The 288,358-nt window shown below is 38.1% G+C and overlaps 5 protein-coding genes and 2 long non-coding RNA genes across 59 annotated transcripts; 3 read left to right on the forward strand and 4 right to left on the reverse strand.

The window, feature by feature from the left end:
- Positions 1-9,628: 9,628 nt before the first annotated feature.
- Positions 9,629-59,430, reverse strand: ALG5 (ALG5 dolichyl-phosphate beta-glucosyltransferase). Its single transcript, XM_009248576.4, has 10 exons — positions 59,127-59,430; positions 55,288-55,459; positions 54,855-54,901; positions 53,483-53,551; positions 49,354-49,446; positions 45,493-45,606; positions 31,901-31,960; positions 25,495-25,646; positions 12,318-12,403; positions 9,629-9,838 (listed from the first exon to the last, which is right to left on the reverse strand). The coding sequence occupies exons 1-10, from the start codon at positions 59,376-59,378 to the stop codon at positions 9,723-9,725; spliced, it is 1,161 nt and encodes a 386-aa protein (XP_009246851.3). The 5' UTR covers positions 59,379-59,430; the 3' UTR covers positions 9,629-9,722.
- A 695-nt stretch (positions 59,431-60,125) lies between these two features.
- On the forward strand, positions 60,126-69,367 carry EXOSC8 (exosome component 8). 3 transcript variants are annotated; one of them, XM_002824171.5, is made up of 11 exons: positions 60,126-60,723; positions 62,176-62,212; positions 62,403-62,466; positions 62,849-62,922; positions 64,427-64,472; positions 65,812-65,917; positions 66,007-66,052; positions 66,865-66,961; positions 67,980-68,100; positions 68,695-68,801; positions 69,150-69,367. In XM_002824171.5, the coding sequence occupies exons 1-11, from the start codon at positions 60,707-60,709 to the stop codon at positions 69,263-69,265; spliced, it is 831 nt and encodes a 276-aa protein (XP_002824217.2). In that variant the 5' UTR covers positions 60,126-60,706; the 3' UTR covers positions 69,266-69,367. The 3 variants fall into 3 exon arrangements, with proteins under 3 accessions (XP_002824217.2, XP_054384905.1, XP_054384906.1); XM_054528930.2 differs by having other exon boundaries at positions 60,303-60,723; positions 65,743-65,917; XM_054528931.2 differs by having other exon boundaries at positions 60,305-60,723; positions 65,779-65,917.
- Positions 69,278-119,690, reverse strand: SUPT20H (SPT20 homolog, SAGA complex component). 51 transcript variants are annotated; one of them, XM_054528756.2, is made up of 26 exons: positions 119,553-119,690; positions 111,495-111,590; positions 108,575-108,610; positions 107,889-107,947; positions 107,546-107,612; positions 105,257-105,383; positions 104,081-104,184; positions 100,528-100,644; positions 100,357-100,410; positions 93,385-93,524; positions 91,673-91,829; positions 91,523-91,579; positions 89,706-89,777; positions 88,083-88,240; positions 86,724-86,750; positions 86,136-86,168; positions 85,253-85,370; positions 84,268-84,370; positions 83,963-84,121; positions 81,942-82,011; positions 81,378-81,532; positions 79,266-79,321; positions 77,171-77,254; positions 72,121-72,226; positions 70,513-70,616; positions 69,278-69,775 (listed from the first exon to the last, which is right to left on the reverse strand). In XM_054528756.2, the coding sequence occupies exons 2-26, from the start codon at positions 111,495-111,497 to the stop codon at positions 69,638-69,640; spliced, it is 2,304 nt and encodes a 767-aa protein (XP_054384731.1). In that variant the 5' UTR covers positions 111,498-111,590; positions 119,553-119,690; the 3' UTR covers positions 69,278-69,637.
- Positions 119,230-202,509, forward strand: LOC112136064 (uncharacterized). Its single transcript, XM_054529342.2, has 8 exons — positions 119,230-119,283; positions 119,386-119,803; positions 149,758-149,910; positions 150,959-151,119; positions 163,660-163,815; positions 164,572-164,727; positions 198,100-198,234; positions 198,384-202,509. The coding sequence occupies exons 1-5, from the start codon at positions 119,230-119,232 to the stop codon at positions 163,750-163,752; spliced, it is 879 nt and encodes a 292-aa protein (XP_054385317.1). The 3' UTR covers positions 163,753-163,815; positions 164,572-164,727; positions 198,100-198,234; positions 198,384-202,509.
- CSNK1A1L (casein kinase 1 alpha 1 like) lies at positions 161,833-166,736 on the reverse strand. Its single transcript, XM_002824178.5, has 2 exons — positions 164,017-166,736; positions 161,833-162,178 (listed from the first exon to the last, which is right to left on the reverse strand). Exon 1 carries the CDS (start codon positions 165,245-165,247, stop codon positions 164,234-164,236), a length of 1,014 nt encoding a protein of 337 aa, XP_002824224.1. The 5' UTR covers positions 165,248-166,736; the 3' UTR covers positions 161,833-162,178; positions 164,017-164,233.
- A 19,116-nt stretch (positions 202,510-221,625) lies between the features above and the next one.
- On the reverse strand, positions 221,626-235,593 carry LOC129049494 (uncharacterized). The gene is made up of 2 exons (XR_008512618.2): positions 235,394-235,593; positions 221,626-221,938 (listed from the first exon to the last, which is right to left on the reverse strand). It is a non-coding gene; the product is annotated as an uncharacterized LOC129049494 (long non-coding RNA).
- LOC129049493 (uncharacterized) lies at positions 224,618-227,915 on the forward strand. Its single transcript, XR_008512617.2, has 3 exons — positions 224,618-224,738; positions 226,002-226,125; positions 227,750-227,915. It is a non-coding gene; the product is annotated as an uncharacterized LOC129049493 (long non-coding RNA).
- Positions 235,594-288,358: the final 52,765 nt, after the last annotated feature.

Genomic DNA, 288,358 nt, shown 5'->3' on the forward strand with positions numbered 1-288,358 from the left:
TACCACATTTTCTTTATCCAGTCTTGTTCATGGGCATTTGGGTTGATTCCATGTCTTTTTTATTGGTTCACATATTATTTAATGAGTCTTAGGTCTACTTTTTAGCCCTCTGTTGACAATAGTTAGGGGCCAGGTGCAGTGGCTCATGCCTGCAATCCCAACACTTTAGGAGGCAGATCACTTGAGCACAGGAGTTTGAGACCAGCCTGAGCAACATGGTGAAACCCCGTCTCTACAAAAAAAATACAAAAATTATCTGGGCTTGGTGACACATGCTTGTAGTCCCAGCTACTCGGGAGGCTGAGGTGGAAGGATCAATTGAGCCCCAGAAGACGGACGTTGCAGAGAGCTGAGATCCCACCACTGTACTCCAGGCTGGGTGACAGAGCAAGGCCCAGTCTCAAAAAAAAAAAAAATAGGGATAGAAAATTTCATTTACAGGAGGAATATGATCAGGAAAACTATTATACAAAATGGTGACTGGTGACTATAGTTAATAACAATGCATTGTATACTTGAAAATTGCTAAGAGAGTAGATTTTAACTATATATATCACAAATAAATGATGCGTGTGAGGTGATGCATATGTTAATTAGCTTAATTTAGTCATTACACAATGCATGCATATTTCAAAACATCATGTTGTATACCATAAATATATACAATTTTTATCAATTAAAAATGAATAAATTGTTAAATAGACATAGAAGGAAACAAACCCTGATACTTATTTGTTCATTGTTTTTTTTTTGTTTTTTTTTTTTTGAGACAGAGTCTCGCTCTGTCACCCAGGCTGGAGTGCAGTGGCACGATCTCAGCTCACTGCAAGCTCCTCCTCCCAGGTTCATGCCATTTTCCTGCCTCAGCCTCCCGAGTAGCTGGGACTACAGGCACCCGCCACCACGCCCAGTTAATTTTTTTTTTTGTATTTTTAGTAGAGACAGGGTTTCACCATGTTAGCCAGGATGGTCTTGATCTCCTGACCTCGTGATCCGCCGGCCTCGGCCTCCCAAAGTACTGGGATTACAGGCGCGAGCCACCGTGCCCGGCCACCAGCGTGTCTTTTACATATTAGGTAATCAATGGGGGTAGCTATCATCATCATCATATTTTTTAGTTGTACTTAGTAGGAGGAATAGGGGAAATTACATCTACTACTCTGTCTTCCCAAAAGCGGAATTCCTTACTTTACTTTTTTTTTCCTCATTGTATAATTATCCTGATTCAACTGGCCCTTTCACTAAAATTCATAAGAAAACATTTCTATAGATCTCAAAAAACACAATGTAAAATATAAATGCATAGGATTGCTATCCTGTTTCAGAAGACTGACAAAGATCAGGCAGGGCATGGTGGCTCATGCCTGTAATCCCGGCACTTTGGGAGGCCAAGGTGGGCGGATCATCTGAGGTCAGGAGTTCGAGACCAGCCTGACTAACATGATGAAACCCTGTCTCTACTAAAAATACAAAAATTAGCCAGGCATGGTGGCACGTGTCTGTAGTTCCAGCTACTTGGGAGGCTGAGGCAGGAGAACCGCTTGAACCCAGGAGACTGCAGTGAGTTGAGATCACACCACTGCACTCTAGCAGGGGAGACAGAGCAAGACTCCATTTCAAAAAAAAAAAAAAAAAAAAAAAAGGCAAAAAACGAAAAAGAATGACAAAGATCAAAAGAAACTGACAGAATATAAACTATCTTCCCAGATGGAGGTGATTTTACTTTCATTGTAGTTGTGCATTGTGCATGCGGAGTCCCATAGAGATGCAACAATTTAGGGGAAATTTTCCTAATTTTAGACTGCAAAGATTCATCCTTCCTCAGAACATATCTGGCTTCTTGATCTCGTATTATTTGCATTGCAATTTAAATGTTTAACATATTCCTTTCTTTCTAAGTAGATCCCTCAAGAATAGACATTTTTTTAAATGTAGAACTGCTAGGCATTCAATCATTGAGTGGATGATGGAAGGAATTATACTTCATAGTGTATATAGTGCTATGTTAAGGACTTTTATTTTCCTTACAATTTTATTTCGAAAGATTTAAATAAATTCACACCACTGGAGAGTTGGGACATGTTTTGCAATTACTATGGCTTTGGGGCCCTAGGTTTTACTGTTTCTGCGATGATAGTAGAAAAAGCTGCAGTGACATTCATCTACCCTGCACAGAGGTACATGTTGTTACTGTAATATTAATGGGTCAGAGATACAGACCTTATGACTTCGTTTTCCCCAGTAGTATTTTTTGCTCTTTTTTTTTTTTCTTGAGATGGAGTTTCGCTCTTTCATCCAGGTTGGAGTGAAGTGGCATGATCTTGGCTCACTGCAACCTTCATCTCCCTGGGGTTCAAGTGATTCTCCTGCGTCAGCATTCCGAGTAGCTGAGATTACAGGTGCCTGCCACCAGGCCCGGCTAATTTTTGTATTTTTAGTAGAGACAGAGTTTTGCCATGTTGACCAGGCTGGTCTCAAACTCTTGACCTCAACTGATTTACCCTCCTCTGCCTCCCAAAATGCTGGGATTACAGGCGTGAGCCACCGCGCCTGGCCCCAGCAGTATTTTTGAGGTGCATTGTGATACTGCTCAGGTAAGGACCTCTGCTGTTCCCCTTCGTCCTTCCTCAGTACTATCAGAATTTAGACAGGATCAAATCTAGGTAAAGTATTATGTTTTGTGACCATCAAAATACTAACTGGAGTTTTACTTCAAAATCAATGAATCACAAAGATATCACTTCTTAGAGTTTCTTATTAAATTAACAAAATAAATTTATCAATTTGTGGATTTGGCACTTTTGAGACTGCACAAAAACAAACAAAAAACTGCACAAAAACACAAAGCATTTTTGAGACTGCACAAAAACAAAAACAAAACAGTCCTCTAGACTTCTTCAGGGGATTTAACTGTCAATAAAATGGATAACCTCATTCATAGAATTATTTTTTCGATGAGTGAATTGAAATGGTAGCATTATCTAACCATTTTCTTTATTGAACAATCACAATTTAGGATGCTGTGGAGACAAATAAAATAAAGGCAAAGTTTCTGCTCTTAAGGAAATTATAACTGATATGGTTTAGTTTTGTGTCCCCACCCAAATCTCATTTCAAATTGTAATCCCTAGTGTTGGAGGAGGGACCTGTTGGGAGGTGATTGGATCTTAGTGGTAGATTTTCACCTTGCTGTTCTCATGATAGTGAGTGAATTCTCAAGAGACATGGATGTTTAAAAGTGTGTGGCGCCTCTCCGTTTGCCCTTTTCCTCCTTCTCCAGACATGATTGTAAGTTTCCTGAGGCCCTTCACCTTCTGCCATGATTGTAAGTTTCCTGAGGCCTCCCCAGTTATGCTTCCTGTACACCTGTGGAACTATGAGTCAATTAAACCTTTTTTTTTTAAAATAAATTACTCAGTCTCAGGTAGCTCTTTATAGCAATCTGAGAAAGGACTAATAAAATAACTGAATAAAGCAGGTGGAACATAGAACTGGAGAATCAACTACGAGTAGAAGTACAGTGCACCCCTGAACAATGCAGGGGTTTGGAGTGCTAACCCCTGTGTAGTTGATAATCCATTAACTTTGACTCTCTCAAAACTTAACTACTAATAGCCTGCTATTGACTGGAAACTTTACCGATAACATAGTGTATTAACACATATTTCGTAAATTATATGTATTATATATTGCGTTCTTACAATAAAGTATGCTAGAGAAAAGAAAATGTTATTAAGAAAACCATAAGTAAAAGAAAATATATTTAACATTCATTAAGTGGACGTGAGTCATCATAAAGGCCTTCATTGTTGTCTTCACGTTGAATAGGCTGAGGAGGAGTAAGAGGAGGGGTTGGTCTTGCTGTCTCCCAGGTGACAGAGGCAGAAGAGGTGGAGGAGGTGGAAGGGGAGGCAGGAGAGGCAGGCACCCTTGGTGTAACTTCATGGAAATATTAATATATCATAATTCTGGTCTGATTTTTTTTCATTTCTCTAAAACTGTTTCTCTACAGTACCAATCCTTCTTCTACCATTTGCTTTAGTTTCACTGCCCATATTGTAGAAGGGTCCAAATTGTAAAAGAAGTCACAAGCAGTCTTGAATAATTGGAGTCCTGCTTCTTATATGTCTTCTTCTGCATCATCTGGCACTGGTTCAGAAGCACTCATCTCCATCAAGTCATCTTCTGTTAACTCCACTGGTGGTGTCTCTATTACCTGTTGAATTTCTCCAACATCCATATCTCAAAACTGTTCACCTGCCATCTTATTTATTTATTTTTTGCCCTACCCACAATCTCTTTCATGATTTCTTTGATTGGCTCTGTCATAAATCCTGTGAAGTCATGCACAACATCTGGACACAGTTTTCTGCAGGAATTATTGTTTCATGCTTGGTGACTTTCACAGCTTTTATTTGTCTATAATGATGGCTTGCATCTTCAATGGTATAATTCTTTCAGACTTTTTTTTTTTTTTTTGAGAGACAGGGTCTTGCTCTGTTGCCCAGGCTGGAGTGCAGTGGTGTGATGACAGCTCACCACAGCCCCAAACTCCTGGGCTCAGGCAGTCCTCCATCCTCAGCCTCCCGAGTAGCGAGGACTACTGGCATGCACCAACAACCACGCCCAGAATTTTTTAATTTTTTTGTAGAGATGGGATCTTGTTATGTTGCCCAGGCTGGTATTGAACTCCTGACCTCAAGTGATCCTCCCACCTTGGCCTCCCAAAGTGCTGGGATTACAGACGTGAGCCACCAGACCCAAACCCCTTCCAGACTTTCATGTTCTGTGGGGCTTTTGTTCTAGCATTGACAATCCTTTCTATAGAGAACTGTGTGTAATGAGCCTTAAAGGTCCTATGACTCCCTGATGTAAAGGCTGAATTAGAGATCATGTTTGGGGGCAAGTAGACAACTGCTAAGCCTTCCGTGTTGAACTCATGACGTTCTGGGTGATCAGGGGCATTGTCCAATGTCGAAAGAACCTTAAAAGGCAATTTCTCACTGGCAGGGTACTTTTTGACTTCAGGGACAGAACATCAATGGAGCCAATCCAGAAAAAGGGTTATCATTGTCCAGGCCTTCTTGTACAACCAGAAGACTGGCAGCTGATGTTTATCATTTCCTTTCAGGATTTAGCAGCTTTATAGATAAGGGCAGTCCTGATCATATACCCGATTGCATTTGTACAAAACAGCAGTTAGCCGGTTTCTTCCTGCCTTAAATCCTGGTGCTTGCTTGTCTTCCTTACTAATAAATGTCCTTTGTGGCATTCCACCCACCCACCCCCCTGATTAGGGCACTTTCGTCTGCATGAAAAACCCGTTTAGGCAGTTATCCTTTCTCCTCAATGATTTTCTTAATGGTGTTTGGGAACTCGTCTGTTGCCTCCTGGATCAGCAGAAGCTGCTTCTCCCTTATCTTGACTTTTTTAAAAAAGCCAAACCTCTAAAATGAACCATTCATTTCTGGCATTAAATTCCCCAGCTTTAGATCCTTCACCTTCCTTTAACTTGTCATATGATGACTTTGCCTTTTTGTGAATCATATTAGAGTCTGTAGGTATGTCTTTCTTATAGCAATCCTGTACCCACTTAAAAGCTGCATTTTCAATATGAGAGAAAAGGTATTTTGCAAAAATTGCAAGATTTTTGTACCTGCAGATGTAGTAGTGGCAATGGATTCACAAATTTTCTTTTTTTTTTTCCCAATAGTCCTTACACTGGATTTATTTTATTTTTTTTGAGACAGTCTCGCTTTGTCACCTAGGTTGGAGTGCAGTGGTGCAATCTCGGTTTGCTGTAACCTCCGTCTTCCGGGTTCAAGTGATTCTCGTGCCTCAGTCTCCCAAGTAGCTGGGATTACAGGAGCCCGCCACCACGCCCGGCGAATTTTTATATTTTTAGTAGAGATGGGGTTTCACAATGATGGCCAAGCTGGTCTTGAACTACCTCAGGTGATCCGCCTGCCTCGGCCTCCCAAAGTGCTGGGATTATAGGCATGAGCTACCATGCCTGGCTTGGATTCATTTATCTTGAAATGGTGAGCAACCTCAGCTGCAGCCCTCATCTATGGTACGTATCAAGCAATTCAACTTTTTCTTGTAACGTCATGACTTTTCTCTGCTTCTTGGGAGTATTTCCAGCATCACTAATGGTACTTCATATCGGTCCCATGGTGTTATTCAAGGTTTACAGTATTGCGCTAAACATGAAAAATACATGAGAACTCCAAGAGCTCAATTTCTACTGTTATATGCAATTTACTGGAGAGACGAACTGCTCATATGGAGATGGTCAGCGTCACACAGCATTTAAGTGGATACTCACAACACCTGAGCTCATGCAATAGCAACAGGAGGTGGCTACGAAATTATTAATTTTATGCAGTTATGATTTAATACTGCATCTTATTTTTTTTTTGGGACGGAGTCTCACTCATGTCACCCAGGGTGGAGTGCAGTGGCGTGATCTTGGCTCACTGCAACCTCCACCTCCCCAAGTGATTTTCCTGCCTCAGCCTCCCAAGTAGCTGGGATTACAGGCACCTGCCACCACACCCGGCTAATTTTTGTATTTTTAGTAGAGATGGGGTTTCACCATGTTGGCCAGGCTGGTCTCGAACTCCTGACCTCAGGTGATCCACCCACCTTGGCCTCTCAAAGTGATGGGATTACAGGTGTGAGCCACTGCGCACAGCCTAATATTGCATCTTTGTTTAAATTTCTCTCAACTGAATACGTATGGTCTATGTATGCATAAATTTTGATAAATCTCTGAATAGATTCATGTGTATTTTATATAGTAAATTATAGACTAATAGCGAAGTCTTTGATAGTATGAAAGATATTAAGAAAAGGTTATGTCATTAATGCATAAAATACATGTAGATATTAGTCTATCATTTACTACTATAATTTTATAGCAACCTCCTGTTGCTATTTCAAATTTTCACAGATCCCCAAAAACTTTTTCAATACACTTTTTGAAAACAATCCAGGTATAAGTGGATCTGTGCAGTTCAAACCTGTGTTATATTCAACGGTCAACCATACATAACTATATGGAGATAGAGGATTACAGATGTCAAGAGACATTATTGTCCATATGTGACCCTCAAGTCAAATAAGTTTCATATATATATATATTTATTCTGTAAGAACAAGTGAGAAGACTTGACATAGACAGGGCCAAGTTGTCTGAGGATCCTCAGGTTATACTGTTTTAATCATGCTCCATGTTCCTTTGTTTCCTATTTTTCATTTCAGTAGAAGCATAAATAATGGCTACTTGTGTAACCCTGGGCAAATTATTTGGCTACTTCGTTCTGTGAAATGCGGGTAATTATACCTGCATGATAGAGTTGTTTGATCAAACCACATAATGCATGCAAAATGTTCATTACTCTTCCTTGTACATACTATAAGGATAGTAGATGGTGGCCGGGTGCAGTGGCTCACCCCTGTAATCCCAACACTTTGGCAGGCCGAAGTGGGGGGATCATCTGAGGTCAGGAGTTCGAGACCAGCCTGGCCAACATGGTGAAACCCCAGCTCTACTAAAAATACAAAAAATTAGCCGGGCGTGGTGGCAGGCACCTGTAATCCCAGCTACTCAGGAGGCTGAAGCAGGAGAATCGCTTCAACCCGGGAGGCGGAGGTTGCAGTGAGCTGAGTTTGTTCCATTGCACTCCAGCCTGGGGGACAAGAGCAAGACTTCTTCTCCAAAAAAAAAAAAAAAAAAAAAAGATGGTAGCTGTTATTTTGCTATTTCACTCTGCTATTGTTGCATGTAGTTTTTGTTAGCAGATTCTGTAAGTTAACAGGTTAAACTACCTTTTCTCTCTGATTGCCTCAGATTCTGTCCCATATTCCTCTTAGGTAAATCTGTGCTTAGAAAGGTAAGCTGGCATCAATGACATCAGACTTTTCCCTATAGTGTTCACAGACAAAGTACATAAAAAGTATCGTGACTTCCCTTCAATATTCCTATTATACTTCAAATATGCATTTCTATCTCGTTTATAAAGAGCAATAACAAATTATTTCATTGCCTTTTTATAATTTCATTAAGGATCTTATTTTTGGCTCAAGGCTTATTCTTAAAAATTCTTATGAGCATGGTCTTTTCTTCTCTTTGCTATTATTCTTGATTTATCCATTTAAGTGACTTTAATGCTCACAAAATCTGGTAGTAAATAAAGTTTATTCATCTCATCATCATTAAGTGTTTACTATATGCTAAGCCCTGTGCTAGAGATACTAATTGTAGTAAGACATGCCTTCTGTTTTTTTTTTTTTTTTTTTTTTGAGACAGAGTTTCGCACTTATTGCCTAGGCTGGAGTGCAATGGTGCAATCTCGGCTCACTGCAACCTCTGCCTCGCAGGTTCAGGTGATTCTCCTGCCTCAGCCTCCCAAGTAGATGCGATTACAGGCATGCACCACCACCCCAGCTAATTTTGTATTTTTAGTAGAGACGGGGTTTCTCCATGTTGGTCAGGCTGGTCTTGAACTCCCGACCTCAGGTGATTTGCCTGCCTCGGCCTCCCAAAGTGCTGGAATTACAGGTGTGAGCCACCGCGCCTGGCAAGCCTTCTATTTTCAAGAAGCTTATTGTCTACTGCAGATATGATATTATCACTGTTGTTCAAACTACTGGAGTCATTTTAAGCTTACTTTTCTACTCAAAAATGTTTTATTCAATGTACTGCCAAAACTTTCTACTTATATAATCCCCAGTTTTCATACCTTCAGAAACTGAAGACTATAGCAGTCATTAACGAGTGTGGGCTTGGGATCCAGACTATGCAGGTTACAATCATGACTCCACTCTTTCCTAAATATGTGACCTTGGGCAGGTCACCCTTTTGTGCTTCAGTTTCCTCTTCTGTTGTGAGTCATTATATATCAAGTGCTTAGAACACTGGTTGGCATACAGTAAACACTTAATAAATGTCAAACTATTACTAGTTTGTTTCTCTAAGATGGCAGAAACAATCTGATTTTGGGGGTTCATTATTTTATAATTGCTATTAGTTCTCTTGCTATCTCAAAGAGGCTTCTGATGTTACTATGTAAATATATTAATATTACAAAATTGATTGACAGGAACTCCCTCCATCATCCAGGCTAGAGTGCAGTGGCACGATCATAGCTCACTGTAACCTTGAACTTCTGGGCTCAAGTGATCCTCTCATCTTGGCCTCCAGTGCTAGAGATGAGTAAGACTATAAGGAAATGAACACCTTTCTGACTAAGTCTGTATTCTTGCTTTTAACATATAATTTCCTAAAGTTTCGTAGGCTGAAATAGGTTTCTTTGATTTGGATAAATTTATATACATTTAAACTTATACCCTAGCTTTATTTTTAAACCTCTGAAAACTGTTACATGATTGTAGTTTATAGTTAAGTTCATGAGAGTTATGCAGGCACTTTAGGGTAAGAATCACTTCTGTCTACAAAAATTATGTTTCTCAGAATTATAATGATAATGAAGCTAAACAAACAAAAGAAAATCTGACTTTTTAAAGAAACATCTTTTAAAAATCATTTATATCCAAAGAGATATATATTTTTTTACTTATGGAAAGTTAATTCTTTAAAATTATCAAAAGGCAGACAATGACAAGAAGTTTATTCCAGCTTTACTTAAAATTTTAGTTTCAAATGAAATGAAATGTGACACTGACGCATAAGAACACAACTGAAGACTGCAAACAACCTAATTCATTTTCCAAGTTTGCTCAAACCTCCAGGCACCAGTCAAATATCGAAGTCGTATAAAAAGTAGGTCTTTGCCCATTTGTAGCCAGCTCCAAAATGGAACTAATTTAGAACCTGTGATTTAAAAATAATTAAAAACAAATTAGCTTAAATAAACTCAGCAGAAAATGTATCAGTTTAAAGTCAGTCTACATGATCGTTGTGAGCCTTTAGCACCTTAATTTTTTAAATCATGGACCATAAAGTGAAACAATTTCAAAGCTGAAGTGAGTGTAGTGGTTTTCTCTAAAAACAAAAACAGAACATCTTGAAGTGAAACGAAACTTGACAGGATCTAAATAGTGAAAATTTCATACGGCCGTACTATAGAAAGGAAGGACTACATATGGTGAGGGCTCTAGAAAAGTCTAATAAAAAGCTACTCACTGAGTGCTCATTACTGAAAATAATTACATATGAAACAACTAAAGATACAGCACAACAGATAAATATGATTATTTCTACATAAATCCAATCTTAATGATAAAAAATAAAGCCTATGATCAGACTTAAGATAATTTTGTCCAGACCTCTTTGTCTCGGGCTACACAAGAACACCAGCCTAATTAAATATCTGATCCACATATCACAGCAGATTCTTTTTTTGTTTTTTTGAGACAAGATCTTGCTCTGTCACCCAGGCTGTAGTGCAGTGACACGATTATGGCTCACTGTAACCTTGGCCTCCGGGGCTCAAATGATCCAGTCCTCCTACCTCAGCCTCCCCAGCAGCTGGGAGTACAGAGGCACGCACCACACCTGCCTAATTTTACAATTTTTTAATAGAGATGAGGTCTCACTATGTTGCCCAGGCTGATCTCAAACTCCTAGGCTCAAGTGATCCTCCCAACTTAGGCTCCCAAAGTGCTGGGATTACAGGCATGAGTGACCGTGCCCAGCCACAGCAGATTCTTATAACCATTACTTATAGTATATACCTGCAGATAAAGAAGTATCAGGAGGAAGGTTTAACATTTCATTATCATTTTAATTATACTTTATATTTAAAGAAGACCTTTTTCACTGCTCTGAATTTATATGACAGCTTTCTTCTGAAAACATTACCACCAAAGCACTGTAGAGACATTATCGTTTATCAGGGCCAAAAATTATCTTCATCCCACAAATGAGGAAGTTGAGGTACCTACAATTCATATTACAATACAACTATCTCTGTAATGCAAATAAGCAAATGACTAAACATAAAATGGACTTTTACTTTTCCCCACCTCATCTTCCCATAGAGTCTATGTTGGCCAAAGATCTACACAAATCAACAGAGTTGATCATGATACCCCTGAGTGATCCTTTGACCTGCTTCCCAATCCTCTTTGATTCTAGGCAGCTACTGTGGAGATGAGCTAAGATTTTGTAAACTCAGTTTGATTCAGCAAGACGTAAAGAGGTCTGAATTCATCCTAGACTATATAGTTTGTATAATCTTGAGACTGGTTCTTAACCTTTTTCTGTCCCTAAACATCTGAGGTTACAGAGCAATAATGGTTTACTGCAACAAGGACTCTCACCAGAAGAGCTGGATTTGAAAAAGTCTCCAGTTGATTATGTTAACTGCTCCCACACTGTGAATTAGTTTAGGTTCATTCTAAGGTAAGGAGAAAACTAGAGTATGTTTAAAATTCTATACAGCCAGAGCTGTCTAAGCCTTTTAAAATAGGAATTATTAAGATTTATGATAGATTTCAAGTTATGATAGAGTTGGGATCTTTATATTTTTGGATATATGTACAGATATAGTTTTAAAATGGCTCTGGATTGACTGTGGACATTTGGAGTAAAAACACTTTTATTTATTTATTTTTTCCGATGGCGTTTCACTCGTTGCCCAGGTGGGAGTGCAATGGTGCGATCTTGGCTCACCGCAACCTTTGCCTCCCGGGTTCAAGCAATTCTTCTGCTTCAGACTCCTGAGTAGCTGGGATTACAGGTGCCTGCCACCACGCCCGGCCATCTTTTTGTATTTTTTAGTAAAGACGGGGTTTCACCCTATTGGCCAGACTGGTCTCGAACCCCTGACCTTAGGTGATCCACCCGCCTTGGTCTCCCAAAGTGCTGGGATTACAGGCATGAGGCATGGTGCTTGGCCATAAAAAAATTTTTTATTTCTTATTTAGCTTTGCATAGTGGTTTGCAGGTACCTAATTAATATCCACCTAGTGATAAAAAATATATATATAGGAAATGGTGATGCAAAAAATAAATGTATCTATCTCAAAAGACTATCAACCTTCTAACTTCAGATCACCATGACTTTGTCTATTGTAGGAAGTTTTATTGAAGTTTCTTCGACAAGGTAGTAGGCCTACTGAAGGCCCCATGAACAGACAAAAAATATAAAAGGCAGCAAGCCAGATGGAAGGTATTAGTAGGTACTAGTCTCCTTGGAACTGGATCTTTGAGTCAAGACAGCTGAGAAGGGCTTGATGAGGGGAGCAAGGAGAACATTAAAGCCAGCTGACTTTACTAGACAACTGTATTATCTGATATCTCTCCCTTGTCTGACTCAAGACAATCATACAATAAACAATATACTCACCTTCAATTTCTGTCCAGTTGACAGCAATTTCTGCTACTGGAATTTTAAAGAACTGTGCTATGTACAGTAGTTCTACATCAAATGCCCTAAAATAGAAAATATATTGATATTTATTTTTAAAGACAAATAGAACACAACTGTATCTCTACCTTGGCATGTTTTAAAGAAGCTTACATGGCAGATATAAAGCTTATACCATAAACCTGAAGATCAGATTCACAGAAGTCAAATAATTCAAAGCTTAGTAGTTCAGAAGTTTCAAGTCAAATAATAATTTAGAATATCATTGCATAATATTGTATCTCTATTACAACTCAGAAACTCACAGAGGTAAAACTAGCCTCATGGGTTCCAAGAAAAGATTTAATCCTGGAAAATTTCAAGATTGATGGTTTTCAATCCTAACCTTAACTGGACTAGCTCAAGGTAAAGAACTGACATTTTCAACTGATTCAGAGAGCTGATAAAACAAAACTCCGAGATGCTCTAGTTGAGACTGTTTTACATTACTTTAGAGTTGGTTGCCTATTTTCTTCTATCATCAGAGGATCAAGATTACTTTTCTAATACAGTGTCCCCAGGGCCTTCCTTGTCTTTTCTGTTCCCCTTCCCTGTGGTGTCCTGCACAATATAATACTGGCAAGTATTGAAAGTAAAAAGCTACTTTGGACTAGTCTGAAATACTCTTTGGGTATAACTAATACATACACAGGAATCTGATATATTGTCTTACTTGTCCTAATATATACTGTTAAAACCATTTCCAGTCTAAATCTCCAGTGTATCCTTCCTTCCACTTACCACTTACAAAAGGTCTTTCTTAAAGCCTCTTTTCAGTCAGTGCCTTGGCTTAGGTCAAACCTGCTTTCCTTAAAGGTTCTGAATCCTGACTCATAAATTTTCCTGGATTCTGCTTACAAAATTTCTCTGAACTAGTTGCTTCTCTCACTGGTATTAAAGCTCAGGAAGAAAAGCACCACTACCTGTTAAATCTTCTTCATCGTCATTTAAACTGTCTAAAGTCCTTGACTGTTTTGCCTTCATCCATGAGTCAGTCCCCACTTTCTAGGCTGCACAGAGCACAGTTCAAACTTCTAGGGCTTGGTTGTAAAACATTATTAATACAGACAAGAAAATGCCTAAAGTCCACTTATATTTGATTTCTCCAATCCCAGACAACTTGAATTTGGGAGATTTTTGTTTTTTTTGCCACAATACCATAATCATCCATTAGGTAAATAGGTTAAATTCCAAGTATTTGGATAATTCAATATGAAAACTATTTTTTAAAACAATGCTTTTTCTTATGCAAATAAAATACTTAGTTAAGATGATAAAACCATTTACAAAAGTGGGTTGTATTTCAAAACTTTCATCCCCTAGAACTGTGATACTCATGAAAAAAGAAATAATTTCAATATTAAGCCTGGTGCTTAACCCTTAACTTTCCTTTTAACACAAAAACAAAATATTAGCTAGTGGGCTGAGTTAGTTCTAATGATACTTGATAACCTGAACAAGATTATTATATATTATTTCTAAGGATATCAGTATATAGCTAGTGACTTATCAAATACACAAAACAATTGAGTAAAAAAGAGTGGGGTGGTTAATTGAAATCACTTTATATTAAAAAAAAAAAAATCCTAGACCAAAAGAATTTTTCGGTTTTGTTTTAAACAGGGTCTTACTCTGTCACCCAGGCTGGAATGCAGTGGCGCAATCAGGGCTCACTGCAGCCTCGACCTCCCTGGACTCAGGTGATCCTCCCACCTTTGCCTCCCGAACATCTGGGAGCATAGGCCCAGATATTCCTTACTAGTCCTATAATTTTATCTTCTTATTTTCTAGTTTTGTTCTTTTGAGATTTCCTCAATTTTATTATCTAGCCCTCTTTTTGAATTTTCATCTCTGTGCCACCATGCCTGGTTAATTTTTGTATTTTTTGTAGAGAAGAGGTTTCATTATGTATCCCAGGTCTTGAACTCCTGGGCTCAAATGATCCGCCTGGCTTGACCTCCCAAAGTCCTGAGATTACAGGCTTGAGCCACTGTGCCTGACCCAAAATTAAATTACGTCTTTTTCCTCTTAAACATTTTAGAAGACATGAAGGTATTTTTTACACATACAAAAAAATGCAGCTCATATCATCATACTATAAGTGCCCAGTCTGTTACCTAAGCAAACATTTTAACTAAAATACCAAGTACTTCTATATAGAGCCTTACGTTATTAGGGGGAAACAGTATAAGGGTTATTCTCCAACTAAGATGCCTTCATTTGTTTATGCAAATATGGGTTGGGCTGAGCCACTGTGTTTTCTTTTCTTACTCAGTTCCTGGTACAGCTGTTATCTCACTAACAGATTCCTAAAGAACAAAGAATATGCTGAGACCCTGTTAAACCCACCAGATGGACATGAACCCCACTGCTGCCTCCTGTAGCCCTATCAAAATTAACACAACAATATGGAATAAACATATAAGAACAAAGATGGGAGGAGATGATAATAATAATAAAAAAAAAACCTTGGAAGTTGTAGGGAACATGGACTGGAGCAGTGGGAGAAGGGTGCCAAAGAGCACCCCAGAGGCTCAGGCATTGAAGGCCTCAAATGATGTCTTCAGGTGAAGACACAGGTGGGGCTGCAAGTAGCACTCACTGAACATCTAAGATTTTCCTTCCCTTCATGCCTTTTCTCTGTTGGTTCTGTGAATGCTAACAGCCAGGCTCACAGCTCCTAGGCAGGAGATTGAAGGACTCTACTTTCATGAAAATGACCTGTCCAAAAGACAATGCCAGTTGGGACTTTCTCACACGAAGCTCTGCTGGTTTAACCTGTAGCGAAATTTACCATTCAGAGGCTCTGCGCATGGACACAGCTTCTACTGAGTGTTTTAGTGCCATACTATAGACATGTGAAGAATGAGTGTTAAAAAGAAACATATAAAATCAGAGGCAACAGAAACAATGCAGGTAAAGAAAATGACAGTTTTAAATAAGATATTCAGAGGTAGTGGAAGATACTGTAGTCATGAAACAAGAATAGGTTTTTTAAAAAGTTAATACTGAAAAACAAAAAAAAGAGTTCTAGGAAATTACAATTTTGACAGCAGAGATAAAAATTCAAAAAGAAGACTGGATAATAAAATTGAGGAAATCTCAAAAGATCAAAACTAGAAAAGAAGAGAGAAGATAAAATTACAGGACTAGTAAGGGGGTTCCACATCTGTTTGTAAGAGAGCAGAGAAAATGAAGAGAGATTGTAAAAAAAAAAAAAAGATTAAGAAACATTTCTCAGAACTAAAGGACATGAGTTTTCAATAGATGGTGTTGGGAAAACTGGATATCCATATGCAGAAGGACGAAACTGGACCCTTATATCAAAAAACTAAAACAAAAACAAACCTCAACATGGATTAAAGACTTACACACTTACACATAAGACCTGAAACTGTAAAACTACTAGAAGAAAACATATGGAAAAAACTAAATGACACTGGTCTGGGCCATGTGTTTTTTATTAGATTGGATCCCAAAAGCATAGACAATAAAAGCAAAAACAGACAAATGGGATTACATCAAACTAAAAAGCTTCTGCACAACAAAAGAAATACTAACAGACTGTACAGATAACCTATGGATTGGGAGAAAATATCTGTAGGCCATATATCTGATAAGGAGCTAACATCACAAATATACAAGGAACTCAACTCCATAGAAAGAAAACAATTAATTTGATTAAAAAATGAGCAACGGACCTGAATAGACATTTCTCAAAAGATGACATACAGATGGCCAAGAGATATATGAAAAAATGCTCAGCATCACTAATCATTAAGGAAATGCAAATTAAAGCCCCTGTCAGAATGGCCATTATAAAAAAGATGACACAACACGCACTGGTGAGGAGGTGGAGAAGTGGGAACCCTTGTACACTGTTGGTGAGAATGTAGATTAGGATAGTGATTATGGGAAAGTGTATGGAGGTCCCTCAAAAAACTAAAAACGGAATTACCATATGGTCCAGAAATCTCACTTTTGAGTATTTATCCAAAAGATTTGAAATCAGTATGTTGAGGAGATAACTGCACTCTCATGTTCACTGCAGCGCTGTTCACAACAGCCAAGTTATCAAATCAACCTAAGGGTCTGTCAACAGAAAAACTGGGAAGGAAAATGTGGTATATGTACACAATGAAATATTATTCAGCCTTGGGCAACCTCCTTTGGGTCCCCTCCCATTGTATGGGAGCTCTGTTTTCACTCTATTACATCTTGCAACTGCACACTCCTCTGGTCCGTGTTCGTTACGGCTTGAGCTGAGCTTTAAGAGGTGGCAGTCTTACACTGCCAGGGTCATCAGAAAGGAAAGAAAAGAGAAATAGAAAGGAACCACCAAGCAGATATTGAAGCCAAAAAAGCCAAAAGAGCTGCAAGGCGGGACCCTCCATTAGAAATGCTTGTAGAAGGACCCCTAGTATGGGGTAATCTCCTCCAGGAAACCAAGCCCCAGTACTAAGCAGAAGAAATAGAATGAGGCACCTCATGAGGACACAGTTTCCTCCCCACAGGATGGCTAGCCACTGAAGAAGGAAAAATACTTTTGCCTGCAGCTAACCAATGGAAATTACTTAAAACCCTTCACCAGACCTTTCGCTTAGGCATTGATAGCACCCATCAGATGGCCAAATCATTATTTACTGGACCAGGCCTTTTCAAAACTATCAAGCAGATAGTCACGGCCTGTGCAGTGTGCCAAAGAAATAATCCCCTGCCTTATCGCCAAGCTCATTCAGGAGAACAAAGAACAGGCCATTACCAGGAGAACACTGGCAACTAGATTTTACCCACATGCCCAAATCTCAGGGATTTCAGTATCTACTAGTCTGGGTAGATACTCTCACTGGTTGGGCGGAGGCCTTCCCTTGTAGGACAGAAAAGGCCCAAGAGGTAATAAAGGCACTAATTCATGAAATAATTCCCAGATTCGGACTTCCCCGAGGCTTACAGAGTGACAATGGCCCCGCTTTCAAGGCTGCAGTAACCCAGGGGGTATCCCAGGCGTTAGGCATACAATATCACTTACACTGCGCCTGGAGGCCACAATCCTCAGGAAAAGTCGAGAAAATGAACGAAACACTCAAATGACATCTAAAAAAGCTAACCCAAGAAACCCACCTTGCATGGGCTGCTCTATTGCCTACAGCCTTACTAAGAATCCGAAACTCTCCCCCAAAAGCGGGACTTAGCCCATATGAAATGCTGTATGGACAGCCATTCCTATCCAACGACCTTGTGCTTGACCGAGAGATGGCCAACTTAGTTGCAGACATCACCTCCTTAGCCAAATATCAACAAGTTCTTAAAACATTACAGGAAGCCTGTCCCCGAGAAGAGGGAAAGGAACTATTCCACCCTGGAGACATGGTATTAGTCAAGTCCCTTCCCTCTAATTCCGCATCCCTAGACATATCCTGGGAAGGACTCTATCCAGTCCTTTTATCTACCCCAACCGCGTTTAAAGTGGCTGGTGTGGAGTCTTGGATACATCACACTCGAATCAAACCCTGGATACTGCCAAAGGAAACCGAAAATCCAGGAGACAACGCTAGCTATTCCTGTGAACCTCTAGAGGATCTGTGCCTGCTCTTTAAGCGACAACTGTGAGGAAAGTAACTAGCATCGCAGATCCCCAATCCCCATGGCCTTCCCTTGTCATATTTTTCTCTTTACTGTTCTCTTACTCCCTTTCACTCTCACTGCACCCCCTCCATGCCGCTGTACCACCAGTAGCTCTCCTTACCAAGAGCTTCTATGGAGAATGTGGCTTCCCGGAAATACTGATGCCCCAATGTATAGGAGTTTTTCTAAAGGAAACCCCACTTTCATTGCCCACACCCATATGCCCCTGCACTTCAGGCCATACATTTCAATCCCTGTATCTTTAACCTCCTTGTTAAGTTTGTCTCTTCCAGAATCAAAGCTGTAAAACTACAAATGGTTCTTCAAATGGAGCCCCAGATGCAGTGCATGACTAAGATCTACTGTGGACCCCTGGACTGGCCTGCTAGCCCATGCTCCGATGTTGATGGCATCGAAGGCACCCCCCAGAGGAAATCTCAACTGCATGACCCCTACTACGCCCCAATTCAGCAGGAAGCAGTTAGAGTGGTGGTCTCGCCAGCAGCACTTGGGTTTTCCTGTTGAGAGTGGGGACTGAGAGACGGGACTAGCTGGATTTCCTAGGCCGACTAAGAATTCCTTAGCCTAGCTGGGAAAGGTGACCGCACCTACCTTTAAACATGGGGCTTGTAACTCAGCTAACACCCAACCAATCAGGTCATAAAGAGGGCTCACTGAAATACAAATTAGGCTAAAGCAGGAGGTAAAGAAATAGTCAAATCATATATCGCCTGAGAGCACAGGCGGAAGGACAATGATCGGGATATAAACGCAGGCATTCAAGCAGGGAATGGCAATCCCCTTTGGGTCCCCTCCCATTGTATGGGAGCTCTGTTTTCACTCTATTAAATCTTGCAACTGCAAAAAAAAAAAAAAAAAAAAAAAAAAAAAATTATTCAGCCTTAAAAAAGAAATTCTGTCATTTGTGACATGGATGGAATTGGAGAATATTATGCTAAGTTATGCCAAGTGAAATAAGCATCAGACCCAGAAAGACAAATGTTGCATATCCTCTCACTTTTATGTGGAATCTAAAACCATCAAACTCATAGAGGCAGAGAGTAGAATGGTGGTTTCCTGAGGCTGGGTGGGGAGATGGGGAGACGATAGTCAAAGGGTACAAAATCTCAGATGGGGGAATAAGGTTTTTTTTGGAGATCTATTATACAATGTAGTGATTATAGTTAATAATAATGTGTTGTACACTTAAAAATTGCTAAGATAGTAAATTTCAAATGTTCCCACCACAAAAAAAGGATGTGCGTTAATTAGCTTGATTTAATTATGCCACGTTGTATTCATAAATCATATCACTTTGTATCCTAAACATATGCAACTATAATTTGTCAATTTACAAAAAATTAGAGGGACCTACTGAATACTCAACAAAATGCATGAAAAAGAACTACATTAAAGCCTAGAATTATAGTATTTCAAAACACTGCGGAGAAAAAGCTTCCAAAAGGGGGTGGAAACAATATGCGAAGAGTCAAGATTCAGAATTGGACTCCTTCACAGAAGCATGGAGTGCCAAAGACAATACAGGAATATTTCCAGAATTCTGAGGAAAAATTTCCATTTTGAATGATTATAATCCTTTCTCTACCTAACTATAAAACAAATGTGAGGGTAGAATCAATTTTTTTTTTCACATGCAAGGAATCAAAAAGTTTCTTTCTCATATTTTTAGAAAGTTAATAGAGGAATGTGCTCTACTAACATAGGGGTATAAATAAGGAAATGGAGATAGAGGATGGAGCAAGCTGTATCACAGGCCAGAGAGCAAGCAGAAAGACATGAGCTGACTGAGATGTCTCCAGTGAAAATGAAGAAATGCAGAATCTGTGTTTAAACACAGTGAGGGAAAATTATACTCTTGAGAGCCTGAACATGAGTAAGTAACAGATCCATAGTAAAGTCAAGCAAACAAAAACCCCAAACATTTATTACCTTCAGGAAAACAAAAAGTAGTACAAGAAAGGTAATATAATAATGCTGCACTCAAATGTGAATTATCTTCACACAGCTATGACTATCAATACTGACAAAAAATGATTATTTTAAAACTGTATTTGGAGTTTACATGTGGAGGGTATACAGAACTTTAAGAGAACTTTAGTTCTTAGCATCGATTTCCTATTTTGGAAATTAATATCTAAAACTGAACAACTGAGAAATAGCTATGCAGACCCATTTTGAACACAAATGCAAATACCACAAAGAAATAGCAAAAAACAGCTGAAAGTGGCCACAGCTACAGAGTGGAAATTGGGGCAAGGAATTACTATTCTAAGCCTATCAAGCTAACTATTTAATATATAAAATTATAACACTGATTAAAAATAAAAAGTATTCATTGAAGCAAAGTTCATTTCAAAGAAAAAACATATATATATATATTATTATTGAGACAGGGTCTCATTCTATCACCCAGGCTGGAGTGCAGTGGTGCAATGAAGTGCTTACTGCAGCCTTGACCTCAGGGCTCAAGCTATCCTCCTGCCTCAGCCTCCTGGGTAGCTGGGACTATGGGCATGTGCCACCACGCCTTGCTAATAATTTGCTTTTTTTTTTTGTTAGACGGAGTCTCGCCTGCAATCTCCACCTCCTGGGTTCAAGCGATTCTTCTGCCTCAGCGCCCTGAGTAGCTAGGATTACAGGTGCCCACCACCATGCCCAGTTAATTTTTGTATTTTTTTTTATAGTGATAGGGTTCTGCCATGTTGCCCAGGCTTGTCTTGAACTCCTGGGCCCAAATGATCTGCCCAACTCAGCCTCCCAAAGAGCTAGGATTACAGGTGTGAACCACTACACCTGGCCCAGGTATTTTAACTTCCATAAATGGAAAGAATTTAGGTGAAGTACAGCTCTGAAGATGAAGCTATACACATAGTTGGTTCTCCATATCCATGGGTTCCACATTCGCAAATTCAACCAATCATGGACTGAAAATATTAAAAAATAAACAGTAAAAAACCACAATAAAAAATAATACAAATAAAATATATAAGCTGAGTGCGGTGGCTCATGCCTATAATCTCAGCACTTTGGGAGGCTGAGGTGGGAGGATCACGTGAGCTCAGGATTTTGGGACCAGCCTGGCAATATGGCAAACTCTGTCTCTACAAAAAAATACACAAATTAGCTGGGCGTGATGGCATGCACCTGTAGTCCCAGCTACTCAGGAGGCTGAGGTGGGAGGATCGCCTAAGGCCAGAAGGCAGAGGCTGCAGTGAGCCATATTCACTCCAGCCTGAGTGACATGAGACCCTGTCTCCAAAACACTAACAACAAAAAACAAACACACAGTGCAACTATTTACATAGCACTTACCTTGTATGAGGTATAAGTAACCCAGAGATGATTTAAAGTATATGAGAGGATGTGCGTAGGTTATATGCAAAGACTACACCATTATAGCAAAGACTTGAGCATCTGGACAGATTTTGGTATCTGTGGGTGATGGTCCTAGAATTCATTTACTGTAGATACCAAGGGACAACTGTATATATATGTATCTGAATTTGAAGGCCAAATTTACATTACTTAAAACTTTTTAATCTTTGTATTTTTAACATACCCATTTAATTTATATTAATATTTGAATATATATACTTAACATACTTATACTCAACTCTGCAGTTCTGAATCCAAAGAGATACTGAGTCTTTTTTGAGACAGAGTCTCACTCTGTCGCCCAGACTGGAGTGCAGTGGCGTGATCTTGGCTCACTGCAACCTCTGCCTCCCGGGTTCAAGCAATTCTCCTGCCTCAGCCTCCCAAGTAGCTGGGATTACAGGCGCCTACCACCACGCTTGGCTAATTTTTAAAAATGTATTTTTAGTAAAGACGAGGTTTCACCATTTTGGCCAGGCTGGTCTTCAATTCCTGACCTCAAGTGATCCACCCGCCTCGGCCTCCCAAAGTGCTGGGATTACAGGCGTGAGCCACTGCGCCCAGCTGATACCAAAAGTCTTAATTTTAGGTATACTCCTTTACAGATTTCTAATACCTAGAAACTCTATTTGATTTCGATTTCTTGAAAGTTCTGAGAAAAATTTCAATGAATCCCTAAGAAAAAATAGTCAAATGTCAAAGGCGACATTTGGAAATAAGGCATAGATATACAACTTGGTTTCTGTAACTTATATTGTTCTTTAGTCTTGATTTAAAGTGCAGGAACAAAGATGTTTAAATAAAAACCACTGATGACGTATTATTGTGGTGAAGGGTATACTGCTCATTAAACTGATACATGTATACTTGGTGGTTCTCCTTTAGAGGCACCAAATAAACATAATGTACCCTAAAGAAAAATGTGAGCAGTTAAAATTTTAAGTGAGGTGAATCTTTTTTTTTCCCTAATAAAATTAAAACAAAAAACAAACCGAGACAGGTTTCACCATTGTTGCCCATGCTGGTTTCAAATTCCTGGACTCAAGCAATCCACCTGCCTTAGCCTCCCAAAGTGATAGGATTACCGCTGTGAGCCACCATCCCCAGCCATTAAGTGAGGTCCATTAAGTGAGGTCAATCTTATGTCAATTAACAACAAAATAAATAAAAGGCTTGCATGTAACATTAACATTAAAAAAAGAAAAAAAACCCAATAACGTTCTTTAACTTAACCCCACAAGAACTGCTGTCTAATACAACAGCCCCTCAGCACATGAGGATACTGAGCACTTGAAATGTGGCTAGTCTGAATTGAGATGTGCTGTAAATTTGAATATATAGTACAAAGAAAATAATGTAAAATATTTCAACTTTTTTCATATTGATTGTATGGTGATATGACAATATCTTGGAAATATATTGGATAACAAGTAAATCTTATCAGCTTCTTTTTACTTTTTTTAAGAGACAGGATTTCACCCTGTTGCCCAGGCTAAAGTACAGTGGTGCAATCATAGCTCACTGCAGCCTAAACTTCTGGGCTTATGAGATCCTCCTGCCTCAGTCTCCCAAGTGGCTGGGACTACAGGCGTGCACACCACCACACCCAGCTAATTAAAAAAAATTTTTTTTCTGGAGACAGGGTCTTGCTATGTTTTCCAGGGTGGTCTTTAACTCCCGGCCTCAAGTGATCCTCCCCACCTTGGCCTCCCAAAGAACTGGGATTACAGGCATGAGCCATCTTTTTACTTTTTAAATGTGGCTAATAGAAAATTTGAAATTACATATATGCCTTGCCTCTGTCTCATATTTCTATTAAACAATGCTGCCCTAGAACAATCCTGACAGGGAAGCTTCATGATTTTTAAGTTATCAATCCTAACCTTTTATATTTCAACAAAAATGACAGATCCTCAACAACGAAAAATAGTATTCTCAATTTCTAAATTCTTCCTTTCAAACCACAAAGAACCTGCATCTCTGACCCTGCATCTCTGACCCTAGTTCTGGAGCCAACAGCTGACTGAAAAATAGCTAATGCAGACAGAGGGCTTTACTTCTAGAGTCGTTTCTTAAATTAGATTTTCTGATTTCAAAGTCTATTAACTATCAGTTTATTTTTCAACACAATAAAAACACATATCTAAATTTGACAACTAATGTAGACTACTTAAAATGTTTTAATCTAGGAAAAAAGATTTTAAAAAGTCTGAATGATAATTCTGAAAATACATTTTTTAAAGTAGCATTTTGGGGGTTATATGGCATATATTTCTAGGAAGACAACAGGTCTTTGAAAACAGATGCACAAAAATTGTAGAGTATAAAAATGGACACATACTGGCATAATCATGCAGATACCCAACATGAACAGGATTCACACAGAACCCATGACTAAGTATTAGTTCTTTCAACAGTATTTACTGGGTACCTACCATGTGCCAGGCATGATATTAGATAGTGGGATATACTAATAAGTAAAATTAAATGTGACTCTTGCTCTCATGGAGAAAGATTATGCTTTAATCGAGAAAAAGAAACATTAAGCAATTACACAAATATAAGAAAAAACTACAAATGTCATAGGTGCTATGAATACAGCACATGGTACTGCAACAGGATATAATTAGGGGTACCCGAGCTAATTATATTATCTTTAGAGAGTGAGGGCAGGCTACCCTAAGGAAGATCTGAAGAAGAAGGTGAGAAGGGGCGTGGTTAGAAAAGAGAAGAGTCCGCATGTGGAGACACAGGTGGGGCCAGACTAAAGACCATGGGAAGCCCATGAAGGAATATAAGCAGAAGAGGTGCATATGATTGATCACATTTAAATTTGCAAAGACCTTGTGGGCTACAGCATGGTAGTCTGGAGAAGGATGGTGTTCTGGATGGCGGTGGTGGAGACGGAGAGAAATGGAGGAACATAAAAGCTAAAATCAACAGGCCCTGTCATGGATTGGATATATGCATGTGGAGAATGTCAGGGCTGATGTCAGGGTTTCAGCTTCTGTATGACAGTGCTAGCCACCTGTATCTCCAGTATATTTCAAAAGAGAGCTCAGGAGTATCAAATGCTGCTGATAGGTTAAGTGTGACAAGTGGTCATTTAACATGACCACTGGCTTCAATGACATAGAGGTGGCTAGATGTTAAGATGAAGTAGACTGGGTGTGGTGGCTCACGTCTGTAATCCCAGCACTTTGGGTGGATCACCTGAGGTCAGGAGTTCAAGACCAGCCTGGCCAACATGGTGAAACCCCATCTCTACTAAAAATAAAAAAACTAGCCGGGTGTGGTGGCGCCCACCTGTAATTCCAGCTACTTGGGAGGCTGAGGCAGGAGAATCGCTTGAACCTGGGAGGCGGAGGTTGCAGTGAGCTGAGATTGTGCCATTGTACTCCATCCTGGGCGACAAGAGCGAAAATCAAAAAAAAAAAAAAAAGATGAGGCATGGAAGAAAATCCACATGAAGAAGGTGGGGTGAGGAGTGAGTGGGAAGCAAGAAAACAAAGCCAGTGAATATAAAACACTTTTTCAAGAGAAGGTTGCTTGTGAAGGACGCAGGGCTAGAGCTGGAAGGGCACAGCAGGGTCAATGGAGAGGGTTCTGGGAAAGATGTGATGGAGGGGAAAAGGCTGAATACACAAGAGATGAAATACATGGACAGGATTAGGTTTTGACAAGGTGGAAGGAGATGTAGAGGTCAAAAGATCAGTCTTAGGAAAGACACCTTATCTCCCGTAGAAGGAAGAAAAGAGAAAATGGGTGCCCTATTCTGTTTTGATATTCTGAGCTTTTTCTTTTTTCTTCAAAGGAAAAAAAAGGAAGTCTAAGGAAAAAAAATGTTTTCAGGCCACTCAATTTCTACTGTCTACAATTAAGGTGAACACACATAACTTTATACCATACTGTTGGGTTTGTGTATTTTCAAAATAAGATCCAACTCAGGAAAAGTATAAAGACAAGATCAAGTTTACATACATTATTGTCAATTTTGTTTAAATCTACATGTTCATTATAAATACACAGGGCTGCTTCTCATTACCTAGAATGATGGCTGGGTCATAAGACAGATACATTCCAGTCAGAAACCTACCATCGTTCAACGTGTAGAGATGAAAACGTCCGCAAAGCTGCTTCTCGAGTAAATAATTTGAACCCACACTGTGTGTCCCTGATTCCTTTGACACAAAGGAACCACACCAGAAAGTGGAACCCATACATGAGAAGAGTACGGAAGTAAGAACGCTGAAAACAAAGACAAAATATAAATGACTTTTCCATTCATCTGTAAAGGAGACACTGAAAACACCTGGCTGTAGACAACTGTATTTTAATATTTAATTGACTAGTAGATCTTACATAAGAACACCACTGTTCCATGAGCTTCACCAACAAAGCATATTAAAGAAACAGCAAGAATGCCTACTGCTTGGAGCAGAGTAGAGGCACTAGGAAGCAGTTACTCATTTCCTGGAGGTTGAGTCAGACAAGCGGCCAGGGCTTTAGCCTACCAGGAGAAACAGGTTTGGAGCTGCTGCTGTGAGCAAGGAGAACATCTCGTTTACTTACATATTTTATGCTGTTTTGCCCCACATATATTTCAGTTTCAAAAAATATGTCAGTTTCCAGGATGTAGTGACAAAACAAAATACAGATGTAAGCCTGCAGTTGATACTTAACTAATGAGAATATTGACAGAAGACGTATAGTAGAGTATCATGAAACTTATGGACTAGAAAGGAGTTTGAAACTAACACCTGGTCTTTCTAAGTATGCCAGAGATCTAATTAAATACATTTAAAATACTGAGTTCTTTAATACTTTGGATATTAAGATTAAGTAGGTTTTAATCCCATCTGAAGTTTCACTACTGTTATTGATGATTAATTTTATTAGTAGTAACAGAATATTCCATTATTCATAAAACATAGCACATTTTAAAACATAAGAACATAAGATTATTATCACTGGATTCCAGACTTTCACATTTAAGATTAGTAAAAGATAGGATCTTTCTAAAAAATAAAATAACAAAATTTTTTTTTAGAGACAGAGACGCCTTCTGTTGTCCAGGCTAGAGTCCAGTGGTGTGGTCATGGCTCACTGCAGCCTCAAATTCCTGGGCTCAAGTGATCCTTCTGCCTCAACCTACAGAGCAGCTGGGATCACAGGCGTGTGCCACTACACCCAGCTTCTTTAAGACAGGATCTTTTAAAATGTTCCTTAGTTAAGGCAATAGACTCAACTAATGATGTGTTACTTACGTACATAAGCAACCTATTAAGAGTCTATTAGAACATTTAATATCTCATACTATAGGATAAAGGTCCTTTCCTCCTTTTGGCTTTTGCTTTTCAAAATTATAATTTTTAGTATCATTCTTCCTTTGCATGGCTTTTTCCATCATCACCAAACAGAACCACAGTGGAACAGAGTAACACAGAAAAAGCACCAAATCAGGCGAGGTGCGGTGGCTCACACCTGTAATCCCAGCACTATGGGAGGCCGAGGCAGGTGGACTGCTTGAGGTCAGGAATTTGAGACCAGCCTGGCCAACATGGCGAAATCCCGTCTCTACTAAAAATACAAAAATTAGCCAGGCATGGTGGCACACGCCTGTAGTCCCAGCTACTTAGGAGGCTGAGGCAGGAGAATCGCTTGAACTTGGGAGGCACAGGTTGCAATGAGCTGAGATGGCGCCACTGTACCCCAGCCTGGGTGACAGAGTGAGACTCTGACTCAAAAAAAAAAAAAAAAGAAAAGAAAAGAAAAGAAAAAGCACCAAACTAGCAGGCCTATATTTGAATCCTGGCTCCATTACTAATTAGCAGGGTGACCTTGAACAAGTTACTTCAACCCTCTAAGTCCATTTCCTCACCGATAAAATGAGAACAATGCCTACCTCAGAAAGTTATTAAAAGGATTAAATGAGATTATTTTAAAGAATATAGTGAAGTGTTTGGCACAGAAAATAACAGGAACTCAATAATGTTCTTCATAAAGGAAGAAAGCTTGAAAGCTTACTTTACTCTCCTGACCACAATTTTACTTATGTATTAAATAGGGCAGGAAGGAAAGGAAGAATAAAATACTTATCTATATGGTACGTAAAACAAACTTTTAAAAATGATCTAGCACTTCTCATTTATCATCTAGAATCACTAGTTATGGGTTGATGTAAATATGTCTTACCTCTCTAAGTAGATAGGGCAGAAACCTCATCTTAAAATACTTTAGGAATCTCACAACAGCTTGCTCAGTGCCTTCCATATAAAATACTTCCAATAAATACTGGTTGACTGATTAAACCTCCAAAAGAGCACTTATGCTTAGGAAAGGAACAAATAGAAATTGAAAGATAGAAAAATAAAAATTAAAGGTAGAATAACAATACCTATAAATTATTCTCCTTGAGTGATTTTTAATGTGATTTGAGTGAGCTTATTTGTTAGCAAATAAAACTATTCATGACTGCTCTGGCTTGGATGTTAATACAGGACTTTTGTTTGTTTTAGGATAATGGCTATTTTTTAAAAAGCAGAAAAATGTAGAGTTCACATGAAGACCTTAAGTTATTTGATTTCTAACATATTTAAAAGCTTAACAAGGTTAGTCACAAACAAGAAAATCCTGTTTTTGTTTTTAGAACTTTGCAAAATATCTTAAAATTTAGAAGATACCTAAAATATACGATAGACTTATTTAGTTAAGTGAAGCTACTAAAAGAGAGTAGGCTTATATGATCTTCTGAAATGGCCATTTAAAACATTAAGGAAAACAATTTTCACTGTTTCAGTGTTAACGCTAATATCTTCAATGTTTATAAAATGTAAACAAGAAATTAATTCAGGTGAAATTTAAAGGTGACTGCTAATTTCATTATCTTAAAATAAGAAGTTCAAAGAAGTCCCAAGACTTAAGCAAAGACTCTTTAAACAAAAACTAAAAACATGAAATAACCACTAATGGATTCTATTTTTGAATCCTTTTAAAATGATAAATTCAAGAATAGCCAGACCGTATATAAACATTACCGTTATACAGAACAGATGGGAATATGAGCACTTTTAAGGATGATACAAGACTCCATCAGGGCAGTGTCATGTTTGTCTTCCAAGGGAGCAGTAAAAAGAGGTGGTAGAATAATTGAGAAATGTAGAAAAAAATCAAGGAAAGACGTTTCTGAACATTAGGCAATAAGCTACTGAAGTTGTCATTTGCTATCTTGATTAATTCTTTTATAATTTGCTCATTGTCCATAGACTGATCACCATGCAGGGGTTAATTACTGACAGCACATGAAGGGAAATGGAAAGCCATGCTGCAGTTTTCTGGACATGAGGCAGATTCATGTCTTGTGCCTCTTGGAGACAACCTTTTGTGAGACAGGTATGGTTCTATAAGAATAAGCTGGACTTGAACAAGCCTACTGAGCAGTAGTTGTCATAGCATCTGCAGCAGACAACCAATGATCTCTAGTGAGTATCAAAGGTTATCCTTTCTTTTTATAGAATAGCAGCCAATTCTGTGGGAATTAAGAGCACTAAATCAAACACTAGGTTTTAGAGATGAAAGAATGAATGGATGGAGACAAGATGAATTATAAATAAGTGGTTCCTGCGATTGATGCCTTGATACCTGGCTAAGAGCAGTACTAGGTAAAAGATTTAGACCATAGCATAGTCTCATTTAAATACTAGTGTATTTCTAGGAAGAATTCAGAGTTTTCAACCAATGCAAGTTCTAAGTGAAAAGAATTTACACCATGAAAAACAAAACCAAAACACATGGCTCCTTTCTACAGCCACCACCAACAAATAACAAGAATTATCTCTTGCCTATATTACTCACTGGCTCCTAAGTCTGTCTTTGGCTATTTCTCCAAACTATCTTTTTTCCTTCACCAAGTAGATTATCCTTTTTCATCTCATTAACGTATTTTTTAAAAAAGAAAGAAAAAAAGTACTTAAAAAACCATTAAATTAGTATTGATCTATTTTCATTAGTTGTTTTAGTGTGCCGAAACAAATTTTTATTTATTTATTTTATTTTATTTATTTATTTATTTTTTGAAGAGGCGGCGTCTTACTCTGTCACCCAGGCTGGAGTGCAGTGGCGTGATCTCAGTTCACCTGCAACCTCTGCCTCCTAGGTTCAAGTGATTCTCCTGCCTCAGCCTCCCAAGTAGCTGGGATTACAGGTGCCTGCAACCACGCTTGGCTAATTTTTACATTATTAGTAGAGACAGGGTTTCACCATGTTGGCTAGGCTGGTTTCAAACTCCTGACCTCAGGTGATCCGCCCGCCTCAGCCTCCCAAAGTGCTGGGATTACAGGTGTCAGCCACTGCGTCTGGCCTATTTGTTATTTCAACACAGATAACTGTATTTATAATATCATACTATTTTTTACAAACAACCTAATATTTCAGGTTTTATCCCATGTTATTAAATAGTCTCCATTATCATCAGCTTTACTGGCTGCACATTTCATCTAGGGCTATAGCTGCATTTCCTATTGTGGGAATTTAGTATTTAATAGTTTCTACTACAATTATATATATATATATATGCTATTTTATAATTATACATATATATACTATTTTATAATTACACACATATATATATATATAAAATGTGCTGAACATCTTAGACACATACTTTTCCTTTTCTTATCCCCTATGCGTTGTTAAACTGATGAAGCTGGATTAATTCCAAGCTCTCTTCCCATTTTAAATACTAGGAGTGTGCTATTCTCTATGGTTAACAGATTAACCTTTTTCAAACATCAGTGAGAATCTCTAGGATACATAGAATACTAGACTAGGTGCTAGTAAAATAATTATTTCTAAAAAAAGGAGAAGAGGCCAGGCGTGGTGGCTCACACCTGTAATCCCAGCACTTCAGGAGGCCAAGGAGGGCAGATGACGAGGTCAGGAGTTTGAGACCAAATGGCAAAACCGCCTCTACGACAAATACAAAAATTAGCTGGGTGTGGTGGCGCATGCCTGTAATCCCAGCTACTCGGGAGGCTGAGGCAGGAGAATCGCTTGAATCAGGGAGGCAGAGGTTGCAGTAAGCCAAGATTGCGCTACTGCACTCCAGCTTGGGTGACAGAGTTAGGCTCTGTCTCATAAAAACAAAAACAAAACAAAACAAAAAAAAGAAGGCTGGGCATGGTGGCTCATGCCTGTAATCCCAGCACTTTGGGAGGCCAAGGCAAGTGGATCACCTAAGGTCAGGAGTTTGAGACCAGCTTGGCCAACATGGTGAAACCCCTTCTACTAAAAATACAAAAATTAGGCAGGCATGATGGCGCGTGCCTGTAATCTCAGCTTCTTGGGAGACTGAGGCAGAAGAATTGCTTGAACTCGGGAGGCAGAGGTTGCAGTGAGCCAAGACTGTGCCACTGCACTGCATCCTGGGTGACACAGCAAGACTCTGTCTCAAAAGTAAATAAACAAAAAATAAAAAGAGAGTGAGTTTCTGTACTTCAATATAATCCTTAAAAGGTTTTTGTCACTTAAACTTAAATTTAAACTTAAACTTAAAATTTCTACATATCTCTTTTCCGAATCATAGGGGGAAAGGTTCAACCTTTTATTCTACTGGTTCTCAAAGCCTTGTGTGCATAAGAGTGACCTGGGAAATTGTTACTCTAGTTTTTCTAGCATAATCTACAAAATGAAGAATTAAACATCTTTAGTGACATTTTTACACCCTAAAAGGGCAGTTGCAAACTTGTGAAATTTTAAGGTATAGTGTTTTTCTAAGAGGAATGAAGTTAAAAAATTTTTTTTAACTGAATAAAATTCAAAATAAAGCACTTTACTGTGCCAATGTTAGGAAAAAATAAAGGCAAGTTGATTGGTTAAAAAATGCATCATTTAGGCCGGGCACAGTGGCTCACACCTGTAATTCTAGTACTTTGGGAGGCTGAGGCAGGCAGATTACCTGAGCTCAGGAGTTCAAGACCAGGCTGGGCAACACAGTGAAACCCCGTCTCTACCAAAATACAAAATCATAGCCAGGTGTGGCGGTGTGCGCCTGTAGTCCCAGCTACTTACGAGGCTGAGGCAGGAGAACTGCTTGAACCCGGGAAGTGGAGGTTGCACAGTGAGCCGAGATTGCACCGCTGCACTCCAGCCTGGGCAACAGAGGGAGACTCTGTCTCCAAAAAGAAAAAAAAAAAAAAGCGTAATTTAGAAGTTTGTTTTATTACAGAACAGATTCTCTTTATCTTAAAAATATATTAAAAAGAACTGCTTGCATCCTAAGGCAAAGCGAAGTCCACATCTTCTTGTTTATGCTTAAAAAAAATCAATTCTAAAATGTGCCAATCCTTCACAACCTTTCCACAATTAAAACATTAATTTCTTTTGAAAGGAACCTCATGTTTAAGAGATTAGACATAAAAGCCAATTTCTTGCCAAATATATATGTAAAAAAAGAAATAAAAGCCAATTAATTGGCTGTCCCATGCCAATTAATGAAGTCTCACCTGAGCAATTGATTCTTTTTCTAAATGAGCTCGAGATCCACATGCTATAGCCATTTGATTCTGAGGAAAAAAGCAGAGATAGTTTTTCAGTATTTAAATATCACTAATAAAAATATTTATTTTCAATGAGAATATCTCATTTTTAGAAACTGATTTTTAAAAAAGTTGACGTTAAAAATCTTTGAAAGGTTTATTGAAAAGTTCAGAGTATGTACAACTTTGAGAAGCCTAATCATACTAAGAGAACACTAAATTTTGCTTAAATAGGGCTAAATATAAGGGGCATGTGTTATGTTAAAATTCATAACTTTAAATGATATTTTCTGTGTGAAAATATTATATTATTTGAGAGAAAATTTAGTGGTATGAGAAAGAAAAGGGTTATCTGTAGATGACATAATTATATACCTTGAAAATCAAAGAATAGCAACTGAAAAACTACATTAGAAACAATGAATTTTAAAAGATGGGTAGTCACAAAATGAATATATATACAAAACTTTAGATGTCACATGTACAAACAATAATCACAAGATATAATCGAAGACAGCATTTATAACACCAATAAAAAGGAAAAATCTAGAAATAACATTTATAAGAAAGGTAGAAAGTTTAGACAAGATCTAAATAAAGGAAACACGTAAATGCTAACAAGGAAAACAAAAGAATTAAACACACAGAAGGTCTTGTCATGATGGATGAGAGGATATAGTAACAGCATTAAAAAGTCAATGCTTCTGGCCGGGCGCGGTGGCTCACGCCTGTAATCCCAGCACTTTGGGAGGCCGAGGAGGGCAGATCACGAGGTCAGGAAATCGAGACCATCCTGGCTAACACAGCGAAACCCCGTCTCTACTAAAAATTCACAAAATTAGCCGGGCGTGGTGGCGGGTGTCTGTAGTCCTAGCTACTCTGGAGGCTGAGGCAGGAGAATGGCGTGAATCCGGGAGGCAGAGCTTGCAGTCAGCTGAGATCACACCACTGTGCTCCAGCCTGGGCAACAGAGCAAGACTCCGTCTCAAAAACAAAAATAAATAAATAAATAAATCAATGCTTCCTAACTTAATACCAATAAAAATACCAAAATGATTTTTCATTGAACCAGACAAGCTAATTTTAGAGTTTCCATTAAAAAAAAAAGCCCTTGTTAGTATAGTGGTGAGACAATAGAAAATTTTTTAAAAGAGAAGCAAAAATAATCAAGAAAAGAGCCAGGAAAATTCAAGAGTAAAGGATGACTCATCACAAAAATTTTAAAAATATATGATAAAGCTACAATAATTCAAACTAAGGTGCTGGAATGTGAATAGACAAATTCGTGGACAATTCCATAGACAGAATGAAAAGGTCAGGAAACACATAACACAAAGCCATATGAGTACTTAGAATATGATAAAGATGACCTTTTAAATCAGTGGGAAAAAGAGGAACTGACAAATGGTGTGGGACATCATGGTAGCCACTTAGAAACCAAATTAAGTTGGACTTGAGCTTCTTAACTGAATAATGGGACATAGTCCAGATACATCAAATATTTAAATGCAAAATATCAGAAATCATTTTGTAAATAATCTGAAGGAAGGCACAAGTACAAAAAACCAGAAGACTGATACATTTGTTAATAACATTTTAAAGAATTGTATGACAAAATAACAAAAAATCCAACCACATTCAAAACTAAAAGACAAAAAAACTGGGGAAAAATATTGGCAATTTATACTACAGAAAAAAGGTTAATTTCCAAAAAGCATAAAGTGCATTTGCTAATTATTTTAAAAAGTACCCAAAAACACAGTTGGAAAAGAAGCAGACTAGAAACAGAGTACACAAAAGAGGAAGTGAAAATAGCTCTTGAACAACTGAAAAGATTCTCAATTACACTTATTCCAAGAGTAATGCAAATAAGACCTATAATTTTTTACCGTACTGTGCCTGCACACTCTCTAGCAACAGCATTTGAAACATTATCAAAATTACAAATATACATATAACCTGACCCAGCAATTCCAACAATTCTTCCAATAAATATACTTGCATATGTGTAAAATGACTTTCATAGAGTTTACTCATTTCAGTATTTGAAGTAGCAAACCTGCATGTCCATCCGAAAGGACTGGCTATGAAGATGTGAAAGAATGAGGAAGGTCTTTATGCATAAATATAGTGCAATCTCCAAGATAAATTGTTAAGCAGAAACAAGAGAACAGTGTATAGTATCACACTTTGCAATTTTAAAACGAATACATAAACAGTATGCATCTTCCCAATAAAAGAAATGAGTAACACTAGTTATATCTGAGGGTAACTGAGAGATGAAAAGTAGAGCTAGTTTCACTGTATATCTTTCTTATACCATTTGAATTTTGAATGACTAACAAAAATAAATTTAAAAGTGTTCATTATAAAAAATTTGCAAGTATATAAATTTACATATATAAATGATAATTAAAGAGAAAACTCATGTATTATCTTACTACCTAAAAGCAGTCACTGTTTTAAACTGTGTATATTTCTTTGTATTCTTTTTTCTCTACATTACAAAAAACCATAGCTCAAATTTACTCATGTACGTCATGTTTTTTCAACAAAAATTTATTCATGTTAAAGTTTATTGTTTTTATACTTTTTATTATGGGTATTTTCAAACATACGCAAAACTAGAAAGAACAGGAAAATGAAGCACCACATACCTACTACCTAGCTTCAATAATTAGCAACACATTGCCAATCTTGTTCTATGTAAAGCCCCCCACCACCATCCCACCCAACCTGGGATTATTTTGAAACAAATTCTAGACATCATATGTTACAAATTCATATAATGTCAATCATAATACCACTATGATACCTAAAACATCAATAATTCCTTAATACCATCAGATATACATATTTCAAATTTGCCCAATTATCTCTTAAATGTTTTCAGTTTGTTTGAATGAACGGCCAAATAAAATCCATACAAGGCCGGGCGCAGTGGCTCACGCTTGTAATCCCAGCACTTTGGGTGGCCGAGGCAGGCAGATCACAAGATCAAGAGATCGAGACCATCCTGGCCAACATGGTGAAACCCCATCTCTACTAAAAATACAAAAATTAGCTGGGCGTGGTGGCACACGCCTATAGTCCCGGCCACTTGGGGGGTTGCAGCAGGAGAACTGCTTGAACTCAGGAGGCAGAGGGTGCAGTGAGCCAAGACTGCACCATTGCACCCCAGCCTGGGCAACAAGAGTGAAACTCTGTCTAAAAAAACAAATCACCACCACCAAAAAAATCCATACAAATCAGTTGGTATTTCTTTTATCTGTGGGTTCTCCCTACCTCTTTAAATTTTCTGCTTGTAACTTGTTGAAGAAACCACATTGTTTGCTCCACAGTTTCCTAGGTTTTAGATGTTGCTGACTGCACCCCCATGGTGACATTTAACATGTCCTCCTGTCCCCTGTACTTCCTCTAAACTGGTAGTTAGATTCAGAGGCTTGATAAGATTCAAGTTTGATTACCTTTCAAGAATTTGTCATAATAGTGCTGCATGGTAGTTTTTCTTTTTCGTGTCAATTGTAAGGGCTATACAATAGTTCAATGTACAGATTTACCATTACTTTGACTATTTGCCTATTTGTTGTCCTTTCTAATTTTATGTTATAGAAAAGCAACTGAAAGAACATCTTTGAATATAAAACTCTATCTGTATTTTAGATTTCCTTCTTTGGAGTCATAGATGTAGAATTCTAAGTTAAAAGTCTGAACGTTTTTTAATGCATATGGGCCAAATTCTCCTTTAAAAGGTTCTTTACCTGTAATCCAAGTACTTTGGGAGGCCGAAGTGGGCACATCCCTTGAGACCAGGTGTTTGAGACCAGCCTTGGCAACATAGTGAAACCCCATCTCTATTAAAAATTGGCCAGGCATGGTGGTGTGCCCCTGTAGTCCCAGCTACTTGGGAGGCCAAGGCAGGAACCACTGCACTCCAGCCTGGGCAACAGAGCAATAACTTGTCTCAAAAAAAAAAAAAAAAAAAAAATTGTTACTTACATTCCCATTAACTGGTATGATATTGACAATTAAATCAAATTCTTGTCAGTTCTAGTTATTCTAACTTTATTATTAATAAAAAAATAAACTTTTGGGGGATGTTTTAGCTATCCATATTTTCTTTAAAGAATTTTCTAGGCTGGGCACGGTGGCTTATGCCTGTAATCCTAGCACTTTGGGAGGCTGAGGTGGGCAGATCACCTGAGGTCAGGAGTTCAAGACCCATCTGGCCAACATGGTGAAACCATTTCTACTAAAAATACAAAAACTAGCCAGGAGTGGTGGTGCATGCCTGTAATCCCAGTTACTCAGGAGGCTGAGGCAGGAGAACTGCTTGAATCTGGGAGGTGGAGGTTGCAGAGAGACAAGATAGTGCCATCGCACTCCAGTTTCAGTGACAGAGCGAAACTCTGTCTCAAAAAAAAAAAAAAAGAATTCTTCTCAGCTGGGCATTGTGGTTCATGGCTATAATCCCAGCACTTTGGGAGGCCAAGGCAGGCAGATCTCCTGAGGTCAGGAGTTCAAGACTAGCCTGGCCAACATGGCGAAACCTCATTTCTACTAAAAATACATAAATTAGCCGGCTGTGGTGGCATGCGCCTGTAGTCCCAGCTACTTGGGAGGCTGAGGCAGAAGAATCGCTTGAACCTGGGAGGCAGAAGTTGCGGTGAGCCGAGATTGCACCACTGCACTCCAGCCTCGGCAAAAGAGCGAGACTCTGTCTCACGAAAAAAAAAATTGTGTTATATGCTTTGCCTACTATTTGATAGTAAAATAATTTCTTCCCTTGTTTTTCTGGTAGAGGTACTTTGTGCAGAAAGGGAGAGAATGATTTTCTTAGAGAGGAAGCATGTTAAAAGTTCAAATAGCATATGGCAAATCAGTTTTAACTTTAAACTTGAAAAGAGCAACAACACTATTGAGTAATACATAAAAAAGAACATACTTCTACATTTCAAAGATGCATGAGTAGAGTTAAAATGCCATGTAATTTAACTAAAAACAAATCAAAATCCAAACAACTTTCTTTTACAAATCTCATTTTTATCTCAGCATAAGTCCCCAAGAGCTTTTAAGAGTTTTGTGTATCTGAAGAATTCTGATGTAAGAGCTGAATCCCTGATACCAATCTCACTATCAGGTAGAATTAATCTAAACGTTTTTTTTCAAAAAGTTACCTATTCCTCAGAAATGAAAGGTATTCTTTGTTTTAAAAACTGCCCATATTAGAAAATGTCTGTAGACATGGAGTCTCTTTCTTTTAAACCTCTTTTGGAGTATAACTGAATTTCCCATGGTTTTTTAAAATGAATATTTAAGTTACTATGACAGTTGGCTTTTAATAAGTGAGGCAGGTGTGGTGGCATTTGCCTGTAGTCCTAGCCACTAGGGAGGCTGAGGTAAGAGGATTACGGCTGAGTCATGATGGCACCACTGCACCCCATCCTGGGCAATAGGACGAGATCCCAACTCACTTAAAAAAACAAAAAAAAAGGTACAGTGGCTCATGCCTGTACTCCCAGCACTTTGGGAGGCTGAGGCAGGTGGGATTGCTTGAGGCTAGGAGTTCAAGACCAGCCTGGCCAACATGGTGAAACCCCGTCTCTAGTAAAAATACAAAAATCAGCCAGGCATGGTGGCACACACCTGTATTCCTAGCTGCTTGGGGGGCTAAGGCATGAGAATTGCTTGAACTTGGGAAGCAGAGGTTGCAGTGAGCCGAGATCATGCTACTGCACTCTATGCACTCTAGCCTGGTGACAGAGACTGTCTCCAAAAAAAAAAAAAAAAAAAAAAGGTGATAAGGAGTATATTATCTTCTAGCAAGAAATGCTAAATCAATCAAAATCTTTCTCAGTACTTTTTTTTTTTTTTTAAACGGAGTCTCACTCTGTTGCCCAGGCTGGAGTACAGTGGTGAGACCTTGGCTCACTGCAACAACCACTTCCTGGGTTCAAGCAATTCTCTTGCCTCAGCCTCCCCAGTAGCTGTGATTACAGGCACGTGGCACCACGCCTGGCTAACTTTTTGTATTTTTAGTAGAGACAGGGTTTCACCATGTTAGCCAGGATGGTCTCCATCTCCTGACCTCATGATCCACCTGCCTCGGCCTCCCAAAGTGCTGGGATTATAGGCATGAACCACTGCGCCCCACCTTTTTTTTTTTTTTTTTTTTTTCAAGGCAGAATCTCGCTCTGTCACCCAGGCTGGAGTATAGTGGCGCAATCTCGGCTCACTGCAACCTCCGCCTTCTGGCTTCAAGAGATTCTCCTGTCTCAGCTCCCAAGTAGCTGGGATTATGGGCACGTGCCACCACACCCAACTAATTTTTATATTTTCAATAGAGATGGGGTTCTGCCATGTTGGCCAGGCTGGTCTCAAACTCCTGACCTCGGGTGACCCGCGTGCCTCAGTCTCCTGAAGTGCTGGGATTACAGGCGTGAGCCACTGTGCCCGGTCCTCAGTACTTTTTAAGTTAAATATTTTCACACAATTTACTGGAGAGAAGGAATAGATAGAAATATAGCTAATTTATATTAACAACCATAAACAGTAACAGAATTGGATCTGATGAAAAAATATCAAGCACAAAGATGAATGTTGGCCGGGCATGGTGGCTCACGCCTGTAATCCCAGCATTTTGGGAGGCCCAGGTGGGAGGATCACTTGAAGTCAGGAGTTCAAGACCAGCCTGGCCACCACGGTGAGACCCCGCCTCTACTAAAAATACAAAAAAAGTTAGCCGGGCCTGGTGGTGGATGCCTGTAATCCCAGCTCTTTGGGAAGCTGAGGCAGGAGAATCACTTGAACCCAGGAGGCACAGGCTGCAGTGAGCTGAGATTGTGCCACTGCACTCCAGCCTGGGTGACAGTGAGATTTGGTCTCAATTAAAAAAAAAAAGAAAAAAAAGAAAAAAGATGAATGTTAATAATTACAGGTACTGGTTGAGTGGTGAACACATGCTAAACACCTGACATACATTTCCTTATTTATTTATTTATTAATTATGGAGTATTGCTCTGTAGCTCAGGCTGGAGTACAGTGGCACGATCTTGGCTCACTGCAACCTCCACCTCTTGGGCTCAAGTTATTCTCCTGCTTCGGCCTCCTGAGTAGCTGGGACTACAGGTGTGTGCCACCATGCCCGGCTAAGTTTTTGTATTTTTAGTAGAGATGGGGTTTTACCATGTTCACCAGGCTGGTCTCAAACGCCTGTCCTCAGCTTCCCAAAGTGCTGGTATTACAGGGATGAGCCACTGTGCCCGGCCACATTTCCTCATTTTAATCACTACCTCAGAGTTATGGTGTCTAAAACAAATGACTTTGGAGGTTGAGTTCTCTTTTGGAAGCCTGGTTTTCTACCCACATATTGAGAGGGTGAAACAAACATACCAGCTTCTTAGACTTGCTCACATGGTCCACAAAAAAAGGGAGAAGGACTAACTGTCACGTTCTTTTAAGGAACCAAACCATGCACGCATATATGAATCGTTGGTATACAAAACTAGAACTGGCCAAGGATTACTATATTAGCAATAAAAGAGCATTCAGGGTCATTAGTAAGCAACCCAGCACTCCAGATTGAGTTGTGTGTGTGGTTAAGATCTGCTTCCTATGGTTCTTCTTAATGTAATTTTTCTCCGTATCTTTTTCATATCCATTAATTCTAGTCATCTGTGGGCTTAAAAAACTAACCACTCAGCTTGTTAGAGCTATGTCTAAATCAGAATTTAAGGGCCAGGCGTGGTGACTCAGCCTGCAATCCCAGCACTTTGGGGGGCCAAGAGGGCTGACTGCTTGAGGTCAGGAGTTCAAGACCAGCCTCGGCAACATGGTGAAACCTCATCTGCTAAAATTACCAAACAATTAATCAGGCATGGTGGTTTGCACATGCAGTCTCAGCTACTCGGGAGGCTGACGCATGAGATTTGCTTGAACCCTGGAAGCGGAGGTTGCAGTGAGCCAAGATCGCACCACTGCACTTCAGCCTGGGTGACAGAATGAGACCTTGTCTCGAAAAATAATAATAAAAAATTAACAAAATAATTTAAAACCTGAGTCACAGCCTGAGAAATTACTCTATGATCATGCAATACACACATTTTAGCATTTATTTTGCCTGTTAGGGATTTTTGATTCTATTTAGAAAAGTTAAGCAACTGAACAAGTGATCATCATATACTTCGGGATTTTTTTTGAAAAAATTTTATTTTTATTATTTTTTGAGACAGAGTCTCTCTCTGTTGACCAAGGTGGAGTGCAGTGGTGCAATCCTGACTCACTGCAACCTCTGCCTCCCAGGTTTCAGTGATTCTCATGCCTCAGCTTCCCGAGTAGCTGGGATTACAGGTGTGCACTACCACATCTGGCTAATTTTTAGTAGAGACGGAATTTCACTATGTTGGCCAGGCTGGTCTCATACTCCTGGCCTCAAGTGATCCTCCCAGCATGGCCTCTCAAAGTGCTGGGATTACAGATGTGAGCCACTGTGCCTGGCCAGCATATATTTTGCTTAGAAAAATTACTAAAAAACAAGCATATTTTTAAAAAGAGGTAGACTAACTACCAGTTAGGAAACTGAAAATCTGAGAGGAAAGCTTTGCATATTAAAAAGAAAGATGTGGGAAAAGAAAATATAAGTAAAATACAAATGAAAGTTTTGGCTGAGCATGGTGGCTCATGCCCCTAATCCCCACAGTCTGGGAGGCCGAGGCGGGCAGATCACTTGAGGCCAGGAGTTTGAGACCAGCCTGGCCAACACAATGAAACCCCATCTCTACCAAAAAACACAAAAAATAGCCTGGCGTGGTGATGCGTGCCTGTAATTCCAGCTACTCGGGAGGCTGAGGCACGAGAATCGCTTAAGCCCAAGAGGCAGAGGTTGCAGTGAGCTGACATTGAGCCACTGCACTCCAATCCAGGTGACAGAGGGAGACCCTGTCTCAAAAATAAAATAAAATAAAATTTTTAGTATGAAAATGTAAATGTCCTATTCTATTTGTATGTATTATACAAAGCTCTACTTAAATTATATACATGTAGTTTAAAACCTTACAAGAGCACTTATTATCAGAAAAGAAATTGTAGGCAACTTTTGTAAGATGACTTTGTATTAAGAATCATCAGACCAGAACATGTAACCTGGTTACTCTAAGAGGAAATACAAGCAAGTAGTAACAAATTTCTTTTTGTAGTCATTAAAAAAAAATCAGCTAAGAAAGAAGACATTAGAAACCACTGTAAAACATACTAAAAAAAATGACTTAAATGGTCAAAACAATATTGTAAAAGACATTTAAGCTAATGACTGCCATCCGGTGAGACAGTCATGTAATTACAGGACTTGACTACAAAACCCATGTTCCTGTTTCATTATTTTCTGAACTATTTCAGTCACTATTTTTATTAGGGCTTAGGGAAATACATGCAAGGCATGCTTATCAAATTTGTGGCTTAAATGAATTGAGAAAACAGCTATTGCCCTAAAGATAGAACAAGAACCTACACTTTTAGACACAGAAATCTAACAAGCTGAAGTTATTAAGAGATAACTAGCCACAATTCCATTCCTGAAAACAAAGCAAAAGAACACAGAAAGAAATCCACACCAGTATAGAGATGGAGAGACAAAGTTCAAAGGCAGTGAACAGGAAAAAGAGTTGGCAATACCTGTATGAAGTAACAATGTAATGTGGAAACCAAATCCACACAAACAGACACTTCTTCAGTGGAAAATTATAAGAAAAAAAATGCTATGTTTAAAAACTGAAAGAACTGGGCCGGGAGCAATGGTTCATGCCTGTAATCCCAGCACTTTTGGGAGGCCGTGGCGGGCGGATCACGAAGTCAGGAGATAGAGACCATCCTGGCTAACACGGTGAAACCCTGTCTCTACTAAAAATACAAAAAAAAAATTAGCCAGGCGTGGTGGCGGGCGCCTGTAGTCCCAGCTACTCGGGAGGCTGAGGCAGGAGAATGGCGTGAACCTGGGAGGCGGAGCTTGCAGTGAGCTGAGATTGTGCCACTGCACTCCAGCCTGGATGACAAAGCGAGACTCTGTCTCAAAAACAAACAAACAAACAAACAAACAACAACAAAAAAACCCGTAAGAACTGACAGCCTAAAATAGAGAATACACATGGAAAACAGCTTTGACTCTCTGAAGGGCTGTCACAAAGAAGTGGAGTAGATAATTTTGTGTAGCTACAGAAGACAGAAACAATGGAAGGGGGTGATTAAAAGGAGACGTATTTGCATTTTGGTGTCTGGAGGAACTTCACAGCTGAGCTGAGACAGAATGAGCTGCTTAGGCATCACTAGAGCTATGCAGTAGAGGCTGAAAGATCACTAGGTAGTTGTAAAAACTTTCCAATATTGGATAAATGATTGAATTAGATTTAAGAGTCAGCAAACTATAGCCTGTAGCCCAAATCTGATCTGCTGCTTATTTGTGTAAATAAAGGATGTATTTTATCTATGTCTACTTTCACGCTACAATAGAGAGTTGAGCAGCTGCCATAGACGCTGACTGGCTTTAAAGCTGAAATATTTACTATATGGTCCTTTATAGAAAAAGTTCTCCAACACCTGAATTACATAAGTAAGAAGACTTCTTCTAATTTCTCTATGCATGTCAACTTCAGAATGTAAGTTTTCTGAGAGCAATGACTGGCTGTTTATAAGCTTTGTCAGAACCATATTTTTCACTGGGTGGATCCAAAAACTATGAATTTTGTAACTTTAACCACCTATCATTTATTTGCATCCTTTCCACCTCCTCCAAAGAGTATTACATGATGCATATTAATAAAACTTACTAAATTTAATTCAAATTAATTCAATTGAGTTGGGACACTTAAAAAATTAGGGATACTTTAAGGTGCTATAAAACCAAGGCTATGAATTAACAGCTTAATGATAATCACATGCTTTAATTCTTTAAAACTTAACATTTCTAGTAACAATGTAGTAAATGGGATTATGATAAGGAAAAAATATGGCATCAGAACTCCTTTTCTTTACAGAGTAGTATAAAGGAACTAGATTTATAAGAATAAAGTTCAGATTTTTTCTCTGTTTTATTATTTGGTTCACTCCCTAACATCAGCAAAATCATTTAAATTCTCTTTGCCCTACTGCTGAATGACAAAATCAGCTGCTAAAAATCTGATGCCTTATGCCCTCCCTCCCACTCACAGCTCCCTCTAGAAAGATAATGCAAGGGAAATATTTATCAAGTTTCTCTCAGGGTCCTCTAGGGAAAACCAGGAAATCACACTAAGTAACTTTATGAATCAGATTTTCCTTTTAGCCTATCATGATTTACCAAGATGTTGGACATGAAATACTTTTTTAGTAAGAGTGAACTACAACATATCCAACAATAAATTCATATCATGTTATAAGCCAGAGAACTTTTTGTGATGATGGAAATGCTACACAACAAGCTGGGCATGGTGGCTCACTTCTGTAGTCCCAGCTACTCAGGAAGCTGAGGCAGGAGGATGGAGTTTGAGTCCAGCCTGGGCAACATAGTAAGACCTTATCTCCTTTAAAAAAAAAAAGGTAGCTTTTAGCCACAAGTAATTTAAATGTGGCCAATGAAACTGAGGAACTAAATTTTCATTTTATTTAAATTTAAATAGACACATGCAGCTAGTGCTACTCTTCTGAAGAGCAATGGTATGAATATCTTTACAGCTAATTCTCTTAAGAATTAGTTGATTCACTTAGAATCTTAAAAAAACAAAAAACACCTATAAAAAAACAAAAAACAGCTAGGAATACAAGGGATGGGGACAGATGATGGTGGGAGAGAAATATAATACTTCACAAAGTGTGGAATTAAATAAATATTTATTTCTAGAAAGATATGCAGTGAGTTTTTCTGTAGTTATTATTAAATTTTTTTGGGGGGCTTATATGTTTACCTTTTTGGTTTGGTTTTTGCTATAATAGGATATTAATAAATACGTAATAATATTCAGTTCTTAACTAGGTCTATTTCATTCATAGATAGTTTTACATATTCATCTTATTTTGGTCTCAATTTGTTTCCTTAGTTCTGTAAATTTTTTTTTTTGAGACAGGCTCTTGCTTTGTCACTGAGGCTGGAGTGCAGTGGGGCAATCACAGCTCACTATAACCTCAAACTGCTGGGCTCAAATGATCCTCCTGCTTCAGCCTCCTGAGTAGCTGGGACTAGAGGCATGCACCACCACACCCTGTTAATTTTTCTCTTATTTTTACAGAGATGGAGTCTCGTTATGTTGCCCAGGCTGGGCTCAAACTCCTGGCCTCAAGCGATCTTTCTGCCCTGGCCTCCCAAAGTGCTGGAATTACAGGCATGTAAACCTGGCCTGTAATTTTTCTTTTAATACCATTTTGTTGTTTTGTCATCTTACCTTTGAAGACCTGTGTTGCTAAATTCTTATTTTCATTGTTTTATTTCTTTAGCCAGAATACTTGCATGTAATTTTGTCCTTTTCCTTGGATTACATTATCTTAATCTTTTGTATGCAACTTTAATTGTTTTTGTGTAATTATATGTTGGTGTGATTGCCATTTCTTTCTTTTATTTTGTCATCATTAACATGGGCAGCTCTCCTATAGTAAATGAACATTCTCCTTGATGTACTTGTATCTCTTCCCCCTCTAAACTAGAATTTCAAGGCCTGAGTATTATATCTGGACTTGAGGGTAGGCGGTGGGAAGGCAGGGAGGAGGGCCCCTCCCCTGGAGCTCTACGTGGCTTTGTTGGTTACTTGGGTTCCCTGGTCTTGGGAGATTTTGTCAAGTGTCTTGAACAAGCTACACTCCATCCAGGAAAGGATCTAGTCACATGGATCTGTATCCCCAACTCAGCTTACAGTCCTGAAAAATGGCAGCCCTCAGCAAGTTTTCTTGCTTCTGCTGAAATTGTGACATATTGTGTGATGGTAGGTATATTGTTTGATGTTGTCCAAGGATGCTTTTTCATTCTCTTATTCATTTTTTCCAGATTGGGAAGTATTTGGATAAATCCTGAGCGTTTGCCAAATACATCTTCTTTCTCTAAATGGCTTTTAAAAGGTAGGAATGGCACTAGGATTTTATTTCTTTCCTCAACCTCCACTTTTTGAAGTTATGGTGTGAAGTTTCAAATAATCCTTTTTGAGTGATTGCTGCTTGTGATTTTGTTTGTTTCATCAAAAACTGGATTCTGTGATCCAGCTTCATTTCACATCTTTACCTGGAACTCAGGCTATACTTTTAAATAAAAGTATATTCAATTAAGATTGAATATGCACAATAAATATTAAAACTTGGGTAGAAGCAATCAGAAATCAAGAGAGAGAAATGGTCACAATATTAAATAAGTAATCGTCAAGTGAATCTCATAAAATCAGACAATATTTGTAACAAAATGATCAGTTCTCTATGGGGCTGTACCATTTGTATAACGATTTCATACCAAAAACACTCAGTTTTTAAACTGACAGGTAAATTCTCCTTTAACTTTACTTTAGCTCCCCTGCATTCTTGACTGAATGTTATTTGAACTACATTCTTATACTCACAGGCCAAGGCTGTAGATCATTTAGTCCCTTTTCTAATTTCTCAACATCTGGAAACTTTGTGGCTCCATCAGCATCTGCCATAAGGATCTTTTCTCCTCGAGAACTGGATATACCCTGTATTTTAAAATTTCAAGTCAAAGAAAATTGGTTAAAATTCAGGTTAAATTCAATGACATTTCAGTCTGTTCTACTTAAAATACCTAAGAGTGAAAGATGAGGTATGAGATGGCTGAAGGAGGCCAGAGTTCATTGAAAACAAATTACCTGTATATTAAGACGATCTTCTCAAATGTACCTATTGCCTATCTTCATTATTTTAAAAACTTTGTGAAGTCATACTACAAATATCTTGGAAAATACCAAGATAATAAAATAGGTTTGGACAAATTAAAGATATTCTGCATCACAAAGAATAAAAAGGGACAGTACGTATCATACATATTATATGCTTATCGTGTCATGATGCTTAAAATGAATTAGGGGCTACTTAGAACCACATATAAAGAACATGTTTATAGACAGATTAAACATTCTAATATATAGATATGCTGTGAAATGTATAGGTCTTTAGTATCATTTATTATAGGATCTAAAGTTTGCTAAATTAATTAAAGAAATAAAAAGTGTCAATAAAATTTAAGAATTATGCATAAATCCAAATGTTATTTTATGCCATTTGTGATATTTGAAACAGCAAAATTATGCCATTCAATTCTGAATTGGCTGGTCCTTTCTGCAAATTATGGCTCCATGAGTGCACATTTCATACAGAAATAAACTGCACATCAACTTTTAATTTCTCTGGTGTATTTGAGTGAATTCCTTATTTCTTAGGTGCAAATATATTTATGGTTTGATATAGTAAAATTGCTTTGATAACACAACATAGTGTGACTACAGATAAGACATATACAAATGTAGAGAGAAATCAGATCATTTATTCTATGGTATAATAAGCTAACTAGTTAGTATCTGTGATGTCTTTTTAATCACACCCATTAGAACAAATGCAAAAGGCTAGGTGAGATGACTCACGCCTATAATCCTAGCACTTTGGGAAGCTGAGGTGGAAGGATTGCTTGAGCTCAGGAGTTTGAGACCAGTCTGGGCAATACAGTTAGACTCCATCTCTACAAAAAAATTTAAAAAATTAGCCTGATATGGTGGCACATGCCTGCAGTCCCAGCTACTTGGGAGGCTGAGGTGGTAAAAAAAACTGGAGCTAGTAGTTTGAAATGGGGCAAAAAACCAGTAAGTGACTAATTTCAATGATGCATGATCAAACTTGTTTAAGCCTACTTTCCTGTTCTACCGTCTATGGCCTTCACTTTGCTGCAGCTCCTTGAAAAGGCAGTCTACCATAGCAACTCCCATTTGTGTTTCCTCAGTCATATTTTATGCCTATTATTTCTCATGTGCCTCATTGCCTTAAGATTTCCTGGTTCTCCTTTTCTCTGTAACCTCCTCTTTGCCAGTTTAATGGCTTCAGGTTCAACTATCACCCGATGTATGTGGATGACTCACTCTCATCCTCTCTCCTAGGCTATTCTGGATACCACTGCATGTTGTCTCAAACTTAATATGGCTCAAACTCAACATAACTGCCTCTTATACCAGCTCCTCCTCCAGTGTTTCATTCCTTCTATTAATGGCATCACCATCCTCCCTGTTACCCAAGGCCAGTGGTACTCATTTGACATAGTTTGGATCTGTGTCCCCTCCAAATTTCATATTGAAATGTGATCCCCAATGTTGGAGGTGGGGCCCAGTGGGAGGTGTTTGGGTCATGGGGGTGGATCCCTCATGAACAGCTTGGTGCTGTCCTTACAATAGTGAGCAAGTTCTCATGAGATCTGGTTGTCTAAAAGTGTGTGGCACCACCATGCCCGCTAACTTGCTCCTGTTCTCATCATACGATGCGCCTGCTTCCACTTCGCCTTCTATCATGAGTGGAAGCTTCCTGAGGCCCTCACTAGAGGCAAATGCTGGCACCACACTTCGTGTACAGCATGCAGAACCGCGAATCAATCATATCTCTTTTCTTTATACATTATCCAGTCTCAGGTATTTCTTTATAGCAATACAAGAATGGCTTAGCATGTCATTCTTGTCTCTGATCCCAGACCCAATTCTGTCATTTTAATAGCTCTCACATTTATCCCCTCATTTTCTTCTCTTCTGTCACTATCATAATCCAAATAAATATTCATCATACCTTGCCCAATATTGCTACACTTGCTGCTGGCTGATTAAAGTGTCACTCTGTCAATGGTAAAAAAATGTAAAAGCCCCTCGTCTACAGTTTGTGACCTTAAACCACCCACCCCTCCAGCCTTATCTCCACAGTCAAGACGTGGGTACCATGAGTGGGCCCTTTACTGTGGCATGTTCTTTCACATTGCTGTGCCTTTGTTCATGTTCCCCGTCTAGGCTCCCTGCCCTCCCAACTTGTAGGTGGTTAAGTCCTAATCCTCCTTAAAGATCCCGCCCAGAATTTGCCTCCTCTGGGACATCTGTGCTGCTCCCCGCAAAAGATGGTGGCACCAACATTTTGCATGTACTTCTATTATAGCATTTACAACACTGTATGGCAGTGGTCTGTCTCCCTACTAAACTGTGATATCCTTAAGGACAGAATAGGTGTCTTTCATCTCGGTGTCTCTAATGAAAGTAAAACGTTGGCTGAATAAAGAAACAAATGGATAGATTTAAAGCCCATCATGACATTGCATCAATCCTACTTTGTCTCTGTTTCATATGTCCTGTGACCCAGCCAAAGTGAATCACTGTTTCTAGTACATATCCAAAGAGTTTCTACTTCTATCTTTTCTGGCTTTACTAAATGGTGTGCTGTTTTCTCAAGTCTTTTCTCTCTAGAGTTATCAGAGGTTAAAAGCACGGCTTTTAGAATGAAACTAACTGCATCCAAATCTTGACTCTACCTCTTATCATCTGATAATGTTGGGTAATTTACTTTACCTTCTTTCCTCACTTTCCTCATCTATATAATAATCAAACTAATAGCACCCAACTCATAAGACACTGTGAGGAGGGCAACATGTGATGGTTTGTATCCTGACCATTTCCCTTCTCCTTCCTGTTGAATGTGGATGTGATGGCTAGTGCTCCAGGAGTCACCCTGTGTGCATGAGGAAGAAGGAGTGAAACGGCAGAAGCCTAGACTTCTGATGACTGTGGAGTTGAACAAGCCCTGGACTGCCCACCTCTAGACTTCTTTTTATGAAGGAAAAATAAATAAATGAACCTCAAAGTCAATTATTTAGGTTTTCTTTCACATATCTTGATTTTTAAACTTTCAGCTTGATTCATACCTGATATGCCTCAGTTGACAGTAACCTCTTTTTTGAAATTTCTTAGCACTTTATCTGCACGTCTCTCATAATTATAATCTTCTTTTTTACTTATGCAAATGCTTACCTTTCCTATGAGACTGCACATTTCATCAGGATAGACCCAAGTCAAATTCATCTTAGTTCACGCTACCATGCATAACAGCATACCTTCATCAACGTAAAACTTAATACAAAAAAGCATTTTTTAAACTGCAGAAAACCACATAAGCTTACTATCTGCTAACTGTATCAAAGATGCAGAGGTAGATGGTAACATTTTAAACTTTAAGATAAACATAAATACATAAATATATTTTTAAATCACCTACTACATTATAGATATGACACATCTTAAAATTTGACTAAAAACATGAAGTTATTATTAAAAATATGTTATCACTAACTTGAAATGCTGGTATTCAAGCAGCGAGCAAACACACAAGTCTGCAAAAGACATTATTCAAGATACCTTCATATTTTAGATAAAAATGTTGAAAATATGTATTACCATTCTAATCGCTCCACCTTTTCCACGATTCTTCACCAAGGTTATCACACGTACTTTGTCACTTCCATATTTCTGGCAGTATTTAAAAGCTACCTGTGAAATTATATAAAAATCAGAATAAAATTAATTTGGATTATAGAATTATATAAGCCGTGTTTCTTGCTTTGGCTCAAACACTGCTATTGCAGTTTATCCCTTCTTGTGACTAGATTATACCCATTGTACATTTTGATGACCTGGAGGAGCTGTAAAATTCTTGGTGCCATTTACCTACTAGGTTGAAATCATAGTTCAATTTCCCGCAGAGGAACCACCACAGTGGGCAATGACCTTCTTGACTCCTCTACCTAAGCTACTGAGCTGCTAAAAACAAAACAAAACAAACAAACAAACAAACAAAAAAAACCCACAAAAGCCATGTGCTATCTGACTGGTACAAACTTGTGATTGGGCCCTTAACACTGGTTAATGACTTTTGTATTTGTTCTGGTCTGCAATCGATCTTATTCCCCAGAGAGGCTATTTGTACCCTGACCATTTCTCCCAAATCTTTTCACTCAAATTCCTCTCTCTCAGCAGTAAATTCTCTTCTAAATCTTCAATCTCTTCCTCTCTGCTGGCTCCACAGCCTCAGACTTGCTCAAGCTGCCAGCATCCTAAAAACTTTCCTTTGATTTCACTATATTCTCAAGCTACGGCCATTATTCTGCTTTATAATCAAAGTCGTGAGATAGTGATCTATATTTGCCACCTGCATTTCATCACCCATTTATTTTTCAGTCCACTGTAGTATGGCTCATGCCCTTTGCTCTTCCACATCCCCTTTCCTTGTAAACTTAGCCCATCAGGTACCCTCTCCTTTGACAACCACCTCTACAGGCAGCTGTAAAGTTGCTCTCATCTGGCCTTTGCCCTCCTCTACTGTTCCTAAGTTTTCACCACTAACTCCTTTTGCTTGGCTTGCTCCTTAAATGCTGATAATCCGCACAAGGACCGACTCTACACTGTACACACAGCTAATGGGAAACCGCTGGCCATCTTCTCTTCTCAACATAAAAGCTCACTGGGAGTCATTGAATGGGCTTAATTACAGTTTATATTTATGAATCTCACATGCCTGTTTAGAGCCCAGACTCTTCTCTCCTGTGTCACCTACTTATATATCAGATAAATAAAAACTCCAGAATTTCATTCATCTCCTCCTCCCAACTCTTGCTCAGTCTATATTCCTTGCTGCAGCAAATGGCATCACCATCTACTAAGTTGCTCAAATTGAAAGCCTGAGAATCATCTTCCGTTTCTATCACCCATCACAATTCACTGGCTACTATAACTCACTGGCTGATTTGTAAAATCCCTCTCAAATCCATGCTATCCTCACATCTTCCTGACCTAGTTCAGGGCCTTATCCCCTAAAATCTCCACATCTCTACCCTGACTCCCTAATTCATTCCTAAAGTTATACGAGTAGCCTTTCTAATATGGAAATCAGTTCACATAAGCCCTGTTCAAACACCCTCAATGACGACCTACGGCTTCTAAGCATCACATATGAGTTCCTTATCATAGCATAGGAGATCCTCTGTGATTCAGCCTTCACCTTTTTAGCCAGCTTCTGAGGCTGCCCCATTAGTACCATGAACATTAGCAGTATTTGAGATTTCCAGACCATACCACGGTCTTACACTTGTATGCCTTTTCTCAGAACACTGTCTTCCAGCTTCCTCACCTGTCAGGCCAGCTTAAGACTCAGCCAAACACTATTTCTCTTTTCTAGCCTCCATGCCCATCCCCACCTTCCCCCGGGAAAAAGAAAAGTATAATTCTAATAGCAATATGTACTACTAAAGCATTTCCTCTTTCAACTATTACTTCACTCATTACATAATGCAACTGTAAATGTCAGCTACTTAAAGGCAAAGATTTTTATTTCTGGTACCTGACACATAAATGAAATCTATCAGTTTCAATGAGCAAATGCAGCCATGGTCCTATCTACACACTCCTGTTGTAGCACTGTTAACTAGCTGCCAAACCAGCAAACAGTGCCTCCTTCTTTGCTATTATGGCCCCAGTAATGCATAGTGACAACTGTGAAGCCCTAGGGGATGAACCATGATTGGTCTAACTCCTCTTTGCTGAGTACTTCTGCAGCCTCCCTGCAGGCTTTGGTGGTCATGTCACTAAGTTCTAGCTTGTGAACTTTGGGTGTGGGCTTTACTAGAGGGAGGGGTGAGGACTTCTGATAAAGATTTTCATTCCTAGTTAAAAAGGAGAGATGCACGCAGAGATGATTCTTTTTTTTTTTTGACACAGGGTCTTGCTCTGCTACCCAGGCTGGAGTGCAGTGGTGCGATCATAGCTCACTGCAACCTTGAACTCTTGGGCTCAAGCAATCCTCCCACCCTCCCACCCTGGCCTCCCAAAGTGTTGGGATTACAGGCATCAGCCACCATGCCCAGCCCAGAGATGATTCTTAAAGTCCTGGCTGTCCCTTACTACTCCAGGACATGTAATATTTGCAGCTGTGGCCATTTTGTGATGAAGGAGTACATGAGACTGAAAATGATGTCGATCCAGCAATCTGATCCTGTTTAAATGCTAAGCCAACTCTGGAATCAACTATTTCTAGACTTCCTGGCAGATGAGATAATTAAACATCTTTATTATCTAAGCCACTCTATGATATAGTTCCTAAGTGATAAAAATGTCTAACACATAGTGCATATTTGATGCCTATTTCCAGTATTATTAATAGATGTGAACTCCTTCAAGGCAGAAAGTGGTCTTTACATCTTTGTATTTTAGTACCAGTCAGAACTCTCAACTCCTGCTTAACAGCTGAAGAAATGTCTGTTCAAAGAACAGTTATTTGTGCTGTAGATGTTTACTCTGGAATGGCACAATACTTGAGACTCCAAAACCAAGAAAATAAAGTCACTGTATAAGTAGCTAAGTGAACTAACAAGACTTTACTATGTTAAAAGCTCCCTCTAGAGAGTATGGTTATCTAGCTTCAAGGAATATAACATTGTTGAAGCCACACTTGTTTGGAATGGATGCACACTGAAGCTTTACAGCATGGCCTTTAGTATACAGGGCAGCAGCTGTCACTCGGCCACCATTTGTGAACTGAGTTCCTACTGAGTGCCTGCTCGCCTTTTTGATATGTTGTTTGAGGATATAATAAACATCATTGTACAACTGCAGTATTCTCTTGTACTATACTTTGTGCTCCCTTAGTCTGAAACACCTCAAGAACAAGAGCCATATCTAAAATTTTCCTCATACCCCTCAGACTGTAAGACATTAACAGGGAATCTATAAATACTTAACTTAGCAAAAACTGGTTTGTTTTAAATAAAAACTTCTACTAAATATAATTTCAACTTTCTACTTCCTCCCAACCTTGGGAACAGTGGGACCAATTGCTAACCCCTCCGTTGCTTGTCCTCCCTGGGAGGGCATCCCTGATCCTCCCAGCAGAGCAGCTGGCCACTCACAGGTCAAGGGCCACCAAAAAAGTGCTTCTCAGGAGAAGACGCACAGCCTCAGCTGGGTCTCGGCTACCTCTCTAATCTCAACAGCAAGTGTCCAATATGGCTTTCCATGCCATTCCCTTCATGTATCACTAAACTGCTGAGATGGCTTGTGTTCATAACTTTCACATCATACTATTCAAAGTGCAGCACTTACCGTTCCTAAGCCAGATCCTGCCAATGCTCTCTGTGCATGTGAAAGGACACACCTGCTTCCCAGGGGCTGGTACGAAGGCAGCTTTCTATTGGCGTGACTGCTTTAGAAATTATAAGGCAAGATGGAGCATAAAGAAACTGTGCTTAGGGAAAAAGGAAGCACAAATTGGTAGGCAACGAAGGTTCCTACCCTAAAGGCCAGCAGGAACTGTGTGTGGGCATGTTTCTTCCCTATCTGGCGATCTTCAAAGCTTCCCTGGTCTTATGGAGAAGTTCCATAAATGAAATCTGTTTTTTCTGCTATCTACACTATAACAATGGAGAGTGTTAGGCACAGCTTTATGGTCCCCTGGTGAATGAAAGTGAGATTTCACATGTGCAAAATTATTCTCTATTTTCTATCTATTGTCAATTCTAAAAGCAAGTGTATTTACCTTCGAGGTCTGATCTTTACTGCCATCATCAACTACTATCACTTCATAATTGAACGCAGGATCTCGTTTCTGCAAGAAACAAAAATAAAATAATACAATTTGGCATAACTGCCATGAAGTATTCTAATGAAATCACCAATAATTTAAAAAACAACTGCTTTAGCGTTGATACATATAAATTTGAATATAAATATTAGTGCACAAACCGCAAAAAATAAAAAGGCTAAGTAAAAAAAGAGAGAGAGATCCTGGGTAGAGGTGGAGAGTGAATATTGACTCAATCTCTCCATGTCACCTTGCTGTTCCCTGGTCTGCCCTGTACCTTGGTGGTGGAACTTGCGGTACTACAGCACATTTGAGAGGGTACAGGTGTGTAAGAAAAAAGCTCCTGAGGTTTGAAGTCAGAGAGGGCAGATTCCAGCGTGGCTGCAGCATTTCTTAACCTGATGACCTTGGGCAATTTAACTTTTTGGGCCTATTTTCTGATTAAAAAAAGAGAACAAAAAAACCTACTCTATGTGGCTGGTGTGAAGATTACATGTAATTGAAGAGGTAGAAGCCTCATACATATTAAGGGCTCAATTCCTTTCTTCTTTAAGTTGAATGTTTGGAGTTGGTAATAAGGTAATAGAGCCCTTTCTCTTTCAGTGAACCTTCTATTTCCCCTTTATACAAAAAATCTAAAAGCAAAGTAAATCAAAACAATTTTTTTTTTTTTAAAAGAACTCACTTAATTCTTAATCCCTCCAGGGGGATTCCAATGGCAGCTAATGTTACAAAAGAAGGTTGTGTATTATTTCTGTTCTCCTTATGTAGGGAAAACAGGAAGAAAATGTGAGGGGAGACTCTTGAGAATATTGAAGAAATATAAAATAATTTCAATGTAAGTGTGTCTTTTAAAAATATCTTTTTTCTGTTCATTCAGACTTAGTTTTTCTGTTTATTCAAACTCAGTTAACCAAAAAATAAAAAAAGGGAGAAGAGAATAAAAGTTAACAGCAAAAACAACAACAATACACCTTTTCTTACAAGTCATAAAAGTAAAAACAGCATTGTGGCATCATACAAAGTCTGCAGACATACACTGTCACTCAATTTTAAATATATCATCAAGCAAGACAAGAGAAAAATGGGTAGGAGGGTACAGAAACAGAAATTTTCGCTTTCTGGTTTGTCCTGGGTCACCCACCTGCCTCTGGAGGTAGCATGCTACGTGCCGGGCTTATGGATAACAACAAGCAAGCAGCAGGTGGCCCAGCGATCAGGGTGCTGCCAGGACTGCCTCTCACAGTGCATCTAGCTTGGGGTCCACAATTGGTGACCTGGTCTAGTTTTAATTGGAGATATCATATTAAAAGAGAAAACATGATACCTGTCTCTTCTCTAGATAGCTCAGAGCTTCATCCATCATCACAGGCACTTAAAGAAAAAAATATATTAAAAATCGCTTTTGAAAATGATTTTCCAAGCCCGGCACATTCAGCTTACATACAGAAAAAAGTCCCAATAATCTAACAAGCCCCTCTGGTACTCTCCCAATGGTCATTCCCATCTGGAATCCTGCTTTCTGTCCACAACGTGCTTATTACCTCTCTAGAACATTCCAGTCCCGCTGCCTCATGATGCTGCTCCTACTCATGAGAGCAAATATTCACTTCCCTCTCTGCCGAACTACAATTATCAACTGTGTGCTCAACACAGCCCACATCTATTAATGTTTTGGCAAAGACAGTGAAGTCAAATACTTTCAATTTCCTTTTCTTTTCCAAACTACCCTTTACCAAAAAAATCAAAACAGGGCTTACACCGTTTTTCTTCATTGTATGAAGGCACAACGACAGAAAGTTGTTTGGTAGGTGAGTCCCATATGCTGGGTAAAGTTTCTTTCTGGCCTTTGGCATTTAAGAAGAACTTCTCTTCTTCATGTCGATGGAGCGCTGGCATTTTTGTAGCAGTTATAAATGCAATGATGGAAATCTAAAAGCAGACATACATGTCTTTTACAAAACGGAAATTATGTTTTGCTGACTTTTCTGTATTTATGTTAGAATACATCATCTACTTTTCTTTTAGTTGAATATTCACTCTCAGGTTTTAGTTCATTAACAATGGTCTAGAGGTGACTCCAAAATCAGACAATAGTGAGTCCCCTACTTATGAATGAATTACTGTCCTTTTTTTCCATCAGTAAGGTGCTGATGCCCTTAGGAGGCTCTGTCTCTTCCCAGTCTTCATTCCCCAGGCCTCCACCATCCCAGCTACAATAAAGGTCAGTCACTATAGGAAGACCAGTCTACTCTTAGGTGCCCTAAACCCCTGATCCTTAGCGTGTCTACATGCATAGAGACAAAACACAGAGACACACACACATATAGTAAGGTTCTGTCTCTACTTGGAATCTATATGTGACAGGACAAGTCCATTTTGCAGTTGGAACATGTGGGGTGAGGGCACACTTTCCATCCAGGACCAGACAGACCCAAGATATAAAAGGAAGATTCCCCAGACTACCAAGTAGGGACCAACAATGTTTAAGAATATGTTTTTGACACTTAACTCAAATTTGAATTCAGAATACAGCATTTACTGAAGTATCTAACTTACAGGCTCCTTTCCATATGCACTTGAGAGCTAAGCTTTGGAAATAATCATTGTTTTTACATTGTTTCTATTGGTACACTTTCTGCTTTCAAAACAGTCTATATATTTTTGGAATGCTACTCATTTGTAATTTGATGATCAATTTGAAGACATTATCAAATTGTCATTGTCATCAGCTCCTGAGGTTTGATCTTTGAGGTCTGATCTTTACTGCCATCATCAACTACTATCACTTCATAGATTATAAGATTATAATGAAAGATTATCAAAGATTGTAAGGTTTGTACTGAAAGGACAAAGTAGTCAACCTGAAGGGGCTCTCAGTGGCCTACGATGCAAGAATCTGATCATCCTTCCACCTCCCCCCGCCAAAAAAAAATTATTGCAATGGATCAAACCACGAAAAATACTGTAAATCGTAAATTCACAGTGATACTAAAAACAAAAACTGGGTAAGATGCAGGAACCATCTCATTTCAAAAATTTGCCTTTTGCGTTTTATATGTATGAAAGGTATTTTAGGGTAAATGAATAGCTGAGGATGAGATTTCTTTCATTACAAAACTCTAGGTAATAAATGAAGGATACAATGAGAATATTTCACTTTACAACCCACAATGAAATAAAGCATTTAGGTAATGATCCTCAATGACTACTAAAACCATTAGGCTGATGACAAACTTTATAAACTGGTGGGTCTGGCTGGCAACATTAGAAACCACAGATCCATCTTAACACCAGAGACAAATGGCCATTACATGACTCCTGATGAGACACGAGAGAAAGGAAGAAGCATCACTCACAATTTTTTCTTGATTAAAAAACACATCAAGTATGTATCTGATCAGGTCTCTCGATCCTAACTACTAGTTTATAGAAAATTTGAGATAGAAGATGTTAAAAGGCATTAAGGGGATGCAATCAAAGAAATCCAAATTGTGAGAAGTTCTACAGGACAAATGATCATATTAAAGACAAGGAAAAATGCCGGGCGCGGTGGCTCATGTCTGTAATCCCAGAAGTTTGGGAGGCCGAGGAGGGCGGATCACCTGAGGTCAGGAGTTCGAGACCAGCCTGGCCAACATGGCAAAACCACATCTCTACTAAAAGTACAAAAATTAACCGGGAGTGGTGGTAGGCGCCTGTAATCCCAGCTACTCAGGAGGCTGAGGCTGGAGAATTGCTTGAGGGCGGAGGTTGCAGTGAGCCAAGATCACGCCACTGCACTCCAGCCTGGGCAACAAGAGCCAAACTCCGTCTCAAAAAAAAAAAAAAAAAAAAAAAAAAAAGACAAGGAAAAGAAAAAAAGGGGAGGAGAAACTGTCAACCGATTAAGAGACTCAAGACATCAACGGAGTACAATGTGTGGCGCTTGTTTGGATCCTGATTGGAACAAACAGATATATACTGAGACATATATGAGATAAGTGAGGGCAAGTGAACTGAGGGGGCATTTGAAATCACAGAATAAACTTAAATCTGTTTATTGTGGTATTTTAAAAAGAAGGACCTTATCTGTTAGAAATAAATGCTGAGGATTTAAAGACAAAATGTCTTCGAGTTGTTTTAAAATAATTCAGAAAGGAGGTGAGACTGTGAGAAAGTAAGAATGGAGAGTGGATACATATGAAGACAGGATGAGGTTTTGAAAAACTATTTTTTTAACGATTTCTTGCTCTGGCATTTAAAAAACCTAAGTTTCACTAGTTGTGTAACATTTGAGTACACAAGCTCATTTCTCCAACATGTTTCCTCACCAGTAAAATAATGCTAATGATAACATATATGTCACAGTGTTATTTTAAAGATTTAATAACTCCTATTAAACCAAGTGCAACACAACATACAGTAAGTACTACAATCAATAAATGGTAGCTCTTATCACTTCAAGCTAGTGGGAACAAATACCGTCAGTACAATCCCATAAAATCCGTGCAAAAGACCCAAAGTAAGGCAGCTTCAATCTAAGAATGTGTGAATCCACTCCCCGCCCACACCCCTCCAAAAATAAATAAATAAATAAATAATTAAATAAATCCTGGTTTGCTCAAAAACTTGAAAAAACAAAAAAGCCCTAAACCCTGAAATCTCTACTAGTTAGGGCAAGAGAGGACTCCTCTCTCACCCAGATACTATCAACAAAGAAGGATGCATTACATTTTATCTAAACTAAATTTATACAACCTCTGGAAAGATGGCAGAGTGGCCTGCCTGGCAGTGCTGTCTAGGTGGCTAATCTGAATGTCAAGGAAGCTGAAATCCTCTCCACTTACAAACTAGAGGGCAGGCGCATTCCAAGGTGTGCGGGAGAGAGTTCACCAATTTTCTACCACTTAACAATCAGCAAGTGTTTACAATGTTTTTGTGTTTCGAGAGCAAGGGCAAAGACAATCAAGTTTGAATTCTATCATCTTGCCTTGTTCAGGTGCAGTATATTTAGGGTGCTTAATTCTGGGACACAGTGCGCCCCCGACAAGAGGCCTGAGGCCTGTCTCTCTCGCTCACCCTGCGTCCCTAGTGGGTCTCATCGATCCACGGATTTATTCCCATTTGTAACAGATGGCTGCCGTCAAGGCTCCGTCACCCCTATTTGCTTAACCCCATCAGCGAAGGGGGCAGGCAAGGGAGCACACCCCTTCTAGGGGCTCCAGACCTCCCTGGGTGGAGCAGAAATGCAGCGGCTGCAGGTCCCGGAGAGTATGGGAGAGGTCGAGGCTGACAGAGCAGGTGGGTAGGGGGCACGGGCGCCAGGGGCGATGGAAGCGGCGACGATGCCAGGCCGGGTGGGTGCGCCCCAGTGTGAATAAACTTACAAGTCTCTGAGCACACAAAGAGATAAGATTCCAAGGGAAAATTAAAGAACCGAAGAAAAGGAGAGTGAAACTCCAGGAAAGGAAACTCCGAGGTCAGGAATTTGGGGGAAGCTAGGGGAAAAGGGACTTCTCCGAGAACGGGTAGCGCGGAGGAGGGGACGCCTGAGGAGCCGCAGTCTCCAGGAGAGCGGTAAGCCCCGGCCTGCGCGGGTTCCCATCCCTGTTCTCACCAGTACGAGGGCTGCGGCCGCCAGCGCCGCGCCGAGCACCGTCAGCTGCAGCAGAAGCAGAGCCATTCTCCATGCCGGGGCAGCCCGCCCAATCCCGGACCTACACACAGGCGGAAGCGCGCCCGCGCGACCCGGCCCCGCCGCCAGAGAGGTCGCGCCCGCTGGCCGCAGCGCCCCCGCGTGGCGAGGCGGAGAAAACGCCGCTCTCGTGCCCTCGGCGCCCAGTCGGTGGAGAGGAGCGCTAGGTTCCATAGCAGGGCGCCAGGTTTATCAAGTATGCAAGACATCTACTTAATTTGAATTTCAGATAAAAAAAAAAAAACTAATCGTGTTTTTAACAGCCTTATTAAGATAGCCACATACCATACAACTCATCCAGTTAAACGTTTCTGGTTTATTACATTAGTTTTTATAAACTGTGGTAAAATAAAAAGTTGCCATTTTAATCATTTTAAGTTTACAATAGTGAGTGGCATTAATTACATACACAATACTGTGCAACCATCACCACTATCTATCTGTAAAGCCTTCCCAGCTCCCTCCAGGTTCTGGCAACAACTAATTGCATGCTCTATTTGGGGCATACTCATGCTAAACACACACAAACACACACAGACACACACACACAAACAAAAAACAAAAAAACCACGCTCTGTTTATGACATTCAAATTTAACGTGGTATCCTGTATTTTATCTGGTAACCCCACCTAGGAGGGAGATGGCAGCTTTGAGCACGACACAATCTACAACACAAGGTGGTGCTTAGGAGCTCTCAGCTCCGGGACCTGCAGAGCAGAACGTGGTGAGGACAATGAGCGCACAGAAAGTTCAGGTTTCTCGGCCGAGCGCGGTGGCTCACGCCTGTAATCCCAGCACTTTGGGAGGACGAGGCGGGCGGATCACAAGGTCAGGAAATCGAGACCATCCTGGCTAACACGGTGAAACCCCGTCTGTACTAAAAGCACAAAAATTAGCGGGGCGCGGTGGCGGGCGTATGTAGTCCCAGCTAACTCGGGAGGCTGAGGCAGGAGAATGGCGTGAACCCGGGAGGCGGAGCTTGCAGTGAGCCGAGATCGCGCCACTGCACTCCAGCCTGGAGGACAGAGCGAGACTCTGTCTCAAAAAAAAAAAAAAAAAAGTTCAGGTTTCTCATCTGTTGGAGCATGGAGCCCTTGACCAGTGAAGAGGCAAGGCCAGGGCTCAGCCTAAGTCCCAGGCGGAAAAAAGACGCAGAAACATTGGAATAACGCTCCACACGCGCTGCTTGATTCTTCGCTAGAAACCCTGTTATCTCCGAACTGTTGGCGTTATTCTGAGTTACAGCACCAGCTCTTTTATAAAGAGGGAGACCCTCTCCTTCTTTAACAGCAGATTCGTCAAAATATGTCCAAGGCAAGGAAACCTAGAAGGGCGTCGGGCAGGGGAAAGTCGATGCGAAGGCGGGCCAGGGACTTTTCGTCGCGTCCCCACCTTGGCATTTCCTGTGGCGTGAGCGGCCCGGGCATCCGTGTCGAAAGTGCGGCGGCGGAACAGGCGCGCAGGCGCGGAGCGGCGCAGGCGCAGACGCGCGGGCGGGAAGATGGCGGCTGGGTTCAAGTGAGTGTTGGCGGGTGGCGGGTAGAGTTCTGTACCCTGGCGGACGGCAGCTTCCTTTAACTCTTAGCTGGGATTCTCTCACCTGGAGGCCGACCCCGTTGGGGTGCCATTTCCTTCCTCGTCGAAGCAGGCGACGGGCGGGAGGACCTGGAGGTCGTCACAGTGAAAAAAAAGGGCTTCTTCCCCCTAGTGAGACAGGAGATGAAAGGACTCTGTAGAGTTCCACACCCGCTGCGAGCGCTCGTGAGCGTGGTGTGTAGTGAACGTGCAGTCCCAGGAGACATAGTTGTAGTCTTTTAAAGATTGTGGCCGGGCGCGGCGGTTCACGCCTGTAATCCCAGCACTTTGGGAGGCCGAGGCGGGCGGATCACCTGAGGTCAGGAGTTCGAGACCAGCCTGGTCTACATGGTGAAACACTGTCTCTAATAAAAATATAAAAATTAGCCGGGCGTGGTGGCGGGCGCCTGTAGTCCCAGCTACTCAGGAGGCTGAGGCAGGAGAATCGCTTGAACCCGGGAGGCAAAGGTTGTAGTGAGCCGAGATCGCGCCACTGCACTCCAGCCTGGGCGACAGAGTGAGACCGTCTGAATCAATCAATCAAGATTGTTGCATCAGAGCCACATACCGCCTGCTTCTCCCTCTCCCGTAATTTATTTCTAAAAGGATCATGCCTCGTTCGGAAGGTTTTTGTGTGTGTGAAGCCAATGGACTTTCTTAAAGTTTTTTAAAAATGGATAAAATAAATAGGATTCCAAAGGAAATCCATTATGTTGAAATAGTTATCTATGAGTATAAACTCCAAAGACATAATATAGTAGTATATATACTTGCTTTAAAATTAACCTTCGTAAACAAGATCTATTGGCGAGACTAGTAGTAACTCCTGGGATTTCAAAGTAACAGTGAGCCTGACCATACCTTACACAGCTAAAGGGTACAGACGAAAACATCTGTGGTCTCCGTGGTTGTTAAAGTTGCAGGTACTGCTAATGTTACTATGGTTTATTGCCTACAGTGATAATTGAAGAATATGCTAAATTTCACTTACAGTGAAAATAAAGATGTACCTTTTTGTTTCCTGAGTTATCTAGTAAGAGGTAACTATTCGTGATCACTAGATTATGAAAATAATCTTTTTTCATGATCTCTAGATCACTCTGAATCCTTGTTTCAGAGCAAGAACGACATGATTCTTTTGACACAGATTGAGCTTTTAAAGAGCTCACTCAGAGGGCTTTTAGACGCCAATCTTCTAATCGTTTATGGCAGAGTTAAGGACAGCAATTGAATGTGATTTCTACTGCAAGGATTTTTACTTTCTAGAATTACTTTTAGTTAAAAAGTTGTGGAGATTTATGCTGCATCACCACACCCTTAAGATCTTTGCCAATTTCTGGATTTATGTTAAGATTCATCAGTTTATCTCAGATATATTTTTAACACGTGTTTCAGAACCGTGGAACCTCTGGAGTATTACAGGAGATTTCTGGTGAGTAAAGGTTATGTACATGTTATGTGTTTTGATAACAATGAGCTGCTTTTAAAGATAAATTTCAAGTAATTTAAATTAATCCATTTGAAGTAACATTTAATGTTTCCCCGGTGTGTGTAAAACTTGTGATAGATGTGTAAAATATGTAATAGGTATAATCTATTTTTATATAAACATATTTATTTAGAAAGAGAACTGCCGTCCTGATGGAAGAGAACTTGGTGAATTCAGAACCACAACTGTCAACGTAGGTAAGGATGTATTTTCCACTTTCAACTGTATGATATTCCCAAGTTTTAGTCTATGAACCAGCTAAACAGTTTTTCAGCTAAATTCTTTGTCTAAAGGATTTGATGATTTTTTTTGTCAAGAGATTTTTATCTGTACAAAAGCCCTGTAACTGAATGAAAAATGATTAACACAAATTCAAGGACAGGTGAATAATTATTTAAACACTAATTTAAAATAGTTATGTAAAAATCAATTCTTCTAACTTGAAATATTCATAAGCAACTGAGAGGGGTAGCAAGATAATCATACACAGCAAACTAAAACACTTAATTTTAATTATTATGTGGATAATTTTGTAGCTGTTTTCCTTTTATGAACTTTTCATTTTGCTTATCTTTTCAGGTTCAATTAGTACCGCAGATGGTTCTGCTTTAGTGAAGTTGGGAAATACTACAGTAATCTGTGGAGTTAAAGCAGTAAGTCTAAATATGTCCTATTGAGATTTGAGTTACAAAGTTAGCTTTATTTATTAGATTGTAATATACACCTGTAATTCTACTCTTGATTTGGTAGTTGGGTGTCAATTTTTAATATTTAATTTCCCAAGAGCTTTCACTATGAGTGTTAGATAATATGACCCAAGTTTAATGGCTAAGTGAACAATTGTCAAATGTAGCAAAATGAAACAACTCTTAAAATCTTAGTCACCATTTTAAAAAAATTTAGTTACGTCATTTGAGAAATTAACAGATTTTTGGTTGACATCCTTTTAGCCATTGATGACATGTAATCTGTGTAAATGTGTAGAAAATTGAAATTGTTGAAAAGAAAAATTTGAGGGAATACTGGCTACCATTTACTGAGTACCTGCTATGTTCCAGACACCTTTTTAGGCGCTTTACAGAATTATCCACTTTAATCCCTACAACAATCATTTGTTACTTCTCTTCACCTCCTGTTTTACAGATGAGGTTCAGTAACTAGTCCAGGTGCATAAGACTCATAAGTAAAACTTAGACATAAATCTGACTCCAAAGCCTGTGCTTCTTTGACTACACTACACCCTGTGTTATTTAACCTCAGTTGAGATTCTTCTTTGGTAAACCTGGAGTGATGTATAACAATAAGATTTGAGAACTTGCTCCTTGTCAGGTTTTATGCTTGGGATTTAACAGGTCTATCTCATTTGGCCCTTATTAACAGTCCCTAGGAGCAGACACTTTTCTTCCCATTTGACAAGATGAGGAGTTTAAGGTAAAAGGTTAAATAACTTGCTTAAAGTCTCTCAGCCAGTAAGTGTGGCTCTGACATTTGAACTGGCTTAGTAATTGCAGAGCGTTTCCTTTTATTTTTTGAGACGGAGTCCTTCTCTGTCGCCCAGGCTGGAGTGCAGTGGCACGATGTCGGCTCATTCCAACTTCTGCCTCCTGGGTTCAAGTGATTCTCCTGCGTCAGCCTCCCAAGTAGCTGGGATTACAGGCACCCGCCACCACGCCTGGCTAATTTTTGTATTTTTAGTAGAGACGGGTTTTTGCCATCTTGGCCGGGCTGGTCTCAAACTCCTGACCTCAGGTGATCCGCCCGCCTCTGTGTCCCAAAGTGCTGGGATTACCGGTGTGAGCCACCGCGCCCAGCCGAGCTTTTGCTCTGTACCACTAAAGCAGCAGTTCCTAAATCTGGCTCTGTCATCTGGAGAATAAATTAAGATTCTTGGCTACTAGGTGGGGGCACAAACCCAGTTACTATTTTTTAAAAGATCTCCAGGTAATCTTGACGAGCAGCACTGTAGTGTAGTCCACTGTATTGTAGTGCCTTCTTATCTTGTAGAGCTATTGTGAGGATCAGCACCAATGTCTGTAGAGGCCCTGACACAATTCCCTAAGCTGATATTTGATAGAGCCTTCCATAACTGATTGCTAAATTGTCTTCATAATTTTTCAGTAGCTTCTTTCAATAAGAAACATTTCTTTGCTACTATAGGAATTTGCAGCACCACCAACAGATGCCCCTGATAAAGGATATGTTGGTAAGTTAAGTGGTTTTATAATTTTAATACAAATACTTTTAACACATTTAATAATTTTTAGTTAAGTCCTAGTTGAGTTGATGTAAAGAAAATTATTCCTAATATTCAGAAATATTTAGGAATAAAACAAATTCCTCAAAAGTTTTCCGTGTTAGTAAAAGATAGCATAATAGCAGGATATAGAATTTCATAAATTTAACCTTTATCAAACTTGCTTGCTCAATTTTTGTTTATACATTCATATGTTACTAACCAAGAAATAGAATTTTGGCTGGGTGTGATGACTCACACCTGTAATACCAGGATTTTGGGAGGCCAAGACAGCAGGATTGCTTCAGCCCAGGAGTTCAAGACCAGCCTGGGAAACAAAGGAGACCCCGTCTCTACAAAAAAAATCAAGTTAGCTGGGTGTGCCGATGCACACCTGTGTTCCAACTACTTGAGAGGCTGAAGCAGGAGGATTGCGTGAGCCTGGGAGGTTGAGGCTACAATGAACTATAATTGTGTCACTGCATTCAAGCCTGAGTGACAGAGTGAACCCTGTTTCAAAAGAAAAAAAAAATAGAATGGAATTTTTTTTAGTCAAAGAACTGTCATTGCACACCTTTTGTTTCCATAAAGATTCTTTGCTTTATACAACTGCTATTTTTTTCTTGCCTTGGAACCATCTGTTCTTTATGGTAGGAACCAACTTTTTTTAAAATGAGAAAAACAGTTGGATGTTAGCAGAGGGGCTATATCTTCAGTTACAGAGTGAGGTATTTTGAAAGATATCAGGAAAACTGGTAAAGGATTTAGGAGAATTGAGGTCTAAAATAGATTTTTTAAAAAGGCATATGGGGGGAAAAACGTCAGAAAAATAGAAATTTCATGGCTGGGAGTCTTAGAGAGACCAAACAGAATATAACTATAATGTTACAATATATTCTACTCAGAAGAGCCTGTCCATGGCCACAGTTGCCTTTACTGTGGATTGATAATCCCTCTAACACTTCAGTAATCCATAAATTGAAAAGTTTAGGCCGGGCATGGTGGCTCACACCTATAATCTCAGCACTTTGGGAGGCCGAGGCGGGCGGATCACGAGGTCAGGCAATCGAGACCATCTTGGCCAATATGGTAAAACCCTGTCTACTAAAATACAAAAAATTAGCCGGGCATGGTGGCGTGTGCCTGTAATCCCAGCTACTTGGGAGGCTGAGGCAAGGAAATCTCTTGAACCTGGGAGGCGGAGGTTGCAGTAAGCTGAGATCGCACCATTGCACTCCAGCCTGGCGACAGCAAGACTCCATCTCAAAAAAAAAAGGTTTAGTTCATCGCTGCAGAGTGTTTCTTTCAGTTCCTAATGTGGATCTACCACCCCTGTGTTCATCGAGATTCCGGTCTGGACCTCCTGGAGAAGAGGCCCAAGTGGCTAGCCAATTCATTGCAGATGTCATTGAAAAGTAAGAGCACCATGATAAAATTTTATTATAATTCATTTTCAGATAGTTTTTGACTTTTCATTTACTTTGCTCTTTGTCATCAAATCAAGTTCACAGATAATTCAGAAAGAGGACTTATGCATTTCTCCAGGAAAGGTAAGAGGAATAGAGAAGCTGTAAGTTCTTATTAATTCTGAAGGGATTTTTTTTGTGGGGGAAAGTGAACAAGGAAATTAAAACCACCAATCAAAGTAGCTTTAAACATGGCTGTCTTACACATTTTAGAGATTCAGTAATTTCTTACTCTATAATTCTCTAAATGAACCATATTGTTTATTAAAAAACCAAGTTTGACTAACTTACTGCCTGTCTGGGAGCTACCTTTTAAACCGAAGTAATTTTTTTCCCCCTTAACTTTTAAAGTTCAATCATCTTTTATTCCTTATAGCAGATTATAACATTAATCATGTTAACATATGTTTATGGTGAATCCACACAGTAGATTCCAAAGTCTATTTGAAAATGTAAAACTAGGTTGATTAGAACCTAGAGAGGCTTTCCTACTAGATCATATAAACTGATACGTTAGCACTGTAAAACTTAAACATTTCATGTATTTTGGGAAAGTGCATTTTGAATTTTAGCTAGGGCTTTCAAAACCATCTCCCTTATCTGTAACCTCCCAATGAGAATGGAAATTCCTTCTACATCTGTAGCTCCATTAAGGGAAATGGACATGTTTGTCATTTGTCAGCTTGGCAATCAAAAGCCAGCTTTCACCAAACCTGTGCACTTTCTTCTGGTTTTCTATAGAACTTTAAAAAGGTAAAGCATTTTCTTAAGGTTTTTGAGCCTTGAAGGTTATCTTGCTTGTTTAACCAAGGGTTCTGTGGTTCTTAAGTCTAAGCGAATAGCAGGTTCTACCCATTAGAAGACTTTAATTTCCTTTTGTGTTAATTCTATTTTAGCTTGTCTGGGTTCTATACTGTGATCTCATTTGCCTCGACTACGATGGAAACATTTTGGATGCCTGCACATTTGCTTTGTTAGCGGCTTTAAAAAATGGTAAGCAGCCTTACAAAAAAGGCAATATTCCCACTAATGTAGGAACATTCTTTCTATTTTGAAAAATAGAAAGAATAGAACATTCTTTCTATTTTGTGAAACTTTTAATGTACATTTGCTTTCATATGCTTCCAAATTAATGAATGTAATGGTGACATGACTTTCCAAATATAGTTGATAGTTGTATATTCTCTAACTGAATGCTCTTTAGAGTGCTGCTTTGACTGTACCCATCTACTTAAGTTAGGACTTCAGTCCTTTCCAAAATAGTGTTAATATTGGTGGGAGAGGGAGACAGGAGTTGTAACTTCTGGCTTGGTGATTGGTGAAGATCTGCCAGTATCCTCATAGTTCTTTATGTGATATTGCCAAAAGAAATAGAATGGATTCTGTTGTTTTTACTGTGAGGCCATAGTAATAGTGAAGTTTCTTAGCAAGGAGTCTAGGTTGACTGATTAGTTACAGATTTCAATAACTTGTGCATATTCCCTATCATTGATGAATGATGAATTGGTAGGAACAAATAGTTGGAGGTGGAAAATAATGTTAGCACAGCAGTATTATCGTAGAGTGGTTAAGTGAATTGGAAGTAGAAAATGAAGTTAGCAAAATATTATAATAGAGTGGTTAAAGTAGATTCCTGGCTCTATCACTCTGTGCTGAAGTTTCCTTATCTATAATAAAATAGGGATAATAGTACTTACTTTGTAAGAGTATTGATTAGGTGAATACAATGAAAATATGAAAATGCTTACAACAGTACGTGGCAGATATAAATTAAAAAAAAAATCATTGACTTCTTAAACTTAAAAAAAAATTAAGCAATAAGCACTAGGTAGGAATGTCAGATATTGTGAAAAGCAATGTATATCCTCTATATTTACCTTAGTGGCTGTAAGGTGCTTTTTAAAAAGAAATGTTCTGGGCAAGTTAAATAGAGGGAAAGGTGAATTAAAAAAAAAAAGCTTAGGAACCATTTGTTTCTTAGAGACTTACTTTACAAATTTGCCTTTCTTAGTACAGTTGCCTGAAGTTACTATAAATGAAGAAACTGCTTTAGCAGAAGTTAATTTAAAGAAGAAAAGTTATTTGAATGTTAGAACTCATCCAGTTGCAACTTCCTTTGCTGTGTTTGATGAGTAAGTTAAGTTAATCAAACTTACTTTAAAATTTTCTATATTTAAGATTAGGGTAATTGATGTTCAGCATTCTAACTCTTTAGGAAGTGCTATGGTGACCCTACATCCTAGTTTTCCCTGGACACTTGAGTTTATACTTGTCCCTGCACAATTATTTCTGGTCAGCCTGTCTGCTTTCATAAGCATCCTGATTTGGATGATCAATTGTGTTCACTTTACCTGTTCCTTGGTTTACTTATACCTGTGTAATGTTAATTTCCAATTCTTTCACTAAAGATTTATCTGAAGCTATCTTCAGTATTTTCCAAGGATTTTAGCACGTTCAGAAATAGAAGAGCAGGGCCGGGCATGGTGGCTCACGCCTGTAATCCCAGCACTTTGGGAGGCTGAGGCGGGGGATCACCTGAGGTCAGGAGTTCAAGACCAGCCTGGCCAACATGTTGAAACCCTGTCTCTACTAAAAATACAAAAATTAGCTGGGTGCGATGGCGTGTGTCTGTAATTCCAGCTACTTGGGAGGCTGATAGTATGTTTAGTATTTTAAAGTAAAATTTGTTCCATGGATTGATAACTTATATTTTTTTCTTTTTATAGCACTTTGCTTATAGTTGACCCTACTGGAGAGGAGGAACATCTGGCAACGGGAACTTTAACAATAGTAATGGATGAGGAAGGCAAGCTCTGTTGTCTTCACAAACCAGGCATGTTCCCGCCACTTCAGTCCTAAACATATGTAGATGAAAACCCAGTGTGAGCCTTAAATTAGGGAGGGCCAAATGGAATATGGGATGTTTTATTTACCTAATTTTAGTATAGTTTCTTAGCTACCTCAAATGTTCTTCCATCTTAATGGTATATGTCAGTGGTTCTTAAACTTAAGACATACATTAGAATCACTTGGAGGTCTTGTGAAACTAACTTGTAGATCTTGAGACTGTACCCTGATTTACATTATCCAATTTTTTTGTTTTATAATTTGACATGACATTAATGTTTTTTGAAAAGGAATGATAACAGATTAAAAAAGTATTGGCAAAATAATTTTTCAGGTGGAAGCGGGCTAACTGGAGCTAAACTTCAGGACTGTATGAGCCGAGCAGTTACAAGACACAAAGAAGTTAAAAAACTGATGGATGAAGTTATTAACAGTATGAAACCCAAATAAATAGCCACCACATTTTCAAAACAGATTTGTAAAAACTGTATTTGTTAACACTGTGCACAAACGTTTTATACTAAATAAATATCAAACTACATTCTTCTGAAAGATGTTTCTATTATTTCTTAGGTCACTTCCATATATATTATGTATAGTGAAACCATTTTTAAAAAGCAATGACTTAGGCAAACCAACCCTAGTTTGTTAAACCATTTCCCTGTTTTTATTTAAAAATGATAAGGTTGTGCTTCTGTATAAAGTTTGTACATCTAGCAATGTAAAATACTGACACATTAAAAAAAACAAAAAGTAGAAACTCAATCCTTTTGATTCAATGCTCTTGTGTTTTTAAAAAAGGAACAAAAAGTAATGCAAGACTCAGAATTTTGGAGTGGTTGGCGTGCCTCTCTTCATTTTACTTTTTGACTGGCTGCCTGTATGCCGATGATGATGTAGCTGAGCTGTTTGTGCTGCTGCTGCTGCCATAGCCATTTGATGCTGCAAGAATCGCAACTGCTGCAAAAGGGAGGGAAAAAAATCGAGTTATGTTAAATGCAGGCAGGTGTGGAAAGGTGCTTTTCCTGAGAGTGACGAAACAACACAACTGAAAAAGGGAGAAAGCACCAAGATAACAAAAAGGGACTATACCACATTGAGACAATGCACAGTCAAACAGCACCAGTGGCACAGAAGCCTGCTGAGGGCTTTAAAAATGATTCTTGGCAAACTTCAAAATTATTTGTTACTTTGCCCTGCCAGTCTATATTGTAGTAACTCAGCAACTTCAGTTACCATTTTGTTGTATAGCAATATAAAACAACCCTGAATATCAAGATAGTCAACTATAATATGCTGACTTTCCTTCCTAAAATTATGGTATAACATTTTTCTAAATAAACAGGTATGACATTTACTAATAGGAACACTTTTCTGCAGTAAAATATTAGAAAGTTAACAATTGGCACTTACAACTGTCTTTCAAAATATACTGCATACTAGAAAAATGTATGTTAATGTGCCACCAGCACTTCATGAAAAATTTTAAATTAGAGTATGGCTTAAATGTACAAAATATATTCAGTGCTCCAAGTTGACTGGCTAAAATATCAGACTTAAATAAAATTTGCTAAATTATTTACCAATTACTGTACAGTCTTAAAAGACAGTAAAATAAAACTAAAGCAAGTTATTTTGAGGTACTTTTGGAGCTGAGTATCTTTAAAAATGTAATCAGAGTGAAGTTGCTGGATTACTTGTATCTGTTGCTGCTGCTGTTGAAAGGCAGAGGAGAGCTGGAATCTCTGCTGAGGAAGGCTTTGCTCAGGTCTGTTCTCGGCAGAGCCAAGCTGAGACAACACTACAGAGAGGAGAAGGGGAAAGCAGGCCAGTCAAAAAGTTTGAAGGCTACCAGGGTTAGAAAAGGACAACATAGAAAATGAAATAATAGAAAAGTTAGCAGTATGATTAATCTTAAGTATCAAATCATAGACATTTCAGAATAAATTTAGTATATGGTCTCCTGTTAGTTGGGGGTACCACTGATTATGGAACTTTCTGGACACAAAAAGAGAAGGGAGTGCATTATGTATCAAAGCACTGAACCTCTCTTCTCTTGCATCTGTATAAAATTTGATATTGATGCTATTTTGTTTAGAAGAGTATATTTTTGAAATATAACCAACAAAGTAGGAGAAGGGAGATGGAAGAAATCCAAACTATCGTTAACAACAAAGCTGGTAGACAGACAATTGCTTTAAACAAAAGATGCTGCAATGAATATCAGACTACTCTACTAACAACAAAGGTGGTGAACTGAGACTAAGCATTGTTTGTTATTTTTTTAGCTGAATGGAACCACAGTAATCAGTTCAACACTCATTTTACATTGAGGAAGTTTGAAGGCCAACATGATTTAAGTGACTCAGACTCTAAGTATGGCAAGTCTGTGGCGAGGAACATTCATGATTTTTTCAGACTAGAGTTGTTTCCACTAAATTATACTACAGCTATTTTTGGAAATTCACAATTGGTCTGATAAAGGTATATAATTATATAAACTTCTATTTGGAAATTCACTACCTCTAAATTGGAACTTTATATGTAAGGATTACTGACTTCCAAAATAAAGATTATTATTCTAAAAGACTTCTAAAGGCATCATAGTAAGCCCACAGTGATAAGATGCTGACAACACAGTCACTCATTCAATCCTCAAACTCTTATAGTTTTCTTATACATATGGCTTACTCTTTTAATTAAGTGTGAAGTTAGAATTATCGTCTTCAACTGACAGGAAGTTAGAATATCGTCTTCAACTGACAGGATAATCATTAAGAGTAATCTTTAGTTCACCATTTACTGCTGGAAGTGTTGAGAAGTAATTTAATCTTTTTTTTTAAATGATAAAAGTGACTTACAGAAGTTGTGCTATTGACCATTAAGACTTAAGTCATTTATGCAACTACAAGTTATCAGAATGAGACAAAAGATTATGCAATCTAGAAAAATTCAGTCTTAACCCAGGAAAACAAAAAAGTTATTAATTAAGATAACTATTGGCAAACACTGAAAACAGCTCTGGTAACCTAGTAAAGTGGATAATTATTTTGCCAGTAAACTGTAACATAAGGAAACACAACTGTGGTAATTATGTTAAGTCAAAGCTCTTTTAATTAATCCACTATCAAATTAATCAAAAAAATCTCAGCCATTAATTGATTTAATAGTTCACACATTATAGCTTTACTTTTTCCTGTTTACTGGTTGCAAGGGAAGGAAAAGAAAATAATTTAAGTGGTGAGATCCCAAATAGATTAGGTATGTTTAGTAAATTCAGCATATAAAGTTATGAAGATACCTACCAGCTGCCTGTGACTGCATGAAACTTCCTACTCCAGTAAGGTTAATAACAGCAGCTTGCTGAGCAGATAAGGCCTGTTCTTGACTGGTTGAACCTTGTTCAGAACCCTGAATAAAAAAATAATAAGTGACTTGTACAAGAAAGAAAAACAAATTTGATCTGGTGAAAAGAAATCAGTATTTTTTCCTATATGAAAGAAAGCAGTATTAGACTAGTCTTGTAAAAAGAATAACAAGGAAAATGCTTCAAAGGTATTTAGAATAAGCAAGAATAAATTTATGGTATTTGAACAAAGAAAACTTCATTTTTCAGTGCATCTGTATTTATTGTTTGATGCTACCTAGACAACGCCTAAGGCTTTTATAAAGCTTCACTGAAACAATTTTTTAAAGCTTAAAACACCCTTTGTAACATAAACATAGTACTGGAACTTTTAGTCAGCAGACTAAGTCAAGAAAAGGAAATAAAAGGTATATAGATTTTATAGGAAAAAATAAAATTGTCCTTATTTGCAAATGGCACAACTGTCTATACAGTAGAAAACCCTAAGCAATCTCCAAAACAGCTCCTAGAAGTAGTTAAGTTCAGTAAGAGGGCACAAAACAAGACCAATATACAAAACTCAACACTATATATACTAGTAATGAACAGGTGAAAACTGAAATAAAAAAAATACCATTCACAATTACTCAAAAAAAGAGAAAAGCTTAGGTATTAATCTTAAGTCTAAGAAAACATATACAGGGCTTGTATACCAAAAACTACAAAACATTGACTTTGGTCTAGATAAGGACATACTATGTTCATGTACTGGAAGACTCACATCATAAAGATGGCAGTTCTTCCACCAAACTGATCAACAAGTTTAACTCAATTCTTTTAGAAATGCTGGCAAGGTTTTTGTAGATATAGACAAGATGACTTTAAAATGTATATGGAAAGGTAGAGAACCTACATTAGCTACAATAATTTTGAAAAATGGTATGGGAGAAAACACTGCCCAATTTTAAGACACTACAATGAACAAGACAGTGTGGTATTGGCTGAAGGAGAGACACACAGATTAATGAAACAGAACAGGGAACCTAGAAATAGACCCACCCAAATAGACCCAACTGACTTTTAACAAATGTGTAGAAGTAATTCAATTCAGAAAGGATAGCTGTTTTTTTCTTTGTTGTTGTTGTTGTTTTTTTTTTCATCAAATGGTATTGAAACAATTGGATACTGATAGGAAAACAAAAACAAACAAAAACAAAACATGGACCTAAGTTGCACATCTTGTACAAAAATTAACTGAAAATGGATCATGGATTCAAAATAAGAAACTATAAAACTGTTAGAAAAAAAACACAGGAGAAAATCTTTGGGATCTAGAGCTAGGTAAAGAGTTCTGAGACATGACAACTAGAGGATATTCCATAAAAGAAAAGATACTGTTAACTTGGACTTCAGCAAAATTAAAAACTTTTGCTCTGCAAAAGACATCCTTTGGTACCACCTAAAATAGTGTCTGAAGTAACATTTCAGTATATAATGGCAAGCCAAACATTTCAAAAGTTACATTTATCTTGAGGGGATCTCCCTGGATATAAAAAGAGATTGGACAAAAGAGCACAGAGTTGAAAGGAGGATACATTATTGAATTTGGAACCCAGTTCATGAAATGAACAACAGAATAAGGCAGACCACATCACCACCATAATGGAGCTATGATAAAACAAAAAAACTCAAAATGCAAAAAAACTCCAGGTGATATCAATTTCCCCCCAAAGCACTCCACAAACCTAAAGTAGACTATAAGCCACCACCACAAATGGAATATTCAAACAAGGAGGAATAATGATTAAACAAACATCTTGAAGAAGAAAACAAATACTAAGAAGTAAAAGGACTTAGGCTAAAACTAAAAGGATGAAAAAAGATGTACTAAGCTAACGTTAATCAAAAGAAAGATACGAGAAATATTACCAGAGATAAAGAAGGTCATTTATTAATGATAAGGGGTAAATTAATCAAGGATATAACAATCCTAAATGTATATGCACCTAACAATAAGGGCTCAAAAAACAACGTTTAGCAAAAGGAAAAATAGAAATTTCCAGTTTTGGTTGAAGACTTCAACACTTCTCTCAGTAACTGATAAAACATACAGAAAGAAAAGGATATAGAAGACCTGAACGATGCCATCAAATACCTTGATCTAATATGGAACACTCCTAATAGCAGAATATACATTTTTTCAGCCATATATGGAGTATTCATCAAGACAGATCACGTGCTCAAGCATTAAACAAACCTCAACAAACTTAAAAGAACCAAAAATATGTTTTCAGACCACAGTGGATTTAAACTAGAAATCAACTGCAGAAAGATATTTGGAAAATTCCCAAGTATTTGGAAATCAAACATATCTAAATAACTCATTTAAGAGGAATCCATAAGACAGAAAATTCTATGGAACAAAATGAAGGCACAGCATATCAAAATTTGTGGAAAGTGGCTTAAGCAGTACTGAGAAGGAAATGTATAACATTAATTGTTTATTTTAGAAAAGAATGATCTCAACACAATAATCTAAACTTCCACTTATGAAACTACAAACTATCATCCAAGAAAACATTCCAGAAATAAAGAAGTGACTCTACACATTAAAAGGATCCACAGGAAAAACATGGAAAAATCAATTCTGACACATACACCAGTGAAAATATTAGACAAACATTCAGGACCTCTAGGCAAACTGTTTAAATAAACTTACAAGACCAAGATAATTACACTGCCATCAGATTTCTCAAAAACACACAAAGCAAGTCAACAGTAGGAAGTGTTTTTAATAAATTTAAAGGAGACCTAAAACTAGAGAACATTTATAAGAAAACAAGTGAAAATGCTTCAGGACATTGGATTTGGCAATGATCTTCAATATGATACCAAAAGCAGAGGCAAGAAAAGTAAAAAGAGAAAATGAACTACATTAAAATAAAAAAAAGAAAAAACTTCTGTGCAATGGATGCAATCAAGAGTGAAAAGACAACAAATGGGAGAAAATATCTGGAAATCAAACATCTGATATATGTGTATATGAAGAATGAAGAACTCCTACAATTCAACAACAAAAATTAATCTGATAAAAAAAAATGGGCAAGGGACTCAAACAGATTCTTCTCCAAAGATGATACACAAATGGCCAACATGCATATGAAAAGATGCTCCACACCACTAGTCATTAAGGAAATGCCAATCAAAACCACAATGGGATTATCACCTCACACCTATTAGGAAGGCTGCTTTAAAAAAAAAATTCCCTAAAGACCCAACCACCACCAGAAAATAACAAGAGTTGGCGAGGATTTGGACAAATTGAGATCTCTGTATGTTGTTGATGGGAATTAGGTAAAATGGTACAGCCACTATGGAAAACAGTATGATGCTTCTTAAAAAATTAAAAATTACCACATGAACCAGCAATCCAACTTCTGGGTATATATCCAAAAGAGTTGAAGACAGGGTCTCAAAGAGATAACTGTACACTCACATTCACACTAGCATTATTTACAATAGCCAAAAGGTGGAAGGTACCCAAGTATCCATCAGTGGATGAATGGATAAACAAAATATGGTATATACAAGTATTATTCACCATGAAAAAGGAAGGTGATTCTGACACATGCTATGGAATGAATGAACCTTGAAGACTTTATGCTAAGTGACATAAGTCAAACACAAAAGGACAAATAACTATATGATTGCACTTATATGAGGTATCTTGAATAGTCAAACTCATACTAACATAAAGTAGAATAGTAGCCGAGGGGAGGAGTTGTTATTTACCGGATATAGTTTCAGTTTTGCAAGATGAAAAAGTTCTATAATAGAAATCTGTTGCACAACAATGTGAATACACTTAACACTGCTGAACTGCACACTTAAGAAGTTAAAATGGTAAGTTTTGGCCAGGCGCGGTGGCTCATGCCTATAATTCCAGCACTCTGGGAGGCTGAGGTGGGCGGATCACGAGGTCAGGAGATCAAGACTATCCTAACACGGTGAAACTCCGTCTCTACTAAAAATACAAAAAAAAAGTTAGTCGGGCGTGGTGGCACACGTCTGTAGCGACAGCTACTCGGGAGGCTGAGGCAGGAGAATCGCTTCAACCCAGGAGGTGGAGGTTGCAGTGAGCCAAGATCGTGCCACTGCACTCCAGCCTGGGCAACAGCGCGAGACTCTGTCTCAAAAAAAAAAAAAAAAGTTAAAATGGTAAATTTTATGTGTTATCTTAAAATTAATTTTTTTAAAAGAAAATAAAAGATTTTATATCTATCCAAGCAATCTTTAATGTGTTTAGAATGAAAAAACAGTAAGTTTTTAATGTGCCCTTCCTGAGGACTCTATTAGAGGATGAGCTTTATCCGACCAAGACCTGACTGGGGGAAATTGGGCGAAAGGACTAATGTTGAATATTTCATGTAATTTGTGAGATAGAGAAACTCTGGATTTGGGACCCAGGATCAATATTTTTTTAATTTCCCAGATGACTCCAGTGTACCCAAAGTTTAGAAACACTTGTACTTCCTTCTTCTAGTGTCATTTATTGCAATTCTTATTCAATTTCTTTCCCTTTGGCAGTGTACACGTTTGTTTTTGTCTGTGTTCCCACTGCCCTACATTTTATGATAATAGGGATATCTTTATTCCAATAGCAACAAAATCCTAAAAACAGAAAGATAATGATGGGGTAGAAAATACATGAGCGATAGGGGCACAAAGACCTAGGTTTGAATCTCTGGCTCTGACACTCACTGTACGGCTAAGAGCAAGCCATTTATCTGAATCTCAATCATCTATGCAAGATGCAGGTGATACCATCTATTCAGTATGGTATGACTGTTTTATTAGGAATACACACCCAATAGCTGATTGCTACTATTGTTAATAAAAACAGTACAGGAAATGTTTACACTAACAAAGCAAATGAAGTATGCTTGGAATATACCAAAAAATGTTATAAATTCGATGTAAAAGCATATGGAAGGCTAGAAAACCCATACCTGCTCCCCTGGCTGTTGAGGACTAGAAGTTGTGGGCTGCTGAGGTTGTTGTGGTGTAAACTGGGAGAGCTGCTGTTGCTGCTGCTGCAGAGTGTTAAAAATAAGTGAACCACCTGGAAGCTATTAAGAATTTAAACAAAAATTAACCAGTTTCACATGATTTTATATCAAATATTTAAATTTATTCTACAAATATTTTTGGATCATTTGCTATGTGTCACTCTTCTAGTTATTGAAGAAACAGGTGAACAAAAAACAAGTTGGCTGCCCTTAAAAAAAAGACCTATTTAGAAACCATTTTTAAGTCCTATTACTTTGGGCTCCCATGTATGCTAATACTCTTAAACATAAATTTTTCTGCTTCAAGCTAGTAGTTAGCTATCCCAATTCACATGCTATTTTTCATTTCACTCTTTTTATACATCAATACAGAAGAGCATTAAATACATTAGAAAGTACAAACAAGCAGCTTATGAATCAGAAATGTATACTACAAAAAGCCACCCCTCATAAATTTGTTCTAGTTTTGCCAAAAACACAAATATTATACAAGATCTTTTATATAACATAGTGAGGAATTTCAAAGCTGAAAAGAAAGTGCATTTAGATGTCCATATTTATTTTGGCGACCACTACTTTCTCTTTCATTCAAATCTAATTTGAATTTAATCCAAATTAAAAAGCAATTTTTAAAGAAGCACTCAGAAAACTCCAGGTTAAAAGGGAAAACAATGCTTTTCAAATGCACCAAAAAACAAATAGTTTTTCCATTTTAAGCTATAGGGGTTTATGGACCACTTTGAGGTCCTTAGGAGAATGTCCAAGAAAATACCAAATATAGAACTCTTAGGTCTGTATAGTCAAAAAAAAATAAAATAAAATAAAATAAAAAAATAAAAAATTCTTGGGTCAAAATATCTATCTATATCCATCACAGCTCATCATTAGGTAAATCTGGACACAGCACAGATCAAATGTTCCTTCCTCAATCAGTATATGGTAAATGTAGAAAAATATAACAAACTAAAGGATTTCCATTCCTATTAACACTGAGACTGACCCCTAAGAAACTTTCAACAGCAATATGCCGGAAGGTAGGCTAAATAAACAAATGCAATTTGTAGGCTTGTCCATATTATAAGTATATTGTTCTGCAATTAGTCTGTAAACATACTGCATCGTATATAGGAAATAAGTTTTAAATTTTAGCTCTAATGAGAATTTCCCGATTTGTTAATCCTGAATACCAGGGTAGCTGATCTGTTATTGTTATTTCCCATCAATCCATAGCTCTACTATGTTACATATCCAGATCTCTATAGTCATGTCTATCCATTTTCCAAACTACTAGCTTAAAGCTTACTCCTTTAAATTAGAGGACCTAGCATTAACACCAGGAACGTTGTAAATTCACCCCCCTTGTTTTTCTTTTGAGACAGGATCTTACTCTGTTGCCTAGGCTGGAATGCAGTGGCGCAATGTCAGCTCACTGCAGCCTCGACTTCCTGGGCTCAAGTGATCCTCCGACCTCAGCCTCTTGAGTAGCGGGGATTACAGGTGCATGCTACCATGCTTGGCTAATTTTTTGTAGTGATGGGGTTTTACCATATTGCCCAGGCTGGTCTCGAACTCCTGAGCTCAAGCAATCCACCCACCTGGGTCTCCCAAAGTGGTCAGATTCTAGGTGTGAGCCACCGCGTACGGCCCATATACCTATTTTTTAAATCTCCTTCAAGCACAAAAAAACAGTATTACATATATGTATACATAAAACATCTGTTGGGAAAGCAATTATTTTCTAAATACATCCATTATTATTATTGTAGGGAAGTATCCTCCTTGGTAGGTGCAAATTCTCCCCACTAGCACAGCTAGTCTTCATTAGGCAGGGCTACTGGAGCCAAAGTGTGGTATATAGGATACTGATTCTTTCTCTTTATCCGCTTGATCATACAAAGGTAGCAATAATAACCACACCCTTAGAAGAATCTAAACAGACCTCAGAATTTCAAGTGCTGATACATATAGATATACATTGTTTAGAAAAAAAGTCAATGCACAAAAAATTTAATCAAAAGCAGTATTTCAGGTTTACCTGGAGTAGATTTAAGGGCCTGAGACTTGAAGTATTTTTTAAACCAAATGGAACACCTGTTAAATAAAACTCATGGTTATAACAGAATTCAAAGTTTATTACACATGAAAATAATTTATACTTTAGTATATATAAGTACAATAATTTTATGTATTCTCTGCATAGATGTGCTTATTTTCCATACTTCAAAAATATCTTAAAAACAAAAGATTGTCTTCAATATTTATCAATACTGAGATTTTATTCAAAGTTGTGAAGCACCAGATGCACATTATATTCTATATTTCAGAAACTGGGACTTCTTTTTCATTCTTCCGACTGTTGGCTGAACAAAGAGTAATCAAGAATTATGTGATCACCATAAATATAACAAAACTATCACTGCTGTGCAAATACATTCCAGGTACTGGCATCTATTTATATTTCTCAGTGCTACATAGTATACTATAATAATCATATCTCTAAGAACTGGTGTGCTTTATGCTTTTTTTTTTTAACTACAAATGTTAATCAGAATGCTAAAGAATGTTGCAATTTGTGTATAAAGATCAAAACTGTGAGTCAGGAAACAGTGCTCTGTTAATTTAAACTTATTCCTAAAAAAATCTGTTACATAACACAGAGCATATCTTAAAGCTGGGGGTGACAAACGTTTTCAGTAAAGGGCCATCATGTGGGCTTTGTGAGCACAAATGGCCTCTGCTGCATTTTCTTTTCATAATCCTTTAAAAATGTAGTAACCATTTCTAGCTTAGGCTGTGTGCTATAGTTTGCTGATCCTGGTCTCAAGGTATGTATATATTTTGCTAACAAAATATACTAATTTGAACACTATTTAAAAATGTATTTAGTTCTCTATCATATTTTTTTTTTAAAAAAAAGATTTAAGGGAAGAAATGCACATGTAATACTAGCAAAGCCTTGTATAAGAAACTGAAATTTGGCAAAAATATCCCTTTCTGGAAAAATTCTCATTTAAGAAAATGGCTTAACCCCCTTTTAAAAGTGGATGACATCTGTATAACGCTTTCTAGCTTACCAAAGGCACTTTCATACTTCATTTATTTCTCTAAAGTACCAACTGAAGATATTTTTATTCCCACTTTAGAGCAAATTGAACTGAGGCTAAGGCGGAAAAATTTAGTGACTTTCTGTAGAACCCCAGTTTAGCAACTGAAGCCACATGTAACTGGTACAACTAGTAGTTACATGTAAATATCCTAAATTCAAGATGTGAAGTCCATTTCCAGGACTTCTCGCACTAAGGCACACTTATGCTTATTAAAATAAGAACACTAGCTAGAAGTAGGAAATTACAGCAACATGTTAGCATGTATAATTATATTCTCTGGGTTCTCTTTCTCATAACTAAGAAAGTTTTTAATAAATTTTTCTAGATTGTTTTTCCTATTAAATTTTTCTTCAAGTGAAACTGAATTGTTTCAAGATATTATAATACATTCTTTTAAAGAGCATCAAAAAAATAAGCACAAGTTATTATAACTGTTTTCCTGTATAGGTAAAAACTACTCCTAAATAAAAGAATGCTTATCATGTCTCAGGCACAGTTTAAGCACATAATTTGTATTATATTTCATTTAATCCTCACGACTATGAGGTAAGTTTTTATTGCTATTCCCATTTTATTTATGAGGAAAATTAGACACAAAGGTAACTTTCTCAAGATTACACAAATGGTAAGCTGTACAACTGGGATTCAAGCTGAGGTAGACTGGCTCCAGAATCCAGGCTCTTAACTGCGATGCAGTTGCCTCTTGTGCACAATGTATATTTTCAAAATACATTTATTTTCCCTGGAATATAACTACAATGACAATAAGGCTACCAAAATTAATTTTGTTATTTGGAAAGCAAAAGAAAGATTTGCACAGACTCACAGGCTTACCAAGTTTTCCACAGAAGTTGACTGCTAGACGAATTTTAATTCAAATGCCAGAACTTTGAAAGGCTTTTGAAGTGAAATACATGTGATACAACACTTCATGAAATAATGACATTAAATGCCTTTAGCATTACTCTTAAAATTACATTTTTACTTTAGCATATACTTTAATTTTTTTTTTTAGAGGTTATTATTTCCAACATTCTGACCTGCTTGAGAAGCTGCCTGCATTGCACTGGGCAATGCATTTGGTAGCAGACCTCCTGAGGGTAGAAGGCCGCTCAGGTTTATTCCTGCAGGAGTTATGGCACCAGTGTTACAGCCCAGCATGGGGTTTGAACCACTCATCAAAGCCTGGGCCCCACTGCAGGAGAATAAGACAAAGCATTAAACTTCACTGTAAAAGGAAAAAATCAGCCACACAATTCCTCAGATTAAAAAACAAAACTACTAAGAAAACACAACTAGTTATTTATCTGTCTTAAATATCAAAGAAAGTAATGCAGAAGATAAACAGGAAATTCTAAGCTGCTGTCAAGATGAAGTATCAAAAAACAAAAACAATAAGATGACATATCATCTTAGTGCAGTTAACAGATGTATTATTTAAAATTAAAACATACATGGTCAGGCAGCTTCTGTCCATATCTAAACTATTCCTTTTCAGTCTGAGAAATATGCGGTTTGTTCTTAATTTCACAAATTAAGAATTTATTTAGATTGGTGAAACTATCTTTAAAAAAAAAAAAATCCGAACATCAATGCAAACTTACCAAACAGAGCCCACTACATTGATGAAGTTAAGTCCAGCAGAGTTTGCCATGACCTGGGTGGCTGTGGTTCCTGGAGTTATAGATGTTACCATGGTGGAAAGAGGAATGGTTGTTACAGGCATTGCCTGGCTCAGAGACCTTTGCTGCTGAGCAAACTGAGTTAACAAAGTGGGCTGAGGGGTGAAGCCTGAATCTTGGGGAGTAGGGGTGGCTGAAGGGGTACTAGGAGTTGAGCTCTGAGCATCAGGAGGGTGTGGGGTCGATGAAGGGGTTGGTGTAGGAGTAGATGGCTTAGGAGTTCCAGATCCTGCTCATTGAGAAAAATAAAAATTGCTAGTTTGTTATAAATGGCCAGTCCTTTTAAAATAAGGTTAATGGAATCTTACTTAGCACTGACAATTTGTTCTAGTTTTTTTTTTTTTAAGCAGTTAACTGCAAGTGTTAATTTCTACACATGATACATGAGTGTTGCTACACTCAATTACAATTAAGGATGCAGTATATCACCTAAAAATCCCATTAAAGATGCTATTGCAGTAACAGTAAAAATATACAGTTATATTCTACCACAATACCCATTTAAAAGTTAGTTTCCTACATGCTGCCTTTGGCCTAAAAAGTTCAAAACGAATTCAAATTAATTTGTTATTTACGATTTCACTAATTCAAGACTTCATTTAAAAATATTGCTTATTTAGTGTAAAAGTCTGAGATAAACTGTGAACATATTTAATAAGTTACATATGGTTAACAATCATATTTGGCACCTAAATATACATGTTTAATTCCTAACACATCAAGTTTATCCTGACAAATTTACAAAAAACAGTAATAAAGCAAATATCTGATAGATAATACTGCATCTTTAACAGTAACTGTGTACTTCTGTTTAAATGTAGAATGTATAGAAAATCTGTTGTGAATGAAGTATGCACAGTTTATCAATTTTTTAAAAAACAAAAACAAAAAACAAAAACCAAAAAAGTAAAACCAAAAGCTCTTGAGGTGTTTTCTTTTTTAGCTTTCATGTCCTGCAGAAAGAAAGGAAAGAAATGTGAATGTCCAGAAGCTGTCACTCAACCCTTACTTAAAGTAACAACTGTGTGCAGTAGATTACCATAATCCATACCCACAACATAAGAAGTGTGAATAAGACTTTCAGAAAATTTATATATTTTTCTTTGTGCAAAACAAGAAGGCAGAAAAATTACACCTTTTGAGCTATCGAGATGAAGATGTTTATATCTAATGCGAAGACCACCCTATCACTGTGCAGTGTACTAAAACTTTCAGCATATATTAGCTATCTACAAAAAATCTAAAAAACTGGAATGACTTTTTTCCCCAAATTGGTACTTTCAGGTATTTACTAATTTGAAGAAATTCTCCCAAACTAATGCTAGCATTCTTGTATAACTCTTCTTGATGTTAAAAAAAAGTATTCAATAGTAAAAATTACATTTCAGTATCTTCAGAATAATGCTTTATGATTATCATCACATTTTAGTAACTGACAACAATTTATAAAAGAGTGTAGGAGTGTTTTTGAAATATTGTTTTTCAGTTTATTTTATCACCACCTTGGAACTAGTTGACTTCTTACATATACACAAAGATAGGACCTGCAGCAACAACTCTTATGACATTTTTTTCATATCAGCCACACAATTTACATAAATATTTAAAATGATCCCAGGGTACACTGGAATAAAAAATATTTTGAAATCTTATTGCCACATGTAACTACCAGGTTATTTTTTTAAGGAGATGTGTAGGTTGTAAGTCTATAAGAAAGGTATACGCAGAATGCATACATAGATACAGAAAAACAAGTACAATTACAATAGAGACGTAATACATACAATCAACAAGAGCTCTGCCTGAAGCTTCTAGCAACTTATACATTTTGGGTACACAGTACATTCAGATATCACTACTTCACAAGTTGAAAAAAGCTGTCTTAAGAAACACTAATGCAAAAGCTTATGAAGATTTAATGAAGAATTTAAGTTATGACTCACTTTGTGATGAGCTGGCAGGTGATAGGGCAGCTGGAGAAAGCATGCTAACTTGATTGAGATCCACAGATGATTTCCGAGGAATAGTTGGTGGCTTAGAAGAAGGAGGAGGAGTTGGAGATTTGAGAAAGCTGCTTGTCTGTTGTGGTGTAAAATAGTTACCTAGAAGAACATAAAAGTTATTTCCCAAATTTATAATTCAAACTTCTGTGAACTGTAGAAATCAAAATGGGGCAAAGTTTTAAAAAGAGATTATGATTATATAATGTTTGTTATTCTAGACTGCAAAAAACTAAGAAATGTAATACCTGAGGAACTATTTCCTGAGCTTGAGGGAAGTTTGATTGGTGGGGGTCGATGTTTTACACCCTTCCCCAATACTGAAGACTGAACTGACACGGTTTCAGTTTGCTAAAAGACAATGACATTAAGCATACTTGTTAGAATTAATACTGCTATAAACCCCGATGTTATTTATATTTAACTTCATAGTTTATTAAATAAAATTAATACTGCTATAAATCCCAGATTTTTAACTCTGCAAAGTGCGCTTAGTGGTTATAGATTGAATACTATATGTATTACAGAGAAAATTTCACATGAGACTCATGAAATATATTACAGTACACACAAAGAATGAGGAAAAGATTTCTGAGTAATAGGGTGGGAAGAGAGAGTTTTAGGGAGAAAGGCAGAGGAGTAAGATGAAAGCAAAGCTTCCACCCTTCCATACATATCTATTAAAGGAAAATAATAGCTGTTGAAGCCAAATGACTAGAACACAGGTGTTCATTATAATTTTCCTTTTATCTTTGTGTACATTTAAAAATCATGTTATAAAGAGTTAAATAATAATTTTAAAAAAAAGTAAAAGTAAAAACAAAACTAAACTGTACCCCCGCTCCTCAAAAAATGATTTTTTTTTTTTTTTTTGAGATGGAGTCTTGCTCTGTTGCCCAGGCTGGAGTGCAGTGGCGCTATCTCGGCTCACTGAAACCTCCACTTCCGGGGTTCAAGAGATTCTCCTGTCTCAGCCTCCTGAGTGGCTGGGATTACAGGTGTATGCCACCATGCCCAGCTAATTTTTGTATTTTTAGTAGAGACGGGGTTGCACCATATTGGTCAGGCTGGTCTCGAACTCCTGACCTCAGGTGATCTACCCACCTTGGCCTCCCAAAGTGTTGGGATTACAGGCATGAGCCACTGTGCCTAGCCTCAGAAAATGATTCTTAACATTTCTCAGATTACTTGTGAAACAACTGGGCACAAAGAAGTAACATTAATGAAACACACTTCTGTTTCTTTCCCTGGAGAAACCTGACTCAGACTGGCTGAGCCACTGGAGCTGTGTGACATCTTGACCGGACATTTGGCTTCATTCTGGACTAATTCTTGGTACTGATTGACTACCCTAAAATATCAGGAGAAAACAGGTAAAGATTAGAAAACCTGTTTTAAACACAAATTTATTTTATAGGAAAGAATAATGACTATTAATGGCAAAAAGAAAGTTCTATCAAAATTAACATAAATATTAAAAATTAGGCAATTTATCTTTGTGTTAAAAGTACATATTTTTAAACTATTCAATGACAAATTGTCCAAAACATTGTGCTAAATAACAATCTAAAGATATACTTTCAATATCTTATTTCTAATATAGAAATTACAGGGATTACTTAAGTAATAAGCAGCCAAAGAAAATACTCAATTCCTTTCTTAGATTCTGATTAAAGTATTATCTAGAAATCATCTTCCTTAGCTACAATAGATATGTCTAAGTTTTCTTATTTAAAACAAAACTATACTTTAAACATTACTTTTATTTTCTTAATTCTATGAAAAAAAACCTAGGTATTATAAACTTTGGAAAAATGCATTTAAGTCCCCGAAAAATCTCATCCCATGAAAAGAACCATTCTTAGTAGTTTGGTGTATCACAAGCTTTCAAATATTTTTCTAGAATCAATAAGATTTTAAAGTTGGAAAGGACCTTAGAGGTTTTATTGTCCAATGCCCTAATTTTACAACAGGGGCCCATAAATATTAAACCGTGTAAATATGGTTAATAGCATAACCAAAATCAAAGTTTTTAACTCCTAGTATTCTCTATCCTATAAGGGTGAAAAATTTTTCATATCCATCCTGACCAAAATAGAGATGCAAATATTTTTACCTCTCAGCATCGGTCTTTGATCCAATAATGAACCTAAAATGTTTAAGGAAAAAAAAGGGGAGAAAAGTATTAGGTAAGAGTTGTCTTAAGAAGGCTTGGGATTACTTTTGAAATCTTCCATGTTTTAGTCACAGTAATATAAACTGGTATTAAATCTACCAAGATATGAAAAAAAATTTTTTTAATGCATTTAAACATATGAAACAATGACTAAGTTTTGCATGCATTATGAAACAATGTGAATAATTTGGTTGATTTAATTAAGTGAGATTTCTTTTGGCACAAAATTTATTTATTAAAACATAATCTGGGCTGAAAGTTACCAAGTGCTATATACCCTTACAACTACTGATCCTAAAGCAAAATCACTGAACTACCATGTGCAAAGGTCTTTGGCCTTCCTCTCACTTTAACCTACGATTTTAGAAGTTACTATTAACGTCTACATAACAGATCCTTAGAATATATTTCAAACAAGGTATACATATTTATCACCGATTCAAATAAAGTATCTTTAGCAAGTCTTTTTAAAGAGTTTGATATTTATTTAATTTCTTAACAGATTAAAATAGTTTATTTTTTAATTACCAGTTTGAATGATCATCTGTGGACGAGCTGAAATATAAAATGTAAAAAAAAGCTTAGTCAATGCAGCTCAAACTTTAACTTCATAGTTTATTAAATAAAGTATTTTATGAATACGGAAGAATGACTGGAAGATAATAAACCATGCAGCTACTCTGATGCAAAGGTAAAAAATTCAATTCTCTTCCTGTCAAACAAATTAGTCATTTGGCTCTAGAGACTAATTTTTTCACAAAAGAACATGTATCACCCTTGTGTTCTATAAAAATAAGTTAATAAATTCAAAATGGCCAATGTATGTTGTCTTTAAGTGAAAAGATTTTTTTAAATATAAATAATCAATATTGGGTACTATATTCACTACCTGGGTGATGGGATCAGCAGACACCCACACCTTAGCATCATAAATATACCCCTGTAACAAACCTGCACACATACCCCTATATCTAAAATAAAAATAAAGAAAAAAAATGGATTCCTTAGAAATGCATGCTGAGGATTCAGAAATAAACTGTTGTGATGTCTATAACTTAAAAAAAAAAAAGAAGAAAATGCATGTAATCAAAATATCTGATCCTTTTACAATAATAAAAACTGGTCATGTGAAAAAACAAGCTGAGGATTCCCTGTTATTTCATTTCATTGATTTTTACCTAAATATTGATGGGGTTGCTCTTTAAAATCCACCTTTCTACTGTAGTTTCAATTAGTATTTTGTGTAAGTAAAGGCTTTACAATTAACATAGACCTGGCCCCCATCCTTTTCTGCTGAGCTTCTTTCTTCTTTTTTTCAAAACAGAAAATTGATTTTTCAAATCAATTTGATTAAAAAACCAAACAAATAGTAAAGCAAAATAAACTAAATACTGACAGTACCAAATATATGTAGTGCATACATTTTGGAAGATCATCTATATTTTTATGTATTAATATGTAGGGCCAATAACTACAATAAGCATTGAGTCTGTGTCCTTACATGCAGTGCCAAAATACCAAGCATCTTTTTACATTTATAGTAAACTTGCTTCATATTTAAACACACTATTGACCAAACACTTCATGTTCACAGGTTAAAGTCCTAAGTGCCATAAACATATAAAGAAGGATATCACAGGAATAGCCTTCAAAACAAGCATAAAAATTATACCACAGCTTTTTTTATTTTTAATAACTCTTGAGCAACATGGTAACTACGACTTAAGTTTACTTAGGTCTACTGCCAAATCTAATTGTTACATTTAACTAATAAGTGAGTTCCCAAAGAGAAATTTTTATTCATTAATGGTTCATCAGTAGTTACTAGATAAATTCTTGGTGGCTTTTTTTTTTTTTTTTCAGTTACTTGTATTTAACAGAACTCACTGTGATGGAGACATCTGGCTGTCACTTTCTTCATCTGCTTTACATGGCTGTATTTTACCATAGTAAAGTGGATCTCCAAGCGACTGCAAGATGGTCAGCTTTGTTTTCTGATACTGAGTACTAGCTTCACATTCAAATACATAATCATCTTTTACATCCTGAAAAATGCATAGCACCTCAAATAAATACCTTCACAAGTAGGCAGGCAATAAGAACTAGTAAAAATCAGGAATAAATGATACAGTAACATGTATCTGACGATAGGAAGACACACAGCACTTAGGCTACAAAGATATTTAAGTCTGCCTATGAGAATTAAAGCACAGCACGGTTCTTTTCCTAAAAACTATATGGGCACTCAGCATGCATTTAGTAAAGCATTAACATATACTATGAAGTATGAACACATATGTAACAATATTAATACATTATTAAATACATTATTAGACATATTGATATACATATTGGAAATAATAACAACGAACATTAATCAAACACTGTTCTCAGCACTCTACAGGGACTGAAAGCTCCACCGTATTTTCATGGTTGGCACTGTTATTATTTCGTATTGGAAGTCAGGGAATTAAGCAAAGAGAGGTTAAATGAATTGCCTAGGGTCACACAGGGAGTTAGCAGTCTATCCCTAAGCTTGCATCCCTGATCCTCATGCTGCCGTGCCCGTTTATGCTCAGGAGGGCAGTACAGGATTCTTTTTTACATGGTACTCTGGGAATGAGAGTTCAGATGGCAGGTTTAATCAAGCTTAATATGGCAGAATTTCATACTAGATATATGAATTGCAAATATTAAATAATATTAAAAGGATAAAACTTTCAAAAGCAGATCTATTTATCATTTGTCTGCTTTTGCTATCACACACACAAAACATCTCCCAACATTTCACTCCCAGAGTTCACCTAATTTAAATACTACACCTATTTCTCTCTTTTTAAGACATTATTATTGCAATTAGGAAAACTTATAAAGAACACTTCTGTTAAAAGACATCCTTAGAAGAATTTATTAATTTGAAACAAAACAAATCAAACTACCAATACGCAAACCAAAAGTAAAAATGAAGTTCTTCATTAAAATTGCTCTTTAAGGCCGGGCACAGTGGCTCATGCCTGTAATCCCAGCACTTTGGGAGGCCAACGTGGGCGGATGACCTGAGATCGGGAGTTCGAGACCAGCCTGGCCAACATGGCGAAACCCTGTCTCTACTAAAAATACAAAAATTAGCCAGGTGTGGTGGCAGGTGCCTGTAATCCTAGCTACTCAGGAGGCTGAGGCAGGAGAATTGCTCGAACCTGGGAAGTGGAGGAGGTTGCAGTGAGCCAAGATCGCACCTCCAGCCTGGGAGATAAGAGCCAAACTCCATCTCAAAAAATTAAAATAAAATAAAAATAAAAAATAAAAATAAAAAATTGCTGTTTAAAATGCAAAGCATACTCTGATAAACAAAATAGTTGTTTCTTCTTGTAATAAACCGAACTCGCAGAAAGTAATTTAAAAAAGAAAAAAGGTCCCAAACTAATGGCAATTGCACTTTATGTTTAATAAATTCAGAGGCCAGATTAGAAATGGCATAATTAGAAACAGAGACAGGCAATGATTACTTACATGGGCTGGCCAGACTGTTGGCTGTGAGTCATCAGATTTGATAGACTTTTCCACTTTAGCATACTTCTCCACCTAAACAATCAAATCAAGAAATACCACATAAAATAGAATCCATATCAGATAAAATGGAATCAGTATTCTGATCAAAGAGAAGAAACTAGGTAACTTGACAATACAATATACTTGTTAGCGCAAGAATTCTTAAATTACCGGTATCAACTACTTATGCTTAAGCAGTTTAAAAGTCTTCTGATGTGTTTAAAACAACTTTAATAATACCAAACCAAATAAATAAGTGTTAATAAACACAGCTGCTTTTCTAGACAGTGCCTCTTCATTTTTTTTGTCCATAAGCTGATATGTTTTTCCTTTAGAGCTTCTCCTTCAGGAAAATTGGAATGTCAGAGAGATAAGGATAAGGATCTTTTCCTTTTGGCAGGGCTTTTCTTGAAATAAAAGCGGTCATGTAACAGTGGGGACAAAACTAAGGGAGACTAGGGAAGGTAAAATATTAAAGCTGATCAAATTTTTTGAACCTTTTCCACTTTCTAGTCAGACTTGACCATATATTCTGTACATGTCCTAGGCATCTGTGTGAGTCAAATGTTATTACCTTACTGGCAACCACGATCTTAAGAGTAATTTAGACTTACCTGGGGCACCTATTAAAAATACAGATTTTCATGTCTGTCCCTTAGAAATCCTAAGTAGATTTTGAGTAGGGCTTGAAATCTCTGTTTAACTGATATCCTAGGTGATTTTTCTGATTAAGCTAGACTGAGAAGCTTTGAGGGCAACTGCTACTCAATGTGTGGTCCACGGACCCCAGCATCACATAACCTAGGAGCTTGTGAGAACTGCATCTTAGCGCCTCAGACTTGCTGAATAGCAATCTACAATTTAACAAGCTCTCCAGCTGATTCGTAAGGACATTAAAGTTTGGGAAGTACTCCAGCCTGTCCTCCAAAGCTAAATTCCACCCTTCAGTATTTACACTGAAATTCTATTATCAGGCCATGTTCCTTGAAGAACTGCACATAAGCTACCAAAAGATAATATGGCTTACTTCCTTGAGTTGTATACACTTTAGAACTGACTTCTAAAAACTACTGCTGCTTCTGGCTTTGTGCTTTGCGTAATTTTTTTTAAAATCAGAAACAGTAAGAATAATGCATGTGCTAGCATGGAAAGGGTGCAACAGAAGAACAAATCTGAAAATAAAGAGTTGAGTGAATATAACAAAGAACAGAGGAGAAAGAAAAACACAGGATCACTCATCAAAATATCCCTTTTCTGTCTTCAACCATTTATAGTTCATGTATATTATGGATCAATAAAGAATACAACCCAATGTTCCTAATCTTGGTTACTTCTCTAGTATTATTAATCTTTATTTTATTTTATTTCAAATAGTATTATTAATCTTCAAATTTAACCAGTTTGAGGAAACAAGCACCATTAGGAAATTTTGATGAAATATTATCAAAAAAAAGAGAGATTTCACGTGATTATGTAATATGCACTGTATTTTTCCACATTTTAAAATTGTTTTGTTTACTATTCCTGTTCCAAACAACTATATTAAGGGGTTATGTTCTTTCAACTTAATGTGAAAAAAGAACAATACACAGCTTCTAAAAATCATTTTTCAATGTTTTTTGAAATAAATCGTGTCGTTTTTAAAAAATTTGTTTAGAGTATGATCTAAATCACTTTGTTTTTAAAATAAGTTTTTTTTGTTTTCTCAAGGTATAAGCAACCGAATGGCAAAACTTACAAACTTTATATGAAAAAAAGTAATTCATGAACTGACTTACATCTACTTCAGAAGGTATGGCCAAATTACAGGGACTCCGTTTCCACATATCTACACACTGAAAAATTAAAAACAATATAAATATATTGAAAATGCTAAATAAGATAGGCTTTTGGGCATAATAAGCTTCATTTAAAATATATATACTTACATTTCCTGCCTTAGAAATTTTGAGGTCATAATGCTGACCTGCTTTTCTTTCCTTTCTTTTTTGTAAGAAATCAAGTAACCTCAGCTGAGGAGGAGGTGGACAATGAGATAGATCTTGCTGCCGATTCAGAGAGGATCTGGAATACCTCTTGAAACACCTGAAATATTAAGAAATTTGAACTAAACAGCACTAATAAAAGAAACTCATAATATATGTGAGTTGAAACTAGTCAGTGCTGAATATGTACAAATCATGTTTATAGAACACTGCCACATGCCAAGCACAGTCCTAGGAACTAGGACTAGGTGAAATAAAAATGAATAAGACAAACAAAATTCCCATCACCACAGAGCTATCAAGTCCAGAGGGGGAGGAGACATTCACAAGTACACAGATAAAATAATTTCAGATTTCAGATACCAAGAAAGCAGTAAGAGAAACAAAAGAGTACTGTGGAGAGTATGGGATAAGGAGGGCAACATTAGGGAAGGGAAGGGGGAGAGGGAGGGGAGGAAAAGAGTCTGAAAAAATGACATGTGAGCTGAGACAGGAATGATGAGAAGGAACTAGCTATGGAAAGATGGGGGTGAAGGGGATAACTTCCAGTTTTGGGTACAGGTATGTAAGACTCTGGAAGTTGCCACCTCTTCCTAACAAGTAAAAAGCTGAATAAACAAAAAAATTGACGATTCTTCTTAGATCCATCAAAGAGATGTGGTCACAAGTCAAACCACTGCCCCAAACTTGGAGAAACCAATAGGCAAATGCAGACCATCATGGCTTGCTGAAGCAGAAACCCATTAGCACAAACCTCCTCAGGAACCAGTGCCAGGGTAGGGAACCTCAAGTATAACTGATGAATTGCTGGAGGCCTAGTGTGGACATGTCTGAGAGATTCAAAACTCCAGGGGGATCTAGTCACTGGGAGCCCCCAGACTTTTGGTGGGTTTATCTCCAGGAGCTCAAAGAGGTTCTCACAGTGACTACTGGGGAAAAATCCCCTCATGTTTCCCATGGAGGGTGGGGAAAAGAAAATATTCTGAAAGATCAGGGAATGACTATTTGAAGAGACATTTTTAAAAGATGCTGAGGTAGGAATAAGCTTGGTTTGTTTCAAAAACAAAAGGTAGGTGTGCCTAGATTCAGTTTATAACTGACTTCTAAAAACTATGATCATATTTTCTCAAATCTCGAAATTACAAATTCTTTCCTTAAAAGCAGGATTAACGACAATTAAATCATTCATTCATTATTAGGAAAATAATGAAAAAATTATTCTTTTTGTTCATATTTGATCTCAGCCTCTTTACCTTTTTGGCAAACAGACTATAAACTTAGAAAAAGTTTATTCTTTAAAAGACTGCAGAAAATGCATCAGTTCAATCTAAAGCATAGAGCATTTAAAAAAATAATAATACTATACAAAAAAATATAATACGAGACCATTAAGAATCCTATTTTCAAAAAGAAAAAGAAAATCAGAGGCTGGTGCAGTTGGTCATGCTTGTATTCCCAGCTGTTTGGGAAGCCAAAGTGGGAGGATCCCTTGAGGCCAAGAGTTCCAGACTAGCCTGGGCAACAAAGAGAGACCCCATCTCTACCCTTCCCCACCAAAATCGGAGCAACCATATCCTGGAGGGAAAAGATACTATAAATAGCAAAATTTACAGCTACTTGTGTCTTTTGGTTCACCCTTCCACAAAGGCAATTACCGTTTCATTGGGCGAGTGTTCATCTTTTGCTTGTTATAGAGCAGTCTGTTTGCAGTACAGGTGACTGCTATAGAAGGATCAAGACAGAGTGGTTCAGCTGTAGCTAGGATGAGCTGGCTCTCAAGCAAAAGTTTGTCTTCCTGAAATGTGTAAGAGCATATGTCAATACCAGATTTAAGATTTTCAAATATGTAATCATACATTGCACTTAATCTAGAAATATTCCCTGGAATTCTAATAAGGACTACAGTAAAATATGGTATTTCAAGTTCCAATATTAGTGTGCACGTAAACTTTTAGAAACCAGACAGCATAAAGAAACTTCTAATGGAAATTCAATGCAGGTATACCTCGTTTTATTGTGGTTTGCAAATATCGCACTTTTTACATATTGAAGATCTGTGGCAATTTTGCACTGAGCAAGGCTATCAGCGTCATTTTCCCAACAGCACACACTTATTTTGTGTCTGTGTCACGTTTTGGTAATTTTCTCTGTATCTCAAACTTTTTCATTATTATTAAATCTATTATGGTGATCTGTGATATTCAATGTGTACTTAATCAAGAAATGATGTATGTTCTCTGACAGCTTCACTGATCCACCACTCCCCAGTGTGGGATCTCCCCTGTCTTTCTCCTTCTTCTCAGGACTTCTTACTTCTAGAAACATTATAATATTTAAATTAGGCAAAAAATGGCCTCTTAGTGTTCAAGTGAAAGGAAGAGTCACACATCTCTCATTTTAAATCCAAAGCTAAAAATGATTAAGCTTAGTGAGAAAGGCCTATAAACAGCTACAACAGGCCAAAAGCTAGGCCTCTGGTACCAAACAGTTAGCTAAGTTGTGAATGTAAAGGAAAAGTTCATAAAGGAAATTAAAAGTGCTACTACAGTGAATATCCATAACAGATAAAAAAGCAAAACAGCCTTATTGCTGATACAGAGGAAGTTTTAATGGTCTGGATAGAAGACCAAACTAGTTGCAACATTTCCTTCAGCCAAAGCCTAATCCAGAGCAAATTCCAACTCTCTTCAATTCTATGATGTGAGAGACGTGAGGAAGCTGCAGAAGAAAAGTTTGAAGCAGAAAAATGGTTCATGAGGGTTACGAGTAGAAGCTGTCTCCATAACACAAAAGTGCAAGGTGAGGCAACGAGTACTGATACACAAACTGCAACAAGTTATGCAGAAGATCTAAGATAACTGATGAAGGTGGTTACCTTAAACAACAGATTTTCAAATTAAACAAGACAGCCTTATATTAGAAGAATATGCCATCCAGAACTTTCATAGCTAGAGAGAAGTCAATGTCTGGCTTCAAAGCTTCAAAGAACAGGCTGACTCTCTTGTTGGGGTTAATGCAGCTGATGACTTGATGCTGAAGCCAATGCTTATCTGACCATTCTGAAAATCCTACAATCCTTAAGAATTACTACTCTATCAGTGCTCTATAAATGGAACAATCAAAGCCTGGATGACAGCACATCTGTTTACCGCATGTTTTACTGAATATTTTAAGGCCACTGTAGAGACCTACTGCTCAGAAAAAAAAAGATTCTTTCAAAAATATTACTGCTCATTAACAATGGCCTTGTCACCCAAGAGCTCTGATGGAGATGTACAAGGGGATTAATGTTTTCATAGCTGCCAATACAATATCCACTCTGCAGCCTATGGATCAAGGACTAATTTTGACTTTCAAGTCTTAATATTTAAAAAATATATTTTGTAAGGTTTAGCTGCCATAGAAAGTGATTCCTCTGATGGATCTGGGCAAAGTAAATTAAAAACTTTCTGGAAAGGATTTGCCATTGTAGATGTCACTAAGAATATGCATGATTCATGGGAGGAGGTCAAAATAGAAACATTAATATGAGTTTGGGAAAAGTTGATTCCAATCTTCATGGATGACTCTGAGGGGTTCAAGACTTCAGGACAAGAAATCACTGCAGATGTGGTGATAGCAAGAGAACTACAATTAGAAGTAGAGAGCCTGAAGATGTGACTGAATTGCTACAATCTCATGATCAAACTCGAATGGATGAGTTGCTTCTTATGGATGACCATATGAAGTGTTTTTTTTTTTTTTTTTTTTTTTTTTGAGTCAGAGTCTCCCTCTGTCACCCAGGCTAGAGTGCAATGGTGTGATCTCGGCTCACTGCAACCTTCGCCTCCTGGGTTCAAGCAATTATTGAATTGCTACTCGGCCTAAGCCTCCCGAGTAGCTGGGATTACAGGCACCTGCCACCATGCCCAGCTAATTTTTATATTTTTAGTAGAGACAGGGTTTCCCCATATTGGCCAGGCTGGTCTCGAACTCCTGACCTCGTGATCCGCCTGCTTCGGCCTCCCAAAAGTGCTGGGATTATAGGCACAAGCCACGGCACCCGGCAAAAGTGGTGTGGTTTCTTGAGATAGACTCTATTCCTGGCTGTGAACATTGTTGAAATGACAACATAATATTTAGACTATTACATAAACTTATTTGATAATGCAGCAGCAACAGGGTTTTAGAGGACTAACTCCAATTCTGAAAGAAGTTCTACTGTAGGGTAAAACTGTATCACATGCTATAGAGAACTCTTTCATGAAAGAAACAATCAATGGGGCAAACTTCACTGCTGTCTTTTAAAAAACTGCCACTGCCATCTCAATCTGTCAGATCCTGATCTGTCAGCAGTCATTAATATCCAGGCAATACCTTCCAGAAGCAAAAAGACTATGACTCCCTAAAGGTTCAGATGATCATTAGCATTTTTTAGCAATAAAGTATTTTTGAATTAATGTATATAGATTTTTTTTTAAACATAATGCTATGGCACCCTTAATAGACTACAATACAGTTGACTCCTGAACAACATGGATTTGAACTATGCAGGTCCACTTACACTGGAGTTTTTTTTTTTTTTTTCTTTTTTTTTTTTGAGACGGAGCCTTGCTCTGTCACCAGGCTGGAGTGCAGTGGTGCGATCTCAGCTCACCGCAACCTCCACCTCCTAGGTTCAAGCAATTCTCCTGCCTCAGCTTCCTGAGTAGCTGGGACTACAAGTGCACACCACCATGTCCAGCTAATTTTTGTATTTTTAGACACGGGGTTCCACCATGTTGGCCAGGATTGTCTCGATCTCCTGCCCTCATGATCTGCCCGCCTTAGCCTCCCAAAGTACTGGAATTACAGGTGTGAGCCACTGCGCCCAGCTAGGAGATTTTTTTCAATACAAGTTACACTGAGTGTGCGTGCCTCTTCTGCCTCCCCTTCCATCTTCTTTATCTCTTTGTACCCCTGAGACAGCAAGATGAACTTTTCCTCTTCCTCCTCCTTGGCCTACTCAATGTGAAGATGATGAGGATGAAGACCTTTAATATGATACACTTATTGAACAGTAAACATATTTTCTCTTACGATTTTCTTAATAATGTTTTCTTTTCTCTAACAATTAATTGTAAGAATACAGAGCACAATACATATAACATACAAAATACATGTTAATTGACAGGCATGGTGGCTCACATCTGTAATCCCAGTACTTTGGGAGTCCGAGGCTGGCAGATCGCTTGAGCTCAGGAGTTCGAGATCAGCCTGGGCAACACAGTGAAATCCTGTCTCTACCAAAAATAAAAAAATTAGCTGGGCATGTTGGCATGCACCTATAGTCCCAGCTACTCAGGAGGCCGAGGTGGGAGGATCACTTGAGCCTAGGAGGCAGAGGTTGCAGTGAGCTGAGATTGTGCCAATGCACTGCAACCTGAGTTGCAACCTGACTCCGCCTCAAAAAAAAAAAAAAAAAAAAATCCAGTAAGGCTTCCCAGCCAACAGTAGGTATTAGTAGTTAAGTATTAGAGGAGTCAGAAGTTATACATGGGTTTTTGACTGCACAAGGGCCACTGCCCCTAACCTCTGTGTTGTTCAAGGTCAACTATATAGTGTAAATGTAACCTTTTTATATACTAGGAAACCAAAAAGTTCATGTGACTTGCTTTATTGCAGTATTTGCTTTATGGCAGTACTCTGGAATCAAACCCACAATAACTCTGAGATATGCCTATAATTTGTAGAGGATGGAATGGTCAGGTTGTAAGAGTGGCTACTCATTAATTCAAGAAACTATCTGAGCACCTATGATGTGTTAGGCACCTTTCCAGGAACTGGGGATAAGATAGTGAGCAAAACAAAATCCTCTGCTCTCACAAAACCTATAGGGTCATAAAGGGTTCATGGCATTTTTCAGTAACTGTGAAGTAACAGTCCTATCCTATACTCAACTTAACTACATTACAAGAATAAAAATGACTCTGCTAATATTGTGTGAACTCTATATACCCAATTCCAAACATACAGGCTCTTTACTATTATCACATAACATACTTTACTGAATCCTATTATTTTGCTTAAACTCTGAAATATCTTGATAGCTAAGGCTATTTTTTTTTAAAAGTGAATCAATTAATAATATTGCTAAATAAGAATTTGTTAGAATTAACCAGTTGCTTTCTCATGTCCATTAACTAGATCTGGCTGGTTTCTTCCTCATTGTGTCACGTAAGAGTTTATTTTATTCACTGAATTCCTATAAACTGCTAGTTACAACTAGTGGCTTGATTTAATATGGGCTGTTTTTTTTTTTTTTTGGACAAGAGTTCTTTATTGGTGCTATGACTACTGTGTGTACTGTCTCTTGCATCAAACCAGGAGGTACACAATAATTGACTGTCCCATCTTCAATCAGTGGGTTTAATCAGATTTCTACATTATAAAATTTCCCATTAACCTATCATCTAATGGTTTTCACATCCAAGAATTACTGCTGTCTAGATTCATTACTTCATTAAGACTTTCAAACTTTTATTTTTTAAAAGTCTATCATTTCTTTTGCACCTATTAGCTGGAAATTTTCCTAAGAATTTTCCCTCAGTTACTTGGCTGCCTAAAATACAGTTCATAACAAGAAGGGCAGGATAAATATTATATTCTCTCCTTTATCAATCTTCAGAGTAAGAAACTGATGCCCTAGCAAACTCTGATGGTAATCAATGAGTTTTTCTGTTTTCTAATATTCTTTTAATAGCTTTTAATCTTTTTTGTAGATGACAACATTATAGCCCAAACCAAAACACAATACTTGGTAGTTACTGATGAACTGAAGCTAAGTTTATAATCACGTGTCATGAAAGGATAACTACCATTACTGATATTTTCTTTTGACTTAGTAATTATTCCTCACTATAGTCAGACAACTGAACACTTTTGTGAGTGGGCATCTCATATACAAGGGGTCTTTAAAAAGTTTATGAAAAATGAGTATTAAGAAAAAACTATACATAGGTTTCAAAACTTTTTGCACCAAAATAAATATGTACTAAGCTGTTATAACATGTCTGAACAGAACCTAGTTTGAAACACTAAGAAGGATAAGACATCAGTTTGAAAACAGCCTCTACCAGAGCAACATGAATTCTGCTAAAACTGAAGCAAGAACAAACATCAAATTGACGGTGAAGCTTGAGTGGAAGAATCGTGAAATCATTGATGCTTTTTGAAATGTTTATGAGAAGAATACCTCAAAGAAAGCAGCAGTTTACAAATGGGTAATTTGTTTTAAGAAGGGACAAGACTATGTTGAAGACGAAGCCTGCAGCAGCAGATCATCCACATCAATTTACGAGAAAAAAAATTCATTTTGTTTGTAACCTAATTGAAGAGGACCAATGATTAACAGCAGAAACAATTGCCAACACTATAGGCATCTCAACTGGTTCAGCCTGAACAATTTTGACGAAAAATTAAAGTTGAGTAAACTTTTCCACTTGATGGGTGCCAAAACCACTGCATCCCGATCAGCTGCAAAAGCAGAGCTTTCAATAGAAATTTTCAACAAGTAGGACCAAGTTACTAAAGCATTCTTTCCAGTATAATCCTGAAGATAGTAAAGCACAATTAAGACAATGGCCACCAAGAGGCAGAAGTGATTCAGTTAAGGCAAAAGCAGACAGATGAAGAGCAAAGATCATGGAAACAGTTTTCTGGGATGCTCAAGACATTTTGCTTGTTGACTTTCTGAAGGAACAAAGAATGATAACATGCTTATTTTGAGTGTTTTGAGAAAGTTAGCCAAAGCTTCAGCAGAAAAATGCCTGGGAAAGCTTCACTGGAGTCGTTCTGCACCACAATGCCTCTGCTCATTCCTCTCATCAAAAAAGAGAAATTCTGTAAGAGTTTTGATGGGAAACCATTAGGTATGCACCTTACAGTCCAGATTCGGCTCCTTCTGACTTCTTTTTGTTTCCTAATCTTAAAAAAAAAAATGCTTAAAAAGTACCCATTTTTCTTCAGTTAATAATGTAAAAAAGATTGCATTGATATGGTTCAGTTCCCAGGACCCTCAGTTCTTTAGGGGTGGACTAAATAAATGGTTGATATCATTTACAAGCATCTTGAACTTGATGGAGCTTATATTGAGAAGAAAAGTTTATATTTTTTATTATTATAATTCCAGTTTTCCACAAACTTTCTGAAGTCCCCTCATATATCACTGAGCCAGAACTGGAGGGTTAACTGGTTATTCTCAGGGGTGAGAGTTCCCCTCACTTCAAGGCAACCAGTATAAATGGCAAAGAAAGATAGGCTAGGCTAGGTTTAGAAACTTGAATTATTAAAAAAAAAAAAAATCAGTATCTATTTTAACCATGGTAAAAACAAAACATTTCTGTTTGAGAGGAGATAAAGAACTAAGTTTTATCTCATTGAATATATTAGGCCAGCTTGACCCTAAAATGATCTTAGGCAACTTGAGGGATTACTACACATATAAAGAGACCCTTAACTTCTAGATCTCATAAAGGAATACCAGCTTTTCACATAAAGCATCAAACTTAATTATTGAATAAAAATAAGCAGAAATCACTTTTGCTTAATGATAAGTTTTTTTCATCCTATATTTTCCCTGTTTAAGATTAAAAAACAAAACAACTAACCTGGGTCCATTTGTGGTTATCACTTGTTATTGAATGTACATCACAAATTAAAGTCTAGAAGAAATAAAAATTTAAAAAACTCATTAATCTATGCACAAACATATGAAGAATTCGATAAATAAAACTCCCAACTAAAATCTAAAATAGTATTTCTTAATTAAACATCCTTACCTGCATTGTTGGACGTAAGAGAATGTGCCGACTTTGGTAACCAGGAGATTTCATGTTACTGGACTGCCTGTAGTCACGTATTTCTGCTATGACACATCCGCAATGAAAAATATTAACCTGTTTGGGTAAAAATACGTAAATGTCATTTTTTTTTCAAAAGCCTAAATAAGTGGGTTTATATCAAACATTTCGCATTCTTTACATTCATGCAACATTTCTGGCCACTCATGTATGTACTCTTCAGTAGATTTCCTTGGTAGATTTAACAGTATGTAAACCTTTTCAGAGGAAGTATTTTATGTTCATCACTATGACACAAGAAGCAATTTAAAACTATTTAATAGTTTCTAATTATAGATTGACTTTGGCATCTACCAAGTCAACAGTTTGACTTTTGGCATTTACATACTATTATGTTACAGATCCTTGGAACTGCTGTTCTTCTGCAGCTCACTGGCTTACTGTTACATTTTGCTAACTCTGTCATTACTATAAAGTTTATCATTGTTATAAATTGCCAACCAACCTTGCCAGTGTTTCAGCTTCTAGATATAACTTCTATATTTGCTCTGCTAAAATTTTCAGAAATATAATCTTTGCCCTTAGCCTTTATTAATAAGAGGGAAGCTAAATATAAAATTCATATGAAAAATAGTTTTTCAGGCCGGGCGCAGTAGCTCACGCCTGTAATCCCAGCTTTGGGAGGCCGAGGCAGGTGGATCACAAGGTCAGGAGATCGAGACCATCCTGGCTAACATGGTGAAACCCCGTCTCTACTAAAAATACAAAAAAATTAGCTGGCTAACATGGTGAAACCCCGTCTCTACTAAAAATACAAAAAAGTTAGCTGGGTGTGGTGGTGAACGCCTGTAGTCCCAGCTACTCAGGAGGCTGAGGCAGGAGAATGGCATGAACCCGGGAGGTGGAGCTTGCAGTGAGCCAAGATTGGGCCACTGCATTCCAGCCTGGGTGACAGAGTGAGACTCCATCTCAAAAAAAAAAAAAAAAGAAAAATAGTTTTTCAGTTCTTTCTATGCTCAAATGTAAGAACTATTATCACTGAAGTCTTGCTAGTTATGACTTGCCATGGTCACTCATAGTATGTTTTCCACCCATTCAGAACTTTTAGTGGGTACTGTGGTCTCCATGTTTTGTCATTCTTATTGTCATTCTTTTTAATAAATATTTACTGAGCAACTACAATGTGTACTATGTGCTAGGCACTATCCAGGTACAGCTTCACAGATACAGTAGTCAGATAACATTTGCTCTCAGTTGTGGGAGGACAGGCAATAAACATAAACAGAACAAAGTAATTTTAGATAGTGATGAATTCTATAAAGGAAATCAAATAGGGAAGGGCTAATCTGGATTGTATGTGCAGATAGAAACCTTAGGTTTTACCTAAGATCTGAATCACAAGAAAGGGCCAGACACTTCAGGGACAGATCATTCCAGACAGAGGGAATAACACATGAGAAGTTCTTACTGTAGGAACAAGCTTGGAGTGTTTTATTGTGGAAATGAGACAAGGATGGTTGGAATGCCGTGAGTGAGGATGAGATTTAGAAGACGAAGACAAACAGGAAAGCAAGGGTTTTCTTCAGAGCACTGGGCACGACCATGTATCTTAAAGAGAGACTGGCATTTGCTGATGGACTGAATGTGGAAGGTGAGGACAGGGTCATCTGTTAGACTGAAGAGACTGGTGATAAAACTGGTTTGGGAGGTAAAATAAAGTTCTGTTTTTGTCATGTTAAATTTGAGGAACCTATTATATATCCAAGTAAATATGTAAGTTAGGAGCTTGGTGGAACGGCCATGGTGAGGCATATAAGCAATAGACTAAGTAACATTTTAAAAACCCATGAAACTGGCTGAAATCATTCAGGGAGAATATTACTACAGAAAAACAGAGGGCCAAGGACTGAACCTGAAAACACACATGTTTATGGACGGAACAGGGATTATAGTAAAAAAGACCGAAGGATTAGAGAAGGCAGAGGAAAACCAGGAAAATGATGTCTCAGAAGTCAACAGAAAGGCATTTCAAGCAGGACGTAGTTATATCCACTGATCTTTGCTAAGAGGCCAATTAAGAAGAGAACAGAAAAGTGACCAATTATTCAGTATATGAAGATCACTGGTAACTGACAAACACAGCCTCTGCAGAACAACGTCATGATGCCAAATGAGATAGGTGGTGGAAAGAATGGGATGTGCAAAAGAGGGAATGACTATAAATTCTTTGAGTAGCGTTGCTGTCAAGAGTAACAAGAGCAGTAGTTGAAGAAGGACATGAGGTCAAGAGAAGATTTTTTTTTTTTTAATTTGAGACATACAGGTTAAGTATCCTTTATCTGAAGTGCTTCAGACCAGAAGCATTTCGGAGTTGGAAATATTTGCATAATACTTAGGTTAAGCAGCCCTAATCAAAAAACCTGAAATCGGAAATGTTCCAATTAGCATTTCTTTTAAGTGTCAGTCAGTGCTCAGATTTTGGAACACTGTGGATTTCAAATTTTCAGATTTGAGATGCTCAACCTGTAACACAGTATGCTTGCATTCTGCATTTAATAGAGAAAGAGAAATAGAAAAAAAGAGAGGTTATAATTTTAAGTCCTTGAGAAGGAAGGGGAGGATCCAGAAAACAAGTGGAGGGGATGGACGTCTATAAACAGTATACATCAACTATTTTAACGGGAAGGCAGGCAGATATGAAGAGAGAGGTAGGGATGCTAGTCGACTGGTGCTAGGAGGAAACGAGAGTTCTCATGTGATGTCTTCTTTTTCCTCAGTAGAGTACACAGTATGGCTGGAGTTAAGTTAAGGCAGTAAGAAGAAAGTAGAACAGGGCAAGGGAGTGCTTACCTAGGCAAGCTATGAACAGAAGTACAGATGTAAAGGCCAGTTTCTGGCCCCCAAGTGAAAAACTTCATAAATATTCAAAGTAGTTTCTTTCATAATTTCTTGATTGTAACTACAGGGAGATTTCCAATTGATGAGCTAATTGTTCTAACTATTTTAGAAGAACTACGTCTCTACATTTCAGTATACCCTAAAGGTTAAATATCCCACAATAAACCTATTTCCAGATAGCCATATATGTCTCATTTCATCTTCTATTTTTATTAGTTTTAGAGACAGGGTCTTGCTCTATCACCCACTCTGGAGTGCAGTGGTGCAATCACTGCAATTCTGGTTTTCCTCTTCCTTCTCTAATCCTTCCTTCTTTAATCCTGCAGTGGTACAGGAGGATCACTTGAGCCCAGGGGTTTGAGACTGTAGTGAGCTCAAACTCCCGGGCTCAAGTGATCCTCCTGCCTTAGCCTCCCAAAGTGCTGGGATTACAGGCATCATAAGCCACCAAAGCCCAGCCTGATTTCATGTTCTAAAGGCTGTTGGGAACAGTGATAGAAATTAAATATCATCTGTCACGAAACATCATATAGTCGTTTATATACATATATGTATACATATATAAAAATGTGACACATATATATCATATACATATAACAAATATAAAGACATTTTAAAGATAAAAATTTTGTACCTGAGATTTTTCTAGGAGATCAACCAAAATAGGAGGTAATTCTTCTGCATCCAAATATTCAAGCAACTCTCCTTCTTCATAGGGCAGGCGAATGGTCTCGGAATCTTAATTTAAAACATGAAGTTTGAAAATGATCATGATCACTGAAAGCTTAGCTGTATAATTCAAATGGCTTTTCAAAAAACTGTATATAATAAAACCAAAAGGCATTTCAACCAAGCAAGGATCGGGGAAAAAAAAAAAAAAAAACCCAAAACCAAAAGGCCATCCTAATGTCCTTCTTTATTTAAGGGGGGAAAAAAAACCTAACACATTATGAAAAAACATCTGGCATAACGTCACAATCTGAACCACAGCCCAAAGCAAAATAATCAGAATATGATAAAATTCCAATGTCAAAGTAACTGAAAGTTCACTGAAGACCAATTAATCTAATCTGGAAATCAGAGGGACAATTTGGTGCCTTTTCTGAAAAGTGGTCACTTTTACAACAAAATTCTCTTGGTGTTACACTTTACAATTAATTACCAACACACACACAGAATTCCAGCTATGTGAGTTCCTTGTAGAATTCACATTATCATCATATTAAATTTTTATACCTCTTTAATGAAACTGAAGTGTTTATATTTTTAAATTATTTTCATATTCACCATTAACAGAAATGTTCATATTCAGTATTAATAGAAATATTTTAATATGTGAAAATTACTCAAAAGGCAGTGAGTCTGCTTAATTTTGAAGATTTCAGACTCATATTCAAACTGCAAGATTACCTACCTTTAAACACGGTATACTATCTTAAAATATAAATAGCAATAGAATGAAAGGAAATTCTATTTTAATCATTTATAAGTTATGCCTCTATCATTTTCCTTTTTTTTTTTAACCTTTCCTTTGGTTCTGAGATGCTTTTATAATTGGACTTCAAAGACATATCAATTAGAATACTTCTAAAACGCACATTCAGGAAAGATAACTGTAAGAGAGACAATTTCTAATATTCTACTAAAACATATCATAAGGAAGAAAATTGGGATCAAAATCTGTTTTTATCACTAGGTCATCACTATCTGAAGGACAAATGCTTTAGCAGGTTAAAAAACTACTTTAAAAAAACAGCACATCCTGCCTAGCAAAAGTATTTTGTGGCAGCTGTGCTCTGGAGGGTCTTACCTGATCCGTTTTTTCCCCTGAGCATCAGCGAATATCCCTCATTTCCTGGGTATAGATTGACCACTAAACATGACAAAGTCTCTTGCATAACAAGCTTCTCTAACAAGTTCACATTTCTTCTTAATTTCTGCTTTAGAAAGAGGCAGAGCTCATGAAAATAATCCAGTATAACCTTAACAAATAATGCTATGATTTAACAAAATCAGGCTTGAATTAACCTTTTGGTGCTCTTTCCGCATTATGATTCTGAATAAATGGAGAAGGCTCACAAAACTATAGCCACTACATATGGGACAGCTATGTAAACTTAATTTTTGTTTACTACTATGTTTTATGCAAATTAATTCATATTTTAAAAATGGGTGACCTATAAGACAATAAAAGCACTTAAATATAAAACAAGTACTTTTGAATACTTAAGAAATAAAAATATTTAAATAAGTAGTATATAAAACCATTAAATGCAAATATATAAAACACAGAAGCATACAGTTTCCATTAAGTAGAAGTCTAACCTAAAGAATTTGGAGCATTCTCTTTGGTTGTATCTAAGAAGTGCACATTTCTTAAATATTTTATAGGCTAAATAATATACAAACAAGTTCAACAGCTCTAAGCTGAAGTGTTGAACCTAAAAATATCTCATTGGTAAGACGAAGTAAGCAATTTGGACATTTTCTGTAAATCCAATTCAACAGCTCCTTAAAAACCACAACAAAGTCCATGATTTTAAAAATGCATATAATTTAAAATAAAACCTACTTACAGATTTAACAAATCATGTCATCAAATCTTATTTAGCAAAAATAACAGTAAATTTTTTTCAGAATCTCAGAAAACAAATGTTTTGAATATCTTTTATTTAGTAAATATAGATTAAACATATATCATACACACATACACAGAGAAGTGATAAATTCTTAATCTGTCATCACCATAGAATCGAAACACTAAGCAACCCGGAATTTTTTTAAAAAGGCAAACAACTTTTAACCACTTCGATGTTAAACTAGTAAAGAGAGACTTAAAATGTTAGTCTTTTCAGTGTAGAGAAAACCCTCATAATTTGACTTAAGACAGAATTAGATAAATTTTTACAGTATGTGTACCTCTTCAACAAAACAAATTAGCTACCACAGAGTTGATCCCATTTAGACTAGAGGTTGCAAATTTTCTTTCTTAATGGGCCAGATAGTATTTTACACTTGTGGGCCAAATAGTTTGTGCTGCAATACTCAATTTGTCTTTGTACCTGTAAGACAGCCCTAGATAATATACAAACCAACAGGTGTGATGGGTTCCAATAAAAATTCATTTATAAAAACATGCAGTAGGCCACATTTAGTTGGTGGAGAGTGGCTTGCCAATTCCAATTTAGAATCTTCATATATGTAGCTCTCTTATTTTAGTTCTGTCACTGAGATGATGAATATGTACATTCTATTGCTTGTAGTAATGGTTTCATGAGGTGTTTCTATAACGCACATGTCAAAACTTAAAAAATACATACTTTAAACATGTACAATTTATTGTATGTCAAGTATATATCAGTAGAACTTATGAAAAACATACTGTAAGATTTATTTATAAGTTTAAAAATAATTTTTTTCCTAATGTAAAGATTTTAAAGTTAGACACTACTGGAATTCCACTGTTTTTGGCCTAAATAGTAAAACTGTATTCATTTTTAAAGACAGACAACAAAAGCTCATAGAGACATTTAGGCCCTTCCAACCCGAGGGCTCCAAGACATCAATAAATCGACTTCTGTTACATTTCGACTACCCATATCTTTATGCCAAATAAAAATGAATTAAGTTAAATTGGCCATGAACTCGTTTTATGATCAAGCTCAGTTTTTATTACTGTACTTGAATTTCATACATGCTCTGTAATAGCTCTGGCTTTCCAGTTCAAATCATCACGAGAAAACAGGTTACTGCTATAAATTTGTAAATAACTTCTCAGGAGGAAGTGCTATAAATTCATAAATCACTTCTCAGGGGGAAGAAGAAGCAAAAGATAATATATACTGTGGCTTTGCTTATGACTTCCTAGTGAGACAGTCTGATACTCAATATAACTGTTCCTTCACTCCTACCTCAGCAGGTGATCTCTGCCTGGTGCCAGATTAGCCAGAGCTCTGGGTCAGCTACAGAATTGACTAGGGTCAGGTTAAAAAAGATGTTAGTTCATCACACACAAAAAAATAATACTCCAGATGTAACTCCTCCATATTCCTCTCTTCTACATTTCAAAAGCTACAACACAATAAAAATGTATACTTACCTTAACCTCAGGTTCTTTTTCACATTCTTCAATATACAAGTCATAAAGTTTTTGAAATACAGATTTTCTAAAAAAATTTAATGAAACAAATATATAAAATGTTAACAGAGTAATCATCATGACATGAATGTTACTTAATTTTTTCCTAAATTTTCACATTTTTGCCTCAATTTCCCAAAAACTGGGGTGGAGCTGAATATAGTAGCTAATATCAACTTAGAAATACCTAATACATGCAAAGAACCTATAAAATTTCTAGCTCAGTGCCTACTAGGAATGCAATAAAAGGTAGCTATCATCATATTTCAATGAATCTAAGATGTTACCAATTAATTATTCATACCTTCCACTTGATAGGTATTTCCTTTTAGGAGGTCTCTGTCGGGCACTTTCAATGACATACTAAAAAACAAAAGTTTATGAGAACAGCTTGCCTTTTGCTTTTGACTATGAACAACTGTATTGAGTATATCTAAAACATATGTAAGGCTAAAAAGGCTATTCACTTAAGTCTCTGAATTACATCTTGTAGGAAAAACTACTTAACATCTAAAGATAAGTTTCAAACAAATGAAATTTGAACTGCACCACGATTTAGCAGAGTATTTCATTGCCATAAGCAAAATCATAGTTTCACAACCATGACTTCACAGGTCAGAAATATTATCAATATATTTTATGGTTGTTCAAAATATGCTTACTGTATGAAAAATTATATACTGTATACCTTAGCTATTTTTTCCTTTCAGTAATTAGAAAACTTGTCAAAACAGGAAAACACAATTTTAGAAATTCTATATCCTTCTTCAAGTAAGTTTTATTCCATAACATTATTATCTTGAGGATTCCACGTAACAGGTGATCCAAATATCACCTGGCATTTTTATATATTTACAGCAAAATGATATGCATACTTGTCCTAAAATAGTAATGTGCTCCTTTAAAAATCACATACAAAAATCTCTTAAAACTGAGCTTTTGTCAATTAAAGACAACACCATTTCAATATGTAACTTAGTCACACCTCACCTCTGCACGATCCAAAGCTAGTTCTAAAGCTTGTTGCTGTAAAAAGTAAATAGTATATTTGGTAATATTAGTTATTTCCACAAAAAAAATTTAATATACATTTAACATTTCTAATGTTTTCTAAAACAGGTCTAATATATTTTCCTTTGTCTCCTCCACTCCACTCTATGATCAATATATATATAACAAAGAAAAAATATGAGTCTTGGGCACCTGATTACTAACAACAAACTAAATAAGAATGCTAACACGGTCTCTCTGGTCAGTGTTTGTGAGGCTAACATAGGGGAGGGTTGCATATGGCAGCTATCATCACTTCATAGACTTTAATTTTTAAGAGCACCATTCAAAAAAATATACTGGCCATAAAGTATACAATCAAAATGAAGCAAAGGCTAAACTCTCCTTATCTGCTAAAAATCCTGAAAATTGGGAGTGGGGTTGTACTGGCACTTAACATTAACTTAGAAATTGCTAATATATTAATGCAAGAAACCTACAACATCTCTAGCTCAGTGCCTAGAAAGAATAAATGATGGCTATCATTGCCATGTTTCAATGAATTTAAGATGCCATTGAAAGCATGCATCATTATTTTGCATAACATTAAGACAGAAAAAAATATGCTATCAATTCTAAGATATTCTTATCAACTCATCAATTCAGTAATATTAAAATATAAAAGAAAATGAACCTCAGAATTGATGAAATATATTACTGTTACTACATGTAAGGTTTGAGATCTGCTAGTAGATCCCTATCCATTCATTTCTTAGAGACGAGGAAAAAACATGGTGAAGCTATGCTATGTCTTCATTTGCAAAGCCTTCATTTCTAAAGACACATATGAATAAAAGTACTAGGTTCTAAACAAAATTAAACATGGCTAGGCATGGTGGCTCATGCCTGTAATCCCAGCACTTTGAGAGGCCAAGGCAGGAGGATCACCTGAGGTAAGGAGTTCAAGATCAGCCTGGCCAACATGGTGAAACCCTATCTCTACTAAAAATACAAAATTAGCTGGGTGTGGTGGCACGCGCCTGTAGTCCCAGCTACTCAGGAGGCTGAGGAAGGAGAATCACTTGAACCCAGGAGGCAGAGGTTGCAGTGAGCCCAGATCGTGCTATTGTACTAGAGCCTGGGCAAAAAGAGCAAAACTCCATCTCAAAAAAAAACAAAAACAAAAACAAAAAAAACAAATAAAACAAAACCCAAATATACCACTGGTGGTTTTCTTTCTAGTTTTCTGTTTTATAGTCTTTTTCATTCACAATGATAGTCATTTTTAAATTTTATTAAGTGGCACAGAACTTTCAGTTTTCATTTAAAAGGACTTAAATTCTTCTGTCTTATTTTGCAGATTCCAATACCTCAACCTACCAAATTGCATGTGGGTAAAAACTCCTACCACCCACCAAAGTTCCAGGAGGGTAAGGGGGAAAAACAAATACTGCCACCCTTTGGAAATCATGGGAACTTTTCAGTGACCACCTAGTCCTAAGGATGGAGAATTTGTATAATTCCAAAAACAGTAGGCCTTCTTGCACTGTTCAATGAAAAACTCACATTATCAAATATCTAAATATGGTAAGTGAACAAAGTCTGAAATCTGCCATCTTTTCAAAACCTTCAGTTATAATAAATCTACACCAATTTGCTTTGTTAAAAAATCTTGGCCAGGCACTGTGGCACATGCCTGTAATCCCAAAGCTTTGGGAGGCCGAGGTGGGAAATCAGGAGTTCAAGACCAGCCTGGACAATATAGTGAGATTCTGTCACTACCAAAAAAAAAAAAAAAACTTGTAAGAAGCGGATTCCCAATGAAACTGGTTCCCAGGATTCAAGGTAAGATTCCTGAATCCCATTTTCCCTGATCCCATTTTCCACCATGAAAACATAATTCTGTACATACACACTTCACAAATACAGAAGGTTCTTTTAAATTTTGCCCATAAAATTTTAGAGTTTGTATCAAAAAATTATAATAAACAAAATCAAATATATATAGTCTAGGAAAATTTTAAACAGCCAGTCATCTCAAGTAAATATTTCGTCTTCTGAAATTAAAACTTCAAAGGGTCTAGTGAGACACGCCTACATACATAAATAAAAGCATCATTCATTCATTACCTCCTTCAAAAACTTAAGAGGAAAATGATTAGGTAATATAGATGCAAAATACAAGGTGTGGTCAGAACCCCACTGTGATACTTCTACTTTTCTCTAATAGGGGAGGAGTAGATAGGCAAGAACCAAGAGGAGAAGGAAGACAGATGTTTTCTGAAGTTTGTGACGCAGAATACGGGTTATCTAAATAAATAACATGGTGGTCAATGTTCATTTATTCTCTGTCAAATGCTGCTGCTTCTTTAAAACATTAAAAAGTGTTTTTCTCCCCTAGTTTGTCATTTCTTAATGGCAAAAGTTAAATGCCTACTCCTAAGTATGTTTAGTGACTGTAAGTCAGTGAACAGAAATGTGCCATTAGAAGATTAGCACTGATGCTGCCTGAAATACCTTATCTGCAGTTAGCAGGTTACATTTGTTTTTAAATTTTAATAAAATCTAAAGAAAAGCTTTAAAATACAAGAAATCTATGCTCCCCAAAACTATTTGTATTTATACCCATCCTCCTTGCCAACGATTTGGAATATGGCAAAGTAGATAGAAGTAAATATTTTTAATACTTCATAAATACAAGAACAGATAGATGGATGAATGTGATCACTGTAACACTGATTAGTGAGCAATATATTTTATAGAGAAGATTTTGCAATGTGATTGCTAAGTAATTTCCCAGTTGGGATAACTTGTACAGCTTACAAGAGTATTTCTATATCTACAATACAAATATCTTTATGAAGATGAAGGAAGAGAACATTCTAAAACACAAATTTGAACATACTGAGCTGAAGCTTACCATTATGGCATAAAATAAGGGTCCAAAAGAAGAGATAACTTATGTACGCTGATGAAGTGGGGTGAACACCATGCCTTTAACATCAATCTTACAGTACTGAAAAGCAAAAACAATAAAATCCCAATATTAACATAAGGCTATTAAGAGAAAAAAATGAGATTACATATTTAATAATTAATAAGGAAAATTACTTATATTTTTAAGACATATATATTTTTAAGACACTTTTTAATAACGACTAACAATAAAATTCATGTACCACAACCTATCCACTCACTGCTGAAAAGTAGTTTCAACTAGGAAGGGCAAAACGCACTTGCCAAGTTACAATTATTACTCCTTTTCTCAAAAATATTTAACATCCCCAGAGAGAAAAAAATACATTTTTTAAAATCTCTTCTCTATCACCACTGTTGCTGTTCTCATTTTTCCTCTGAATTATTTTAATAGCTTGCCCACTGGGCTTGATCACTATCCAGTTCACTTTACAAATCACAGATATAATCATGTCTGCTGACAAAAAATCCTCTTATTAATAAGAGAGGACACAAACAAATAGAAAAAAAATCCATGCTCATGGATAGGAAGAATCAATATTGTGCAAATGGCCATACTGCCCTAAGTACTCATAGATTCAATGCTATTACTATCAAGCTACCATTAACTTTCTTCACAAAACTAGAAAATACTACTTTAAATTTCATATGGAACCAAAAAAGAGCCTGTATAGCCAAGACAATCTAAGCAAAAAGAACAAAGCTGGAGGCATCATGCTGTCTGACTTCAAACTATACAAGGCTACAGTAACCAAAACAGCATGCTACTGGTACCAAAACAGATATACAGACCAACAGAACAGAGGCCTCACAAATAACACCACACATCTACAACCATCTCATCTTTGACAAACCTGACAAAAACAAGCAATGGGGAGAGGATTCCCTATTTAATAAATGGCCCTGGGAAGACTGGCTAGCCATATGCAGAAAACAGAAATTGGACCCCTTTCTTACACCTTAACAAAAATTAACTCAAGATGGAATAAAGACTTAAACATAAAACCATAAAACCGTAAACGATAAAAACCCTAGAAGAAAACCTAGGGAATACCATTCAGGACACAGGCATGGGCAAAGACTTCATGACTAAAACACCAAAAGCAATTCCAACAAAAGCCAAAATTGACAAATGGGATCTAATTAAACTAAAGAGCTTCTGCTCAGCAAAAGAAACTATCATCAGAGTGAACAGCCAACCCAGAGAATGGGAGAAAATTTTTGCAATCTATCCTTCTGACAAAGGTCTAATATCCAGAATCTACAAAGAACTTAAATTTAGAAGAAAAAAACAACCCCATCAAAAAGTGGGTGAAGGATATGAACAGACACTTCTCAAAAGAAGACATTTATGTGGACAACATATGAAAAAAAGCTCATTATCACTGGTCATTAGAGAAATGCAAATCAAAACCACAGTGAAATACCATCTCACGCCAGTTAGAATGGTGATCATTAAAAAGTCTGGAAACAACAGATGTTGGTAAGGCTGCGGAGAAACAGGAACACTCTCACACTGTTGGTGGGAGTGTAAATTAGTTCAACCATTGTGGAAGACGGTGTGGCGATTCCTCAAGGATCTAGAACCAGAAATACTGTTTGACCCAGAAATCCCATTACTGGGTATATACCCAAAGGATTATAAATCATTCTACTATAAAGACACATACACATGTAACGTATGTTTACTGGAGCACTATTTATAATAACGAAGACTTGGAACCAACCCAAATGCCCACCAATGATAGACTGGATAAAGAAAGGGTGGCACATATACACCATGGGATACTATGCAGCCATAAAAAAGAATGAATTCATGTCCTTTGCAGGGACATGAATGATTCTGGAAACCATCATCCTCAGCAAACTAACACAGGAACAGAAAACCAAACACCACATGCTCTCACTCATAAGTGGGAGTTGAACAATGAGAACACATGGACACAGGGAGGGGAACATCACACACTGGGGCCTGTTGGGGGGTTGGGGGAAAGGGGATGGAGAGCATTAGGACAAATACCTAACACATGCGGGGCTTAAAACCTAGATGACGGGTTGATAGGTGCAGCAAACCACCATGGCACATGTATACCTATGTAACAAACCTGTATGTTCACCACATGTATCCCAGAACTTAAACTAAAATTAAAAAAAAAAAAAAGATACATTATCTAGCCTATTTGATACAAAAAACAAAACCAAAACCAAAACCAAACCTCACTCCCTGGGTACATATGTTTCTAATATTTGGTGGAAAGAAAGATTCATTCAAAAAATCAATGAATCCAGGAGCTGGTTTTTTGAAAGATCAACAAAACTGATAGACTGCTAGCAAGACTAATAAAGAAGAAAAGAGAGAAGAATCAAATAGACGCAACAAAAAATGATAAAGGGGATATAACCACCGATCCCACAGAAATACAAACTACCATCAGAGAATACTATAAACACCTCTACGCAAATAAACTTGAAAATCTAGAAGAAATGGATAAATTCCTCGACACATACACCCTCCCAAGACTAAACCAGGAAGAAGTTGAATCTCTGAATAGACCAATAACAGGATCTGAAATTGAGGCAATAATTAATAGCTTACCAACCAAAAAAAGTCCAGGACCAGATGGATTCACAGCCGAATTCTACCAGAGGTACAAGGAGGAGCTGGTACCACTCCTTCTGAAACTATTCCAATCAATAGAAAAAGAAGGAATCCTCTCTAACTCATTTTATGAGGCCAGCATCATCCTGATACCAAAGCCTGGCAGAGACACAACAAAAAAAGAGAATTTTAGACCAATATCCCTGATGAACATCGATGCAAAAATCCTCAATAAAATACTGACAAACCGAATCCAGCAGCACATCAAAAAGCTTATCCACCATGATCAAGTGGGCTTCATCCCTGGGATGCAAGGCTGGTTCAACATACACAAATCAATAAATGTAATCCAGCATATAAACAGAACCAAAGACAAAAATCACATGATTATCTCAACAGATGCAGAAAAGCCCTTTGACAAAATTCAACAACCCTTCATGCTAAAAACTCTCAATAAATTAGGTATTGATGGGATGTATCTCAAAATAATAAGAGCTATCTATGACAAACCCACAGCCCATATCATACTGAATGGGCAAAAACTGGAAGCATTCCCTTTGAAAACTGGCACAAGACAGGGATGCCCTCTCTTACCACTCCTATTCAACATAGTGTTGGAAGTTCTGGCCAGGGCAATCAGGCAGGAGAAGGAAATAAAGGGTATTCAATTAGGAAAAGAGGAAGTCAAATTGTCCCTGTTTGCAGATGACATGATTGTATATCTAGAAAACTGCATCGTCTCAGCCCAAAATCTCCTTAAGCTGATAGGCAACTTCAGCAAAGTCTCAGGATACAAAATCAATGTGCAAAAATCACAAGCATTCTTATACACCAATAACAGACAAACACAGAGCCAAATCATGAGTGAACTCCCATTCACAATTGCTTCAAAGAGAATAAAATACCTAGGAATCCAACTTACAAGGGATGTGAAGGATCTCTTCAAGGAGAACTACAAATCACTGCTCAGTGAAATAAAAGAGGATACAAACAAATGGAAGAACATTCCATGTTCATGGGTAGGAAGAATCAATATCGTGAAAATGGCCATACTGCCCAAGGTAATTTATAGATTCAATGCCATCCCCATCAAGTTACCAATGACTTTCTTCACAGAATTGGAAAAAACTACTTTTAAGTTCATATGGAACCAAAAAAGAGCCCGCATCGCCAAGTCAATCCTAAGCCAAAAGAACAAAGCTAGAGGCATCACACTACCGACTTCAAACTATACTACAAGGCTACAGTAACCAAAACAGCATGGTACTGGTACCAAAACAGAGATATAGATCAATGGAACAGAACAGAGCCCTCAGAAATAACGCCGCATATCTACAACTGTCTGATCTTTGACAAACGTGAGAAAAACAAGCAATGGGGAAAGGATTCCCTATTTAATAAATGGTGCTGGGAAAACTGGCTAGCCATATGTAGAAAGCTGAAACTGGATCCCTTCCTTACACCTTATACAAAAATTAATTCAAGATGGATTAAAGACTTAAACGTTAGACCTAAAACCAGAAAAACCCTAGAAGAAAACCTAGGCATTACCATTCAGGACATAGGCATGGGCAAGGACTTCATGTCTAAAACACCAAAAGCAATGGCAACAAAAGCCAAAATTGACAAATGGGATCTAACTAAACTAAAGAGCTTCTGCACAGCAAAAGAAACTACCATCAGAGTGAACAGGCAACCTACAGAATGGGAGAAAATTTTCGCAACCTACTCATCTGACAAAGGGCTAATATCCAGAATCTACAATGAACTCAAACAAATTTACAAGAAAAAAACAACCCCATCAACAAGTGGGTGAAGGATATGAACAGACACTTCTCAAAAGAAGACATTTATGCAGCCAAAAGACACATGAAAAAATGCTCATCATCACTGGCCATCACAGAAATGCAAATCAAAACCACAATGAGATACCATCTCACACCAGTTAGAATGGCGATCATTAAAAAGTCAGGAAACAACAGGTGCTGGAGAGGATGTGGAGAAATAGGAACACTTTTACACTGTTGGTGGGACTGTAAACTAGTTCAACCATTGTGGACGTCAGTGTGGCGATTCCTCAGGGATCTAGAACTAGAAATACCATTTGACCCAGTCATCCCATTACTGGGTATATATCCAAAGGATTATAAAACATGTTGGTATAAAGACACATGCACACGTATGTTTATTGCGGCACTATTCACAATAGCAAAGACTTGGAACCAACCCAAATGTCCAACAATGAGAGACTGGATTAAGAAAATGTGGCACATATACACCATGGAATACTATGCAGCCATAAAAAATGATGAGTTCATGTCCTTTGCAGGGACATGGATGAAGCTGGAAACCACCATTCTCAGCAAACTATCGCAAGGACAAAAAACCAAGCACTGCATGTTCTCACTCATAGGTGAGAATTGAACAATGAGAACTCATGGACACAGGAAGGGGAACATCACACCAGGGCCTGTTGTGGGGTGGGGGGGAGGGGGAAGGGATAGCATGAGGAGATATACCTAGTGTTAAATGATAAGTTAATGGGTGCAGCACACCAACATGGCACATGTATACATATGTAACAAACCTGCACGTTGTGCACATGTACCCTAAAACTTAAAAGTATAACAAAAAGAAAAAAAAAAAAAAGAAAACCTTCTTTCCTGTAACTACAGGAGTTCTCATCCTGGCTGCACAAGAGTAACTTGGCTGAGCTTCAAACTGTGGGATGCCTGTGACCCACCTGCTTGAGACTGATTAAGTGGTCTAGAGTGAGGCACAGTCCCCATTTTTGGAGCTCACCAGAGGAGTCAAACGTGCTGCCAGGGTTGAAGCTCACTCTGCCTAGCACAGGATGGTGCATAACATTTGCTCTGAGATAAGACTGGGCATAGTGGTTCACACCTGTAACCCCAGGACTTTGGGAGGCCCAGGTGGGAGGATCATCTGAGCTAAGGAGTTTGTGACCAGCCTGGGCAACATAGTGAGACTTGTCACTACTAAGGGAAGAAAAAAAAATTAGTCCAGCATGGTGGCACAGGTCCCAGCTACTCGGGAGGCTGAGGCAGGAGGATCACTTAAGCTTGGGAAATAGAGGCTGCAGTGAGCCATGATCACACCACTGTACTCCAGCCTGGGTAAAAGAGCAAGACCCTATCTCAAAGAAAAAAAAAATAAAAAAAATAAAAAAAAATAAATAGAAAACATTTGCTCTGAGAGTGAAGACAAAAATTATTTTTAATCTATTCACCTAACTTCATGTAACCACTACTGGGTGTCTACACAGCTGAACTAAAGCACAACTTCTGATGACAGAAAACAAGATTTTCCAGGTAAAACAGTTTTGCTTTGATTTTTGGTGAACCCCAAAGCTTTGTTTTTTGCCAAGCCATTAAAAAAAAAAAAATGGAAAGGGCCAGGTGAGGTGTGGCTCATGCCAGTAATCCCAGCACTTTGGGAGGCAGAGGCTGCCAGATGGCCTGAGCCCAGGAGCAGTAGTTCCAGACCTGCCTGAGCAACATGGGGAAAGTGTCTCTACAAAAAAATACAGAAGGCCGGGCGCAGTGGCTCACGCCTATAATCCCAGCACTTTGGGAGACCAAGGCAGGTGGATTGCTTCAGCCCTGGAGTTCGAGACCAGCCTGGACAACATGGCGAAACCCCGTCTCTACTAAACACACAAAAATCAGCCGGGTGTGGTGGCGTACACCTGTAATCCCAGCTACTCAGGAGGCTGAGGCAAGAGAATCGCTTGAACCTGGGAGGTGGAGGCTTCGGTGAGCCAAGATTGCGCCACTGCACTGCAGCCTGGACGACAGAGAGAGACTCCGTCTCCAAAAAAAAAAAAAAAAAAAAAAAATTGGCTGGGGCGGTGGCTCACGCCTGTAAGAGGCAGAAGCGGGTGGGTCACTTGAGGTCAGGAAGTCGAGACCAGCCTGACCAACAATGGTGAAACCCAGTCTCTACTAAAAAAATAAAAAATTAGCCGGGTGTGTTGGCACACGCCTGTAATCCCCGCTGCTCAGGAGGCTGAGGCAGGAGAATTACTTGAACTGGGAGGCAGAGGTTGCAGTGAGCCGGGATCGCCCCATTGCACTCCAGTCTGGACAACAAGAGTGAAACTCCGTCTGAAACTTTAAAAAATGGACTAAACTCCTAATACAACACAAACACAAGCACCATACAACTGTAAATGATTTACAATCATTTACAATGAGTAAGATATTACTCCTACCCTTGAAGAGCTCCTAGGAGGTTTAAGTTGAATTTAGGTTAAGGTGAAAATTTTCTGGCCACTGAATTTGAAGATGAAGATACACTATGTACTTTTCGGACAAAATGTGATGACTTTAAGATTTCTTGTTACTAAATTGGGGATGGGGGCTTACTAACTTTAAATTATTTAAGTACTTCAGACAAAAACTAATAACTTCATATCTCTCACAAAGCAAACATTCTGACTACACACAGAATTTACTAGAACCTGTGAGGAAACTGTAATCATTATCATCTCCGTTTTACAGAATAAGGCAATCAGAACATCTGACTTTCCTAACATCACAGACCTAGATCAGAATTCAGAATTCTGTGTCCAATCTTAGGTCCCTTCCAATATTACAACCTGCAAACTAATCAAACCGGCATCTGGTTTTACATTTCTTTAAAAAGCAAAGCAATTAAAAAAAGGACCCAAGTTCTACTCAGAGACGAATATGTATTTAATTTGGATCTAACTTTATAACATGGTGATCAACCCAAGTACACTGTACTCAACTCCGAAAATCCTGCTCGTCACTTTATATTTTGAGTCCTACTAGAGACTTTGATGAATTGCACTCAAGAAGACGCGGCCCCCACTGCGCAGTGGTTACCGGAGATGGCTTCCAGGGCAACTGTTCTCCAAATTCATTTCTGAGCGCCGGGTAACCACGGCCAGTAATTAATCCAATTCTAAGCGTTGCTGTCAATTCTACTGATTTCCCTGATCGACCAGAGTCTTCCCACTGCAGGAGCTTTTGTCACAACTTAGGCTTTACCTGTAAAACCGTCATCTCCACAGAGCGACCAGCCTTTATGCAATATGGACACCAAGAAAACTGCCTTCGAAGACACGCAAGGCAAAATTCTTGCCAGTGTCCGGAAATACCCGTCTCTGGAACCCAAAAGTCAAACTAAAATTAAAAGTTCGGCTTAGCAATACCGCGAAAGGCGATGTAGGCGTCCAACGTGAGGTTAGCTGCCTCAACCTCCGCCCCGGCCTGCCGGGTCTCTGGGGACCCCGTCTTCCTCCAGCGGGCTCTGGGATGCGGCCCGCTCACCTCTGACCCTGGCCGGATCTCGCGCGCCTAAGCCACTGCGCTGCCAGTCGCTGGCCAGTCCCACCCACCTACCGCCACCGCCCACCTGTGCGGGTCGCCTCGCCGCTAGGCCCCAAGACGGCGCCGCCTGCTCGGCCGCAAAGCCGCCTCGGCCGCAGAGCCCACCCGCCCCGTCGGCGGCTCAGTGCTACACCCCCACCAACAGCCAGTTCCGGCGGCCGCACTTCCGACTGGCGGGCTGGGCCGAGGGGCGGGGAAGGCGGGCGGAAGGGGAGGAGCCGGGAGAGCGAGGCCGCTGCAAGGATCGTGGAGCGCTGCGTTCCGCGCAGGACGCCGGTGAGTCCCGCAGAGACTCGGGTGAGGGCGGGAGGCGGGGCCCAGGATCTCTGCTCAGGCCTGGAGTCCGAGTCCGCAAAGTGGGAGGGAGGGTGTAGATGTGAATTTGGGGAAAAACGACCCTGTTGAATTTCTAGAGTGGAAGAAACATAGAACTAGCTTTTCTCTTTGCTTAGTACATACAAATGGAAAAACAGCGACACCGTTATCTACATTTACTAGTCCAATGCGTACAACCTTCTGTAGTGTATCAACTGCCAATGAGTTTAATGTTTTTAAAAAAACCACCCCAGAGAAGGGTTCTAAAAATTCAGAAACCGCATTACTAGCACACATTGTAAGGTCTGTTTTGTTTTGTTTTGTTTGTTCGTTTGTTTTTCAGACAGAGTCTTGCTCTGTCGCCCAGGCTGGAGTGGAGTGGTGAAATCTCAGCCAACTGCAACCTTTGCCTCCTGGGTTCAAGCGATTCTCCCTGCCTCAGTCTCCGGAGTAGCTGGGATTATAGGCGTGCACCACCACACCCGGCTAATTTTTGTATTTTTAGTAGAGACTGTTTCACTATGTTGGGCAGGCTGGTCTTGAACTCCTGATCTCAAGTGATCCACCCGCCTTGGCCTCCCAAAGTGCTGGGATTAGAGGCGTGAGCCATCATGCATGGCCTGGGGTGAACCTTTTTAATGAGCATTTATTATTTGCCATTCACAATGCCAAGGGTAATGATGAATGAAAATGTCTTGGAATTAGAGTTAGTGGTTGCACACATTATAAGTGTATTAAAGTACACTCCAAAATAAAATCCGAACACGTTAAGTGGTTACTCCCATTCCTCCCTCTCTCAGACCCTGGCAAATGCCAATCAGCTTTCAAACTGTGGTACCTATTATGGATATTTCATATAAATGGAATGTGTGACCTTTTGGTCTGTCTTCGTAGCATAATCTTTTGCAGGTTCACCTTGTACACCTTGTTGCATGTATCGGTACTACATGTCTCTTTATGGCTACTATTCCACTGTACCTAGATGCCACAGTTTTACCTGTCCATCCACTGATGGACATTTGGGTTGTTTCCACTTTCGGGCTATTGTGAATAGCAATGCTATGAACATTTGTATACAAGTATTTGTTCGAGTCCCTGTTTTCAATTCTTTTGGGTATAAACATAGTGGAAATTCTGGGTCTTATAGTAATTCTACGTGAAAATATTTGAGGAACCGGTAAACAAATGTTTCTACAGCAGCTGAACCATTTTACATACCAAGAGCATTGTCGGGGGATTCCAATTTCTCCACATCCTCACTAACACCATAATTTTCTATTCCTTTGATAGTAACCATCCCAAAGGGTATAAAGTGGTATTTTATTGTGGGTTTGATTTGCATTCCCTAATGGCTAGTTATGTTGAGCATCTTTTCATGCCCTTGTGCCATTTGTATATCTTCTTTGGAGAACTCTCTATCCAGGTCTTTCCCCATTTTTAAATTGAGTTGTTTGTGTTTTTGTTGTTAAAGTTATGTGTAGTCATATATTCTGGATATTAGACCCTTATGAGATATATCATTAGTGGATACTTTCTCCCATTCTGTAAGTTGTCTTTTCACTTTCTTTGTAATATCCTTCAGTGTACAAACGTTTTTAATTTTGATGAAATCTAATTTATCTATTTTGTTACTTGTGCTTTTGGTGTCATAACCAAGAATCCATTGTGCAAGCACACTAGCTTTCATGTCTCTTCTTATGAGTAACTAATTCTATTGGATAAAGGCCCCACCTTTATGATCTTCTTAAACCTTAATTACCTCCTTATAGATCTTATCTCCAATACAGTGACATTGGGGTTTGGGGTTACACATATGAATTTTGTGGGGATATAATTTGGTCAACAGACTTTTGTACCCCTGCAATTCATGTCCTTATTGAACACAAAATACATTCATACCACTTCAACAGTCTCAAAAGCATCAACTCTAAAGTCTGAAGTCCAAAGTCTGTTCTAAATATCACCTAAAACAGATAAGGGTGAGACTTGAGATATGATTCATCCTGATGCAAATTTTCTCCCCAGCTATGAAACTGTAAAACCAGGGAAGATATTTGCTTCCAAAATACAATGGCAGAACAGGCATAGAATAGGCATTCCAAAAAAAAAAAAAATATATATATATATATATATATATGAGCAAGAAAGAAAGGAAAGAAAAGAAATAGGGAAAAAGGAAGGGATGACAGGTCCCAAGCAAGTCCAAAAATCTAGCAAGGCAAATTCTAGTAGATTTTAAGGCTCAAAAATAATCCATTTTGATTCAGTGCCCTGCCTTCCAGACCTACTAGGGTGGTGGCCCTGCCTTCTGGACCCTAGGTGGATGCTATACCTCTCCTCACACTCTACCAGGCACGCTCTCCCAGGCAGAGTCTCATCCCAAAAGTTTTGCTAGGTAATGGCCTTGATAACATCTGAATTGCTTTGAGGTCATTCTCCCCTTTTCTTAAAGAATAGCGCAAGTTTGGCCAGGTGTGGTGGCTCACGCCTGTAATCCCAACACTTTGGGAGGCCAAGGTGGGCAGATCACGAGGTCAGGAGTTTGAGACCAGCCTGGACAGCATAGTGAAACCCCATCTCTACTAAATATACAAAAATTAGCCTGGCCTGGTGGTGTGTGCCTGTAATCTCAGCTACTTGGGAGGATGAGGCAGGAGAATCACTTGAACCTGGGAGGTGAAAGTTGCAGTGAGCTGAGATCCCGCCATTGCACTCTAGCCTGGGCAATGCAGTGAGACTCCGTCTCAAAAAAAAAAAAAAAAAAAAAAAAAAGAATAGTACAAAGTTAGCAGCTGGATAGCTCTATTGTCCTGTCCTGTAGAATCTAGGACATGTAAAAGCCTCCCATCGTTTTTGTCTTGTCTGCATCCCCTTCAGTTGAAATAGGCAGTGTTTCTGCTCGTATAATCTCATCATTTATTTATCAGATGATAGTCTAACCATACCTTTGGTGTTTTCTTTAGAATATACTTTCTCATTTTCTGCAACATGACAGGCAGAGAATTTTCCAAATATTTAAGTTTTGGTTCCTTTTTGCTTAATAATTTCTTCTTTCATTCATCTCTCTCCTCTTGCATTTTACTATAAGCATTCAGGAAGATCCAGGTCACACTTTCAGCATTTTGCTAAAAATCTCAGTTAAATATTCAATTTTATCATTCACAAATTCTGTCTGCCAGAAAACACTAGAAAACAAGTCAGCCAAGTTATTTGCTACTTTATAACAAGGATTGCTTTTCTTCTGTCTTCCAGTGACCCATTCTTCATTTCCATCTGAGACCTCACAAGAATGGCCTTTCCATCTGAGACCTCACAAGAATGGCCTTTAACAAACATATATTTACCAAAATTGTGTTCATGATTATGTTTTCTCTAAGAAGATGGAGGCTTTCTCTTCAACTGTATTTCTGAGTTCTTACCAGAATTGCCTTTAACATCCATATTTCTAGCATGGAAATCTAGGCTTTTTCTAGCATGCACCTCCGAATTCTTTCAGCCTCTACCCATTACCTAGTTCCGAAACCACTTTCATGTTTTTAGGTTTTATTAAAGCGACATCCAACTTCTTGGTAGCAAAATCTATCTTAGTTTGCTCAAGCCGCTATAACAAAATACCGTAAACTGAATGGCCGAAGCAACATAAATTTATTTCTCATAGTTCTGGAGGCTGTGCAGTCCAAGATCAAGGTGCTTGCCAGTTTGGTTTCTGGTGAGGGCTCTTTTACTGGTGAGTAGATGGCCACCTTCTTTCTGCATTCTCATATGACAAAGTAAGGGGGAGAAGGAAAGGGAAACAGACAGAGAAACACACAGAGAAAGAGATCTGGTGGTTTTTGTTGTTGTTTTTTTTTTTTTATAAAGATACTAATCTATAGCATCAGAACTCCACAATTGTGATCAACTTAACCTCAGTTACTTTCTTATAGGTCCCATCTCCAAATACAGTGACATTGGGGGTTTGAGCTTCAATATGTGAATTTTGAGGGGACATATTCAGTTCTTAGCAAATGCTATTATAAATGAAATTGTTTTTAATTTTCCAGATTGGTGATTGCTGATGTATAGAAACACAATTGATTTTAGGGTATTGTCTTAGTCTGTTTTCTGCTGCTGTAACAGAATACTACAGACTGGGTAATATATAATAAACAGAAATTTATTGGCTCACGGTTCTGGATGCTGAAGAGTCTAAGATTGAAGGGCTGGCATCTGGTGAGAGCCTACTTGGTATGTGTGTTAGCGCATGGTGGAAGGACAAAGAGAGGGCTAGAGAGCAAGGGATCAAACTTGAAGCCTCAAGTTCTTTTACAATTGGCATTAATCTATTCATGAGGGTGAGACCTCATGACCTAAACAACTTACATTAGGCCTTACCACCCAACATTGTTGCATTATGGGTTGTTTCTAGCAGGTCCTTTGGGGGGATATATTCAAACCATAGCAAGTATTGGCCTGGTACTCTGAACATTTACTTATTAGCTCTAATAATTTTGTATGTATGCCTACATGTGTATATTCTTTAGGATTTCTATGTATAGAATCATGTAATCTGTGAACTGAGATAGTTATACTTTTTTTCTCCCAGTTTGAACCCTTTCACTTCTTTTCCTTGATTAATTGCTCTGACCAGAGCCATCCCTTCATTTTAAATATTTTACTCACGTGATTATGGAAGCTGGCAAGCCTGAAATCTGTTGGGCAGCTGAGTAGGCTGGAATCTCAGGCAAGAGTTGATGCTGCAGTCTTGAGGCAGAATTTCTTTTTCTCTGAGTAATCTCAGATTTTGCTCTTACGGCCTTCAGCTAATTGAGTAAGTTCCACCCACATTATCAAGATTAGTCTCCTTTACCTAAAGTCAACTGATTATAGATATTAAATACATCTTCAAAATACCTTCATAGCAAGACCTAGATTAATGTTTGATTGTGTACTGTAGCCTAGCAAAATTGACATGTAAAATTAACCATCACATTCAATGTGGTAGATAGTAGTGTTAGTTCACAGGATTTTAAAACATTTTTATTTCTCACTCTCCTTCCCATGGCTTCCGTGTTGGCAGAGTATACTTCCTCATGGTGATTTTGCATGGGGCTATGTGACTCATTTTGGCCATTGGAATATGAACAGATCCACTAGCAGATGAGGACAACTAGATGGGGTCTTAGAGAGAAGCAGAAGACATGTGTGTTCTGAATCCTCTGATTGTGTGTGTGTGTGTGTGTGTGTGTGTGTGTGTGTTTGTAAGCGATGATACAGAGTCCAATTTGAAAGAGCTCCTACTGGCAAAAGAAGGGACACTTGGAGCATCAAGGAGAATCAGAAAGATTTTTTTGACTGAAATGGTTTGAAATATATCAAAAATTTCAAAATACATAAATTTCAATGCTTTTATTAAACCTCTCACTGGTCACATTGAGGATTGCTAGGGCACTAACTCATTATTCTGAAATTGCTTTTAAAAAGTTTTTAAACCAAATTTTTTGCTTTCCTGCACAAACTGAAATTCAGAGTAACCAAAGAGTTGATAGGGGAAACCTTTTTTTTTTGAGACGTAGTTTCACTCTTGTTGCCCAGGCTGGAGTGCAATGGTGCAATCTCGGCTCACTGCAAACTCTACCTCCTGGGTTCAAGTATTCCCCTGCCTCAGCCCCCTAAGTAGCTGGGATTACAGGCGTGCGCCACTATGCCCGGCTAGTTTTGTATTTTTAGTAGAGACAGGGTTTTACCATGTTGTCCAGGCTGGTCTTGAACTCCTGACCTCAGACAATTAACCCGCCTCAGCCTCCCAAAGTGCTGAGATTACAGGCATGAGCCACTGTGCCCAGCCTGGGAAAATTTTTTAATAGAAAAATTCCAGTGAATAAATAAAAAAATGATAGAATATCACCATTTTGCAACCTGTGAGAAAATAATGCTTCTAGGGAATAATTACTAATGGTTACCAAATAACCAAATGGGTAGAAGGTTGAAAGGAAACTTAATAGTGATCCACTTTATGTATGTGTTATTTATGTGCTATGTACTATACTATATAAATAGTACTTTATAGTATTACTGTTTATGAAATTTTTTTTTACGAAATCCTAAATCTGAATTTAATCAAGCCTCTAGATCTAACTGCCAGTTTACTTGAAAAAAAGAGGCACATAGTAACATGTTAAGTGATCTTTCAGTGACCAACAGTGGTGGTGGAGGAGACCCACCCAAGTCTGGCTGTGTTGGGTACTTGCGATGCAAATAACTCATGAGGAGCCTCGCTTTCCTCCTCTGGTGCTATCAGGGCTGTTACCTTGAGCTCCCCCTACGTTAGTGGGTCCTCGATTTTAGAGTTGAAGGCTTGGCTGCCTGGCTGTGCTCTGAAAGAAATTATTTTCTTATGATTGTCACTCTGTTCCTCCTTCCCTAATGCTTGCCACTCTGGTACCATTGCTACTGATGTCACAGCTTCTTTTCTGGCTCAAGTCACTCCTCCCAGGACAGGGCAGGTGCAAGTGAAGACAGAGAGAGGGTGGTTGCAGCAGTGTGTGAGGAGGCCCTACCTGCTGGCTTGTGGACAGTTGTTCTGCCAGGTGTGCCAGCCACAGCCATGACAACGGAAAGACAAAGCCTTCTCTCCTGCCTGACTCCCTCTCTCCAGCTGCTTTCCACACTTCCAATACCCAGATCATGTCGTATGCCCCCGTTACGTTTTTTTGAGCCCCTAGTGTACTTAAAATGAAGTCTGAATTCCTAATATGACATTTAGGCCCTCCATGGTCTAAGGCTGTCCATGTTCCCAGACAGAGTCTTCCACGATAACTCCTTTACATCCTGCTGTCTTGCTGGCTGCATTGTCTATCTTGTTATAAACTTTTATTTCTCTATTTATTTTCGTAATGAATGATTTTTCTTTACCTGGCATTTTCTTTTTTAATAAATTTGCCCATTGAATGTTATACCAGCCTGCTTGACTACATAAATGTTAATACCTCTGAGATACTTTCTGGGATTTCTTCCAGTTGGAATTAGTTTTTCTCACCTGTAATGTCTTCAAATGCTTTTTTTTTCTTTGAGACGGAGTTTTGCTCTTGTGGCCCACGCAGAAGTGTGATGGTGCATTCTTGTTTCACTGCAACCTCCACCTCCTGGGTTCAAGCGATTCTCCTGCCTCAGCCTACCTAGTAGCTGGGATTACAGGCTCCCGCCATCAGGCCCGGCTAATTCTTTTGTTTGTATGTATGTATGTATGTATGTATGTATGTATGTATTTATTTGAGACAGAGTCTCGCTCTGTCACCCAGGCTGGAGTGCAGTGGTATGATTTTGGCTCACTGCAACCTCCAACTCCTGGGTTCAAGTAGTTCTCTTGTCTCAGCCTCCTGAGTAGCTGGGATTACTAGTAGTGGGCGCCACCATGCCCAGCTAATTTTTGTACTTTTAGTAGAGATGGGGTTTCATCATGTTAGCCAGGCTGGTCTTGAACTCCTGACCTTAGGTGATCCGCCCACCTCGGCCTCCCAAAGTGCTGGGATTATAGGCATGAGCCACCATGCCCGGCCTCCAAATGTTTTATTTTAACCAAGGTGGCCAAAATAAAGTCTCATTAATATTTCTCTTAGTTCTCCTAACTTTAGGTAGGATTTCTTCCCAACTCTAGGCCACTGACCTCCCTTTTCTTAGATCATTTACTATAAAAAACTTTTAGACTGTTTTTTTGCTCCTTTGAGATATAATTTTTTAAAAATGCCTGTTACCAATTCTACAACCCTGGAATGTCTTTCTTAAGGACTTGAGGGCCATCTCCTTGAAATGTAATAATCAAGGAAGATAGAGCCCCTGTCTCCAGTTTCTGTGGGAGGGCAGTAACCGACTTCAGAGGGCGCTTAGCTCCAAGTTGTAACATTACCTACTATCACGAAGACACAGGAAAGTTTGCGTTTTCTTTAGGTAAGGCCGGTTAACGTAGATGGCCTACTACCCCCTACTCCAGCTCCTAAAACCTCTCCTGCTAAACTTCTGTACATCAATAGAGTGAAAAGGCAACCAACAGAATGAGACAAATATATTACAAATAATATATTTGATATATGTATAAATAAAGAATATGTAAAGAATGTCTACAACGCAACAACAAAAAAACCAAATAACCCAATTTAAGAATGGGAAAATAATTTGAATAGACATTTCTCCAAAGAAGAGGTACAAATGTCCAATAAGCACATGAACAGGTGCTTAGCATCACTCATCATTAGGGAAGTGAAAATCAAAACTACAATGAAATACCACTTCATATTCATTAGGATAATTATTATCAGAAGAACAGAAAATAACAAGTGTTGTCAAGAATGTGGAGAAATCTGGATATTTGTACCTTGCTAGTGAGAATATAAAATTGTGTAGCTGCTCTAGAAAACAGTATGGTTGTTCTTCAGAAAGTTCAACACAGAATTACCATGTGATCCAGCAATTCTACTTCTAGGTATATACCCAAAGGAATTGAAAGCTGGGACTTGAACAGATATTTGCACACCAACATTTATAGTAGCATTATTCACAATAGCCAAAAAGTGGAAACACTCCAAATGCCCAACAGATAAATGTATCAATAAAATGTGGTTAATACATGCAATGGAGTATTAGCCTTAAAAAGGAATGGAATTCTGATACATGCTACATTATGGATGAACCTTGAAAACAGGCTAAGTAAAAAAAGCCAGAAACAAAAGCACAAATATTACATGATTCCACTTATATGAGGTATCTAGACTAGTCAAATTCATGAGACAGAAAGATGAATGGTTTACTAGGGGATATGGGAAGGAGGAATTGGAAGTTATTATTTAATGGGCATAGAGTTTCTATTTGGGGTGATGGAAGAGTTCTAGAAATGGATAGTGGTGATGTTTGTACAACACTGTGAATATACTCAGTACCACTAAATTCTACATTGAAAAATTGCTAAAATGGGAAATTTTATCTTATGTATATTTACCATAACACAAATATTAAAAAAAAAAAAACCCAAACCCAATTCTCTTCCCCTTTGTTTCAGTGGAGTTGAGTTCATACTATATTCTGGTCTCTCTCACCTATTGCAATAGCCTTAAAGTAAGTCTTCCTTGACTATTTAACTTTGTCCAGGCCAATTTTTGCTTAGACAGTGTGCATTTCTGGCATTGCATTGAACATACTGTGAATTGTGTTTAGCTACTTGAGCACACATCTGCTTCTTTGTAAGCTTTTAAGCCTTTTGAGGTCAGGAAGCATTTTGTGTTCATATTTTTATCATCCGGGATGGATGACCAGGTGTCCTCACAAATTAGGACCCAAAAAATTCTGAAACAAAATTATTTCTATTTTACATAGAGAGTTTGCTTGTATATAAGTGACATCTTGTGGCACCAAATGGAATAGTCAGTACTGTATTAGTGTTTTCTTTGAACAAATAATGCTCTTTTTAGAGATCCAGATCCTACATATCTATTTTAAAGCTTGCCTAAAATAAGCATTGTTACAGTCAGAGGGCAACCAGTTAGTGGTATTTCTTAATTATGGTTTCGTCCACTTGGGTAGACCCTACCAGGGACAATTTGTGGCTGGATCAGGTCTGGAAACTTACTGATTGCGGCAGCGGGTGGTCCTGAGAGGCCACTGCCACCCCACCGGCTGCAGTTGGGAGGTGCGAGTCGTGGCAGCAGGAACGGCTGTGGGAGCAGCAGTGGCGGTGGTGGGTCCCCTATGCCCCACGTCCCGGAAGCAACCTCCTGTGCTGCCCCCAAACTTATGCAGCCAGGTGGGACCCGACCCCAGGCCTGGAGCTTCCATCACTCGGGACTCTGGCCTCACATTGCTGCTCTCACCCACACACTGCTGCTGTGGGGAGGGCGTGGGGAGGAGGCGGAGCTGGGCCCGGGGCTGTGCCACGCTTCACGCTTCACGGAACCAGCGGGAGCCAAGGACAAGCAGGAGCCGCCCCGCAGCCCCCTGGGGGCCGCCGCTATGAGGCCAGGCCAAGTCGCCCAGCCCAGAGGGGGATTGATGGAGCGACGCGATTGGGCACAGAGGGGTGGGCAGAGAGGCACCCAGCAAGGACCTGGAGCCCCCGCACCAGGCTGTGAGGAGGCATGGCCCGGGCTGCCTGCAGATTCCACAGAGCAGGCAGGAGCCCCACCTTCCCAGGTGCAGGACACAGGCCGTCTCTGGGATCTGTACCCTTGAGGTCCCCACAGGCTCGGGGATGCCTGCTCCTGCCTGGCCTCTCCCTGTTCCCTGCACTGCCTTGATCTTGGAGCTGGGTTGGGGCCAACCCCGGGCGCCATCACAGCCTGCCGGGTGTGCACAAGCTCCGGGCAGTGCTGCCACGCCAGCCCTCTGCTGCCTAGACCCCCTCCGGACTTTGGGCACTGAGGAGTACAGGGGAAGCCGAGGGGTGGCTGAGAGCAGCTCGATGCTGGCCTACAGGTGCCCCTTGACTCGAGCAGTCTGGGCTCCATGGACAGCCGCAGGAGGCAGACAGGCTGTTAAGAGGGTAGAAGGGGGCAGGTCCCTGGTGAGGCCAGGCAAGGCCTGAAGGCTTGGGGCTGACTGCCCATCCAGCTGATAGGAGCGGGAGGTGGTGGCTTTTCTGGCCACCCGCCGTGGCCTCCCATAGACCAATCAGCGGGCACTTCTGAGGCCATAAAAGCCCAGGGCTCAGTCAGAGCTGAACAGATGACGGGATAACCAGCAGCAGAGAGGAGCTACCCTCTCTGCTGCTAGCTGGACCATGGGAGGAACAGCCGCAGAGAGGAGCCACTCTCCCTGCCGAGAGTGAACACTTGTTGGGACGACTTGCCTGCAGAGAGGAGCTACCAGCTCTCAGTTAGGAGCTGAACACTTGACAGGACACCCTGGCTGAGGAAAGGAGCTGCCCCTTGTGGGAGACTGAGCTGTTCTATCGCTCAATAAAGCTCTTCATCATCTTGCTCACCCTTCACTTGCGTGCGTACCTCATTCTTCCTGGTCACAAGACAAGAACTTGGGACCCACTGAATGGCAAGGCTAAGAGAACTGTAATACAAACAGGGCTGAAACATGCCCCTTGCTCCCCACGTTACAGGCAGAGAGGAGAGCTGTGGCCCTTTGGGGAGTCTAGACCTGGGAGCTCCCTGAGCCGGGGCTGTGACTCCTTCTTTGAGGCCCTGTGGTTCCTGGCATCTCCAAGCTTCCAGGCACCACTGCTTTCCCTGGTGCCAGCCAGGGAAGCTCCTTGTGGTGCGCCCTGTCCAGCTGCAGCCTCACTGAGAGCCGGCGCCTATGCTGGCATCTGGAGCTGTCTGCCCCATGGCAGCAGCTGCATGTCTGATTGCGCAGTGGCCAGACGCCTTGCTCACACACACAACCCTTGCTGCTCCATGCTTGACTCACTGTCTACCTTGGAGATGTGGCATCCAGGCCAGTAGCATGAGCTGAGTACAGCCTGCTAGGCCAAGTGGGCAGAACGAGCCTAGTGGGCTGAGCAAAACTTGGGCAAGGCCTCCACCAGCCACAGGTTTTCAGCCAGAAGAAGGACACCCCAAAGATCCCATAACATTACCAAACTTGAAAGAGATTCCCTAATCAAAATTATTAATTTATTGATAATTTGCAGAAAGATAATAGCTGAATCCAAGGAAAAGAAGAAGGTGGGTTGGCTATAAAGGCAAGAGAGCCCTTATATAATAAAAGCAACAGAACTTACAAAGATGCCTGATAAATGTCAGGTGCATTGCTAATTGTTTTGACAAGGGAAGATTTGGGGCTTGAAAAAATACCTGGAGTTGCTGGTGTTTTAGTGAATATTCAATTTATTAAAATTATGAATTTATAAATTTAGATTTCTTAAGACTTTAATCTCAAAATACAAATTTTATTATAAATTTAGAAACTTATTTCAATTAAAAAGTCTCTTTTTCTTAACACCTCAGGGGATTCTTAAGTGCCCTGGAGTGTGAGAATCATTGTTTTGTAACGTATAATAATTTTCAGCCTTTTTTTTTTTTTTAAATAAGTAAGGTTTCTAAATTCCAATTAATGAATCTCTATTGACTTGTTTTCTCAGTGAGGCTGTCAAAGGGAAGCTTGATAGCTTTGGCATGAAATTCCATAGCATGTGTGGTTCTCATTGACATATGCTAAACCTGTTTCCTCCAGCCAGCAGTGGTTTCAGGGGAGTGTGTCTGACTTTTTCCTGAGGGTGACCCCGATAAAGAAAGAAAGCAAAAGAAAAGAATAATAAAGTAGGCATTGAAAGCAGAGAAACGTAGTGGTCCCCACTGTAGAATTTGATTCATTTCTTGCCGCTTTCTTCCTTTATCCAGGCAAACTTATTGAACAGGCATTCGCATAACTGGGCCACTGCCTGCAGAACATTGCCAGGATTTGCTCTGATTCATGTTTGCATCTATTAAAACATAACCTCTGGCACATTAAAAACTAAGAGTTTATTTGAGCAGACTGTGACCATGAAACAGGCAGGGAATGGCTAGGGGCTCACACAGAAATAGAGGCTCCTGGAAGAGGTTGAAGGAAAAGCTTTTATAGGGTGAATGTGAAAGCAAAGAAATTATTTGTCTGGTTAAAATTTGAGCAATTGCCTTATTTGGACTATTTCAGTGAAAGATTCAAGACAATATAAATAATGCCCAATTGGCCATTTGTGATTTGCTGAGATAAAGTTTAAAATTCCATTAGGTTTCAGTTTGCTTATGTAGGAATCCAGGGTGTCAGAGCTACTTCAGTCTAATGGCCTCCCATTTAGCTATTTTAACACATCTCTAATGCCTACTCCAATCTTGGTGCTCAATATTCATTCATTAATAACTACTTCTTGAGAGCCTCTAATATACTAGGTATGCTTCTAACTGCTGGGAACATTAGCAGTGTCCAAAGGGATAAACATGTATGCCCTCAGAGAGATGCTTCCTAGAGGGAGAAATGAATAAATGAGAACACATAGTACATTATGTGTGTCTGTGTCCTTCAGGAAAAGGCCACCAGGAACACATCTGTGGTTGAATAACTAGGGTTTGTTATTTTTTGCAGAGAGGGACAACAGTCACCATAGGGACTCATAGGGGGCTCAGAAAAAGAATGTAATCTATTATAGGATTTGGGCTTTAGCTGGGCAACTTGGGGCAGGGTCTCAAAAAGTAGAGCTTTGCTCTGGATTTAAAGTTGTCAGGAAGTAGGGGAAATTCTGATTGGGTATCTTAATAAATCTTATGTGTAGAGAGGACAGACTAGATTGAGGCTAAAGTTGTACTTGGTAAAGAAGCAGCAGTCATTAATTTTAGCCAAAAGAAAAGAGGTGTTTGGTAATTTGTGGGTTGCACAGTGGCCTTGTTTTTGTCTCACTTTTATCAAAATCTCGGAGTGTCCTTGTCTGTTGTTGACGGTCTATGAAATTGTTTATGTACAGCAGGAGAATGGGGCCAAGCTGTGAGCATCAGGCCAATTGCCTGATGGCAGGGGCTGTCTCTTTATCAGATGACAATAAGTGCCATGAAGAAGAAAAAGAAAGCAGGGAAAGGCATATAGGGAGTGCTGGATGGAGAGAGGCAGGAATGATGTCGACTTAAAAACAGTTAGTGAAGGACTAATTAACCTGTAAGCAAAAAAATCTGAAGGAGGTGAGGGAGGGGCCAACAAGTGAAAAGGTGGGGAGAGCAGCAGGAGGGATAGGAGAAACCACATTCAGAAACAGTGAGGAGACCAGTGGGTTCAATGGTGAGTTAACAAAGGTGAAATAAATACTTCTAAGGACTTCACGAACAGCTGCCGATGCCCAGATGTCTGGTTGCTCAAGGTGTTATCTGAGACTGAAGAAACATAGACTTTCCCCCTTCATTCCCTGAAACTCCCACTCCCTTACCCTTTGGCTGCATAAAAACTCCCTGCTTCTGCTTCTTCCTTTTTTTTTTTTGAGATGGAGTTTCACTCTTTTGCCCAGGCTGGAGTGCAGTGCTCTAGGCTCACTGCAACCTCTGCCCCCAAGGTTCAAGCGATTCTCCTGCCTCAGCCTCCTGAATAGCTGGGATTACAGCCGCCCGCCACCACACCTGGCTAATTTTTGTATTTTTAGTAGAGACGGGGTTTTGCCATGTTGGCCAGGCTGGTCTCGAACTCCTGACCTCAAGTGATCCACCTGCCTTGGCATCCCAACGTGCTGAGATTACAGGCGTGAGCCATTGCGCCCAGCCCCCGCTTCTTTTTGTTAAGATGGATTTGAAAAATCTTGCTCTCCTGCCTTCTTGCTTTGGCCAAATCAAATAAATCTTCCTCTATCTCTGAGCACCTGTGTGTCAGTATTTGGTGTCTACTGCACGTCGGGTACACGAGCCTGAATTTGGGGTTTTATGACACTCTGATGATGTCCTATCTCATTAAAAGTCCTATCATCCCCTAATTATCCCACACCCCCACTGCCTTTCTGAGCTCATTTCTACTCTGTCCCTCATTCACTCCACACTGGCCTCTTTTCCTGTTCCTAAAAACAGGGCCTTTGCATCTGTAATTTTTAAAATTCCAATCGTAAATAGTTCACTATATATATCTAAGAGATAATTTTAAGAAGCAATCATATCAGTATCATACCTTAAAAGTGAACTATAGTTCTGTCATATCATGTAATATCCAGTCAGTTTACATTTCCCTATTTTTCATGATTTAAAAAAGCTGTGTTGAAATCAGCATCAAAACAAGGTCCACACATAGCATTAGCTTAATATGATACTTTTAATCTATAAGTATCTTAGGACACTTTAAATCTATAACAATAAAACTTTTAATTGTTTTCATCTATAATAATTTTCTCTTCTAGCACATTTCTTATGTTCTTTTGTGCAGTAGAACTTTCCACATTCTAGATTAGTGGCGTCTAACATGTTTACCTGCCTTTTTATTTCCTCTAAACTGCTTGTTGGACCTAGACACTAGATAAGATTCAGGACTGATTTTTGTTTTGTTTTTTGCAGAAATATTTCATAGGTGGAACTGGATTTTGCCTATTGCATTATATTAGGAAGGTTATAATGTTGGGCTCTTTTCTTTTTTTGTGCCATTACGATTGTTCGGTAGGTTGAGGTATTGAATTAATTCAGTTTAGCCACTAGAGGTCAGGGCTTGATTTAAAAATAAATACTGTACTAAACTTGATGAAAGATCTAGACAACTTTTGATCTGTGAAGGTGTAGAAAATTCTTTATTATTAATGAGATGTCATTACTAGGAATTTCTGCCTAAAACTTTTTTGGTTCTTAAATATACAAATGTTCGTTGCTTTAAAGGTCAAATACAGTTTTTCCAAAATAGTTTTTCCATCGTTAGCCATTATCAACACTCGAAATTTCTGTTTCCTAGATTTAAATACTACTGTATCCCAGGCATTTAAGTCAGTTTATAAGCTGCTTTAACTATATATAATACTCTAGTTAAAATGGTAAAATAGGAAAGCTAGGACAGTGAGAAAAATACTGGTTAAACCAAACATGGAAAAAAGGACTGAGCAGCCAAGGAGAGGAGGAAGTCAGGTGAATTCACAAAACCGTAGCTGTAGCAGGAGGCAAGCAGTGCTTCTTATCTGGGACTGTCTTCAGGCCCATCTTCCGCAGCTGTGTCCAGAGCTTTGTGTGAAACATACCTTGGTCTTGGCTGGTCAGCGCTGTGAGTCCAAAGATATTCTTCAATTTAACCATATTGAGAAGTTTGAGTAGGGATGATAGTCGAGGTAGATGTGTGTTTTTCTTGTTTTGCAGAAGTGGGACAAATTTAACTTAGTGATGTAACTCTTAACGGTAAATTACTGGCCAAAAACCTAATGCTAAAACAATAGATGAGTACAATAATAGTGACAATACACACATTTTTAGAATCTTATCTTTTCTTCAGTTATAATCTTAGAAGTGTAGAAAAACCTGAACTAAATTCAGATAATCGGTGGTTTAGATTCTGACCCTGTCTTATTGAGGCATCTTGTAACATGACCACTTTGAGCTTCTGTTTAGATGCATGTAAAATGGGACCACCAAAACCTAGAGCTTCCAGGGAGGTTGCAAGGATTGGGTTTTCTCCTTATCTCATCGGCTGCTTCTATTTAGTCTCCCTTGCTGGGTCCTGTGCATAGTCCCAACCTCATTTTGCTTTTATTGCTGAATAATATTCCATTGTACGGATATATCGTATTTTATATACTCATCAGTGGACAGACTTTGGTTTGTTTTCATTTTTTGGTTATTTTGATTAATGCTTTTATGAACATTTATGTACAAGTTTTTGTGTGCACAGGTTTTCACTTGTCTTGGGTATATACCTGGGAGTGAGATTGCTAGGTCACATGATAACACTATGTTTAGCCTTTGGAAGAAATGCCAGACTGTTTTCCAAAGAGGCTGAATCATTTTACATTCCCACTAGCAATGAATGAAGTGGTTTCAATTCCTTCATATCCTGCCAATATTTGTTGTTATGTATCTTTTTGTATTATAGCCATCCTAGTAGTTGTGAAGTGCTATCTCATTGTGGTTTTGGTTCACATTTCCTTGATAGCTAATGATGTTGAGCATCTTTTCATGTGCTTATTGGCCACTTGTATATCTTTGCAGAATTATCTATTCAGATCTATTGCCCATTCTAAAACTGGATAATTTGTCTTTCTAGTGTTGAGTTGTAAGAGTTTTCTGTTCTGGATACCATCCCTTATCAGATAATGTGATTTGTAAATATTTTCACTCATTTTCAGGGTTGCTTTTTTATTTTCTTAATAGTCATTTGAAACATAAAAATGTTTAATTTTGATGATGTTGAGTTCATTTATTTTTTTTCTTTTGTTACTTGTACTTTCAGTGTCATACCTAAGAAACTGTTGCCTAATACAAGGTCATGAAGATGTACATTTAATTTTTTTCTAAGAGTTTTAAAGCTGGCACCTCCAGCTTTGTCTTGGAAACTATTGATAAGATCTTCAGATTTAGGTGAACTATCACACGACTCCCGCAACCTCTTGGTGTGCAGATAAATGTTTAACAACCAATTTTCTGAAAAAAAGTGTATGTGTGTCTGGGTGTACATAAGTTATTACAGATTTTACTGCTTAAAAGGAAGTGTAGCATGCAATTTATGAATAATAATAAAATGTACTCTGAATTGCAAATATCATATGTCACTTATCGCAAGTACGTTCATTGATTTTTGCTAAATTCTTGTATCCATAGCCAACCTATAGTTGCCATTCAACCATGACTTGACAAATTCAGTTGCATCCCAATCCAATTAGTCTTTCTCCCAATAAACTTATTGTCACTAAATTCAATATATGATCTACTGTTAAATGATTTCTCAACCTATATAAATTATATTTATTAAATTGTAATATTTTTCAATTTCTGATTTATAGTGTTTGCCAATTTCCATGGTATAAATACTCTCATCATGATTGATTTCAAGCTATTAGCATGACATTGCTGAACACAGAACTGGGAAGAGATGCACAGTGGCACCCCAGTATATAGTATTTGTACCATAAAGATACAATAGAAATAAATGACCTCAAAAGCAAAGATACTAGAAAATGTAATAAAGTAATGTAGCAATAAAGTAAGAAAAATGTAAGAAATTATGTAACAAAGTAAACCCTTGGTATCCATGGTATCCCTTGGTGTTTGTGGGGGATTGGTTTCAGGAACCTGATGGTATCAAAATCTGTAGATGCTCAAGTCCCTTATATAAAATAGCATGGTATTTGCACGTAACCTACACACATCCTGTTGTGTACTTTAAATCATCTCTAGAATACTTATAATACCTAGTATAATGTAAATGTTATGTAAATAGTTATACTATATTATTTTTATTTATATTATTTCCTATTGTTGTATTGATATTTTTAATGATTTTTTCTTTCTAATATTTTGAATCTTTGGTTGGTTGAGTCCATGGATGCAGAACTCACAGACAGAGAGAGCTTACCACATTTAGGCAGTGATGTTATTTATTTTTTGAGACGGAGTCTTACTCTGTCACCCAGTCTGGAGAGCAGTGGCGCAATCTCGGCTCACTGCAACCTCCACCTCTTGGGTTCAAGCGATTCTCCTGCCTCAGTCTCCCAAGTAGCTGGGATTACAGGCATGCACCAACACGACTGACTAACTTTTTTAAATTTTAGTAGAGACAGGGTTTTATGATGTTGGCCAGGCTTGTCTCGAACTCCTGGCCTCAAGTGATCTGCCCGCCTCGGCCTCCCAAAGCGCTGGGATTACAGGCATGAGCCATGGTGCCTGGCCAGTGATGAGTTTTAAATATTTGTTGCCTTTGTTTTAACATAATTTAATGAATTATAAGTTTGTATAATTTAATTTTTGATAATGGCTATGTTTAACAACTGCATTGTAAAATTTTTGAAAATTTATTTATTTATTTATTTATTTTTGAGAGAGAGTCTCACTCTGTTGCCTAGGCTGGAGTGCAATGGCATGATCTCGACTCACTGCAACCTCTGCCTCCTAGGTTCAGGTAATTCTCCTGCCTTAGCCTCCCAAGTAGCTGGGATTATAGGTGCCCGCCACGATGGCCAGCCAATTTTTGTATTTTAGTAGAGACGGGGTTTCTCTGTGTTTGCCGGGCTGGTCTCGAACTCCTGACCTCAAGTAATCTGTCTGCTTCAGCCTCCCAAAGTGCTGGGATTAAAGGCATGAGCCACCGTGCCAGGCCTGAAAATTTATTAATAGCAGCAAGCTCTCAAAAGCCTATAAAAGCCAGTTCCAGCACACCACTAATTCGCCTCCTCCTCCTGCCCCAAATATACCATGCCCATCTTGATAACAGATGATGTAGAAAAGATTTTTGCATTTGATGTACCTGTTTTGGTGTTGTATCATCTGTGTTTTGGGGCCTTTGCGTGGATACCTCTGCTTTTGGGTTTATCTCAGCCTCTAAGAATCTTAAAGAGGGTAGAGAAAATATAAGCCTTACCAGTAATTTCTGTTTCCACCTTCAATATTTATTGGCTATCCATAGGCTATGGCAGTGTTCTCATACTTTATCACTACTACAAAGCAACAAAGATTTCACTAAAATGCAGATTCTTAGGGCTCATATTTCAAAGCTCTCATTGTGTAGACATAGATTGGGGGAAGAAATTTGTAAGAAGCCCAGGTGATGCTGACACAGGTGGTTTTTATGCTTTGAGAAAGCAGCATCAGATTATTAGGAGATTCTAATGTTCAGTAAGTAGAAAAGAGTCAATTACAGTGTTTATAAATTAATTGGATAACTAATTCCATTCAATCCATGAATTTATTCATTTATTGAATATAATAAAAACCATATTACATTTTAAAAAGCATGGCTTTTGGAGTCATGGAGTCATATTGAATTTAATTCAAATCCCTGCTTGTAAATATTAAATGATATTTATGTTTTTATCTTCTATCTATCTATCTATCTATCTATCTATCTATCTGTCCATCTATCCATCTATCTGTGTTGAATGAATAAAATTAAAATAAAACATGGCCCATATTTTCAAGAAGCTTCCAGTCTAGTGAGGAAGTAGAAAACAAATTAATGGTCCCAGTTCAGTATGATTATATTGTGTGTAGAAGCTATGTCAGTAGTGTAGAGGGAATCTAAATCAGACAGAGAGGTAGGGAGGGTAAGGGAGAACTCAGAGAGGCAATACTTCACTTTGATTCTTAAGGCCATATGGTGTTAACTGTAGGAAAAATGATTGAAGGTTATTTTAATGAGAAGAAATTAAATATATGTGAGTGGGAGGCTTGAAGATGCAGCATAGTTGGCCCTCCATATCTGTGGGTTCCACATCTGCGAATTCAATCAACCATGGATTGAAAATATTCAGAAAAAAACTCACCCCAAATAACAATAAAACAATAAAAATAATACAGATAAACTAATATGTACAATATAACAAGTATTTACAAGGCATTTACATTGTATTAGGTATTATCAGTACTCTAGCGATGGATTAAAGTATTTGAGAGGATGTACACGGGTTATATGCAAATACTATGCTATTTTATACAAGAGACTTGAGCATCCACGGATTTTGGTATCCTTGGGGTTCCTGGAACCAATGGACACCAAGGGACGACCAAACTCTAAAAAGCTTAGCAGACATGCCTGAGGGATAAGGCAGTTCTGCTAAATATTCAGACAAATAAAAACAAAATCAAACAAACACATATTTGGTTAAACCTGTATCCAAGTACAATGGAAGCCATTCTGATTCATATTTTTTTCTTCTTTTTTTTTTTGGATGGAGTCTCACTCTGTCACCCAGGCTGCAGTGCAGTGGTGCGATCTTGGCTCACTGCAACCTCCGCCTGCCAGGTTCAAGTGATTCTCCTGCCTCAGCCTCCCGAGTAGCTGGGATTACAGGCATGTACCACCATGCCCGGCTAATTTTTGTATTTTTAGTAGAGACGGGGTTTCACCACGTTAGTCGGGCTGTTCTCGAACTCCTGACCTCAAGTGATCCGCCTGCCTCAGCCTCCCAAAGTGCTGGGATTACAGGCGTGAGCCAATGCACCTGGCCTATATTTTCTTAACTAAATTCGCCATTCAAGTGTTTCTGGCAGGTGAACTAGGTCCCTCTTCTTCCGCAACCAAAAAAGGTATGATAGAAATGATCTATCTTACTTTCAAATTAATTTTTAAATTTAAAATTTGAATATCCTTAGTAGGTAGCAAGCTCTTTGAGGTCACTGATATATTTTATTTCTTTACATATTATCAGTCCAGCTCAGTGACATGCCTTGTTCAAATGCTCACAAAGGAAAATATTAGTGATTCTGAATAGAGAGATTTAGAGATTTCATACAGTATGCAAGTACGTGGTTCACAAGAAGAGTGCTTCGAGAAGAAAATTACCTGAACTTTTAAAATTATGATCTGAGTTAGGATACACCAGAGTTAATAAAGAAATATGGAATAAGAACTGACAGAAACTGGAAATGCTGACCTCCTAATAGTAGGAAAGGAAAAGACAATAAATTGATACTTTGAGATAAAGTAGATTCATTTTAGCTTATGGTAAACAATATTTCCTTTACATTTTTTGAAGTAGGGAGTAAATACCATGCTACATGAGCAGATGTCTAGGTCCCTAGAGCAACAGTCTATGAACATTTACAATGGGGTAGGAAAAAATGCAGAACTTCCAACCATAAGACTTGGATTTGAATTTCATCTCAGTATTTGCTAGCGTTTGGCCTTGCTTATTTTCAGTCTGTCTTTTGTCACTTGTGAAAGAGAAATTGTCATCATCGTTGTCGTCATCATCATCATCAGTTTCCTCACAGGGTGATTAGAAAGAGCAAATAAGATAATGTATGGAATGGTACTTTGTAAATAGTGAAATTCTCAGGAAATATGTTGTTGTTGTTGGTTGTTGGTTCTGTAAGGAATCCATTGTTCTGAGATCTTCTCTTCTCTGACTTAAATTCACATTCTATTCCCACAGGTGAGTTTCAACCAGGGCAAGATCTAAGATGGTTCTCCTAGATCAGGACCTAGGAAGCAGGTGTGACTGACTAATCCTAGGCAGTAATTCAGGAGGCCAGGATAGGACCAAAGCTACCCAAGTGTATCTAACTCTTAGGAAAATAATGAAATGAGCCTGAGGCAGGAGGTGTGGAGACAGTATAGGAGTTGTAAAAGCTGGGAAGAAAATAACATTTCTGGAGCTGATTTCTACTGCTATAAAGGACCAGGGAGGGCACAAAGCTGCCCCAAGTTTCCTTTAAATATCATGGTTTCTGGAGCTGGAGGGATACAGGTTGCTAGATGTCCTAACTTAGGAAAGCAGCTCTGCTCCCAATATCTTCTTTGATATATCTTGATAATGGGCAGATGGCCCAATAGTAAGTAATTTTTTGGTTGAACAAACAATTTTGTTTTAAAATAAAAACAGCTGCTGAAATATTTAAGGTTGGGAGATACCAAATCAATGACACTTCAGTGTGTGCTCATTTGATAAGGTGTTTTTTTTTTTTCCCATTCTGCCATATTCTTAGTTACCAGAAAGCAAAAGTCGATAGATATTTTATCTTTCAGGTAACTTTTTCACAGAAAAACTCAAAATTTTAGAGATAGTTTATATTGTTAGTGGCTACATGAAATTTACAAAACAATGGAGTTTTAAATTTTAATATTTGCATAATTAGTTTAAAGTAGTATTAAATATCATGTCGATTAATTTTATTTTTTATAATTTATTCACCCAACAACTACTTAGACGCACTATTTTGAACCAGCAATTATGTTGTAGCCCAAGGATGAAAAGTGGGGCTTCTGTCTTGATGGATCAACTATGATATAATTCCACATTTGATAGAATGGATCTATATATAAAGGGTAATGTGAACAAAGGAGAAGACATTTACCTTGGAAAGTATGAGAAAGTCCTTTCTCTGAGCACATGAAAATCAGAAACGTGCCTTAGGAAAGATGGGGACTCATGGGTCTTTCATGGGTCATGCATTAAAAATATATACAAAGTCTGTTAAGAAGAAGGTTAGGGGAGATTAGCTGCTAGATAACAAGATTATCTTAAAATTGAAGAGATTTGAGCATGTTTGTATTCTGCCAGGAGCAAAAGAGATTCCATATACCAGAAAAGAAAATCTTTGCTATCATTTAATAGGGTCCCTGAGTATGTTAGAGGGAAGGGATTAAAAAGAGTAAACCAAAGTGGGAAGTAAAATAGCCTGCAAGGAGTCCTTGGAGTGACTGATGGATAAACACCCTGGCGTGTTTGTATTTGAAATGGGGAATATATTAAGCACCTGGAATTTAGTTAATCCTGTTTCCCAAAGCAGTAACAATCTCCTTATTAGCATAGAAACCGAGAAAGCCAAACAAAGACAGACTGCCAACACTGAGCCTGAATGGAGTCTTCTTTTGCATCAGAGACACAGAGCTAAAGTTGTCTGTATTGGAATTTAAGCAGCATATCTTTCGCCTTTAATTGTCTCATACATAGAGACTTTTAATATGAATATGATACACCTAAATTGGAAGTTATAAAATACTGTATGATGAATTTTGTAACAAGAGAGGAGTTAACGTGGCGAATAAAAAGAATTTTGTGGCTCATGCCTATAATCTCAGCACTTTGAGAGGCCGAGGAGGGGAGGGATCACCTGAGGTCAGGAGTTCGAGAGCAGCCTGGTCTACATGGTGAAACCCCATCTATACTAAAAATACAAAAAATAGCCAGGCATGGTGGCGGGCGCCTGTAATCCTAGCTACTCAGGAGGCTGAGGCAGGAGAATCGCTTGAACCTGGGAGGCAGATGTTGCAGTGAGCCAAGATTATGCCATTGCACTCCAGCTTGGGCGACAAGAGCAAAACTCCATCTGAAAAAAACAAAAACCAAACCCAAACCCAAAACAACAACAACAAAAGAACTTTGTAAGAGTAAAAAGTTGTTGGATGCAGGAATGGTTTATCAAAAGGGGTTGTAGGATTTTCTTGGTGTAAGAGCTTTAAACTTACAATATAGATAAACTTAAGATAACATTTCATAACAACCTCTGGCTTTGCACATGTGATTAGTCTAATTTACTTTTCTTTTGAGGTGGAGTCTCACTCTGTCGCCAGGCTGTGGAGTGCAGTGGCACGATCTCGGCTCACTGCAACCTCTGCCTCCTGGGTTCAAGGGATTATCCTGCCTCAGCCTCCCAAGTAGCTGGGATTACAGGCGCCCCTCACCATGCCCAGCTAATTTTTGTGTTTTTAGTAGAGACAGGGTTTCACCATGTTGGCTAAGCTGGTCTCGAATTTCTGACCTCAGGTGATCCACCTGCCTCGGCCTTCCCAAGTGCTGGGATTACAGGCGTCAGCCACCACGCCGGGGTGCCTAATTTACTTTCTATGACCCAACTCAATCATTACTTTCTCTAAGAAGTCTTTCCTTACTCATCCATGAAGAAGATTTGACCATTTCTTCCTTTGTGTCTTCACTATCTCCTTTATGTCATACTATCACAGCACATACATTTTAGGACAGTTCTTTATTTCTGTACCTGTTTCCCTTTACCAGATTACAGTTCTCTAAGGGCAAGAACTCTTTTTTATTTATCAGTTGCTTTTCAAGTTTCCAGTTCAGCACCTGCAAAAAGTAGACAATCAATATAAATAACCCCCCTACCTCTTTGATACTAGCTAAATTGGTCACCTTTCTTCTAGGAACTCACCATAAGCCTTCCTATTTTTTATGTTTATGTCATTTCTCTTATTTTGGAGCGCACTTTTCTGTGTTTGTGTAAGTCTTGCGCATGTTTCCAGGTCCAGTGCAGCTCCACTTCCTTCATAGAGCCCCCAGGATATTAAAGGCTTGAGTGATCATTCTTTCCTTGGAAATTCTAAAGCATTTATTTACAGAGTCGGTATATTTTGAAAAAATATGCATATCCCATGTCTACCCAACTAGTTTGTGAGCATCTCAAAGACAGGGGCCATGTCTTATCCCTCTTTATTGCCTGATGTTTAGCACAGTGTTCTATTCAGAGTACCTGGTCATTAATAAATAATAGTTGGTGATAAAAGAGGTGAGAAAATGGCAAATCTGACCACTTATGGAACTTTCTGTTCAGGAAACTAATGTTAACAGATTTGTAAAATCTGCACACGATGGAAAAACAGGATCAATATTTCTAATATTATAAAATAATGATATAGTCTCCATCTCTTATCCAGAACTCTGGGAGCCAAATCGTTTTGGAATTCAGAATTTTTCCTACACGCTACAAGACCTGGGGTAGCACTTCCTGTTAATATTTCACAGTAAGTGGATAAATAAAGACTGTAAATACCCTAATGTCAGTTCAAATCAGGCTTTAATTGATAGTGAATTTTGATAGTTTGACTTTCATAGAGTATGAAATAAAATGATTTGCCTGATGATCAATCTACATGTCATATTGTTGGCCTTGTAAATTGGCCATAGTATGAGATTTAGCCTTTGCAGTTCAATTAGTTTCTATGGAGAGATGCTGTATTAATATAAATGTCACAAGAAGACTGTAAATCAGAATTTCAGTATTCTGCTAAAAATCATAGTTTTTAGGCCAGGCATGGTGGCTCAGGCCTCTAATCCCAGCGCTTTGGGAGGCCGAGGTGAGTGGATCACGAGGTCAGGAGCTCGAGACAAGCCTGGCCCACATAGTGAAACCTTGTCTCTACTAAAAATACAAAAATTAGCCGGGCGTAGCGGCTTGTGCCTGTAGTCCCAGCTACTCGGGAGGCTGAGGCAGGAGAATTGCTTGAACCCCGGAGGCGGAGGTTGCAGTGAGCTGAGATCGCGCCACTGCACTCCAGCCTGGGTGACAGAGGGAGACTCCATCTCAAAAAAAAAAATCATAGTTTTTAGAGTTTGTCTGACTAACGCACATTGGGTAGTTTGTATTAATATAGCTTAGATATTTTTGGTGAGAATTTTGGCAACAGTTTTTTTTTTTTTTTTTTTTTTTTGAGACAGAGTCTTGCCCTGTTAGCCAGGCTGGAGTGGCACGATCTCCGCTCACTGCAACCTCCGTCTCCCAGGCTCAAGCAATTCTCCTGCCTCAGCCTCCTGAGTAGCTGGGATTGCAGGCGTGTGCCACCACACCCGGCTAATTTTTGTATTTTTAGTTGAGACGGGGTTTCACCACGTTGGCCAGGCTGGTCTGGAACTCCTGACCTCAGGTAATCTGCCCGCCTCGGCCTCCCACAGTCCTGTGATTACAGGCATGAGCCACCTCGCCCGGCCAAGAGTTTTTAAGACTTCCTGTTCAATACGAACTACCTCTTCAGACAGAGTAGGCTTAAATGACAATAAGCTTCTAAATGTAGAGAAACCTTTTTAGTCAATTGACCCTCTTAGAAGCACACTGTTGCTGTTCTTTTTAAAAAGTGCTTAAAGAGGATTTAGAAATTGACTGTGTTTCTGTGTGACCAGAACTGTATGTAGTATTTTTTTTATTATAACCCTTTACTCTTCTTGGCTAGAGTTTAATTATATTTTTTCATCCAACAATCACAGATTTAGTTGAGCAATCTCTTTTGGCTTGTATTTAGGTCAGTTTATTTGTTCATAATAATGAAGTCGCTGACATATGGAAACATTTAGTGTGTTACTTAACTAATAAATTGGAACAATAAAACCTAGAAAGCATTTTTATCAAGTTAAAATTTCAAACCACACAGTTTTCTCCTTCTCACTTTTATCATAAAATTGCTCCCAGGAATTGTACTGTGAAAATCAGTTTTTTTTTAATATGATTTTTCTTTTTAACTTAGAAAAATAAACTTTGATGGAGTAAACCCCAAAAAGGATAGTGACCTAGCTGGACTTTTAAAAAAACAGCTTAAAAGAAGATCAACTGAGAGAATTGAGAAGAGAAATTGGAGGTGGTAGGTGAGGAGGAGAAACAGGAGGGAGTACTGAGTGGTAAGGTGGCTTAGTCCGTTCCTGCTGTTATAACAAAATAGCTTAGACTGGGTACTTTTAAACAATGGGAATTTGTTGCCTATAGTTCTGGAGGCTGGGAAGTCCAAGATCAAGGTGGTAGCAGATTCAGTGTCTGATGAGGGCTCATTCTTTGCAGATGGCAACTTCTATGTGTCCTCACAGGGCAAAAGGGGCAAACGGGCTCTACTAGCCCTCTTCTATAAGGGCAATAATCTCATTCATGAGTATGAAGCCTCATGACTTAATGACCTCCTAAAGGTCTCACTTCTTAATACTCTCACATTGGGTATTAGGTTCCAACATATGAACTTTGGAATGACACTGATACTAAGACCATAGCATAAAGTGAGAAGGTGGAGGAGCCTGGATTGAATACAGTAGACAGTGGATTTGTGAACATATTTTAACACATTATCACGAGCCACACAATGAAGAGCAGCTGAGAGCGGTCTTAAATCAGATCTGAAAAAGGCCATGACTGTGTGTATTAGCGTTCTCTAGAGGGACAGAACTAATGGAATATGTATATGTAAAGGGGAGTTTATTACGTATTAACTCATAGGATCACAAGGTCCCACAATAGGCCGTCTGCCGGCTGAGGACCAAGGAGAGCCAGTCCGAGTTCCAAAACTGAAGAACTTGGAGTCCGATATTCGAGGGCAGGAAGCATCCAGCATGGGAGAAAGATGTAGGCTGGGAGGCTAGGCCAGTCTCTCTTTTCATGTTTTTCTGCTTGCTTATTTTCTAGCTATGCTGGCAGCTGATTAGACTGTGCCCACCCAGGTTAAGGGTGGGTCTGCCTTTCCTTGTCCACTGACTCAAATGTTAATCTCCTTTGGCAACACTGTCACAGACACACCCAGGATCAATACTTTGCATCCTTCAATCCAATCAAGTTGACACTCAGTATTAACCATCACACTGTGAAACAGAAAGACAGCATCAGATCCAGAAGGGCCAGTAAAAAAGAAGCAAGAGGTCATGAAAATGGATTGAATGTAGCTGGCAAAAGAGAAAAAGAAACTTTTTTTGATAGACTAGGGGAAATTTGCAAATAATAATTGTTGGTTGAGGTAGAGGTTATGTTGTCTAGTTATAATTTTCAGGCTGCTGACAATAATGCAGTGATTTTGGGGCAGCATAGCCATGAAAGAGCAAGATGAGTGATGTTGACGAACACAAGGTGGCCTTAACTATACTGAGGCCAGGCTGGTCACTCTGCCCACCTATGGGGCTCATGTGTCTCCACAAATTACTCTTAGGCAGTATAGTATTTAAAGTAACTAAAAAAAAATAGACTCATTAAATGTTGAGAATGCTTTCACAGTTATTTAGTTAGTCAAGGTTAAGAAAAGAAAGGGAAAAAGGAGAAGCACAGTTTCTGTGCAAGTGTAAAGTATATAATGATGGCGAAATATTTTTCCTTCCCCAAAAGTGACTGAGGAGTTGCTATGTGGAAATAGAGGCAAATTGGTCAGATCTCTTTTCTTTACAAATGACAGAAGTGTACCTTGAACCAGTTTAGGCAAAAGAAAAGAAATGATCAGTTCACATGAGTGGAAAGTCCAAGATTTACAGCATTAAGCGTGGTTATCTCCAGGTGCTCAGATAATGCTGTCAAATATCTGCTTCTTTTTTTCTATTCGTGGCTCTCTTTGCTTTTTTGCTGGCTTCATGTCTCTGTCTTTTCAAATGATAGGCAAGAGGGTCCCAAGTATATTCAGACCTAAATTTTTCTTCTAACTCTTAAGTATTCTCTACAATTTCTGCATCCGCATCAGTCTCTCAAAAAACAAAAATAACTCTGATTAGTCTTGCATGAGATATGTGTTTACACTGAACCAATCAAGCACTCATTGAAACCTGGGAAATGGGAGGTCTGACTGGCAAGGCTGAATCTTTAGCAGTGAATGTGGGGAGGTCTGATGGTTGGAATTGCATGGAACAGAGAAAACAGGACTCCTGAAAGGAAGGATGTGAGGCTGAAATCAAGCACTGGCGTACTTAAAGTTATTGGTAATATAGAAACATGAAAAGCAAAAGTAACAAAATAACATTGATAACTGGGAGATGAGGAAGAAGAGGAACCTAATCAATGTTCATCAAGTCAAGAGGGATTTGGGAAAACACAGAATCCGTAAGGACTGAGCCAAAGCTGAAGGAAAGCAAAAGTCTATTTCAATCATTTCTCTAGACAATTCCCAGGAATCTCACGATAGACCAACAGTTCAGAGTGACAGTAAAGTTATTGACAGTTTTGATCTGTAGCCAAAAGACCTAAGCCTACCTCAGAGAAACAAGCATCTGGCTAATCTTCAAGGAGGACTTTGTCTTTGTTACGTATGGGTAGCACAGGCAGGTAAAGAGACGGTTCAAATAAGTAATAGTGATGCCGCAGATGTTTTAATAGACACACATTTAAGTTATAGAAGGAGAGGAAAGAACTTGCAGTCACAGATACCATGGCTTTGAGGGGTCAGAGAGTAAGAATATGGGTGAATCCTGGCCCCAAGGCGGGGGCCATTTGCTTCCTCCCTCTCTGCCCGTTCTTTATTGCCACAGAGTTTCTGAACTCGCTCAACAGTTTCACAGACAGATTCCAGGTCCCTTCCCAGAACCACTTACCAAGTCAGGCTACCTGGGGAGGGACAGGAGAAATCTGTATTTTTATTATTTTTTTTTGAGACCGAGTCTGGTTCTGTGGCCCAGGCTGGAGTGCAGTAGCATAATTTTGGCTCAAGGCAATCTCTGCCTCCTGGTTCAAGGGATTCTCCTGCCTCAGCCTCCTGAGTAGCTGGGATTACAGATGTGCACCACCATGACTGGCTAATTTTTGTATTAATTTTTGTATAAGCTCTGCTATTACAATATATTCCCTGGTCACCTTCCAGTTTTGTCCCCTCTGTCGCATGAGAACAAACATTCCATTAAATACAGAGGCAGGAGGGAAAGTTATGTAACTTATTCTCTGAGTGACATCCCTAGGTCCCAATACAGTTCCAGAATTTCCAGCATCAAGTTTAGCAGAGTGCTTCTGAAGATTACTTCCCATTTTAGTTTTATAAATTGGAGGGCTGGATTCTTACAAGAAGGCTACTGGACAAAAAGTGTGTGGAGTAGAAAATGCAAGAGAAAAAATACTCTCATCTTGGGACTCAAAGCACCAAAGAGAAACCGTTTGGTAAAATTCTGGGCCAATTTGAAGCTATTCCTCCTTAAGGAGAAAATGGTGGATCTGGGCTTTCAACACAAAGGAATATTTGATATCCTATTGTGATGGTTAATTTTATGAGTCAGTTTGTATGGGCCATGATGCCTAGACAGTTGGTCGAAATTTATTCTGGATCTTTCCGTGAAGGTGTTTTTTGGATGAGATTAACATTTTAACTGTTGAACTTTGAGTAAAGCAGATAACTCTCCATAATGTGGGTGGGCCTTATCCAATCAGTTGAAGGCCTGAACAGAACAGAGATGCCCACCCCTCAGCAAGACGGAATTCTGCCAGCAGATGGCCTCTGGACTCAGACTGCTGCTCTTCCTTGGGTCTCCAGTCTGCAAGCTTACCCTCCAGATTTTGGATTTGCGAAGCTTCTGCAATTATGTGAGCCAATTCCTTAAAATTAAATCAATCTCTCTCTCTCTCTCTCTCTCTCTATATATATATATATATCTCCTGTTGGTTCTGTTTCTCTGGAAACCCTGAATAATGCACTTATTGATGTACTAATTATTTCCAGTTCTGATTGAATATTAGGCTTTGCAGCATTAAGATTAAACCTCAGGTCCTTAATTCTCTGCCTGTCCCCAGCTCTACTGAAACTCCACTTAATTGAGGACCAAACCCAATGATCTGTAGTATATGTGTCATGTCACCCTGGCACCTGTTTGTTGGGGGAAAGGCTTACAGGGTGCCTGTATAAACTGGCCATAAAAATATGGGAAAATAAGTTGTGGAAAGCCACAAGAAGCCTCTGAGGAGGAAAGCCTTCTTATCGCCATTATGTTCCCATACTCTGAGCGAGACTTGCTCTCTTATCCATAAACACTGTGTTCAAGGAGAAAGACACTCCTTTGAAGCATTGGAATGTGGCCAGACATGCAGGATCCTAGTTAAGCCTGCTCCCAGTAGCTACTCTCCGATAAGTTAAAGATATGCTGTTTGAGCACAAAGGAGAATAATTTAAACCGCTACTGTTACAGATTATGCGTATGATGCACTGCCTCCCTTTCACCGTTCCCTGAACGTCTGCTTCTTAGATCTAAGTGATTGTACCCAATAAATAGCGTGGAGACCAGAGCTAGGCGCCTTTTACAGCCTCTATTTTGCAATTGGCCCCCTGGTCCCCACTCTTTATGCACTCTTAACCTGTCTCTTCTCATTCCTTCATTGCCACCGGACTTTGGGTACCCTATGGGTGGTGATGAGGCTGGTCCCCAACACCTGTTATTCTTGATGTACTGTAGTATCCTGGTGGGCTGTGAAGGAGAAACAGGTGTGTTCCCAGATAGTGAATCCCACAGTCCTCAGGGCGGTTGAGTGGGACCTGCACTGCCAGCACCTTTGGTGGTGACCACCAGCCAGGCAACCCTGGCCAGAGTTCTTTCAGGACCCATCTAAGCAAGTGAAGCCTGACCTATGGTCCCTGCAGATGCCAAATGGAATGAGCAGCAGCTAACATTGGTTGCTTCATCAAAGGGCACATTACTTCCTGGACGTTACTTCTGCACCCAGTTGCAAAATGCACCCCTGCCACATCAAGGACAGGGAGCCAGTGAAGGTGCTGGAGAAGTGTTGATGTGTCAGCTCAAGGTAAGACAGGTGGAGGTGGGAAGGCGGTGGGGAGGCAGGGTTGGGGCTCTGAGCAGGAGCAGGGCCAGGCAGTCCTCCCAGGTCTCTGTATTTGCGGCTGATTTGCCCTGTAGCAGAAGAACAGAGACACTGTGCTTACTATGGGAAAAAGGAAGAAGAAGGAACTTACCTTCTTTTCTCTTACATTCCACTGGTGAGAGTTGGCCCCTTGGGAGTTAACCTCTGGTCACTTCAGAGGAACATCAGCCAGCACTTTTAGGAGCTACCAGGGAAGCAAAATGCTATGCTTTGCTTTGTGGTGGTTCTTCCAAGTCTGGAAATGGTAGAAGGAGCCAGAACTTCAAGGTGGGAAGAGACAGCCAAGCAAGATTCTGGGTGAAGTAGGCAGCTTCTGAAATCTGAAATGGTTCACAGTGGTCCCCACCTCCTGGATTTTTGTTGTTGTTGTTGAGATGGAGTCTCACTCTGTCGTCTCGGCTCACTGCAACCTCCGCCTCCCAGATTCAATGAATTCTCCTGCCTCAGCCTCCTGAGTAGCTGGGATTGCAGGCAAGTGTCACTGTGAGAGGCTAATTTTCGTATTTTTAGTAGAGACGGGGTTTCACCATGTTGGCCAGGCTGGTCTGGAACTCCTGACTTCAAGTGATCTGCCTGCCCCAGCCTCCCAAAGTGCTGGGATTACAGGCATGAGCCACCAAGCCCAGCCCTCGCCTCCTGTTCTTCATGTCCTTGTGTGATTCCTTCTTGAGTGTGGGCTGGTCCTAGGGATATACTACTAATGAAGACAATACTGCAAAAGTGATGGGCTGTCCTTCTGAGATTAGGTTTAAAAGACTGTGACTTCATCTCATTGGCACACGTACTCCTTTGGCTTCTCTGTTGAAGCCACCTGCCACATTGTGGGATGCTCTACAGAGAAGCCCATGTGGCAGGAAGCTAAGAGAGGCCTCTGGCTAACAGCTCTAAGGAACTGAATACTGTTAACAGTGACATGCGTAAGCTTTCTCTCTTCCTCAGTTTAGCCTTGTATGACGTAGTTCCAACTGACACATTAAATGCAGCCTGATGAGTGACCCAAAGCCAAAGAAAACAGACCAGATTGCTGACCACAGATACTCTGAGATAAAAAAGCTACTATCTGTGCAGTACTAATACAAGTACTAATATTACCTGTGCTTGTACTAATACAAGCAACTCATCAACTGCAGGCACAGGATAATAGGGGATCCCAGTGGAGTTGGAAGGCTGTGGTGGCAGGAGTGGCTGCAGGGGAAGGGGCCAGCACCTGAGAGCCTACTGCTGGCCCTGAGAGTCTCTGACAAGGTACAGAAGACCCGTGTGCTGTATCAGCCAAGTCCCACATTCTCAGAGGCATCACAGCATGGTAGAAAGATAATATACTCTGCGGTCAGAAAGAAATGAGTTTAGCTCTGTCTGAGGTGATCAGGTCAAGTTGCTTAAGCTATTTGAATCATTTGAATCTCAGTTTTCTTCTCTGTGAAGTGGGAATAATACCTCCTATTTAGAGGATTGGTTGAGCTACACATGTAGCAATACTCCTGACATACAGGGGCTCATAACACGTGGTCTTTATTTTGATGATTGTAGATTGTCGTCTTTGGTAAGCTTGAACAATTTATCTTGCTGAAACTCTTTCCAATAGACATTTACTTGACTTGATGCTTCTGAGACAACACCCTTTTTTCTTCTCCTATCTTTCTGGCTACCCCTTTTTCTTTTGGTGGCTTTTATTTTTCCTAACTACATTTTTATTGTTTGTTTTCTTCAAGAATCCATAATGGGGCTCCTTTTCTTCCTCTTCATATTCTTCCTGAGCAATCTTATCTCTAGGGGAATCATTTTTTTCCCTCTCCCAAGTCCCTGCTGGTCATAAAATGGGAACATACACCACCAACACTTTCACTCATTTAGAGGCACCCATTTGGGAGGAGTAATATTTCATCCTTCTCCACATTTCTAACCTGTCTTATATCCAGGAGTGGGAGTGACTTAACTTTTTGGTGAGATTGGAACAAAGGGTTCACTATATAACCCTAGCCTATGTTTGCTAGAGTTCTTTCTCTCTCTCTCTCAGCTGGACATTATCCAGCTATTTTGTCTGAATTGAGCAGATAAGTTCAAAGTTGTTTAAAATTAAAGAACTATAGAGTCTGAATAAACATTGTTGACACAAATGCTTTAAGAATTCAAAGTGTAAGGCTGGTATTTACTATCTCATTTCAGGTAAGGAAGATTAAATACAGTTAGATTTTTAATCTCCTAAGGTTATAACCTATAATATTAAGACTATGTTAACCTTAAGTCTTATTCAAATGTTTGTTGTAGGAAATTGTGTCAGCTCACTAAAGTTATACATTTTATTTGTCATACAAAATTGAATTTACTCACCAACCTTTTGATAATTAACCCATGACTATGACTTCATTGATCTTATTAAAATTGACCTTACCTACATTTAAACTCCGCACATTCTCTTTAGATAGGAAACTATCTCAAGCCCCTAGTTTAGATTTTTCTTCTTGCTGATTGTATAGTTAAAATAAAATGCCAAATCTCATATTTTAACACTTCCAAATGAGGTCCCAGTCTACTCTTTCCAATAATAAGGGATATATTTAGATTCTTATTTGACTTTTTTCATATTTCTTGATTGATTCTGAATCTAGAGAGGAAGGATATAACAAATCGGTCCTTCTGAACCCTAATAAAAGCCGGGTATTCACTGGGGATTTGCTTTCATTGTAACATGCCACTTGGTGGTCAGCGTTGTGAGAAGGGAGTAGATAATGCCACTTAATCCTAGCACAGGCAGCTAACAACATTTCTGAAAAGACTCTGTGTTTCTCAAAGGCCTGGATTGGCTTTAGCCTTATCAGTTATGTAGCCTTATTAATGCTTGTAATTTTGGTCCTATTAAACCCTTGGTTACTTACTATATTGAGATTGTGAACTTGGGGATCATATTTTCTCATATGCCACTTTGCTGTTACACTTGCACTTCTCCCTGTTTATAATACCCAGCTCTTAAATGCCACATAGCCCATGGCTTAGTATTTTCTGCTCAAATGCTGGCTCCTCGAGCCTTCGTTTCCTGACCCTTCCTCTCCCCTGCATTTCAAAGCTTGATTTAGTGCTTCATCTGAGCTTGTTTCTCCTGGGATATGTATCTATGGAGCTCATGACAGTGTTGTCATTAAAACATACACAAATTCTTTCTGTTTTTGCTAAGTAGATTATGAGTTCCTTGGGTGCAGAGATCATGGTTTTCATTTATGTAACTTTAGTGCTTAGTATGCTGTCAATGAATGTTCACTAAAAATAAATAAAATGAATAAACAAACTCTGTTAAGTATAGTGACCAATTGTTCTAGCTGTGGACTAGTACCGACTTATAACTTTATACTAACATAATTATTAACAGTACCCCCTTTCACTCTCACAAGTGTTCCAGTTTGGAGGATAAATTCTAGGTCACCTTATTCATAAGGATTCTTGGGGGAGATGTAGAGCTGAATTGCTTTTTTTTTTTTTTTTTTGCATCTAAGAGGATAATGTTCTCAGATTTTCTGGAAAGCAGAGACAATGATTCTTATAAATTATAATAACAAAAATATCTCAATGATAATTTTCTTACCTACAAAATGAAACTAGCTAATGGTTTCACAGATTTCTGTGAGAATATGTGTATTAGTTCACTATGGCTGCCACAACAAAATACCACAGTCTGTGTTGTTTAAACAACAGGCTTTATTTTCTCACAGTTCTGTAGGCTGGAAGTCTAAGATCAAGTTGTCTGGAGGTTTGGTTTTTCGAGGCCTCTCTGGAGGCTCACAGATGGCTGCCTTCTTGCTACGTCCTCACATGGCCTTTTCTCTGTGTGCACATCGTGGTGTCTCTTCCTTTTTTTGTAAAGACACTAGTTATACTTAATTAAAGTCCTGCTCTTATAACCTCATTGAACCTTCATTACCTCCTTTAAAGTCCCTTATCTCCAAATACAGTCACATTGGGGGTTGAGAAGTCAATGTACAATTTTGGGGAACATAATTTAGTCCATAGTATGTATGTATAAATATATGGTGTGTGAATTTGTATATCCACACCTACCAACGCATATATAAAAAGTCATTTTGAAAATAACACAATGAAGACCTTTCTGTTTTGGACAGAATAATATAAATGGGTGGTAGAAGAGTTTTTTTTTGAGATGCAGTCTCTCTCTGTCGCCCAGGCTGGAGCGCACTGGCATGATCTCAGCTCACTGCAACCTCCACCTCCTGGGTTCAAGTGATTCTCCTGCCTCAGCCTTCCAAGTACCTGGGATTACAGGCACGTGCCACCACGCCTGGTTAATTTTTGTATTTTTCATGGAGACAGGGTTTTACCATGTTGGCCAGGTTGGTCTCGAACTCCTGACTTCAAGTGATCTGCCTTCCTTGGCCTCCCAAAGTGCTGGGATTGCAGGCATAAGCCACTATGCCCGACCCTTTTTATTCAATCTCATATTATCAGATTATTTTGTTTGAGCTTTAAAAACAAATTTATTACTCTATAACAGATAATAATAATTTACTCATTTAAAATAATACATACAACTTCTAGGCTGGGCACAGTGCCTTACACCTGTAATCCCAGCACTTTGGGAGGCTGAGGTGGATGGATCATTTGAGGCCAGGACTGTGCATGGCTGTTGTTCTCCATGCTTAAGAGGCCATAGTTGTGGCAAAACCTCGTCTCTACTAGAAATACAAAAAATTAGCTGGGCGTGGTGGTGGGCCCCTGTAATCCCAGTTACTTGGGAGGCTGAGGCAAGAGAATCACTTGAACTGGGGAGGCAGAGGTTGCAGTGAGTCGAAATCGGCCACTGCACTCCAGCCTGGGCGACAGAGTGAGACTTCATCTCAGAAAAAAAATAAACTAAAATAAAATAAAATAAAAAACAAAACAAAACAAAACAAAAAAACAAGAAACCATACAAATTCTAGACCTTGTCAAGAGAAGTCCTTGTCAGGGTACCATGCTTCAGAGGCCTGCTAGACCCCTTTTTTCTGTGGAGTGAGGAGTCCATAGGCCAAAAGGACATGTGGGTGCCTAGATCTCTGGGATTTCTGCTCATTCTCAAGCTGTATCTGGGACCTCTTTGGGCCTCCTTTGAGTCTCCATCCTCCTGAGTGTGGTCTGTACCACTGGTAGTGTAGCACGGGCAATTGTTGCTTAAGAAGAAGAGTTCTGCTTCCCTCCTAACTACCATATTCTGGTGTGGAACTGGAAGGGATCCTAGGTAATTACGAGGCTATATAATAGATACAATAATAAATAGAACCTATTTTAGTTGAGGGTTTGACTTGATTTTTTACCTTTCAAATATTTAAATCTATGCTGTATGAGTCTTCATTTGTATTCTTGCTCCAGGCTCCACACATATTAGGAGTGAACTTTTTATTTTTTTGAGATGGAGTCTCGCTCTGTAGCCCAGGCTGGAGTGCAGTGGCACCATCTCAGCTTACTGCAGCCTCCACCTCCTGGGTTCAAGCAATTCTTCTGCCTCAGCCTCTCGAGTAACTGGGATTACAGGCATGCCCCACCACGCCTGGCTAATTTTTGTATTTTTAGTACAGATGGGGTTTCGCCATGTTGTCCAGGCTGGATTTGAACTCCTGACCTCAAGTGATCTGTCCACCTTGGCTTCCCAAAGTGCTGGGGTTACAGGCGTGAGCCACCCTGCATGGCCTGGGGTGAAACTTTTTAATGAGCATTTATTATTTGCCATTCACAATGCCAAGTGTCATTTATCATTTGATCTACACAACAGATAATTGGTAGGTCCTATTGCTGACCTCAGTTTACAGAAATGAAACTGTGGCCAAAGTCAACCCTGCTCAAAGAAGCAGAGTTGGGCCTGGAATGGAGCTCTGACCTCAGAGACTGAACTTAGCCCCTCTAACCTACTCTAGGGCCATTCAAAGAGTGATAGTAATTCTCATTCATTTTGAAGGACATAAAACATGAACTCATTGACCACAAATAGTCAGTTTGTCTGAAGATAATAATCGTCTGGGAATCTGCAACAAATTGTTCAGATTCCAAAATTTGCATTTTCAGACGTAAGACTTATAAAAACTGCATGCATTATTCTGTAACTAGTTCTGCCTTAAGTGGTGTAACTGCACAACGGAAAGAGTGGGTAATCTTGTTCAAATGAAAGTTTCTTCAAATAATGGAGCAAATGACTTGCAGGAATCTACATGAAACTGAAAAGAAGTAGCTCCCTATCACTTATCAAGGAGTGTTGAAAGGTATGGGGGCAGGTAGTTTTTCTGCTCATCTTGAAATGAAATGATAATGGTCGAGAATTCCACCAACACATACATATTTTTGCTCCTCTTTTTTTTGAATGTACACTACTGGCAGGCAGGATTCACACTGTGTCTTTAAGTGCAGAACATTAGCACACATCTTTACCTACATATATACTAGAACTGTTGTCTAATTTAGAACAGAGTGTTCTTCCTTTGCTCCTTATTGGGCCCTAGTAGAAACTTCACAGGTCTGTAAGCAAGGTCATTTAGTGCCTTGCTTTTTTGCCCATCATGTTTATGTTTGTTCCCAATAAGACTGTTTTGTAATTTGGAGAATGACATCTTTTTTGTTCTTTACATGACCATGAATGTCCCAAGCTCCTGATGATTTGTAAACCACAAGATATAACAGCTGAAATGTATTAGTTTAATAATAAACATAAACACAGGGAAAGTCTGATGTTATAAAACACTAATTATGCAAATTTCTCAAAATAAATAGTGGTCTTAATGATGGCAAGGTTTCAGTCCCAGCTGCTTTTCCAATTTACTTACTTCAAGAACTTCTTTGTATGTAATTTAAAAATTCCAACTTATTTCCAGGATACTTCAGTCCCTTTAAAAATTTTCTGCTTGCCCCTTTTACTTTAGCTTTCACAGTATTGCTGAGTAGCTACCCAAGCAAAGCAGGGGGGACATCTTGAATCAGAGGTGGAATCTGCAATGAAAGGATCTGTGTTATTTCAATCCCCCAAGCGAGGAAAGGGGAAGAATTTAGGATAGGCTGAAGGGCTAAGGGGACCGTGAAAGGACCTGTTGGAGGTAGATAAAGTTAGGGTGGAGAAGTCAGCCAAATTCCAGCCACTGCCTATTAGGCATACCCCCAATCCCTCATTGAGGCATCTACATTTCATACGCATCTGAAATTCAACATAAGCAAAACTGAACTCCTCATTTTGTCTTGCTCAAAACAGACTCATACCCCATCTCAGTTTATGGTAACTTCTTCCTTCTAGTTAATCAGCCCAAACATCAAGAAGTCGTCTTTGGCTCCTTTTGTTTTTTCATATATATATTTACAAAACCTATTAACTCTCCCTTTCAAATATACCTAGAATTCAACAACTTCTTGTCCTTCCCCAGCTTGGTCCTAACCACAAGCACCTGGGAACCTAGATGATTGAGGTAGAGTTTCCATCACCTCTGTTTCCATCATTTCTGCTTCCATCATCTCATTCATGTCATTTATGGTAAAATCCAAGTCTCCTCTCCTTCATCTCTGACTTCATCTCCTACTTCTCCCTCCTTTAGCCTTGCTGGTCGTCTTGCCATTTTTCAAATACTCCAGGTGTGTTCCTGTTTCAGAGCCTTTGCCCTTGCTGAAGTGCTCTCTCAACTCCATGTCTTTGCTCAAATAGCATTTTATTTTAAAGGAGATGATTTTATTCAGATTATTGCAATAGGGAGAAGGTTCATAAATAAGGAACATCTCAAAAAAGAGAAAGGGGCCTACAGCTTTACAGAGGTAGAGGAATATGGGAGTCAGGACAAAGGGTAGAGGTGAGTCCTATCTACAAGCACAGGGTGGTCCTTTGCAGTTAGTCATGTCCCAGAACATAAAGAGTGGGGAATTTCTCAACCACTACTGCTTTCCAGGAGGACAGGCCTCTAATAAAGTTCAACATTCTTATTCCCTTCAGTTATCAGCTGTCATTAAACAACTCAGAGGCGGTTGTAAACCTCCTGAGTAGGTGACACAGTCTAAAAAACAATCTTGTTGGCAGTGTGCTTGTACAACTAGTTGAACCCACTGTTGGAAGGTGGTGGCAAAGAGTAGTTGTTTGTGCGTGTGGGAGGTCACCTTAAAAGACCTCTTCTCATTTGCAGCCATACCCGGGGATAGATGATGGTGCACTGGCTGTCATAAACTGGCACTTTGTTGCAGACTAGCAGATCTTGTGACTACACCTAACACAGCTTCCTATAGCCACACATCTCTCAAAGTGGCAGAAATGAACATGCTCATTACAAACTCAAAGACACAGGCTTCGCGGGAGTAAACAGGGATCTGAAAGTGAGGCCCGGCCCTACAGATATGTCAGTTTCATCTTTTCCAGCATCATTAGCTCTAGGTGGTGCAAATGTTTCCACTTAAGGAAAATTTATTCCACAATAATAATTAATTGTATGACAATGAGATTACAGAGATTATAGCAGGCATACCCAATGAAACCTTTATACTGGCTTATCACAAAGGATACTCATGAAAAGATGCATAGGGTGATGTGTGGGAGAAGGGGCATGGAACTTCCACCCTCCAGGAGCCTCCACATGTTCAGCTATAGAAGCTCCTTCAATGGCATTTTCTAAGTGAGGGATTCTCTGACTGCCTTGTTTTTAGCTGGGCACAACACTCCTTATTCCCTCCACTGTTATTTTTCTTCATAGCAGTTATCTTCTGAGTAATTTTAGTTATTTCATTTATTGGTTGCCCCCACTAGAATGCAAATTTCATGACAGTAGGGATTTTCACCTATTTTATTCAGTGATACAGCCCCAGCAACTAGAACAATACCTGGCCTATAGTAGGTGCTTAACAAATGAATAACTAAAGATGTGAATGAACTGTACTGAAACATAACTATGGCCTCTTAAGCATGGAGAACAACAGCCATGCACAGATGGGTGCTTGGGTATCAGAATATGTCTAAGGTTAAACATCAATATGAACAGATGAAAATCATTTTATATAATTTGGTGACTTTTTTTCTGTGTTTATCACTCTTCTGTTTCTGTAAGAGGGATAACAAACATTGACCAGATGAGATTTTAGAGGTAAAGATGAGATTTGTAGGTAAAACTTAATTTCATCTATAATTTCTGAGTCAAACCTTATACCATTAAGATAGATTCAAATAGATGCAGTGGGAAGCCTTGGAAGTTTTTTTCAGGGTATATGTGAGCAAGTCTGTATGCATTGTGGGTGGTGGTGCTGGTATTGCTGGATTGGGGTGAAAATGCTTATTTCTAAACTTCTGTGATCATCTCTGATTGGAAAAGTAGCACCATCCTCAGCTGCTCCATCCTCCTGGTGGGTCTCGTAATGGCCCTAAGGAATCATGGATGTTAGAAGATGGAGGAAGAATAGAAAGGCTGTGAAGGACCCAAAGAGGTTCCACTCAACTTACACATTAATAAAATGGCCATCCTTTCTTCTTTTCCCTTTTTGATTTAAAAAGCTATAGCTGCCATTTTTCAAAATTTTTTCCTTTTAGTTTCTTTACAACTTATTACTTGCCTGGATTTTCCATAAATATTTTACATGCTGAGGGACATAGTGTTTTTAAGTCCTATGATTCTCCTGTGCCTAAACCAAGTTTCTAAATTATGTCATATGTTGGGAACTGCAGCCAGGAGTTAAAACTTGGCAGTTAAAAACTTGGATTCAGTACAGGTTTCTACTATTGCTTGGAATCATTCAATATGACCTCCTGATATGTGGGGGGCTCTCTTTCTCTCTCCCTCTTTTTGTAGTTCCTAGGGATTTTAAAGTTGGAGGACAGAGAAATACAGAACTGATGATGTACTTTATTTGGAAAATGTGTGATCTTACTTCTGCACATTTCAGATGTGTGCTACTTTTTAATGTGTGTGACCTATGAGAAGCTATAAATATGTTAAGGAAAAAAGTACATACATATAAATGTGTGCGTGCTGTTTCTTTTAAGCTTTTGGCTTTAAAATATAAAATGTTATTGTCTTTTGTCTTCATGTGGCAGAATATAGTTCCTTTTGTTACTCTACAGTAGGTTCCCAATGTAAGAAGGTTAATGACAAAGAATCCGAGAAGTTTTTTAAAAATTCTTTTGATATTTTTATTATAATGGAATTAAATTTATAATTATTTCAGTGTGCTCTGCTTGAAACATTAATAAGTCTTTGTGAGTATTAGCAGAAGTAGGAAAATCTCTTAATAAAAATATTTGTTGGTGGAAAAATCATAGTAAAGGTAAACCTCTAAATATCTATTTGTAGACCATCAAAGCATAAGCACATCCATATGGTAGGAGATAACCAATGTCTCCCTTCACGTCTACTCTTTTTTTTTTTCAGACAGTCTTGCTCTGTCACCCAGGTTGGGGTGCAGTTGTGCAATCTCGGCTCACTGCAACCTTTGTCTCCCGGGTTCAAGCGATTCTCCTGCCTCAGCCTCCTGGGTAGCTGGGACTACAAGGTGTCCACCACCATGCCTGGCTACTTTTTGTATTTTTTAGTAGAGATGAGGTTTCACCATGTTGCCCAGGCTTGTCTCAAACTCCTGACCTCGGTTGATCCGTATGCGTCGGCCTCCCAAAGTGCTGGGATTACAGACATAAGCCACTGTGCCCGGACACGTATAATCTTTTTTTTTTTATTTTCTTGTTTTACCCTCCCCAAAACAGAGACATTGAACAGTAGTTAGAATGGCCATCTCCCAACATTTAAAAAAACTGCGCTCTCCAATGGGTGAACAAAGTAAAGAGCAGTAACTTAGAATTCAGTTGAGTAAGCCACTGTGGAGCCTTAAGTGGTGAGGTCTCCTAATATCACAGTGATGTGTCTTCAACTTATATCACCTTTTAGTGGAAAAACATAATTTAATTTTTGTGAAATGAGATTCATCTCTTGGCACAACTAGTAACAGCATTCACTGAATTTCACATTCTTCTTTTGTGAACTCTGAAGACAATGAATGGTATCTAGAAGAAAAATGGAATGATGATATACCAGGACAAAAACACCTATATTTTGTTTTACAAAGCTAACAGTAGTTTTAAATCTGCAACTTCATTATAGACCAACTATGCCACAACCTTTTCAAATGGCAAGAACACAAAAATATTTCAGAATAAGTACATACTGAATAAAAGCACTGAAAAATATCTTGCTAGAGGGAGGTCAGCTTGGAAAAGTTACTACCAAAGCTAAATATTTTTCTGTTATATAAACTATACTCAAAAATAGCTTTATGAGACTGATTTCTGGAAAGGGCTTAATAGCTAAGAAACGAATACCTTAACTAACAAGGGTGGATAAAAGAAACAAACAAGCTTCCTACCCCCAACATTTGGATTTATTAAGATTTCTTCAGTATTATAGTACTAATATATCCCTTAATGGCAGAATGTGGTAATCATGGAATTAATTATTGCTGAAGTAGTTTTCAAATGAAAAAGAGAAAAAAATAAATGAAACCTGACACAATCTGACCAAACATGTGGCAATTTACAATTTCAAGGTTATTTTACAAAATGCCTACATGTACACAATAGGCTCCTGGCAGCATTTTCAGACAAATGTTCTTTTAATTTATCCTGACATTCTGTAAGTGAATAAATTACATGATTTAAAGAATTAAAAGGAAAATGAGTTTTCCTTTATCTTGCATCAGAGAAAAAGAAAAGAATGTGCAAAAAGATTGAGAGGAAGAGCACGCACACACAGATAATTCAGAGAAGCAGATGGGGGTTAGGGAGGGTCAATGATCACAGAACCTCACACAGTGTGCCCTCCAAGGGTAAAAGTCAACTGCTTATAGCCATTTCACAAGTATTTTAAATAACAATGTTTTGTAGTCAAACCCTTCAATGCTTGCATTCTTATTTGAAATCAGCCCAGCTATTAGTCAGTGGAAAAAGTAACAATACCAAGTTTTGGCAGGTGCAGTACTAGATATTTTACCACAAGTCATTAGAAAAAGAAAAATGAAAGAATACATTTCCCCTTCATACAAAACAATTATTTTAGAATAAAAACATTGAAAAAAGTTATATAATGAAATAAAATTTACTTGCAAGGGAATATCATGTAACAAATGGCTTGAAGTTGACTATTGAAAAATTGGGGAGATTTTTATTTCCTAGTGAATCAGCAAGGCATTTTTTGGTTGTTGTTTAAAAAAGTATCATTTCCTTATAGAAACAGTTTTTAGATTTTAGTGAACTTGTAAAACATAAAAGCTCCCATTTCAAAATATGAACAAAATCCCAGATCATATAGGTGTTTACGGTGATTACATTTATCTAAGCCATGTACATACATGTTCAGTTGTAAGATGTTAACTAAATTTCTGTGACAAATATGGTTGTTGTTGTTTTTAAAATACCGAGAACATGATAGAGTTAATGTGGAATTCTAAAGATAATCTGGTAGTTACTAAGATTTTCTTATGTCTTCACAGGTAAGCAGGCGGAATCTTTCCTATTCTCAAAACTGGAATTTTTGGTTACTACTAGATCAGCTGGCTTGCAGACAAGAAGCCAACCATTTTTAGAATGCTCTTTATGTGAACAATTTGCACACCCCAGGGATGGAGAAACCCTAAAAATGCTCAATCGTAAGCATTTACAACCTTCGCAGCTTGGCTGAAGACTGTCCTTCTGAAATGATATCTCAAAGAAGTCTAGTTCAAAATAAAAGGTTTTAACAAAAAATTGGCATATGGACAATGTCTCCACCAATTCGTGTGTGTCAACCATTTAGTTAATTTTTCTACTTGAATAAATGCAATAGAAAACCAGACACCATGTTTCACTACCTCAGTTAATATTCACAATTACAGCGGCTACACCTTGCGATACAGCATCACCAACGCTCCCCAGAGTCAGTTTATATTGAAATAAAGTTTTTTACACCAACTAAATGGTTGTCCACAGCCACTAGCTGGTGTACATATGAACTACAATTTCTAGATGTGGGGAGGAACAAATGCTGCTCGAATCATCTGCTCTGCTTCTTCTGTTCCTCATTCACGCTTAGTTATCTTTCACATTATTCTTGTTTTTTTCAGTTTGCTTGCCTGTCTGGGTTTGGGCCTGCTGACCCTGCCCACTGGAAGAGGTTGCCTGCTGTGCTGCTTTATGCTTTAACATCGTCCAATCAAATGTGTAGTCATATTGGTGGTTCAGGGTCCTGAAAAGAATGCGGAATAGCTGCCTCAGATACATGTAATCTGGGACTTCCTCAAAGCGCAGCCCACGACAGTAGTTCAAGTACATGGCGAATTCTGCAGGAAACCCCTTACATAAAACTTCAACAGGGGTGGACGTCTTCTTCTCACTAATCTTTTCATATTTTTGTTTTTTTGTCATAGCCCTTAGTCCTTGCCACGGCAGGCTGGTTCTATTAAAATACATGAAAACGTAGCCTAAGGATTCCATGTCATCTCGGCGGCTCTGCTCAATACCAAGATGTGCATTGATGCTGGCATATCGGACAGTGCCAATGAGGTGTTTATCTTCTCTGTACGGTATGTGTTGCCTGGTCCTGTTGTCTCTGTACTTTTTGGCCAAACCAAAATCAATAAGGAACAACTTATTACAGTGACGCCCAGTACCCATCAGGAAGTTATCTGGTTTAATGTCTCGGTGAAGAAAATTCTTTGTATGCACGTATTCAATTCTGCTGATCATCTGGTCGGCTAACATAAGTACAGTTTTCATGGTGAACCTTCTTGAACAGAAATTAAAGAGGTCTTCGAGGCTGGGTCCCAGAAGGTCCATGACTAGCACATTGTTGTCTTTTTCCTGACCATACCAGTGCATGTGGGGGATGCCAACCCCACCTTGAAGAATCGTGTAGAGTTTGCTCTCATACAGCAACTGGGGGTGCTTGACCTTCTGAGATTCCAGCTTCACTGCTACTTCCTCGCCGTTGGTGGTGGTGATGCCCAGATAAACGTCTCCAAAGGAGCCAGACCCGATCTTCCGCACCAGTTTGTATTTCCCTCCCACAACGAGTTCGGCCTTGGAGCCGCTGTTGTTTGCCATCCTGAGAGGCAAAGATGGAGGCTGGGCTCAGCCCTGACCCCTCTAGGGGAGGATGGAGGCCTCCGGGGCCCGCCGACCCACAAGGCTGAGGGTGAGGGCTGCTGGAAATGGCCACCGAGGCCTTTCTAGGTGTTACAGGGCCCGGAGTCAGCCTGATCCTTGCAGCACACCAGGATTTCCGCCAGGCCACAGTTTGCGAGGGTTTCTCAAGGTTGCCAGCCTGGGCCACCACCTCTTTCTGGGTTGCGGTTGCTGCCTCGCTGTCGTGGCGACGTTGCGGGCTGAGAAAGGGGGCACAGCGAGTTGGGGCAGCGGTACCGCTGCCACCACTGCCAACGGCTGTGGGCCAGAGGGCCCGGTCACGCAGCCGGCGCCGCCATCTTGTTCCTCCGCCTCAGCCAACCACAAATCGAGAATTTTTGGAGACGCTGTTATTGTCTGAGTCCTCTGTTAGGTGTTCCACTCATCTCACTCCATTTAACACGAACTTGCTAGTCTTGTAAGGTAGCTGTTATTTTCCCTGATTTGTTGGGTAAGAAAGGCTAAGTCTCAGGTAAGCGGCCTAAGGTTGCAAGAGATTGCGGGCGAGCTGGAATTCAAAACTGCCTAGGCTTACTTAACTCGAAGCTCACCTTCTTTCAACTTAATCGTGCAGAAATGGGAGGCTTTTATAACAAAGATTTTCTTGTTTTCGGGCCCAGTCATTGTCCCACCTACTTCCCTAGCCATCATGTCTCCCTGGGTTAATGTGAGTCGGGGTGCCACCTCTTGAGCTTTTTCTCTGCTATCTCAGTGGTTGCTTCTTTATTGAGTTTAGTCAACAAGAGTTACTTACTGCTAGTTAAATTGAAATGTCTTTTTTTTTTTTAAGCGATCCTTTTGAAATTTTTTCATAGAGTGCTTTGAATTTAAATAGGATTCCACAGAGAAGTTCTGGCAAAACTGACTAAATGAAGGATTAAAGTAAAATTTAACCAAAATATGGAGAAGAAACAGACGCCGGCAGTTCTGAGCATTTTCTCAGAAGAATTGGGGCCAGCACTAGCAGAAAAAGCGGTAGCATTTCAATATTTTTATGAAAGTTCACATCACAAATAACAAAACCCGTGCGATTATTTTGTTTTATGAGGAGATGGGATAGGAACTGAGTATAATCCTAACGGGGCAGTAGCAACTAATTTGGGGGCCAATGGCAGAAAGGCAGGAGAGAGAGGTGCAGCTTTGAAAGCAGGTATTCCCACTTTACTGTCTCACATAAGTTAGTGCTGTTCCTAACTTTTCTGACCTGCATCAATCTATGGCGAGAGAAGGAGCTGGTTTGAGACATAGACGGGCATAGAACATTATAAAGTCCTTTAAAACATTTTTAAAGTCCGCTTCAGACAAATATGTGAGGTGGGTAGCACAGTGTATTACTTGGCTTTGCAGCAGGAACAACTCGCAAATCTCAGTGGCTTACAATGACAAAGTTTATTTTATCATTCAGGTTTTATGTAAGCTGTAGATCAGCTGCATCTCTGCTTCCTGTGTCCTCTTTGTTCTAGAATGCAGGCTGAAAGAGCAGCCTCCTTAGGAGCATGCTGTTCTCATAATAAAAGGAGTGGCAAATGTTACATTCCACTGGGCAAGACACATCACATGGCCAGGTCCAAAGACAGTGGGGTGAAAATACATACTCCTCCCTCAGGTGGGTAGTAATACAGTATACTGCTGGCATATTTTATTATTATGATTGTACTTCTTATTTTATACAAGTGGAAATCAAGGCATAGAGAGGTTAGATGAATTGCCCAAGACCACACTACAGACAAGTGTCAGAGGCCAATTTGAAACTGAAGTCTGACCCAAGGTAGTTACTTTTTATACCGTACCAACTAGAATGGCATTTCTTTCATTTACTCATCCAACTTTGTTGAAATTTGCCTGGAGAACAATTTCCTTTCTAATAACCTAGAACAAAATTTATGTTGTTAACTCAATGCCCATTATGCTTCCTTCCCTTTCAGTCTTCCAGTCAATGGCTTCAACACGAACCTTGAAATTCAAATAATCTCTATGTGAGAGAAGTCACTATTCAAAAAAGTTACAGATAACCCATACATGGACAAAAGCTTGAATTAAAAAATCCCCTTTCAATACTGGAACTAGAATAGTTTAATTATAGTTTATTAATTGTTTACTAAGTCCCATACTTTTTTGTACCAGTTAAATAAAGGCACTGTCTATAAAGGAGGTCAAGTGTAACTTATAATGGTGGTTGGGTGAACCTTCATTTACAGGGAAGTTGTGAGCATCTCCAGAATGGGGAGGATCAGTAACTGAAGTGGTAATATGACCCTGAATAGCTTCCAATCCAGTCTCCCATGAATTCTCTTACAACAAGCCGGTGGGGCTGCTGATTTTTCCCCGAACACATACTCCCTGCATTTTTTCATCTTTGGGTCTTGGCTTATGGTGTTTCCTCAGCCTGAAATGCTTCCAGCTGCTTTATCTTTCCCATCGCCCAGGTCTAATCCTAATAATCTCAGGGCTCTTCCTTAAATGCTGTTTGCTCCATGAAACCTTTTCCAATCTCCTCAACCAAATATAAATACGCTTTTTAAACCCAAACAACACTTTGCTTAAACTCTTGCATCCCCTCCTACCCTTTTGTCCAAAGTTTTTCTGTAAAAGATGTGCAACAAATAGTTTTTAAAATGGAAGTAAATTGAACTACTGTATTTGATAAAGTTTTGTGGACAGTGTGTGGGGTTGATGCATTCTTTATTCATTCATTCAACAAATAGTTATTGAATGCCTCCTATTTGCAGGGCGTGAATGACTCACCAAAGGTGGCATAGATAGGTAATGATGGATTCAGAATGGAAATCCAGGATAGCCTGGCTCCAAAGCCAGTACTTTTAACCCCTACATAGACATCAACAGCCAGAGGCTCCTGAACGCTGGGTGGCTTCACTGTTGGGAATATATTAGTTCTGTTTCTTTTCTTTAATTGTATAAAGTATTTTACCAATGCATTTTAAAGCTATGATTTAGCCTTGGTTTCAAAATTGCCTCTAAAATAATTTCTATTAATATAAGATGACCCCAGTAAAAGTAAAATAACGTATTCTGGGCAGAATTGTACTGGGTAGTATTGTACTGTCTAACAGCCAATTTGGGTTTTGTCAGTCCTGAACTTTATACAATTTTTTTTGTGGCCGTCTTTAAGAAAAACAACAACAACACAACAACAACAAACAGGCATGAAATATTTAACTTAGGAAAAGAAATCATTACAATTTACCTGAGTGTTAGAGGTTCAAGTCTCTTTTTTTATCCCCTAAGCTATCTTGATGCAATTGACCAGAAATTCTTACATAGAAATGCTTTCACATTGCAATCTGACTTCTCCTCCCCACCTGAAATACTTTACAACTCCTGTCCACTCCTAACACTTAGAAGGGACCTTGCAAAGGAGGCTTTATTCACTTCCCTGTAAGTCCATATCTGCTTTTGGCAATTAAGAAATGATACTCAAATGGCATTGGTTTTAGTCTCATATGAATTTTGGGGTTAATTTTCTGGGCTTCTTGGTATCTTTTCCCAGGAAATGGAGACACTTTAGTAGAATGGTCGTTTGAGACACAAAAATTTCTTAGTAAAAAAAAAAAAAATTTTGGCTATCGAATTGGGTCGGCAGTTGTCATTACGGAAACCATTTGGCATGATTATAATCTCCTTTTGGAACTGTTTAAATAGAATACAAAATAAATGAAAATATGTTCTTAAATAAATAATGCTGTCACTAAGGGATTTACTGACATTTATGTGGCTCAAACACTATGTTCAGAATAACATTACCCAGAATCAATCACTTCAATTTTAAAAGATCCTGGAGATGACTAACTTTATAGAAGGATTTAAGTCTTTTTTTCCTCAAAGCTTTTTGGAAGTATTGGCACTGCAAAGACAATGAGACACTATTGGAAATGAGGTTATTTGGTGTAGTATCAAAAATCACAGCAGAGGGCGTCATTGTAATGTGCTGGATTTTTCTTTCTTCATGAAAGAATATTTTCTCCATGGCTCTGCATCTTTCTGTTCACTCATTTTGAAACTTGCAATATGTTTATCTGAAAAAAAAAGAAAACACTTAAATACCAATTTTACTATATTGAGAGTGTAGGGTGCAATTTCAGCCTTAAAAATCGTTACTTATTTTGTTTGGTTCCCATGAAGTTATTGCAATTTTGGCACCTTTCTAGACTTCCTTCCAGAGCAGTGAGGAGTTGTGTAACCTCTTTTGCTTTTTCTTGCAGGTTGTCACTTTATTAAGACCATTCAAATTGTTGGCATATCATTATGTGAACACATTCATTAATTATGTTACTTTATTCAAAGATCAGGAAAATTACATGAAAACAGTTCATAACATCACACTTATTGCATCTTCCAGTTCCTTTCAGCGAATTGTGCTTAAGTTCTAACAGCTATCTACTCTAATACAAAGAGAAAGCTGTAAATTGTAATTATGTCAGATGTTCAAAATGAATGAGACTGAGTATAAATGATCCATTAATTTAGGTTGTTTTAATTATTTTATGGATTCATCTTGTGATTAGTTTAACTGTGATTAGGGTGAACAACGGATTGGAAAATAAAAGGATTGGCTGAACTACAGTTTAGTGCATCCTGAATGTGCATACACAGGCTTGCACTTAAATCCCAGTGAAGTTCCTTTTTGACAATTTTGTCTAAGAGAGAGCATCTCCAGCAGAGTACAAATATTTTTTATAACTCTGGGTTCTGCGGTCAAATATATTTATTTTTCAAGTCTCAACCTGGTTCCTTATAATTATGTTCACAGAGATATTTAATTTTATCCAATCATCATACACTCTAATAGTACATGTGTAGCATCCTGTTTTTTTTAAAAACAGTAGTCCTAATGATCTGTCAGAAAAGACCTATTTTTGAGATAAAGGAGTTTCTAAATAATGAATTATTGTTTAGTACCAGCTTTTGGAATCCTTACATTTTAAGGAACTTGAATAATTTAAATATTAGATAATGTAACTCCTCATAAAAACACTGTCTAGACAAGGGCCAATATTGCATTGAGATTGGATGAACATTTTATTTTGCATATAATTGTTGTCTACAAAACAAAATACTAATAATAATGGCTACCAGTTAGACAATTTAGAATATGTCTTACTATTTACCTTTGTGGTAAAACATTGTATGTTTTAATTTTTTTCTGATAAAATATTATACAATAACAAAACTGGACAGTATTGTGAAAAACAACCATTTCAGGGCTCTTGAAATTCACCAAAGGCATACAACAAATTGCGAAGCAATTATTCACAAAAAAATGCTGAATGTAAGTTAGTAGGAGCAGTGGGAGTCTATGGCATTCTTATCTGGGGCTTCTCCTATCCACGTCTTCTGTACCCCATTCCCAAGATGGATCTGTTGAGAAGTTTACGAGGGCACTGCTGAATGTGAAAACCAGCAGCTTCCCTGCCAAAGGGGGATCATTTGGTTTGGCGCACAGTGTGGAAAAACTTCACACCCAGTGGTGTTGTCAGTGGAAATAGCGACCTTTGTGGCAAATGAAAGGAAAAGACTAGCTGTTCAGGTAGTCTGAAGTTATAGTCTTGGTTGCAGCAAACAATGGACTCGTAGATAAGCCTGGAAGTTAAGGAGATCTGAGAAATGATAGCCTTGGAGGGCCTTGCTAAGTTCTCCATGTATCTATGCAGGGGAGACTATGAGAGAATCCAAATAAGCCACATATCTTTGGCTAAGTGTGAGACAGGCCACAGAGGAGGTGCCACCAGAAGGCCTGGTGAGAAGTAAAAGCCAAAGTCAACTTGACAACTGATTGATTGAGTCAATGGCAAAACTTTCTTTGGATTATTTAACTGGTGTTAAAAGACTATGCTAGGATTTTACAATTTCTTTTATTTTTGTAAATTCTTCATAAATTCTAAATTCTAATCTATTGGAATATATTCGAATATATTCTAATTTATTGGAATATATTCTAATTTATTGGAATATATTCTAATATGAAGGAATACATATATTCCTTCATAATAATTAGGAATAATTTAGGAATACACTAGAATGGGGAAATGTTTTTTAATTTCTGAATTGTGACTCTCTGAACTCATTCTCCATCTATAGATTAGAGCTCTTTATTGGCTTTACTACTTTTTTTAATTTTAGAGGAATAATATCTATGAGAACCTTGCAATATTAATAGTAGCTTCCATTTATTGAACACCTATTATGAGGCAGACATTGTGCTGTGACTTTACACACATTTTATGTCATTTAATTCTCATAATGGCTTTATGGTGATGTTATTCCCTTTCTGGGTGCAGAAATTGGAGCTTAAGCAAAATAACTTTTCCAAGGTTATAACAGCTAAGAAGTGAAGTATGTGGAATGCACCTTGGCAGTCTGATTCCTGAACTCAGATCCTTAAATACTATGCTATGTTTTCGGATGATGGTGCTACAGAATACAGAATATTTTTCTATGCCTATAATAACATAATCTGATAGCAATTAAATTACCTTATGTAGAGTTACTGGTACATTAAGCAGGTTTTATAGTTCAGTTTTTTTAAAAGAAAACCTTTATATCAAAGAGAATTTCAAACAGGTACAGAAGTAGATAATAATGTAATGATCCTTCGTGTACCCTTCACACAGCTTTGAATACTTTTTATAAGTGCTAACATTACTGCTTTCTATGCTAAACTTTGCTACAAAAAGGAAATATTATAGACCAATTTTTGTATAGTGAGCATCAGTAACTGTTAATTTTGCAACTAAAATGTTCAATAATGGATTTTACTAACTCATTACTTTGTGAGTATTTCGTTTTAAAATAGGCACACTAAGGCCAGACCCCGTGGCTAATGCCCGTAATCCTAACACTTTGAGAGGCTGAGGCAGGAGGATCACTTGAGCTTGAGTTTGAGACTGCAGTGAGCTATGATGGCACCAATGCACTCCAGTCTGGGCAATAGAGTGAGACCCTATCTCTACAAAAATAAATTAATTAAAAAATAAGTAAATTGAATAAAAATAGATACACTTACAATACGTTTTTAAAAGTAGACAACTCTGTGCAAACAACATGAAGAGTACAAGGAGGAGAGGGTTGTAAATATTCTGTGGCTATTTTGGCATAATGGAGCAAATGACTGGAACATAGCAGGGTAGAGCTGTGGAATTTGGTTTACGCATCCTCTGTTTCTTTAAGATGCTGCCTATGGACCTCTATGGGTCTCCCAGCCTCTGTCATGTGACTCCAGGCTAGCCGTCTTCTTTTAAAGACTTTTTTTTTTTTTCTGAGAAGTTTTAGGTTCATAGCAAAATTGAGCAGACAATACAGAGTTCCCATATCCTCCCTACCCCCTGCCAGCCGTGCATAGCCACCCTTACCGTCAACATTTGGCACCAGAGTGGTACGTTTGTTACAATTGATGAACCATTCATACCTCATTATCACTCAAAGTCTATGGTTTACATTAGGGTTCACTCTTGGTGTTTGTCATACATTCTGTGGGTTTGGACAAATGTACAGTAATGTGTACTTACTATTAAAATACCATAAACAGTAGTTTCACTGCCTTAATAATCTGGCTTGGTCTTTTATTCATTACATTTTCTCTTTTATAAGCATCAGTATTGTTCTTTCCTGAATTTCTAATAATCATGTCATGGTTTTCAGTGACTTGTGGAGAAACTGAGAACGAGTTCTCCGAATCCTGTCCTCAATTACTTGGCATAGTAGTATTCAACAGAGCTATGGTAGTTTGCTCTGGTAGTTTGCTTTGCTATGGTAGTTTGGACTGGAAGGAAATAGTAATATGATCATATTTTGTTATTTTAGGCCACCTACAGAAATATTTTGTGTTATAGAGAGGATTTAACTTCTTTATTTGAAACCTTAGGTCCCTTGAATGGGATATGATGTTTTATGCCATATGTTTCTGTAATAGTCTTTAAATTCTTGTTGTCAAACATATTTCCAGTAACTCTGGCTCCTGAGAGAAACTATTCTGTTTTTCTGCCTTTTCTTTGGCCTCTAGAATCCTAGAAACTGTGCATTTTGGTTATTCCTGTAATTTGTGGCCCTTTAAAATACTAATTGTCTTTTGCTTTTCAAGAAAACTAAAAATCATGTCAATGAGAGCTATTTCCTTTGACTCCTTAAATCTGGAGTGAGCAAGCCCACTGGTCAGAGTAGGATTCCTGACAATATCCCCTGTCTACACTATAGCCCAGGTTGCCATATACACAGTAGAGTTGTAAAGATCCTATTTTCTGTTCAGCTAGAGTTCTTGCTGCTGAACTAGGTGGATTTTACTCAGTTTTAACATAATCTGCAGATTGCATAGCACGATCTACAATTTTGTGCTACATTTTGTGGAAAATTTAGATGACTAAATGTTTTTCATTTTGAAGGACTTAGAAAAGGCAGTGTGGAGCTGTTAAGAGCTCAGATGCTAGAGAAAGCCAAACACTAGCTCTGCCACTTACAAGCCAAGTGATCCTAAGAAAAGTGAGCTTCACTTTTTCATTTGCATAAAGGACATATTAATAACAAACTCAAAACTGTAGCTAGGATTCATTGAAATAATGCACGCAAAGCCCTTGACTTGGTCTGGTGCACACTAAACCCTCATTGTTACCTGAAAGAAGAAAAGTGGTAACAAAGTACACTTGGATTTCATAACTACAAAGTCTCTTCCCTTCTAGGATCCCCCAAGGGGGTTCCATAAAATCAAGTATGAAATAGTCTTTGATGGAAAGGCTAATACGGTCTGGTTAGAGTCCATGAAGACTTCTGGATTCTTGTTGCTCTTGTAAGGTTAATTTGGATTTTACTATTGTGTTGAAGGACATAATTGGGGGCCAGGGGAAGATGCTTTTGTCTCTCTTCAGAGTACAGTTCTGTCTTCCATCCATTCTGAGAATCTAAGGTAACTCTGAAGATGATAGCAGGGCACTTGTCTGGTTTTTGTTTAAGTTTTTCTACCACAAAATCTCAAGTTCCGGTAACCTGAAGGGCTAGTCTTTCCTTTGTCTGGTTTGGTGGTTGCTAGAATAGAGTCTACCTGCTAACGTTCTATTTCAGAAATATTTTGTACAAAGCTTCCTTCATCTGCTATTGTAATGTTCTTGTTAACATGCAACAGTTTGCTAAGGGATCTCTGGCTTTTGTCCTGGCAGTCTGGAGGCAATGAAATACGTACTGCCAGGTATATATCATAGAACATTTCCATACAACTGAGCAGAAAGGCAGACTCTCATGTAGAATCAAATGAAATAATAAAAGAATCCTGTAAATCTCAAAGATCCCATCAAAATTCTTGCATGGAATTACTTAGACCTGGCAAACAGAAATACAGCTGCATTTGCAATGATTTAAAAAAAACTCATTGAAAATACTGGTGATAGCAAAGCAAATTAAAAGTTTAATATCATTTTGATTATATAGTATTTTTATAAAAACTCTTGGTCCTTTCACATAATTGATATGGTGAAAGAAATCTTGGTTATATGCTCAAATGTGACAAGAGCTTGGTTCAAGCACTAGATCCGTTATTTAATAAATATGTAATCTTGGACCAAATAATGTTCTGAGCCTTGGTTTTCTCCTCTGTAAGATGGGGTTAATACTCCACCTACTTCCTTTGGTTTTGGGGAGGCTTGAGTAAGATAATATGTATAATCTGTAAAGGACTCTGTAAATAAAATATATTAATTATATGATTTCCAATGTTCAAAACTGAGAATGGTAAAATCTTACACTTGAAAGGAACATTAGAAGACATTCAATGTATGCATCTTTCAAAAATAACATTGTTGAAATTCAAAATGTAACATTCAAAATATAACATTCAAAAATAACAACCCTATCTCTGTTTGGTCATTTCCAGCAATGCATTCAGACTACTTAGGATGCAAGCATTCCACTTGCCATTGGGCAAGTTTCTTAAATTGGGCTCTTCAGGAAGCAGACTTAGGAAAATTAAGGTGCGGGGCATTTATTAGGGAGTTCCCTTGGCATCACCCCTGAGGAAGCGAGAGAAGGAGATACTATAGGGCAGAGGACAAAGGCTTTAGCTGAACCCACAGTGAGCTTGGGCCTTCAATGGCCCCTCAGAGTTACCATGAGTTTGGGCTTGAGGGCCAGGCCTTTATACCTCCATCATGACCAGTCATTGCAGGCTGGCTTCCCCAGAAGGAGGTGCCATCTTGGCAAGGCAATTCTCTTCAGCTGAGGCCATCCCCAAGGAAGGTTAAAAACTGAGGCACATCTTCTGGCAGTCCTCCTGCAGCTAGTGGAATAAGTCCTTCCTTCCTCAAGGAGACCTTGTGCATTATGGCATCCACCACAGCAGGCCCTGCAGATGAGACATTTTGCCTTATATTGAGTTGACACCTTCCTCACTGTGACTGTCATGTAAGCTATTCTCTTCTGAGTCAATTCCAAGTCTTATCATTATTTTCTAACAGATAATTCTTTACTATATTCTGGCAACACTAGTGCTATAATACTGATACACATATATGTATCTATATCACATATATAAGATATATATCTCACATAGATATCATATACTCAAACATATATTACACACACATATATAAGGCTCAAATATATATTTATACACCTTTGCATATACATATGCCGAACTACACCTGACACATAGCTGTTAGTGACCATAATTATGTCATTTATTGGAGACAATAAAATAAGTCTTCTTTTCTAAGAGAATCAGATAAGCAGATCATGGATTCTGTTTTGGACATATTGAATATGAAGCACTTTTAAGACATCCAAGTAAAAATGTTGGGTGGGCATTTGAATTTACCTGGAGCTTCAAAAAGGGTCTACTCTACAGATAAGTAATTACAAGTTGGTGTTTATATAGTAATTGAACTATGGGGCATGGGTGAGATTATGAAAAGAGAATAAAGAGTAGAGCAGAGAGATAAGAAACATTCTAGTAGGCATGTTGGATTTACTTTGATTAGCAAATTGGCTTTTACAATTATTAGAAAATCATTTATTTGCCGGTATTTAAAAATCAGGAGGTTCCACATGATCCAGATTTAAGCTACTCTTGAAAAACTAAAAAATCAGGCAACATTTATTTTTTTATTTCTGCATGCCAGTAATGACCCAGAGCTGGGTTTCCCCTTTAGATACTGGATTTTCCCTTCAGTGGAGGGCTTCACCCCCTGAGGTGTGTGCAATCACTAGTTTAGTGTCGGGAGAGAGAGGACCCGTGGCTGAGACACAAACAACATCAATATTTATTTATTTTATTTTATTTTATTTTTTATTATACTTTAAGTTCTAGGGTACATGTGCACAATGTGCAAGTTTGTTACATATGTATACATGTGCCATGTTGGTGTGCTGCACCCATTAACTCGTCATTTACATTAGGTATATCTCCTAATGCTATCCCTCCCCCCTCCCTCCACCCCACAACAGGCCCCGGTGTGTGATGTTCCTCATCCTGTGTCCAAGTGTTCTCATTGTTCAATTCCCACCTATGAGTGAGAACATGCAGTGTTTGGTTTTCTTTCCTTGCGATAGTTTGAAAGAGCATCAATATTTAAAGACTGGTGGGTGAGAAGTCTGGCACTGAGATGTGGCCAGAGATGTAAGAGGCTGCAGCCCATAGGTGCAAGGGGAGAGAGAAGTGGTTAGCAGTATACAATTTTTTTTTTTTTTTAGGCAGAGTTTTGCTCTTGTTGCCCAGGCTGGAAGGCAATGGCACGATCTCGGTTCACTGCAACCTCTGCCTTCTGGACTCAAGCGATTCTCCTGCCTCAGCCTCCCGAGTAGCTGGGATTACTGGTGCCCACTACCACGCCCAGCTAATTTTTTGTACTTTTTTTTAGAGAGACAGGGTTTCACCATGTTGGCCAGGCTGGTTTTGAACTCCTGGCCTCAGGCGATCCACCCGCTTTGGCCTCCCAAACTGCTGGGATTATAGGCGTGAGTCACTGCTCCCGGCCAGCAGTATAAAATTCCTCAGAGAAGTAATACCTTTGGGAGATGGAGCTCATTGACTTTAGGGAGAGTGGTTTTGGTGTAGCAAAGGGGATGGAAGCCAGATTGAAGTGGGATGAGTGAATGAGGGGTGGGGAAATGAGGAAAAGAATGTGCACAATGAGAAGTGTAGCTTTGAAGGTAAGGACAGAAATAGGGATTAGCTGGAGGGAAGTTAGGTTGTGTTGAATTGGGGTGGGGGAGGGGGTTGAAGGGCAATAGGAAGAAGAGAAATAGAGGTGTTTTTCACATAACATTGCTTTAAATATCCCCTCTGACTTTTAAGTGGTTTGAACTATTTCTGAAATGTTAAGTGAAAATTCGGAGATGTTAGTGCTTTGTTGAAAACAACCGTGACCAAAGTACTTGGGTAGTAGAAAACTTAGATTGTACAGCTCAAATTGAAATGGGTAACTAAATAAAAGATTAAAAATTTTCAACTTGAATTATTTAGTCCAACACTTCATGACCTCATTTTGCTTTTAACAAATAAAATTTCACATGGCATGAGAGAGAAATTTCATATTATTTGAAAAGTAAAGTCTTAAGTCTGACTTATTTTTCAGATAAATAGCATCTTTGACAAAAACGAAACGAAGCATTTTTGTATGATTCTAGTGCAAACATAGATTATGTGATACTAATACACTATTTAAAAAATATTTTCCTATATATGGGATAGGAAAAACATTATGGATTTTCTTCCGGGAAACATTTCACAGATTCTTTTGTTGAACACCTATATCATGGATCACTCTGACTCTAGCACCCCTCAGCTCAGGGAAAGCAACAGTTTTCCTCAGTGTTCCTATTGCCCCCAGAGAGTGCTTGCCAAGTGCTCAGCAACATTTCACTGCTTTGTGCCATGCCACTGGGTACTTTGTTCTATCCTTGGTATGCCATGGTAGCTTCTGGGGCTGCTGCCCAAACCCTACTGGCTTGCTGATAATTTATCTCACTCTTGGCAGAAGGTGCTCTAGAGTTAAATTTTTTCCACAGCCCAGTTTCCCCAGGGTGTGATAATTTAGGGTGGAGAGGGGGAAGAGAGTGACGGCCTCTCTCTTCTTTTGTGTTAATTTCTTTTAGAGGGATCTTAATTATCTAAGGTCCCCATGTGTTCTGAGAGAAGTGGCTTTTTCTTATTGCTTATGGTTCTTTTTTCCTTAGAGTCAGCTATATCTGTTTAGAGGCCAGATCAGAGATAGAGTTTTTACTCTATCTCTGATATGCTTATATATCAGATTTCCTTTTTAAATAATAAATAAATATCATGCCAGGTAAGATTTTCTTAGTTAAAAGCAAAATGAGGACATGAAGTGTTGGATTAAATAATTCAAGTAGAAAAATTTTCATTTTCTATTTAGTATTTTTTTGTGTGTGTTGTGTGTGAGAGGGGGTCTCATTATATCACCCAGGCTGGTCTTCAATTCCTGAGGTCAAGCGATCCTCCTGCCTCAGCCTCCCAAGTAGCTGGAACTATAAGCACGCACCACTGTCTCCAGTCATCCCTATATTTATCTTCAATCAGAAGGCCATCAGGATCATCTCCAGAATTATAAAATATGAATTTTCAGATTCACTCACTGAATCCCTATTTTCATAAGTTTGTTCCAAACATCTGCATTTTTAACAAGTTCTAAAGAGGGTTGTAATATATACCCTTAGTTAAAAACATTGCCCTATGTATCCTTAACTTTGCTCCCCCACTCTCCAGAATAAAGACAGGTATCACCCTCTCTTTAGATGGCTTTTTTTTTGTTTGTGAAGAAAAAACATTCAAAATTTTTTCTCCAACAAACAGCATTGGCAGGTACAACTACAGGGGTTTCTCCATAGATCATACATTCATGAGGCATTATTAGCTTAACATTGAGAAAGCCACTGGTATGTTCTCTGTAACAATATCCACTTCACGTTTAAACAGGTACTATTATTGTGTTCACTTACAATTCCAGAAGGAAAGGCATCAATTGGAAATTTTTTTTTTTTTTTTTTGGATCCTATAGTCAGATACAATAACAGAGACAAAACTTTGGGTAACAATCTTGATCTACATTTCAATAAGGGCCTTCCACAAAGAGGGGAAAAACTTCTCTGCCCAGAAGTTAGGGTCTTTCTCCTTCCTCATTAAATCATTGGAACAACATTTCATTGTTTGTTCAACATTATTACATGTACAAAAGAGGATTAAAAAAAGGAATCACAAAAATATCTTGAATGTCCAGCTATTCTCACCAATACGTGAATTCTTAGGTTTAAGAGAGGGCCTGGGAATACTTCAGTGGTCATAAAATAGGAAAATAAGACACTGTGGCTACAAAAATAAAAAAATATATCCCCCTTTGGCTGGAATGCACATGCTCCCGTAATTCCAGGTAGGTTCTATACTAATTATTAAATGTGTTTTTTTGCTCAGCTCTTCTCAGTCCTTTATCTCTTCTGATCAACAGGACCTTTTTAATGTTAGGTCCCTGGGATAGATCTGAATGACAGCTATAGCCATTAACTGAGAGCTCTTAACATTTCTTATTATATGTCTATGCATCTTGCTACTTATCCATCTATCCATTGATCTATCTTAATTTATTCATCCATTAATGACAGGTTTTTTAATATTTATTGAGTACTTGCTGTGTGCTGGGTACTGAGGATATAAAGGTGAGCATGGCAAACCTGGTCCTTGACTTCGAGGAGGAGGAATAATTAATGTTTGCACAAATAGGTAATTATAAACCGTGATAAAGGCCACGAAGGTTGATGTGAGATTGTTTGACAAAAGCTTCAGATCTGGGCTGGTGAAGTCAGGGAAGATTTTGCTGAGGAAATAACCTTGAGCTAAAACCTGAAGGGTGAATAGATGTGCCAGGGTATTGGAGGTGAGCATGTATTTTGAATCATTTCCTTAAGTAGACTATCAGAAGCAAAATTTCTGGGTCAAAGTACATGACTTTTAAAAATCATTAAATGTTTTTTATTATAATTTTTTTCTTTAAATTTTAAATTCATTTAAAATTATTTTTATGTAATTTAAACTTACAGAGCAGTTGCAAATATAGTGTAAGGACCTTTTTTTTTGCCTTGAACTATTTACCAGTTTCCACTATGATGCCCCCAAACCCCCAAATACTTTATGCGAATAGCCTTCAAACAAGGACGTTCTCTTATATAAGCACAATATTATATTAAAATTCTGGGAATTACCATTGAATTATTAGTACTTTCTAATCCTTAGACCTCATTTGAGTCTTGCCGGTTTTCCCAAGTGATGTCTTTTGTAACAAAAGGTCCAGTTCAGAATCAAGTGTTGCATCTTGTCGGGTCTCTTGAGTTGGCTTCAGTCTTGAACATTTCCTCAGTCTTTTGTTGACTTTGAGGACTTTGACTCTTGAAAATCACTGTCTAGTTATTTTGTAGAATGTTCTTGCAGTTGAATTTGCTGATGTGTCTTCATGATTAGGTTCAGGTGATGCAAATTTGGCAGGAATATCACAGAAGTGTGTTCTTCTCATTACATTCTATTAGGTGGCACAAGGTTTCAATTTGTCCCACTACTGATGATGTTCAAGTTGTTCACCTGATTAAAATGGTATCTGCAGAATTCTCTCCTGAAAAGTTACTTTTTCCTTTTGAATTTAATAAATATTTGGAAGCTGAAAATATCCCATTCTTTATAAGACTTTCAATTTATCCTTTTTGATATTTATATCAGATTGGACTTCTTGTTTTCCTCTTTTATGCAATTGGTTATAATCCATTACTATCATTATTTAATTTGATGCTCGAATTATCTCATATTTGGCTGGCTTCTGTGTCCCACTGCTACCATGGCTGCCCCTCCCCCTCTCAGATTTCCTCCTCTGCCATCTCAGGCCACCAACACCCTGAGCTGAGCTGCTACTCAACATGGATGCCCTCTTTCCCTCTCTGCTCAGGATCCGACATCCTTTACCAGCTGTTCGCACCTCCTGTTTGTGGAGGAGCTGTGGAGGAGGTGTGGACAGCCAGCATTTATGTGGAGACATCCTCCTCAGCCTTCATGGGCTCCAACACTCAATATTGGCTGTCACACACTTCCCACCCTAATTGAGCTCTAATACCCTCTTCCTAGTGTAGCTTGGGGATCCCTGCCATCTATGCATTTTTCCAACTTTTGCTATTTTATCACATTTCCTTCTAATCTTTTCTCTATGCACTTAACGTAATGCTGATAACTATGATTTTTAAATCCCATTTTTTTATTTTTAATAATTTCAACTTTTATTTTAGATTTGGGGGTACATGAGCAGGTTTGTGACATGGATATATTGTGTGATGGTGAGGTTTAGGATATGAACAATCCTATCACCCAGATGGTGAGCAGAGTACCCAATAGTGAGTTTTTCAACCCTTTCTCCTTATCCTCTCTCCCTACTCCATTAGTCCTTAGTGTTTATTATTGCTATCTTTATGTCCACTAGTACCCGATGTTTAGCTCTCATAAGTGAGAACATGATGTCTTTAATTTTCTGTTTCTGTGTTAATTTACTTAGATTATGGCCTCTAGCTGCATCCATGTGGCTTCAAATGATATGATTTCATTCCTTTTTATGGCTATGTAGTAATCCATGGTATATTATGTACCATATTTTATTTATCCGATCCACGGTTGATGGGCACCTATATTGATAGCATATCTTTGAAATTGTGAATAGTACTTCAATGAACATAGGAGTGCATGTGTCTTTGGTAGAATGATTATTTTTCTTTTGCATATATACCCAATAATGGGATTGCTGGGTTGAGTGAGTTCTGTTTTAAGTTCTTTGAGAAATCTCCAGACTGCTTTCTACATTGGCTAAACTAATTTACATTCCCACCAACAGTGTATAAGCATCCCTTTTTCTCCACAGCCTCACCAGCATCTGTTATTTTTTGACTTTTTAATAATAGCCATTCTGGCTGGTGTGAGATGGTATCTCATTGTGGTTTTGATTTGCATGTCTCTGATGATTAGTGATGTGGAGCATTTTTTCATATGTTTGTTGGTCACTCGTACGTCCTCTTTTGAGAAGCGTCTGTCTTTTGCCCACTTTTTAATGGAGTTATTTGTTTTCGCTTGTTGAATTTTTAAGTTCCTTACAGATTCTGGATATTAGACCTTTGTTGGATGCATAGTTTGTGAATATGTTCCCTCATTTGGTAGGTTGTCTGTTTACTCTGTTGACAGTTTCTTTTTCTGTGCAGAAGCTCTTTAGTTTAATTAGGTTCCACTTGTCAATTTTTTTTGTTGCAATTGCTTTTGAGGACTTAGTCATAAATCCTTTCTCAAGGTTGATGTTCAGAATGGTGTTTCTTAGGTTTTCTTCTAGGATTCTTGTAGTTTGAGGTCTTATATTTAAATCTTTAATCCATCTTGAGTTTATGTTTATATATGGTGAAAGGTAGGGGTCCAGTTTTATTCTTCTGCATTTGGCTAGCCAGCTATCCCAGCACCATTTATTTACTAGGGTGTCCTTTCCCCATTGCTTACTTTTGTCGACTTGGTTGAAGATCAGATGGCTGTGGGTGTGTGGTTTTATTTTTGGGTTCTCCATTCTGTTCCATTGGTCTGTGTATCTGTTTTTGTACCAGTTCTGTGGTGTTTTTGTTACTGTAGCCTTACAGTATTGTTTGAAGTTGGGGAATGTGATGCCTCTGGCTTTGTTCTTTTTGCTTAGGTTTGCTGAGGCTATTTGGGCTCTTTTTTGATTCCATGTGAATTTTAGAATAGTTTTTTTAGTTCTATGAAGAATGACATTGGCAGTTTGATAGAAATAGTTTTGAATCTATAGATTGCTTAGGGCAGTAGGGCCATTTTAACGATATTGACTCTTCCAGTCCATGAACATGGAATGTTTTTCCATTTGTTTATTTCATCTATGATTTCTTTCAGCAGTGTTTTGTAGTTCTCCTTGTAAAGATCTTTCACTTCCTTGGTTAGATGTATTCCTAGGTATTTTGTTTTTTTTTGTGTGTGTGACTATTTTAAATGGGATGGCATTCTTGATTTGGTTCTCAGCTTGAACATTATTGGTGTATACAAATTATACTAATTTTTGTATCTTGAAACTTTACTGAAGCTATCTATCAGTTGCAGGAGCCTTAGTGGAGTCTTTAGGGTTTCCTAGGTATAGAATCATATTGTCAGTGAGGAGAGATCATTTGACTTCTAAGCCTATTTGGATGCTTTTTATTTCTTTCTCTTGCATGATTGCTCTGACAAGGACTTTCACTACTATGTTGAATAGGAGTGGTGAGAGTGGGCATCCTTATCTTGTTTACACAAGACCCGTTTTCTCAAACCGTTAAGAATGTTTCATAAATGTGACTTTAAATGACTTGAAATGGACATAATATTTTTGTCTGTAATTGCACATTGCTGCCTTATGTGAGAGACTCCTAGAAGAGGAATTACTAGGTCAAAAGTACCAATATTTAGGCTCTTGATACACATTTTCAAATAATCATTTCAGAAAGGTTACATATTCAAATATATATATATATTTTTTTGAGTTGGAGTCTTGCTGTGTTGCCCACTCTGGAGTGCAGTGGCACAATCTCAGCTCACTGCAACCTCTGCCTCCCACGTTCAAGCGATTCTTCCACCTCAGCCTCCTGAGTAGCTGGGACTACAGGTCTCTGCTGCCACGTCTGGCTAATTTTTTGTATTTCAGTAGAGACAGGGTTTCACTGTGTTGCCCAGGCTGGTGTCCGACTCCTGAGCTCAGGCAATCTGCCCACCTCGGCCTCCTGAAGTGTTAGGATTACAGGCATGAGCCACTTCACCTGGGCATGTATTCAAATATTTTTAAGTTGGTTTATAAATGCAATGCTGTGACAATAAAAATATCATTTTTTTAAATGAGCTAACCAATTTGATTTTAAAGTTTGTTGAGATGAATAAACAAAGGATGGCCAGAAGAATTCTGAAAAAGAAAAGCAGCATATGGGTGTAGGGGAGCTACCCTTATCAGCTTCTCTATTGAAAAGAGTGTGATATTGTTGAGTGTATAGACAGAAGCCCAATGAAACAGAACAGAAAATCCAGAAATAGACCCAAATATATAGCAAAATTTAGTATATGTAAAGGGTGACACCTCAAATAAATATGTTACATAGTGTTAGGATAGATAGTCACCTGGAAAAAGATCTAATTGGATCTGTTCCTTTCTCCATAAACCAGGACAAACTGCAAATGTTTCAGAGAGGTAGTGAAAAAATGAAACCGTGGAATTACTAGAAGAAAACTTAAATTTCTAATATGAACCAAAATTAGAAGCATAAAAAACTGATACATTTAACTACATAAAAAAATCTTCCCAGGCTCAGGTCTGTAATCCCAGTACTTTGGGAGGCCGAGGTGGGTGGATTGCTTGAACCTAGGAGTTTGAGACCAGCCTGAGCAACATGGTGAAACCCCATCTGTACTAAAAATACAAAAATTAGCTAGGTGTGGTGGCATGTGCCTATATTCCCAGCTACTTGGGAGGCTGAGGTGGGAGAATCACATGAGTCCGGGAAATTGAGGCTGCAGTGAGGCATGATCATGCCACTGCACTCCAGCCTGGGTGATGGGTAAAATGACAACTGAGAAAAAAAAAATGTTACCCATTTCAGGGACAAAAGACTAATAAATCTAATAATAAAAGAAGAAAGTGATGAAAAACCTAGTAGAAAATGGGCAAAAGGTGTGAGAAGCTTACAGAAAAACATTGCAAAATATCTTTAAAATATATTAAAAGATGCATTGCTCATAATAAGATAAATGTATACTAATATTATACTGAGATGCCATTTTCAATTATCAGATTGGTGAAATTCCAAAAGTTTACAATATTTTGTTGGCGAGGCATGGGGAATACAAAATGGCAAACAGCTATGGAGGGGAACTTGATATTACTTAGCAAAACTACATATGTATTTCTGTCTTTCAATCAGTAATCCCACTTTAATGAATTTATCCTCAGGATATACTAATAAAAATATGACATGTCAGGGTAGCGGGAAAGAGTGGAGTCAACTCAAATGGCCTTCAGTAGGTTGTTGGTAGAATAAATTATGATACATACATAGTAGATCAGTAACTATGCTAAAATTATGCTCTATAACAAACCACCCCAGAAACCTTTGCAGAAGGTAGGTTTTTAAGGAATTATAGCAGAAACACACACACACAGGATAGTACATATCTTTCATTTTACACAAATAATAGACTATACACACTTCTTTGTGCCTTGCTGTTATTTCACTTAACAATATATATTAAAGATTATTTTATATCTGTGTATAAAAAGCTTCCCTATTTTTTGTTGTGGCTATATGTTATTTCATGGTATGAATACACCATTATTTATTAAACCAATCTCTTATTGAAAGATGTTTAAGTTGCTTTCAATTCTTTATTATTAGGAAGTGCTAGGCTGGGCACAGTGGCCCCTGCCTGTAATTCAGCATTTTGGGAGGCCGAGATGGGTGGATCACCTGAGGTCAGGAGTTCGAGACCAGCCTGGCCAACATGGTGAAGCCCCGTCTCTACTAAAAATACAAAAATTAGCCAGGCGTGGTGGTGTGCCCTGTAATCCCAGCTACTCGGGAGGCTGAGGCAGGAAAATCCGCTGAACCCAGGAGGCAGAGGTTGCAGTGAGCCAAGATCACGCCATTGCACTTCAGTGTGGGTGACAAGAGTGAAATTCCACCTCAAAAAAAAAAAAAAAAAAAGAGATGCTGCAATGCATTACTATGTATGTATATATACATACGCACATATAATTTTGCACAGACATGAGTATGTTTTGGCTACCTCCTCAGAAATAGAAGTTTTCAGCACATTCGAAATTCCCCTTTCATCCAGCACTTCAGTGTTGACTCTGTTTCTTGTTTAGATTTCATATATAGTGATACATTCTTTGAAGAATACCCCCCAGGCTCTTGTTTTTAGAGGTAAAATAAAGTTGTAGTAGAGAATAAGAACAATATGTTTCCTTTTCTGTTTACAAAATTACCTGTGACCAACAAATGGTCTTTAAAAGAAAAAATATGCAATTACATTTCCACTATTTATTCTTGTTAGTTCACTGACTGAAACTGAAATGTGGTTTATTACAATGGATGAAAATTTGGAAAGAAACAATTAATTTGCATAATCAAGCAATCTGCATTATACTGCATAAGGGACAATAACAAAGTGAATTATGTACAAGGCTAGACTTCACGCTTTGACAAACAAAATGTAGCAGAATAGTTTCTGTAAGTGGAACTTTTGGACAAAATTTCCACATAAGATACAGGTAGCATGGATGAAATAGAGATGTTAAGACATTTTAGTTTTTTTTTGTTTTTTGTTTTGATCTTTCTGAAGTATGACTTACCATAGCTTGAGGGGGATGTAAGGAACTAACACATTAAAAAATAGATGTTGGCTATTATTATGATGAAAGGAAAGTGGTTTACAGTATGGAAAATATCATGGAAGTTTACGCGGATTTGGGTAAGAGAGTGATCGAGGCTCAGAGGATGCCCTGAACAACACAAGAGAAAAGAAGGTAAGAGTAATGTGAGAACATCAACTCTAAAAACTGAAGTGTAGTCTGATGGCCATGAATTCTCATAAGTCCCTAGTCGTGTGAGCTTTCCCTTATTTTCCTCAATAAATGTGTATTTGTATATATGTTTGTGTATGTTTGCTTTTTTCATCCTCAGACAACTGAGAAATACTTTGTACTTCACTATCCAGTATTTATATGTCTTACAGCACCTTTTCTCCTTGTATGTTAGTTTTTTCTTCAGTATACTTAATTTTAAAGCTGTACTTCTCTTTTCTACTCAGTTGTCTTTCCTATCGTTTAAAGCCATGAGACTGATTGCTTTTCCTTCTCAGTGCATCCATCCCCCATACAAAGACTCTTTTATTTTCTTATTTATGGAAATTTCTTGCCGTCACATTTTGACATTCTTCCAGACAATAAGGAGTTATGTAGCGTTGGCAAAAGTCCTGCATCTAGTTCTAAAGAGATGTACCCCCACTGTGTATCTCAGATTTCCTCTTGATCTGACCTTTCTCTTTGCCCTGGCTTAACTTATCTGAGTTTGCTGGTGGTGCCAAGTTCCTTCTGCTTGTGAGCTGAATTAATGAAAAGGCATCAACATCAACTTCCCTTGCTGTAATACACACACACACACACACACACATACACATATCATCATCATCATAATCATATCATTGGGGAAAGTTTTCACGTTGACTTTTTTGGGGGAGATGGTTATAAAGGTAGCATGAGGAAGGTGAGGGTAATAATAGAAATTCAGTAGATCTTGCAGGACAAATTGCCTGATTCAAATGGTGAGCTACTCTCATTATATTCAGAGTAGGCGACATAATGTATTCACTTCTTTCCTTTTCATGGGCAAGTTGTACTTGTGTAAACAGAGGGAGAATAGTACACATCTGTTCTGTTTCCAGTCCTATGATTCAGACTATTTTAAGTTGCCAAGAACCAGGAAAGTCTGGAGCCATTGTTTGCTGACATAGTCAATGGAGTTCAGTCGGGAAATAGGAGCAGCCAAATGTTCCCCAAAACGGAGGTGGTGTGGCTTCCACCAGCCCACCAATGTCAGCCAGCCTTACTTTAAAACTTACTCAACTGCACAAAATTGCAGATGAAATGAATAACCTAAGCTCATTTCTCTCATCATTACAATCTCCAAAACACTAAGTTTCTTTTAGCAACTCAGCACTGTATTAATTTCCTGCCAGGCAGAATACTTCTCTAGCCTTCTGTGGAGGTCTTTTTTTATTAGTCACCCATGGATTTCTTTTCCCATAATGCTGCTTGGAATATTACCAACCTATGGTGAATTTAATTTTAACCATCATGTTACATTCTTTCCTTCCTCCCTTCCTTCCTTTTATTCAATACGTATTAAAGGTCTATTTGCTAAACACCATGGGAGGTACCACGGATACAGTAGTGAAAATACAACACCAGGATGCTAGAGTCTAGGAGAGAAGAAATACTTTAAAAATGAGTGAATTATTATCATAATATGTCCTACAGAGGGGAAGTACAATATAATATAAGTATGTATACCAGGATGAACTAACCCACCTGTGGAAGTGACATTTAAAAGGAGACTTGGAGAGTGAGAAGGAATTACTGAGACAAAGGGTTTGAACGTAAGGGCAGAGCTCACGGGATCTTTGTCAGGCAGAGGGAATGGAATGTGCAAAGGTCCTAAGACCTAAAGGAACTGGGTGAATTTAAGAAATCTTCCAAAGGTTAATGAGGCCTGGACTCAGAGTGAATGGAGTGTCTGAGACGTTATGCTGAGGCCAGATGAACCAGAACCAGGACCTTGTAGTCAGGTTAACAGTTTAAAGTTTATCCTAATATAATAGGGTGAGTTTTAGGGTTTATCATGTTGCAGTAGGTTGCCTGTGAGATGAAACTAAAGAAAACAGACACAAGGCACACAGAGTTATTTATTTATTTATTTATTTATTTATTTATTTATTTATTTACTTATTTATTACAGGATCTCACTCTGTCACCCAGACTGGGGTGCAGTGACACAATCATGCTCACTGTAACTTCAACCTCCTGGGCTCAAGTGATCCTCCCGCCTCAGCCCCCTGAGTAGCTGGGACCATGGCTACTCCTGGGCTCAAGCCATCCTCCCACTGCGGCCTCCCAAAGAGCTGGGATTATAGGCGTGAGCCACTGCACCTGGCACAGACATTTAAAAGAGATAAACTGTTATTCTAATCTTGTCAGCAATTTTATTTGTAAAGTGAAACCATTACTTTATCTTCTTTGTTTCGGGAAGATCTGTTTTTGTGTCTCAGCAAGACAAATTGGATCCCACTCATCTGGGGGAAGTGTAATGGGAAACAATTTTGGTTGAGAATCACCTCATTCTTGCTCTCTGTAGAGAGCTGTGCGGTGTCTCCTCAATAACCACAGACCTGTGAAACTTAAAGACTAGAGAATGAGTTATCCCACTTTCATAGGAGCTATGGGATCTTCTGGGAGGTAAAGAATTATAATCCATGGGATCTTCTGGGAGGTAAAGAATTATAATCCCCCATGGAGTTCAAAATTATTGTTCTTTTTCTGATAGATCAGGGTAGATGAGGCCATCTCGTAGGAAAAAATGAAGTGCTTTCTTCCTCCTTCCTCTCCAAAGAGCCTATCAGTGATGTATAGTTAGGGTCTGGTTGCGAGAAAATGGAAGGCATTGTATGCATTCTGCATATGGAGGGTTTCGATACAGGAAAATAGAGGCTTCATAATTGCTGGAAGAACTTCAGGAACAAAGGGCAAGAAAGCTGCACTGATGGATGTTTTCCTGCAGCTTTCCTTTTCTTCTGCCTTCTAGATCTCATGCAAATGCCTCTCATTAGCTGACCTGGAACCATAGAAGGAACTGGAGTCTGAAAATGTATTTCCTGGTTACTCTTATGTAATGCATGGGAGACCTCTGAAAAGGATGGCAGTGATGTCAAATTGACAATAGGACAATTCAGCACAGGTGATGACCCTGGTTTAACAGCAAAGCCTTGGCTGTTGTGAGGGGAAGAGGGTTCCCAGCGTAACAGACTGCTATTCTGACAGTGTGGATATATCTTGAGGCTTCTTGGCATTTGTCAGGTTGCTCCAGAAAAATGGAACGAATTAGATAAGTAGATGCAGATATATTTACATACACACATGCAGATTTACTTAAGGAACTGGCTCATGTGATTATAGAGGGTTGGCAAGTCCAAAATCTGCAGGGGGAGTTGGCAGACTGGAGACCCAGGGAAAAGCTGATGTTGCAGTTCAAGTCCGAGAGCTGTGTGCTGGCAGAATTCCCTCTTGCTAAAGGAGGTCAGTCTTTTGTTTTATTCAAGCCTTCAACAGATAGATGAGGCCCACTCACATTATGGAGGGCAATCTGCTTTACTCAAAGTCCACTGATTTAAATGCTAATCTCATCCAAAAACACCCTCACAGAAACATCCACGATAAAGTTTGACCAAATATTTGGGCACTGTGGCCTAGCCAAGTTGATTCACGTAATTAACCATCATACTTCTCCTTCCTTATTCATACCACTGCTAGATGGTGTTTTGAATTAAATTTTATATCAATATGCCTCAAGTGAAAAATTCATGGTCTTTTTATGTATATGTGGTTTAGTTCTGCCCTTTTAAACCAAAGAATGTGATGATAATTATTTCTTTCCTTTCTCTTAGATTTTACAACGAGCAAAGACATCTCTTTAGGCCATATTTTCTTAATATTTCATCATTAATTTATTCATTAGTTCAGTCTTTCAACAAGTATTTATTGATGATTTAGGCACTGAGGATAACACAGTGATATGAATAAAAGATCAGGCCCAGGAAAAAGACCTTAAGCTAGAGAGCAACACAAGCGTTTTGCTGTAATTGTGAAAAACAAATAAGGAAAATGCCAAGTGCAAAAGACATTAGATTTACAAGCCTTTAAGAGATGAGCCAAAATTTTGAAGAGGGATATTTTATGAGCAAATTCAATAAATGAAAATTTACAAGTTTTATAAATCACGATATCTGCAGGTATGTTCCTGAATAAAATTGAAGATGAGTGAGGACAGTTGTTTATTGAAACACTTTTTAATGTCAACTAATATGGTTTGTTTTGGAACCAAATGCCTTAGTAAAGAATACACACACCCTAACATATATTTAATGATTCTTTTATTGGGGCCCCAATTTCCTTTCTGATCTCAACACTATTGTCTTGCCAGCTGCTATACTTTTCAAGAAAGTAACTGCCATGGTTGATAGAGGATTACTACATTGAGAGCTGAGATGGCAGTTACTAGCTTTATGACAGTGCACATTTCACAACATCATCACCAATGCTATGGGTGTTAATAAAATCAAACAAAACTGTGGTAGGTTGAATTCCAAGATGACTCCCAATGACCCTCAACTTCATCTAATCCTCTCCACGTTGAGTGTGGATGAAACTTGTGAATATAATGAGACATCCACTGCTGTGTTTATATTGAACTCCATATAAAAACCTCCAGAAGGGAGGTTATATTGAGTGGGCCTGACCTAATCATTTAAGCTCTGCAATAGAAGATAGCCTTCTTTGGAGGATGCCAGAAGGGAAATCAGAGTTTTGCGGTAGCAGAGACATAGTCTGGCTGGCCCTAAGGAACATATCAGGAACATACCATGTTAAGGGCTACTTGACAGGGAACAGCAGGAGGTCTGTAAGAACTGGTTGACAACCACCAAGGAAACAGGAACCCCAGTCACAAAACCTCCAGGAACTAAATTCTGCCAAGAATTAGAATGAGCTTGGAAGTAGATTGTTTTTCTCAGAGCCTCCAGATGAAAACTCAGCTCAACTGACACTTTGATTTCTGCCTGTGACACCTGGAGCAGAAAATCCAGCCACATGGTGCCAGACTTGTGACCAACAGAAGTGTGGGCTAACAAATGGTGTTGTTTTAAGCTGCTAAGTTAGTGGGATTTGTTGTGCAGCAAAAGAAAACTAAGAGATAAACAAAAGCAAAACAACTTTTGTCCTACTTCTCTTTCTTTGGGATGTGAAATTGTGCTGAGACTGGTCCTGGGGTACCCTCATCTTATTCAGCTTACATAGGGTAAAGGAAGGGCTCTGAGCTCAATGGCAAGGCCACATGGCTGAGAGCAGAATCCCATGGTGCAAAGGCAGTTTCTTTAGGAGAGGCCCACTGAAACCCTTGCAAAATCTAGGAACAGCCAAGAAGGGTATTTTCTTCATAATCTTCCTGAATGTGGTTGAGTATATTTGGGTTCCCTACTTTTTGTCATTTATATTTCTATGAAAATGAGGTTTAGAATATTCAGCTAACTTATTAGTCAATCCAGGACTTGATATTATAGTAGTTCCTGTTTGTCTGCTGTTTCATTTTGTGCAGATTCATTCATTACCCATGATCTACTGCTGTCTGAAAATATTAAATGGAAAATTCCAGAAATGATCAACTCATAAGTTTTAAAATTGTGTGCCATTCTGGGTGGTGTGATGAAATTTCTTGCCATCATGTTCCGTTCCTTCCAGGGTGAGACTCCTGTCTTTATCCAGCACATTCATGCTGTAGACACCACCTGCCTGTTTGTCACTTAGTAGCAGTCTCAGTTATCAGATCGAAAAAGCATAGTATATTTAGGATTTTGTACTATCCTTGGTTTCAGAATCCACTGCAGGGAGTAGAATGTATCCCCTGCCGATAAGGGGATTCTATATATATCATGTTTTGACCCAAAGCAAATTCAAGTATGTGACTCAAATAATCACTTTGTAATGTTCAGTTCACAGTTGCTGAGTACTAATTCTATTTTCTTTTCTTTTTTGAGACAGGGTCTCACTTTGTTGCCTAGGCTGGATTGCTCAAGTGATCCTCCCACCTCAGCCTCTCAAGTAGCTGGGACTACAAGCGTATGCTAATTTTTGATTTCTTTTGTAGAGATGGGATCTCACTGTCTTACCCAGGCTGGTCTTAAACTCTTGAGCTCAAGCAGTTCTCCCACCTGGACCTCCCAGTGATGGGATTACAGATATGAGCCACTGTGCCTGGCTAATCCTATTTTTATTTTTATTTTTTGTGAAATATTTTGCTTTTTAACTGGTGAGACATAATTTTCAAAATCTTTTAATAAGTATACTATCATAGTTTGAATAACCAGAATTATATTTATTTCAAGAAAGCTAGATCAAATAAAGAATCCAAATGTATAAAGACTTCTTGAGAAAAATATAAAATGCAAATTTAGATTTGTACCTTATTCATTAATCGTGTAATTTAAAATGAAGTTGCTGTATTTTCTTTTCTTTTCTTTTTTGAGACTGAGTCTCGCTCTGTTGCTAGGCTGGAGTGCAGTGGTGTGATCTCGGCTCACTGCAACCTCCACCTCTCAGGTTCAAGTGATTCTCCTGCCCCAGCCTCTCGAGTAGCTGGGACTACAGGCACATGCCACCACGCCCAGCTAATTTCTGTATTTTTAGTAGAGATGGGATTTCACCATGTTGGCCAGGGTGGTCTCGATCTCTTGACCTCATGATCCACCCACCTCGGCCTTCCAAAGTGTTGGGATTACAGGCGTGAGCTACTGCACCTGCCCTGCTCTCCTTTATTTTATCCTCTTGGGGGTATAAGGCCTTATGTCAAGATTCATGGCTTGTCAAGTGGTGTATGGGCTGGATTCAACCTCCATTGATTCTCCTAGCTGGGCCCTTTTGTGCAGAAAACAACTGGTATGTAGCAGCACCAGTGGAGAGCCATTTGAGTAATCATAAAACAAGCAGAGGATGAAGAGGGAGGCTTATGTTATGAAAGCTAAGGGCAATTCATACTTCCATGGAAAAGCAAGTCTACTCAAATTCTTTTCCAAGCCAAATAAAGTAGAATGATCATCAGGGTTTATAATAAGCTGTTGGAAATATGTACTTCAGAAGGAAATCAGAGTAAAATTGAAAGAGTAAAGATGGGTGGATGGGGTATATAGAGCAGGGGCAGGTGAACTTTTTGTTAAAGGGCCAGATAGTAAATATTTTAGGCTTTGTGGACCATACAGTCTCTGTTGAAACTATTAACCTCTGCTTGAAAGCAGCCATAGAAAATATGTAAATGAATGGGTGTGGCTGTGTTCCAATAAAACTTTATTTACAAAAATGAGGTTGGGGTACAGGGGAGCATAGTTTGCAGTATAGATCACTGAGAAAAAAGGATACTCTGAGGCATTTTGTCGGTGTGACTCTAATGCTGATGCAGAAAGAGCTCTAAATCTGAGTAACAAGTATTGGTAAATTATTCAACAGATACACTCCTTACAAGATGAAAAATAACATTTGTTAACCAGTGTTCATTTATAGATCTACAAACATCAGGAATGGAAGTTTATTTGTCAGGCACATATTTCTCTGTTATATTCCCTGTAATATATACTCTGGAAGAAGAAAAAAAGGGGTGAACAGCCTATATTTCGCATAAAATGTTACTCTTTAATCTTATCTTGCAGTGTCAAATGTAAACAATATATATGGATGTGTGTTATGATTCCTGGAGTCAAGGTGAATTGTATTCCTGTTCCTTCATAGCAACTAGCTATTATCAGGGCTGATGTTTCTTGGGGCTGGCTTCACTAATGGAACTCAGATGATTTACTCAGATAAGAAATTCTTCGGAGAAAACTCACTGTAAGCAAAATACTTGAAGAGATATGAGAAAGGGCAATAATTAGGCCATAAAAACAGACTTTATCTTTTCAATGGAAAAAAAATCCTCCAGGATCCCAGCAATTTACTCATTTCCTAAGTATCTGAATGCATTATTCCATAGCATAAGTAAAAAGATATTTTGCTCTTTGAGAACAAATTGCCCTGAGTTATCAAACTTTCAAAGCTGGAAAAGAATCAGTCTTAGTCTTTGCTATTGTGAATAGCGCCGCAATAAACATACGTGTGCATGTGTCTTTATAGCAGCATGATTTATAGTCCTTTGGGTACATACCCAGTAATGGGATGCCTGGGTCAAATGGTATTTCTAGTTCTAGATCCCTGAGGAATCGCCACACTGACTTCCACAATGGTTGAACTAGTTTACAGTCCCACCAACAGTGTAAAAGTGTTCCTATTTCTCCATATCCTCTCCAGCACCTGTTGTTTCCTGACTTTAAAGACTTGGAACCAACCCAAATGTCCAACAATGTTAGACTGGATTAAGAAAATGTGGCACATATACACCATGGAACACTATGCAGTCATAAAAAATGATGAGTTCATGTCCTTTGCAGGGACATGGATGAAGCTGGAAACCATCATTCTCAGTAAACTATCACAAGGACAAAAAACCAAACACCGCATGTTCTCACTCGGGAATTGAACAATGAGAACACATGGACACAGGAAGGGGAACATCACACTCTGGGGACTGTTGTGAGTTGGGGGGAGGGGGGAGGGAGAGCATTAGGAGATATACCTAGTGCTAAATGATGAGTTAATGGGTGCAGCACACCAGCATGGCACATGTATACATATGTAACTAACCTGCACATGGTGCACATGTACCCTAAAACTTAAAGTATAATAATAATAAAAAATACATGATATTAATATGTGGATTTTGGTAATAATAATGATTAGATATATATTGATTTTTCTAAAAATGATATTAAAACTGTGAACCAATTTATTTGAATTAAAATATCTTTTAGGCCATCTAAAAAAAAAAAAAAGAATCAGTCTTAGAAAAGATCCACGTTATTGTGTGTGTGTTTTAGTTTGTTCTCAAGATGAAGATAGGCTGTTCCGCAAAGTCTTTACAAAGAATTATGTGAAATAGGTGGGAGCTGATAGTTTCTTGGGCAACTGGACATCTGAGCCTTAGTGTTTCATGCAGGGAGCAGAATTCCTTTGACCACATCAGCCCTCCCGCATTGTTTATTGCAGTCTGTAACCTCTCCTTACACCAAAGGCGAGACGTTTATGAAGGAGTTCACACAGCTGTTCTGATTTCTTAAGGCAATTAAGGCCAGCTGGAATATTCACTGTAATACACTTAATTTTGCAAGATTTTTGCATTCTATTGAAAACTGGCAGTTAACAGACCTCAGAGAAAGAGTTTAGATTTTGATTGTCATTTACCACTGCTAGAAATAAATTAAATTCTAGTGGGGCCAGACCTTAATGAAAACAAATTGATCTCCTCCATAGCACATTGATGAAAAGAAAGCTCAAAGATTTAAGAACTTTCTGAATTCTCTTGACTCTTTACTGCTAATTAGTACCATGACTGTCATTTAACAATGTATAAAGTATTTTGGTACTTGTTTTGACTTGTTTTTAATTATCTCTCTAATTTCCCATGGCACCTTTTAGTTCTACACTTGTTGCTAACAAATATACAAACTGTGGACAATAGTGAATTTTTTATTTATAAAACAAAATTTTGTTTTTCTTAGGTTTGGAATTCATTTCTGTGCAGTTAAAGATGGTAATTAGTAGCTTTCTTCTTCTAATGCCATTTTGAGATTTTATGAAAAAAAGTATGCGATAGAAAATTGGTTTGGTAATGCAGTGGGTGGAATTCTGAATCCTACTCTCTTCCTGGAGCTAGATAGATTTTTCCATATTGGTTCTGGGCATGGAAATGGTGTATTTCTATGAGGTTGGAGTCTAACAGTTACATCCATAATTTCTCTGTCTATGTGTTTTCTGGAACCAGCAACTTAGAAGACAGTGTACCATGAGAGAGCTAGCAGAGATGGAACTTATAAATATTCAATGACTTGGCTCTGCTTATCTTATTAGCTCTAATTTTTGCTTATTTTTATTTGAATATGGTGAGAGAAAAGGGTGACTACAATGTGTCAGTGAGAGAGAGCTGTAATCTGATTGCTTACTTGAAAGACTTTATTCTCAGTAGCATAGAGATTTGTTAGTGAAATAGTATGGTAGAGCATTAATTCAGGTCTGTGAGATTAATCTATTCCTTACTGAAGAATTACTGTAATGGTTGCTAAACCTAAAGCTTAGCTGCTCAACCTAAAGCTTAGCTGCTCCAAGTAAATCACTGATTAACACTAGATCTTGAGACTTAGGCCTATCTAGCATAAGATACTATAAATACAAGTTATTGTTATTTACTTTGTAGTATAAATATTCCATGTATCATGAATTCATATTGGTTAAGAGTTGAGAAGTCTTTCTTTTAAGATTTCTTCAGCCTATATGCTAGCTACTACTGAATGTTTTCTTTTCTTATTTTTTTCTTTTTTTTTTTTTGGTTCAGCAAAGGTGAATTCCTTTAGGCCCTGTGACTAACTTCTCTAGATTCAGAGATTATCTAATGAGTTCCTTAGAAAACTTTGGAACAAAATTAATTGAAAACTTACTGAGTGACTAATGTAATCATATCTCTAGGGAAATAAGCTGGCTCTTAATTTACTGGTTGTTTGCAAAAAGTTCTGGCAATGAACAGAAACTAGGATGAACAGCTATCATTAAGAAAAAAATTCATCAGGCACCTTGGATGTCCATATAAGACATAGAGAGGCCAGCTTTAAATGTTTCTTTTTTTTTTTCCAAAAGACATGACATTGCATCCTTGGCCATGTGTTGATAAAGTTCACCATTTGTATGCATGAAAATCTGATTTATAAAGTTTAAGATGTAGTCTGGACCTTTGTCCTGTAAAAGCTTTTAATGGATTCTTTATGGAAGAGTAACTGAGAAAAGAAATCTCAGAATGTTTATTTATAACATGAGTTGTGGAAACATATATAACCATGAAGGATATTATTGGAGGAAAAAAAACGTAACATCAGCACATTCATCTGTTTCAAATTTTGATGCATCAGGATAAATTTAATCTTTGCTCCAGAAGCATTTTAAATAGTCGTAGGGTATTTTTTCCATCAGACATTTTTATATTTGTGCTGAGATAATGCTTCAAATGTTTCAACACAACAGAGAAATGCTGTGGAAAAAATGAACTGCATCTTACTCTATTTCTAAACTCTAAATGATTTTAACTAATAGTCTTGACCAGAATTTTGTTTTCTTAAAATTTATCCCTTGCACTCATGTTGATTATTTGATACAATATTTCCCAGTATCATGAATATATGTGTTTTGTGTGTGTGTGTGTGCATCTGTGACTTGAGTGTGTGAATCAGGTCTTTTGCACCTTATGAGGTTTTTTTGTTTGTTTGTTTGTTTTTGAGATAGGCTCTCTGTCACCCAGAGCTGGAGTGCAGTGGCACAATCATAGCTCACTGAAGCCTCAGACTCTTGGCCTCAAGTGATCCTCCTGCTTTGACCACCCAACATAGGATTACAGGCATGAGCCACCACATCTGGCCTGTGAGTTTAATTTGGAACACAATTCCCGTGTCTATCTTCAAGGCCTAGAATAATGGACATTGTGAATGTACCCATAGTTTACCTCAAGTGCTGGGACAGATTTGAAGTAAGTGAAGTCTATCTTCATTGAACCTTGTCTCTCTTTCCAGGTCTTTCCATCGGAAGAAGTTTTGTCACATGGAAGTTCTGCCTCTGGCTTGGGAAGGCACTTTGGGCCACACAGAAGAGGACTGTCCTGGGACATTTGTATTTTGGAGAGTGGTTTCTGAATCCACTTTTATCTTTCTGTACTTCTCTCTACTACTCTGAATTTCTCAATCTGTCTCTCTCTTTCTCTCCCTCCCTCTTATTGTGTGTATTTATTTTTTAGAGCATGTGAGTTTTAATGCAAATACATACATACAAAGAATATAAAATTCTCCCTTCATTCCTCCCCACCCTCCAATTCCTATTCCCCTCCCAGCACCACTGTTTACATTTTAGTGTGTGTCTTTTTAGTCCTTAACACATACATTAAAGAAAGTACGTTGACTTCCAATTTCACTATTTTTTTCATTTCATAAATATTGTACTGTCTTATCTTCCCCCCCAAATTACCATTTTTAATATAAATATATTAATTTAATAACTGGAGGAGATGCAGACCTTGGTATACAGAAGCATATTTTGAGTTTCAAATGTCTTCACTTTCTAGACTACTCATGTAAAGCTCTCACTACATTTCGTGTTCTAGGGAACATGTGAAACACTTATAGTCGATTGAATTGTGTCCCCCCAGAAGGTATATCTATGTTCTAATTTCCGGAATCTGTCAGTGGCATCTTTTATGGAAAAAGAATCTCTGTAGATGGAACTGAGTTAAAGGTCTTGAGATGAGGAAATCACCCTGGGCTACCTGGGTGGGCTGTGAATCCAATGACAAGTATCTCTGTAAGATAGTCACTCAGAGAAGAATGCAAGGTGAAGACAGAGGCAGAGAATGGAGTGGTGTGGCCACAAGCCAAAAAAAATCAGAGAGTACTGGTGGCCACTAGGGGATGGAAGAGGCAAGGAAGAATTTTCCCCTGGCGCCTCCAGAGGGAGTGTGGCTCAGCTGTCATTTTGATTTTGAACTTCTGGCCTCCAGAACTGTGAGAGAATAAATTTATTGCTTTAAGCCACCTAGTTCATGGTATTTTGTAACAGCAGCTACAGGAAACTAATACAAACACCAAAAAAGCCAAAACACTATATTTCTGCTATTTAGAAATAGAATAAAATGAAACAAAATTTGATTTAAAAAATTAATTCATAAAATTCACTCTTAAATAAGCAATACATAACTTTTCTTGTTATAAAAAAAGTCCCAAGAATTGTAATTCTACCAAGCTTCTATTTAAGTGTTGTATAATTACTTGACTAAAGCACTAAAATGAAAAGATGTGTTTCTGGATTACTAAGAAGGATTTATTAAATAGTAACAAGAAAATGCTGAATTAAACTTATCTAAGCCTTAAAGATAAACATTTGGAACTGAATTCCAATAAAACTCATAAAATGGGAGCAATTTATTATTAATAATAATATTTATATTTATACAATGTACATTTATAAAACACCACCTTAAGAATGACAAGCTTCTGGCTCGTCAGCAGGCAGACATGCATGCCTGTCCTTCCATAGGCACACCAGAACTAATAACACCTGGTCTCTTGGTTTTGAATGCCATTTTAACCTCACCCAGGTGACATCTTTTATCTCTGCTTTGTGGCACTGGGCAAAAGAAAGCAATAAAACTTTGAGTGACATGAAAAAAAAAAAAAAAAAAGAATGACAAGTTTCTATTTGAGTCATTGCGTATTTACTTAACTAACAGCTGTAAGACAAAAAGAACAAAATCGAAATTACTTTAGAAGAGATACAAAAGAACATCTTCCTGTGGTCCTGGATTTCAGAAGGCTGGGTCAGTTTTGGAGATGACTCATTACTATTTTCAGTGTTGGGACAGAAGATGGGGGATGAAAATTACTTGGTGGAGAGGATTCTTGGGAAAGTCCATACTGGCTTCCCAGGGGAGGAAGAGGGACAGAAGGTCTTCTTCTTAGCAGTTATCCCCTCACATCCTTTGCAGCATCTGACCTCTGAATGGAGAATGAAATGGAGGTCCCGAGTCTGGGCCAGCTGTGTTTTGTTCAGGTGGGAGCATTGAATCAAGCATGTGTAAATGACCAAGATTATCTGTGATGCCATTTTTATTGGATTCCATTTCAGAAGATGAACAAACTTTGTGATATCAAAGGAAAGCATAATAAAACTTACATGTTCTGCTAGTCCTGAGACTGGCAGTACATGCAGCACCAGGGCAAGCTCTGTATTGCATTTGTAGAGGAATTGCTGGATCAAGATACTGTTGGCTGGATGGAGGAATTCTTTTCCTGTGATTCTGCTCCTACGAGGGTGGTGTCCTTGGATCATTGAGCCATCCGTGTTGTATTAGTTTGCTAGGACTGCCATAACAAAGTACCACAAACCAGGTGGCTTCAACAACAGAAATTCATTTTCTTACAGTTTTGGAGGCTACAAGTCCAAGGTCAGGGTGACAGCAGGTTTGGTTTCCCCTGAGGCCTCTCTCCTCGACTTGGAGATGGCCACTGTCTTGCTGTGTCCTCACGTGGTCTCTCTTCTGCATGCATGCATCCTGATGTCTCTCTGTTGCAATTTCTTCTTGGATTAGGGCTCACTCTAATGGCCTCCTTTTAACTTAATCCCCTCTTTAAGTTAAAGGCCCTGTCTCCAAATTTCGCCACATTCTGAAGTACTGGGGATTAGGGCTTCAACATACGGACTTTAGGGAAATAGAATTCAGGCCATAACACCAGCCTAATGCTCCATTTAATACTCCCTCTTCTTGAGAGGTCTGGTAATCCAGAGAATTCCCTAGATTTAGATTCATAGAGAGACGATTATTCATTTCTGTTCAGCACTGAGGCTCAAGATAAACAATTTTCTTCTTGCTCTCAGAGATGGCAAGTGTAGTAGATGCTGTAGTGCCTGCCCAGATTCTTTAGGCCCTTTCACTTCTGTGTTTTCTGGTTGACTTCAACTACAGGTATTGGATGAGGGCTCTCCACACTGAAGAAAACTTTTTTCTTTTTTTTTAAAGATGAATATTTCTTTCTTTTTTTTTTTGTAATACTTTAAGTTCTAGGGTACATGTGCACAATGTGCAGGTTTGTTACATCTGTATACATGTGCCATGTTGGTGTGCTGCACCCATTAACTCGTCATTTACATTAGGTGTACCTCCTAATGCTATCCCTCCCTCCTTCCCCCACCCCACGACGGGTCTCAGTGTGTGATGTTCCTCATCCTGTGTCCAACTGTTCTCATTGTTCAGTTCCCACCTCTGAGTGAGAACATGTGGTGTTTGGTTTTTTGTCCTTGCGATAGTTTGCTGAGAATGATGGTTTCCAGCTTCATCCATGTCCCTACAAAGGACATGAACTCATCATTTTTTATGGCTGCATAGTATTCCATGGTGTATATGTGCCACATTTTCTTAATCCAGTCTATCATTGGTGGACATTTGGGTTGGTTCCAAGTCTTTGCTATTGTGAATAGTGCAGCAATGAACATACGTGTGCATGTGTCTTATAGCAGCATGATTTATAATCCTTTGGTTTTATACCCAGTAATGGGATGGCTGGGTCAAATGGTATTTCTAGTTCTAGATCCTTGAGGAATCGCTACACTGTCTTCCACAATAGTTGAACTAGTTTACAGTCCCACCAACAGTGTAAAAGTGTTCCTATTTCTCCACATCCTCTCCAGCACCTGTTGTTTCCTGACTTTTTAATGATCGCCATTCTAACTGGTGTGAGATGGTATCTCATTGTGGTTTTGATTTGCATTTCTGTGATGGCCAGTGATGATGAGCATTTTTTCATGTGTCTGTTGGCTGCATAAATGTCTGAAGAAGACTTTTTTCCTTGTGAGTATGGCAGGTTGGCCACGTTGGGGATTAATGACTCTTGGGAGTGTCTTTCAATCAATGACTGAGAGAAATTGGTGTCTAACTATCCCAGTTTCTTTGGCTTTCAGACAAGATGATTCTGAGTCATATACTTTATATCATTTCCCAGATATTCTCCAAGAGATTAAGCTCCAGTTATCCAACATGCTATTTTGTTTGATAATGTACCCTTCATTGACTATCTTCCCTTTTCTGTCTCAGATTCTCCCTCCTCTCCATTGTTTATTGTACCTCCCAAATAAATATTTTTCATTTGAATTATTTTCTCTGGGTCTGCTTGTTTTAGGGAGGAAGATAATCTAAACTAAGGCAATTAATATTAGAAGTTGTTCTAGGAAGCAGATCTTCAAGATGGATCCTAGAATAGAAGCACTTGACATTCAGATTGCAACAAAGACCCATTGTTAGCACTAAGAGGGGTTGTGATCAGCTCCAGCGTATTGTAGCATTATAATCATTAAGACTCTTATTGTGGTGAGTTAGGTTGGGCTGAGGTGAAAGGGTGTGCACTATCTCATGCAATATCTCTAGAATCTGAGAGATGGGGTGATATGGTTAGGCTTTGTGCTCCCACCCAAATCTCATCTCCAATTGTAGTTCCCATAATTCCCACATATCATGGGGAAGGACCAGGTATGAGGTAATTGAATCATGGAGGCAGTTTCCCGCTGTGCTGTTCTCATGATAGTGAGTGAGTTCTCATGAGACCTGATGGTTTTATAAGGGACTTTTCCCTTCTTTGCTCTTCACTTCTCTCTCCTGTTGCCATGTGAAGAAGGACATGTTTGCTTCCCCTTCCACCATGACTGTAAGTTTCCTGAGGCTTCCCCAGCCATGTAGAACTGTGAGCCAATTAAATCTCTTTCCTTTATAAATTACCCAGTCTCAGGTATTTCTTCACAGCAGTGTGAGAACAGACTAATACATAGGACATTGGTAATTACAAAGACTATAGATTTGGTCAGTTGCTATTAAATGACATTGATGTGTTGAAGAAAGAAAACCACTCAAACTAACCAGCCAACAACCCAGGAAATTATCTAAAAGTCACGAAATCTTTTTGGCAATATTTAAGGAAGCTCCCATCTTCTAAAGCTGGAGAATGGATTGCACTGAAAATCAAGCCTGGCATCAGATTGTGAGAGTAGTAGAATTACCAAGAAGCCTAAGAGATAGTCCTGGCAAGTCTCTTTCTAAAATTACAGACCTGATAGGAAAAGAATGGGACTCTGATATCTAGAATGAATTGATTTGAGAATCTTAAAATCTTTCCAGATCTCCATGAACTTTTGGACTTGCATAAATGGCCTACTGAATTTCCCTGATTCCCTTGAACTCTTGGGCCTGCAGAAGTTACCAATCCCTCTTACCAGAGGATAGCAGTCACTTTCACTCCCAACCCTGCCTTGCCTGGATATGACGCAGAGGACTCACCTAAGGCAGATATTTTGTAAGATAATGTGCTTGCAAATATACTTACTTCAAGATTTGCTCCAACCTCCCCTCTTAGTATCTAGGCTTAATGTGAGCATGGCCCAACTGGGGAAGCTGATGGGTGCACTTGTGATTGGGAATGGGACACTTACATCTATTAGAGCATCTCCCTCACACAATACTCAGTAATTACATATTAGTTAACACAACATCCTGGCCCAACTAGGGAAGCACTGTCTCTGATTTGGGAGGAAAGAGACTATTCAGAAGATGAGTTGCAGGACCTGGCTGAAATACATATCAGGAAAACATGCTTAGAAATTGATCTTGGGAGTGACACACAAAGAGTCACAAAATAAGGCTGAATAAAGGAAAATTTATTGATATGAGTCTCTCACATGGATTTAATATCCTCGCAAGGACACCAGGAGTCAGCTATAATCTTGTGCTTGTATGATGGACATGCCAGAGCTGCCTTGACCAATTATTGAAGTAGGTGTCAAATGGCTCAGAGAGTTCACTACATTAGAATAGATTTATAGTTTTTGCTTGGATTTTCTGATACGCATTTTCTGATATGAATTTCAGTTACTAAGTTTAGTTAACTAATACCAGTGTCCCAAGAGCACTGTCTACATTTCAGTTATGAAGGTATATTAACTGTGAGTAATTGCATAAAATACAAACTTTGCTATCTCTTCAGTGGATAAAGCACTATATAAATGACAGATGCACATCCTGACCAGTGACCAATTGTGTCACTTTTTAAAAAATCTTTAGGTAATTAGCCAATGCATATCTGTTATTAAGTTCACACACAGATGGCAAATATATAGTTGTGTCATCTCCTTGTCTCCCAGTGATAAAGCCATCTGACAGTTTACAAAAATGGATACTTGAAAGAGGGAACTGACTGCCAAATATGAAAGTACAGCAAGGAAACAAAAAGCATAATGTTGGAAGTGAAATTCTAATCAAATGTAAATGGGCTTATAGAATAAATAGTTGACTGTGGGTATGTTGACACCTCTGCTATTTATGAGAGTCTAGACGTGCAGTCAGAGAAACTTAGCAAAGGCAACCATATCAGTCTAAATGAGAAAAGTGGTCATGTTGGAAAGGTTAAAGAGAAAAGGATGCCAGTGAGAAATTTCACATTTAAGAGAACTCTCAGAGATAATTCAATGTATTAAAAGTAGAAAGCATAAAATGCTGGAAGCTGATTCAAACTTAGAAAGTAGTATGAAAATATGCCAAGGCATACAAAAGATGCTCACTTTATATTGTATGTGGTAGGAGAGGAAGAAGGCCAGCACTGTTCAAACTACTCTTGATAAGTTTTTTTTCTTAACAAAGAAATAAAAAACTTCAATCATCAATGCTTTTACTAGATAGGCACTTAGTGAGAGTATTATTTTATCTGTTTAAGCAAAATAATCAAGAGCAGGTGATCCAAACGTTGATGTCAGCTGCCAACAACAACAAACAGATGAAGTCATGATCCTTTATTCACTTTCCAGATATGAGGCAGTTCTCAGACTCAGCATTGATTGAAGAGAAAGATGGGCAGTCTTGAGGAAGAACTTTGCAGTGCCTCAGCAAGCACAGACAGTAGTAATTTCCCCATTTTTTCCCAGAGCCACTTACCAGAGTAATAATACAGTGGTGAAAGGGGAATACTATGTATTTCCAGGGCTGTTGGATAAGGGTCTGAACTGCCATTGGTATGTTTTGAGAGAGGGAGTTTCTGGTGTTTGGTTCTGTTATAGGTTGAATTGTGTCTCCTATAAAAAGAAATGTTGGTGTCCTAACCCTAAATACCTTAGCGTGTGACCTTATTTGGAGACAGGGTCTCTACAGAGGTAATCAAGTTAAAATGCAGTAATTTGTGTGGGCCTTAATCCTATATGACTTGTGTCATTATAAAAAGGGGAAATTTGGACACACAGACAGATACTTATAGAGGAAAAATGATGTAAATAGACCCAGAAAGAAGATGCCATCTACAAGCCAAGAAGAGAGGCCTGGAACAAATCTCTCATAGTCCTGGGAAGGAACCAACCCTGTCAATGCCTTGATTTCAGACTTCTAACTTCCAGAACTGTGAGACAATGAGTTTCTAGTGTCATAGCCACCCAGTGTGTGGTACTGTGTTATGGCAGCCCTTTCAAACTGATACAAAGCCATAAATGGAGTCCTGGCCTAAGTCCATCTCACAGTGAGTTCAAAGGCTCCTGCGGTCATGTACTCATTCCCTGAGTCCCTACTCATGATGAACATATTTAGCAGAGTCAGAACCTTCAGACTGGTTAACTGATCTGGAGAGTCAGAGCTGCCACTGCATGGAAGCCCTTGAAATACTCTGCTGCCATTCCAACCAAAACAGAAAATCAGAAGCAAGACTGCATCTCAAGTGGAATGGCAGCAATAAGAGATACCCTCAAAGAAGGATTCAGGGGTGGTTGTCACTATCATCATTACTCTTACTTCTGGAAAAAAGCCAGATGGATTGGAACAGAAGATGTAAACTTCTGAAAACTTAGCCAAGCTTCCAGCTGCTCTTTTGGATTTACCTTTACCAGAACAGATCAACATAGTCCCTTGCACTTGGTGTACAGAAAATGATCTGGAGAAAGTGTTCTTTTCATTCTTTGCCAGAAAAATTTATCAGAAGCAATCTTCATTCACTTGGAAGAGACCAAACTATGCTGAGTTATATTAACTCTCTTACTCTTCATCACTATATAGTAAAAAGGTAGCTTGAATATCTAAACATTCTGCAGAAAATTCATACTGGTCTACCATTTAGATGACATCCACATTAAATGGACCAGGAGAAGGAAGTCTTGAGTCCTCTGGGTGCCTTGGTAAGACACATATACCAAAGGGTGAGAGAGAAATGCTACAGAGATTCAGAGGCCTCCCACATTGGTAAAAGTTTTAGAAGTATTGTGGTCTTGGTCCCCACCAAGCTAGAAATGCTATTGTACCTTGTGTTTTCTACCACTGAGGAAAATGCACAGTACTGGAAAGGCTGGTTGATTAGAGATCTGGAAGAAGTAAGATAAGAAGATCAATTACAAGTCATCTGTGAAAGAAAAATGTGGGTTGACTACTAGGAATGGACACAAAGTATGTGAGTCTTTGCATCCCACATCAGTACTTATGGTGATCATCCACATCAGAGAAGGAGTAGAAGACAAGATGGGTAGGATGATTTGTCCAGTGGAGTTTAGCAAGCTTTTCTTCTTGGCCATCCCGGTGTTTGCACAATGGGCCCATGAGTGGAGTAGCCTTGTGCCAGGAGTGCAGGTGATGCATGAGCCTGGCAGCAGAGGCTCCCTCTCACCAGGGCTGATCTAGGCACTGCTACTCCAGAATGGTCAGACTGTCAGTGGTAAAAACTGATGCTGAGCCCTTGATAGGATGCTGTCCTCTGAAGACACCAACCTGGAGGTGACAGTCATTTGTCATTACTGGATTGATATATATTTTGGTTATAAGTCTACCTTCCCTTGTTGAGTGTTGTGACTCATGCCTGTAATCCCAACACTTTTGGGAGGCCAAGGTGGGAAGATTGCTTGAGGCAAGGAGTTCTAGAACAGTCTGGGAAAAATAGTAAGACCCTGTCTCTACAAACAAACAAACAAACAAACTGGGTGTGGTGGTGAGTACCTGCAGTCCCACTTGGGAGGCTGAGGTGGGAGGACTGCTTGAGCTCAGGAGTTCAAGGTTGCAGTGAGCTATGATGGAGCCATGGCACTCTAGCCTGGGTGACAGAGCAGGACCCTGTCTTTAAAAAAAAAGAAACAAGAAAGTCTACCTTCCTTGCCATAGCACCTTGTTCTGTGCCATTATCTGAGGGATCAGCGAGTATCTGATTTGTGGTTGTATCTCACATAGCTTCACCTGGGATCAAGGGACCACATTTGTACCAAGGAGTAAACACATGTCCATGAAATCCACTTGTCTTACTATATCACCCAGAAATTGCTGGCTTGAATGTTTAAAAGACCACTGAGAGATCAAGCAAAGGCATCAGCCTGGAGTTGTTGGGTGCTATCTTTAAAGATGTGGTATATACCTTGAATTAACAGATACTGCTATGTCTTCCTAGGTAGAACAAATGCATGTAGGATCGAAGGCATGGTAGTGTAAGTTGCCTTTACATCATTACTCTGTAACCCACTTTAGGGGAAGGTGTGCTTTCCATTCCCACAACTTTAAGCTTTGGTCTCAAGGTCTAGGTTCCCAAGGGACAAATTAATTGTTTCTGTAAATATAAGATTATAGCAGTTGCCTGGTCATTTTGGACTTCTTACACTAATAGACTAGAAGGTAAAGAAGGATTAGTATATTGAAAAGAATAATTGGCTTTGATGATCATAAAGAGAAAGATTGCTGCTACATAATAATGACAGGAAGAAGTATGTTTGAAACTCAGGAGATTCACTGGGTACCTCTTAATAACTTCAAGTCCAATGATTACCATAAGTGGAAACTGCTGGAACAACATCCTGACAAAGTTAAGGTAATTGAAGGGGCAGACCTCTTACGCACGAAGGTCTGTGCTATCTTGTTGAACGACAGACCTGCATGAGCAGAAGTGCTATCCAAGAGGGAGAAGAATCTAGAATGTGTGTTAGATGTGGGAGAGGGTGAGTATCAGTTGTGCGCTTGGAATCAACTGCAACAGCTGATAGAAACTGTAGCTTGTACCAGTATAAACCTTGTTGTAAGTTTTTCTTTTCTTAAATAAAAATTGTGTCTGACTACCACTTTGAAGAAACAGTAACAAGATGCAGTGAAATTAACATGGGGACAGGGAGCATCTGATTGGTGCAAGGGATAGACAGTAGCAGATAGAGTCAGTTCCCCATCCACATCTCTGGAGAATTCACCTCATTTCCAATGGCAGCTATCTGCATTTGTGACTAAGGCTCTCTTTGCCTGCAGTGGTGGAGAGCTGCCTGTACTTATGACAATCTAGAAGCACCAGTGAGTCAACAGTCCCTATGGGACAGCACCCAGCCAGCAACCCTCCTATGCAGGTGTATGAAAACCTGAGCTTCCTTGCTGCTAGGCTTGGACAATTCTGAGGTGTATGTTTTGCATGCATTTCTCAGAGCTTCCTTGTGGGATTAAGCTTTAATTGCTCACTGTGGAATACTATGCAGCTATAAAAAGAATAAGGTAATGTCTTTTGCAGGAACATGGATGGAGATGGAGGCCGTTATCCTTAGCAAACTAATGCAGGAACAGAAAACTAAATACTGCATGTTCTCACTTAGAAGTGGGGGCTAAATAATGTTAACACATGGATACATGGAGGGGATCAACACACACTGGGGCCTATTGGAGGGTGGAGGAGGGAGAGAATCAGGAAAAGTAACTAATGGGTATTAGGCTTAATACCTGGGTTGATGAAATTATCTGTATAACAAACCCCCATGACACAAGTTTACTTCCTGTATAACAAACCTGCTCAAGTATGCCTGAACTTAAAATAAAAGTTAATCTAAAAAATGCTTTAATTTCTCACTATGATAACTAGTTTAATGGCACAGCCCTTACAGGCTACTTTCCCTTTCTTGTCTTACTGTCCCATTTTCTTACTAGTGTTACCTGCACTTCCCAACTAAACTATGCACATGATTCCTTGTTTAAGGGCCTGTTTCTGGGGGAACGCTAAATAAGACAGAGCCTAAAATTTTTACATATTTACTTATTGCTTTATCATTCAATGTACATTGTTACCAATAGTAATGCCAGTATTAATGCTAGCAGTAAACCTAATGTGAATGGTTTAAGATTTCTTTAATCTATTTTTATTCTTAAACCATATCACATTTATGATGTGTAATCAGAATATTATATTTAAAAAGTTACATGTAGTTTGAATTAAAACATTGTCTCAGTATTTCTAACTGCTAGAGATGACGATGACAGGGGGATTGGCTGTGTTCGTTTAGGCTACCATTTTGCCTGGAGGTTCAATGACATGATTTTTTGATTATCTGCAATGTTGTTTTCTAGTTGAGAGGATTACCAGAAGTCAAATAAGGATAGAGAGGGTGGGGAGGCATCGAAACATGGATCACAGCACACTGAGTTGGGACTTATCAGCATTGCTGCGAGTCACATCAATCTTTTTAATGTCAAAAATTTAGAGTTAAGGAAATAAGCATACTTGGTTAGCAGAAAACCCAAATCAAAGCCTCTCTACTTTTTTTTTTGTTTTCAGTAAATGGCTAACCACATTCCGGGATGAATGATAATATAAAAAAGAACCAGCATAAGGACTTTAATAAAAATGGAAAGGAACAAAAACAAAATGGAGACTTGTAAGAGGAATTATCTAGGGAAATAGAATAATTCACTCAGAAATAAGAATTCATTTCAGCTCATAAAAGTCAATAGATTCTTTCTACACCATCAAAAGCCAGAAAGAAAATACAACATAATATAAGAAGTCATTTGCAAAAGGAAAATAGCTCTATCTTATCTAGGAATTAACCTAACAATCAACAAAAGAAAAATATTCAAACTCGATTGAAGGACATAAAAAAATCTGAATAAATGAAGATATATGATATATATGTCACACACATATATATGTGTGTCATATATATCTCATATATATGGTATACATGTGTGTCATATATATCTCATATATATGTATACATGTGTGTCATATATATCTCATATATATGTATACATGTGTGTCATATATATCTCATATATGTATACATGTGTGTCATATATCTCATATATATGGTATACATGTGTGTCATATATATCTCATATATATGGTATACATGTGTGTCATATATATCTCATATATATGGTATGCATGTGTGTCATATATATCAGAAATAGAGTCCATAAATTCAGTGTTTCTCCAACAAATTGCCATGGCCCCTTCTGAAAGTGCAAATCGAGGCAGCCGTTTGTATTGTGTGACTCCTAGTGAATAAGACACCCCCTTTCCTAAAACCACTATTAGAATAATTATGAAAAACAAAGAGAATGTAAATCTTATCCAATCAACTTCTAATAGTGTATTGTTTGTAATTAAGAATGAATCTTCACAGGGACAAAGCTATAATGACCTTGTGTAGTGCTGATTCCATACTCCCCTTGCCAGGAATGTCACCTCTAGTGCTAAATGGGGTATGGCTGTATTCAAATTAGGCAATGTTGAAGGCACAAGACAGTTAGCAGAGGGAACTTAAGCTGAAAGGTTGCATACGAAGAGGCTAGGAAGTACAGTCAGGAACATACAGAGGAAAGAGACAGAGTCTACACAGTGAGCTCTCATGTCAAAATCAAAGTGGTGATGAAAAAGCCTAAACTATGAAGTAGTAAAAGGAATACAACATGAAGGAATGGATAAACCAGAAGCATAGTAGGAGAGAACTCAGCAAACTGAAATCCAGAGGAGAGAGACAAACATGCAACATGGAGAGAGTAATTGGTTCCTAGGGATTCAGCAGTTTCTGACTGCTTACTAGTTAACAGTTTTAGTTCTAGACCTTATGTATATCTTTATAATAAGCTCAATATTATTCTTAAGGTGGTCTGAGTGACTCTTAGTCTTTTCTTTTTAAGACATAATTTTCCCTAGTATCTTGGTATCCTGGCACATTATTATTATTGATCAATGAAAGATATTTAAACATAATATATCATTCTTTTGCACTCTTTTATCTATTTTTTCTTCATCTTTTTTTTTGCTTTGCACATATCATTTGTTCTCTTCTCTTGTCTTTCCTTTCATTCTCTTCCTTTCTCTCAGATCTTCAATTCTATTTCATCCCCTAAACGCACCCACTCTGAGACATTTTTTAGATGTACTTAAGCTTCTTGTAAAATATATGGTGTTATACATGTATGTGTTTTTATTTTTCTTAAATAGCATGGAGCTATGAATCTCATTCTACCTATTTTTTTCCCCAATCAACATTATGTTTTAAAGATCTATTCACGTTGTTGTATATATGTTTATTTTGTTGCTTCTAATTTCTGAGTATTATTTCATAGTATGCATTTATCATACTTATCCACCCACAAAATGGGTAAATAATGATTTGATAAACATTCTGTATTGTGCTCCTGTACTGACTTTTTCTCATTTCTCTGGATATGCATATCACAAAATAAGATCAATGGGTCTAGGGCTTATCCCTATACAATTTTATTGAGTAATTTTGCAACATTCTGCCAGATTGTTCTTAAGAATGGCTATGGAATATGAGTTTTAATTTCCTTTTGTTCTCAGTTGGTACCATCAATATTTTTTAACTTTAGCCATTTTAACAGAGTAAAGTGGTGTCTCATAACTGAGTCACATGTAGCTGATTACTAAATTAGGGCATTAATTCATTAACTTTAGGTACTTAGCATTAAGGCTTCATATTCTGTAAATTGCTAATTCATATCCTCATTTTCTATTGGGCTTTCTGTCTTTTTCTTTTTGATTTGCAAAAATTTTTGTATGCTTTAAATATTAATCCCCTGTGGATTTTAAAAATTGCATTTTTTTTCTTAGTTTGTCATGACTTTTCAGTTTTGTTTAAGCTGGTCACCATTGAACTGAAATCTTTAATTTTGATATAGAATGTTCTATGAAGTTTAAAAAAAATTTCAATTTTATATTATCATTTAAAGTTTTTTTTAGAGATGGGGTCTCAATCTCCCACCCAGGTTGGAGTGTAGCCTTTCGTATTTTTATAATAAGCTCCTTTTTTCTTAAGGTGGTCTGAGTGACTCTTAACAGTTTTCTTTTTAAAGAATTAATTTTCCCCAGTATCTCTATCAATAGTGCTATCTGGTGCCATCATGGCTTATGGCAGTCTTGAACTACTGGGCAAAAGTGATCCTCCTGCCTCAGCTTCCTGAATAGTTGGGATTACAGGCAATTTTGTTTTTAATTGTGGTTACAATCACATTACATAAAATTTACCATCTTAAACATTTTTGAGTATGCAGTTCACTAGTTGTAAGTATATTCACATTGTTGTGCAACAGATTTCTACACTTTTTCATTTTGTAAAACTGAAACTCTGTGCCCATTAAACACCACTTTCTCCTCTCTAAGCCCTTGGCAGCCACCTTTCTACTTTTTGTTTCTATGATATTGACTATTTAATTTAAATTAATTTATTAAATTTTTAATAATTTCAACTTTTACTTTAGATATAGGCGGTACATGTGCAGGTTTGTTATCTGGGTATATTGCGTGATGCTGAAGTTCAGGGTATGGTTGATCCTGCCACCCAGGTACAGAGCACAGTACCAATAGTTAATTTTTCAACCCTTGTGCTCCTCCTTCCCCCATCTAGTAGTCTCCAATGTCTAATGTTGTCATCTTTATGTTCATGAGTACCCAGTGTTTAGATCCCGCTTATAAGTGAGACCATGCAGTGTTTGGTTTTCTGTTCCTGCGTTAATGGCCTCCAGCTGCATTCATGTTTCTGCAGAGGACATGATTTCCTTCTTTTTTATGACTGCATGGTATTCTATACTGTATACGTATAACATTTTCTTTATCCAATCCACTGTTAGACAACAAGGTTTATTCCATGTCTTTGCTATTATGAATAGTGCTGCAATGAACATTTGAGTGCATGTGTCTTTTGGGAAGAATGGTTTATTTTCTTTTGGATATATATACCCAGTAATGGGGTTGCTGGGTCAAATGGTAGTCCTAAGTTTTTTGAGAACACCGTACACTGCTTTCCACAGTGGCTGAACTCATTTACATTCCCATCAACAGTGTATAAACATTCCTTTTTTTCTACAGCCTTACCAGCATCTGTTATTTTTTGACTTTTTAATAATAAATTAAAAATGGCTTTTTAATAATAGCCATTCTGACTGGTGAGAGATGGTATCTCATTGTGGTTTTGATTTGCATTTCTTTGATGATTAGTGATGTGGAGCATTTTTTCATGTTTGTTGGCCACTTCTATGTCCTCTTTTGAGATGTGTCTGTTAATGTCTTTTGCCCACTTTTAAACAGAATTATTTGTTTTTTGCTTGTTGATTTAAGTTACTTATAAATTCTTGGTGTTAAGCCTTTGCGGATGCATAGTTTGTGAATATTTTCTCCTATTCTGTATGTTGTCTGTTTACTCTGTTGATAGTTTCTCATTCTGTGCAGAAGCTCTTCAGTTTTGTCAGTTCCCACTTCCAATTTTTGTTTTTGTTGCAATTGCTTTTGAGGGCTTAGTCATAAATTCCTTCCCAAAGCTGATGTCTAGAGTGGTGTTTCCTAGGATTTCTTCTAGGATTCCTATAGTTATTTATATTTAAATCTTTAATCCATCTTGAATTAATGTTTGTATATGGTGAAAGGTAGGTGTATTAGTTAGTGTTCTCTAGAGGGACAGAACTAATAGGGTGTATGTACATATGAAAGGGAGCTTATTAGGGAGAATTGACTCACATCATCACAAGGTGAAGTCTCACGATAGGCCTTCTGCAAGATGAAGAGAAAGGAAGCCAGTAGTGGCTTGGTCCGAGTCCCAAAACCTCAGAAGTAGGGAAGCCAGCAGTTCAGCCTGCAGTCTGTTGCTGAAGGCCCAAGGGCCCCTTGCAAACCACTGGTGTAAGTCTAAGAGTTCAAAAGCCAAAGAACTTGGAGTCTGATGTCTAAGGGCAGGAAGCATCCAGCACCGGAGAAAGATGAAGTCGGGAAGACTCAGCAAGTCAGCTTCTTCCACCTTTTTCTGCCTTCTTCTTCCTGCTTTTTCTAGTCGCACTGACAGCCGATTAGATGGTGGGTCTTCCTGAGGGTGGGCCTTCCTCTCCCAGTTCACTGACTCAAATGTTAATCTCTTCTGGCAACAACCAGAAACACCCAGATATACCCAGAAACAATACTTTGCATCCTTCAATCCAATGAAGTTGACAGTTAATATTAACCATCACAGTAGGGGTTTTATTCTTCTGCATATTGCTAGCTAGCTATCCCAGCACTGTTTATTGACTAAGCAGTCTGTTGCCCATTGCTTATTTTTGTTAACCTTGTTGAAGATCAAATGGTTGCAAATGAGCAACTTTATTTCTGGGCTCTCTATTCTGTTCCATTGGGGGGTGTGTGTGTGTGTTTATCAGTATCATGCTGTTTTGACTACTGTAGCCTTGTAGTATAGTTTGAAGTCAGGTAACATGATGCCTCTGACTTTGTTCTTTTTGCTTAGGATTGCTTTGTCTATTTGGGCTCTTTTTTGGTTCCATGTGAATTTTAGAATAGTTTTTTTTCTAGTTCTGTGAAAAAGGACATTGGTAGTTTGATAGGAATAGCATCAAATCTATAGATTGCTTAGGGCAGTATGGCCATTTTAATGATATTGATTGTTGCAATCCATGAGCATGAAATGTTTTACCATTTGTTTGAGTCATCTATGACATCTTTCAGCAGTGTTTCCCTGCAGAGATCTTTCATCTCCTTGATTAGATGTATTCCTAGGTAGTTTTTATTTTGTGGCTATTGTAAATGGGATTGCATTTTTAATTTGGTTCTCAGCTTGAATGATGTTGGTGTATAGAACTGCAACTGATTTTTGTACGTTTATTTTGTATGCTGAAACTATTGAAGTCGTTTTTGAGTTCCAGGAGCCTTTTGGCAAAGTCTGTAGGGGTTTTTAGGTATAGAATTATATTGTCAGCAAAGAGAGATAGTTTGATTTCTTCTTTTCCTATTTGGATGCCTTTTATTTCTTTCTCTTGCCTGTTTGCCTGTTTGCAAGAGAAAGAAATAAAAGGCATCCAGATAGGAAAAGAAGAAATATACTATGTTGGTAGTACCTAGTATGTCTACCGCTATGTTGGTTGACATAGTACTATGTCCAGTAGTATGTTGAATAGGAGTGGTGAAATTGGGCATCCTTGTCTTGTTCCAGTTCTCGAGGGAAATGGTTTTAGTTTTTGCCCATTCAGTATGATGTTTGCTGTGAGTTTTTCATAGATGGTTCTTATTATTTTGAGATATATTCCTTCAATGCCTAGTTTCTTGAGGGTTTTATAATGAAGGGATGTTGGATTTTAGCAGAAGCTTTGTCTGTGTCCTTTGAAATGATCACTTTTTTTTGTTTTTAATTCCGTCTATGTGAAGAATCATATTTATTGATTTGTATATGTTGAACCAACCTTGAATCCCAGGGATAAAGACTGCTCGATCGTGGTGAGTTAACTTTTTTATGTGCTGATGGATTTAGTTTGCTAGCATTTTGTTGAGGATTTTTGCATCTATGTTTATCAGGGCTCTTGGCCTGTAGCTTTCTTTTTTTTATTGTGTCTTTGCCAGGTTTTGGTACTAGGATGATGAGGGGTTTGGTATCAAGATGATGAGGGCTTTGGTATCAGAATGAGTGAGGGAGGCATCTCTCCTCCATGATTTTTTGGAATAGTTTCAGTAGAATTGGTGCTGGCTCTAGGTTGAACATCTGGTAGAATTTGGCTGTGAATACATCTGATCCAGGTTTTTTTTTAGGTGATTATGTTTTTTATTACTGATTTGGTTTTGGAACTCTATATTGGTCTGCTCAGGGTTTCAATTTTTTTCTGATTCAATCTTGGAGATTGTGTGTTTACAGGAATTAATTTCCTCTAGATTTTCTAGTTTTCGTGCATAGGAGTGTTCATAATAGCCTATGAGTATCTCTTGTATTTTTGTGGAATCAGTTGTAATGTTGCCTTTGTTGTTTGTGATTGTGCTTATTTGAATCTTCTTTTTCTGTTAATCTAGCAAGTAGCCTATTGATCATGTTTAGCCTTTCAAATAACTTTTGGCTTCATTGATCCTCTGTATGAATTTTTGGGTCTCAGTTTTGTTCACTTCTACTCACATTTTAGTTATTTCTTTATTTCCTGTTAGATTTGGACTTTGTTTTTTTTTTTTTTTCCTAGTTCCTCTAGGTGTAATTTCAGATTGCTAATTTGAGATCATTCTAAATTTTGAGTTAGGAATTTAGTGCTATGAACTTCCCTCTTAATACTGCTTTTGCTGCATTCCGTAGATGTTTGTATTTTGTAGTTCTGTTTTCATTTATTTCAAATAATTTTCCTGGTGTCTGCCTTAATTTCATTATTCACCCAAATGTTATTCAGGAGTAAGTTGTTTAATTTCCACATATTTGCATGGTGTGAGAGATATTCTTGGTATTGATTTCTGTTTTTACTCCACTGTATTCTGAGAGTATGGTTGGTATGCTTTCAGTTTTTTGAATTTGTTGATACTTGCTTTATGGCTGAGCATGTGGTCAATCTTAGAGTATATTCTGTGTGCAAATGAGAAGAATGTATATTCTGTGTTTGTTGGGTTGGATATTCTGTAGATGTCTATTAGGTCTAATTTGTCAGGTATTGAATTTAAGTCCAGAATTTCTTTGTTAGTTTTCTGCCTTAATCATTTATCTAATGCTGTGAGTAGGGTGTTAAAGTCCCCCACTGTTTTGTGTGGCTGTCTTTTCAAAGGCCTGGAAATACTTGTTTTATGAATCTGGGCACTCCAATGTTTGTTATGTTGGGCATATATATATTTAGAATAGTTAAGTCCTTTTGTTGAATTGTACCCTTTATCATGTAATGCCCTTCTTTGTCTCTTTTTACAGTTTTTCATCTAAAGTCTGTTTTATCTGATATAAGAATAGTGACCCCTGTTGTTTTTTGTTTTCTGTTATTGTGGTAGGTCTTTCTTCCACCCTTTACTTTGAACTTATGTGTGTGATTACACATGATATGAGTCTCTTGAAGAAGGTAGATGGATGGGTCTTGTCTTTTTTTTTTTTATTGAACTTCCTACTCTGAGTTTTTTAGTAGAGTATTTAGAGCATTTATGTTCAAGGTTAATATTGATATATAAGGTTTTGATTCTATCATGAAGTTGTTAGCTGGTTCCTTTGTAGTTTCTATCATATGGTGGCCTCATAGGGTCTGTGAGCTATGTATTTAAGTGTGTTTTTGTGGTGGCAGGCACTGTTATTTTGTTTTCATGTTTAAGGCTCTCTTAAGGATCTCTGGTAATATTGGCCTAGTGGTAATAAATTCCTTTAGTGTTTGCTTGTCTGGAAAATATTTTCTTTCTTCTTTGCTTATGAAACTTAGTTCGGTGGAATTTGAAATTTTTGGTTCGAATTTCTTTCTTTAACAATGCTGAAAATAGGCCCCCAATCTCTCGTGACTTGTAAGATTTCTGCTGAGAAGTCTTCTGTTTGCCTGATGGGGTTCCCTTTGTATATGATCTGATCTTTTTTTCTAGCTGCCTTTAAGATTATTTCTTTAGAATTGATTTTGGACAGTTGACTATTTTAGATATCTCACACAAGTGGAATCATACAGTATTTGTGCTCTTGTGACTGGCTTATTTCACTTAGTCTGTCCTTAAAGTTCAAACGTACTGTAGCATTTGACAGTATCTCCTTTTTAAAGGCTGAATAATATTCCATTGTATGTATACTCAATATTTTCTTTATCCATTCATCTGTTAGTTGAGCATTTGGATTGTTTCCACTTCTTTGCTCTTGTGAATAATGTTGCAGTGAACATAGACACACAAAATATATTTTTAAGTTTCTGTTTTCAGTTCTTTTGGGCATATACCAAAGGAACTGCTGGATCATATGGTAGTTCTATTTTTAGTTTTTTGAAGAACTTCCATACTGTTTTTCATAGTGGTTATACCATTTTACATTCCTACCTACAGTGCACAAGGGATTCAATTTCTTCATATTCTCACACACATTTGCTATTTTTCTGTTTTTTTTGATGATTTGAAAATTTTATTTTTATTCTTCTAGTAATTATGCCTAATATATTAAGATACATTTTAATTATATTTTTTCTTACCAATGACTTAAGATTATCGATATCTATATAGCTCTCTTCCCATATAGATGAGTACTTTAGCACACCTGCATTTCCCAGTGTTTTTCCTCTGTACTTTATCCCATTCCACTCTTCTGTTAGTAGTGTCGAGAATTTTTGTAGTAAATTGTTTTAGGTATACTTTTGTATATTTCTGTCACTTAAACAACCCTCTAAACTTGACTAAATTACTTACTTATCTATTTTTCATATAATTTATATATCTCATCCCTCATGACTTTTTTCTTTCCTTTTTTTTTGGAGTACTTTTTCCAAGACAGGATCCGGAAGGTTTTGTGTAAAAAATCTCTTGAGGCCTTGTATGCGTCAGAACATCATCACTGTAATCTTACATGAAAATGATAGTTTTACTAGATATAAAATTTTAGGTTCAACATTATTTTCTTTCAACACTTTGAAAAATCTACTCCATTGTTATTATTCCTACAATGTAGCTGATGAAAAGTCTGATGTCAAGTTGATTTCCTTTGTGCGTAATCTGATTTATTTCTCCAGATGGCCGGGGTTACTACTTTTTATAGGGAGTTTTTCTCCTTTGACTTCTATCACTATTCCTTAGAGTATGTAGTGGGAGAGGCAGAGGAGAGAATTTCATGTGGCTTTTAGTTCAACTGCAACTGTTGTTATCTGTTATTCTTATTATCTGGTTTCAGAAAATTGTTTTAATGTTGCCCTTGTAGTGTTGGTCTGATGCTGTGGTTTTTCTGCCCCACTGTGACAATATGCAGATTAATGTGGCAGTGAGTAAAGAACAAAATAAAAAAAAATTTTTCTTAAACTTACCCACACATTGTGTTCCAGGCCTTCTGTGACAGGCAACAGTCTGCCTCTACACCCCATCAAATTCTCAACTTCCTTCATCTTTGTATGGGTTTCTCATAGTTTTTGATTTAGTTCTTCAGATTAACATACTTTCTTGAGCTGGTTCGGGAAAGCAGGCAACAGAAGTTTGTCATCTTGTAAGAAACAGAATTTCTTTTTTATAATTGAAATGGTCTGCTTAGGAAATACATGACAAAGGACTAAATCCGATCTATTTAAATATTAAAGGCAAAGGTGACCTCAGAATTCTGAAGGTTTAGTGTTATATTTCTTTGGGAAAGTCATCCCTTTGGGTGACTTTGGAGAAAAATAGTACATGGAACTATGTAGGAGGAGGGGGCACAAATCTCGTTAGCCTGAACAGGCAAATCAAGCACTGCAGTTGGTCAACAGAGTGATAAATGTTGCAACCAAATTGCTCTCACGTTTCATACTTGGTGATCATTTTAATGAACAAGATGAAGAGGAAGGTAAAAAAAAAAGAGATTTCTAATACAGAAAGAGGAGCTGATTATATATATTCAATCTACAAAAAAGGAAAAAGAGTGTTTATGTTGACTGCAGAATTCTCTAAAGCAAGCTTGTCCAATTTGTGGCCCATGGGCAGCATGTGGCCCAGGATGGCTTTAATGTGGCCCAACACAAATTTGTAAACTTTCTTAAAACATTGAGTTTTTTTGTGATTTTTTTTTTCATTCATCAGCTATTGTTAATGTTAGTGTGTTTTATATGCGGCCCAAGACAGTTCTTCCAATGTGGCCCAGGGAAGCCAAAAGACAACCTGTTCTAGAGCATTAAAAAAAAAAATTAAGGAACACCGCATGTTCTCACTCGTAAGTGAGAGTTGAACAATGAGAATACATGGACTTAGGGAGGGGAACATCACACATCGGGGCCTGTCAGTGAGTGGGGGTTAGGGGAGGAATAAGATTAGGAGAAATACCTGATGTAGGTGACAGGTTGATGGGTGCAGCAAACCACCATGGCACGTGTATACCTATGTAACAAAACTGCACGTTCTGCACATGTACCCCAGAACTTAAAGTATAATAAAAAAAATTAAGAGTGATATGGTAGAGACACTTTTGTACTAGTAAAATGGAACAATAAAAAAATTCCAGTAAAACTTAATGACTGTCATGCCAAACTGTCTAATATACAATAGAAAATAATTTAGAAAATCTGGTACATTTTGATTGACATTGCTATGCCTTTAGCTTAGATTTGTTGGTTTTAAAGGAAACTATAAACTCAGTTTCAGGGATACATGTTAAGCAACTTCAGATTTAAACTGTTTACAACTGCTAGCTTTTGTGTATGGTTTTCATTTGACATTATAAATTTCCACTCTGCATGGGAATCACCTGGAATTCATTCCAGATGGGTGATTCTCAAAGACATTTTCAGTTAGTTAGAAGTCTAAAACTGTCTGACTTCTAGTCTTTGCTAGAGTGTTTTCTATTTTTTTAAGTTCTAGTAAGCATTTTCCTGAAGTAATAGTAGCCAACTCTTTATTTCTAGTGACTGAGAATTTCATTCAGAAGGGATGGGTGATTTAATTTTTAGGAATGGAAAGCTTTGCTAATGAATTAAGTTAAAATATTTTCACACAGTGGTCCAATTAAAATGTAAATATAGTACACATAATATATAACATTCTGTTCATGTCCCTAATAGCTGACACATGCTTTAGCTGGAAATAAATGAAAACATATGGGCGTGAACATGTTGTCATCATGTCAAAACAATGCATTCATTTCAAAATGTTTTATGAAACTATATTTGCTTCAAACATGGTATGTGCTGTATTACCATAATGAGAAAAGTTTTCCTGTCAAAATGCTTTTTATGGAGTTTATCTGAAGGGCAGCTATGGAGGGCAGTTTCTAGAGAAATCTGTATCAATATCCTTAGTCCATCCTTGGAGTGTTGCATATGTCTTGGTGTTCTTTCCTTCTTTTCTCCCACTTTTCTGTTGTTGACTTAAATTGTGATATAGCAAAAAAAATTGATTTCATGATTTTGTGAAAATATTACTAAACTAGAGTCCAGGGATTCTTCTTTCTTTGCATCTATGATGTTTTTTCTTTTCTTTTAAAAATTATTTTTTAAACATTTTATATATATTTAGAGGGTACAAGGGCAGATTTCTTACATGTGTCTGTTGCGTTGTGATGATGTAACTGCCTGAGGGGTTCTTCCTACCCACTGCATAAAGAAAGACCATGGCATTAGAGTAGAGAAAGAATTTAATAGACACTAAACCAGCCATGCCACAGGGGAGCTGAAATTTGTACTCAAATGATCTAGGTTGAAGCTCATGGGTTAGGGGTTTTTCGAAGGCAGTTTGAGGGAACAGGTGGGTGTGGCCAGGTAACAGTTGCTTGTTGCTGATTGGTTGGTCTGGAGATGAAATCATAGGGGGTCAAAGCTGTCCTCCTGAGGGCTGAATCGCTTCTGGTTAGGGCCACAGGAGCAGCGTTGGTGGTCTAGGTAGGGACATCAGGTTTAGTTGGAGCCATCGGTGTCAAACATGCAAAAAACCTGGAAAGATAACTAAAAAGGTCAATCTACAATAGTGGTGTTATTTGCAGGAGTAATTGGGGAAGTTGCTTGCCTTATAACCTCTGGAATGACGGCTGACAATCCTTTATGTCTGCACCTTAGCGGGACTCAGCTGCCTCTCCTCCCCGCAGCCTTGGTAGCTTCCCATTAGCTTTTAAAAGTAGTTGAGTTTTGGGCATTTACACTGTAGCCTAAATATCTTCCAAAGTTAGCTCAGCTCAACAGCCCACAATTAATTTAGGGAAATGCAAGATGGGGGGTTAGCTTAGCTTTCTGTTATAATTTTTCTCACTGATATAATTTTTGCAAAGGTGGTTTCAGTGAAGTCTGGGTGATATTGTACCCAACAGGTAATTTTTCATCCCTCACTTCCCCCTCACCCTCTCATCTTTTGTAGTCTCCAGCGTCTGTTATTTCACTCTGTATGTCCACGTGTACCCATGGTTTGGCTCCCACCTATAAGCACGTACCTGTGGTATTTGACTTTCCATTTCTGCGTTATTTCACTTAGTATAATGGCCTCCAGCTCCATCCACTTTAATACATCTATGATTATTCAAACTCGTAGTCCTCAATGCCTAGGTCTAGTTGGTCCATTTTATTTTTCACTCATATTCTATGCACATTTCTGCTGTGTGCCTTCATCATATGTATATATCTACTACCTGCAATGCCAGCCTCCTTTCTCTTGATTGATTTACAGCTGATTAGTTCTATTCTAGGTGCCACATTTTGTTTTTTTACAAAGATCCTCAGTAAATCCAGATAGCTTTGTTTCTCTTCACGTTCTGTTTGTTCATATGTAATGTACTTTTGGCATTGTATTGTATAGAAACTTGTATGATTTTGTATTTTGAATTATTTCATATATATTGTAAAGCAAAAATAAAATTCTAAGCTCCAACTGATTGATGGACGCCCCCCTCTTGGCCAAGGGCACTCCAAAGTAAATCTGAAAATCGAGTTCAGGCCATGATGGGAAGAGGGAGTCAGACATACTTCATTATACCCTCCTCTCTTGGGAATTCAGGCACACCTGACCAGCGTTAACATTAAAACAGAGATCTTAAGACTGATAAAGACTCTGTAGCAATAAGATACCATTTCCAACCTGACTCTAGTGTAGCATCACATGACAGATGGCAGGCCTAAAAGGAATCACAATATTTTACCCCAAAATATATTTCTTTGACATATTTTGAAATGGCCCTGTAAGGCTGTCCCTTGTGGGGGAAAATATACATTCTGTAGAAAATCTCTTTCTCTTTTCAGGAGAGATTTAATTAAGATCAAGGAGAGAATTACCTAAGAGTCTAGCACCTTTTTAGGTCTGATAAGAGCTCTGAAACCTACTACCTGGAGGCTTCAGCTGCATAATCAAATCTTTGTCTGCACAACCGTTTATCTTGAGAGCTTGTTTGGAGGTTCTAGCAAGACAGCATAGCTACTCGTATACCCTTGACTGAAGACCAGTCCTTCTCTATCAGGGATGGTCATCATCTTCGATCGAGCACACAGCTTCAGGAGTGACACACATGGAGCGGTAAGGGAGGAAGTGGCCACCCACCTAGCCAGCCAGATCAGCCAAATCAACCCTGGCATTTAATGGGGTGACAGATGTCACAGCCAGGTTGCCCTCACATCCACACAACCATTTATCTTAACCCAGACATTTCTTTCTATTAGTTCCAAATCTTTACATAATAATGGATATGGTTTGGCTCTATGTCCCCACCCAAATCTCACATCGAATTGTAATCCCCACTTGTTGGTGGAGGGGCCTGGTGGAAAGTGATTGGATCATGGGGGGACCCGTCCCCCTTGTTCTTGTGATAGAGTTCTCATGAGATCTCATGGATTAAAAGTGTGGCACTTCCTCCTTCACTCTCTCTCTTCTGCCACTTTGTGAAGAAGGCACTTGCTTCTACTTCACCTTCCACCATGATTGCAAGTTTCCTGAGGCCTCCCCAGCTATGCAGAACTGTGAGTCAGTTAAACCTGGCAATAACCTATTGCCAATCAGAAAATGTTTGAATCCACCTATGACCTGGAAGCCCCCACTTTGAGTTGTCCCACGTTTCCGAGCTGAAGGAATATGCACCTTACATGTAGTGATTGGTGTCTTATGTCTCCCTAAAACATAAAAAACCAAGCTGTTTTTATAGGTTTTTACAGGTCATGTAGCCTGACCACCTTGGGCATATGTTCTCAGGATCTCCTGGGGCTGTGTCATGGATTGCGGTCCTCATATTTGTCTCATAATAAATCTCTTCAAATATTTTACAGAGCTTAACTGATTTTTGTCAACCAGATATATCTTTTTAACTGGAAGAGTATAAATTCCTTGAGGGCAAAAATATGTTTTATAAATTTTTATTAATATGTGTTTTTCTTTTAACATTGTGAGTCACATAAGTAGTGCCACATCCATTGGCATTTTATTGGTCTGTTTGAATTTATTAGTCTAATTTCAACTCTACCTCCAACTGTGTTTTCTGAATGAAACTTTAAATTTATTTCCTATATTAATAGTCATTGATTAACTTATATATTGGTTTTGATCAGATTAATCTTTTCCAATTTTTATCTCTATGAATTCTAATTGATTTTTATGGGTGATGTGGTATGAATCTTGTGTGTGTGTGTTTTTTTTTTAAGATGGACTCTCGCTCTGTCAACCAGGCTGGAATGCAATGGTGCATCTTGGCTTACTGCAACCTCTGCCTCCTGGGTTCAAGTGATTTTCCTGCCTCAGCCTCCCGAGTAGCTGGGATTACAGGTGTGTGCCACCATGCACAGCTAATTTTTATATTTTTAGTAGAGACAGGGTTTCACCACATTGCCCAGGCTGGTCTTGAACTCCTGATCTTAGGTGATCCACCTGCCTCAGCCTCCCAAAGTGCTGGGATTACAGGGGTGAACCACCATGCCTGGCCTGAATCCTATCTGTTAAGATTCTCCTCAAACTTCTCCTTCCTGATTCTTACGCATTCCTGACCTACTGTTCTAAGCTCCCTCTTCCGTGCTCCTTTTCCTTTGATTTACCACCATTACTTCACTTATAGAAAATACTACATCACCTTATAGATTTTTGGTGGCTATTTCCCCTGCAAGAATGAATTCATGAGGACAATGACCAATGTTTAATTTTCTATTTTCAGTATTTATATAGTCAGTCCTTAGTATATAGTAGACATTCAATAGGAGTTTGCTGCATAAAAACTATTCTTACAACAATCCTGTAGGATAGGTACTATTTTTATAGAAACTGAGACTCAGAGAGTCTAAGTGGGTTATGAAATTCACACAGCAGCAATTGCATGCCGAAGAATTCTATTCATAGCTATGACTCCAAGTTCAAGGATTTCTTCTAAAGGCTGCCAGTGCTAGAAATGTGCTTCCCTCTGAGACTCAGTGTTGTTTATAGTTTCTAATTGATTTGTGACTTTGAAATTAATGGAATTATTATTTGTATTTTTCCTATTTGAGGTATAATTTTTTGACAGTTTTATTGAGATATAATTTACATACTATGCATTTCACTCATTTATTAGCTTTTAATATATTCACAGATATGTGCAACATCACCATAGTCAATTTCAGGCCATTTGTATCAACTCAAAAAGAAACTTAGTATCCATTAGCTAACCCCCACCCCCAGCTACCACTCCCCCAGGTAAATTCTTAAGGCATAAGGGTAATTAAGTTTAATGTCCCTTTCACAGCCTTTACTGTAACTGTTTAAGTGTTGTCAGCAGCTTAATTATTTCTAGTTAAAAAACATTTAAAGGTAGCTTTCTAATTAAATAATTTAGAGGGTGAAACTTCAAGACTCAGTTGAGTGTTGTCAATGTGTGTATAATGGTTACAATATTTTCATGCCACTACTCAGGCATAAAGAAGTAATATTTTTTTGTGTTTGAAATAACTCATCTGAATCTCTATTTCAGTTCCTCATGGCAGAACACATAGTCTTAGTGCATTCTGGGTAAACACAGTAATTTTCCAATTAAACCCAGTAACATTAGTTGTAACTCTACAGGATAGCATTGGGAAGCAGTGACTGCTGGTTGTTGCCATCTGTCCAGTTTGTCATCTGTTTAGGTGCATCTTGCTCCATCTGTCAGCTGGGCATGCTTCTTCTCTACATCTGCACCCCCTGAATGGTAAGCCTTCTGATTAGGATTTGGTTTATGTTCTGCGCTGTTCCTGTCTAAAGAGAAATCCCTTAAGGCTTCTTGTTCCTAGTTAGAGGGAGGTAGGAAAATAAGGTTGCTTTCTTAAGTCACTTCAGACCTGAGGGGAACTGGGTGAGGTGGCAGCAGACACTCTCTGTCTCTATCCCACATGCTTCCAGCCAGCTTCTCATCTGCTGTAGGAAACTTTTAGGACTTGGCTTATTCCTCCAGGCCTCCGCCAAGAAGAGAGCCTCTCCTTTCTACCGTCACACCCCCAAACTTCTCTGGAGCTTTGCATTTACTCGCTTCTTTTTGAAGCTTACTCTTATTTTGAATGGTGGAAAGGCGGAAGAAGTGCAGGCTGCTGAGATCATTTTCATAAGTGTCTGTTTTGCTTTTCCTTCAATTCTTTTTGAGAACATGAATAGTAATATTATGTGATGTGTAGGAATACATACGTCACAGTCATATCATAAAAACATGTCTGGAAAAGGCAAACCCAAATTCGAATGAAAGTAACCTCCTACAAGAGTTAAGGAAAAAGAGTTTATGAGATATTTGAATTTATTAAAATTTTAGTTCATAAAATCATTGTTACATCTTCATTTTGTTAAGAATAATGAATCATTTCTAAATATTTGGACTCTCTGTGTGCTTAATCAGAGAGGATGAGACAATTAGCAGGATATGCCATTTCAGCAATACCCAAGTCAAAAACAGCCGAAACATCTTGATTAGCATTAGAAAAGTCTGATGACTATAAAGACATGGCATAATGTGACAAATCGAAGAATGGTTTGAGAGCATAATGATAAAGGTTCCCTAAATTATCTTTCAGAAATAGAGTAATTATAATCATGTAATACATTCCAAGCTTGAGTATACATGAAATTGCTGTCAAAATCTGCCTCAGGATACTTAAACTTTCCGTAATTGTAAGTTTAATTTCTAGTGAAGAGTACATGTATTCAGTTGGAAATAATCTTGCCTCCCATAAAATAGACCAAATTAAACCAAATTAGTATACTTCAAGAGAAACCGAATGCAATAATGTGATTTTTTTTTCAGTAAATTCTTCTGAAGTACAATATTGTGTAACTGCTTAATTTCTTAAATGTCCAGAGTTGTCAGATAGGTTTTAACTTACATGGTATCTCCTGGGGAGCTGCAAGGAAAATGATTTTCATGTTGGTTCCTGGCTTTAAGGAAACAGTACAGGAATTGAATGATTAATGCCCATTTTGTGTTGGGGGATGACTTGTCTGGCCTCAGTAATAACAGTGGTGCCATATAGATTATATTGTACACCCTACTTTGGATAACATATAAATTTTGATATGAACTTAATTTTTTTTGAGATGGGGGTCTCACTGTGTTGTCTAGGCTGCTCTTGAAGTCCTGGGCTCAAGCAATCCTCCCATTTCAGCCTCTCCAGTAGCTGGGACTACAGGCACACACCACCGTGCCTCACTATTAATTCTAATACGATCTTGTAGATGAACTGTAACAAAACAATGAGAGCTAGGAGAATGATTTGAGGAATGAATAACTTCAATATTTTGCTAAATGAAATCATAAACAAAATATTAATCATTTTCTTTATTCATCACAGAACCCTTGTTAACCCACTGCTCCGGGCAGGGCAGAAATCCTGTTTGCTTCATGGCGTTCCTTCATGCTCTCACTGAACTGTGGTCTTTTGTGCAATAGACCACCATGGCAATGTGTTTGTATCTTTCACTGACACTTTTCACATTATACCTTTTATTACTTATTTATGCTTGTTCCTCATTATTTTGTTTTCTTAAATTAATTAATTTTTAAGTTCATAAAAGTTGTATATATTTATGGCATATAACATGATGCTTTGAAATATGTATACATTATGGAATGGCTAAATTGAGCTAACTAACATAAGTATTACTTCACATATCATTTATCTGTGGTGAGAACACTTAAAATCTATTGTCTTACCAATTTCCAACTATACATTACATTATTATTAGCAATAGTTACCATGTTGTACAATAGATGTCTTGTACTTATTACTCCTGTCTTCCTCATAACTTTGTGATGGTAACGCTTTCTAGCATTTGCATTTTTGACAGCTTTAAAAATTATTAAAAGTTCATTTACATGGTCTTATTCAGGTCTCACACAGACCATGTGATTCAGGTTAATTACTCCCATGTCAGTGAATCAAGGGATGTGAGATAGTTCAATGAGGCAGCTTCAGAAGACTTGGGTTGTAGCTTTCACTGTGTAACATATGAGTTTTGCAATTGTGAAGAGGCAATTTACACACTTGAAACTTCAGCTTTCCCTCCTGGAAAATATGTAAGGGGGACATAGTGCTGTGGGGTTCATTGCTATGAGGCATTAATCAGATATTTAATAACTTTCAAAAACCATTAAAGTGGCATTAACATACTGCTATTAAGAGAATGTAGTATCCCGGAGGGTAGTAATTATGTCCCTTTTTTATTTATCTTTTTATTTTCCAAACACTTAATGCAGCACCTAATGATAGTTGGTGCTCAGTGAACGTTGGTTAAATGGATGAATGGGACAGAGGTTGTCAAAATTTTTCTGTAAAAGTCATGCTAGTAAATATTTTAGGCTTTGTGGGCCATACGATCTCTGTGACAACTACTCAGAGCTGCTTTTGTAATGCAAAACAGCCATAGACAATATGTAAGTAATGAGCATGGATGTGTTTCAATTAAATTATTTATGGCCACTGAAATTTGAATTTTATATAATTTTCATATGTCATGAAATATGACATATTTTTTTCCAACTATTTAAAAATGTAAAAACAGTTCTTGGCTCATAGTGTTACAGGGGGCAGGGGGAGGGGGTCCTTGCTCCCAGAGCTCCCAAGATGGTGGTGGGCCGTTTCCAAGATGGTGGTGGGCCACTTCCAAGATGGTGGCAAACCTCGTGTTCTCTGACCTGGGGTTCTTGGCCTCACGGATTCCAAGGAATGGAATCTTGAGCCATGCAGTGAGTGTTATAGCTCTATTAGAAGCAGTGGGTCACGGAAGAGAACTGTGGAACCCAGTGACTAGTGTTCAGCTTGATTAGGACAAACTGGGGCACTTAGCCATGCAGGAATGATGGCCAACCTTTAGCCTGATCGGGAGCAGCAATGGCCACCTCACTGGATCAGGAGCACAGTGGACACCCTGCCGGATCCGGAGGGATGGAAGTCAGCAGTGGGTCTGCCAAGGCAGCAAACAGCAGTGGCAGATGGCGATCAAAAACTCAGCTCGAGTGACAAACATGGACCAGAAGAGTGTGCAGTTGCAAGATTTAATAGAGTGAAAACAGAGCTCCTATACAAAGGGAGGGGACCCAAAGAGGGTGGCCTTTGCCGGCTCTAATGTCTGGGTTTATATCCCTATCATTGTCCCTCTTGCTGTGCTCTCAGGCGATAGATGATTGGCTATTTCTTTACCTCCTGTTTTTGCCTAATTAGCTTTTTAGTGAGCTCTCTTTACTACCTGATTGGTTGGATGTGAGTTAAGTTGCAAGCCCCGTGTTTAAAGGTGGATGCAGACATCTTCCCAGCTAGGCTTAGGGATTCTTAGTCGGCCTAGGAAATCCAACTAGTCCTGTCTCTCAATAGGATGTACAAAAACAAAGGAGCCACATTTATTTTGTCAATCCCTGGAATAAAATGTGAATATCAGTTAAATTAAGCATGTATCTGAAACCTCAGCATCACACAATATACCATGTAATAAACCTGCACATGTAACCCTGAATTTAAAATTAAAGTTGAAACTTCTTTAAAAAATAAAACTTATTATGGTCATTTTATGAGCACTTTTTTATAATCTTATTTGAATAGACTAGAAAATTTGGTCATTCACTAATAGGATATTGTGAGTATAAGAATCACAGAGGGAAAAATCAAACTTACTGTACTAGGATAAATACAATTTTATCTTTCTTGTATTATGATATGCAGACTTTTATCGAATATTGTGGGCTTTTAATTCATTTCTGGATTCATTTAAATAGATTGAAAAAAGTTGAAAAGGAAAGTATTATGCATTGAGGAACAACTGATGAGGCGATAAGATGATGTAACCTGCTTGGTCTTATGGAAAGTCACGAAACTGTGCACACTTGGTCCATTGCAAATTCATGCTATCTCACCTCATTTGAGTTCTTAATGCTACTTGTCAATTCTTTTCTTATTCATTGCTTGTTAAATACTTATTGCGTTCCTCGTAGCAGCTGTTTTAGATTTTCTATGCTTTCAACTTCCACTCTCATTGCCTCTCACTCACTCTAAGCAGATGACTCTCCTCCTTCTGCACTTGCTGGCCGTTGCAAGCTCTTGCAGTTTCTCTCCTCTCATACTCAGACATATCTGCTGCCACTCATTCCCCATAACCTCACATTCCTCTTGATCTTTACTTCTTTGTTTTCTTTCATTGCAGGGGGATAATGTGTCTCTTACAATTGTGCTCTTTCCACCACCATTTTTTTTTTTTTTTTTCGCCCTGAGCTGGGGGTTTTGCTATGTTTCCCAGGCTGGACTTGAACTCTTGGACTCAAGCTATCCTCCCACCTCAGCCTTTTGAGTAGCTGGGATTACAGGTGCGATTCACTGCACCCTGCATCTACCACTATTTTTAAACTTCTTCCATAAAATTATTCAATTGATGATTTTCCTTATCTCTTCTGTTAGCATCGCTCTGCCTTTTTACTGCCTCTTTCTCTTCTTTTTATAAACATTATTAGATCTCCTAGTCTTTTAAAACAGGGATTATTCAGCTTTTCTTCACTAATGTCTCCCATAAGCCAGCCTCTGTTCTGTTTGGGCTTGCCTGCACTTCTGTTCTCACTGGTAAGTCCCCACACACATCACCCCTTCACCCTTGCCTTAACACAAGCAATGAACAAAATCCATATAAAACTTAATCATCTCTTAGACCTTCTGCTTAAGTAAGACCATTGTTCAGTCTCCTTTAGGTTAATCATTTTATGTCCCCAAAATACAGTCTATATGTGTTGTCTTTGTCTCCTGTTATGACTTATTCCTTTAGTCCTCGCAATCTGCATTCTCTTTTCACTGTTCTTTTGAATCTGTTCTCAAGAATCACCAATGACTTTCCAGGGTATAAACACAACACATTATTATTAATAATGATCTTCTTTTAATTCCCTAGCATTTATCCTTTGATAACTAATGCATACTTCTTAGAAACGTTTATTCTTTGGCCTCTGGAAGAGTGCTCCCTTCTTATCCCAGATTGTTTTCTCTCTGAAAATGTTGATGACTCTTTTTTGTCCTTGCCCCAAAGGTTGGTGTTTTTCAAAGTCATATCCTAGTCTCTCCCTTTTCATTCTCTCTCTATCTAAAACTACCCATTTCTATTCCATTTTGCCACCTTCAAGGTGATGATTCACGCACCCGTTCCAGGCTTCTCTTTCCTGGGCTCCAGTTCTGCGTTATTATGAGTCTGGTGAACATCTCCGCTGAATGTCATGGGCACCTCAAACTCATCATGCTTAAAACTGAACTAATGACTTTTCACTTAAACTGTCTCTTACTCTACTAATTTCATTCCTGGTTTTTCTAAAAGAAGCTCCATTTCCTTGGTAATGAAATCTTGGAGCCATCCTTGACTCACTGCTTTTATTGGCTTCCTTAGACAATCAGTTCTCCAGTCCTAACAATTTACCTTTGAAATATTTTTGGCATCTTTATCTTTCTCTATATTCCTCCTGCTGTGACCTTAGTTTAGTCTTTAATTACCACATACTTAATAAATTAGTAGTATTCTCTTTATTAGTCTAATTTCTTATAGAGTCACCCCTCTCTAATACATTTTAACACCTTCCCTAAATATTTTTTGAATACTTCACTTTGGTTTTAAATTACTTCACTTTGGTTATATTATTTCACTGCTCAATAATAACAGCTAGCAATTATGGAGGGCTTACAGTGTATCAGGCAAGGCTCTAAGCAGTCCTGAGTTCTAAATGGATAGACTTAATTAATCCTCATAATAATCCTATGAGGTAGCTAGTATTATCATTTAACTATGAAGAACACTGAGCCTGCTGGAGTTTAGCAATTTATCCAAGATCACACAGCTTATGAGCTGTAAGTTCAGGAATCCAAGGTTGCCCTCTCCCAGCCCTCAATGCAGGTTGTGGGGTTGAGTGTGTGTGGGGAGTTGGGGGGCAGCACCTAGGCTCTTAACCGCTAAACTGTAATGTCTTTTGTGAGTGACTGAGTAAAGTTCAGACTCACTAAGTTGGCTTTCAACTCCCTGGCCTCCAAATGGCTTTTAATTTTCAGAAATATCAAACACAAAACCAGTGTAATGGCTTATGTCTGATTCATGATTCTCATACATATGCACTGGGTCTTTGGTCTGCATAGTTCTGTTTATATTGTTCCCTTGACTCCCATCATGCTTTCCTTCTTCTTCAACCATGAGTTCCTTCTTCAACCAAGCCGAGAGTCTTCTGTATAAAACCCTTTCATCACCTTTCAACACTTACTTAAGCACTGGAGAGTCTGTCTCACCCAAGGGTGACCCTTATCTCCTGGCTACCAATTGCATTTACCTTGTTTCATTTATATTTTACTTATATATTGGGTGATATTCAGAACATTGATGTTTATGTGTTATCTCTCCTACTAGGTCATAATTTCTGCATGCATTAAAGCTGTAATAAATAGCAGTGAAATGATTGAAATGACTTCAAAATATTTTCTGTTTATCATTTTTAAAAATGTAAAAACTCAATTGAAGAAAGAGAAAGAAAGAGTAACTTTCTCCCCAGACACCAGATAGTCTCAGATTATGCCACAGTTTCTGGGTTTTAATTACTATTCAAAGTTCAAGTACAGTTATCACGAGAATGGAGATTTTCCCAGTAGCTCTAACTCCGAATAAACAGGAAGTATAGTATCAGAAATCTGGCATGAGAACCTGGTCTTGTGAAACTTCTCATCCTAAGTACTTGAACCTTTTCAGGCCTCTTGCTAAACCTTCTCAAGTGTGCCCATAATTCTATATTACCTAACTAGTTTGAACTCTAGAATATTAGTTCCAAAACCATATACAGAACAGATGAAAACTAGATATTACAAGACTAAAAGCTGTTGCAACAAAATTTTCCTGACAAATGGAGCTGTCAGTTTGTGTGACTACAGGGAGAAACGGAGTGGGACTATGAAGTGCTAAAGTATTGTAGGACTGCATTTGCCTCTTTTAGTTACTCCAAATGCAAATCACTCTTGCCCTGGGAAAAGTGGTATAGTTGGAGGATATAGTTACAGTAAAACAAATTTGGACTCATTTTTTTCTATGAACCTCAAGTTTAACCAAACTAAACCCCCTTTATCAGAGATTCCATGAAAGGTCATATTGTTTTATTTCTTTATTATGGCCATGAACTTCCTAATTAAATTCAGAACCATAGCAAGAGCTCCCTAGCTTGTGAAAGTCTAGATTTGCTGACATCTTAATGTCTTAAGTACCCAGCCAACTGTTAGTCTTGCATCCTATGCATGGTTTCGTAAGTTGAAGCTTCTTAGTCCTTCCCCTACTTCTGACTTTGAATCAGCAAAATGGGCAACTTTTACATTTTATGGTTTGTATGGCAATCCAGGCACATTGTGGGGGTCAGTAACTCTAGCTGGCTATGGCTATGCCATTTTAGAAGTATACTGTCTAAAACTAGTAGTTTTAGTAGAAGAACATATTGTCAAGGGGAATAGGTGCACTCCCTCTTCCTGTACATGGGATTCAAAGGCTCCTGTTCTGACATTAGATGATTCAGATGTTGTGCCCCATACTAGTTGCTTTAACCTGTGATCTGAATTTTTCTGTGTGCTTGTGTTCCTGTTTTGATATTCTTCTAACCTAGAATTCTAAGTTAAAAGACATAAAGTGAAAGGAATGAAAAGGTACAAATAAAGGGCTTGGAAGGTTTCAGAAGAGGGAAAGATGAACTTGGGTGAAGATGGAAGTTTGAGAAGGCTTTATAAAAGAATTAAGGTCAAGACCAAGAAAGACGTGAGCGGATAGTGTACTCTGAAGACACAAGTCAGTGTTTGATTTAACTTTAGGTATTTAGTGAACTGAAAGGATAATCAGCATAATACCTTCCAGGAAGATATTTCAGGCCAACTTTAAGCACACATAAATTCACACACCTCATAAAACTGCATTAGGCATTAGCTATTAGCCAACAGAACATTTTCTTTGTCATCTGCCAACATAAAAATAGCACTTATTTTTGGGGCGCACCCTGCACAGCACTGAAATTTTTTAAGCAAAAACTTCCCCCAAACAACAACAACAACAAAAAACTGAAAAAACCCTCTACAAATCCTCCATAACGATAATATAAGTGAACATTTCATTACCTAAGAAAAATTTGCAAAGCACCTACATTTTTGCTACATCTTTCATTAACATTGATTTTTTTTCTTAGACAGTTCAAAAGATTATAAAATACAGTCTATACTTTAAAATTTCAAACTATAATTGAACTCAGCTGAAATAAATGCCTTCCAAGTGAGGTATGTGTAGAACTTCCTTTGAATACTTAAAGACTCAACAGTTTACTAGATAGAATATAATGACCAATGAAAATAAAAGCTCTGTGTGTTTCCAATGATTTACATCATCAAATGTAAAAGGTTTTCTAGCTACAGTCACCTAGATGTCTAAACCTCCTTCAAGGTTATTGGATCTAGATCTTTTGGGGAAAGTGTTGACCAGAGGACACTGGAGTGACCTTGAGCTCTGACTGCTAGGAGTAAGAGAAGACAAAGTTTGAGGATGAACCTTGTTTGGGAGAGATGATTAACCACCTACATTCCTGATTAAAATAAAGAGACAGAACAGAACACTGAAGAAAAGGTTGAGAGTCTAGGAGAAATGGTATAGAAGGCAGAGTCAAGTTGAGTTGTGCAATATAGGTTTGTGGACTGAGCCAACGTGTCTGAAGATATTGCTGTTGGATACCTATGACGTGGCTTTTTCTGGGTTTGGGCATATGGGGTAAAAAACCAGAGAAATCACTAATGATAGGAAAAGCTGAGCAACTGACCCTGTCATCTCCAGGCCGTCTCTGGTCAGACCAACTCCTTTAAAAACATCACCTTAATTAATTAATTTAAAACTCTCCATTATCTGACATTGACAGTCCTCATTGCTGCCACCTTGTGTCTTTTAATATATGTTCACTTAACTATTTATACAGTTCTTACATTTTTGAGAATTTAACCCCCGTCTTTGCCATGTTCCTCCTTCTTTAACCAGAACAAGCAGCTCTTCCTTTGAACTGGCCATCCTAGGTGGGCTTTGGTAATCCCTGGTGCTACCATAAAATCTTATGTCATGGGTCTCAAGTTTTAGTGTCCATGAGAATCAGCTGGAAAATATTGAATATAGAATCCTCAGATTCCCACCCAGTCTGCACAAATCAGAATTTCTGAATGCAGAACAGAGAATTCCATTGTAGCGATTGCCTTGGTGATTCTAATGCACATAAATGACTGAAAACACGCCTCTGTGGTTATCATATTTATTGTAATTATCTTTGTCTCAAACACTCTTTTACAGAACAGTCAGTGTTTTGGTCAAATTTTTGTGTGTCTTTGGTATCTACTCCAAAGTCTGAAACATATCACACACTACCATGTGTTTATTTAACTAGCTCATGAATACTTCATGTAGTAACAGTGAACCAGAGTGGGGAAAAAGAATACCCAACTGGTTTAGGATTTGAGTTGCTACTCTCTACCAGACTACACGTCATTTTATTTTTGTTTTTTACAGATAGGATATTTTAAAAGGGTAGTTATTCCTGGTAATACTTCATCAATAACTAACAGGTGAATAATTTAAACATAGTATATATGGCATTAGACTACTTATTTGAAGGAAACTATTCAAAATGTATGAACTTAGGCCAAAAGGCAGAGGATTAAAGGGCAGAGAAAAGTGAGTTGCTCATCCTACCACATGACTTTTATGTTTATTTCTGCCATTCAGAGCCCCTGAGAATTATGAAGGCTTTGTAAATCATACTACTTCTACCTCTTGTCTTTATGTACTTTCCTTCTATTTCTCCTCACAGATTATTTCATTTTCTCTTCTCCCCTATCCTCTCTAGCTCTTTCTTTATTCCTAATTCTCTCTTATAGAATTACAATCATAGCCATAAATTTTTTTTTCATAAACTTGGAGGTATAATTTGCATAAAGTTAAGTGTATCCATTTAAAGTGTACAGTTCAACGAGTTTTGACAATTACCTGTGCCCATGTAACCATCACTGCAACCAAGGTACAGGACATTTTCATAACCACCCCCCCCCCATCATTCTCTTATGATCCTTTGCAACATTCTTCTCCCTGACCCCATCTGCCCCTGGCAAACACTGGTCTGCTTTCTGTTGTCATAGATTAGTTTTGTCTTTTCTAGAATTTCATATAAATGGAATCACACAGTTTATACTTTTTTATATTTGCTGCTATCATTCAGCATCATGGTTTTAAGATTCATTTATGTTGTTGTATGTATCAGTAGTCCATTGTTACTTTTAAATTCCATCGTATGACTATATCACAAATTGTTTATTCATTTGCCTATTGTTTACATTTGGTTTGTTTCCAGTTTTTGGCTATGACAAATAAAGCTGCTGTGAACTTTTGTGTCTGAGTCTTTGTGTGGACATATGTTTTAATTTTTTTGAAGTAATCACCCAGGAGTTGATTTGCTGGGTAGATGATAAGTACTTGCTTAACTTTATAAGAAACTGGCAATTCATTTCCAAAGTAGTCATGTCATTTTTATATTTCCATTAGTAAAGTAGGAGAGTTGTAGTTTTTCCACAATCCTGTCAGCTCTTGGTATTGTCAGTCTTTATAATTTTAGTCATTCTAGTGGATATGCAGTGATATTTCATGGTGATTTTATTCTGCATTTCTCTGATGTCTAATGATATTGATCATCTTTTCATGTGCTTATTGGACAGTTGTATAACTTTTTAAGTGGTCTGTTTCAAATCTTGTCCATTTAAATTATATTTAATTTAGTAATCTTATTATGAGGTACAAGAATTATTTATATATCAACAACATATAATTTGTTTCTAATTAAAAAGTGCTATTTTTCTGTTCAACTAAAGTAGATGAGTCCTTGATTTAATTCAACAATTCCTATATTTTGGCTTACATCTAACTCAAGCACAGTCGCTAGCCAGCTGGAAAATCCATCATGAAGCCAGAAGTTGCTATATACTGCTACATGATAATTACCTAAAACTTTTGTAAAAGACCCAAGCCTAGGGTAAATATTAGATAGTAATATGATCAAGAGAAAAACAGCAGTCAATGGGTAGCTGAGTGATTCCATAAACAATCTCCTATAGCAAATAGAAATGGAATTTGATCAACTGTAAAAGCTAGATTAATTTCTGCAGTTAAATTGGCAAACCATGTGATAACATTGAAGCATATGTCAAAATAAGCACATATTCACCTGGGGTGAGAACGATCTCCCTCAGTCCTCTCAGAGTGCAAAACTGAAATCACTAAGATGTCTCAGATTCTCACCACCAATGTCGAGATACAGTAGATTCTTGATATTCGTGGTAGTTATGTTCTATAAAGTTGCTGAAAACATTGAAATAGTGCAAACAGTGAATTAACTCTTAGAGAAAAGAAAATATATATAAATCAAATATCATATTTAATCTTAAAAACTCATCCTGGTGGATTCTATTCTCTTTATTTTACAAAAGAGATAAGGAGATTGAGAAGTGCCAAGTGACATACCTGTGTTGCCACACTAGCAGTTGCCAGAGTTGGGATTCAAACCCCGTCCACCTGGCCCCAGGGCTGGAGCTTCTCGTACTACCCGGCACTGACCTGACTGCCTTGTGTTTTCTGGTCATCTCCGTATGGGAGCAGAAACATGAAGGCAGCACATTGCCTTGTTCTACCTCAGCTACAAACCAGCGCTTTGGACAACTCAAATTTTTCGCTGCTCTGTGCATGTCCACAAATTAACACAAAATCTCTGGGAATATTGATTTGGGGGTTACAAATAAAATTTAACAAGTAGGTGAATTCATGGTTACTGAATCTGTGAACAAGAATTGATTTTACATATGAGAACATAAAAGCACGCATTCACACACATTCATTCACACAAGCACATGCAGTTTCTGCATGGGTGGAAGAGGAGCAGGCAGGATGGTAACGAGCAACGGCCTCTGATCTGTTTTCACTCTGATTCTGAATTTGACACCAACGAGATTCTTTGATTATTTTCAGGTCTTTGATTTATGTCATGGTTGTGTCTATATGGCTAGCTGACTTTTTATGGTCAAAATGAAGTAACCTATTGGTTAACAGAGCTACAAAATCTGGGTCACGTAAATAATCATTTTTACTCATTCATAATATAACCTCACATCTCAAATTAAACAAATGTTGGTAGATTTTGTCAGTAATATTTATAAAGTCTGAATCACAAAACATAGAAGAGTTCCATCAGCTATTATATCTTTGCTTTTGCTATTTCTTCATTTGAGGTCATCAAAGGTCTGTGTAAGATGATTCCAGCTATTTCCAGGGCTCAGTTTGAGAGATGAAGTAATGACATTTGGCAGAAACATTAAAGCTATGCTAACTTCACACAACTGTTAACAACCAGAATATTATTCCAGACAACTTAGATCTAGGAAGCAATTGGAAGGATTCAGCAAATCACAAAATAGGAGCAGGTGGAAAATTTTTAAGGTGGAAAATCATTTAGGTATAAAGTCTATCATCTTAGGTTGTTCCCCTCAGCCTTAATACTTTTGGAACAGAGAATTATTTGGAGCAAACCTTTTTTTCACCAAGTTTCAATTCTTTCTAGAATATGCTGGCTAATTCGTTTTACAATGTAAATACTTTCATGTTTAGACCATTACTTAATAGCAAATAATTTTTATGATTATTTTTTCTTTATCTTAATATAGTGTTTATGTTTATGTTTTGAATAAGAACTAATTTTACTAATTGTATCTGCTAATGAACATGTATCTTAAAATACATTTATATTTGCAGTTTGTTCTGTATTAAGCTTACATATTTTTGGATTTGAAATGTATAAAATATTTAATTTCAGGTTTGTTTATGAAATCTGTGGTAATTTAAAATAAACTATAAATATTTTAAAAACACCAGAGTTACCATTCCTACTGAAACTATTACAAAAAATTGAAAAGGAGGGACTCCTCCCCCAACTCATGCTATGAGGCCAGCATCATCTTGATACCAAAACCTGGCAGAGATATAAGAAAAAAAGAAACTTCAGGCCAATATCTTTTTTGAGCATTCATGCAAAAATCCTCAACAAAATACTGGCAAACCGAATCCAGCAGCACATCAAAAAGCTTGTCTACTACGATCAGGTAGGCTTCATCCCCGGGATGCAAGTTTGGTTTAACATATGCAAATCAATAAATGTGATTCATCACATAAGCAGAACTAAAGAAAAAACCTACTTGATTATCTCACTAGATACAAAAAAAGACTTTTGATAAAATTCAACATCACTTCATGTTAAAAACTCTCAATAAACTAGGCATTGAAAGAACATACCTCAAAATAATAAGAGCCATATATAACAAACCCATAACCAATATACCAAACGGGCAAAAGCTGGAAGCATTCCTCTTGAAAACCAGCACAAGACAAGGTTGTAGTGTCCCACTACTCCTACTCAACATAGTATGGGAAGGTCTGGCCAGGGAAATCAGGCAAGAGAAAGAAATAAAGTGTATTCAAATAGGAAGAGAGGAAGTGAAACTATCTTTGTTTGCAGAAGACATGATTTTATATCTAGAAAACCTCATTGTCTCAGCTCAAAAGTTTCTTAAGCTGATAAGCAACTTCAGCTAAGTCTCAGCATACAAAATCAATGTGCAAAAATCACTAGCATTCCTATACACTAACAACAGTCAAGCTGAGAGCCAAATCATGAATGAACTCCTATTCACAATTGCTATAAAGAAAATAAAAGACCTAGGAATACAGCTAACAAGGGAAGTGAAGGACCTCTTCTAGGAGAACTACAAACCACTGCCAAAAGAAATCAGAAATGACACACACAAAAAATTGAAAAACATTCCATGCTCATGGATAGGAAGAATCAATTTTGGTAAAATGGCGATTCTGCCCAAAGCAGTTTATAGATTCAATGCTATTCTCATTAAACTACCATTGACATTCTTCACAGAACTAAAAAAAAGCTACTTTAAAATTCATATGGAACGAAAAAAGAGCCCGAATATCCAAGGCAATCCTAAGCAAAAAGAACAAAGCGAGAGGCATCACACTACCCAACTTCAAACTATAGTATAGGGATACAGTTATCAAAACAGCATGGTACTGGTACAAGAAGAGACATATAGACTAATGGAACAGAATAGAGAACCCAGAAATAAGATCACACACCTACAGCTAGGGAATCATTCACTATTTGATTGAAGAAATTGAGACTTTGCTGAAATTGTTTATCAGCTTAAGCTTTTGATCTTCCACAAACCTGACAAAAACAAGCACTGGGGAAATGATTACCTATTTAATAAATTGTGCTGGGAGACTTGGTTAGCCATATGCAGAAAATTGGAACTGGACCACTTCCTTACACCATATACAAAAATCAACTGAAGATGGATTAAAGACTTAAATGTAAAACCCCAAACTATAAAAACCCTAGAAGAAAACCTAGGCCATACCATTCAGGACACAGGCACAGGCAAATATTTCACAACGAAGATGCCGAAAGCATTTGCAACAAAAGCAAAAATTGACAAATGGAATCCAATTAAATTAAAGTGTTTCCACACAGCAAAAGAAACTATCAACAGAGTAAACAGACAACATACAGAATGGGAAAAAATTTTGCAAACTACGGATGTGACAAAGGTCTAATATCTAGCATCTACCAGGAACTTAAACAGATTTACAAAGGTCTAATATCCAGCATCTACAAGGAACTTAAACAGATTTACAAGAAAAAACCAAACAACCCCATTAACAAGTGGGCAAAGGACACAAACAAGCACTTCTCAAAAGGAGCCATACATGCAGCCAGCAAACATATGAAAAAAGGCTCAACATCACTGATCATTAGATAAATGCAAATCAAAACCACAATGAGATACCACCTCACACCAGTCAGAACGGCTATTATTAAAAAGTCAAAAAATAATAGATGCTGGCAAGGTTGAGGAGAAAAAGAACACGTTTACACTGTTGGTGGGAGTGTAAATTACTTCAACCATTGCGGAAGACAGTGTGGCAATTCCTCAAAGACCTAGAACCAGAAATGCCATTTGACCCAGCAATTCCATTACTGGGTATATACCCAAAGGAATATAAATCATTCTCTTATAAAGATAACGTGCATGTCTATGTTCATTGTAGCAATATTCACAGTAGCAAAGACATGGAATCAACCCAAATGCCCATCAATGATAGACTGGACAAAGAAAATGTGGTGTAGTACAAAGAAAATATGTATCACACCATGGAATACCATGCAGCTATAAAAAAGAAAGAGATCATGTCCTTTGCAGGGACGTGGATGGAGCTGGAGGCCCTTATCCTTAACAAACTAACACAGGAACAGAAAACAAATACCGCATGTTCTCACTTATAAGTGGAAGCTAAGTGATGGGAACACATGGACACACAGACCAGGAAAAATAACTGATGGTCACTAGGCGCAATACTTGCATGATGAAATAATCTGTACAACACACCCCATGACACACAGTTGCGTATGTAACAAACCTGCACATCCTGCACATGTACTCCTGAACTTAAAATAAAAGTTAAAATAAAATAAAATATCAAATCAAAAAAATATTAGAGTTGTTATTTTATTTGAGTATTGCAGTCTCCGTTTGAGTGAAAATAATTTGCTGGGACTATTGGCTACTGCCAACCCTGGAACTTTTGTTCACTATTTAAATAAAAATTATTATATTAAGGACTTTGAAATTACTGCTGCACAATTGACTTATGAAATAATATATGTTAGAAGAATAAAATGAACAATTATTAAATGAAAAGTAAGTGGCAGTTGGCTTGTTTTAAAAATAAAAACATTTCTATGTCAATATATAAATCATAGGGAATAGAAATGCCATTTAACCTGCAAGTTGACTAATAATTTAATTTAAATTAGTAAATATTTATTTAGTATTTTAAGGAACATCTCTAGGTGTTAAAGAGATAAACAATAATGTGTTTTTTTGGGCTTCCAGAGGCTTACACTTCAGCAGGAATATTTTGTAAACCATGCTATATAGTGTGGTGAATGCTCTATTAGCACAAGCAAATATATCTGTTACAGTAATATCAGCAGCTAAAAATACAACTAAATTTCTCAGAGAGGAATTTTTTAAAATTCGTGAGACAGAATGGAGGGATGCTATGTATGGGGGAAAGGCATTTTAGGCAAAGGGAACAACAGAAAAAGCATGAAAGCATAAAAAGTGGTGTGTTTGGGAATATGTCATTGTAATGTAGGGTATATGTCTTAGTCAGCTCAGGCTGTTATAACAAGAATACCATATACTGGGCGGCTTAAACAACAAACATTTGTTTTTCACAATTCTGGAGGCTGGGAAGTCCAAGATGAAGACGTTGGCAGGTCTGGTGTCTGGTGAGGGTTTGTTTCATGGCTTGCAGACAGCTGCTATATCCTCACGTGGTTGAGACACAGACAGACAGACAGACATAAAGACAGACAGACAGACACACACACACACACACACAGAGACAGAGAGAGAGAGAGAGAACCTAAGCTTTCTTGTGTCTCCTCTTATAATAAGGGCACTGATCCCAAAATGAGGGCTCCACTCATGACCTAGTTACCTCTTAGACTATCTCCAAATACCATCATGCTGGGGATTAAGGTTTCAACATACAAAGTTTGGAGAGACACAAACATTCAGTCCATAGCAGTGTAATACATAAGGATAGGTTTAAAATTCAAAAAAATAAGTTGGGGGTAAGATTTAAGGTAGTACTGACAGTGAAATTATAGATTTTGTCTAAAGCAACATGTAGACTTACTTATGGCAGTGAACCCAGTCATATTTATGTTTTAGAAAGATAGTTTTGGTAATATCATGCAGAATGGATTAGAAAGAGGAAAGTTAGGACAGGGAAACCGGTTAGAAGACTATTTCACAGGTCTCAGTAAGAGAGGATGAGGGCCTGAGGTAGGGCTTGAGGAGGAAATATAGAGGAGGGAATAGATTGGAAAGATATTATTTAGGTAGAATTATCTGGGGACAATGTCACATAGTAATGAGACAGACTGAGGAGCCAGGAAAAGCTCATAAAAGCCGGATAGGAGGAAGACAATCATTTAACCAAGTAAGGGCAAGAGTGCAATTTATCTTCGTTCAAGTTGTTTGGTTGAGAAAGGAGAAAGTATGATTTTTTTTTTTAAGAAAATTAAGTTTTTGCTTATTTTTTTTAAAGACTGGGGCTAAACCGCATACAGAGAGAATGTTTATAAGATACAAAGGAGAGAAATATAAAAAAATTCCTACTTGATCATTGTTGCTCTAGGTTAGTCCAGGCCACACAGAAAGAATGTAACAGTGTATGAGTGACAGTCTGGAGTCCTTGGCACATACATTTCTACTTTATTTTGTCATGGGCGACCTTGCTATTGACCCACATTTGTTACATTCTTCTACTGGTTCCCCTACCTAGTTCTGGTCTACTTTATTTCTCCCCTGTGACTGCTCTCCTTAAACTCTGATGAGCGTCCTCTGATTATAGCTGAAAGATAAAAAGAGAATTTATTAGGAAGGTACATGGGTGCCTCGCAGAAGTCAAGGGCAGGCAGGTACTGGACCCAGGCACTAAAAAGGCAGAAGGATCCTCACTTACTAGAACATGTGCTTTTCTGACATTCTTCTTTCTTTGTCTTTGCAGAATGGATTCCTCTGCTTTGCTGGAGGAAGTATGGTAGGTGGAAGATGCCAAACCACAGTACCCAAGCTTCACATGTGTCTAATAGGTCTAGTTACATCAAAAAGACTAACTTCCCTCGGGCCTAATCTTAACTAATTGTCTCAGCCTGGATCTAGTGCCCAAGTCTGTTCCAACCAACAGCGGTCAATGGAATGGGTCCCATTGTACAAGCATGACTCATCAGAGCTCAGTATGGGGACTTGTTCATGGGGCAGAGGGAGAAGGAGTGCTATGTTTTGTGCATAGATGCTGGGCTGGTAACACAATGGCTTACGGTCATCACACACTGGTATACTCCTGATCTCCTATACCTATCAATTCTCATTTAGATGGGTTGCCAACCATTAAAATCTTACTATTTATCTGAGCATTTATGATATAATATATTTTTATTAAGAGAATTACATATTGTATAACATATAATAGGAGTATTATGTATAACAAAGCAGAAATATTTTTAGTAATAAGAAAAAGGATACTTAGACTTTAACAATTGAGACAACATCTTAGTCTTTCCACTCCAGACTGTACAGGAAATTCCTCATCAAATTTCTGAAAACCATTCTCAGACATTATCCATTTTTTTTAGTCCTGTCATCTCTTAGTCTTCAAACAGCAGGGATGTTCTTTTCTATAAAACCATATGCTTTTGTTGGAATAATGAGCTAGAAATAGAAATTAATTCCAACTGGTGATTCTATGCTTTCCTGTAACTAAAACATTGAAAATAAGATGTATCTGACTACACAATCCTAAAGCAATATAGAAATTTCTTAGAGTTACTAGTGCACTATAGCTTGGCCATGCTGCAAAGTTCAGTAGAAATGATTGATGTATTGTTTTGTCACCTCAGAGTCAACAATAATTGCTGACATTTATAAAGTATCTTTTATTGCAAAATATGGCTATCTTTTCTGTTGCTCAAAATGAGTAGGCTTTTGTTCATGATTGCATCCTTTATTCTTAGAGCAGTGCCAGACATGTAATAGGCCCTCAATATTTCTGAATATATCATTGAAAAGTATTTGGCAAGAAGGAGTCTTATTATAGTGATGTCACTTAATTCCTTGAACTCTATGGTAGGTAGTCTCCAAAGACGCCTGCCATCATTTCCTTCCTTCAGGTACGTACATATTCTTTCATCCAACGAGAGGTCAAATCTATTTCTTCTACCTTTGTCTTTAGGTTGGTCTTGAAATTTTCTTTGACCAATTTAATTTGGAGAAAGTCAACATCCTTTCATGCTAAAAATTCTCAATAAACTAGGTATTGATGGAACGTAACTCAAAACAGTAAGAGCTATTTATGACAAACCCACAGACAATATCGTAATGAATGGACAGAAGCTGGAAGCATTCCCTTTGAAAACCGGCACAAGACAAGGATGCCCTCTCACCACTCCTATTCAACATAGTATTGGAAGTTCTAGCCAGGACAATCAGGCAAGAGAAAGAAATAAAGGATATTCAAATAGGAAGAGAGAAAGTCAAATTGTCTCTGTTTGCAGATGACATGACTGTATATTTAGAAAACCCCATCATCTCAGCACAAAATCTCCTTAAGCTGATAAGCAACTTCAGCAAAGTCTCAGGGTACAAAATCAATGTGCAAAAATCACAAGCATTCTTATTCACCAACAATAGATAGTTAGAGAGCCAAATCATGAGTGAACTCACATTCACAATTGCTACAAAGAGAATAAAATACCTACGAATACAACTTACAAGGGATGTGAAGGACCTCTTCAAGGAGAACTACAAACCACTGCTCAAGGAAATAAGAGAGGACACAAACAAATGAAAAAACATTCCATGCTTATAGATAGGAAGAATCAATATCATGAAAATGGCCATAGTGCCCAAAGTAATGTATAGATTCAATGCTATCCCCATGAAGCTACCATTGACTTTATTCACGGAATTAGAAAAAACTACTTTAAATTTCATATGGAACCAAAAAAGAGCCCATATAGCCAAGACAATGCTAAGCAAAAAGAACAAAGCTGGAGGCATCATGCTACCTGACTTCAAACTATACTACAAGGCTACGGTAACCAAAACAGCATGGTACTAGTACCAAAACAGCATGGTACTAGTACCAAAACAGACATATAGACCAGAGGAACAGAACAGAGGCCTTAGATATAATGCCACATGTCTACAACTATCTGATCTTTGACAAACCTGACAAAAACATGCCATGGGAAAAGGATTCCCTATTTAATAAACAGTGTTGGGAAAACTGGCTAGCCATATGCAGAAAACTGAAACTGGAAGCCTTCCTTACACCTTATACAAAAATCAACTCAAGATGGATTAAGGACTTAAACTTAAGACCTAAAACCACAAAAACCCTAGAAGAAACCTAGGCAATACCATTCATGACATAGGCATGGGCAAAGACTTCATGACTAAAACACCAAAAGCAATGGCAACAAAAGCCAAAATTGACAAATGGGATCTAATTAAACTAAAGAGCTTCTGCACAGTAAAAGAAACTATCATCAGAGTGAATAGGCAGCCTACAGAACGGGAGAAAATTTTTGCAATCTACTCATCTGACAAAGGGCTAATATCCAGAATCTACAAAGAAGTTAAACAAATTTACAAGAAAAAAGCAAACGACCCCATCAAAAAGTGGGCAAAGGATATCAACAAACACTTCTCAAAAGAAGACATTTATGTGGCTAACAAACATATGAAAAAAAGCTCAAAAGAAGACATTTACGTGGCTAACAAACATATGAAAAAAAGCTCATCATCACTGGTCATTAGAGAAATGCAAATCAAAACCACAATGAGATACCATCTCATACCAGTTAGAATGGCGATCATTAGAAAGTCAGGAAACAACAGATGCTGGAGAGGATGTGGAGAAATAGGAACACTTTTACATTGTTGGTGGGAGTGTAAATTAGTTCAACCAGCATGGAAGACAGTGTGGCAATTCCTCAAGGATCTAGAATCAGAAATACCATTTGATCCAGCAATCTCATTACTTGGTATATACCCAAAGGATTATAAATCATTCTACTATAAAGACACATGTACACGTATGTTTATTGCAGTACTGTTCACAATAGCAAATACCTGGAACTAACCCAAATGTTTATTAATGATAGACCGGATAAAGAAAATGTGGCATATATACACCACAGAATACTATGCAGCCATAAAAAGGATGAGTTCATGTCCTTTGCAGGGACATGGATGAAGATGGAAACTATCATTTTCAGTAAACTAACACAGGAACAGAAAACCAAGCACTGCATGTTCTCACTCATAAGTGGGGGTTGAACAATGAGAACACATGGACACAAGGAGAAGAACATCACACACTGGGGCCTGCTGGGGGGTCGGGGGCTAGGGGAGGGATAGCATTAGGAGAAATACCTAATGTAAATGGTTGACGGGTGCAGCAAACCACCACGGCATGTGTATACCAATGTAACAAACTTGCACATTCTGTACGTGTATCCCAGAACTTAAAGTATAATAATTAAAAATAAAAAAGAAAGTGGCACCATGACAGCTCTGGGCCTAATATTTAAGAGGCCTGGAAGCTACTATTTACCTTTCAAAGCTACTTAGAGAGGTACAACTATTGACCTCTCAAAGAACTTCTTATATTATATTCTTATATTATAAGAAGTTCTTATAAAAGAACTATAAAAGTACCCAGTGTTTAACTCTAACTTCAGAAGTTCTTATGATATAAGAAGTTCATATTCTATTATCTTGGGAGAAAGTCCATGTGGAGTCACATGGCGGGGTCAGAGGCACCAGACAAGTGTGAGAAACCTCCTTGGACTTTTTATCTCAGTCTACTCACCAACTGAAAACAACCGAGTAAATGACTCCAGTTGGCAAGGAGCAAAAGAACTACCCAGCTAAGCTCACTTCCAAGTTCCTATCCTAAGGAATTATGAGAAATATTAAATTGTTGTTTAAGACGCTGTTTGGGGGTTGTTAGGCAGAAATAGGTGCCTAAAATAAGCTCCTTCTATATTATATGCCCAAAATTGCATATTGATCTGTCATGAAAAATAATTTTTTTCAACTTTTATTTAGATTCAGTGGGTACATGTGCAGGTTTGTTGCCTAAGTATGTTGCATGACACTGAGTTTTGGGGTATGAATGATCCTGTCAGCCAGGTTGTGAGCATAGTACCCAATAGTTTTTCAACCCTTGCTCCTTTTTCTTCCTCCCCACTCTAGGAGTACCCAGTGTCTCTCACTGCCATCTTTATGCCCACGAGTACCCAGTGTTTAGCTCTAACTTAAAAGTGAGAACATACAGTATTTGTATTTGATTTTCTGTTCCTGCATTAATTCACTTAGGAAAATGGCCTCCATCTGTATTCATGTTGCTGCAAAGAACATAATTTCATTCTTTTAAGGCTGCATAGTATTCCATGGTGTATATATATCACATTTTCTTTACCCAGTCCACCACCGAAGGGTTAACTCAGTTGATCCCATGTCTTTCATATTGTGAAGAGTGCTGCAATGAACATGCAAGAGCATGTTTTTTTTGGTAGAAAGATTTGTGTTTTGGGGGATATATATCCAGTAATAAGATTGCTGGGCTAAATGGTAGTTCTGCTTTAAGGTCTTCGAGAAATCTCCAAATTGCTTTTAACAGTGTCTGAGCTAATTTACATTCCCACCAACAGTATATATGTTCCCTTCTCTTCACAGCCTTGTGAACATTTGTTATTTTTTGATTTTTTTAATAATAGCCATTCTGACGTGTGTGAGATGGTTTTTCAGTGTGGTTTTGATTTGCATTTCTCTGGCAACTAGTGATGTGGAGCGTGTTTTCATATGTTCATTGCCCACTTGTATGTCCTCTTTTGAGATGTGCCTGTTAATGTCTTTCGCCCACTTTTTTTTTTCAAGGCAATGGCTTGCTCTGTAGCCCAGGCTGGAGTGCAGTGGTGCATTCTTGGCTCACTGCAGCCTCCGCCTCCCATTTTACCCACTTTTTAATAGAGTTATTTGTTTTCTGCTTGTTAACTTGTTTAAGTTCCATATAGATTCTGGATATTAGACATTTGTTGAATGTATAGTTTGAAAATATTTTCTCCCATTCTGTAGGTTGTCTGTTTGCTCGGCTGATAGTTTCTTTTTCTGTGCAGAAGCTTTTTAGTTTAATTAGGTCCCACTTGTCAATTTTTGTTTTTGTTGCAGTTGCTTCTGAAGACTTAGTTATAAATTCTTTTCCAAGGCAAATGTCCAGAATGGTGTTTCCTAGGTGTTCTAGGAATCTCACAGTGTGAAGTCTTACATTTGAATTATTAATCTTCCTTGAGTTAATTTTTGTATATGGTGAAAGGTAGGGGTCCAGTTTCATTCTTCTGTATATGGCTAGCCACTTATCCCAGCAGCATTTATTGAACAGGGCGTCTTTTCCCCATTGCTTATTTTTGTAAGTTTTGTCAAAGATAAGATGGTCATAGGTGTGTGGCTTTATTTTTAGATTCTGTATTCTGTTTCATTGGTCTATGTGTCTGTTTTTGTACCAGTACCATGCTGTTTTGGTTACTGTAGCCTTATAGTATAGTTTGAAGTCATTTAATGTGATGTCTCTGGCTTTGTTCCTTTTTTCTTAGGATTGCTTTGGACATTTGGGCTCTTTTTTGGTTCCATGTGAACTTTAGAATAGTTTTTTCTAGTTCTGTGAAAAATAATGTTTGTAGTTTGATAATCTAACATCAAACTACCACAGCATTGAATTTGTAGATTGCTTTGTGCAGTATGGCCATTTTAACAATGTTGCTTCTTCCAATACATAAGCATGAAATGTTTTTCCACTTGTTTGTGTCATCTGTGATATATTTCAGCAGTGTTTTGTAGTTTTCCTCGTAGAAATCTTTCACCTCCTTTGTTAGATGTATTCCTAGGTATTTTGTTTTTGTGTGTGGCTACTTTAAATTGCATTGTATTCTTAATTTGGCTGTCAGTTTTAATGTTATGGGTGTATGGAAATGCTACTGATCTTTGTATGTTGATTTTGTGTCCTAAAACTTTATCAAAGTTGAAAAATAACTTTTAATAATTTATTAGATAACTCAATTAGACCCTTGTTTAGTTTTGATAAAAACTAAAAGACTAGCACTTGATTTGTAAATAACAAACAATAAATAACTTACTTGTTAATAACTAATTTATTAATATTAATAAATAACTTATTTATTAATAAACTAATACATAACAAATCAATAATCAATAATTTATTTGTAAATAACAAATCAACACATCAAGATTTCACTTGATTTGTAAAACAATTTTCAATGCAGTTTTTTTTTTTTTTTTTTTTTTTTTTTTTTTTTTTTTTTTTTTCTTTTTTTTTTTTTTTTTTTTTTTCTTTTATTATTATTATGATTATTATCATTATTATACTTTAGGTTTTATGGTACATGTGCGCAATGTGCAGGTAAGTTACATATGTATACATGTGCCATGCTGGTGCGCTGCACCCACCAAGTTGTCATCTAGCATTAGGTGTAGCTCCCAATGCTATCCCTCCCCCCTCCCCCCACCCCACAACAGTCCTCAAAGTGTGATGTTCCCCTTCCTGTGTCCATGTGTTCTCATTGTTCAATTCCCACCTATGAGTGAGAATATGCGGTGTTTGGTTTTTTGTTCTTGCGATAGTTTACTAAGAATGATGATTTCCAGTTTCATCCATGTCCCTACAAAGGACGTGAACTCATCATTTTTTATGGCTGCATAGTATTCCATGGTGTATATGTGCCACATTTTCTTAATCCAGTCTATCATTGTTGGACATTTGGGTTGGTTCCAAGTCTTTGCTATTGTGAATAATGCGGCAATAAACATACGTGTGCATGTGTCTTTATAGCAGCATGATTTATAGTCCTTTGGGTATATACCCAGTAATGGGATGGCTGGGTCGAATGGAATTTCTAGTTCTAGATCCCTGAGGAATCACCACACTGACTTCCACAAGGGTTGAACTAGTTTACAGTCCCACCAACAGTGTAAAAGTGTTCCTATTTCTCCACATCCTCTCCAGCACCTGTTGTTTCCTGACTTTTTAATGATTGCCATTCTAACTGGTGTGAGATGGTATCTCATTGTGGTTTTGATTTGCATTTCTCTGATGGCCAGTGATGGTGAGCATTTTTTCATGTGTTTTTTGGCTGCATAAATGTCTTCTTTTGAGAAGTGTCTGTTCATGTCCTTCGCCCACTTTTTGATGGGGTTGTTTGTTTTTTTCTTGTAAATTTGTTGGAGTTCATTGTAGATTCTGGATATTAGCCCTTTGTCAGATGAGTAGGTTGCGAAAATGTTCTCCCATTTTGTAGGTTGCCTGTTCACTCTGATGGTAGTTTCCTTTGCTGTGCAGAAGCTCTTTAGTTTCATTAGATCCCATTTGTCAATTTTGGCTTTTGTTGCCATTGCTTTTGGTGTTTTAGACATGAAGTCCTTGCCCATGCCTATGTCCTGAATGGTAATGCCTAGGTTTTCTTCTAGGGTTTTTATGGTTTTAGGTCTAACATTTAAGTCTTTAATCCATCTTGAATTGATTTTTGTATAAGGTGTAAGGAAGGGATCCAGTTTCAGCTTTCTACATATGGCTAGCCAGTTTTCCCAGCACCATTTATTAAATAGGGAATCCTTTCCCCATTTCTTGTTTTTGTCAGGTTTGTCAAAGATCAGATACTTGTAGATATGTGGCATTATTCCTGATGGCTCTGTTCTGTTCCATTGATCTATATCTCTGTTTTGGTACCAGTACCATGCTGTTTTGGTTACTGTAGCCTTGTAGTATAGTTTGAAGTCAGGTAGTGTGATGCCTCCAGCTTTGTTCTTTTGGCTTAGGATTGACTTGGCGATGCGGGCTCTTTTTTGGTTCCATATGAACTTTAAAGTAGTTTTTTCCAATTCTGTGAAGAAAGTCATTGGTAGCTTGATGGGGATGGCATTGAATCTGTAAATTACCTTGGGAAGGATGGCCATTTTCATGATATTGATTCTTCCTACCCATGAGCATGGAATGTTCTTCCATTTGTTTGTATCCTCTTTTATTTCTTTGAGCAGTGGTTTGTAGTTCTCCTTGAAGAGGTCTTTCACATCCCTTGTAAGTTGGATTCCTAGGTATTTTATTCTCTTTGAAGCAATTGTGAATGGGAGTTCACTCATGATTTGGCTCTCTGTTTGTCTGTTATTGATGTATAAGAATGCTTGTGATTTTTGCACATTGATTTTGTATCCTGAGACTTTGCTGAAGTTGCTTATCAGCTTAAGGAGATTTTGGGCTGAGACAATGGGGTTTTCTAGATATACAATCATGTCATCTGCAAACAAGGACAATTTGACTTCCTCTTTTCCTAATTGAATACCCTTGATTTCCTTCTCCTGCCTAATTGCCCTGGCCAGAACTTCCAACACTATGTTGAATAGAAGTGGCGAGAGAGGGCATCCCTGTCTTGTGCCAGTTTTCAAAGGGAATGCTTCCAGTTTTTGCCCATTCAGTACGATATTGGCTGTGGGTTTGTCATAAATAGCTCTTATTATTTTGAGATACGTCCCATCAATTCCTAATTTATTGAGAGTTTTTAGCATGAAGGGTTGTTGAATTTTGTCAAAGGCCTTTTCTGCATCTATTGAGATAATCATGTGGTTTTTGTCTTTGGTTCTGTTTATATGCTGGATTACATTTATTGATTTGCGTATATTGAACCAGCCTTGCATCCCAGGGATGAAGCCCACTTGATCATGGTGGATAAGCTTTTTGATGTGCTGCTGGATTCTGTTTGCCAGTATCTTATTGAGGATTTTTGCATCAATGTTCATCAAGGATATTGGTCTAAAATTCTCTTTTTTTGTTGTGTCTCTGCCAGGCTTTGGTATCAGGATGATGCTGGCCTCATAAAATGAGTTAGGGAGGATTCCCTCTTTTTCTATTGATTGGAATAGTTTCAGAAGGAATGGTACCAGCTCCTCCTTGTACCTCTGGTAGAATTCGGCTGTGAACCCATCTGGTCCTGGACTTTTTTTGGTTGGTAGGCTATTGATTATTGCCACAATTTCAGCTCCTGTTATTGGTCTATTCAGAGATTCAACTTCTTCCTGGTTTAGTCTTGGGAGGGTGTATGTGTTGAGGAATTTATCCATTTCTTCTAGATTTTCTAGTTTATTTGCATAGAGGTGTTTGTAATATTCTCTGATGGTAGTTTGTATTTCTGTGGGATCGGTGGTGATATCCCCTTTATCATTTTTTATTGCATCTATTTGATTCTTCTCTCTTTTTTTCTTTATTAATCTTGCTAGCGGTCTATCAATTTTGTTGATCCTTTCAAAAAACCAGCTCCTGGATTCATTTATTTTTTGAAGGGTTTTTTGTGTCTCTATTTCCTTCAGTTCTGCTCTGATTTTAGTTATTTCTTGCCTTCTGCTAGCTTTTGAATGTGTTTGCTCTTGCTTTTCTAGTTCTTTTAATTGTGATGTTAGGGTGTCAATTTTGGATCTTTCCTGCTTTCTCTTGTGGGCATTTAGTGCTATAAATTTCCCTCTACACACTGCTTTGAATGCATCCCAGAGATTCTGGTATGTTGTGTCTTGGTTCTCGTTGGTTTCAAAGAACATCTTTATTTCTGCCTTCATTTCGTTATGTACCCAGTAGTCATTCAGGAGCAGGTTGTTCAGTTTCCACGTAGTTGAGCGGTTTTGAGTGAGATTCTTAATCCTGAGTTCTAGCTTGATTGCACTGTGATCTGAGAGACAGTTTGTTACAATTTCTGTTCTTTTACATTTATTGAGGAGAGCTTTACTTCCAAGTATATGGTCAATTTTGGAATAGGTGTGGTGTGGTGCTGAAAAAAATGTATATTCTGTTGATTTGGGGTGGAGAGTTCTGTAGATGTCTATTAGGTCTGCTTGGTGCAGAGCTGAGTTCAATTCCTGGGTATCCTTGTTGACTTCCTGTCTCGTTGATCTGTCTAATGTTGACAGTGGGGTGTTAAAGTCTCCCATTATTAATGTGTGGGAGTCTAAGTCTCTTTGTAGGTCACTCAGGACTTGCTTCATGAATCTGGGTGCTCCTGTATTGGGTGCATATATATTTAGGATAGTTAGCTCTTCTTGTTGAATTAATCCCTTTACCATTATGTAATGGCCTTCTTTGTCTCTTTTGATCTTTGTTGGTTTAAAATCTGTTTTATCAGAGACTAGGATTGCAACCCCTGCCTTTTTTTGTTTTCCATTTGCTTGGTAGATCTTCCTCCATCCTTTTATTTTGAGCCTATGTGTGTCTCTGCACGTGAGATGGGTTTCCTGAATACAGCACACTGATGGGTCTTGAGTCTTTATCCAATTTGCCAGTCTGTGTCTTTTAATTGGAGCATTTAGTCCATTTACATTTAAAGTTAATATTGTTATGTGTGAATCTGATCCTGTCATTATGATGTTAGCTGGATATTTTGCTCGTTAGTTGATGCAGTCTCTTCCTAGTCTCGATGGTCTTTACATTTCGGTTTGATTTTGCAGTGGCTGGTACCGGTTGTGCCTTTCCATGTTTAGCGCTTCCTTCAGGAGCTCTTTTAGGGCAGGCCTGGTGGTGACAAAATCTCTCAGCATTTGCTTGTCTGTAAAGTATTTTATTTCTCCTTCACTTATGAAGCTTAGTTTGGCAGGATATGAAATTCTGGGTTGAAAATTCTTTTCTTTAAGAATGTTGAATATTGGCCCCCACTCTCTTCTGGCTTGTAGGGTTTCTGCCGAGAGATCCGCTGTTAGTCTGATGGGCTTCCCTTTGATGGTAACCCGACCTTTCTCTCTGGCTGCCCTTAACATTTTTTCCTTCATTTCAACTTTGGTGAATCTGACAATTATGTGTCTTGGAGTTGCTCTTCTCGAGGAGTATCTTTGTGGCGTTCTCTGTATTTCCTGAATCTGAATGTTGGCCTGCCTTGCTAGATTGGGGAAGTTCTCCTGGATAATATCCTGCAGAGTGTTTTCCAACTTGTTTCCATTCTCCCCGTCACTTTCAGGTACACCAATCAGACGTAGATTTGGTCTTTTCACATAGTCCCACATTTCTTGGAGGCTTTGCTCGTTTCTTTTTATTCTTTTTTCTCTAAACTTCCCTTCTCGCTTCATTTCATTCATTTCATCTTCCAGGGCTGATACCCTTTCTTCCATTTGATCGCATCGGCTCCTGAGGCTTCTGCATTCTTCACGTAGTTCTCGAGCCTTGGTTTTCAGCTCCATCAGCTCCTTTAAGCACTTCTCTGTATTGGTTATTCTAGTTATACATTCTTCTAAATTTTTTTCAAAGTTTTCAACTTCTTTGCCTTTGGTTTGAATATCCTCCCGTAGCTCGGAGTAATTTGATCGTCTGAAGCCTTCTTCTCTCAGCTCGTCAAAGTCATTCTCCGTCCAGCTTTGTTCCGTTGCTGGTGAGGAACTGCGTTCCTTTGGAGGAGGAGAGGTACTCTGCTTTTTAGAGTTTGCAGTTTTTCTGCTCTGTTTTTTCCCCATCTTTGTGGTTTTATCTACTTTTGGTCTTTGATGATGGTGATGTACCGATGGGTTTTTGGTGTGGATGTCCTTTCTGTTAGTTTTCCTTCTAACAGACAGAACCCTCAGCTGCAGGTCTGTTGGAGTACCTGGCCGGCCGTGTGAGGTGTCAGTCTGCCCCTGCTGGGGGGTGCCTCCCAGTTAGGCTGCTCGGGGGTCAGGGGTAAGGAACCCACTTGAGGAGGCAGTCAGCCGGTTCTCAGATCTCCAGCTGCGTGCTGGGAGAACCACTGCTCTCCTCACAGCTGTCAGACAGGGACAGTTAAGTCTGCAGAGGTTACTGCTGTCTTTTTGTTTGTCTGTGCCCTGCCCCCAGAGGTGGAGCCTACAGAGGCAGGCAGGCCTCCTTGAGCTGTGGTGGGCTCCACCCAGTTCAAGCTTCCAGGCTGCTTTGTTTACCTAAGCGAGCCTGGGCAATGGCGGGCGCCCCTCCCCCAGCCTTGCTGCCGCTTGCTGTTTGATCTCAGACTGCTGTGCTAGCAATCAGCAAGACTCCGTGGGCGTAGGACCCTCTGAGCCAGGTGCGGGCTATACTCTCCTGGGGCACTGGTTCCTAAGCCCGTCGGAAAAGCACAGTATTCGGGTGGGAGTGGCCCGATTTTCCAGGTGCTGTCTGTCACCCCTGGAAGGGGAACTCCCTGACCCCTTGCGCTTCCCGAGTGAGGCAATGCCTCGCCCCTGCTTCGGCTGGCGCACAGTGCGCTCACCCACTGACCTGCGCCCACTGTCTGGCACTCCCTAGTGAGATGAACACGGTACCTCAGATGGAAATGCAGAAATCACCCGTCTTCTGCGTCGCTCGCGCTGGGAGCTGTAGACCGGAGCTGTTCCTATTCGGCCATCTTGGCTCCTCCCCTCAATGCAGTTTTTAAATATCATTCTCTTTCTTGGTTCTAACACCAAGATTTTGACTGTGCCTTTGTTTTGCAACTATATGTTTTTTACACCCTGGGTGAATATACAGTAGTAAGATTCAGGATAGTGATAGTTGTGCCTTTCTTTTTCTAAGAGTGACAGAATATTGTGGGAATAGAGGTGGAAAAGAGAATCAGCTTCTTGAGAATAATTTTAGGAAAAACTTCACATGATGTTGAAGATCTGAAAATCAAGTGCCCTGAAACTACCAGCTATAGCTCCAGGAGAAAAGCAAAAGACCCTTGGCCACAACAACTGCTAAGATCCCTTTTTCTGTTGCCTCCAAGTTTTGGAGAGAACATAAATCCTGAGATCACCCTAGAGCTGAGGTGTGCAGTTTGGGAGTGCTAAGCCATAAACTGTAGCCAGCACTCAAGTGGGAGAGGAGCCCATACTTTCAGAGCACTGAGAGGGAACATGATTGCAACTGTGAGGAAATATATAGGAGCCATATAACTGAGCAAGAGACTGCCTACTGACCATTACACTTAAGTACCACCTACTGGATTGCACCCCAAAGCTTCAACACCAAAAATAATTTGGTAACATAGACCCCTGTGAAACCAAAGACAACAAATCAGCTAAAAATAAAGACTATGCACAAAGACTTAACCTTCTGGAAATGTCCAGTAAATAATTCTACTAATTGTACTCAACCTACACTGCCATTAAAAGAACACCCTCAGCCAGAGATGAGAAAGAACCAGTGCAGGAACTCCAGCAACTCAAATGGCCAGAGTGTCTCCTCCTCCAAACAACCACACTAATTGTCCAGCAAGGGTTCTTAACCAGGCTGAGATGGTGGAAATGACAGGAAATAGAATTTAGAATATGGATAGGAACAAGGATCACTGAGATTCAGGTGAACATCAAAACCCAGTGAAAGGAACCTAAGGATTACAGGGTGACAATACACAAGCTGGTAAACAAAATTGCCATTATAAGAAAGAGCCAAACTAAACACACTACAAGAATTTCATAATGCAATCATATGTATTAACAGCAGAATAGACTGCTGAGGAAAGAATGTGAGGAAAGAATCTCAGAGCTTGAAGACTGGCTTTCTGAAGTAAGACTGACAAAAATAAAGTAAAAAAGAATGAAGAATTATGAACAAAACTTCTGGAAAATATGGCATTATGTAAAGAGGCCAAATCTACAAATAATGTCCCTGAAAGACGTTAATTGAGGAGAAAGCAAACAATTTGAAAAACATATTTTGGGATCTCTTCCATGAACACTTTCCCAATCTCACTAGAGAGGCCATCATTCAAATTCAAAAAATGCAGAGAATTCCTACAAGCTGCTACACAAGAAGATTATCCCCAAAATACATAAGCATCAGATTTTCCAATGTCAAAATGAAAGAAAAAAATGTTAAAGGCACCTAGAGAAAGGGCAGGTCACCTACAAAGGGAACCCCATCAGGCTAACAGCAGACGTTTCAGCAGAAATCCTACAAGCCAAAAAATGGGCCCATATTTAACACTTTTAAAGAAAAAAAACTCCAACCAAGAATTTCATATTCAACCAAACTAAGCTTCATAAGTGAAGGAGAAAGGAAATCCTTTTCAGACAAGCAAATGCTGAGAGAATTCACTAACACCATATCCGCCTTACAAGAAGTCCTGAAAGGAGCACTAAATATGGAAAGGAAAGGTTGTTACTAGCAAATACAAACACATACTTAAGTATACAGACCAGTGACACGATAAAGCAACCACACAAACATGTCTGCATAATTACCAGCTAACAACACGATGACAGGATAAAATCCACATGTATCAATACTAACCTTGAGTGTAAACAGGCTAGCTAAATGCCCCAATTGAAAGGCACAAAGTGGCAAGCTGTATAAAGAATCAAGACTCAATGGTATGCTGTCTTCAAGAGACTTATTTCACATGCAGTGACAGCCAAAGGCTCAGAATAAAGGAGTGGAGAAAAATCTACCAGGCAAATGGAAGACAGAAAAAAGCAGGGGTTGCAATCTTAATTTCAGGCAAAATGGACTTTAAATCAATGAAGATCAAAAAAGATGAAGAAGGGCATTATATAATGGTAAAGGGTTCAATTCAACAAGAAGACCTAACTTTTCCAAATATATATGCACCCAACACAGGAGCACCCAGATTCATAAAGCAAGTTCTTAGATACCTACAAAGAGACATAGACTCCCACACAATAATAGTACAAAACTTCAATACCACACTGACAGTATTAAACAGATAATTAAGGCAGAAAATTAACAAAGGTATTTAGAACTTGAACTCAACCCTTTACCAAATAGACCTAATGGACATCTACAAAACTCTCCACCCCAAAAAACAGAATATACATTCTTCTTATAGCCACATGGCAAATACAGTAATATAGACCACACAATAGGACATAAAACAATACTCAGCAAATTTAAAAATACTGAAATCATACGAATCACACTCTCAGACCACGGTGAAATAAAAATAAAAATCAATGCTAAGAAAATCACTCAAAACCACACAACCTGCTCTTGAATGACTTTTGGATAAATGATGAAATTAAGGCAATAATCAAGAAATTCTTTAAAACTAATGAGAACAAAGATGCAACATAACAGAATCTCTGGGACACAGCTAAGGCAGTGTTTAGAGGGAAGTTTATAGCACTAAATGCCCACATCAAAAAGTTAGAAAGATCTAAAATTGACAACCTAAAGTCTCAACTAAAAGAACTACAGAAGCAAGAGCAAACCAACCCCAAAACTAGTAGAAGACAGGAAATAACCAAAATTAGAGCTCAACTGAAGGAGTTTGAGAACATAAAAACACCATACAAAAGATCAACAAATTCAGGAGTTGATTATTTGAAAAAAATTAATAAGATAGATGGACTTCTAGCTAGAATAATGAAGAAAACAGAGAAAATCCAAATAAACACAATTAGAAATGACAAAAGGGGACATTATCACTGACCCCACAGAAATAAATACTCATCAGAGACTACTATGAACACCTCTATGCACACAAACTAGAACATCTAGAGGAAATTAATAAATTCCTGGACACATACATCTTCCCAAGATTGAACCAGGAAAAAGTGAATCCCTGAACAGACCAAAAACAAGCTCTGAAATTGAATCAGTAATAAATAGCCTAGAAACCAAAAAGAAGCCTAGGACAAGAAAAATTAACAGCTGAATTTTACCAGCTGTACAAAGAGAGCTGGTAGTATTCCTACAGATACAATTATAAAAAAATTGAGGAGAAGGGACTCCTTCCAAACTCATTCTATGAGTTCTGTGTCATTCTAATACCAAACCTGGCAGAGACACCACAACAGCAAAAACAATAACAGCAAAAACTTCAGGCCAATAACCTTGATGAACATGGATGCAAAAATCCTCAACAAAATACTGGCAAACTGAATCCAGCAGCACATCAAAAAGCTAATCCACCATGATCAAGTAAGCTTTATCCTTTGGATGCAAGGTTGGTTCAACATACACAAACTGATAAATGTGATTCATCACATAAACAAAACTAAAGACGAAAATCTCATGAGGGCTGGGTGTGGTGGCTCATGCCTACAATCCCAGCATTTTGGGAGGCCAAGGCTGGCAGATTACCTGAAGTCAGGAGTTCGAGACCAGCCTGGCCAACATGGAGAAACCCTGTCTCTACTAAAAAATACAAAAATTAGGCGGGTGTAGTGGTGCACACCTGTAATCCTGGCTACTTGGGAGGCTGAGGCACGAGAGTCGCTTGAACCTGGGAGGCAGAAGCTGCAGTGAACTGAGATTGAGCCACTGCACTCCAGCCTGGGTGACAGAGTGAGACTCTGTCTCAAAATAAAACAAAATAAAATAAAATCACACAATTATCTCAATAGATGCAGAAAAATTTTTCAATAAAATACAACATCCTTTCAGGTTAAAAACCCCCAATAAACTAAGCATTGAAAAAACACACTTCAAAATAATAAGAGCCATCTATGACAAACCCACAGCCAACATCATACTGGATGAGCAAAAGCTAGAAGCATTCCCCTTGAAAATCTGCCCCCTCTTTCACCACTCCTATTCAACATAGTATTGGAAGCTATGGCCAGATCAATCAGGAAAGAGGAATAAATAAATGACATCCAAATACAGATGAAGTCAAACTATTCCTGTTTGCAGATGACATGATTTTATATCTAGAAAACCTCATAGTCTCTGCTCCATAGCTCCCTGAGCTGATAAACAACTTCAGCAAAGTTGTAGGATACAAAATAAGTGTACAAAAACCACTAGCATCCCTATACCCCAACAACATGCAAGCTGACAGCCAAATCAGGAATTCAATCCCATTCACAACTGCCATGAAGAAATACCTAGGAATACAACTGACTAGGGGGATAAAACATCTCTTCAATGAAAATTACAAAACACTGCTGGAAGAAATCAGAGATACACAAACAAATGCAAAGACATAACTTGCTCATAGATAGGAAGAATTAATAATGTGAAAATTGCCATACAGATTCAATGCTATTCTTATCATACTAACAATGACATTCTTCACAGAATTAGGAAAAAAAAGATTCTCAAAGGAATATAAATCATTCTACCATAAAGACACACACACATGTGAATGTTCATTGCAGCACTATTCACAATAGCAAAGACATGGAATCAACCTAAATGCCCATCAATTACAGATTGAATAAAGCAAATGTGATACATATACACCATGGAATACTATGCAGCCATGAAAAAGAATGATATCATGTCCTTTGCAGGAACATGGATGGAGCTAGAGTCCATTATCCTTAGCAAACTAGCACAAGAACAGAAAATGAAATACCTCACTTGCAAGTGGGAGCTAAATAATGTGAACCAATGGGCACAAAGAGGGGAACAACAGACACTGCAGCATTTTTGAGGTAGGAGGTTGGGAGGAGGGTGAGGGTCAGGAAATATAACTATCAGGTACTATGCTTAGTACTGGGGAAACAAAATGGTCTTTACACCAAACCCCCATGACATGAGTTTGCCTGTATTAACAGACCTGTACATGTACCCTTGAATCTAAAATAAAAGTTTTAAAGAAATAATTAGTGGAGTATCACATTTAAGGCAGGGAGCATCAAACTATCATTCCCCAAAGGATTTTGAGAACAGAGAATGAAAGAAAAAAATATGTAGGTCAGGAGAGTGCAAAGAGGATGGGGTAAGTAGGTCTTATTGCTCTTATTCAGGCTAATATGTAAGATGGCCATTTCTTCTCTGCTCAAAGTAGCTACTAATTGGTAAGAAAAAAAGTCAACTTGTTTTTGCAGAAAATTTTGGGAGAAGACAAAAATGGCCATTTATTTTACTTCCTGACTTAGTCTAGTAATGGGTATTAATATCTTTCTTCTTTCCTTCTAGTTTCTCTCTCCAGAGAAACAACGTTATCAGGTGGCATCATTATAAACGATATCATTAGAAACCAGATATTTAAAATCTTTAATACATTTCTAAACCATTGCTGTGGTATTGCCTCTGGCTTTGTTTGGGTCTGTGCCATTAGCCTTTCATTACACCCCAGGTAGGAGAAGTTTGTGTTAGAGAGAAATAATTATGCTTATTCCCAAGCCCAGGGGATGGGACATTTTGTGGTAGGAATAAAAGGTCACAAAACTGAGAAAGATGTCTAGGTAGAGTAGAGATTATTGTCCTACTTATTTCTTATTTCTGTTCATAAAAAAGAAATCAAGGGCCAAGTATATCTTTGATTGAAGAAGGACTTCATCTTTGGAGAGCTGAAGAACTCCAGGTTCACTACCATGGGCAAAGGTTTAAGATGAGCCTGACATCCAATAGAGAATCTTCTGCTTGGAAAATACTCCACAGACATTTGCTGCATTGGATAAATATGTCTACTAGAGACTGGCTTTGGTGCAGGTTGAAAGAGAGTACAGAAGAGTTAGACATCAGACTACCACACAGTCCAGGCTATCTCACCAGAGTAGAAAGGCAGAGATTTGTAACTAGACACTGTACATTGAAATAAAGATTGCCTATTTGATTGGTTTGAACTCTGGTATCTCATAAAGATGTCAGTATCATACTAGAGTATTGGCTAAGATACATTTCTAGTAGAGTCAACGGAGAAACTCTAACATGATGCCTGATGCCAGCTCTCTGGTTTAGAATGAAATGCTTTAGTAATTTACTAAATTGCTCCTGGGTTGAAAGAGCTAGTTTAACTTATTCACCTATTCTGAAACCATCTATTGTGTATTTACTATATGCTAAGCCTTGACAGTACTAAGATAAATAATATCTATTTCCTATCTTTTAAAGAATCATAGCGTAGAAAGAGACAAAATCAGAGGTAGCCGGCCTCACTGGGATGTGATCAGTACCATAATGGAGACAAAAACCTGTGAGAACCTACACGAAGAAGGGAATAATATTGCATGGGGAGAGGAGGGAGCTGGGAAAGGTGAATTGATGCATATACTTAACTTTCTGCCAGCCTGTAAATAATGGACAAGACTAAAATAGATCTGTCTTTTATTGTACTCTTCTTTACTTAAGTTGGGTCTATTGCTAGGTGTTTTGGGGATAGTAGGGCAGGAGCAGAGGGTAAGTAAGGGCAGATACCTTTGGAATCTGATCACCTGATGCCTCCTAGGCCTGAACAGGAACATTGAATTAATATTGAGACCCAAAGCTCAGGACTTACTATAGATTTTTTCTCCCAGTTTTGGCACACATATCAGATGGTTTTTGGGTGTGATGTACTCCAGACTCTCATGTCTCTCACATATTGTCTCTCTCAACTCATAACAAGCTAAAAGATTGGGTGTGGGAAGATACTCCAGGGACAACTCAATTGGAGAAGGAGGCTCTGCTGCTTCACCAAGTCAGGGACACACCAGAGGACTGTCATAGGTCATTATGTCAATTATTACAGTTAACTTGTATTGATATGAAATATAAGTAAATAGTAGTATGATTTGATGTTTGGGAAATAACTTCACAGTCTCCCTAAAAAGAGTTTGGTTGATATACTCTGCCTTTGCAGTGGGGAATTGGTGTTCATAGTTCCTCCTCCCTCTGAGACAAGTCAAGCCTCATAATATAGAAAAATGACAATATTATAAAACTAAAAGTCCATACATAAGTCAACAGACACTATCTAATGAAAGCACAGAAGAAAAATCTAGCCTCAGACATAGTTTATAGTTCTTTATATCTGATTTATTTATATCTTGTTATATTGACAGTATGATGTACTTCAGACTCTCATATCTGCCCCTTCCACCCTCCCATCTCAACACGAGGGTAGAGAGATACAAAAGGTGAAATAGTTGGGAGGAAGTGTGATCTGATTCATCAGCAGAATCACAGATGCTTTAGTCCTGAAAAGCCCTTTCAACATGGCAGAAATTCCTGTGCTGTGATTCTGTCTTTGCCTTTTTGTAAAATGTCAGAATGGATGTCTAGTGGTGCAGTTGATAATTCATTAGAACTAACTTCATGTCCTGCAGAGGCAGGCTCCCTGTTGGGAACACAAATCGTTGGGAAGACCTCCACTAGAAACCCTAGGGGATGACTGATTCTTAACAGGCATGGAGACATGGATCTCACTGCTCTTGCCAACTTTTTTTCCTCAAAGCAAAACACCCAATTTCTGAGGAACTGAGTGAAGATGAGAACCAGGCAGTGGAAATCTGGTTCTGCAGCTATGTACTGTCCCCTGCATGTTTGGAGGCGTGAGTGAAGTTTCTCTTTGGCCATTTATAGAAAGACTTGAATTAAGGAGATAAAAGCATACTTCAAATCTTACATTTGGCTCAGTTATATCAGTAACTTAAAAGCAGATGCCCTTGCATACTTTCCTTGAATTTCAAGAATACAACAACAAATCAGAACAATCAGAGCTGGAATTATGCAGCATTCATTCACTTAACTATTTATTCAACAAACATTAAAAGTTCTCTGTGTATCAAGCTGTGCTATTTCCTGGAGACATAGTAAGAGAAAATAGAATGAGGGACCCTGGCTCAGACAGAAATGGTCAGGGAACCTGGCCATGTGGTGGCTGAGAATTACCTAAAAAAGAGGTGAAGGACAGCAAAGGCAAAGAACTCCAGGCAGAGGACCTGGTGAGGAGTCCAAGATGGAAAAGTGCATGGGGGATGGAAGAATGAAAGACCAGGATTCACTGGGGGTGGCAAAAGCAAAAGCAAAAATGAGGCCATAGAGGGAGCTTAGCACATGACACTTCTATATACCTGGTTGATCATTTCAGTAGAAGAAAGTCATCTCCTCTAATCCACCTCTTTCACATCAACTCTATCACTTGTATACACTTTTCCCCATACCCACTGACACTGCCCTGGTTTACCACTCCACTGTCTGCAGTGCAGTGAATTCTTGTTCTTTCCTTTTCTTTTTTTGGTTTTTAAAATTTTATTTATTTATTTACCAATACATAATGTTTGTATATATTGATGGGATACATGTGATATTTTGTTCTATGCATAGAATGTATAATGATCAAGTCGGGATATTTAGGTTATCCATTACTTTTATCACTTGTCATTTCTATGTGTTGGGAATGTCTCCAGTCACTATTTTGAAATACACTATATATGGTTGTTAATTATAGTCACCCTACCCTGCTACTGAACATTAGAACTTATTCCTTTGATGGTTTTAAAAATTCTTTATTGAGATACAATTCACATCCCATTAAATTCACCCATTCAAAGTGCACAATTCAGTGGGTTTCAATATATTCACATCATTGTGCAACCATCACCAAGATCTAAGTTTGGAATATTTTCATCACCTTGAGAAGAAGCTCCTTATGCATTAACAGTCAATCCCCTCTTTCCGTAGCTACATCCTCTCCCAGCTCTAGGCAACTTCTAATCTACTTTCTATTGTGCCTGTGTAGATTCGCCTATCCTGCTTATTCCATATAAATGGAATCATATAAAGTGTGGCCTTTTGTGACAGGCTTCTTTCACTTGGTATAACATTTTCAAGGGTCTTCATGTTGTAGCTTGTATCAGTAATTCACTACCTTATATAGCTAAATAATATTCCATTGTAAGAATATAACACATTCTTTTTATCTGTTAATCACTTGGACATTTGGGATTGCTTCCACTTTTGAATCATGCTGCTATGAACATTTGTGACACATTATTGTGTACACATACATTTTTGTTTATCTTGGATATATACCAAGGAAGAAAATTGGTGGGTAATATGGTAATCTTTTTATGTTTAACCTTTCTGACAAGCTGCCAAACTCTGTTCAAAAGAGTCTTCACTGGCTTTCTCTTCCCAACAACAGTGAATGAGAGTTCCAATTTCTTTACCTCTTTACTGGCACTTGTTGCTGTCTGTCTTTTTGAGTATACATCATTGAAGGGTAATGAAGATAAATCATGAAGATAAATTGTAAAACCTCTTATAGTTTGATTTGCACTTCCCTAATAACTAGTGATATTGAACATCTTTTCATGTGCTTGTTTTATGTACATATGCGTATCTTCTTTGGAGAAGTGTCTGTTCAAATCCTTTGCTCATTTTAAATTAGATTATTAGTCTTATTATTATTTTAATAATTTCAACTTTTATTTTAGACTCAGGGGTACATGTACAGGTTTGTTACATGGGTATATTGTGTGATGCTGAGGTTTGAGGTATGAATGGTCCTGTCACCCAGGTAGTGAGCAAAGTACCTTATAGATAGGTTTTTAGCCCTTCCTCCCTTCGCTCTCCATCCCCTCCAGGAATCCCCAGCGTCTATTGTTGCCATCTTTACATCCACATGTACCCAATGTTTGGATCCCACTTATAAATGAGAACATGCAGTATTTGGTTTTCTGTTCCTGCATTAATTCACTCAGGATAATGGCCTCCAGGTGCATCCATGTTATTGCAATGGACATGATTTTGTTCCTTTTAGTGGCTCTGTAGTATTTCATGGTATATATGTACCACGTTTTCTTTATCCAATCCACCACTGACGGGCACCTAGGTTGATTCCATGTGTTTGCCATTGTGTATAGTGCCATTGTGTATGAGTACATGTGTCTTTTTGGTAGAATGAATTCTTTTTTTTTGGGTATATACTTAGTAATGGGATTTCTATGTTGAATAGTAGTGCTGTTTTAAGTTCTTTGAGAAATCTTCAAACTGCTTTCTACAGTGGCTGAAATAATCTAGTAATATATTCTCATCAACAATGTTTAAGCTTTCCCCTTTCTCTGTAGTCTTGTCAGCATCTGTTATTTTTCCACTTTTTAGTAATCGCCATTCTGACTGGTGTGAGATGGTATGTAATTGTGGTTTTGATTTGCATTTCTCTGATGATTAGTGATGTAGAGTGTTTTTCATACGTTTGTTGGCTGCATGTATGTCTTCTTTTCTGAAGTGTCTGTTCATGTCCTTTGCCTCCTTTTTTTTTTTGAGACAGAGTTTCGCTCTTGTTGCCCAGGCTGGGGTGCAATGGTGCGATCTCGGCTCACTGCAACCTCTGCCTCCTGGGTTCAAGCGATTTTCCTACCTCAGCTCCTGAGTAGCTGGGATTACAGGCATGCGCCACCATGCCCAGCTAATTTTTTGTATTTTTAGTAGAGACAGGGTTTCTCCATGTTGGTCAGGCTGGTCTCGAACTCCTGATCTCAGGTGATCCGCCTGCCTTGGCCTCCCAAAGTGCTAGGATTACAGGCATGAGCCACCATACCCGGCTGTCTTTTGCCTACTTTTCAATGAAGTTATTTGTTTTTTTTGTTTGTTGAATTGTTTGAATTCCATATAGACTCTGGATATTAGACGTTTGTCAGATACATATTTTGCAAATACGTTCTCCCATTCTGTAGGTTGTCTTTTTACTCTATGTATAGTTTCTTTTTCTGTGTAGAAGCTCTTTAGTTTATTTAGGTCCTACTTACCAATTTTTATTTTTGTTGCAATTGCTTTTGAGGACTTAGTCATAAATTCTTTTCCAAGTTTGATGTTCAGAATGGCATTTCCTAGGTTTTCTAGGATTCTTACAGATTGAGGTCTTACATTTAAATTATTAATCCACTTTGAGTTAATTTTTGTATATGGCTTAAGGTAGGAGTCCAGTTTCATTCTTTTTTTCTTTAAGAATGCTGAAAAATAGGCCCCCAGTCTCTCCTGGCTTATAAGGTTTCTGTTGAGAAGTCTGCTGTTAGCCTGATAAGGTTCCCTTTGTACATGAGCTGACCTTTTTCTCTAGCTGGCTTTAAAATTTTTTCTTTAGTTTTGACCTTGGAAAGTGTCAGGACTATATGCCCTGATGATGTCTGTTTTGTATAGTATCTCACAGGTATTTTTTGGATTTCTTGTATATGACTTTCTATATCTGTAGCAAGATTAGGAAAATTTTTGTGAATTATTCCTCAAATATATTTTCCAAGTTGTTTACTTTTTCTTCTGTCTCAAGAATGCCAATAATTCATAGGTTTGGCCACTGTATATACTCATATTTCTTGAAGACTTTGTTCATTTTAAAAAAAATTCTTTAAAAAAATTTTTGTCTGACTGCCTTAGTTTGAAAGATTGATCTTCACGCTCTGAAAATCTTCTTTCTGCTCTGTCTAGTCTATTGATAAAGCTTTCAATTGTATTTTGAAATTCCTTAAGTGAAAACTTCAATTCTAGAAGCTCAGATTTGTTTTTAAGATGTTTATCTCTTCCTTCACTTCCTGGATTGCTTTGGAAGTTTCTTTGTTTTGATTTTAATCCTTGTCACAAATCTCATTGAGCTTCTTTGCAATTCATGCTTTGAATTTTTTATCTATCATTTCTGAATTTCCATTTTGGTTAGGGACCATGTTGGAGAGCTACTGTGATCCTTTGGCGGTATCAACAATAGTCAGATTTTTTTTTTTTTTTTTTTTTAATGATGCCAGAATTCTTGCAGTGGCTCCTTCTCATCTGGAGATATGCCTCACACTTTGAATATCTGTAATTATTTTCTTGTATATAGGATATTTTTTCCTTTCTTTCTTTCTCTATAATATTATTATCATCATTTTTTCTTTCTCTTTTTCCCCGTCTAGAGGGTGTGATTGTAGAGAATGCCGGATAGGGTCTTTTGACTTTGCTTCTATAGCCCTATGCGCTTCTGTTGGCAGGTTTTGTATTGGGGTCCATGGTTTGATCTATAATCCAGTAGACAGCACTAGTAAGAGCCAGCTGTGGCAAATATGGCTGGGTATATACTTGATCTTTGTTTACAAGGGGAAGCTCTCTGTCCTCAGGCAATGGGCTGTTCCAAGGAGTGCACAGTGGTCTAAGCTCCCTGCTCAGCCCCAGTGGAGGGTACCAAGATGGGTGGGGCCAGACTGGCCAGGCCTACCTACAGGACCCTCAATGGCAGGCAGAAGCACCAGTGCTGAGGAGAGTCCACATGGCCACCAAGTGCCCAGGGGTGTGCCTAGGCATGGAGTGGGGGAAACCTTCATTGCTCCAAGTTCTCTGCATGGAAGTGGGGAGTGGCCTAAACTAATCCAAGAGAGTGGGTGCTCTGGATGACTGGAGACCTGCCTGGGCGTGGAGTGTGGAGACTGCACTAGATCTCTGCATAGAAAGGGTGGGGCATCTCAGGATAACAAGTGCTCCAAATGTCTGAAGATATGCCTGGGGGTGGAGTGGAGAGGGCCCCATTACACCAAGGTCTCTGCTCAGGAAGGGTGGACTCAGGCTGTTAATCCAGGTGAGTGGATGCTATGAAATTACTAGAGATATGCCTGGGGGTGAGCAGAGAGGGCCCCCTGCACCACGATCTCAGGAAAGCAGGCTGGGCATCCAACTATGACACACACAGATCCTTTCCAGATTGCCAAACTGGCCTTGGCTGCAAGTCTCATCACCCAGTAGAAACTGTAGCTGCAGTAGCTCTCCTCCCACTGCAGACCTATGACTGGGGAGAGTACAATTTCAGCACATACTTCGGGGGGTGTTTTCCACACTCACTACTCAATTCTCGCTGTGGAGACCCCTACCCCACTCCAAAGGAAGTGCCCCAATTTTTGGCCCAAGGCTAAAATGCCTGTGTGGCTAGGCTGCCAGGTCACCAAAGAATGACTGACTTTGTATGAACCTGGAGTAAAAATGGCATCCTGCTCTTGGTCCTGGGTCTAGAAAAATGCCTGCAGCTTTTCCTGTCTTTCCCTCTCAGTGTCACCAAGCCTCTCCTCAAGTTAGCTCCAGGGATTGGGGGGAAAAAAGTGCTCCTCCTTGGCCTGGGTTACAAGGATCCCCAGTGGAAAGGTGAGTCACAGAGACTCTGCACCTCCTGGGGTTTCATTCACTTTTATCAGCGGGATGTCGTTGCAAGGGCTGTTTGCTTGCATTCTCCTCCCTGGGATCTGGGGTGTCTTTTGCTCTTCTGATGGATTCCTGTTTTCTTTCTTCAATTAAAGCTCACAGAGTTGATGGCTTATTCACTATTTTGGTATTTCCAAGTGGCTGAGGCATGCTAAAAGCCTCTACTTCACTATCTTAGAAAAAAAACAACAACAAACTAATCTTTTCATTATTGAGTTGTAAGAGTTCTTTGTAAATTCTGGATATGAGTCCCTTATTAGAAATATAACTTGCAAATATTTTCTCCCATTCTGTTAGTTCTCTTTTTGCTTTCTTGATGGTTTTGTTTATTGCACAAAACTTTAAAAATTGTAATGTAGTTCAATTTATCTAATTTTTTTTTGGTCATTTTGGCTCTTGGTGTCATATCTAAAAACAATTGCCTAACCCAATGTCATGAATATATATTCTTATATTTTCCTCTAAAAGTTTTATTTTAGTGCTTACATTTAGGCTTATAATCAATTTTCAGTAAATTTTTGTTTTAATATAAAACTGGGTTTTAACTTCCTTCTTCTGAATATGTACATTTGTCCGAGTACCATTTGTTGAATAGAGAGTTCTTTCTCCCATTGCCTAATTTTTCCCTTGCTGAAATTGTAATGACACACTTTATTCCTGAACTTTGAATTTTTGTTTGGAACCAGAGTGTAAATTTCTGCAAAAAAAGCCAATTAAACCTCTTTTCTTTATAAATTACCCAGTTTTAGGTATTTCTTTATAGCAGTGCAAGAATGGACTAATACAATTAGTGATGTTGAGCATTTTTTTCATATGCTTGTTGGCTCCATGTATGTCTTCTTTTCAAAAGTGTCTGTGCATGTACTTTGCCCACTTTTTAATGGAATTACTTGTTTTTTGCTTATAAATATGTTTAAGTTCCTTACAGATTCTGGATATTTGACCTTTGTCAGAGGCATAGTTTGTAAATATATTCTCCCATTCTGTAGGTTGTCTATTTACTCTGTTGATAGTTTCTTTTGCTGTGCAGAAGCTCTTTAGTTTAATCAGGTCCCATTTGTCAATTTTTGTTTTTGTTGCAATTGCTTTGGGAGTCTTCAACATAAAATATTTGCCAGGGCCTAGGTCCAGGATCATATTTCCTAGGTTATCTTCCATGGATTTTATAGTTTTAGGATTTACATTTAAGTCTTTAATTCATCTTGATTTTTGTGTAAGGAAGGGATTCAGTTTCAATCTTCTGTATATGGCTAGCCGGTTATCTCAGGACCATTTATTGAATAGAGAGTTCTTTCCCCATTGCTTATTTTTGTTGGTTTTGTCAACGATCTGATGGTTGTAGGTATGCGGCATTATTTCTGGGCTCTCTGTTCTGTTCCATTGGTCCATGTGTCTATTTTTGTAACAGTACCATGCTGTTCCAGTTACTGAAGCCTTGTAGTATAGTTTGAAGTTGGGTAATGTGAGGCCCCCAGCTTTGTTCTTTTTGCTTAGTATTGCTTTAGCTATTTGGGCTCTTTTTCAATTCCATATGAATTTTAAAACAGTTTTTTTCTAATTCCTTGAAGAATGTCATTGGTAGTTTGATAGGAATGGCTTTGAATGTATAAATTGCTTTGCACAGTATGGTTATTTTAACAATATTGACTATTCCTATCCATGGGCATGGAATTTTTTAAAAGTTTGTTTATGTCATTTTAAATATTTTTGTGCAGTGTTTTGTAATTCTCTTTCACCTCCTTGGTTAACTGTATTCCGAGGTATTTTATTCTTTTGTGGCTATTATGAATGGGGTTGTGTTCCTGATATGGCTCTCAGCTTGGGTGTTGTTGGTGTATAGGAATGCTACTGATTTTTGTGCATTGATTTTGTATCCTGAAACTTTGCTGAAGTTATCAGTTAATTTTTCTTTAAATGGTAGAATTTAATAGTGAAGCCTTTTGGATCTAGGCTTTACTTTGTTGGAAACTTTTAAATTATTAATTAACCTCTTTACTTGTTATAGCTTTATTCAGATTTGCTATTTCTTCTTGAGTTAGTTTTGGTAGTTTATGTTTTTCTAGAATTTATTCACTTCTTTTAAGTTACTAATTTGTTAGAATATAATTCTTCATGGTATTCCCACATATTTTAAAATTCCTGTTAGATTTGTAGTAATGGCTTCTCTTTTATTTCTGACTTTAGGAATTTGAGTCTTCTCTTTTTTCTTGGTTAGTGTGGCTTGCAGTAGCATTTTTACTTGTCTCTCAGTTTCTACTTTTATTGCTTTCCACCCATTCTTCATGCAGCACACAGAATGATGTTTTAAAAATCCAAATCAGATCATGCCATTTCCTGCTCACAAACTTTAATGATCATATATTTAATTAGGATAAAATAAAAGTTTTCTGTCTTGGCTTACAAAGTCATAGAAAATCTGACCCTTGATTTGCTTTCAAACTTTATCTTGTGCCAACTTTGTAACTGTAACAGGTCCGTTGCTCAATGCACATGGCAAGTCAGTACATTGAGACACTGGGTTGCAGTACAGAAAGAGATGCAATCGTAGGGCTGTTTAGCGAGGAGATGGGAAGAAACCTGAAATCTATCTCTCTAAGAAGTTTGGGGAAAGGTTTTTAAGAGTTTTGAAATGGGCTGAAGTGTGGAGATCATTGACTGGTTAAGGAGTGCAAGGTAGAGTCATGAGGCAGGGAGATGAAGAATCTGTGTTCTCATGTTAATTCTGTTTCTCTGTGAGAGTCTTCAGGCTCGTTGGTGTCAGCTGTTTCACTGGAATTTGGGATCTGGAAAGCATTTTAAGTAATCTTAAACAGAAGTCATATAATTCTAAGGTGGAAATCCTATCTATAGGAACAATGGGGATGCAAATGGTCAGTATCTGGTACTACGTTTGATTAAAAGCAAGTGGGTTAAAGTGTAGCCTGATTAATGCTTAATTATAACTACATTTCTGTCTGGAGTTCTTGTGAACCCTGTGAGGGTGGCTTCAATTTCAGTACATTCAATATGCTTCTGCCAATACTAGCTACTTTTCTGGTTCTTAAATATGCTGAATTCTTTCTTCTCCTTAGGCCCTTGCATATATTATTTCTATGTGAAATTCCCCCTGTCCCTCAAACTGGGTAAATTATACTAATAATTTTGGTCTAGTTTAACTATTACTTCACAAAGAGACTACCAAACGCTTTATGTTACTCTATTGCAACTCACTCACAATTTATAATTATATATTGTGGAGTTATTTTGTTTAATATTTACTGAAATTTATGAGAATATGGCTCACGCTATTATTATATAGCAAATTTCAGGATATTATCTATGTTAGGGAAATTTCTATGTACGAAAAATATGTGCTGATAGGTTTTTAATAATACGGACAATTTAATTGATCTTGTAAAATAATGCCCTATTTCTGGTGCTTTAAAAAAATACTTGGATATGACCTATATTGCCCAATATAGATCTAAAAGAGAGAGTGTTAGAAACCAAGACAATTGTTCAGGTCCTTTAACTACTGCCCCTCGTTTCCTTGCTAGTGTAATTTACAAATGATGTACCAGTACAAATATAGGATGTGGCAAGTTCAGGAACTTTGGAATTTTGTTTACATACTTTCTTACTTTTGTTTTTTGAAAAATTCCTTTCCATTTTCCACTGACCAAATGATTCATAATGTTATCCCAGAAAAAATACACTGTACTCTTGCTTCCTGATGCTTAAACTGAAAATTAGAGATAGTATTTTGGCATCTGAGTAAACATAATATAGTTATTTAAATTGATATGTCAATTTTCACACTTGTGTTCCCATTTACAAATAATGACTTGCAGATGAAAGTCAATTCTTGAATATGTTGAGTTTTCTGCATATTTTAATCTCATAGCTGAGATTCAAGTGTAACAGTCTTCAGTTGGAAGTACTTGGAGTGGGCACATATATGGAAGCTGATTTTATATTTAAAATACTTACTCTTAAGTAGCCCACTTTTCCCCAGGAAAATATGGTTATGAGAGTAGATCCTGATGATTCTAGAACAGAGTTGAATAAATATTTGAAATAAAGCCCAAATATGTTTTATTATGAGCCTGAAAGAAATATTTAAATAGTTCTAGTCTTTCTTATCTATCTATAAGAGATCAAGAAAGTCATTTATTTTCTTGTCTTACTTTCTCTACCTAAAAATGGAATCCACAAGATTGTCACTTGGTTCCATATTGTCTGTGAAAACACTGAAAGCAGAGAATCCTCCCTATTTGTGTTTATTCCTAGGCCTCTTAATTCCATGGCAGAATTTATTAACCTTCTGTGTTTTCCTGTATTCCCTAAGGAAAAAAATGTAGATTTCCAAACTTCGTTGAAAATATTTCATCTCCCTAATGCTGACTACATTTAAAAAGTATTCTTCCATAATAGGCATTTTAATATATGTAATCTTGAATCTTTAGAACAACATGCAAAATAAGTATTTATATTCCTATTTTAATATGAAAAACTGAAGACTGGAGAGATTAAGGAATTTTTCCAAGTTTAAAGCCAATAAAAATTAAAGCAAAAGTTAAATGTAGGTTTATATTTAACCAAAGCCTTTTTTAAAAAAAAGATATTGGACTTTGTGAGTCTGAAAGGCAAAAATATGATTAGCAGGTGGTGAATTCTAAGAAGGAATCTATTAATGTATTTTATTTGTAGAAAGGATGGGAACTCTGTGCTTTGTTTTGTTCTCAGTGTACTCTGAGAAATTTACTTTGGTTATAAATTCATGAATAATCTGTAACTCATTTTGGTGGACTATGAAAGCTAACCTTATGTCTTTTCTTTGGAAGGTTCATTGTAACCATAGATAAATTATTTCATTTACCTTTGCCTTAATTAAAGGAAAAATGATTCTAGGTCAGAAGCTACAAGAAAGCAGGGCTAGAAAGTTTATTTTTATTTTTATTGTTTGAGGTGGAGTCTCCCTGTCACCCAGGCTGGAGTGCAGTGGCATGATCTCTGCTCCCTGCAACCTCTGCTACCCGGGTTCAAGCCATTCTTGTGCCTCAGCCTCCCGAGTAGCTGGGATTAAAGGTGCACCTGCCACCATGCCCATCTAATTTTTATATTATTAGTAGAGATGGGGTTTCACCAGGTTGGCCAGGCTGGTCTTGAACTCCTGACCTCAAGTGATCCACCCACCTCGGCCTCCCAAAGTGCTGGGATTATACGCATGAGCCACCGCGCCCGGCTTTAGAAACAGTTTTAAATTGCTTATGGATGCTTTTGAGTATTAATGTCAGTAAAGCAATGAGGAAGATGTTTGTCATTTAGTCTACACAGCATTTGAACTATTTTCTGCTTGAAAGAGGTTTCTCTTTTTGAGTGGTATAGAGACTATCTCTCTAATAAAAGCTGAGATTGCTATATACTCACTTTCCCTTGTAGCTCTACTATCACAACCACTTGTGAAAGACTTTGAGATGAAAAGCCAAAAGAAGTAATAGTGAATTCTTTCTCATCGCAGTGACAGTAGAAGTGTTTGTAATGTCAAGTTCACAATACAGAATGGTCATCAAGTCTGGTGGCATTCACAGCTGGAATAAAATTGTATTCCTGGTAGAGAATTTGCCGCACTGAAAGTTGTAGTATTCAGTGTTTGGTGGTGAAGGTAAAGGTATCCTTACCAGTCCAGGCCTGGTAAGGATATAAAATTAAATAAATAATATGCTTTACCAGGGAGAAGATTTTTACAATACAGTTCTGACTTATGATGGTTTGACTCAAAAGTTTTCAACTTTATAATAAGTTTATCTTGATGTCACCCCATTGTAAGTGGAGAAACATCGGTATAAATAAAAAACAATTGCTTTCTGGACTACATAAATAATTTCTACATATCAAGAGGAAAAAGACTAATACTCCAACAGAAAAATGGGCAAAGAATGTATATCTGTAATTTTCAGAAGATAAAACCCAAGTAACAAATAAGCTTATTAAAATTATAACAATAATGAGAGTATCTTTCATATCCTTCATATTAGCAAATATTATATAGTGTCAAGTATCTCTAAATTTTGTAACATTGTAGAAAATGAGTTCAGTGAAACATTACCATTGAGAGTATAAATTGTCACAACACAGTTGGAGAGCCGTTAATGAATATCTAATAAAACTGAAGGTGGACACTTCCTACATTCATCGAGTGCATCTGCCCCATGTTGTGTCTATCCTAGAGGGCCTTGGACATTGCAGGAGGAGACATGCACAAGAATGTTCATTGTAGGTACTTTCGTAATAGTAATAAATGGAAAGCATCTAACTCGCTATTAGTCTACGAACTGATAAACTATGGTTCATCTTTGCAATGGAAAACTTTACATAAAATAAAACAAATTCAATCAATCTACATGCATTCAGCATGGATAAATACACCAAAATATTGTTTTATTTTTAAGCAAGTTGCAAAAGGTTTGGTACAACACATTTTATATATATATATGTATATATATATATATATATATAAAATTTAAAAACATCCTAAAACCGTAAAAACCCTAGAAGAAAACCTAGGCAATACCATTCAGGACATAGGCATGGGCAAGGACTTCATGTCTAAAACATCAAAAGCAGTGGCAACAAAAGCCAAAATTGACAAATGAGATCTAATTAAAGAGCTTCTGCACAGCAAAAGAAACTACCATCAGAGTGAACAGGCAACCTACAGAATGGGAGAAAATTTTTGCAATCTACTCATCTGACAAAGGGCTAATATCCAGAATCTACAAAGAACTCAAACAAATTTACAAGAAAAAAAACAAACAATCCCATCAAAAAGTGGGCAAAGGATATGAACAGACACTTCTCAAAAGAAGACATTTATGCAGCCAACAGACACATGAAAAAATGCTCATCATCACTGGCCATCAGAGAAATGCAAATCAAAACCACAATGAGATACCATCTCACACCAGTTAGAATGACGATTATTAAAAAGTCAGGAAACAACAGGTGCTGGAGAGGATGTGGAGAAATAGGAACACTTTTACACTGTTGGTGGGACTGTAAACTGGTTCAACCAGTGTGGAAGACAGTGTGGTGATTCCTCAAGGATCTAGGACTAGAAATACCATTTGACCCAGCCATCCCATTACTGGGTATATACCCAAAGGATTATAAATCATGCCGCTATAAAGACACATGCACATGTATGTTTATTGCGGCACTATTCACGATAGCAAAGACTTGGAACCAACCCAAATGTCCATCAATGATAGACCGGATTAAGAAAATGTGGCACATATACACCATGGAATACTATGCAGCCACAAAAAAGGATGAGTTCATGTCCTTTGTAGGGACATGGATGAAGCTGGAAACCATTGTTCTCAGCAAACTATCTCAAGGACTAAAAACTAAACACTGCATGTTCTCACTCATAGGTGGGAACTGAACAATGAGAACACTCGGACACAGGGAGGGGAACATCACACACCCGGACCTGTCGTGGGGTGGGGGAAGGGGGAAGGGATAGCATTAGGAGATGTACCTAATGTAAATGAGGAGTTAATGGGTGCAGCACACCAACATGGCACAGGTATACATATGTAACAAACCTGCCCATTGTGCAAGTGTACCCTAGAACTTAAAAAAAAATCTGAAACAATAGTATAAGTTGTTCATAGATACATTTAGATCCAGTGAATAACACTCCAATTTCAGAATAGTGGCTACTTTAGGGGAGGGAAGGAGGGGAATCATGGAGGAAATATATATTTATTCTTTAAAAATAAACAGAGAATAAATTGAAGAAATACGAAAAATGTTCATATCTGCTTAAACTTGATTGTGGGTGCACAGATGTCTGTTACAGTACTTTTCATGTTGAAAACATTTCAAAGTTGAAAATTAAGGAAAAACTGTTTTAGGTACTTTAGCTAAAATGAATCTGTGATGTTAAGCTCATTATTAACATAACTCTAAAGGACTTATATTACTAGACAGAAACTAATTCTGATGGTTTTATTTTTATCATTATTCTGTACTTGAAAGAGTACACTTATTAAGTATATGGTGATTAAAATATATTTAAATTTATTATGTATAAAAATAAATATGTAGAGATAACATACATATGACATACACATACATATATATTTGTTATTTCTGATGTTTGCTTGTTTTAGATAGTAGACAGAGTTGAGAATTTTTTTAAAGAAATCTGGGTTTGGATTTTGGTACTCAATCTCTTTGAGACTTAGCTTTACTTTATTCCTCCCAAAATTTTCTGCAACCTAATTTAAGATACACTTCTTAACTCAATATGTTGCTTAAGTCACTGGAGACTCAGTGTTTTTATATATAAAATTTGAATACTATTAACAATTTATTTAGATGTTTATAAGCATTAAATAATATCATGTATGTAAAAATTCTTTGTAAACTCCAAAAAGCTATATTTAAGATAGATATTGACATTTCTTTAATTTCTGCTTTCAATGCCCCAGACTAAAAACCAAGAGATTAATACATACTTCTGTATTATTCATTGAGTGCCTAATGCACAAAGTACAAAATTCATTGCGGTCATTTTATCAAAATGAAAGAAAAGTAGACATTACTCAATATTTTTGTCTGTGGAAAGTCATGCCTGTGATCCCAAATGGGGAACTGGCTTGTGTGATTCTTTTTGTTTTTCTGCCCTCTAGAAAGAACCCATGGACTTTTTGAGAGCAAAATCAACCTCAGATCCTGCTTCGGTAACATACATTCCAAAAATGGAATGATTTCCTAGCAAACTCCAGGATTGAGAAAAAAAGAGTTCTTTGACATTTCTGAGTCCCATAGTAGTATCATAATAGTATTTCTTTTAGTGTGGGTCTTTTGGTGACATATTCTCTTAGCTTTATTTTGCTTTCATTTTTGAAGGATCATTCTGCTAAATAATAAGTTCTAGGTTAGCATGTTTTTCTTTCAGCATTAATGATGCCATTTCATTATCTTCGAGATTCATTAGTGGCATTGAAAAGTTAGCTGCTAGTCTTACCGTTGCTCTTCTGGAGATAGGGGTTTTTTTTTTTTTTTCTCTGATTGCTTTAAAGATGTTTATCTGTCTTAGGTTTTCAGCAATTTGGCTATCATTGGCTTGCTTTGTTTTTCTTTGTACTTATAGTGCCAGAGGCTTGCTGAGCTTCTTCAATTTCTGTGTTGCTGTTATTTATTGGCTTTGGAAAAATTATTGGCTATTATCTCTTTAAATATAGCTTCTGCCTCAATTTATTTCTTTCCACTTCTTCTTGACTTCAGTTTACATGTATATTAGCTTTTGACCGTGTTTCACGTGTCTTATGCTCTCTCTCTGTACCCTGCCATGCTTCAGGTTGCATATTTTCTATTAACCTGTCTTTGAATTTATTAATCCTTTTTCTGTGTTTAATTTTCTGTTAAGCACTTCTGCTCAGTTCTTAATTTCAGATGGCATATTTTTCAAATCCAGAAAGTCCATTTGATGATATTATTCTGCCGGAGATGGTTCTTCCTTCACTTTGTTAGGCGGATAATGAGAGGAACTGATTATCTCAATCCAACCTACTATTCATCTGGGTTGGTTTTGGGTTGCAACTTTAGGAAGACTCAGCCAACTTGTGGTATGACTCTGTTCCTTGGGATGTTTCCCTCCCAGGTTTGTGATTGATAGCCTGGCAAGTCTCCATCTTTTTGGTCCTGAAAACCTGGGAGATTCAGTTCTACCTTTCAGGTTTTCTGGGCGTAATTGATTCCCAATCGCTTCAAAATCAGGCAAAGGTATTGACAGGAAAACCAATGGATTGTTGGAAGCAGGCTCCCTCTTTCTAGTGGACTTGTCTTCTCGGTACCATGAGACTGTGGGAAGCTTTGTTTTCAGCCCAGAACACCAGGGTCTTGTGCTACTCCAGAACTAAAAAATATCCCTTAGGGAAAATCATGTCATGAGTTCTCAGTTATTCTAGTTTCTAACACATCATTCCAGTCCATGTGAACTTCAAAGGTTCCACTGATATCCTTTCCTCAGTAGAATCTCTCTACCTAATTGAAACTGGATTCTCAGCCTGCTCTGATTGTCAGCAGACTCCTACCTGCTGCAGTGGGACCTACTGCAGTGGGACTGGTACCACCTACTCCATTCTCCTCAGAAGTGGACATCCTATGGCATAGTTTTGGATTATGTTTCTGGAAACTTAGACTCAAGTCTGGTTCCACAGCCTTCTTGTTGTTTCTTCAAGCCACACACAAAATCTTGTTATAATTCTCAAACCCACCACCCCCACCTTATTTAGGTAGAATGAGCTTCTGTTGCTTATAATAAAGAAACTTGACTATGCAGTAGAGGTTGAGGATGGGGAAAAAAACTGCTGAGAGAATCATTGGTTCATAAGAAGACTGCGGTTGGTATAAAGAAGCCACAGTGTGTGGCGGCATTTCAGGACTAGAGGCAAAGCATATTTCCATGATTATCAGCAGCACATATGAACCTAACTCTAAACAGACCAAGTAGGAGAAGTCACATCTCTGTGGACACCACCTTAGGATATGCAGTGACCAGTCAGATGTATCTGCTACAGCATCAGCATCTGCAGATACAGTGAGAAAAGTGGTCAATGCTCTAACCAAATGGGATGAGTCACCACAATCAGAGGAAATAATTAGGGCCAGACACTTCCTGCCCTTTGCTAATTGGAAATTTAGGTTTATCTTGTACCCAGAGCCCATGCTGGGAAGAAGGAGTTGGAGAGAAAGGGAAAATCTGGAAATGAGCAATGACTCTAAGTAGACTATTTCCAAATAAAGCCGCTAGGATATATTTAGTTGGCGAACTTGAGAGCCAAGATGAGGTAAGTAATTTAAAACACAGAAAATCATATTTCTGCATGTCTGAGTATATAGACGGTAGGTTTCAACCCCTTGACAATACACGGTGAGACACAGTCCAATGTTAATGTAGAAAATAATTTTTTCCTTTGGCTGTGGTAGACAAAAACTAAAAATTCAGTTCAAAGTTATAAAAAATATATGTAATCTTATTATACATAAATTTTATTAACAAAATTTTTTTTTGGCCGAGTTGCATTTTCTTCTGGATAATAATGAAAACAAAATATTTGTTTACTGTGAATTAAAGGATTACAAAAGACATTCTAAAGCCAACAGTTTGAATACTTGCTGCTTTCTTTCATTAAAAAAATGAGTTGGAATTTCTTTTTCTGTCCCACCCCCAAATATAGCTGATGTAGAAGGGAGCAGATAATCTCAGTGCTTTAGACTTGAATTTATATTTAAAAACAGAGAAGACAGATAAGAGAAAGCTATAACAAGATATTACTTACCTATTTATCTAAAAAGATATCTACATAATAGACTAAATAAAAATATCAAAGACCTTTGATTTGAGCTCTTAAAGTTCCAGAGATGAGAGAAACTTAGTTTCCCTCAGTGAATGCAGGTTTATTCTAAATGTAACCTGTTTATCGAATGGCCTGGACCCAGTGTTGTACAGTAGGAAAGACTCCCTCACCTCCCTCACCCCCCTCACCCTCAGCTGACATCAAAAATGGTCTACCACTCTCTCTTCCTTCCCCTAGGATGGCAGCTTGGGAAGATCCCAGAACCTTTTTGTATCTTTCAGTTCTGAGAATTTTATTTTCAGGTAATATACTGGAAGTCCAGCAGACTACAAGGAGCTTTTAATGTCACACCTAATTCAAAGATGAAGCTTCTCTGCACAAGGCTCCAGCTCCCACTCTTGCCCAGTCAGATCTGTGGCTCAAGAACAGGCAGTAAATGGTTTATTCATGTGCCTTTTCTTCCTCCCACTCCATCATCTGGTTTGTCCAGGGTGTAGGAAAAGAGAATGGAGATTAGGGGGAAAAGGATAACACCTGTTATTTTGCTGGAGCTCTTTCTTCTGGTTTGCACTGGTTGAACATCAAGCCTTTCTTTGTGGCAGTGAAATGGCGTAGCTGTCTGGCATAATACCTGAGCTTCATTGCCTCATGCCAAGGAAATCAAGGACAGGGATACGTGTGGAGTGAAGTTAAGATCGGAGGTTTAGGCAGGGTGCGGTGGCTCAGGACGCCTGTAATCCCAGCTCTTTGGGAGGCCGAGGACGATGGATCACGAAGTCAGGAGATTGAGACCATCTTGGCCAAAATGGTGAAACCCTGTCTCTACCGAAAAAAAAAAAAAAAAAAATTAGCCTGGTGTAGGGGCACCTGCCTGTAGTCCCAGCTACTCGGGAGGCTGAGCAGGGGAATTGCTTGAACCCAGGAGGTGGAGGTTGCAGTGAGCCGAGATCGCACCACTGCACTCCAGCCTGACGACAGAGTGAGACTCCGTCTCAAACAAACAAACAAACAAAAAGAGCTGAGGTTTAATAGGCAAAAGAAAGAGAAAGGAGAACAGCTGTTTTTCCTGTGAGAGAGGGGGCCTCCCGGTGGGACTTCTGGCCAGCGGTGGAGTGCACAGGGTTTTATAGACAGGCTTGAGGAGGCGGTGTCTGATTTACATAGGGCCCAGAGAAAGGTGTGACGTTTACATAGCAGGTGGGGAAGCTGATCACCCCACCCTCATCTTATTATGCAAATAGTCTTTGCCTGGCTGGAGGGCATGTTGTCTGCCCCCACTGGACATGAGGTTGGCAAGAACAAGGGAATATGAAGCTGCCATTTTGAACATGCCTAGTCCCCAAGTAGCCCCTTTTCCTCTTGTCACAGATGCTGGCATTCACCTGTGCAAGCTTCCAGCTTGTTATCTATGTTTGCAGCTCGATTTTGCAGGCAGTTTTTTGCTAGAAAAGAAATTATTTTGGGCTGCTTTTATTAAAAGGGAAACCTTACCAAGGACTTCCTCACTCTCACTCTCTGCCTAAATAATTTCTTTTTAACTCCTGTATCAGCAGGTGTCCAAACACTGTCTCCTTAGTCTACATTAGTAGATTCTTCTTAGGCACCCGTTTCCACTCTGACCTCCACACTCTACCAAGTACTTGGCATAGACAATGCCACTTATGGCTAAAATAATGTAATGTCTTTTCAGAACCTGTCACATTTGATATTCCTTCAGTCTGTTACAGTGGAATTCTGTCTGGACAGTTCACGTTTCTTCAACAAAGACACTTGGGCTACCTTGGGAGGTATCCACTTGCCCTTTAGTTTTGAGGAAGAAGGAGCCACTTAGAAATCTGGGGAGGCACTTTAGCATAATAGGGTTTCTTGAAGTAGATTTAAATAAGAAGACACCAAGATTCCACATTAATTTTTGAGGGACTGAGAAACAAGCCCCCTTTAGGGCTTCCCACTTACTTTTCAGTTCTAAGATGAAATGATTTCTGTCATTCTATGCCTTTAGTTTAAAAACGTATATATTCCTAAAGGGGTACAGGAGAATAACACAAAATTTCTCTAAAATCTAAAAGTATGGCAGGTAGCCTGCATTTTTTTGGAGGTGTGGAAAGAGTAAGTTTCCTCAAATCTCAACATAAGAAATTTTTGACATGTGTACATAAATTTAAAGTATTCCTTCTTAATAGTTTTCTTTCCCCGTTCACTTTTAGACACTGAAAAATGATAAATAATAGGTAACACACGGGTTTTAAGTAAAGTTAAATTTACCAGACAAAGGGTTTCACTCCAGTCACTTTTGTTTCCTTTGGAGAATGTTTTCTTTTTACCATTTTTTTCCTTCATTCCATATATTTTGCCACTAAGCACTTTTGCACATTTCTTCCCCGAGAAAATGATGCTGTATAGGATAAATCGGAAAGAGTAGAGTCTATTATTCTCAGCTTTGAACAAATTCCATGCATCAGACTTTCCTGTGGTAAAGCCAGATACAAGTACAGAGCAATTAAATGACAGAAATGAGAAACACAGAACTTGACCATGTGCGTGGTGCTTCTTCTTCCTTGTAGGAATTTGTTTAAGTGGTTGATAGCTGGGTTTTTGGAAAGAAAATCTTCTGCAGTATAAAATGCATTTATCATTCATGTCTCATGGGGCATATTTACTGGGGGGAAAAATTCTTTTGAGAAATTCTGACTTTCTAGACTGAAACAATTAAAAATGAAAATAAATCCATTGAAATCTCTCTTGACTTTAAAAACCTATGCTCAGTTTTACAGGTCTTGGAAGCGTGTGTGTGTTTGTGTGTGTGTGTGTTTACAGATATATCTACATATGCACACATAAGGCATATTTTTATGTATGCTATACTTCATCATTCAGTATTTTTGCATGTGAACATTTATGTTTTGTAATACACTCAGACTAGAAGGATATTTTGGTATCTGTGAAAAGAAATAGTAATTTACAATATTTTATAGCCTTATTTTCTTCAAAGAAAATATTCTATAGACTTATTTTCTTTAAATTAAATCTTTCTTTTTTCTAAACCTAGTATCTCCCCAACTTTGAATACCTAATCCAATGCTATAATGAAAATATTAATTATAACTCAGATTATTGAATGCTTTCTATATGCTAGGAATTGTTCATAGCAATTTATGTATGTATTTAGTAATTTAATCTTGACAGTAACATTATAAAATAGATACTCATATTATCTGTTTTCTCAGATGAGGAAAATGAGGCATAGAGAAAATTTCACAGGGTCACGGAGTTAATATGTGACTGAGCCTGGATTGGAACCAGGCCACTGGTCTCCTAAATCTATGTCCTTAACTGCTACAATACACTGAAGTTGTAAAATGGGAAATGGACAGCAAAAACATCTTGATCAATCAGAGTCAATAAAAAATGGACAGAATCACATTAGGTTTCTACTTATTTTCAATGGAATTGGCATTTTGATTGCTTATTATGGTGACTTTGAAAGAAGGCATGCAACATAAAATGAAAAACTGAAAGATCACTGTCTAGAGCAGGGATTGACGAAGGCTTGTTCTGGGACTACTAGCACCCTAGCACCACTTATCACTTATTAGAAACACTATTTTTTTTTTTTTTTTTTTGAGATGGAGTCTCGCTGTGTTGCCCAGGCTGGAGTACAGTGACGCGATCTCAGCTCACTGCAAGCTTCGCCTCTCAGGCTCAAGCGATTTTCCTGTCTCACCCTCCCTAGTAGCTGGGATTACAGGCGTGTGGCACCGTGCCCAGCTACTTTTTGTATTTTTAGTAGAGACAGGGCTTTAATATGTTGGCCAGGCTGGTCTCAAACTCCTGACCTCAAGTGATCCACCTGCCTTGGCCTCCCAAAGTGCTGGGATTATAGGCTTGAGCCACTGCACCTGGCCTAAAACTTACACTTCTTATCTGTACCCATAAAGGTTCTGTTTCAGTGGGTTTGCAATGAGATTTAGGAATCTATGTTTAAAATCTCCTTTGGAGGTCTGGGTGTGATTTAGATAAGAGGATTCCAGTCCAACTCTTTTTAGAGCTGTTATGTTGTTATTGTTTTAGTTTACTGTACTCTATGTTACTACTTAAATTGTAATCTAAAATCTTTAATTTTAACCCATCTATTTACATGGATTTTAAAAGTTTAATTAAAGAGATTAATGCTTGAATATTTTCTATGAAGGGACCAATGTAGGGTTGCCCTGGCCAAATCGATCGTTTAATGTGAGTGTACTACTGTATTTCCTTCATTCAATGCTGCCTTTGTTTTCTTTGCATTCTTATGTTTCTGAAAGTACATAGCTGAGGGAGTGGAAGGTTATACATAAATCTCCCTTCGTTTTAATTGTTATTAGATTGATGGTGCTTTTGACCTGAGGAAAGGGAATGCTTCTACCTCCTTGGACCCTGCACTTTCTCCAGTGAAATATAGAAACTCTGCATGAGACTTGGGTTGTGGGGCAGAGTCACAAGAGTTGGGGCTGGTGTGGTTACAGGGATTACAGGGACTCTTGAAGCAAGAACCATGGTCTAAGAGGCTGAGTCTGCCAGGCGTGGTGGCTCACGCCTGTAATCCCAGCACTTTGGGAGACTGAGGCAGGTGGATCACCTGAGGTCAGGAGTTTCAGACCAGCCTGACCAATATGGTGAAACCCAGTCTCTACTAAAAATACAAAAATTAGGCTGGGCATAGTGGCTCATGCCTGTAATCCCAGCACTTTGGGAGGCCGAGGCGGGTGGACCACTTGAGGTCAGGAGTTCGAGACCAGCCCGGCCAAGACGGTGAAACCCCATTTCCAATAAAAACACAAAAATTAGCTGGGTGTGGTGGCAGGTGCCTCTAATCCCAGCTACTCAGGAGTCTGAGGCAGGAAAATCACTTGAACCCGGGAGGTGGAGGTTGCAGTGAGCTGAGATGGCGGCACTGCACTCCAGCCTGGCCCACAGAGCAAGTCTCTGTCTCAAAAAAAAAAAAAAAAAAAAAAATTAGTCTGGCATGGTGGCGTGGCCTGTAGTCCCAGCTACTGTGGAGGCTGAGACAGAATTGCTTGAACCCAGGAGGTGGAGGTTGCAGTGTGCCGAGATTGCGCCACTGCACTCCAGCGTGGGTGACAGAGTAAGACTCTGTCTCAAAAAAAAAAAAAAAAAAAAAGCTGAATCTAGGGGGCAGGAGTGAATCCCAAGCCAGGTAGATAACCAGCTAAGTCATCACTCCAAATGGAAAATCTAGGTAAGAGGGAATAGGAAGGAAACAGGGGCAGGGAGTACCAAGTGCAGAGAAGGGGCTGAGATCACAATGATTTAATAATTTGCTGAGTAGTTTATGATTGTTGAAGGTGTATTTTATCAGGTACCCACAACCTTAGCTCTGGATGAAAAAAGGGTCCTGATGTGCTTCAGACCTCCATCTAGAAGGCTGTATTTACATAGATGGAAGACGTGAATTGAGATAAACTGTACTGATAAGAATTACTCACCTCCTCTTTATTTGCTGTATATAGAAATCACTTACTCGCCGGACGTGGTTGCTCACGCCTGTAATCCCAGCGCTTTGGGAGGCCTAGGTGGGTGGATCACGAGGTCAGGAGATCAAGACCATCCTGGCTAACGCGGTGAAACCCCATCTCTGCTAAAAATACAAAAACAAAATTAGGGCACCTGTAGTCCCAGATACTCGGGAGGCTGAGGCAGGAGAATGGCGTGAACCCAGGAGGCGGAACTTGCAGTGAGCCGAGATTATGCCACTGCACTCCAGCCTGGGTGACAGAGCGAGACTCTGTCTCAAAAAAAAAAAAAAAAAAAAAAAAGAAATCACTTACTGTTAAAAGTGTAATTGAACATGATAGTGCTCAGCTTCAGGCATGCATTCATATTTATACATTGCTCCCGCCTCTCAGCAATAGAGGAGTAAAAAAGTAGATGATAAGTGAATTCTGAGACACAGAAATGTGTTTTCTCTGTCTACTATTATTCTATTGTTGCAAGTAATTTTCAGATTGCAAGTTGCTGGGTGTGGCCCCTGGAATCTACAATATCTAGTGTTTCCAAGTTGAGAGAGGGGACAAGTTCTCTCTCCATCATCTAATTTTGTATCTTTTTTTTTTGTAGAACTTGGCTACCCACATCAGTGCTGCCTGACCTTTTATAGAATAATTAGTAGATTACATAACATTTGAGAATTGTGCTTACTTATGAGAATTGTGCTTACTCTGAGAGAATAAAAGTGTTCTGGAACTAAGTCATTGATCTAAAATGAACACACATGGAGGAAGACCCAGCTGACGTTTATGCCTGCAGTGGGAGAAACACATGATTTTTAAAAGCCTGGATAAAGAAATGGTAGCAAGATTTTGATTTTTACAACAGGAGGCTTAAGAAATAGGATAGACCTATTCTATTGAATCCTATACCAGGATTAATTTTTAGTGGTCTTTGACTGTAATTGACTAGTATTTTAGGGAAAAATATGAGAATAAAAAAAGTGATTAAAAATCTTGAATTTCCTTAAGACTGTTAAAGAAAAATTAATATTTTTGTCCAATTTTAGTATTTTGTGTGTATGTGTGCTGATTCCTTATTCAGTACAGAAGGAAATGACATATTTTTGATCAGTTATGGTTATTGAAAGACCTGACATCTCTATGTACCATTTCAGTTATAATACTTGTCAGTTGACGTGACTAATGAACTTGAATATGATTTTTAAAACAACCGCTTAAACCATGTGTATGTTTAGAAGTTTCCCAGACATATAAAACACATAGGAATGCATTGCTTTTTGTATCAACTTTTCTTAAATTTTGTTAACTCTATCTCTTTAGAATCTAAAGTGGCTCACTAAATGCATTTAAAATCAAATTTGTTATCACCTGGTATGAACAGAGTAGACAAAGAGAGTTGCCAAATTTATTAACTATTTTAATCAATAAGACATTTGACTTTAACATACATGGGGTTACAGAATACATTCTTTAGTGAAGTTATTCACATTCCAATAACTTACCTGTT

The sequence above is a fragment of the Pongo abelii genome, chromosome 14 (assembly GCF_028885655.2).
Source record: "Pongo abelii isolate AG06213 chromosome 14, NHGRI_mPonAbe1-v2.0_pri, whole genome shotgun sequence".
Taxonomy (NCBI): Eukaryota; Metazoa; Chordata; class Mammalia; order Primates; family Hominidae; genus Pongo; species Pongo abelii.

Excerpts from the sequence above, each read along its gene's own strand:
- LOC112136064 (XM_054529342.2), top strand. The coding sequence starts at position 119,230 with ATGGACACCAAGAAAACTGCCTTCGAAGACACGCAAGGCAAAATTCTT. Across the intron at positions 119,284-119,385 it reads AAGGCAAAATTCTTGCCAGT|CTGCCTCAACCTCCGCCCCG; the intron begins GTCCGGAAATAC and ends ACGTGAGGTTAG. Across the intron at positions 119,804-149,757 it reads GCGTTCCGCGCAGGACGCCG|TTGAAGGCCTGAACAGAACA; the intron begins GTGAGTCCCGCA and ends TTATCCAATCAG.
- EXOSC8 (XM_054528930.2), top strand. Across the intron at positions 62,213-62,402 it reads AGTATTACAGGAGATTTCTG|AAAGAGAACTGCCGTCCTGA; the intron begins GTGAGTAAAGGT and ends ATATTTATTTAG. Across the intron at positions 68,101-68,694 it reads TCCTTTGCTGTGTTTGATGA|CACTTTGCTTATAGTTGACC; the intron begins GTAAGTTAAGTT and ends TTCTTTTTATAG.
- SUPT20H (XM_054528731.2), bottom strand. Across the intron at positions 105,387-107,545 it reads AAAAAGAACCTGAGGTTAAG|CAGAAATTAAGAAGAAATGT; the intron begins GTAAGTATACAT and ends CTCTTTCTAAAG. Across the intron at positions 86,751-88,082 it reads AGCCAGATGTCTCCATCACA|CTCGTCCACAGATGATCATT; the intron begins GTGAGTTCTGTT and ends TTTATATTTCAG.
- CSNK1A1L (XM_002824178.5), bottom strand. The coding sequence starts at position 165,247 with ATGGCAAACAACAGCGGCTCCAAGGCCGAACTCGTTGTGGGAGGGAAA.
- ALG5 (XM_009248576.4), bottom strand. The coding sequence starts at position 59,378 with ATGGAACCTAGCGCTCCTCTCCACCGACTGGGCGCCGAGGGCACGAGA. Across the intron at positions 55,460-59,126 it reads CGGCCGCAGCCCTCGTACTG|ATTTCCATCATTGCATTTAT; the intron begins GTGAGAACAGGG and ends GTCTGCTTTTAG. Across the intron at positions 45,607-49,353 it reads AAGGTGGAGCGATTAGAATG|GGTATATCCAGTTCTCGAGG; the intron begins GTAATACATATT and ends TTTAAAATACAG.